General features: G+C 41.0%; 2 protein-coding genes across 10 annotated transcripts; both read right to left on the reverse strand.

Moving 5' to 3' along the window:
• Positions 1-6,751: 6,751 nt before the first annotated feature.
• Positions 6,752-36,742, reverse strand: HSD17B7 (hydroxysteroid 17-beta dehydrogenase 7). Of its 4 annotated transcripts, XM_027527199.1 has the most exons (9): positions 36,529-36,742; positions 34,276-34,479; positions 33,005-33,097; positions 29,195-29,309; positions 23,231-23,425; positions 19,507-19,611; positions 18,717-18,773; positions 13,252-13,350; positions 6,752-8,071 (listed from the first exon to the last, which is right to left on the reverse strand). In XM_027527199.1, the coding sequence occupies exons 1-9, from the start codon at positions 36,561-36,563 to the stop codon at positions 7,970-7,972; spliced, it is 1,005 nt and encodes a 334-aa protein (XP_027383000.1). In that variant the 5' UTR covers positions 36,564-36,742; the 3' UTR covers positions 6,752-7,969. The 4 variants fall into 4 exon arrangements, with proteins under 4 accessions (XP_027383000.1, XP_027383009.1, XP_027383027.1 ...); XM_027527208.1 differs by lacking the exons at positions 6,752-8,071; positions 13,252-13,350; positions 18,717-18,773; positions 19,507-19,611 and adding an exon at positions 21,293-21,467; XM_027527226.1 differs by lacking the exons at positions 6,752-8,071; positions 13,252-13,350; positions 18,717-18,773; positions 19,507-19,611; positions 29,195-29,309 and having other exon boundaries at positions 23,315-23,425; positions 36,529-36,663.
• Positions 36,743-43,034: 6,292 nt separating this feature from the next.
• On the reverse strand, positions 43,035-225,672 carry DDR2 (discoidin domain receptor tyrosine kinase 2). Of its 6 annotated transcripts, none has more exons than XM_027527247.1 (18): positions 134,397-134,656; positions 123,185-123,293; positions 99,031-99,133; positions 97,207-97,438; positions 96,737-96,884; positions 96,252-96,357; positions 85,228-85,411; positions 80,009-80,252; positions 76,416-76,478; positions 75,454-75,584; positions 71,733-71,943; positions 69,346-69,569; positions 67,782-67,909; positions 65,343-65,534; positions 64,612-64,846; positions 62,592-62,741; positions 49,715-49,871; positions 43,035-48,413 (listed from the first exon to the last, which is right to left on the reverse strand). In XM_027527247.1, exons 1-17 carry the CDS (start codon positions 134,427-134,429, stop codon positions 49,737-49,739), a joined length of 2,628 nt encoding a protein of 875 aa, XP_027383048.1. In that variant the 5' UTR covers positions 134,430-134,656; the 3' UTR covers positions 43,035-48,413; positions 49,715-49,736. The 6 variants fall into 6 exon arrangements, with proteins under 6 accessions (XP_027383048.1, XP_027383074.1, XP_027383083.1 ...); XM_027527273.1 differs by lacking the exon at positions 134,397-134,656 and adding exons at positions 199,539-199,684; positions 225,589-225,672 and having other exon boundaries at positions 43,402-49,871; XM_027527282.1 differs by lacking the exon at positions 134,397-134,656 and adding exons at positions 199,539-199,684; positions 225,071-225,330 and having other exon boundaries at positions 43,402-49,871.
• Positions 225,673-276,008: the final 50,336 nt, after the last annotated feature.

Genomic DNA, 276,008 nt, shown 5'->3' on the forward strand with positions numbered 1-276,008 from the left:
GTCAGGCTCTCCAGCCCAGGATTCTGGCACTGGCAAGATGAGCTCCCAGAGCATTTGGCTTTGTAGGCCACCAGGGTTTAACTGCAGAAGCCCCATGGGACTGGGGGAAATACACACATCACTTTTAGAGGGCACACACAAAATCCAGTGTACACTGGGGCCTAGGACAAAAGCAGTAACTTAATAGGAGCCTGAGCCAGACTTGCCTGCTGGTCTTGGAGAGTTCTGGTGAGGCAGGGGGCAGCTGCAGTTCACCCTAGGAAAAGACACTGGTGGAAGCCATACTGAGGACCATGCAGCCACATTAACAATCCTGGCATCTTGGACCATTAATGCCAAGAGCTGGCCCCCATCCAATAGCCTGTAGATTCCAGTGCTGGGACACCTCAGACAAAAGAACTTAAATGGGCAGGGACACAGTCCCACCCATTAGGAGACAGGCTGTGTAAAGGCTAAAGAGCCCACAGCAAAAATCAGGTGTAAATATATATCAAAAACAGTAATCATGAGGGAAGGAGAATACAAATGCAAGGTATTTAAAATGCCTTTGAAATTAACATATCAGCAACTTAAACAATCATATAGAGAGAAACTGCTAACTAAAACCTCCTCATAACTAGAAACCTAAAATCTATAATATATATACAAGTCAAAAAAACGAATCTAAATATAATACAAACACAAAAGGAAAAAAGATCTACAAAACAAACCCAAACCAATGAACAAAATGGAAATAAGAACATTGATATTGATAATCACCTTAAATGTAAATAGACTAAATGTTCCAAAAAGACACAAACTGGCTGAATGCATACAAAACCAAGATCGTAGATATACTGCCTACAAGAGACTCACTTCAAATCTAGAGACTCAAAGTGATGGGATGGGAAAAGCTATTCCATGCAAATGTAAATCAAAGGAAAGCTGGAGTAGCAATACTCATATCAGACAAAATAGATTTTAACATGAAGATTGTTAGACATAGATGGACATTACATAATCATCAAGGGATCAATCCAAGAAGACATAACAATTATAAATATATATGCAGCATATTAGCATATTCAAAAGCAGAGACATTACTTTGCCAACAAAGGTCTGTCTAGTCAAGGCTATGGTTTTTCCAGTCGTCATGCATGGATGTGAGAGTTGGACTGTGAAGAAGGCTGAGTGCCAAAGAATTGATGCTTTTGAACTGCGGTGTTGGAGAAGACTCTTGAGAGTCCCTTGGACTGCAAGGAGATCCAACCAGTCCATTCTGAAGGAGATCAGTCCTGGGTGTGCTTTGGAAGGAATGATGTTAAGGCTGAAACTCCAGTACTTTGGCCACCTCATACAAAGAGTTGACTCAGTGGAAAAGACTCTGATGCTGGGACGGATTTGGGGCAGGAGGAGAAGGGGACGACAGAGGATGAGATGGCTGGATGGCATCACTGACTTGATGGATCTGAGTTTGAGTGAACTCCGGAAGTTGGTGGTGGACAGGGAGGCCTGGCATGCTGCGATTCATGGGGTCACAAAGAGTCGGACACGACTGAGCAACTGAACTGAACTGATGCATCATACACACACACACATACACACACACATATACACACACTCCCTCACATAAAAAAGTGAAAATCACTCAGTTGTGTCCGATTCTTGCAACCCCATGGACTATACAGTCCATGGAATTCTCCAGGCCAGAATACTGGAGTGGGTAGCCTTTCCCTTCTCCAGGGGATCTTTCCAACCCAGGGATAGAATCTAGGTCTCCTGCATTACAGGCGAATTCTGTAAAAAATATATATATTTACATATAGGTTTCTTTTTATTTATATATATATACACATATATATATGTGTGTGTATATATATAGGTCCTTCTAGGACTCTCTAATGTGAATATTAATGCACTTGATGTTGTTTCAGAAGGCTCTTAAACTGTTCTCATTTCTTTTCATTCTTTTTCTGTTCAGTGGTAATGCACCTTAATATATAAATCAAATATTATATATGAAAAGAGAAATTTACAGTAAGACAAAATAGGGGCCTTTAACATGTCACTTGCATCAATAGACAGACCATCCAGACAGAAAATCAATAAAGAAATATAGGCCTTAAATGATATATTAGGCCAAAGAACTTAATTGATATTTATAGAGCATTCCAACAGAAAGCAGCAGAATACACTTTCTTTTCAAGTGCACATGGCACTTTCTCCAGCATAGATCACACTAGGCCACAAAGCAATCCTTGGTAAATTTTAAAACAATTGAAATATCAAGCATTTTTTCTAACCACAACACTATGATGCTAGAAATGAACAACAAGAGGAAAAAAAAAACCTACAAAAAAACCCAGACCACATGGTGGCTTAACAATGTGCTACCAAACAACCAATAGGTCACTGAAGAAATCAAACAGGAAATCAAAAATACTTAGAGATAAATGAAAATAGTACAATCCAAAACCTATGGCATGCAGCAAAAGAAGTTTTAGGAGGAAGTTTACAGTGAGATAATCTTGCCTCAAGAAATAAGAAAAATCTCAAACAACCTAATCTTACACCTAAAGCAACCAGAGAAAGAATAATAAGTAAAACCCAAAGTAAGTAGAAGGAAAAAAATCATAAAGATCAGAGCAGAAATATATGAAATAGAGACTAAAAAGCAATAGTTAACAACGAGTGAAACTAAAAGCTGGTTCTTTGAAAAGGCAAAACTGATAAACTGTTATCCAGAGTCTTCAAGAGAAAAAGAGAAGGCCCAAATCAATAAAACTGGAATTAAAAAGGAGACATTACAATCAACAACACAGAATACAATTGGCCATAAGAGCTTACTATAAGCAACTATATGCCAATAAATGTACAGCCTAGAAGAAATGGACAGTCTTCAAAAGGTATACTCTCCCAAGACTCAACCAGGAAGAAATAGAAAATATGAAGAGATTAACTACCGGTAATGAAACTGAATCAGTAATTAAACTCCCAACAAACAAAAGCCTAAGACCAGACAGTGTCACAAGTGAATTCTTCCAGTTATTTAGAGAAGAGGTTAGCTCCTGTCCCTCTGAAATTATTCCAGAAAATTGCAGGGAAACACTTCCAAACTCATTCTATGAGGCCACCATCACCCTGATGACAAGACCAGATAAAAATATCACAAAACAGAAAATCACAGACCAATATCACTGAAGAACATAAATGTAAAAATCCTAAACAAAATATAAATGAACTCAATTCAACAACACATTAAAAGGATCATATACCACACTCAACTGGGATTTATCCCAGGGATGCAAGGATTTTTCAATATCTGTAAGTCAATCAACATTATTAATATGATATACCATATTAATAAACTGAATAAAAACCATATAATTATCTCAATGGATGTATAAAAAGTTTTTGACAAAATGAAACATCCACTTTGAATAAGAAATCTCCAGGAAGTGAGCATAAAAGAAACATACTTCAACATAGTAAAGGCCATATATGACAAACCCATGGCTAACTAATGTTCAAAAGTGAATGCATTCCCTCTAAAATCAGGAATAAGACAAGTATGCTGACTCTCACCACTTTTATTCAAAATAGCTTTGGAAGTATTTGCCAATGACATGATACCACACATAGAAAATCCTAAAGATGCTGTGAGAGAACTACTACAACTCAATACAAACAATGTTAAAGTTGCAGGATACAAAGTTAATACACAGAAATCTGTTGCATTGGTATACACTACCAATGAATTATCAGAAACAGTAATTAAGGGAAAAAAATCCCATTTACCATTGTATCAAAAGAATAAAATGCCTGGGAATAATCCTACCCCAAGGGGCAAAAAACCTGTACTTCAAAAACTCTAAGATGCTAATGAAAGAAATTGAGAGAGATGGAAAGATATACCATGTTCTTGGATTGAGGAATCAATATTGTTAAAATGACCATACCTCTCAAGGCAATCTACAGATTCAATGCAACATCCATCAAATTATCAACAGTGTTTTCATAGAACAGCAACAACAAAAAATTTAATTTGTGTGGAAACACTAAAGGCCTGACTAGTCAAAACAAGTTTAAGAAAGAAGAGCAGAGCTGGATAAATCATGTTTCCTGACCTCAAACTAAATTTCAAAGCTACAGTCATCAAAACAGTATGTTACTGGCACAAAAGCAGACATTTAGCTCAAGGAAGAGGATAGAAAGCCCAGAAATAAGCCCACATGCTTATGGTCAATTAATCTATGACAAAGGAGGATAGACTATATAATGGAGAAAAGACAGTTTCTTCAATAACTATTGCTGTAAAACCTGGACAGCTATATGTAAAATAATGAAATTATAATGCCCTATACAAAAAAAAAAAGTCTCAAATGGATTAAAGACCTAAATGTAAGACTGGATACTATAAAACTCCCAGAGGAAAGCATAGGCAGAACACAGCAACATTTTTTTTTTTTTTGGATCCATCTCCTGAAAGTGTTAGTAGCTCAGTTATGGCTGATTCTTTGAGATCCCATTGACTGTGGTGGCTCAGCTGGTAAAGAATCCACCTGTAATGCGGGAGACCTGGGTTCGATCCCTGGGTTGGGAGGATCCCCTGGAGAAGGGAAAGGCTACCCATTCCAGTATTCTGGCCTGGAGAATTCCACATCAACGGGGTCGCAAAGAGTCAGACATGACTGAGTGAATTTCACTTTCACTTTTGACTGTAGTCCTCCAGGCTCTTAAGTTCATGGAGTTCTCCAGGCCAGAGTACTGGAATGGGTAGCCATTTAATACTCCAGGAAATCTACCTGACCCAGGGATTGAACCCAGGTCTCCTGCACACTGTAGACAGATTCTTTACCATCTGAGTCATGAGGGAAGCCCTAAAGTAAAGGAAATAAATCAATGCAAAAATAAAGAAGTTTGGCCTAATTAAACTTAAAACCTAAAAGCTTAAAAGCAAAGGAAACCATGAACCACCCTATAGAAAATATTTAAAAATCGTGATTGACAAGGGGTTAATTTCCAATATATACAAATAGCTTATACAGTTCAATAGTAAAACAAAATCAAACACCCCAATCAAAAAATGGACAGAAAACCCAAATAGGCATTTCTCCAAAGAAGACATATTGATGGCCAAAATAAATATGAAAAAAAAAAAACTCAACATGGCTACTTATTCAGTTCAGTTCAGTTGCTCAGTCGTGTCCGACTCTTTGCCACCCCATGAATCGCAGCATGCCAGGCCTCCCTGTCCATCACCAACTCCCGGAGTTCACTCAGACTCACATCCATTGAGTCAGTGATGCCATCCAGCCATCTCATCCTCTGCCGTCCCCTTCTCCTCCTGCTCCCAATTCCTCCCAGCATCAGAGTCTTTTCCAATGAGTCAACTCTTCGCATGAGGTGGCCAAAGTACTGGAGTTTCAGCTTTAGCATCATTCCTTCCAAAGAAATCCCAGGGCTGATCTCCTTGCAGTCCAAGGGACTCTCAAGAGTCTTCTCCAACACCACAGTTCAAAAGCATCAATTCTTTGGCGCTCAGCCTTCTTCACAGTCCAACTCTCACATCCATACACGACCACAGGAAAAACCATAGCCTTGACTAGACGGACCTTTGTTGGCAAATCAAAACTACACTGAAGTATAACCTCACAGCAGTCAGAGTAGCCATCTTCAAAAATTGTACAAATAGTAAATCCTGGAGAAGGTGTGGAAAAAATGGAATCCTCCTATGCTATTAGTGGGAATGTAAACAGGGACAGCCACTATGGAGAAGAGTATGCAGGTTACTTAAAAAACTAAAAATAGTTACCATATGATCCAGCAATCCTAGGCTTCCCTGATAGCTCAGTGGGTACAGAATCCACCTGCAATGCAGGAGACATGGTTTGATTTCTGGGTTTGAAAGATCCCCTGGAGGAGGGAACGGCAACCAACTCCAATATTCTCACCTGAAAAACCCCACAGAGGAGCTGGTGGGTCCAGTCCACAGGGTTGCAAAGAGTTGGACATGACTGAGAGACTAAACACAACACCAGCAATCCCACTCCTAGGCATATATCTGGAGGATGAGAACTAACTGGAAAAGATACATGCACCCCTATACTCACAGCAGCACCATTAGCCAAGACATCAAAGGCACCCAACGTCCCCTGACAGGTGAATGGATAAAGATGTGGTATATAAAAATGCTCAGCTACTCCTGAGCTCAGCTGACTACTACTCAGCCATTAAAAAGAATGAAATAATGCCATTTGCAGCAACATGGATGGAGCTAGAGATTGTCATGAGTGAAATAAGTCAGAGAGAGAAAGACAAATATCGCATGATAGCACTTATATGTGTAATCTAACAATTTGATGCAATGAACTTATTTAAAACATATAAATAGATTCACAGAGATAGAAAACAAACAGGGTTAAGTAAGGGGATAGTGGGGGAGGCGGATTTAAATGAGCAGTTTGAGAGTAACAGATACAAACTACAAATAAATAAAACAAGGATCTACTATATAGTACAGGGAACTATATTCAGTAACTTGTAACTATCTATGGTGGAAAAGAATCTGAAAAACTGAATATAACTGAATCACTTTGCTGTACACCTGGAAACACTGTAAATCAACTATACTTTAATTTTTTTAAAAAAATTCCAGAAACAGAGACCACTCTCAGTCAGATGGCATGTGCTCACTCAGTGCCTCACATAGTAATATTTCAATCATGACACCCTGGCTTATTAATCTCTAAAAAATATTGTGTAGTCATTGTTCTCAAAAAATGCTCTTTATTCATTCACATATATTACTGCATTTCATTCTCACTTCATATCCATGAACAGAGAATACAGGAAGATTCCACTTCACAGACAAAAAGCTTGAGATCCACAGTAAAGTACTTCTTCCCAATTAACAGTGAGTAAACAGAAGAATGAAAACCAGCTCTGTGCTTTCAGCTCTCTAACTTCACCCTTCTTTTTCAAAGAGAATGGAGAGTGGTCAGCTCTCATCTTCATATATGTTTAAAGTTATTAAAAATATCTTTAGCAACAAACTTAGAGAAAGAATAACCAAAATTCCACACTTTAAAACATATAGACATTATATTTACATGTAATTTTTCATATTAACTCGTTAAAAATATTACTCTAATATTCCAGATGTTGGTTGAAACACCTAGGCATTTTAGCATTTTGTCTTGACATCATGCAAACTAGTCCTAACCACTTTCGACAACTACTAATACTAAGAGACATTCCACCAGTAATTATTCAATTGAAAAATCTGAGTAAATTCATTGAAACAATTTGAGTAAATCATTTTTGGTGCAGGATTACATCTGCTAAAATATGTCATGAAAACAAGTTGGTCAGTAATAAATTTGTAAACTGTGGTGACGGTCAGGCCCACTATTAACATGGACTATCTCAATATCAATAAAAGATACTTTGAAAATACAGGGAAAATAATTCAAGTGGCCCAAATACATATACTTTTGTTACTATGATGATTAATTACATGGGCATCTGTATTAGGATTTTTAAATGCGGCATGTGGAGGAAGAAATAAGGTACAAGACCTAGGAAAACTACCTGTGAAGAACAAGGCTAAGACTGCTACTCAGAGAATGAGTAGTACGTCCTCCTTCTGGGGCAGGTGCAAAGGAGAATCAGTATGTGTCTGTGTCATAATTATTCAAGTCAATACCTCATCCCATGAAATAGAGCTTGTGCTCTTGTTAGCAGAGCAAACAGGTACTCAGTTGGGTGACTCTAGCTCGACTCTGATGTGACATCATTCTTAAAGACTGATAAAATAACAGACATTCTTTTCTCACATGCACACACAAACATAATCGTAGAGGTGATTCTGCAATGAAGAGACCAGCAGAAATCACTTTTTACCACAAATGCACATGGTCCAACTCAGGAGAAACCCACACACTCCAGAACCCACAAAAGGCACAGTATGTTTCAGAGAGCATCATTTTCAGTTCTGGTTATTGGTTTTTTGAATGGTGACCCTAATCTCCTTTTCAAGTTTCAGTAGCTTTTGGTAAAATTTTTCAGCAGTGTCTTCATCTAGGTCCATCTGGAAAAGAAGCGAGATAGGCGTGACTAGAAAGGAAAAATAAACAGTATTTGAATAAAAGGATTCCATTTAAATAACAGGTAAGAGAATCCAAAAAAGGCCCAGTAGGAAAGCTGTGGTGGAAGCCATGTGGGGAATGTTAGGAATCTCAACATTTTGTCTTTAAGTACAACTGATACTTACCTCCTAGTAAGTAACTTCTTCAATACAAGAGCTCTGATCTTAGCTGAACTCACTGCCCTGCAGATGAAAGACTAAGTCTCCAGCCTTCACTGAAGCTAATGGTACCATGGACTAAATTCTGGCCAATGAGATATAAGTGGAAGTGTGCGGTACTACCCAGGACTCTCTTTAAAGGTAATGAGGCACCCCTTTCTTTCTCCCTTCTTCACACTGCTCTCCTGAACCATAAGGATGAGGACCATACCTCAGGGATGGCAGAGGGAACCTGGATACCTGACAATCTGCCAAGCTGCCAGGCCAGCCCAAAGCTGCCATTCTCCAAACTGCTTTACATGCAAGAAATATTAGCTTTTATCTTGTTTTATCCACTTTACTTTACATTCTTCTGTTTTATGTAGAAAATTAATTTTAACTGACACATTGTATACAAAGCAAACTTTCAGCCCCCAAAGCTAAAAGGCTACAAATTAAAGAAAACTTTAAAACCTTTTGGAAAAAATTTATATTCAATCATGTTAGCATTTTTTTCATGTTGTAACTGGAAGAGGAATTACAGCTCTCTTTAATTCAACCCAGTCTTTAAACAGCAGAAAGCTGACTTACTAAAATTAATCGAAGGTTAAAAACAGTCTGCGATGCATTTCCAAGAAATGCTAATACAGTCCTTTGGTTTATGGAATTAAACATTTTATCCCCTTGGTAAATCAGCCATTCCTTTGACATCAATAGATATAAATTCAAACAAATTCTGAGGACCTGAAGTAAGCTTATTTGTTTACAATTGAGTTCCCAAGACGGCTTCCCAGGTGGTACTAGTGGTAAAGAACATGCCTGCCAATGCAGAAGACGCAAGAGACGCTGGTTCGATCCCTGGGTCAGGAAGATCCCCTGGAAAAGGAAATGGCAACCCACTCCAGTATTCCTGCCTGGAGAATCCCATGGGCAGAGGAGCCTGGCAGGCTACAGTCCATGGGGTCTCAAAGAGTTGGACATGACTGAAGCAACACAGCACATAGCACAGAGTTCCCAAAGAATTTCTTGGGATGTTGTTATGCATTCTTAAATTTTAAAAGGAAACGAAAACATCATACAGTCAAGAGCAACTTAGAAACAGCAGGATGAAACATGTCAGGCATATTTCCTAACTGCATCAACTTCTCAAAGCCTTTGCTAGCATAATGTGCATAGTGTGGGTCTCTGAAAGAGGGGGGATATAATATGAAGCATTTCTCAGACTTACTCGGATGACAAATTGCTTTTTGCAAATCTTAAGGAACTAGTATCTCACAGAATATAGTTTGGAAAACACTGGAGGTTCTTAGGTTCATTTTCAGTAAACATACACTATGGGAAGTGGAGAGCATGGTTCCCTTTAGAACTCAAGCTACTGACATATAGACAAGGTCACTGTCAATTATGACTCTGCCTTAGCTAACTTATTTGCTTCAATCCAATTTTCCAGCAAATTTGGAAAACTCAACTGTGGCCACAGGACTGGAAAAGGTCAGTTTTCATCCCAATCCCAAAGAAAGGCAATGCCAAAGAATGTTCAAATTGCGCACAATTGCACTCATCTTACACACTAGCAAAGTAATGCTCAAAATTCTCCAAGCCAGGTTTCAACAGTGTGTGAAATGTGAATTTTCAGATGTTCAAGCTGGTTTTAGAAAAGGCAGAGGAAGCAGAGATCAAATTGTCAACATCCACTGGATCATCGAAAAAGCAAGTGAGTTCCAGAAAAACATCTATTTCTGCTTTATTGACTATGCCAAACAAAGGCTTTGACTGTGTGGATCACAACAAACTGTGGAAAATTCTTAAAGAGATGGAAATACCAGACAACCTGACCTGCCTCCTGAGAAATCTGTATGCAGGTCAAGAAGCAACAGTTGGAACTGGACATGGAACAATAGATTGGTTCCAAATAGAAAAAGGAGTATATCAAGGCTGTATATTGTCACCATGCTTATTTAACTTATATGCAGAGTACATCATGAGAAATGCTGGACTGGATGAAGCACAAACCGGAATCAAAATTGCCAGGAGAAATATAAGTAACCTCAGATATGCAGATGATACCACCCTTATGGCAGAAAGCGAAGAAGAACTAAAAAGCCTCTTGATGAAAGTGAAAGAGGAGTGAAAAAGTTGGCTTAAAACTCAACATTGGAAGTAAGCCAGAAAGAAAAACACCAATACAGTATACTAACACGTATATATGGAATTTAGAAGGATGGTAACGATAACCCTGTATGTGAGAGAGCAAAAGAGACACAGATGTATAGAACAGTCTTTTGGACTCTGTGGGAGAGGGAGAGAGTGGGATGATTTGGGAGAATGGCATTGAAACATGTATAATATCATGTATGAAATGAATCGCCAGTCCAGGTTCGATGCACAATACTGAATGCTTGGGACTGGTGCGCTGAGACGGCTCAGAAGGATGGTATGGGGAGGGAGGTGGGAAGGGGGTTCAGGATGGGGAACACATGTATACCCGTGGTGGATTCATGTTGATGTATGGCAAAACAAATACAATATTGTAAAGTAATTAGCCTCCAATTAAAATAAATAAATTTATATTAAAAAAACTCAACATTGAGAAAATTAGATCATGGCATCTGGTCCCATCACTTTGTGTCAAATAGATGGAGAAACAATGGAAACAGTGACAGACTTTATTTTCTTGGGTTCCAAAATCACTGCAGATGGTGATTGCAGCCATGAAATTAAAAGACACTTGCTCCTTGAAAGAAAAGGTATGACCAACATAGACAGCATATTAAAAAGCAGAGACATTACTTTGCCAACAAAGGTCCATCTAGTCAAAGCTTTGGTTTTTCCAATAGTCATGTATGGATGTGAGAGTTGGACTATAAAGAAAGCTGAGCACCAAAGAACTGATGCCTTTGAACTGTGGTATTGGAGAAGACTCTTGAGAGTCCCTTGGACTGCAAGGAGATCAAACCATCCATCCTAAAGGAAATCAGTGCTGAATATTCATTGGAAAGACTGATTCTAAAGCTGAAATTCCGATACTTTGACCACCTGATGTGAAGAACTGACACATTTGAAAAGATTCTGATGCTGAGAATGATTGAAGGCAGGAGGAGAAGGGAATGACAGAGGATGAGATGGTTGGATAGCATCACCAACTCAATGGACATGAGTTTGAGTAAGCTCTGGAAGTTGATGATGGACAGGGAAGCCTGGCATACTGCAGTCCATGGGGTTGCAAAGAGCTGGACATGACTGAGTGACTGAACTGAACTGAATTTTATTTTATGCCATTGCCTCCTCACAATAAGCTAGGCAGCGAAAAATGGGAGGCTGAAATAAACCTTACTCATGACAAAAATATAACAAAATTGATCCTTATGGGGTCACAATAATTTTTTTCATTTTCTACTATGTAAATATGTTTAATTTCATTTTGGATAACAGGGTCTACAAAACACAGCACCTATTTTTCCAAACTAGGTCCCCTGCCTCTTCAAATACCGAACTATTAAAGCTAATAATTGTCGTAAGTGGAACACAAAGGGAAGCTAACTTCACTTAGTAAGATGCTTTATATTTCATTCAACTTGTATCACATTTCTTGAGTGCGTGCCATGTGCAAGGGAACTTGCAAGGAAGGCGGGTGTGATCCCCCTCTTCACAGAGGTTACCCTTGGAGCAAAGAGCCCACTGCTGTATGAGTTCTACCCAGAACTGGCATTCAGTTCAGTTCAGTTCAGTCACTCAGTAGTGTCCGACTCTTTGCGACTCCATGAATCATAGCACACCAGGCTTCCCTGTCCATCACCAACTCCAGGAGCTCACTCAAACTCATCAATTCGGTGATGCCATCCAGCCATCTCATCCTCTGGCGTCCCCTTCTCCTCCTGCCCCCAATCCCTCCTGGCATCAGTCTTTTCCAATGAGTCAACTCTTGGCATGAGGTGGCCAAAGTACTGGAGTTTCAGCTTTAGCATCATTCCTTCCAAAGAAATCCCAGGGCTGATCTCCTTCAGAATGGACTGGCTGGATCTCCTTGCAGTCCAAGGGACTCTCAAGAGTCTTCTCCAACACCACAATTCAAAAGCATCAATTCTTCGGCGCTCGGCTTTCTTCACAGTCCAACTCTCACATTCATACATGACTGCTGGAAAAACCACAGCCTTGACTAGATGGACCTTTGTTGGCAAAGTAATGTCTCTGCCTTTTTATATGCTATCTAGGTCGGTCAAAACTTTCCTTCCAAAGAGTAAGCATCTTTTAATTTCATGGCTGCAATCACCATCTACAGTGATTTTGGAGCCCCAAAAAATAAAGTCTGACACTGTCTCCACTGTTTCCCCATCTATTTCCCATGAAGTGATGGGACCGGATGCCATGATCTTAGTTTTCTGAATGTTGAGCTTTAAGCCAACCTTTTCATTTTCCTCTTTCACTTTCATCAAGAGGCTTTTTAGTTCCTCTTCACTTTCTGCCATAAGGGTGGTGTCATCTGCGTATCTGAGGTTATTGATATTTCTCCCTGCAGTCTTGATTCCAGCTTGTGCTTCTTCCAGCCCAGCATTTCTCATGATGTACTCTGCATATAAGTTAAATAAGCAGGGTGACAATATGCAGCCTTGACGTACTCCTTTTCCTATTTGGAACCAGTCTGTTGTTCCATGTCCAGTTCTAACTTGCTTCCTGACCTGCATAGGAGGTCAAAAAAATCTAGCATGGAAGCACCTGACTCGATGTAAAAGGTCACATAAAAGCTGAGATCTTAAGAGTAAATCGTAGTAATGAATCAGAAAAAAGACAGATAAGAGCAGTTGAGGTGTAGAAAAGGTGTGTCAAGCTGAAAGGCAGGAAAAAGCAGAAAGAAATGAAAATAGGCCAGTGTGATGGCAGAGAGGGGAGACCCACAGAACAGAAGCTGGACAGCTGGCAGCATAGTTGGGAACCCAGGGACCAGCCCACCATCAACCTCTTCAATGAAACAAAGCAAAGAGAGTCACCTTTTTGGACGTCACATAATTGCTTCCAAAGCCAGTGGTGGCACTCAGATATTTCACCAGAGGATTGAGAGACTCGGGCTTTTGGTGGAAAAGCCAGACCTGGAAAGGAAGAGGGTGTCAATGACTCTTCTCTTCTGCCCAAAGTGAGTGAGGCTGGAGGGGATTTTTAATCAGCACTTCAGAGAGCCCCAAACAAATTCTGACAACCCTCCTGAATAGCATCAGCTAATTGTGATGCTGGCATGAACCACAACTATAATTTATAGGAAGAAAGTAGAACAGCCCGCTTAATAGTATCCTTTGAAAATTTTTATAAAGTTCCCATATTTAACTGACTTTTCCCTTAATCTTCAAATTAAAGCTCAGGACATGTGAACTGGAGCTCACTCCGAGAGGATACTCAGCTGACACCACAGCAAAGTACAGGTCACTGATGTAATATTTAGTTTTATTAATAGATGACTATGTACATGTACAACAATCAAAAGATGTACATGGTAGTCAAAACTCTTCCTCCCTTTCAGTTTTCTAGCCACCCAGTTCTCTCTGGAAGCAAGCACTCATGTTAGTATTCTGTTAGTATTCTGTATATTCTTCCAAAGAAAATGTATTTGGTTAAAAAAACAAATACATCCATTTCTCTTAGGCAAATGGAAGCAAAATATACACTATTCCACGCTTTACATTTTTCACTTGAACAACAGGCCTTGTAGATACTTTCAAACCAGTACGTGAAAATTTCAGTCTCTTTCAAAGTCGCAACCTGCTATGGATGTGCCATAATTTACATAAAGTTTCCAACTGATACAGAGGTTTTTGCCAGGTTTTGCTATTACAAACATCACTGTGATGAATGATGACTAAATTATTCTATGTAAGTTTGAAGATATCTTATTTATCTTATCTAAGATAAGATATTTATCTTATTTAATACCAAAGATGGCATTGCTAGGTTTAAAGGTATGTGTATTTATCATATTGCATAATATTGCCAAAGAGCCCTTGACAGAGGCTGTATCAGTCTACTCTCTCCAGCAGTGTGGCAGAGTGCTCATTTCCCTACGCCCCTGCCAATATAGCATCAATATATTAAACTTTCTAATCTTTGCTAATCAGAGGTGAAAGTTTTTCATTATAGTTTTAATTTGCATTTCTCTTCATATAAGATTAGGCATTTCTTCATATGATTACAAGTTTCAAAACTCTGTTCATGTCCTCTGCCCATTGTTCCAATAGGTTGTTTTCCTTGATTTGTTGACATTCCTTTAACAATTAAGAAAATTTAGTAATTTTAGTAAATTACTAGTAAATTTAGTAAATTTTAGTAAAATTTGGTAAATAATTTCCAGTTAATCAAAATTGTAGTTTTGATTTGCATTTCTCTGATAATGAGCGATGTTGAGCATCTTTTCATGTGTTTGTTAGCCATCTGTATGTCTCCTTTGGAGAAATGTCTATTTAGGTCTTTTTCCCACTTTTTGATTGTTTTCCTAGTATTGAGTTGTATGAGCTGCTTGTATATTTTGGAAATTAACCCTTTGCCAGTTGTTTCATTTGCTATTATTTTCTCCCACTCTGAGGGGTGTATTTTCACCTTGCTTACAGTTTCCTTTGCTGTGCAAAAGCTTTTAAGTTTAATCAGGTCCCACTTGTTTGCTTTTGTTTTTATTTCCATTACTCTAGGAGGCAGGTCATAGAGGATCTTGCTTTGATTTATGTCATCGAGTGTTCTGCCTGTTTTCCTCTATGGGTTTTATAGTTTCTGGTCCTACATTTAGGTCTTTAATCCATTTTGAGATTATCTTTGTGTATGGTGTTAGGAAGTGTTCTAATTTCATTCTTTGACATGTAGCTGTCCAGTCTTCCCAGCACCATGTACTGAAGAGGCTGTCTTTGCCCTCTTGTATATTCTTGCCTCCTTTGTCAAAAATAAGGTACCCACTGGGTTTATTTCTGGGCTTTCTATCTTGTTCCGTTGGTCTATATTTCTGTTTTTGTGCCAGTACCATACTGTCTTGATGACTGTAGCTTTGTAGTATAATATGAAGTCAGGAAGGTTGATTCCTCCAGCTCCATTTTTCTTTCTCAAGACTGCTTTGGCTATTCAGGGTCTTCTGTGTTTCCATATGAGTTGTGAAATTTTTTGTTCTAGTTCTGTGAAAAATGCCATTGGTAATTTGATAGGGATCACATTGAATCTGTAGGTCGCATTTGGTAGTATAGTCATTTTCACAATATTGCTTCTTCCTACCCAGGAACATGGAATATCTCTTCATCTGTTTATGTCATTTTTGATTTCTTTCATCAGTATCTTATGATTTTCACCAGCTAGAATGGCCATCATCAAAAAAGTCTACAGACAATAAATGTTGGAGAGGGTGTGGAGAAAAGGGAATGCTCTTGCACTGTTGGTGAGAATGTAAATTGATCGGTATGGAGGTTCCTTAAAAAACTAAGAATAAAACCACCATATGACTCAGCAATCCCACTCCTCAGCATTTACCCTGAGGAAACCCTGAGGAGGAAAAAGACACATGTATCCCATTGTTCACTGCAGCACTATTTGCAATAGCTAGAACATGGAAGCAACCTAGCTGCTCATCAACAAATGAATGGATAAAGAAGCTGTAGTACATATACACATGGAATATTACTCAGACATAAAAAGGAATGCATTTGAGTCAGTTCTGATGAGGTGGATGAACCTAGAAACTATTATACACACTGAAGTGAGTCAGAAAGAGAAAGATAAATATCATATTCTAATGCACATATACAGAATCTAGAAAAATGGTTCTGAAGAATTTATTTACAGGGCAGCAATAAAGAAACAGACATAGAGAATAGATTTATGGACACAGAGGGAAGGAGAGGGTTTGATGTATGGAAAGAGTTACATGGAAACTTATATTACCATATGTAAAATAGATAGCCAATGGGGATTTGCTGTATGGCTCAGGAAACTCAAACAGGGGCTCTGTATCAACCTAGAGGGGTGGGATGGGGAGGAAGATGGGAGGCAGGTTCAAAAGGGAGGGGATATATGTATACCTATTGCTGATTCATGCTTGACAAAAAACAACAAAATTCTGTAAAGCAATTATCCTTCAATAAAAAAAACTTTTTAAAAAGCAAGTGCTTTGTAAGCGTAGGTGAAAGAGGGCCACAGATTTTGTTCTTTGCTTACACGAGGCCTCAAAATCTTTTTTTTCCCATATTTTATTGTATTTTTTATTGAAACATAATGGCTTTAAAATAGTGTGTTAGTTTCTGCTGTACAATGAAGTGAGAAGTTAATCAGCTATATGCTTATCAAGTTCTAATGCTTTAGTTAAACTCCAAAAACTTTTTTGTACTGTTTTGTTTTTAACAGGATTTTATAATGTGAGCCAAGCATTTTATGGGAATGACCAATGCATAAAAAGAAAAGAAAATTTAACCTTTATCTATGTTATGGGTAGCAGGTATTTTTCTTCCATTTTGTGGCAAATCTTTTGAGTATCTATATAGTGAGAATTTTAGTCATGTATTTTTTTTTAATTTATTTAATCAAATTTTTCAGTTTTCTAGAGTTCCTGGGAATAGTTAAGCCTCTGCACTCTTAAATTATTTTAAAATGTCCCCATATTTTTTCCAAGTAACTATACATTCTTACTTTTATACATAAATCTTATAGTTTACCTAGAATTTTATTTGACTATAAAGTATGTAGAAAAGATCCTATTCTATTTTTTGGCAGCATTTGTTGAATAAACCATCTTTATCCTCACTGATTTTCTGCATCATTATAATATATCAAACACCTATATGCTTTGGGCCTATCCTAAACTTTCTATTTTATTCCATTGAGCTGTCAGTTCACATGCCAACACTACATTATTTTCATTAAGATCGTTTTCTTTAAAATCTTACATGCTGAAATACACAAAATCCTTTACAATAAGCCTTCTCTCATTTACTCCTGTAATTCCTATTTTACAGCTAATAATAAAAGGCTTAGGCAAGTAAAAAATGTGCCCAAGAGTTCACAGTCAGAAACAGGAGAACTGGAATTTGAACAGAATTACTATAATTCTACAGTCCACATTCCTAACTACTGTATTCTAGGCCACTCAAGCTCAGCCCATTTAAGGAGATAAAATTTATTCAACCAAAGGTTGAAGAGATTCTTGCTACACATGTGATGTGCTCAAACCCTCGTCTGTATCTGCAGCATATACAATCATCACTAAGTGGTAATGACATCCTACTCATCCACGCTGAAGGAAATTACACCAGGTCACAAACTTTTTGAACATGACTCTGGGAGCATGCCGCTCATCTTATTAAATTCAACCTATTCTTCAGAGCCCAAATAAGCCTGACTCAGTAAGTAGAGCCTGCTCCAACTGGTCCAGCCCCATGGTGATCCTCCTTTCTGATCATTCCTAGAGTACTTGCCACTAGATGATAGAATGTCTTATTTTCTGGTCTATTTTCTCAATTCACTCTTTTTTTTAAACATGACTCTAAGCTCCTTAGCAACTGGAGATTCTGAATTTTAACTATTCCTACTCCTCTGACACAATATATACTTGACCTCTAGATTTGCCTTTCAGTGTCGTAAATGTATGGAAGGAGTAACCCCTAAATGATCATTCATTATTCTAAATGGCTGGACAAATATATTAAGAAATAAGTAATAGTGATAGGCTCTCAGGTTTCCAAAATACAAAGCAAAAATCCTGAAGGAGCTAAGTGGAGTGAGGGAAACACACACACAGAACTGACTTTTAATACAGTGGAATTTCAACCAGATGGTATAAAGCACAGAGGACAAATACATTTCATCTTGTATGACAATTCTCATCCACTGGTAGGGAATGTCTTTGGGGCCTTCAGTTGAAAAATATTCAGAGACATCATTTATGTACAATAGAACAGAGTATTATGATCCATTAGTAATGTCTGCCATTGATGAAGAAACACATGCAGTCCATCTGCATGAGTGACTTAAGGAAACAAACTGGTTTTCTAATCAAGCTAATAACTCAATTCTCTATTATTCATACAGGAAAAGAGAATCTTCATATCGGGAAATGGAGTTGGGCTTTGTCGCCTCTATTCTTGACCCATGAAACACACCTTCGCCATGGGAAATCTCACACTGACTGCCCAGCCAACATCTTGCTTTGCCTGCCCCGACAGTACTCCATGCTCCGCTCTCCTCTGGCTGCTCATGTCTCTTGCTTCTACAGAAGCACTGAGCCCAGAACCATGGTACTCAGTGCCAGAAAACATACTGAACTTTCAAAGTTCACTCCTAACGACCAGCATTTCACCTTATGATTCACCTTAGTCCTAAACAGGACCTTGCTTATACAGAGTCTGTTCTCATCTTTTCTGTTAAGATTGTTTCTAATCCAGTGAACTTACAGTCTACATCTGTGAAGTGAATACAACATGTTAAAACTCTAGTAACATACCAGTGCTTCTGTTCCATTGTGAGGTGTCAACGTGAAAGCGTTTGCAAAAAAGCGTAACTGAGAAAAAGAAAACAGTAGTCATTCTGTGGTGGTCTAGAGTCACAAAAGCATTATCCATTTAAATGTTAAAAAAGACACACTGCATTTCTTATTATAGAGTATTTTTTCAGTTTCAGAAAATAAATTGAAACAAGAAATAATTTCCATCATTTAATCCCCATTACTCCAAGTCAACCACTTTTAACATGAAGGCATATGTCCTTCTCATCTTTTTCCCATGCCTGCCATAAATAGGATACTTCTTCCTGAGCTCTACAAGGGAAGGACATTTCCTGAAAGCAGCATTTTCTAATGAGTGCTGGAGGGATGCTCAAAATACAAACAAAACAAACAAGCAAAAACATGACACTGTGATCATACAATGCACAATCATACCCTCCTTGGGAAATTTTAATGCAAGTGACTATATTAAAAGCTCAGAGAAATCCAGTTTGATATCACTTAACACAGGTTTCTCAAAATTATATAATCATAGAACTCCTGGGCTATATGGTGCGTGATCAAAGAAACATTCCCTTAACAAACAGTGCTCACTAAGATGGAGGTACAGTGGGAGTATCAGGCAGTATGAAGCAGAGATTACGTGGTAACATCAAAACTTTTGAGTGAAATGGAATTCTGCCACCTTCAAGTTCAATTACTTAAAGCACTTCCCAACCCTTAATCACATCTTTTTGGTTCCAACTTGAACAGCTTAAGTAAATCAAGAGAAGAAGCATGTATCACTTACCAGCCATATGATTGGCATGATTAACATCCACACAAAGGGAGGTAGAATTCCATATGTCAAATTGGTCAGCATCGTACCTGGGCACACTACACTGGAATACAGACCCTGGGGGCACAGAGAGGGGTAGCAGTTCATTTTAATTCAATACACATTGAGCCTGCCTCTATGTCAGTTAATAAAGGAGAAACACAAATGAGCCAGGAAGCCAGGGCGCCAAGGCTTGATGCTCTAAGCTGTCCTTGTAGCTGGGTAGACCATTTTAATTTAAGAATCACGTACTGAAAACTCACTATGAGAGGCACTTGATAATGTCTTTTATTCTCAAGTAACTCAGAGAACAAAGAGTAACCAAGCTTGAAGCTGGATGAGAAAAGCAGGACTGGTTATCTGTGTTTTCCATGGCTTAACTGAAGATCAGTTGACCAATCAAAATGAGCAGTGAGAGATAAGAGAGCCATACAAAGAAAGTCTTTGCCTGAAAGAAGTTTCTACTCTAGTAAATACAGACAGCTAAACCTCAAGTGTGTCTCTGTTTCCTGCAGGAACACAAGGCCTAGGGCTCTAGCTCGAGGCACTGGAGAGGTGGGTATGATTCCACAAAGACCTCCTCTAACTGAGGATCTCTAAATCAGGTTCTTAGCCCTGCACTCATCATTTTAGAAAGACCTGTTTTATAAAAAGAGCCCCAGTTAACACATGGCACATATTAATAATAGAAAGGTCTGTAGTAATCCTTAGAACACTGGGATTTGTTTTACTAGTTTACTTGGTTTAATTTTCACCACATTTCACCTTATTTTGATATTGACTATTTTAATTCATGGGCTTCCCTTCTGGCTCAGCTGGTAAAGAATCTGCCTGCAATGTGGGAGACCTGGGTTCTATCCCTGGGTTGGGAAGATCCCCTGGAGAAGGGAAAGGCTACCCACTCCAGGATTTCAGCCTGGAGGATGCCATGGACTGTATAGTCCATGGAGTCGCAAACATGAAGTCAGTTGGACACGACTGACTTTTACTTTCACTTTCACTTTAATTCATATTTTTATTACTTTTAACTTTTTTTTTCCTTTTAAACAAAAATAGAAAGTACCAGGATACCACAGTCAGTTCAGGGGACAGAAAGCACCCTGAGTATCAGAAGCTAGAAGGCTGGCTTCCTTTATTCACTGCTGCAGGGCCTGGTGGTGCCTGATGTGGATAATTTAGACCTGAGAATCCCCTTGATTGACCAGCAGTCCTCTGAAAAAAGTCAGGAACTTTACAGACCAAAAATTCTTCCCAAATATTTTGCCCCAAAGATAGCTAAGGAGAATTTCTTAATCTGGGAACTAGCCAGGGACAGTTAGGACCTATTCAGCCCTAAATGAAGACATCTGTGAACTAAAATCCAGGGCTTTCAACACACACGACTTTCTGACATTGAGCAACAAAAGAAACAAGCAAGGAGGCCATCTTACCTAAACTGAAGTCCCTTCACACATTTCATCTGAAGGAATGAGCGTGACGACCCTGAGTATTTCTCAAGGCTGTGTGACAGGAGGAGTCATTCATGGACAGGTAAAGTCTATCAGGCAGCCTATGCTGCTGATGCTGAGTCGCTTCAGTCGTGTCCAACTCTGTGCGACCCCATAGACGGCAGCCCACCAGGCTCCCCGTACCTGGGATTCTCCAGGCAAGAACACTGGAGTGGGTTGCCATTTCCTTCTCCAATGCATGAAAGTGAAAAGTGAAAGTGAAGTCGCTCAGTCGTGTCCGACTCTTCGCGACCCCATGGACCGCAGCCTACCAGGCTCCTGCGTCCATGGGATTTTCTAGGCAAAAGTACTGGAGTGGGGCGCCATTGCCTTCTCCCAGGCAGCCTGTAGGGATCCAACATTTCCAGTCATACAAGTCTTCAAAGGGAGGTAGTTCTTTCTTAGCTACTTCTTTCTTCATAAAAGCCAAGGTAGAACGATCATGAGCTACAAACCAATCACACAGATTTTAAAGGAGCTGGCAGCATTAGCTAATTTTTTTTTTTTCTTTAAAGATGAAATCCCAAAACTTGACAATTGAGACAAGCAAAATTTCAGAGCTTTTTATGAAAAAAGAAGCTAAATCCACTCTGACCTTATCCCTAAAAGGGAGTTTCCAGAGGACAAGCAGTTGTGACAGTTTTTAAACATCCCAAGAAATCTCAGGAGGAGGCTCACATGTGGACCAACACACTGAGCCTGAATAATAACAATAATAACAACAGCCAACAAACAAACACATAAGCACACACATGAACAGATGCAGACCACATGACCAGACACCTACAGCCATGAGCACATAACCACACATAGTCACCTTCATACACATGTTCACAAACATACAAAACCCACACATGTGCACATGGCTAGGCATACTCATGCATGTATGCATGCACATAGTACACATATGTACAGATACATACACATACACAGGCACATTCTAACACAAAGCATTGTTGTCAATGCTTCATACCACTCCAATCACTCAATCCTCCCAGCAAATCTATGAGGCAAACACTATTATTAACCCTGTTTCTCAGATGAGGAAACTGGAAGTGCAAAGACATTAAATAATCTGTCCGAGGTGACAGAGCCAGAATTCAAAAGCAGTTCTAGAGAATGTGCTCATAGCTTCTACTTTTATACCATCCTCTTCACTAAGAGGTTTAATCCTAAGAGCCAGTTCTCAGAAGTGAGAATTCCAGCTGATGAAGGTCTCCATTCCAGAATCAACCAGATCTAAACCATTACATAAGGTTTAGACTGCTGTATCTAATGGATGATCAAAAACAGCCCCTTAAGGGCAAATAGTTTCTGCACTGCCTTTTATTTCTCCTTCCTCCTCAATTTTCAGCCTGGGTCAGTACCCTAAAAATGGTCAGCTTTTGTAAATATTGTCAGAGTTAAATTTCTCCCCAGTTCCATATTCAAAAAACACAGTCAAAGCAAGCAAAGGAAAATGCCCACAGGAGAGACTGGAGATTTCCAGTTAAAATTTTGGACCTGGGCAAGAGAAACATACAAAAAAGCACTAAGTTCCAGACCACAGAGGCCACAGAAGCCAGCATGTCTGACAAGGGTTGCTCTCTAAATCCAGTCCTCAAAAGACAAACCTCTGCAGCCTCACCAGAGATCCTCACTCTCCAAGGGCTTTCTAACTGCCAGCTGTCCTGTAACACTGGATATAACACTGGAGGCAGCACGGCTTGATGGGAAAAGTCCAAGCTTGAAGTTAGACAGCCTTGAGCTCAGCTCTGAGCTCTACCCTTTACTGACTGTGTGACTTCTGGGTAAATGACTTTAATAAGGACTCCAAACTTTAGTGTCCTCGTATGAAAATAGGAATACTCAGACCCACCTCACTGTGACGGGAAAGGTATTAAGTGACACACACGGCAAATGCTTAACAGGAGCTACTGATATCGTTAGTAGTGTCATTCTGTTATATAAATTATAGCTCCAGAGGAGCTACAGACTGGTAAATGAACCCCCATATACCTACAAGTCTGGAGCTCATTATCTCTGCTCTAAAACTTCCTATACATCAACTGCCACTCTTTGTCATGTCTTACCTTGTCCTCACAGCAATCCTGCTCAAGAAACAATATTTCATCTTCACACTACAATAGGGAGCCAGCCATTTTACTAAGCAATCAGTGCTGGTTCAGCAAACACTGCCCTGCCATCTCCATATTGCTGAGACAGGCTACCTGATGGTTGAAGTGTCTGTTCAAAGCCACACTCAGAAGGTCAATCGCGTATTTGGAAGAGCTGTAGGGCTCCTGGCCTTTGCTGTGCTGGACATCCTCAAAGCTGAAATTAGATTTCTTTGCATTGCGAGATGATGTCCAAATGAGCTGAGATGGACTCTCACTGTGACACAGGAGAGATTCTAGTTCCTGAATCTGAATGAGGAATAAAAGAAACAAAAAAAAAGTATCAAAATATACTAAGGGATTACAAGATAACAATTTTGAAACCAATATAAATGTACACTAGAATTGAACAGGTGTGTCATTGGTAGAGTGGGCCACAAGTAAGCAAGAGAAGGAGTTTAGACTGATCCATGTGGTAAGGGATTAGAGTCAGAGACATCAGTGTGAACTCATGTTTAGCTTAATAAAGATTCAGATGTTACATACAAAATATTTATAGATATTTATATATAAATGGGTTAGCATGCACATAGATATTTCCTTGAATTCCAGAAAAACATCTACATCTGTTTCGTCAATTACGTTATAGCCTTTGACTGTGAGAATCATAACAAACTGTGGAAAGCTCTTAAAGAGAAGGGAACACCAGACCATCTTACCTATCTCCTGAGAAATCTGTATGTGGGTCAAGAAGCAACAGTTAGAACCCTGTATGGAACAACCGATTAGTTCAAGTTTGAGAAAGGAGTACGACAGGGCTGTCTGCTGTCACCCTGTTTGTTTAACGTATGTGCTGGGCATATCATGAGAAATGTCAGGCTGGATGAGTTACAAGCTGGAATCAAGATAGGAGGGAGAAACAGCAACAACTTCAGATATGCGGATGATACCACTCTAATGGCAGAAAGCAAAGCAGAACTAAAGAGACTCTTGATGAGGGTGAAGGAGGAGAGTGAAAGAGCCGGCTTAAAACTCAATATTAAAAACACTAAGATCATGGCATCCAGCCCCATTACTTCATGGCAAACTGAAGGGGAAATGGTGGAAGCGGTGACAGATATCCTCTTCCTGGGCTCTAAAATCACTGTGGAAGGTGACTGCAACCATGAAATCAGAAGACGGTTGCTTCTTGGCAGGAAAGCTATGACAAAGCTAGACAGTACATTGAAAAGCAGAGACATTACTCGCCAAAAAGGTCTGTGTAGTCAAGGTGATGGTCTTCCCAGTAGTCACATATGGTTGTGAGAACTGGACCATAAAGAACGCAGAATGCCAAAGAATTGATGCCTTCAAACTGTGGTGCTGGAGAAGACTCCTGAGAATCCCTTGGACGGCAAGAAGATTATACTAGTCCAATCCTAAGGAAAGTCAACCCTGAATATTCATTGGAAGGACTGATGCTGAAGCTGAAGCTCCAGCATTTTTGTCCTCTGATGTAAACAGCCAACTCACTGGAATAGTCCCTAATGCTGGCAAAGATGGAGGGCAGAAAGAGAAGAGGGCATCAGAGGATGAGATGGTGGATGGCATCACAGATAAAATGGACATGAACTTGGGCAAGCTTTGGGAGATGGTGAGGGACAGGGAGGCCTGGTGTGCTACAGTTCCATGGGGCCACAGAGAGTCAGACATGACTGGGAGACTGAACAAAACCAAGATATGTCCTTGCTCTGTGAGCTGAGAGGGCCTACAAGCACATGCTATCTCAACAGCAAGGAGCACCAGATCTTGGTTTCTAATACCATCCTCCAATAAAAGGAAACAGATCTCCTCAGAGAAATGTCTGATTCTGAGACTGGGATAGGAAATACATAACGTGAGTCTTAAGCATCATGTGGTGTCAGGAAGGACATGCACAAAACAAAACCCGAAAGCCACAGTGATGAGGCTATGTCAAAGATATAGAAGTGCCACAGGATAGAAAGCCTAGAAGTAAACCCACGCACCTACGGTCAAATGATCTACAAGGGAGGGAAGCACATAGCATGAAAAGAAGGTCTCTTCAATAGCTGGCATGGGGAAGACTGGACAGCTACGTGCAAGTGAATGAAATGAAAACATCCTCTAATACCACATTCAAAAATAAACTCAAAATGGATGAAAGATCTAAATGTAAGACCAGATACTATAAAACTCCTATAGGAAAACGTAGGCAGAACACTCTTTGACATAAATCACAACAATATCTTTTTGGATATGCCTCCTAGAGTAATGAAAATAAAAACAAAGCTAAACAAATGGGATCTAGTTAAACTTAAAAGCATCTGCACAGCAAAGGAAACTATAAGTAAAACAATAAATTGAAAAAATAAATATAAAAAAATACAACCTACAGAATGGGAGAAAATACTTACAAACAATGCAACCCATAAGGGATTAATTCCAAAATACACAAACAGCTTATTCAGCTCAATATCCAAAAACAAACAACCCCATCAAAATATGGGTAGACGATCTAGACATTTCTCCAAAGAAGATACACACATGGCCAAAAGGCACATGAAAAGATTTTTAACATCAGTCATTATTAGAGAAATGCTAATCAAAACTATTAATACAATGAGGTATCACCTCACACCAGTCTACAAATAACAAATGCTGGAATGGGTACAGAGAAAAAGGAAACCTCTTAAACTGCTGATGGGAATATAAATTGGTACAGCCACTATGGAGAACAGTATGACAGAGCTCTATTAAAAACAGAGCTATCAAAACATACTTCAAAAAGACACGTTCACCATGATGCACATTGCTGCACTATTTCCAATAGCCAAGACGTGGAAACCACCTAAATGCCCACCGATAGATGAATGGATAAAGATGTGGTGCGTGCATACACACAAGCACACATATCACTCAGCCATAAAATGAACAAAATAACGCCATCTGCAGCAACGTGGATGAACCTAGAGATTATCATACTAAGTGAAGTCAGAGAAACACAAATACATGATATCACTTATATGTGAAATCTAGAAAAAAGTGACACAAAAGGATTTACTTACAAAATAGAAGTAGACTCACAGACATAGAAAACAAATTTGCAGTTACCCAAGGGTAAAGGTGGGGGGGACCCACTACTATATATAAAATAAGATAACCAACAAGGACTATATAGCACAGAGAAGTATACTTAATATTTTGTAATAACCTATACAGGAAAAGAATCTGAAAAAGAAGATATGTGTGTATATAGATATACATATGCATGTATATATAACTTAATCATTTTTCTGTACCCCTGAAATTAACAAAACATTGTAAATCAACTATACTTCCATAAAAGTTTTTGAAAAAGATATAAAAGTTCCAACTGAAAGAGGTCCAATGGCCCAAGCTAAAATCATTCGAGTAAGAAAATAATGTTTATAATTCAAAGGAGAAAATGCATATCCATGAATCTGCATGGATGTCACAAATGCCTTTATTCAGCTTTAGTAATGAATAATAGGCCAATAAATAAGTGGCTGAATAAAGAATTAAGTGGAGGAGAACAGACATATCTCCCTTGCAGAAAAACTCCAAATAATTCATATAGCTACTCCATGGTTAAGAAGGCCAAGCACCACCAAGTGTGGGCTGCACAAAGTAACTCTCTTCCACAAGACTACTACGGGAGAAAGAAGCAACTTGACAAAGGAAAAACCTGACAACTACTACTTCAGGTCAGCGGGTCAAAGAGAACGTCAACACTGATAAGACACACTGACAGGACGTGACGACACTGGCACTCTATCTCTGTGGCCTTCCTTTCAAAAACACATTTTCTCAAATCTAGTCATGAGGAAAACAGACACATCCCAATAAGGAACCAGGTACAGAACACCTGAGCAGTAATCCCCAAACTGCCAGGGTCATCAAAAACAAGGAAAGTGTGAGAAATTATCACGACCAAGAAGAGCTTAAGGAGATTTGACTTCTAAATGTAATGTGAGATTTAACTACTAAATGGGATGCTAGAACTGAAAAAGGATATCACACAAAATTGAAGAAATCTGAATAAAGTATGGAGTTTCGTTAATAGAAATATATCAACATTGGTTCACTAACTGTGACAATCTACCAAACTATGTAGGATGTTAATAGTAGAGGAAACTGGGACTTCCCTGGTGGTCCAGTGGTTAATACTCCAAGCTTCTAACGCAAGGGGGTGCAGGCTCAAGCCCAGGTGGGGGAACTAAAATCTCACACGCAGCATGATGCAGCCAAAAGATAATAATAATAGAGGAAACTAGGCCTAGAGTATGCAGAAAATCTCTCTGCAATAATTCTGTAAATCTAGAGCTATCCTAAAATTAGAATTTTATTAAAGAAATATCTAGGAATGCTTGCAGATCTGCAATGAATATTTACATCAAATCGAGAGAATCCATGAACATGAGATTAACTCAGTTATCTGGTTCCACAATGTATACTGCACTGTACCTGGAACTTTACAGAAATTATCTCTAGTCTTCTAACTATCTCTAGTCTTCTTCTAATGATCTAACAAAATTTTGATCATTTATAATCAAACTGGGGATGGAACCATTCACATAACACATTTATACCTGGACCTAGAATCCAAGTTTGTGTTCCACAAAGTGGTAAGATTCCTAAAAGTGATTTGGAGAGAGTAGAAGGCATCATAAGCCTTCCTGTTATTTTATTTGATAAATCAATCCCCAAACCCCTGCTGTTAGGCCTACCTACATAAGGATACACAATGTTAAGTCCTGTCACCAGGATACCTGTGATAATTGTGCCTTTGGTCACAACTCTCCTCTGCCATTCCCCCAAACTGGATTACCCCAAAATACTAGATTTCCTTAACAACTTGATGTTTTAAACAGTAGATTCATCAAAAAGTTGACAGACTATTAATACTAACATTAACTTACCCTCTATCATTGCCAACTAATTTAATAACTCAAAAAGAGGGCAAAGAATGAGAGGATTATAAAAACATAAGATACATTAGATGAATCTCTGAAGAGTTATAAAACATGATCAAATATGAATTCAATCCTATCCTGACTATATTTTAACTTTTATCATTGAAAAAGCAATACCACATTGTTTTTTAAGTGCTAAAGGATCTAGAATGTACATGAATCTCACACTCACTTCTGATATTCTGGTACCCCAGTTCAAAGGGGTTCCCAATTTCATTTGTATCATTTGTGTATTTGTTTATACAAATGAGGCCACACTATACATAGCACAACCAGCTGTTTCTTCTCAATAATAAAATACTAATGGCTATCCCATCTAAGTGCAAAAGATCTTTTCTTTTAGTGGTTTCACAATATTCCAATGTTTATGTACATCTTAAGTTATTATATTTATATTTACAGCTAGCCCTCAAGGAGGTCCAATTATGAGGGAAATTATATTTAAGGTGAAAAAAAAATGATCATAAATCTAAAAGTGTCAGAGATACAAATTCTATGCATCAGAAAGAGTTCTTCTAATACCAAAGAATTAAAAGCAACTGGCAACAGAGCTGGGCATTACTTAATCTAGGTAGTAAAGCTGTCTTATGAGACTAAATGTGAGGCAAGAACACAGAACAACTTAGGCAATTTGCACATCCCTTGCTTAGCTTTATATGCATGCCTGGAATTGTAACACATCAGTTTGGAGGCTTAAGAAATCACATCAAGACAGTAAAAGATTAAAGTACCATCTAATAGTGTCTTGTCTGTTACCCCATCCTATCTAATGACAAGCCCAGTTTCAAAGACCATGTAGAACAGGACTTGTGCACTTCCTCAGTTCTGTTCATTGTTTCTAAAAGCGCTTGTGTGTTCATATTTTACTTTCCGCTCTCTGAAGTTGATGTCCAAAGGAAAAAATACACCAGCAGGCTGCTTCAGGGAAGCAATGTTTTCAAAGAGTCATCACCCCATTTAAACACTCAAAGATGCAATGCCATCCATAAACTAATGAGCTTAACAACACAGCACTGGACATATCTGCACACGTGTTTAGGATCGCAGCACTAAGTGTTGCTTACGAAGCCTAAAACCTTTTTACCAGGATAAAGTGGCCAAAGACATTGGTTTCAAACACCTCCTGGAGCCCATCAGGGGTTATCTTGTCATTCTGGGTCAGCAGTCCTTCAGCTGTGGAGAACATATGAATCACTTTTCTGAAACAGCAGAAGACAATGGTATGACATTTTAAAGCTTCTTTAACTGAAGATAGTAAAGAGATACCCCTCCTGCCTTCCCTGACCCCCCAACTTCTCCTTGCTTCTGTAATAACAGGAACAGAAATACTTATTTCTCAGAGCGGGTTATTTTGGGCACTAAATCAAATGCAAAAATGCTTTCTTGCACCCAGTTCAACCTATATACTTATAGTCCATACAACCAACAGGAACCTGAGCCTCTCAAAACCCTGCTGCAAAAACTCTCTTCCCTTCATTCCAAATCAAGCTATTAGGTTGGTGAAAAAGTAATTGTGGTTTCAGACTGTGAATTTTAAATCATTATAATTAGGCTCAAACACAGCTTTATTAACCAAAATAGGAACCATTACAATCAACACATTTTTGCCAATGAGAAGTAAGTTTGTTTATTCCTGTAGCATAAAAATACATGCTTCAGGATTCCACAAACTCTTGGAAGGCATTTTTCTGCTTCCTGCAGGTTGTGGAAGCATTTTCTCTGCAACAAGTTGTCAAGATGCTTGAAGAAATCATAGTCAGATGGCAAGAGATCAGGTGAATATGGTGGATAAGGCAAAACTTTATATAGCCCGATTCATTCAACTTTTGAAGCACTGGATGTGCAATGTGTGGTCGTGGAGAAGAACTGGGCTCCCTCTCTTGACTAAAGCAGTTACAGGCATTGCAGTTTTCGATGCATCTCATTGATTTGGTGAACCTACTTCTCAGATGTAATGGTTTCGCCAGGACTCAGAAAGCTGTAGTGGATCAGAATGGCAGCACACCACCAAACAGTGACCACGACACTTTTTGGGGTGCAAGTTTGGCTTAGGGAGTGCTTTGGAGCTTCTTCTTGGTCCAAACACTGAGCTGGTTGTCACCAGTTACTTCTTCTTGGTCCAAACACTTCGAGCTGGTTGTTGTCAGTTGTCATACACAGTTCACTTTTTAGTGCACATTACAATCTGACTGAGAAGTGGTTCATTGTTTTTGCATAGAATAAGAGAAGATGACACTTCAAAATGACGATTTTTTTTATTTGCAGTCAGCTCATGAGGCTCCCACTTATCAAGCTTTTTCACCTTTCCGATCTGCTTCAAATGCCAAACTACCATAGAATGGTCAACACTGAGTTCTTCAGCAACTTCTCATGCAGTTGTAAGAGGATCAGCTTCAGTGATTGTTCTCAGTTGGTCACTGTCATCTGACCATTGGCCACTGAGTTCCCCATCTTCAAGGATCTCGTCTTCTTTGCAAAACTTCTCAAACAAGCACTGCACTGTATGTTTGTTAGCAGTTCCTGGGCCAAATGTGTTGTTGGTCTAAGTTGTCTCCACTGCCTTATGAACAATTTTGAACTCAAATAGGAAAATCACTTGAATTTTCTTTTTGTCTAACATCATTTCCTAGTCTAAAAAAAATATAAAATACATAGGAAGTAATAAGTCATTAGCAAAAAACAAAGTGAGAAATGTGCATTAAAACAATGTATAACATAACCACATTTATTTAAGAATGTATTCCAATATCAGATAGCAAATTTCAACCATGCAAAACCACAATACTTTTGCACCAACCTAATACAAATCAACTGCCCTGGGGGAATAAGAGTCATGCCAAGAAGAAAAAGTCTTCCCCTGCACACTGATGTCTAACTGCTGAACAAAGTAACAAAGTGAAGCAGGCTTTTTTATCATAGGGAATTCCTGAGGCATTGAATACAGGAAGACAGTGATTTGCTGTGAGATCAATGTAATAGGTCAAGACCAGCATGTGATTTTGTGTGTAGGAGTGTGTGTGTGTTGAATGGCAGAAAAGTAAAACAAAAGTAGCAGTATAGGAAGTAGCATGAAGTAAGAGTAACATCTATTTATGAATAAGTATGGATGTGCTCAGTTGCTCAGTTGTGTCTGGCTCTTTGCCACCCCGTGGATTATAGCATGCCAGGTTCCTCTGTCCATTGAATTTTCCAGGCAAGAATACGGGAATGGATTGGTTGCCATTTCCTTCTCCAGGGACTCCCTGACCCAGGGATCGAACCCACGTCGCCTGGAAGGCAGGTTCTTTACCACTGTGCCACCTGGGAAATCCATGAATAAGTACACTGGGTCACAAAAAAGATTTATTTCTTACTGTACTACTACTAATAGTAGTAGTACTGTAGGTTGTAGTTAAACATTTTTGGAAGCCACTAATGTGTATTGACTGTGTGGATCACAATAAACTGTGGAAAATTCTGAAAGAGATGGGAATACCAGAGCACCTGACCTGCCTCTTGAGAAACCTATATGCAGGTCAGGAAGCAACAGTTAGAACTGGACGTGGAACAGACTGGTTCCAAATAGGAAAAGGAGTACGTCAAGGCTGTATATTGTCACCCTGCTCATTTAACTTATATACAGAGTACATCATGAGAAACGCTGGGCTGGAAGAAACACAAGCTGGAATCAAGATTGCCAGGAGAAATATTAATAACCTCGGATATGCAGATGACACCACCCTTATGGCAGAAAGTGAAGAGGAACTAAAAAGCCTCTTGATGAAAATGAAAGTGGAGAGTGAAAAAGTTGGCTTAAAGCTCAACATTCAGAAAACGAAGATCATGGCATCTGGTCCCATTACTTCATGGCAAATAGATGGGGAGACAGTGGAAACAGTGTCAGACTTTATTTTTTGGGGCTCCAAAATCACTGCAGATGATGACTGCAGCCATGAAATTAAAAGACGCTTACTCCTTGGAAGGAAAGTTATGACCAACCTAGATAGCATATTGAAAAGCAGAGACATTAGTTTGCCAACAAAGGTCTGTCTAGTCAAGGCTATGGTTTTCCCAGTAGTCACGTATGGATGTGAAAGTTGGACTGTGAAGAAAGCTGAGCACCGAAGAATTGATGCTTTTGAACTGTGGTGTTGGAGAAGACTCTTGAGAGTCCCTTGGACTGCAAGGAGATCCAACCAGTCCATTCTGAAGGAGATCAGCCCTGGGATTTCTTTGGAAGGAATGATGCTAAAGCTGAAACTCCAGTACTTTGGCCACCTCACGCAAAGAGTTGACTCATTGGAAAAGACTCTGATGCTGGGAGGGATTGGGGGCAGGAGGAGAAGGGGACGACAGAGGATGAGATGGCTGGATGGCATCACTGGTGTGAGTCTGAGTGAACTCCGGGAGTTGGTGATGGACAGGGAGGCCTGGCGTGCTGTGATTCATGGGGTCGCAAAGAGTCGGACACGACTGAGCGACTGAACTGGACTGAATGTGTGTTGAGAATCTCCCAGGAAGGTATTTAGCCCTGTACATTTCCTCAGCCTACTAGTCAGAGTGCCTGACACATGGCTGAGAAATGCTTCTCAAGTTGCCTTCCTGGATATTAGAGTCTCACTGACAACTCTGCCTAGTTCTGAAATGTTCTAATGGACACAGTGAGGCAGACCAAAACTGACCTGCCAAAACATGTAACATTCTTGGAATATCTGGGGACCAAGAACACAGAATCATGACTTTGCTCACAAAGACGAAAGCACGTTTCACCACATGGCTGCAACATGTACTTTCTATCTTCATTCTTCTCCACACCCCCTCACCCCCTCAACTTATGGACTGACAGCAAAGCTAGGCAAAAATATATAAATAAACACCTTCCTTCCAATCAGTTAATCTAGAAGATAGAAATTACCTTGAAAAGAGACCACGGAAAAGTGCTTTGATATTTAGCTGTGGATTAGGCATGATCCCAGCATTTAGATATACATAGTCTAATCTCTGAAACCTGCAAGTAAAATCAAGAAAGAAGATTGTTAGCTGTCTCTTAGAGCAGTTAGAATACAGAAGGTCCACGAAGGACAGAAAGTACAAAAAGATGGCTGTAGCAAGCTAAGGCATCAGTACTACCTTCTCAACATTTTTTAATTAGCCCAGTAAATATTTGAGTATTCTTTTTTTGATGGTGGCTTCAAACAGAATTTGGAGAGCTGTACTGGGTCTTGAAATCAAATATTCTCTGATCAATACTCCTTCCAGCTTAGTCCTCCCAATAAGGTACCACAGCAACTCTATTAAACCCACACTCCCTCTGGTCTTAGAAAGGTTTTTGCTTTTTTAGAAAAAAAAAAATTCACATCTTTCCTTTTTGACAAGTAAAATTTGTATAATCTGATCCATCAATGCTGGAATCTGAACACCAAGATATCCATTAGAGCAGGGAACACAGTAATGCAAATGGCTATCGAGCATAAACGAAATACAATATATTATTCTTCAGCCAATTCTTTTACCAAGAAGGCTTTCCTTATATATACTGAAGTTCATTTTACTGTCCATGGAAATAAAGAAGCTCTTGCTTATTAAGGGCCTGAATTACAAAAATGTAATTAATAGTTTATTAATTAAACTAATTATTATTCATTCCTCTTAGAAGAAAAAAACATGCCCTGTCTCTCCAGAAAAATGCACTGTGTAGCTATATGCAATTTATTGTACATTTTTTGAGAACTTACATATCTAAGGACTCTAGCCCTTCAGATACTAAACATTTATCAAATGTTTATTGTCTGCCAATTAGTCAATATGAACAAATTTTTAGTGAGTGGCCTGGGGAAATTTCTTCACTTGTCAACACCTGCCTCACATACTTAATGGAATTTTATTATGTAAAGCAAAGATGCAAAAAATGTATTTAAACATCAAAGGAGTTACACTAACCTAAGACTACAACTGACTGCATGTCAAAAAATGCTCATAAATTAATCTTCATGGAATGGTCATGATTGTGATTAAGAATGAAAATATGGTATACTGAGGCATAATATGTCACTCTGCAGATTTCCTCAGTGTAACTTCTTTTTACACTGCACCTGTTTCTTTTATAGATTTTCCCATCCCTTCTTATTCTATTAGCTGTTGCACTGCACAATCACATGAGAAAAAAGCCATCAATAAGACGCAGACCTTTGCTTGAGCTCCTTGGTGGCCTGGAACACCGACGGCAGGCTGCTGACATCCACCTGCACGATGGAGACCTCAGCAGCAGGGTGGGAGGCCAGTAGAGAGGTGCGGACAGCTTCTGCTTTGCTCATGTTCCTGCACGCCAAGCACAGGTGAAGTGCATCATCTTCTTCCAGCAACCGCCTGCAGAGGGCTAGGCCCACGCCACTGAGAGGACAATTCAGATATCGAATATGCATTAAATGAGATGGTGCCAAATAGAAGCAACTTCTCTCTGGCTCAGAAGACTGATTTTGTCAACTTGAGCCCCAGACAGGAGCCCAGGTAGACAGAAAGCACTCCAAAACTATGTAAAGAAGTGGGGAACCCTCCAACTCTCATAGTCACTGGCTCAGGATGTTGTCCAGCTTGTGGTTCTTTCATTTTGCAAAAGCTCAATGACCCGAATGACTGCAAATCAGAATTGCCCTTTAGCATTTAAGACAGAGTTTATCCTGTCAGTGGTTTTCATTTTATGCTGATCATGACACTCATGAAAGTGATTCAATACATCACCAGCAAGTGCTAAAAAGAGCATCTCAGCAGTTAGCAGTGTGCATGTTTTACTCTACTGTCTAGGTTTCTCAAGGGCAAGGGCTCTTCTATCAGTTGGTATCATGGCCATTATCAACAGCACCAGAAATTCCTAATTTAAGTAATGGGTGACTCTTTTAGGGTAAGGTATAAGCAAATGGCAAAAGAGACAAGTCCCTCTCAACTATTAGGACTGAATAACCAACAGGAAGATGATTAAGTAGAAGATAGGAAAAGGAAATATAAGATGGCTACAAGGAAAGAGATGTGGGCATGAATGCATGCTGCATGCTTAGTCACTCAGTCGTGTCTGACTCTTGGCGACCCTATGGATTGTTGCCCACTAGGCTCCTCTGTCCATGGAATTTTCCAGGCAAGAATACTGGAGAGGGTTGCCATTTCCTCCTCCAGGGGATCTTCCCCACCTAGGGATGAGTACATGTGTCAATGACCTCCTTCAGAAAGAGCATTGTGAAACCACACAGTAGATGGGGAGAAAGGTCGGATCAGGTTGGCTGATAACAGTGAAACCCTAGGTAAGTGGGCTTTTTCCAAGACTTGAAAGCTGATTCCAGGCAAAGAGTCTAGCACCATGAATAAACCATAGTTTTGTTTATTCATCCCCACTTGAGAATAGGCCTTTACTATAAATATACAATTGCACATATCACAATATTTGTAAAAGAAACAAACACAAAATCAAGCTTGATTTATTTAAGCATATTTGATATTTGCATGTTTGCAATATTAAGCATGCTGATATTTAAGCATATCAACATAGAAAGCACCACACTGGCTGTTAAAGTTATTCAGGTGAGGGTATACTAAAATTCTGCCCATTACAGGACACCTGCCAGGTTTGTCTTAGTTAACAAGGACATGCCTAAATAACTGAAAGCTGAACTAATTTTAAATGTCGTTTAACATAACCTCAGTCTTAATCCACCCGCGCACCGCCCCCGCCCCGACCCCCAAACGCCTCAATTAGAAAACTGATTTGGTTAGTTTCATCCTCCACACACTGTTCACTGAACTACAAACGAAAAGTAAAACAGAGGCTGAATCCAAATACCCAACCCCCGGAGTAAATTACTCATCGGCAGTATGGTTACTTGCACTCCTTCCACGCCTTAACAGAAAAAAGTTACTTTTCTCTGAGTCTCTGAAGAGTACTTACACTAGGTGTCTAGCACTGTGTTACGTGAGATATTTGCCCCCCGTATTCTAACATTCTTGGACGCTTAAATTTTTCTAGGGGCGGAAGTCTAGCACAGAAAAAAACCGGGAGAGTACAAAATGTATGGTGATCTGGTCTAATGTACCAGTGATGAGAGAGTCAAAAGAGGAAAGGGGGCGAGGTCTGAGTTGGTAGAGCCCTTTCTCTGCATACCGACAGGATCGTCACTGAGACACATCTCTTAGTGACGCTCTACTTTTTTTTTTCCCTGTCATGTTTAATTGAAAGCACGTTACTGTGCTGCTCACGACGCCGACAGGCCTGGTACCTTCGCGCACAGGGGAACCCAGGGAAAAGCCGGACAGGATCTCGGCCCTGTCCCCACCGAGGCAGGGTCAGCTACAGGAGCTCCTGCGGTCGATCGGTGGCTGGTCCACCTGGCTCGTTACTTCCTGCTCCCTTGGACCCCAGCCCCGCCGCCTCCACTATCTTGAAGGAGGTCTCACCTGCTCGCCCCGGTGATCAAAACCACTTTCCGCATGCTTGCGCACCCTATGACCAGGCGCCCCAAAGAAGGGCCCAGCAAGGCTTCTCACCCGTACTTGGACCCATAGCCCCGCCTCGGCCACGCCCCCGGGCCGTCAATCAGGGCCCGGCGGGGCCCCGCCTCCCTTTTTCATCACGGATTTCTCGCTGGGCGGCTCTTCCATCGCTGCCTGCCAGCCGCTCGCGGCTCAGGAGCCCGGATGGAGTGAGATAGGCCGAGGGGCGGAGCCGCGTTGTCGCGCAAGGCCCGAGCCAATCCGAGCTGTCCCTGCTCCTGGGCCTCGGAAGGTGTCCCGCCCCGGGTCCGCCCCGCTGACGTCCGGCTTTTGTAGTGGTTGGGGCGATCTCCTAGCGGTGCGCGCTGGTAGAGGAGTCGCGGCTCACGAAGGGTGAATACCCTGGCGCCTCTGATTAGCATTTCATGGGGGGAAGACCTCAGAATATTTTCACAGCGCTCCGTATTTTAGAGGAGAGGTTTGAGGCTAGGAAGTGAGGTTTAGAGATGATCATTACTTAGTTTTCCATCCAGGCACTGTGCCATTTAACACCCAACCTTCTGGTTCCAAAACTCCTCCTCTTCCTCTAAAAAATCATCTTCGTGAAAATGAACATTGATTTTACTAAGAACTTTACGGAGAATCATGCATGAATTGCCAATTTTCAAAACTTGGAATATGATGTAGAGTCAGAGAAGCTTAGAATTCCATAGGACGTAATGGGTCCTGTACTGTAATTTTCTATTTCAGTGTGTCTCAGATTCTTTGTGGTAAAGGACCTGCTTTGTTTTTCCAAGCCACCCCAGATGGGTACTTCTGGAATAATCAATAAAAATAAATTGCTAGAAAAATTAAATAAAAAGCAAGAAGCATACAAGCCCCCCCTTTTTTTTTTAATTAAATTCAACAGATATCAGTACTCTGCCAAACTGCCATAAAAGTTTCTAATGCTTACTTTAGGTTTCTGAATTTATTGTGGGCTATTCACAATGTGACCATCACTAGTCTGGGTCCACAGTAAGGAATTCTGCATGTCTTGTATCAAACTCTGTGGAAGGTACTTCATAACCGCTTCAAAAATTTTAATTATTTATAAACAGCAATGATCTCTGAAAGATACGAGACTGAGGTCATTTTCATTGGCTTTTGAGTAACCTGGACATTTTGATTAATTTTATATCAGTTTAGTATTAGCTACATCTTATACCGATAAAATTAGATTGAAAGAATAAATGTGATTATTAAAGATTTAATTCCTATATCATCAATATTTTTTTTTGAGTGGCACTCAGCTTCTACCCATAACCCACTTACAACTATTATAAAGAAACCATGATTTAACAATAGTTTCTGAAAGTTCTGGAGTAAAATTAACTCCTGTGTTGGGCTGTACCCCTACAGTCTTGCAACCCTTGTAGCTGCCCAGTTGCTAGACCAAAGAAAGAATCCAGAGGCAGCAAAAGAGACATCAATGATTTATTACATCTCACATGTCAGAGGCAACTGTCCTGGAGTGAGGCCTCACTGTGTGTGGTCAACAGGAGGCAGGACAAGGCAGGAGTATTCACTACACAGTGGAGGAGAAGGCTGTCGGTAACAGGGGATTTGACATCAAAAGGACTCCTTGATGGCCAGGGAGACTGCTGAAACATCTTCCCACAGTTCTTTGGGTTAGCAACTGTTGGTGATCCAACGTGTTGGTGTCATTCTGGCCCTCAGTCTTAGAATAATTGTTAGCTAGGGTTGAGTTAATCATACCAATTAAACTTTCAGCTCAGGAGAAGGAGGCCACCATGGGCATATAGTAAGGATGAGACAGGGCCAGGTTGGGCAGCAATGTACAGAGACCAAGACAGCAGTGATTTTATAGGGCCTGACAGTACACCCCAATCTTTAGAATCTAGACCCAAAGCCTCCTTCTAGAGTGTCCAGAGTTCAGAGTTCCCTGGAGGAGGGCATGGCAAGCCATTCCAGTATTCTTGCCTAGATAATCCCATGGACAGAGGAGCCTGGTGGGCTACAGACTGCTGCTGCTGCTGCTGCTAAGCCGCTTCAGTCGTGTCCGACTCTGTGCGACCCCATAGACGGCAGCCCACCAGGCTCCGCAGTCCCTGGGATTCTCCAGGCAAGAACACTGGAGTGGGTTGCCATTTCCTTCTCCAATACATGAAAGTGGAAAGTGAAAGTGAAGTCGCTCAGTCTCGACCCAATGGACTGCAGCACAGCAGGCTCCTCCGTCCATGGGATTTTCCAGGCAAGAGTACTATGGGGTTGCAAAGAGTCGGACACGACAGAAGCAACTTAGCATGAAAGCCTATAGAGCTCAGAAATGACTTGTGAAATAAATAAGAGAGGGGACAGACAGTTGTATGGCTATCCTATGAAAAACTCATTCCTACCAATAAGGGGAGGGCCCAGACTCAGGATTTAGTATCATCACAATCTCAGGATGACCACCAGTGTAGGACTGACTGTGAATTAAGTGAAGGCCTGAAGACTTCAGAGCAAGACCAGCAGTCTCTCCTTCCATCACAATGTCCATCCAAGCCAAGTGAGGAAACCTTGGTCTTCTCCAAATAAAGTTTCTGCTTTCAAGGTTCTGCAGCCTCTGAAGGATAGGCTGAGCTGCTAGATGTGCCAGAGAGACCAGGAGAATAGGACTCTGTTGATGACAGATGCTTAATTTTGTATTTTAAAGATATTTCATCACATGTTGGATGCTGCTCAGTAACAGTCATAATTTTTTAATAACTCTTAAAAAAAAAAATTATTTGCCTGCAGTGGGTCTTAGTTGTGGCATGTGGGATCTAGTTCCCTGACCAAGGATTAAACCCAGGCCACCTTCATTGGGAGCGCAGAGTCTTAGCCATTGGACCACGAGAAAAGTCCTTATGGTTTTGCTTATAGGTGAATAAGTGTGACTTTTATCACCTCAAGCTAGTCATCTTGAGTTTATATTGTTCATGGGCTGTTTTCCTAGAGATGCCAGAAGAAAACGTGTTACCCAGTGATCCCATTTATCCCTAACACACCTTGGCCCCATGATCAGCATAGTAAATATAGCCACTACCTTTGGCTGTTTATTCATTTCTTCATATAATAAATTTGCTTCTACACTAAACTCTGAAACTGATCTCTGGTTTCTTGTATCATGCCTGACATTGTCCTTGAAAGTGAGAGTGAAATCGCTCAGTCATGTCCGACTCTTTGCGACCTCATGGACTGTAGCCTACCAGGCTCCTCTGTCCATGGGATTTTCCAGCCAATAGTACTGGAGTGGATTGCCATTTCCTTCTCCAGGAAATTGTCCTTAGGGAGACAAAAATAAATAAAGATATCTTATGCCTCCATAATAGAGCTTTGTTCTGGTTTCTTACAGTCCTCTCTAGAACTAACTTGCCTATGGTTTGCAACAGGGGCAAAAAAAAAAAAACAAAAAAACAGCTGCCAATGGGACCCTTTCTTGTAGATCTCTTTCATCTGTCTTTTCTTCAAATCTACATCCAGTGTGGCCAAGAACCACGTTGAGAGTGGCATTTTACCAATGTCATTAGATAGCAAAAGGTCACATGCTGCCTATACGTAATAAGTTATTGCTCTGTAGGACTCAAGGACCAGAAGATAATATGTGTGTGCATTTCTTTTTCAAATACAAAATGAATATAAAATTATAAATGGAGATAAATCAGTTTTCTAGTACTGATTTTACTAGTTTTTAATCAGCAGTTAAAAAATGCATGGCCTTTTAAGTTGTTAGATAAAATATTAAAGAGCAGTCTTTAATTTTTAAATTTTTGTCTTTATTTTAAAAATTTTTAATATAAATTTATTTATTTTATTTGGAGGCTAATTACTTTACAATATTGTATTGGTTTTGCAATACATTGACATGAATCCACCACGGGTATATGTGTTCCCCATCCTGAACCCCCCTCCCACCTTCCTCCCCATACCATCCCTCTGGGTCATCCCAATGCACCAGCCCCAAGCACCCTGTATCATGCATCGGACCTGGATTGGTGATTTGTTTCACATATGATAATATGCATGTTTCAGTGCCATTCTCCCAAATCATCCCACCCTCACTCTCTCCCACAGAATCCAAAAGACTGTTCTGTACATCTGTGTCTCTTTTGCTGTCTCGCATACAGGGTTATTGTTACCATCTTTCTAAATTCCATATATATGTGTTATTATACTGTATTGGTGTTTTTCTTTCTGGCTTACTTCACTCTGTATAATAGGCTCCAGTTTCATCCACATTATTAGAACTGATTCAAATGCATTCTTTTTAATGGCTGAGTAATACTCCATTGTGTATATGTACCACTGCTTTCTTATCCATTCATCTGCTGATGGACATCTAGGTTGCTTCCATGTCCTGGCTATTATAAACAGTGCTGCGATGAACATTGGGGTACACGTGTCTCTTTCAATTCTGGTTTCTCGGTGTGTATGCCCAGCAGTGGGATTGCTGGGTCATATGGCAGTTTTATTTCCAGTTTTTTAAGGAATCTCCACACTGTTCTCCATAGTGGCTGTACTAGTTTGCATTCCCACCAACAGTGTAAGAGGGTTCCCTTTTCTCCACATCCTCTCCAGCATTTATTGTTTGTAGACTTTGGGATAGCAGCCATTCTGACTGGTGTGAAATGGTACCTCATTGTGGTTTTGATTTGCATTTCTCTGATAAGAATGAGTGATGTTGAGCATCTTTTCATGTGTTTGTTAGCCATCTGTATGTCTTCTTTGGAGAAATGTCTGTTTAGTTCTTTGGCCCATTTTTTGACTGGGTTGTTTATTTTTCTGGAATTGAGCTGCAGGAGTTGCTTGTATATTTTTGAGATTAATTCTTTGTCAGTTGCTTCATCTGCTATTATTTTCTCCCATTCTGAAGGCTGTCTTTTTACCTTGCTTAGAGTTTCCTTTGTTGTGCAGAAGCTTTTAATTTTAATTAGGTCCCATTTGTTTATTTTTTACTTTATTTCCAATATTCTAAAAGGTGGGTCATAGAGGATCCTGCTGTGATTTATGTCAGAGAGTGTTTTGCCTGTGTTCTCCTCTAGGAGTTTTATAGTTTATGGTCTTACATTTAGATCTTTAATCCATTTTGAGTTTACTTTTGTGTATAATGTTAGAAAGTGTTCTAGTTTCATTCTTTTACAAGTGGTTGACCAGTTTTCCCAGCACCATTTGTTAAAGAGATTGTCTTTTCTCCATTGTATATTCTTGCCTCCTTTGTCAAAGATAAGGTATCCATAGGTGCATGGATTTATCTCTGAGCTTTCTATTTTGTTCCATTGATCTATATTTCTGTCTTTGTGCCAGTACCATACTGTCTTGATGACTGAAGTCAGGCAGGTTGATTCCTCCAGTTCCATTCTTCTTTCTCAAGATTGCTTTGGCTATTCAAGGTTTTTTGTATTTCCATACAAATTGTGAACTTATTTGTTCTACCTCTGTGAAGAATACCGTTGGTAGCTTGATAGGGATTGCATTGAATCTATAGATTACTTTGGGTAGCATACTCATTTTCATTATATTGATTTTCCACCAGAAAATTACTAGAGCCAATCAATGAATATAGTAAAGTTGCAGGATATAAAATCAACACACAAATTCCTTGCATTCCTATACACTAATAATGAGAAAATAGAAAGAGAAATTAAGGAAACAATTCTATTCACCATTGCAACAAAAAGAATAAAATACTTAGGAATATATCTACCTAATCTCTGCCTTTAGTAATACATTATATATTCAGATATAGGCATAATATATGAAAATGAAAGTGTTAATTGCTCAGTCATGTCCAGTCTTTGCGACCCCACAGACTGTAGCCTGCCAGGCTCCTCTGTCCATTGGATTCTCCAGGCAAGAGTACTGGAGTGGGTAGCCATTCCCTACTCTTCTCCAAGTGATCTTCCTGACCCAGGAACTGAACCTGGGTCTCCTGCATTGCAGGCAGATTCTTTACTGTCTGAGCCAATAATATATATATATGGCTTATCACCTGTGGATCCAAATGTACCACTTATACCTACCTTTAAACTTTGGGAATAGGTATTGAGAATAGAATTGTACCTCTTTGAGCATCTCTGCTATTCCCGTTTATTTTTTATCTCCTCCACCTCCAACCCTACTGTCATTACATATATACTTGAACTCCTGGCCTTTAATTGTGAAACCAAACCAGAAACTCTGGGGGGTCAGAGTATGTTTTCATGAGCCCTCTGGTTATTCTCTGGGGGGTTATATCCTTTCACTTATATATTGTGGCCATCACTGAAAAAGATAAGTTAATATTACTCAAAATTTTTAAAATATAAATGTATTCTTCAGGGACCAGATAAGACATACGTTGTTTTGAGTGGCTCCATCCTACTGTCTGTTATGAAGACTGAGTCTGCGTGCTGGTTAATCATAGTTTTTTGTAGCTCTTTGTATGTGTGGGAAGTCTTGAGACAGACCATATTTGGATTTTGAAGCAATTTCTGTGTATTAAACAAAACAACTCTGTAGCCAGAACAGTAAAGGATACCCAATTTTGGACTAGGTTCTCTAGAACTGGACTAATCTAACAACATACACCAATCTCTAGTAGGTTTGGCTATGCCAGGGGCCAAGATGCTTTTCTTTCAATAAACAGTCAATTAATATATCAGAAGCCTATGTAAATAACCCTCTGTTGAATTTCCTTCAACAAATAAGGCATCCGCACCACATACATCTCTCAGCTCTGTCCTATGCCCCATCACTTCTCCAAAAAGGGTATAAGGGTGTAAGGAATAATGGTAACAAAGCCCAGAACCAGTGCTATTTTCACAGAAAAAAAGGATCCATCAGTAGCATATTTCTTTAATCATTGTTATTTACACTTTATCACCTGACAGACTTACAGAGAATAAATAAAGACAATATACAGTTGGTATCTCATTTCTTTTTCTAATACAGAGAATTTTTATGCGTTCTATTTTGGAATGACTATGATAGTTTTAAGCAGAAATAAAATCAATTTGCTATTTTTACCCCTTGACAGGACACATCAACCTCCAACGCTTGAAGAATAAAGCCCAGATGTTTCCTCCTCATAGGAAGAGTGCACCACACTGCTTTAGAAACTCGGTCCTCAGAAAAAGTTGCCAGACAATGGGGTAGAAGACTAGGATATCATGAACAGTGAAGGACATAAGATGAATAGGCTAGGTTACAAACCCTTGGTGCATTTGTAGTAATCTGATCAACGTGCACTTCTCTCCAAGCCTCTTTTCAAGAAAGTTTTTCACCAAAAGTGATTCCCTTCTCTCTTTGTGCTTTCCCTCGAGTCTCTTTACAAATTCTTCCTTTACATGCAGTTGTGAACGTGGGTAAGCACGAGCTAGCCTGGGACTCCCATCTTTCACCTTTGGAGGCCTGAGAAGTTGTTGACAAGGTGTTTGCAGGAGAAACTAAAAATCTTGTTCCAAAAGAGCTGGGTTTGGGGCTGGAGTCTCTACCTGCTCTTGATGGGGTACCATGCAGAGAAGAACCTTGCATTTCTGTCTGAATACCTCAAAGAATAAGACATTTACATAGATCAGTTTCAACATCAGTAAACATATAAATGGAGGATGTACAAGTTTGGGCACATTTTCCTCTTTCCTCATTTGAAAATAAACCCTCTACATTACAGCAAAGCAATTCTACCTAAATTCACCCTAGTTATGCCAGTTGACAAGTTTCTGCTTCTACCTTTTATTCATTCAAAAAAAAATTCAGCAAATATTTATGATGTGCTCACTATGTGTTAGGAACTTTATAGGATGTGGGGTATGCAGAGGTGAACTCAGGTATAATCTCGTGACCCTTAAACAGGGCAGCTTAAAAATGCCATTACAGAACTCAAAACTGTAATCCACAAAACTAAAGCTTCGAATCCCCTATCTTCCTGAACCTCTGGGCCTGGTTGCCGCTGTACCTGTACTTAATTTAGTCCAATGTGGTTGTTATTCCATTTAAGAATAGACATTTAGGTAAATGAAACTTCTCTAATATTCCGAGAGTAGTGTTTTACCACACAATAACAGTCTCCACCATTGTACTCTATTCCTTCCAAAAGCTCTTCCTGGTGCCAAGAATGAAATGCCACCTAGTTCTTAATCAAAATACTGATTTATTCTAAAGTCCTCTCCTTGCCACCATATAAGTCCTACTTGAAAGAACTGCAGAAACCATCTATAATTTCCTTCTATACCTAGCTAGTGAGCTGTGGGTCTTACTGTCCTTTGTGTTATCTGATTTTTCTAAGCTGTTTTTGGATTGTTTCAGATGCTGAACAGCCGAACTCGTCAGAAAATATGGATACAGTCTAGGCAGGATATTACTTTGGATAAAGGAACAGGTTAATTTGTTATATCCTCTTTAGGATTTGACAGAATTGTATCCCAATAATGTCTTTCGTGATGCAGCCAAACAAGACCAGGTTACAAATCAGCAAGGGTTAAAAGCATCCAGAAACTAAATGTATACATGTGAACAACTGGTGAAATCTGAGTAAGGTCTGTAGTTTAGTTACTAGTATTATGCCAATGTCAATTTTCTGGTTTTGAAACTGGACTATGATTACATAAGATGTTGTCAATGGGAAATCCTGCTATTAGGTAATGGCCACTCTGAACTATTTTCACAACTTCCTGTGAGTCTTAAAGTATTTCAATATAACAGCTGGGGGGAAAAAAAGATACGTAAACTAAACAATTACCCTCCATATGTTTGCTACCAAGGAATGCAGTTAATGGCAGCAGAGAATTCAAAATGCCAGAAATCTAAAAACCTTTAACCATTCCAGTCTCTTTTTATCTCAATTTAGCATTCTAAGACATTTACCAAGTGGAAAAGACATTCATCTGTTTCTATAAAAATGTTAAATTTTAATTCAGAAGGAAATTCAGCCTAGATTTGGGTCTACATCTTTCAGAAACCTATCATAAGCACGGCCAGATATCAGAGATCTCACTGAAAAGAGCAAGATGGCAAATTCCAGGTCTACAAACTCAGTTTAGGATCAAAGACTTAATAGCTCTGTATTGGGAGTACTCTAAGACTTAACTGTGATTTTCTCCGTTTATTTTTGTAGCTTTGGACAAAACAGATGTTATTCTGTTTTACACTATTTCCTTGGAACATCTTCACCGCTTTCCTTTCTTCTGTTCTCCTTTATTTTAAACAAATGGCTTAGCCCCACATCATGGCTTTCTTGTGGGATGCCTGGATCATACTAGAAAAATACATGGTTCCAACATAGCATGTACCTCTTGGTGCAATATCAAACAAGATTTCATCTAGTTTAACCTAAGCCTGTTGTCCCAGTGTTTCCCTGTGGCCGCTCTGGGCACAACAATGATGAGGATTATCTAAAGTGGATTTCAGTGACATGAACAAAGAGGGGAAGACAGAGCCTGGTGAGCTAACATGAATTCCCCGACTCCTCTCTTGGTCTTCATTTCCAAAGCAGCACTTGGAAAGCCAAGTCCAGCTCAGACAGAGTTGAGCTCTTTTCACCACCATGTGATCCCTGCCACTGGAGGTGGTCTAGAACACCCCTGTGCAAACTGCCTCCCTCTCCTATATCCCATGAGATGAAAAGGTCATTCCCTGGTGGTTGCTTATGTGTTTTTATATTCTTGATGGGTTTATCTTTTCTTAAAACTCTGAAAAGCTCCCTTCCACGTCATACTCTGCACCTCACTTTTCATTTTTTAATGACTACTTTTAATCATCTCTATCATCCAGAATTTCCCCTCTCTCCTTACACATTTATCTTTTATCTTCAAGACACTTACTTTTTCTGTTCTCCTCAGAGATTGGCTTTCATGCTTCAGAATGGATTCTCAGCAGCACCATCTGTGTCTGTCTTGCTGCCCTTACCTCCCCCATCCTTCTCTCTATCACCCCTTATTATGCAGCCTCCTTTCTAAACCACAGCTGCCTCCCCATCCAGTCACATGCACATTCATTGCTCCACGTTCATATGGTGCCCTTTGCTATACAGTCTTGTACACTTGCGAGTGGTGTTTCCATAGCATTAAAATCGCATTTCCCCTTGGGTGCCTCTTTAGGCTCCAGATCTTTTCTTAGCACATATGTGTCTGGACAGCTCATCAAGATTTGGACCTAGCTATCACCACATTCACTAGCAAAAGTATAAACTTAAATCTACTACCCCAAACCACAAGCTGGACATAAAACATTTCACATATATCATGAAGAGGATGACTTCCTAGAAAGGTAACAAGGCCCCACAGTTTCTCATCCCTTTTCCTACCTCCTTTTCTACATAATTCCTAGCTTCATTCGTCTATTCTTTAAAAGTTCTTCATTCTTTTTTAAAAGTCCACCTACTTTTAAATTCTAGATTCTAAGCCTTGATCATTTACCCGGATGGCTGTCTTAGATTTCTGCTGCTGAACTCAACGTGTATGACTAAGGGAGAAGTTAAAACTGTGTCTGTAGTACAAAAGTCTTAGTGCCAGAAGATGGAATCTTCCTCATCTCAGAAAAAGATAACTGTACATGACAATATATATTTGCCAGTTGCTTGAAACAGATCACCTCTATGACTCAAGGCCAGGAAAATCTAGACATACTAAGTTAATTTTAAACATGATTTTTTTTTTTTATGGTATCATGCAATGCAGTGGCTTGAGGCAGAATTGTAAAAAGAAATAAGTAGAAAGATACTAGACAAAGGAAAGAGAACATACATATTTCCTCTTGCCACATGGGAAGTCATGGCCTGGTCTGAATGTAGCCCTGCCAGATGTTCATGGATCAAGGAGAACAAGTTGCAGGCCCTGATTTCAAGTCCCTTTGATTCTATTGAAATGGAAAGATTAACTTTAATACATCAACTTGACTGAGACATGTGGCACCCAGATTAAACATTATTTCTGGGTGTTTTTCTATAAGGGTATTTCCAGGTGAGATTAATATTTTCATTGGTGAGCTAAGGCAGATTGCCCTCTCCAGCATGGGTGGGCATCATCCACTCCAATGAAGGCCTAAATAGAAGAAAAAAAGTAAGGGGGTATTTACCCTCTCTGCCTGACTACTGGAGCTCACACATCAGTCTTCTGCTCTCAACTGGGACTTAAAACTTTGACCTTCTGGTTCTCAGAAGTACATCACCACCAGCTTTGTGGAACTCCTCAGTCTCCATAATTATGTAACCCAATTCCCCAGTTCGTTATAATAAATCATATATATATATATATATATATATATATATATATATATAAAGTTCTGTTTCTCTGGGGAACTATGAATAATACACGAAGTTATTACTGATCTTGAGAAGACAGAGTGTGTGGCAGGTCCCAAGTATAAAAGAACATGAGAACATGTCTGGCCCTGCAGATACCAAATGAGATAAAGTATGTAGAAACACATGATAAACTTTAAAGCACTGAGCCAGTGGCAGGCGTTCCTATTACTACTATTATCGTGACTTCTTCACGTGATCTCTTTTGCTGACCACAATTTTCAGAGCAGGAGATGACTGGACAACTGAGTCTGCAGCAATTGTAGATTCAATTATCCACTGAGGTCTGAATACATCAGAACTGGAAGAGACTTCAAGACCATCTCATTCCTGTTTCCTACTGAATCTGAGGATCTGTGGAGTGTGAAAGCTCAGAATCTGTTCTGAGGGGACTTTTATTTAACAGTGTTATCAGTATCCATGGATTCTGAAGCCAGAGCCTCAAGCTTTCTTTTTCTGCTGGTCATACCATCTCCAAGGCAAGAGTGTGAATCCCAAGCAGTAGCAGCAGATGACTCTTCCACACTCAACCTGCTCCTCTCAAGAACTCCTAGGGTTAAAAGGACATAAAACATCATCTCCCACAACCACTTATTATGTCTGAAACCCTACCTCTTTCTTGCCTAGTCTTCAGCCTGTATCTCAACCTCTTCAGTGACAAAGGACTCCCCAGCTCTCGAGGCAGTCCATTCGCCCTTGTATATTCTGCCTCTGGCTATATTTTCCCTCATAGGGAGTTAAAATCAATCTCCCTGTAATTTCCTTTCACCAATCCTCAGTCAACCCTTTGGAAACACTCAGAACATATCTATTCCATATTGTACATGACCTTCAGATTTATGCCTAAGAAATTTAATCCCCAGCCCATAGGTTCTATAGAGCATTCATCCATTAAAAGAGCTGAAAGATTTGGAGGAGATGAGCCAAAGGGCCTATGATCAAGATTTAGAAAAAACAGTTTGTACTGACTCAAAATCAGGCTCTCACTAAAACACATACCTGAAAATGTCTGAACAAGGTAAGGGGAGGACCCTCTGCAGAAATGAACAGCTCACCTGTTACCTGTCTGCCACTGACCTCTTTTCCTGTGTCCATTCTCTATTTAAGAATACTTCCATGAATGAGGCACATTTTTTTTTTTAAATAACAATCCCTGTTCACAAACCCTTGCACTAAATATTCTTTCCTATGTACATACTCTGTATTTCCTATGCATATAGATCTCAACCCTCATCCCTGCCCAGGAATGAACAAAATAACCATTCCAGTAAGTTGAGTTTTTTCCAAGCATGTAACATCTATTTTGCCAGGAGAGGAAAATGCAGAGTGTAAGGCATGTCTACAGGCCAAATTAGGAAATCAAACCATAGGTGACTAGTTACTGAATACCATTTCATCAGATTCTCCACACTTACCAAATGTTTTCCCTATGCCTAGTCTCATATTTCCTAAGACATTAGTATTCTTCAAGTTTTTCTTTCAGAAATCACTTTTTAAAAGGAGACATGGAAAATAACATTGTAGAATCTGCACATTCATAAACACGAGCATATTTATCCTTTATAAATTATCTAAATTATCTAGCCTTTGTTATCCAATACTTTACGTATATCAAGTAAGATTCTTTACTAGATTTTATCTGTCCTAGGCTTTTTTTTTTTTTTCTTTTTTAGTTCTTTAATGTAAAAAAAAAAGTATATATGTGTCAGGGGTAGAGAGTCGGGCAGTGGAGTGGAGGAAGACGAGGGACAGAAAGAGAGAAAGACAAACAAGCCTCTGTCTCCCAGGTCCATTCAGTGTCCAGATGGAGTGGCTTAAGTGAGGGTGAGTGGTGGGGCTTGTGAGGAGGACCTGTTGCCAGGCTCTGACAGCATCAGTCGTCCACCTGCTGAAGAAGCAGAAGGTGGATTTCCTGGAAAGAGGGCCGGTGCTTGGTGTCTCTTCTCCAGCAGCTGAGCATCAGCTTATACACAGAGTCAGGGCAAATGGCAGGCTGAGGGAGGTAAGTCTTTGGAAACAAAAAATGAACAAAAGAGGAGAATATTAGGAGAGGGTGGAGAAAAGGTCACTGCATCACAGTATGATTTTCCCACTCCCCACTTTCTTGGACTTGATAACTGAAATGGGTGTGGTGTCTCTCCTTCTTCTTCACAAGAAGTTTACATCATATCAATCCCCTTTCCGTTCTCTTTGTCTTTTCCAAGTCTGCAGAGCAAAACTTCCTGATGGGCCATCCTGTGCATGCGTGCCTGCTAACTTGCTTACCATTATGCAAAAGATGAAACTGAAGCAAGAAGACATCTTTGACTGGAAAGTGATTAGAACACCTAATCCTCCAGTTATGGCCTCTCCACAATGAGCTTTATCTTGGTTGAGCCAATTATGGCAAGGGCGGAAAGCATGTTGGTTGCCTTAGCTCCTTGGCTAAGAATGGAATCTGAGCCACTGAGACACAGGATGTATCCATGTAGCTCTTAACCATAGCTTTCTCTGTGCTCTCCTTCTCCTGTACTGGCCCCAGGGGGGAAGACTGGATTTCTTCTTTACATGATTCACCAACATTTGTACATTTAACCCCTCTACAGCCCTGCCCTGAATTCCAACCTAGAACTGTATTTGACTCTACTCTCAAAGCAAGTTACTGTGTCCACCCAGCAAGATTGACTCCAGGTCATCTTCTGCTTACCTGTAATGTGTTGCTGTCATTTCCTGACCTATGTTTTTTAAAACCTTGTATACTGACATATTCCTGAACCAAACCTAAATGTCTTAAGCTCTTTGAATCACAGGTCCAACATCTGCTGCTGGTTAGTAATGAACCATTTGAAAATTGCCTTCTCCCACATTTAGACCAGCCTGTATTATGCATGGTAGGATCAGATGGTGGTTCCATCTTTAATTATTTGAAGAACCTTCATACTGTTTTCTATAGTGGCTGCACCAATTTACATTCCCATCAACAGTGCATGCAGCTTCCCTATTCTCTATGTCCTCACTAACATTTGTTGCTCTTTGTCTTTTTGATTATAGCCATTCTAAAGGTGTGAGGTTTATGATGGTTTTGATTTTCACTTCCCTGGCCTGCCAGGCTCCTTCCTCTGTCCATGGGATTCTCCAGGCAAGAATACTGGAGTGGGCTGCCATGCCCTCCTCCAGGAGATCTCCCTGAGCCAGGGATTGGACCCACATCTCTTATGTCTCCTGCATTGGCAGGCAGGTTCTTTACCACTAGTGCCACCTGGGAAACCCAATAACTAGCGATGTTGAGCACCTTTTCATGGGCCATCTGTTTGTTTGTCTTCTTTGGGAAAATGTTTAGTCAGATCTGCTCATTTAAAATTGTCTGGTTTGGGGGATTTTTGCTCTTGAGTTGCATGAGTTCTTTATGCTTTTTGGATATTAACCCATATCAGATATATGATTTACAAATTTTTCTCCAATTTGGTAGTTTGCCTTTTCATTTTGATGGTTTCCTTTGTTATAAAGAAGATTTTTAGTTTGATGTAGTCCCACATGTTTATTTTTGCTTTATTGCCTTTGCTTTAGTTGTCAAATCCAGAAAATCACTGCTAAGACCAATGCCAAGGAGTTTTCTGTCATCAATTCTTAATCAAAAAGTAAAAAGACAAATACCTCTGGCTTCTATTTGAATATATAATAAGATCTGACAAACCTTAACTCAGTGTTAGAAGTGACTATGGCTACAAAATAGTAAGTATTTAAAAGAAATATTACTATTATTATAAAGGATATAGGATAACAGACACTCTCATATACTACTTGTGAAACTTAAAACTGTTAAGCCTTATCTAGGGTGTTCACTAAATAATTTTAGAAAAAATATATCTGTTTTGAGCCAACAGATATCAATAAAATGAAATGATAAATAAATCATTTGCCCTTTTCAAAGCTGTATAAACTTGGCAAATAAAGTTATATTTTATAATAATTCTCATTATGTTGATAGTATTTTACTTTTCATAACATCAAATAACATAAGCTTTTAAAACTGTATTTAATTTTTAATTATTTAATTTCATTTTGACCATGGGATTTCAAGAAAAGTGCTTTCTGAGAATTCTTTACAATTTGTAAAAACAAATTGAAAACAAAAAATGTCAAATACATTTTAAAATTACTGGAGTTATTATTATAGACTCCCAAGCACTTTTAATTGACTATGAAAGATTTAAGATTTGTCTAAGCTATGAGCCCTAAGGATAAGATTCTTTCTAGAATTTGTGTTACTGAAAAGTTTTCTCCTGCACTTTATCTGCTATGTTCAACAAGTTGGTGACATTAACAATGCTGTTTGAATACAAATTAGATCACATGAGTAGAGTCCATAAATCCATCTAGCAGCTGATAGTGATGCATAACTATTGTGCTTACATTCTAATGTCAAACTTTCAAAATTTGAATACTGAAATTTTAACAATAAAATTTAAAGTAATTAAAATTCATGTTGATATATGGCAAAACCAATAAAATATTGTAAAGTTAAAAATAAAATAAAATACAAAAAAAAATTGTAAACTGTTATAAAATACAAATTTAGTGAATTATGCTTAGTTTGTTCATATGTTGAATTAAATAAACTTTTATCAATATTTTAAACTTATAGGTAAGAAGCTTACTAAGCATATGATGGTGATATTAGGCTTTGGTCTTGGCTTCATTCAAATATTTAATTTTATTATTCAACCATTTAGTAGTTGGTCAAAATATATTTGACTCTCTAGCATGATTTAGTAAAAGTGAAGATGATGGACCCTTTTAACAAGCAGTTACAAAATAAATAAGAAAAATTAAATCCCAGAGATTATTAGTATTTAAAATTTCCATTAAATGATAAAACAACATTTTCTTTGGAAATGAATAGCATAACATTTGATTAATTAATATGCAACTTTTTAGTGCTAAGTAAAAAGCTGCTGCTGCTGCTAAATCGCTTCAGTCGTGTCCGACTCTGTGCGACCCCACAGACAGCAGCCCATCAGGCTCCTCTGTCCCTGGGATTCTCCAGGCAAGAACACTGGAGTGGGTTTCCATTTCCTTCTCCAATGCGTGAAAGTGAAGTCGCTCAGTCGTGTCCGACTCTTAGCAACCCCATGGACTGCAGCCTACCAGGTTCCTCCGTCCATGGGATTTTCCAGGCAAGAGTACTGGAGTAGGGTGCCATTGCCTTCTCCAAGTAAAAAGCTACCTAATATCAAAAATACATATAATGCAAAGCAGACAGTGGATGTTGGGGGCCAGAGTGAGGTACTCCACCCGTGGCAAAGGTCATGAGGAAGGAGGTTCGACATACGCAAAGGCGGGATCCAGCCTCAGGAGTCCCCCTGGAAATCCTCGAGCATCTACCCCCATAACCAGAGCCTGCCTACTTTACTACTTTGTGCTCTCCTCTACACCTCTGACTTTACGGGGGGCTGTCTCCCACCACCTCTTTTGGAGAAGGAGTTAACTTAGAGCTCCAGTTAATAATAATTCCTGGGCGTGACAGGAGTATTTCAACCTACAAACTCCTCTGAAGGTTCTCTAGTCTGTCTGACAGGCTTGTCTGGCCACATGTGATTGCTCACAGCCTCCCAACCGTGAGAGGCACGAGATGCTTTAAACCTTCTAAAAACAGGTTCCTTAGAAAAGTTAGAAAACTATTAGTATAAGTATAATGGGCTGATTAGAAACTGTATTGGTGAAGGGTTTTTCATTTGTTGAGCCAATGTTTGTTGCTAAGTCTCCACATCCCCTGCCCTTACACACATTAATGAATATATAGAAGAAATAAGTATTAACCTTTGATATTAATCACGTTAGACCTTAGGCTAAGTAAATTCTTTCCTTAACTAAAACCCACTACACCCTCACCCTATAGGAATGTAACTTTATTTGGGTGGCGTCTGTTTTAAGAATAATCACCCTTGGAGAAAAAAGTGTTCTGGTTGACTGACCACTGTCACAAGGAGAAGGTCCTAAATTGCCAGCAGGCCCCCCTGGCCAGAAGATGATGTAACACCCCTAAGACCTCTGTATACATTTGTATGAAGCACCTGACTTTGATAAAAGTCAGGGCTGCTGACCCCACGTGACTTTTGCATAACATCTCAGTGTATAAAAGTAGACCATGGAAAATAAAGAATTGGGATCAGTTTCTCGAAATACAGGTCTCCCCATGTCTCTCTCTCTCTCTCACTCTGGCTGAGTCTCCATCTGGAGTGTGGAACCCGCCATGCTTACTAATTATGCCTGGGCTTCTAAGATCCGACTGGGGAGGCCTCAGTGTCTCCTCTCCTTCGGGAGAACGGAAGGACGCCTGCGGCCTATGTAAGTGGTGCAAACTTCTTGTCTTGAAGTTTTATTGGTCTCCCACGTAAACCAAGCTACTCAGCCTCTTTTCTCCACTGAATTTTCCTACTGAGCTATCCTTATTCTATTACTTTTTATATCTTTAATTAATATCTAATTGAAGCTATTGTATCCTGATCCTCGCCGACGCCGTCCCCGCTTCGAACTCCCTGGATCAGCCGGGGCTGGACCCCGGCAGGTGGCGTCCAAGACAGACAATTCGAAGGTAGGTTCCCCAGAACAATTTGGGTCATCAGCCCTATTTTTCCCCCTCAGAGCAATTAGGGTCATCAGCCCTATTGCCCCCCTCCTCGGAACAATCTGGGTCATCAGCCCTGTTGTTCCCCCTCGGAACAGTTTGGGTCATCAGCCCTACTGCTCCTCCCTCGGAACGATTAGGGTCATCAGCCCTGTTGTTCCCCCAGTGTTAGGGATGGCTAGGACCCCACTCAGGGTACCACGGACCCCCCTGTAGGATAGACAGGGCGAGTAGGAGTGGGAAGAGTTGAAAGTGTTAAAGAGTTAGAGTTAGAGAGAAAAAACGGTTTCTGAAGTTAAAAGGCCAAAGAACAGCCTGATCTTTTGAAAGCTAAAATGTTTATCTTCTATTATACTTAACTTTCTGACATGGCTAACACTGAAAACTGTTAAAGAGGGTACTGTTAATTTAGATACTTGGGTGAAGGTGAAAAAACAACTAAACACTTATCCTATAAATATGATTAAAAATGTTCTGGATCCTTGTCATGAGGCTGTGGGATAAGCTATGGGAGAGGCTATAGCGGTGGATGGTAGTGGGTCTCCACCTTCTGCGCAGATCATATTTTCTGCCATTGATGAAGAAAAGGAGGGAGACTGTGCTCTACCTCCTGAGGAAGGAGAGGGCTTACAGGATGCTGCGGCCGGGTGCCCTGGCGAGCCCCCTCTCCCTCTACACAAACCTTTAAAAATTTATCCAACAATTTCTGATTTAAGGCAACTACCCCACCTCTGCTTGCACTTCCCAGGGCCTAGGAATTCCCCAGTTTACATCCAAAGCCTCCCAGAACATTGCCTAAGGCTGAAAAAGATAAAAAAAAAAGTTTTCTTTTTAAAGAAAGGAGCTTTTAAAAAATACACAATATACGGAGCCTGCTCCTTGCAGAAAAATCCCCTCGGGGGGCCTCACCCAAGCAAAAGAAAAAGAAAAAAGAAAAAAAAGTGAAAAAGAAAAAGAAAAAAGGAAAGAAAATAGAGAAAGAGCTAAAGAGTGAAAAGGAGAGAGGAACGGAGAAGAAAGGAATCAGGGAACGCAGCAAGATAGAGAAAGGAAGAAAGGAATTTAGAAAAAGAGATACAGAGAGAAAGAGAGGAAGAGAGAGAGAGAGAGACAGTAAGAAGGAAGAAGGGAGAATGAAAGAGGGAAACAAGAAGGAAATGATAGAAAGTAAAAGAGAAGAGAAGAGGAAGGAAAAAAGATAGAATGAGGGAAAGAAAACTTGAGAAAGATTTAAAGAGAAGAAGGAAGAAAAAGTCAGCAGAGGAGAGAGGAGAGGACTTACAGGACATTGTGGCCAGATGCCCTGGCGAGCTACCTCCCCCTCTGCGCAAGCTTTTAAAAAAAACTTATCCACCACTTTCTGATTTGGGGCGATAGCCGCCGACTCCGTTTGTGCCTTCCAGGGCCCAAAAGTTCCCCACTTTGCCCCCAAAGCCTCTCAAAGTGTTGCCTAAGCCTGAAAAAGATAAAAAGTTTTTTAAACAGTGGAGCTTTTAAAACAGACTGCATGCACAATATGCAGAGCGTGCTCCTTGGAGAAAACCCCCTCAGGGGGGGTCTCACCCAGGCTAAGAGAAAAGGGGATTTAGCAACAATATTAACCCCTGTCTAACCGGTTACTCCAATTCCAACAGGAGTGCCTGGCCCCCTACCTGAGGGCATTGTAGGATTTGTGCTAGGGCGTAGCTCGCTTTCTTAAAAAAAAAAAAAAGAAAAGAAATTTCGGTGGTGCATCCTGCAGTAGATTCTGATTATATTGGGAAATTAAAGTCTTGACCTCGCTGCCTACCAAAACTGTGCAAATTAATAAAGGTCAAAGAGTAACACAGCTTTTGCTTTTACCTTAGTATCAGACAGGAAAAAACTTGACTTCTCAGGCTAGGAGCCACAGAGTATTTGGATTTAGTGATCTAGCCTTTTGGGTGCAGGAAATTACAGCTCCAAGGCCTTTAAATGATCTTTTAATTCAAGAAAATAAAATGTCAGGGCTTTTAGACACAGGAACAGACATCTTTTAACATTGCTGGGGAAGACTGGCCCAGTTCCTCGCCCACACATACTACTGAAAATGAGTTGGTGAGATTAGAGAAAGTGGTGTGCAGGGTGGGAATGCTGTAGAGAAAAAGGTGAGGGAAAGTTTAAAACCTTGAAGAGTAGTGAGTTCTCCATTGCTGGAGGTATTCAAGCAAAGATTAGATGGTAGCTTGTCATCTAAAAAGCTATAGACCAGATTTAGGTTACAAAACAATAACTGGAGAAGCTTATAAAGATGTTGTGCAACACCTCTTTACCTGCTTCTCATATTTAGGTGCCAAAAGTTTTGAAAACCGACAATGCCCCTTTGAAGCTGCAGAAAGATTGTTTACTAACTTTAAATGATTTCCAAAAATTATTAGGGGACATTAATTGGATGCGCCCACATTTAAAACTGACTACTGCAGATTTAAAGCCTTTGTTTGATTGCTTAAAAAGCGATCCTAATTCCAGTTCTAAGAGAAAGTTGACTAATGAGACAGAGTCGGTTCTTGTTAAAGTAGATGAGACTTTACATGATCAGTTAATTAAGATTAATATTACCAAAAGATGAGATTAAATTATTCTTCCCACAAAACATACACCTACAGGGTGCTTGTGACAAAAAGGCCCATTGGTTCCATCTACCAGTGACCCCAAGAAAAATAGTTTTATCTTATCCCAGCTTGGTGGCACAATTAATTATAAAAGGAGGAAAAAAGAAGTGTGGAACTTTTTAGAAAAGAAGTAGCAAATATAGTAATTCCATTCAATAAGGATCAACTGCAAGTCTTTTACAAAATAGTGATGATTGGCAAGTTGCCCTGATAGATTTCAGGGGTCAAATTTTGTTTCATTTGCCCTCAAGCCCCCACAGTAGTTAAAAGTTCAAAAATGTTAGATTGGCAGTTTGAGGATACCTGTGGAACTTTCCAACCCTATGTAGTTCCTACGCTCCCCTTTACCCTATGGGGGAGGGACATGCTGTCTCAAATAGGAGATACTCAGAGAAGGGTTTTCTCAATTTCTTAGTTATCAACAGGCGGTGCAATTAACAATACTATATATATTATTATAAATACATAATATAAATATATTTGCCTAATTGCAGTTTGCCTAATTAGATATGGGTATAAATAAAATATAATAAAGGTATACCTAATTCTATTTATAGATCTATACTTAATTAATTTGTATATAATTAATATGTATACTATATATGCATATTATACATATACTGTATAATTAAATGTATATTGCAGTAATATAATGTGTGTGTGGCTGATATTAATTGGTATGGATTGATGTGCTGTGATGATATATGTTCTATATACTGTATAATTATATTATATATGTGTGACATTATTGTAGTACATTGGTTTGTGTTGGTTGGTATTAGCTGTGTACGTGTTGTATTGCTGTAATATATATTAATTAACATATTAATTATAAAGATTAATTCAAGTATATTGATTATGTCAATAAGTTTATACTTGTTGCCATGTATAAATACATATATAAATACATTTTGCATTTAGATATATCTGTATACCAAAATGAGATAAGGAGGTTATACATTTATTATTTAAATTTATACAGAGACCTAAACTAAACATTAGACCTAAATTAACATATCTCTAAATTTATGTTGTTGAAATGTAAATTTTAAAAATTTAAACAATTAAATTGACAACTGCTTGACAATTCCTTTACCATAAAACCCCCATAGGTGTAATTGGGGTAGCCAGAAATTGGTTTTATGGCAAAACGGCCCCCTAGAATGGGTCCATCTCCCCGCCCAAGCTAAAAAGGTAGCGGCTTCTTATCCAGGATTGATAGCTACTTTGATACTAAAGGAAAAAAAGCGGAACATTAAATTACTTGTTAAAGAGCCATCAGAAATTGTAATTCCATATAATAAAGAACAACCTGATGCTCTTCTAATGTTTGATGAGGACTGGCAGATTACCATCAGAAATTATTGTGGTCAAATTCTGCATCATTTACCTTTGCATGTTTTGCTGAATTTTATATCCAGACATCCAGTTATTTTTCCTGTCAGATGTAAACAATCTCCTATTCCAAATGCTCAGATAGTTTTTACTGATGGGTCAGCAAACGGTAAAGCCTCCATAGTCACTAAAAATCACCAAAAGTTTTTAGAAACACAGGAAACTTCAGCTCAAAGAGCTGAAATAACAGCAGTCATAGAGGCTTTTGCTATGTTTGCAGATGAAGAATTTAACCTTTATTCTGATTCTCAGTATATTGTCAGGTTGTTTCCACACATTGAAACTGCGGTTTTGCCTGAAAATAAAACTACCATATTTCATTTGTTAAGTAATTTACAGCAACAAATTTGGAAAAGAAATAAAATATTTTTCATTGGACACATTCGGGCTCATTCCGGATTGCCTGGCCCTTTAAATGCCTTTAATGATTTGGCTGACTTGTTAACCAGAAATACAGTGGCTACTGTGATTGAGGAGGCCAGAGCCTCTCACTCACTTCATCATCAATACGCTACTGCCTTAAGATATCAATTCCAAATTCCCAGAGAGACTGCTCGAGAGATTGTGAGTTCTTGCTTACACTGCCCCACTGTTTATAATAGTCTACCTATGGGAGTTAATCCTCATGGTCTCAAACCTAACATACTCTGGCAGATGGATGTAACTCATGTCTCTTCATTTGGAAAACTGTCTTTTGTTCATGTAACTGTAGATACCTTTTATCACGTTATTATTGCAACTGCTCGTACCGGAGAGGCAGTTAAAGATGTGATACAACATCTCTTTACTTGTTTTTCATATTTGGGCCTGCCAAAACTCTGAAAACTGACAATGCTCCTGCTTATACTTCTAAGTCTTTTCAGGAATTTTGTTTACAGTTTCAAATTAAACACAATACAGGCATCCCTTATAATCCCCAGGGACAAGCCATTGTGAAAAGAGCACATCAAACATTAAAGCTTCAAATTCAAAAATTAAAAGAAGGGGAGTTTAAGTATAGCTCTCCCCATCAAATTTTGCAATATGTTCTTATTGTAATAAATATTTTAAATGCCAATTCGGCCGGAACTACTGCAACGCTTCGCCATTGGTGCCCAGAGCAATTGAATGCAAAACCATTGGTCAAATGGAAGGACCTCCTCTCAGGACAATGGAAGGGTCCTGACCCATTATTAACTAGCGGTCGAGGATGCACTTGTATTTTTCCACAGGATGCAGATTCTCCAATTTAGATCCGGGACAGGCTGATTCGCCATGTTGTAGACCCCCAGACATCCAGTTCCCCCATTGCTTCGATCACAAAAGAGGAGCCCGCCAGAAGGGGAGGCAAGATAAACATCGAGATCCCGGCGAGACTGAACAGGGCTGTTGCAGCACGAACTCCAACCAGAAAATAATTCTACTTATTCTGTTTTGGCTTGTCTACCCTCTCCTTATGTTTTTCTCTTTACCAACGATTCTGGAAAATTTAATGTACGTGTGACTTTCACTGGTGGACCCAATGTAACGACTTGTGAACAATGCATGCTCTCATCTTGTTTAAACCCTCAATATAATGTTTGCTCCTTTGTAGTGTTACAACGTCCACCTTATCTTATGATATAACCACTTACTGATATGTTAATTATGGTCTTGCTGTATTACAACAACTACAAGATTTAATGCGACAACGGCGATTTGTGGGCTTACTTATTTTAGGAATATCAGCTAGCAGCAATTGTTTCTGTTACTGTGGCAGCAATATCATTGACTCAACAAGTGCATACTGCTCAATATGTTGATACTATGTCTAAAAATGTCTCTTTAACTCTAGCAACACAGGAAGTTATAGATAGAAAATTGGAGATGAGAGTAGACGCCTTAGAAGAAGCAATAACGCATATTGGAACTGAGTTACAGGCTTTAAAAGCGAAAATGGCTCTGTCATGCCACGCTGATTACCGGTGGATATGTGTGACATCTTTGATGGTAAACAAGACAGATTATGAATGGGAAAAAATCAAAAATCATATCTCAGGTGTTTGGAACAGCTCTGACATTGGCCTGGACTTAGGGAAATTTCATAATCAAATACAGACCCTGGAACACTCTCGACTGGATTTTACCGCCGCTGGAGCAGCTAATGACTTATTTCACACCTTCTCTAACTTTATTTCTGGAAAAAACATTCTGTCTAATATCTTTAGATCTAATTTTGCTTCTCATAATCATTCTTCCTTGTATTGTCAGGATTCTTCGGCAGAGCATTCGCAAGCTCGTGACTGAGTTGCATCTGGTTGTTTTAAGAAATAAAAAAGGGGGAGATGTTGGGGGCCAGAGTGAGGTACTCTGCCCGTGGCAAAGGTCATGAGGAAGGAGGCTCGACATACGCAAAGGCGGGATCGAGCCTCAGGAGTCCCCCTGGAAATCCTCGAGCATCTACCCCCATAACTAGAGCCTGCCTACTTTACTATTTTGTGCTCTCACCTACACCTCTGACTTTACGGGGGGCTGTCCCCCACCACCTCTTTCAGAGAAGGAGTTAACTTAGAGCTCCAGTTAATAATAATTCCTGGGCATGACAGGAGTGTTTCAACCTACAAACTCCTCTGAAGGTTCTCTAGCCTGCCTGACAGGCTTGTCTGGCCACATGTGATTGTTCACAGCCTCCCAACCGTGAGAGGCACGAGATACTTTAAACCTTCTAAAAACAAGTTCCTTAGAAAAGTTAGAAAACTATTAGTATAAGTATAATGGGCTGATTAGAAATTGTATTGGTGAAGGGTTTTTCATTTGTTGAGCCAATGTTTGTTGCTAAGTCTCCACATCCCCTGCCCTTACACACATTAATGAATATATAGAAGAAATAAGTATTAACCTTTGATATTAATCACGTTAGACCTTAGGCTAAGTAAATTCTTTCCTTAACTAAAACCCACTACACCCTCACCCTATAGGAATGTAACTTTATTTGGGTGGCGTCTGTTTTAAGAATAATCACCCTTGGAGAAAAAAGTGTTCTTGTTGACTGACCACTGTCACAAGGAGAGGTCCTAAATTGCCAGCAGGCCCCCCTGGCCAGAAGATGATGTAACACCCCTAAGACCTCTGTATACATTTGTATGAAGCACCTGACTTTGATAAAAGTCAGGACTGCTGACCCCGCGTGACTTTTGCATAACATCTCAGTATATAAAAGTAGACCATGGAAAATAAAGAATTGGGATCAGTTTCTCGAAATACAGGTCTCCCCATGTCTCTCTCTCTCTCTCTCTCACTCTGGCTGAGTCTCCATCTGGAGTGTGGAACCCGCCATGCTTACTAATTATGCCTGGGCTTCTAAGATCGGACTGGGGAGGCCTCAGTGTCTCTCCTTCCGGAGAACAGAAGGATGCCTGCGGCCTACGTAAGTGGTGCAAACTTCTTGTCTTGAAGTTTTATTGGTCTCCTGCGTAAACCAAGCTACTCAGCCTCTTTTCTCCACTGAATTTTCCTACTGAGCTGTCCTTATTCTATTACTCTTTATATCTTTAATTAATATCTAATCAAAGCTATTGTATCCTGATCCTCGCTGACGCCGTCCCCGCTTCGAACTCCCTGGATCAGCCGGGGCTGGACCCCGGCAGGTGGACATAAAGTGTGGGGAGGGGAAGCAGTTGGTAAAGAATCAACCTGCAATGCAGGAGACCCAGGTTCAATCCCTGGGTCAAGAAGGTCCCCTGGAGAAGTAAATGGTCCCCAGCCAGTATTCTTGCCTGGAGAATCCCATGGACAGAGGAGCCTGACAGGCTACAGTCCATGGGGTCGCACAGAGTAGAACACAACTTAGTGACTAAACCACCACCACCACCACCACCATCTTTGAGTTATGCAGAAGCCTGATGGGACCCCCTCATGCTCCCCAGTGACCAGTGGGTTGATCCATGGATAAAGTAGAGTGTATGGATGCCTAGGGAGGACCTTGGTCTTTCACATCACCTGGATAACTAGTGAAATATGACTATCATCCAGGTAGCCCGTCTTCCAGCTCAGGCCTATCCTGTTAGATCAGGACTTTTCTTTCTCTCACCTTCGGGAGCACCCAAGGCCACATCTCTCCACCCCCAGAAGCTCTCACCTGCCTCCCTTGGTCTCGGAAGAACTCTCCAGTATTCTCAATGACCTGTTCATCTGACAGTTGGGAATAGGGCTGTTCCTGGCAAAAGGTGAAAGTCTCCCACAGAGTCACCCCGAAGGCCCACACATCACTTGCTGTGGTGAATTTGCCCTGTTTAAGTAAGAAAAAGAGGAGAAAGTCAGAATAATCTGTGTATGACAAGAGCAGAGAGATTGTCATAAAATGGAGTTTTTCACTACACAGGGCAAGGAATACTGGAACTGCCAAGATATGCACTGGGAATCTGAAAACGACAATAGGAAGTTGTTTCAATGCCAGCCTCCACCCGTCTCTCACCCTCAGGATCTCTACTGAGGTCTGCTTCTCTTGCAGATGAGATCCAAGGACTGAAGAGGATGTGGCCATAAGCTACCTGACTCTCCCGCTGAGAGTTAGAAGGTCAAAGTCCAGGATCTAGGGCAGCCGCAGGTAGATGCCCGCGGGAAAGGCAAAACAAGAACAGGAAGAGATCCAGATATCTCTGTGTTAGAGATACAGGAATCCAGTGTGAATGCCTCGAGTAGTTCCTGTTCAATGATCATCACAGTCTTGAAGGACAGGCTGACAAGTGATCTCAGTGAGATTCAGATGCAGTCAACATCCATTAAATAGTTGCACATGTTCTATTCAATAATCACAGTGCTGAAGTAGATAATATTTATTCCTACTTTTTACATCAGAAAAGTGAGACAACATAGGTGTACTAAAATCCCCTGGTTTATAAGACCATTAATAATAGAAAAACTGAGAGTTGGACCAAAACCCTCTGAATCTCGGTCTAATTATGTTTTATAACACCATGAAATACATTTAAAGGGAGCAAAGCTTAGTAATCACATTAGAAAGGGGTAAAATATGTGATTCACCTATGTAGATGATAAAAATCTTTATAATGATTTATATAAAATGGTATATCTTACAGCATTATTTATAATTGAAGGAAATTGGAAAATACCAAATTATTATGACATTAAATTACAGGATATATCTATAATGGAATATTATATAACCATTAAAATCATGTTTTTGAAGAATATTTACTGCCAATGAGAGAGAATTTTATGTGCATAGTATCATTCCAATATGTAAAATAATTTTGTATACATAATACATATATTAAGAGAGATACATGCATAGAAAAAATCCTCAAAGGAAATATAGTAGAATATTAATACTAATAGTGGTTATCTTGGTGAGAGAAAAGGGATGACTATACAATTTTTATTTTAAAATTAACAAATCCTACAAGAATATGAACAAGAAACAAACAGATTAACAATAAATGAACAAAACTAGATTGCTTTCAGGCTTTTCTCTGGAATATTAAATGACAAAAGACAAAATTACATGTATTCAGCATCGTAGGAAGTAAAAGTTTAAAGTTTAATAATTCTATAAATCAGCTAAGTGGCATAAAACCAAGTGGCATAAATTGCCTCAAATATGCATGGTCAGAGAAGAGAAGCATTCAGAAAAAGAATTATTCACTTGTGATTCAGAATACCAAAAGCTGAATAAAAATTACAAAAGCAAAGAATGAGGAACTTAAAAAGTAAATGATGATAATCATTGAAATAGAAACAAAATAATTAATTAGAAATATGGTTATGAAATTAATACAAAAAATATTTTGTGTGGATAACAGTTCTTTAAATGACAAAATTTTAATACCCCAAATTAAGATCAATAATATGGGAAAGGTAGAGATTAAAAAAAAATCATACTAAATTTCTTATCATTCCAGGTATATTTTTAACCTTTCTTTCCAAATTTTCTATAGTAAGCATTTTACATTTTATCAGCAGAAATAGGCAAGTGTTAAAAAATAATGATTAGGACCAAAGTAAGTCATCTCAGGTCAGAGAAAACATTAAAGTCTATTCATGGTCTGTCTCCTGCTGTCTCTGGCGCACCTCTACATGCCCTGTGCACCTGCCTATGTGCTGGTTGCTAGGGCAGAGCTCAAAAACAGGAAACTCACCAGCAAGATGCTCTCCCAGGACATCCAGCGGATCGGGAGCACTGCCCGGCCCTGGATTCGGTAGTAGTCACCACTGTATAGGTTTCTGCTCATTCCAAAATCAGCTATCTTGATGGTATAGTTCTTACCCACTAAGCAGTTTCGTGTGGCCAGATCTCGATGAACAAAATTAAGTGAGGAAAGGTACTTCATACCAGATGCAATCTGGGTAGCCATAAACTTCAGGTTGGCATAACTGAGGAAATACAAAGGAAGAGAGAAAGTAGCCTCTGGAAACAAGAAGCTGTGGAAGGTACATACTCTACAGTTGGTACCAAAAAACTGGGGTTCCAACTCAGCATCCCTTCTCTATTCCTCATTTATCTCTTTACTTTCCCCCAAAGCACAGCTGCTCTGTTATTCCCTGCACACTAACATCCCCTGATTCATTGGGAAAGACCCTGATGCTGGGAAAGATTGAGGGAAGAAGGAAAAGGGAATGACAGAGGATGAGATGGCTGGATGGCATCACTGACTCAATGGACAAAAGTTTGAGTAAGCTCTGGGAGATAGTGAAGAATAGGGAAGCCTGGTGTGCTGCAGTCTGTGGGGTCGCAAAGAGTCAGACACAACTTAGCAACTGAACAACAACATCCCCTACCATACAAGAACAATGATGAACTTTAAAGCTCCCTGCTCCCCATCTTTGTCTCATGAACCCAGGAAAGAGATGGAAGACTCAGCTTATTTACCTGACAGTGGGTACACTGGCAGAGGAAGAATTGGGTGGCTCGTGGCGGGAAAGAAACTGATTGAGATCTCCATTTTCCATGTACTCAGTGATCATGCAAAGAGGATCCTCAGTGATGCACACAGCTAAGAGACGGATGATGTTTGGGTCCTTGAGCCGGGACATGATCTTTATCTCCTTGAGAAAATCATTCCTTTGAAGGACACAGACGTAGATAAACCCAGAGGTTGCCAGAGTTAGAATCAAGAAGTGGGAGAAGACACAGCAAAGTCTAGTCCTGCCCATTATACTAGTCTTCTTTTCCTTTGGATAACCTTTGTGAGAACAGAGAAATTGCTTCCTGGAAACTGTCTCATTCTACTCATCCTGGAATATGATAAACCCTTATTCAACTGTAATTTTGGAGGCATATGGACCATGTCATTCACATTTGCACCCTTAGTATCCAACAAAAGCCCTGCCACATAGAAAGTGATTCAGTTCAGTTCAGTTCAGTTCAGTCGCTCAGTCGTGTCCGACTCTTTGCGACCCCATGAATCGCAGCATGCCAGGCCTCCCTGTCCATTATCAACTCCTGGAGTTCACTCAAACTCATATGATTAATATTTGCTAAATCAAATGTAGGTTATTAAAAACTAGTCTTAAAAATAAAACCTTCAACTGAAAATTATACCTTAAGTGCACTGGGTTCTTTCCCTTTTTTAAAAGCCATGGAGTCACTATAAATAAAGCTAAGGCACTTTTTTATGAAAATAAATAACCATCCTCTGGTTTATCTGATAATTTTTTATTGTCCCATGCTGGCTTCTTTTAATGCAGAGTGTACCAGCAGACAATCACAACACACATTTAGTAACCTGTTCAAAATTGAGCAGTTTAAAGTTCATGGTGGTAATGCAGTCATTTCAAAAGAAGTACTCACTTGGCCAAAACTAATAGCTGTTAGAGTAGATGGTGATGACCACCCTTGAATCACAAAGCGGGCTACCTTCCCAGTAGCAATATTTGGGGGAGTGAAACCACTAGCCCACATTATCAAAACTATTGTAATAGACATGTTGTACGTCTCCTAGGAGTTTTCTAGCAATCCTGGACTGGGAGTCATACCAGTCAATATAAAATCCTTAAAATCAATATGGTTTCAACACCTCTCCTCTTTCATTCCTCCTTCAATCTCAAAGCAAGGGAGTCCATGGTTTGGGAGGGCACACAACCTAAGCCATCCGTTGTTGCTTAATTGGAGTGGGCAAAGATGGAACATCACACCTCATCAAAAAACAGTGAGTGAGAAGGGAGGCTCAAGAAGGAGGGATACATGTATAACTATGGCACAAATCAACACAACATTGTTTAAAAAAAATGTTTTTAACAGGTAAAAGCTTTGTCACATCCCATAGTTTGTTTTTGTTTTTTTTTTTCCTTTCTTTTTGCCACCTTCTCTAATCATGGGCTAATATTTATATCAGGAATATTCTTTCTTTCAATGGGACCTGAGGATATCACTTTTCATTCATATTAGTATCCTTCAGATTGAAATTCTCACAGTTAAAATTCCAAAACCACCACAGTTCTGTTCCCTTGACTTTCTTTCTTCTTCATGCCACATCCTGCCAATTGCAAGACTTTTAATAAAACCCTATCACCATTCTTGAAATTTATGATAATTTGAGGTATAGCAATCTAAACTTTTTCTGAATTTGAACATCAGTGAGACAAATCAAGCCAACACAAATGAAGAAATGCATATGTTACCCAGATGTGCAGATTTTCCTGAGACACATTCAATCAGCTTTCAACCAGCATGCCTGTCTGGGTGAGGATTAACTCACCATTACTGTAATGGAAAGGCTGTCAAACAACGGAGTGTGGCTGGAAACTGCAATTTATGTAGTAAAGGATCCAAGAGATTATTAGCCAGTTTGGAAAACTGCTAAAGGACTGTGGATCCTTTTGCTTTGAGGTCCATGGGTACTTTTCCAAGTAGAGGTAGCTTCTCATTTGGGGGGTTGCTGGATATAGACGAAGAGGAGCATAAAAGAGAAAAAAAGGGATGAGAAAGTAAATAGAGATTCAGTGTGAAAAAAGGAGAATGGCAGGAGCTTAGCAAGAAAGATGTGTGTGACTGTGAAAAGTTTGCAAAGGTAGGTAATGACATTCAGGAATGTCAGACTGCTGTGTAGGTTGGGAAGCACAGTGCTGTGCAAAGGAGGTTAGGAAGTAAATACATAGATCTAACAGAAAATGTACATTTGTTTTAGAAGGAGATGAGAATGAAGATGAGAATTACTGACCCATCAGAAATATAAAACACAACAATGGATATATGAGGCAGCTCACAGACCTTCCCATCTCAAAAGAAAATTGCTCAGAAGTTTCCAAGAGTATCCCTGATCCTGAAGATGAAACAAATAAAGGAAAATTCAAAATGTAGACCACAGACCTGGCATTCTTGTTGGCATCTGCTCGGAGCATTTTCACAGCCACCAGGACAGGCTGGTTGGCACTGACATCTAGGGCAAAATCTTTGTCTTTGAACTTTTCCATTCCCTCCACTTCACAGAGATGAACCTAGACAAAAGTCATCTAGTCTCAGCATCATCATTTCTCCTGAAGATGTCTCAGTACTCTTGCTGGGCATTTCCTGGAGATAAACTAACTCTTACAACTCAGGCAAAATAATCAAAAGGCCAATAAGAAGCTATGTGTAGCATATCTTTGACTCAAATAATTGATTTTTTTTAATGGTAAGCTAATGTGATATGTTACTGCTTTATAAAAAATATACATTGGTTGGAATATTAAATATGTGAATGAATCTATAACTATTTTAGTACAGCTATAAAATACAGTATTATTTTATTATACTATAAAATGTCATCTTGTATAAATGCTTCAACTTTGATTCAAGGGAGTATGGCTATAAGATTGCACAAAACATAAGGTATTTTATTCTCTAAGGTAATCCCTTAGGATGGAATTAACATTATCGGGAACAACTACGTGTCAATAACAGTATAACAAGCCTGCATTTTCAACTCAGGAGACAGAATGAGTGGACATAACACCATAAACGAATGCCATGGGCCCTTCTTCCTCCACCACCACCAAACCTTCACAAGGTTAAAGCATGCCACCCATGCTGGAAACCAGTACTATACGCTTAGGAAACCAAGTTACATTTGGAGTTTAGATGGTGGTGTTGAAGAACTTCTGTTGCCACTTAAATCATTGCTTTGAATTCTCGGAAGGCTCATGTGACTGTTGTAAGAATGAAAAGTCAAATATTACATGCATCACTCTGAGGGCAATTGAGAAGAGTGTTCTCCTTATCTTGGTTAGTGATTTATTCCCTAGTGGCTGATTCTGGGACTAAAAGCAGGGGCGAGGTTGTTTTTGACCATTTTACATGTAACTCCCATTAAAATGGAAAAAAACAAAGTGGCTATCCAATAGCAGGATGTTCTTGGACAGTTTATAAAAGATGATCACATCTTATGGTCCCCACCCTCTGTAACCTACTGTAAAATATTTAGAAAATATTGGATGATTTTAGGATCTCTAAGTCTAGTGACTTTCCTGCCTTAAAAACTCTTGTATAGAAATCAGAATTCCCAGGAATTCCACAGCTATTTGACAAAGATGAGACTGACCCAATACTAGTTTTCTAGAGTAGGGGTCCCCACCTCCAGGAATGTGTATATGATCTAAAGGTGGAGCTGATATAATAGTAATAGAAACAAAGTACACAATAAATGTAATACACTTGGGATTTGGAGATGCCAACGCCACCCCCTCCCCCAGTCCATGGAAAACTGTCTTCCATGACACCTGGTGCCCAAACTGTTGGGGACCGCTATAGAGGACAACACGAGGAGAGATGGCCGGAGGACACGTCCCACATGAGTCCACTCCGGATGGGCCACTTTGCCCTACACATCATTTTTATTCAACTACTTCCTCTGAACTGCCAAGGACTGGAGACTCCACTCCAAGAATCAGCTCACCTCCCCAAACTGGCCTTCACCCAGCTTCTCCTTGAATGTTAAGAGCTTTCTGGGGAACTCTTCCACAGCCACATCTTTTCCGGAGAGCAGGTCCATGGTAACGGCAGGCACAGAGTAGGTGTTTCCTCCAGTCACCCCCTGGAGGTTCACAATGTCAGCCTCTGCGTAGTGGGGCACACCCTCGGGCCCACTGGGCTGGACTGGCTTCACAACGCCACTGCAGCCTGGGAAGACAAGGACAATGAGCTTCATCCCATGGAGCATTTTTGGAGATCTCTTTAAGAAAGAAAATCTGACAGGAAGGCTAAAACATGTAGCCAATTCATGTTAATGTATGGCAAAAACCATCACAATATTGTAAAGTAATTATCTTCCAATTACAATACAGTAAAAAAACAAAAATAAAGCCCCCAGTCTAACCTAGGCTGTGACATTATTACTTGGACAAAGGTTCCTCTAGAGACTTCCTTATGGCCTCCAGAATACAGGTCACCATTTTATCTCGTACCCTTCTCCTCATGCTACATGATCATTAACAATCTCCTTGACTAAACTTATGGAATTGCAGTGAAGCTCTAGGAAGGCTGGCTATACTAGTTAGGGCAGGAGTATTAAAGTTTTAGGATTTAACAGCATATTTTCTTAATTTTAAGATATGATCACTGATGTAAACAACCTATTTTGGGGATTTAAAACTTTGATTAAATTTATATGATCTAGCTTAAGACAGCCTAACTTTAAAACACATTAAAATACGAGGAGAAATATTTTAGCCTTCAGGAAGTAGGTAAGCTACTTAGGCTCGGCCTAAAAAAAGAATTATATCTCTTTTCTTGTTATCTCTGTGAAAGTCCCGTATTTCAATATGCTCCATCAAAGTTTGCTATCCACTGAGTGGTAAATATAAAGAAATCTTTCTATAAAGAAAGCTGAACACCAAAGAATTGATGCTTTTGAACTGTGAGGTTGGAGAAGACTCTTGAGAGTCCCTTGGACTGCAAGGAGATCCAACCAGTCCATCCTAAAGGAAATCAGTCCTGAATATTCATTGGAAGGACTGATGCTGTAGCTGAAACTCCAATACTTTGGCCACCTGACGTGAAGAACTGACTCATTGGAAAAGACCATGATGCTGGGAAAGACGGAAGGCAGGAGGAGAAGAGGATGACAGAGGATGAGATGGTTGGATGGCATCACCAACTTCATAGACATGAGTTTGTGCAAGCTTTGGGAGTTGGTGATGGACAGGGAAGCCTGGCATGCTGCAGTCCATGGGGTCGCAAAGAGTCAGACACGAGTGAGCTACTGAACTGAACTGAACTAAACTGAGTGGTAAATACACATTAGTGTCCTTTCTTCCTTTGGAAAGACTCCCTTGAAAAGCCTCTGCCCTCGTGGTCAGTCCTGCTACTTTTCCAGTGACCTCTCTCCTGAACACCATCAGTCCTCTCCTATTGACGTGGGTCACCTTTGGTTGCTGATATTATGGAAAGAAAACTTGCTCTTAGTCTCAGCAATGACCCTAGCATTCCTTCTGATGTCACTCTGCAGCCCTTTTAAAAAACACTGGGATGGGAATCAATTGGCACCATTTACCAAAGCAATGCTTTTACTGAGAGAAGGCAAGAGATATTTACTTTTGTAATAAAATCATATATGAGTCTAATAAATCATTCACTAAAGAAAAATGAACAAAAATTAAATAACACGATTATCTGTGCTTAGTCTCTCCGTCATGTCCAACTCTTTGCAACCCCATGGACTGTAGCCCACCAGGCTTCTCTGTCCATGGGGATTCTCCAGGCAAGAATACTGGAGTGGGTTGCCATGTCCTTCTCCAGGGGATCTTCCCTACCTAGGGATCAAACCCAGGTCTCTCACATTGCAGGCGGATTCTTTACTGTCTGTACCACCAGGGACGCCCAGCACAATTATCTAGGTGACTAAAAACTGGGGATTCTAGGATGTCTTTAGCTTCATTGTTTTTTCTTCAAGTTTGATTCTAGTCCTGAATTTACCCCTATTGGTGTTTGATATTGAGTAAGTACCTTATCTGAGTCTTCTTACTTTCCTCTTATGAAAAAAGAGAAGGTTGGACTAGTTGGGCTGTTTAAGTTCGTCCGGTGTTAACACTTGAGTAACACATTTTATCTATTTTCTTCTTCTAACATGTGGGGCCTTCCAAACATCTGCTATTATTAGTAGCAGAGGAGAGATGCTCAAATTTGCATAGGAGTAGCAGCAGACCAAGTCTAGAAAAACAGTGTGGACTTCCCAGGAGAAGGTGGACTTCTCTAGGCTAAACTAGACTTGGTTGAGCAGGAGTAATTGTGTCACACCTTCATAAACTTTGTCCCTCAATTCTCTGCCCATCACCTCATCCTCACCTGACTCTTCCTCCCCTGGAGCAAATTCTGGAAGTTTTCGTATCAGCCTGGATGGCTCCTGGTAGTCAGGGCGGAGTGGAAAGATGCGATCATAAGTGGAGTTGGACTCCTGCTCACTTGGTGATGAGGAGCGGTTATTGTTGAACATGCTGGATTCGCTGGGCAGGGAAAGGCTGACTGTCATTTCATCATCCAGCATCCTCCGGGAAGCCTAAAGGAGAAGGGGAGAAAGGCATGTTGGCACAAAAGAAATCATCACTCCCTCCTCTTCTTAAATCCAGCTCTTCCACTCAGATGAAAATAATTCTTTAATACTCAAACTCCAGAAGCAATGCAAGTGACAGGGATACAGCCTGGTTCCACAAATACCTACACTGTAGAAATCTAGAAAAATCTTTCATTTCATCAAGGAAGAATTTGACTTCCAAATATCTACACTGCCAACATTCATTAACTCCCATTGAAGTACTTATAAGCATCATTCACATGACACTGTAGGAACCTATCAATAACCAATCAAAGAATGTTAATCTTAGCATTTTCAGCCAGTCAGTTCAGTCGCTCAGTCATGTAGGACTCTGTGACCCCATGAATTGCAGCACGCTGGGCCTCCCTGTCCATCACCACCTCCCGGAGTTCACTCAAACTCACGTCCATCGAGTCGGTGATGACAAGTTCTATTAAATAATGAGTTTTCCTGACACCATTCAACCACTTGATTTCATGTAGATATAAATTAAAATGCTCATGAACACAACAAATGTGTTGTAATATGATGAATCTGCACTTCACCTGATCACTCTGGCATTGTATGTTGGAGTAATACTCTCTTTATCCTGCCTTTCTACTAACCAAAAATAAAATGACTACAAAATAGGAAAGGAAAGCCCTACATGTCCAGGGATACTGAGATGAATTATACCTCTGTGTGTGTGTGTGTGTGTGTGTTAGTAGCTCAGTCATGTCCCACTCTCTGTGACTCCCTGAACTGTAGCCCACCAGGCTCCTCTGTCCATGGAATTCTCCAGGCAAGAATACTGGAGTGGGTTCCCATTCCCTTCTCCAGGGCATCTTCTCAACCTAGTGATTAAACCCAGGTCTCCTGCATTGAAGGCAGATTCTTTACCATTTGAGCCACCAGGGAAGCCCAAATTATACCTAACACAGGAATAAGAAGAATTAAACAGCTAATTGTTCTTGCATTCCATCTAATATGGCCTGCCTGCTCCTTCAAAATGAACTCTCATAATCTAAATATATGTGACTCTTTAGATTTAAACACGTGAAATGTTCTACTCCAGCAAACACACCTTGGGTGCACAATGGAGAAATTGAGATGTCTGCTCCATAAGCTAGGCTGATAGGTCCTCAAAAATGAGTGTGGAGCCCATCACATGTAGGTACTCAATAAATATGGGTTGACTCTCTCTAAGAGAGAATTGAAGACACCTTTATAAGTATCCTGCAAATAACACTGTAGCATAAAGCTACCTTGAGTAATGTATTGGGAATATAAATATATGCTTAAGGGTCTTCTACAAAAAAATCCTTTCCTCAAGGAGAAATCCTGTGTTATTCCAGAGTGTTTTTAAGTTTTCTCACTCAGGATGTACAGGGATAGAAAGAATTTCTTGAAGGACCAAGTTAAATATTCAAGGGCAAAATGTTTAGTCTCCCTTTTACCTAGAGAGTCTCCAGCCCCAAATTCCTCTCCCAGACCCTGAATATATTCCAGTAGGTTTCAGAAGAAAGACTCAGAGAAGAGTGGTAAATTCTGGTGCAGAGAAAAATAGCTCACAGAATAGAGAACACAGACTCTCCCCCTAAACTAAAAAAATGCAGTCATAACAGACTGTTCAATAAGAGCACAGCATCAAGCTTTCCAATGAATCTTCAGACCACCAGCTTCTTCCACCACCACTCTTTGCTAGCCTTCTCCCTGGAATCTAGATACTCAGTGTGTTTCAGCATTCCAAAAGAAGAAAGGTTTTGGTGTTGCCTCGTGCCAGTGCGTGAGCTCTCTGTGGATTCTACCTTTCAGCCTTCAGTCACTATTTATGGATTGAAAGCTTTAATTTACTCAAAGTATGTTCAGACTCATGATAGAAGTCCCTGTGGGAAGCAAAGAGATCCTCTCTTCTGTGAAATATTCCTGCCTAAAAACCCTAAAGTAAACTTCAGTCTTTCAGGGCCTAAGTGTGTAACAGCTCAGAAGGAATTGCAGGCTGCTTGTCTGGGTCATTCCCTTCACTTCTCTGATATTAGTCCCTTCCTCTTGTTCCACACAGAAGGTTCCAGTCCATTCACCCCTTCTGGTATGTACTCCACAGAGGCACTAGTCTCCTCTGAGAGCCCATCTCCAAACACAGAAGCTATGAACACAATCAGGCATTATTACCCTCCCTCCCGGTCCCAGCCCTCAATGGGCACTTCAAAGTCTCACAACCCAGAGCACCTGTGACCTGTCACAGTCCACATCCATTTGAGCTCATTGACCAGGGACAATGTCCATGGCGAAAGGTGGAAACACTTTATCATCAGCAAACTCAAAGAATATCACACACTTCACAACAGTGCCCAGAGTTGCTATCTGGTCTAAAAAAAAAAAAACAAAAGAAGTCATAGATAATCTACCCGTGCATGTGTGCTAAGTCGCTTCAGTCATGTCCAACTCTGTAACCCTATGGACTGTAACCAGCCAGGCTCCTCTGTCCATGGGATTCTCCAGGCAAGAATACTGGAGTGGGTTGCCATCTCCTTTTTCAGGGTATCTCCCTGACCCAGGGATGGAGCCCACATCTGCTTATGTCTCCTGCATCGGCAGGCAGAGTCTTTACCACTAGCGCCATTGGGAAGCCCCAATCTACCCGTGGAGGAATGTATATAGTTTAGAAGAAAAGAAGTCAACAAATGTCAAGACTGGAACAACAAATTTCAACTGGAACCAGCATAAAAAACAGGATATTAATGGCACTGAGAACTTCACATTTTTTAACCAGAAAAACAGTTAAATATAACTACTATGCCCAACTCACCATTATTCAATGAGGTTCAAGTAAAATCATGGAAAAAGTCTCTGTAGACTGTCAAGTGTTAGACAAATGTAGTAGAAATTATACAGATCACTTGGCCTAGACAAAATGAATCTGAGGAGGCATTCAGAGGATGTATAGCCATAACATTCAAGTACAAAAAGAAGTTGGAATAGAATTGCAAGAAACTTGGCTTGGATATTAATGATGTTGGATATTTTTCTACACACACACACCAAAAAACAAGCAAGCAATAAAAAGAAAAGAAACAGCATTATCAGAAATTTTAGCTAGGTATTAGTTATGCATTAGAATTGCTTGTTTTTAAATTAATTTATTTTAATTGTAGAATAATTACTTTATAATTTTTAAAAATACAGATGCTGACACTCCACCCAAAACCCAGTGAATCAGAATCTTCCAGGAAGATGCCTAAATGCGTTGGGAAGGAAAAAAAAGTTTTTGAGTTCTCTAGGGAGGTTTCAAAATCTCCATCCTAAAAATGAAAAACTGGACTTAGCTTATTCTTTTCTGACCCTTTCAGCCCTAGCTTTTCTATTCCTATGCCTCTTGATTATCTTTCTAACCATTTACATCGTTTTGTGATTTGCCTCTTACTCCCAGGGTAAGAGCAGCACAGGAAAGTACGGAGTAGTTTCCTATGTCATGATTGTTCTGCACTTCCTCACCTTCTCCAGCATTTTCTGCCAGAACTGCCTCCAAAGGATGATGACAATGATGGCCAAGAGAATGAAGATGATGGCTACCAAGCAGCCAATCAGGATTCGAGTATTGCTGTCATCAACTTTAAGCATTGGATCTGTAACCAGGAAAGGAAAGATGAAGAGTATTATTATCTCACAAGGCAAGAAAAGGCTTGGACCAGAGACAAGAAGGCAGAACTTGCTCCTTCAGGATCATTCCACAATATGTCACCTTAACACTTGGTATTGCTACTCTTGTATTACTTCGCTCCTATATCCTACAGTCCACATCCATGGGACAGTAGCCTCCTCCTCATCATGTATTAGACTGGATAATGGAGAGGCTTTCCATTCTTCCTAAAAGTTTGCTGCTTCATACCATGGCTTGGGTCTGCTGGCCTCTAATCTCACCTCATGTAAACCAGGTGAAGAACCAGTTTCACTGTGATTTCTTTGAGACATGCCAGGGTAGCTGAGAGTCCTCTTTGGACTTTACACTATGATTATGTATTTCCCAGATTACTGACTTATACAGCCAGTGGCTGTCTGAAGCAATGGATACATTTGTCCATATTTCCCTGCAATTGGAGAGACTAGCTTTTGGTTCCATAGTCTTCCATTCTTTCCTTGAGATCCCTACAGTGGGTCTCACCTAGACACATCCCCATCCCTGTTTTTGCTCCACGTGTCCCAAACTTCCAAGAAGCTGTTGGGACAACTCAAGACTCAGCCTCAGCTGAAGAAGCACATGGACCAGCAGGGAAGGGAGTGAGTTTGGGCCATTAACTTTGGATGTGGACTGTCCTATCTTTCCAGAGCTACTCTTCCAAGGACACCTTGTATCAAGCCTCCTACACAGTCAGGCCTTTGCACATCTCCACTCTTCTTCATCCTCTGGAAGGTCTCCTCAACTTAATTTTTATAGCGAAGAATTCCATAACACATACCATAGGTTGTGGGGGCCACAGGCGAGGTGGGCAGGGCTCCGGAGTTGTTGTACATTGCAGCATCTGTTATAAAACAAGGGTGAGTCAGAGCTCAAGGGAAGAAGACAGCTAGGTAGTGGTTTTTCTGAAGGTAGGCTCTAAGCTAGTACTTTGTGAAATCAATTTACTGGATTAGAAATGAAATCATATATTATTAATAAATAAATAATATTACCATTCATCTCAACAGCAAGGGCAACTTTTCTTTTGTAAGTATCATGATATTAAAACCTTTAAGAAAGAATGATCAGAGGGCTGTGACCACACATTATCATAAAGCATGCACAGGAAGTGAGACCCAAGTTCAGTAAAATACAGAGAGAATATAATGAGTTAGAGACATGGAACAGACATGGCGCTGAAGATGATCTTTCCTTCAAGGAAATTAAATTAATTGAACTCCTTTGTTTACTAAAGAGTTTTCATTATGTTTCATTGTCCTAGACTTTTAATTTACAAATTAAGCCTTCGTCCTTATAGATAAATTAGAGCAGGGGTCCCCAACCTCCAGGGTCTAACACTGGATGATCTGAGGTGGAGTTGATGTAATAACAGTAGAAACAAAGCACACAATAAATGTATGTGCTCGAACTATCCTGAAACTACCACCCCTCTCCACCCCGTCGGTGGAAAAATTGTCTTCCACGAAACTGGTCCCTGGTGCCAAAAATGTTGGGAACTACTGAGTTAAATTATCCTTTACTGTGATCCTGAAGCTTCTAAGACTAGATCCCCAAAGTGTATTTGACAGATTGATGTTGGTAACTTATATTTCACTCTGATTTGTCTAATAAAGAGGGGAAGAATGAAAATACTCACTTCCCATTCAAAAGAGATTCTCTCCCCAAAACCTAATTTTTCTTCTTATTAGCATTATGATATAAATAAAGTACCTGGCACCCACCTGTACTTTTCTGAATTGGATTCTCAGGCTTCAGTGAAAACTAATATTATCATGACATTAAAGTTCCAGATATTTCAGCAGTCAAAAACTATGTAACTATAGTTACATAGCTACAACTATTTTAAGTCTTTTTGGCAGACTTCTAAAAGTGTCTTCTTTAATGTTAATGAGAATATACACAGCAGACATAAGTAACATGTTGGTCTGATTTGAGTTTACACGGGACGTATTTAATCACTTACTGAGAATATTTTTTCAAAATTGTATTCTTATCAAGAAAATATAAAAAAGATATGAATACACTTTCTGTGATTTTATGCCACAAACACCACTGTTTAGATCATTTAATATGAAACAATTGCACTGACACACTTGTTCCATTTTCCTTTCAGAAATACAAGTTTGAGATGACTTAAAACTGATCATTCATGATGTTCTAAAATTCTTTGGTCATTAAGTTAGCAAAATATGCTTTATATTAATTCCTGAAGCAAACATTTCAAGTCTCCTGCAGAAACTCTGAGGATGGTGGAAACCTACTGTCTCCTAATTAACACTTAGAACATTAAGTAACACTGATTTTGAACATTTAAATTTCTTCCCTCAATAAATACTTTATAAAATAATGAATCCACTTACTCTTAGATTAAATTTTTAAAACAGAAGGTATTGAGGCACCAAACCTCTTTTTCTAAATATGTACTGTATTTCCTTATCAATACATCTTAATTAGCAAAACATCTTAAAATTTTTTTCTTTTAAAAATCAAATTAGGAAGTATGGGATCTTCTGGTTTATTTTTAGTCTTCCCTCTTCTCTGATGTCATTTTTTTGCCTATATTCTTCTTCCAGGCCTAGTATAAAGTCTCGCTCCTTTGTCCATTACAAATCCACTCTCTAGTGACCTCTCTCCTTCTGACCTTATTGTTGGTCACCACTTTGAACATCTTATGAAAAAAAAATCATTATCTAGGTTTTAAATCCTCATCTGAACTGTGATGATATAGACAGTGTCCTAAACGGCTTTTAACGTTTCATGATTTGATGCAGTCCATATTGGCAACTTTGTGGTCTCTAAATACCATTCCCCAATAAAAGGAACCAAGATCAATTGAGGAAATGTGATTCTACATCTGGGGCAACGAATGCTCAAAATAAGCTTGGGACATCTTGTTCTTTTAAATAGTAAAACAGCTATCAAAAACTTATAGGATCCAATTCAAAGTAGACAGAGCCAGCTTAAAGGCATGTGTTCTGGTCAAATGCAGGCAATCCAAGTATTAAAAAGAATATTATTTGCAACACACACCAAATTTATAAAAACCAATGAATGCATAATAATACTAAGAAACATAACAAGGATGAAAATCAAAACAAAATCTATTCAACACCACTGAAAGTTGCTAAAGGTTGCATTAACTCATTACTCTGAAAATTGATGAAAAAAATTAATCACGTATCCTGCCCTTGCAATGCAAACTATATTTCAGGGTTAACAAGTATATGGGGAATAGTTCTCATATTCAGAATAAATTCAGCTAATAAATGCAAAAGGAACAAAAGAATTAGAAAATCACCAGTCAACAACTCCTAATGAAATAATTTAAGCAGTGGTCATCAATGGAGGGTGACGTCTAAGGAGAAAGATTGTGGGGAACTTTTATGTGAAAGAAAAACCACCTGAGCCCAAGATCAATCTTAGCATCACTAAAAGTGAGGAAGTCTAACATAACATCTCCATGATGAGATTCAACATAAAGTACACAATAATATCTATGAAAAATCCTTAGCAAAAACAAATATTGAATTTGAATCAAATTCACCTGTAAATATAACCTCCAGTCAACAAGACGACAGAGGATGTAAGTTACAGTAAAATGACACCATGGAAAGCAATCAGTTAATCCAGAATGGAATTGTTTTTTAATTTATTCTTTAGATTAAAAGAGATACAACCTAGCAATGTAATAAAGGAAATACACCAGGAGGGGCTTATTAGTAGGATCCTAATTCATTCAAGCCCACTGTTGTTAAGACATTATTAGACAATCAAGGATACATGAGTGTGGGTTGGCTATTACATTAAGGAATTAGTTATTAATAAATGTTGTTACAATACATTGTTATGAAGATAATGTTATCTTCTCAGGTGTATTCTAAAATTTTATTATTGAAATTCAAATAACATCTCAGATTTGCTTCAAAGCTCTATAGCAAGAAGGGAGGAATAAATGAAACAAGGATGACCAAAAAATCAACGATTAGTAAAGCTAAGTGATGGATGGAGGCTGATTGTTCTCTTTAGTGTATATTTAGACATCTTCATTTAAAGACTTTAATAGTGCTTAGGTTTGCTTTCCCTTAACTGGTTTGATTTACATTAAAGTTTTAACACATTGTACTCATTTTCTTTCTTTTTTTTTTTTAGACAAATATGAGTGAGAGCCAAGTAAACATTCTGTCCACTTCCACAGTCTCGTCTCTGCCCTTCCACAACCAAATTAGTGGCGAAAAAGATTCTATCTACCCATGAGACGCCACTTGGATAACTTTTTTCTTCTCAGAGACCCACCAATGAGAAGCTCTGGACACTGCCTTCCTCCTTCACCACCCTGCTCCCACTTCCCTAAGGGCCATCCAAGCTCCCAACCTGATTGGAAGGTGATCTCACTGAACATCATCCAGGTGTCAGCAAAATGGTATTGGCACTTGATGGCACTGGCCATGCGGTGGTGGAGGGGCACAGTGACGAAGCGAGCACTGGGGTTGACGTCATCCAGCACCAGCGGGAAGGAGACGGCGTTAGGTTCCCATTCATTGGCTTCAGAGCGGAAGTAGCACTGGACCTCCTTAAAAATCTTCACACCCTTAGCAAACATGTTGTTGCAGTGGACCTGGCCGAGAAAGAGGCATGGAGTGACAGCTTGACCCTGCTGGCTGGCACTGGGGACACAGTGCAAGCTCACCCAGTAAGACCTTAGACTTGTCAAATTTCTCTGAGCACCACCCTTGGTGAATACTTGATGCTCTGCAGTAATGCATTTTTCCCTTCTAGGAACCTCACAGTGGCACTGGAACATTGCTCTGACTTTACAAAACCTAGGCTGCTACTCTAGCCACCTTTATACAATTGTGCTCCCCTCGCCATCTTGCTGCACACTGCTGGGAGAGGCATCCTCATCTGTTAAACGAGGGCTGGACCAGCCTCCTCTCAGCTCCTTCCTTGCCCTTAACACTTGCTGGTCTCTCACCACTCCAATCCTCTCAACCATGGTTGCTATCTACGCAGAATCAACCTATTCTGAACAACTTTCTCCTAGGTACATTTCCAAAGTTAATCCACTCCTTTCAACGAGTTTAGATGAGAACCCTGAAATAACATGCTATCCAATACAATTTCATCTTTCTCTTTAGAAATCTCATTTTGACTGTCAGACACACTAGCATTTGTCAGCCAGAGACACAAGACTTAATTATCTCTCAATTAAATTCATTTTGGTAAAGCCATTCTGATGAATGCATTAAATCTTCATCATAGATACTTTCTGAGATGAGAAAAGAAAGTCTTTGGGAAGGTAGCTTGTACCCTCTTGCCCGCTGCCATGACTCTCTCACCAGGGTATTTGTATGGCTTTTAAGGGTCATCAGGAAGAAGGATTCCACAACAGTTCTTCTGTAGCACCTTGCTGTGAGTAACATCCCTCAAAAGCAGAATGTCCATGATTGTAACTAAGTCAAGTCTCTGGTGGTAGTTCAGTAACATTACCTCAGGCTCAGTCCATTGTAGAAAATGGAGCTTTGCTGGTCACTCTCCCCTGAATTTAAAGACTTTAGGTTGGAAAAGCATCATTGTAATTTTTGGAATATATTTGTTATTTCAATTTTATGTCTTGCTTAGTCCCTGAATTGTAACCCTTCAATACCGTCCTCTGGTTTCTGGGTAATCAGTACAACCTAAGTGGCTCAAATGGTAAAGAATTTGCCTGCAATGCAGATCTCGGTTTGATCCCTGGGTTGGGGAGATCCCCTGGAATAGGAAATGGCAACCCATTCCAGTATTCTTGCCTGGAGAATTCCATGGACAGAGGAGCCTGGCGGGCCACAGTCCAAGGAATCACAAAGAGTCGGACACCACTGAGCAACTAGCACTTTCATTTTTTTTAATTCAGAATTTATTTTTAGCTGAAGAAGAAGTAATGATATAGGAATTTAATGACTGGTGAAACAGACCAGAGATATGTGAAAAGAATAAAATCATGAAATATTAGAGTGACTGGAGACTTCAAAAATCTTCTAGTCCAGTTCTCTGTATACTAATTAGGAAACTGACATTTCAAGAGGTTTGACCTTTCTGGGGTCAGTCAACATCAGAACAGGATCTAGAATCGTAGACTGCAGTCCAGCATGCTTTCCATATCCACACCACATGGAAAGGGGGCAAATCACCTCAGATTTCCCATTTGGATTTTCCTCTAAATGTTAATGATGAAAACGTGTTAATATCTTCTTTGGGATGAATTAATAGCTCCAGTCTATTGAACACAAGTAAGTAGAATAAGGCTAAGAACAGAATCAAAGAAATGCCATCTACGGCTTCAATAGATTTTTCAGATGTTTTGAAATCTGTGGAGTGTTGGATAAGTGGTCTGTGGGGAAGACAATAATCTGACCTACAAATGTTTTGGGAATCCTCCTGGAATGCAAATACATAGAACAGGATTTCATTCCCCAATGGACTTAAACACCCATGGCAGATTCATGTTGATGTATGGCAAAACCAATACAATATTGTAAAGTAATTAGCCTCCAATTAAAATAAATAAATTTATATTAAAAAATAAATAAATAAAAATATTTATTTAATAAATAGAAAACATTTTAAAATGCATTTATATATATATATATATTTCAGAATCTCTTTTAATTTTTTTCCTTGTTTGTCTTTTATTTTCATTTTACATTTTTCCAAAGAAAAAGCTCTTGGGTTTACAATAATTTATATAGTTTTCCAGTTTTAATTAATTGGTTTATACATTAATCTTTGATGTTGGAATTAAGTGTCTAGTTCATTTGTTTTATATCTTCCTTTTTTAATAATGAAGAAAATATTCAATACCATGAATTTTATTCAGTGTAGTTTTATATGTATCCCATTTGTTTTGACATATGTAATGTTTTCATTTTCTAAACGCTCTGTGGATTCACATTTCTTCTAAATGCTGTATTTTAACTACAATCAGGGCAGAGAAGGAAATGGGCAGTACTTTGCCTAGGAAGCAAAACTCCTCTCTAGAAGACATTGATGACCTGAAAGTCATCATTACTTTTTGTTTCAGAAAAGTTAAAACAAGGTAGATACCTGTTCAGCCTCTTAGCCTTAAGAGGACCAACCCTGAGTCAGCTCCTGAGAAGTTTCTGGTACCTTCTCATTGCAGAATATGCTTTTGAATAATTTTGACCTGTGATAAACTACACAGGAGTGGCTGGGGACTCAGGAAGATAAAAGTCAATTGAGTTAATATTATAGCTTTATGGGGGTTTTAAAATACATTTTATTATTTGTGGGACTAGAAATTCTCCCAATGATATACAATGAATTGATATGCTTGTTCATAGGTACACATTGGGTATACATCTTATTCACAACACAAATAAATTTTTCTTTGAAGAATACACAGTTTTGCTACCATGCAAATTTCCCTCCTCCCCGCAAAAAAACTTGTGAAGGACAATTTGTTATACACAATTGCACACATGTTTTACAACTGCCAAAGAACCATTCATGAGCAACACACTGGCAGACCAGGTATATTTTTCTGTTCTTATCATATAACTAATAACTATATTATAATCTTTTATACTATTATTATTAATAGTATTAATAATATTATATTATTATTATTATAATAACTATATTATTATCTTTTATAACTATTATAATATTAACTATATTATAATAACTAATTATCCAATTAGGAGATATTATCATCTTAACATGTGAGAGTGATGTAATAGACATGCATTTTCTTTCTGACTCCAGTTTCATGCCAAGAATTAACAAATTTTTATTTACTAGGACAATTTGTTATACACAATTGCACACATGTTTTACAACATGTGTAAAGTCTTAATGGTAAAACAGTTTCCCTTCTTCAGGGTTCCTACATACGTATTTCTGCAAATAGTGTCTTTCCCCACTGAACCTCAAACTGTCCCAAGAAAGAAACTATTTCTTATTCATCTGTTTACCCCAGAATCTAGCATTCAGGTTTAACATCTAATCTGGTCACACTTCACATGGACGTTTTCTTCCCTTCTATTCCTTTCTCTCTGAAACATACATGGGTTTGAAAAGGCAAAATGACCATTTGAGCTAAGTACCACCATACCAACAGAGATGTCCTCAATGCTTACATCTAGGGTGGGCTGTCCTGAAAGGCCCTACCCCAGAGAAAATGGAAATCAGGCCTTAAGTCCCCTCCCTAAGCTCTTCTCAGGGTCTCACTTAACTCTTCACAGAGCTGTCCTTTCCCCAGATCTTTCAGCTTTCATCCAAGTCCTCAATAAAATTTACCTACTCACTCTTAACTACTCTGTAATAATAAACTGATAAAATCACTTCTGCTATTGCATTGAAGACATTAACTTTTGCATTTTAATGCGGACTTTGGGGTGATGGCATTTTAGCAAAAACAAATTAAAAAACCTAATAACTTACATTTGAGAGCTTAGAAAAGACTTGGGTTAAAACCACACCACCTCACTTGCCTTGAATCTCATTCATTGGATAAAACTCCTCTGGCTAGGCAAAGAGTCACAGAGATCTCAGAATCTGGACCTGAGGTCTAAAATCCAGATGTTGGCCCAGCCAGAAGTCACAGCAATTTCTCTTGCCTGGCCCCAGTCCTTCTACAAGTTTCTGTTTATAGTTGAGAAAATACAATTGCATTTTCAGTGTCTTATTGCTGTTCATCGTATCTCCTCCTCCTTCTACCCTACGTGGCAGAGATACAGAGATATACATGGCGAAAGTAGGCAATAAAGGATATCATTTGTTCATTTGCAAACATTTTTTGAGCCTGCATATATATAACTGCCAGGTGCTTGGGTACTGAGATCAGAAAGCAGAGTCACCACCTTGGAGGAGCTTGAGGTCTAATAAGAGAACCAGACACATACACATATAGCTGATCATAGATAAGGAAACAAAGAACTCTGGGAATAGAAGTGTATGGGATCTTTTATCACGGTTTCTCAGTGCTGTGGGCATAGAGAAAATACTCAGAGGGTGGAGACTGGTTCAAAATATAGAGCCCTTTTTTCTTCCATTGATCATCAGAGCTACAGTGAGCCACCCTTACTGACAAGAGCGTGTCCCCTCCCTGAAGAGTGCTGGGCAGAGCCAAGTAATGATGTCCATGGCCCTAGTCACTTCTGCCCTTGTGGGCCCTACCCTTCATAAAAACACATTAAAATTATATTTTACAACCATGTTTGTTAAAAAAGATGAGAATAACTTTGACCCTAAAACTCATTTCTTTTATTCTGACAGTAAAAGAAGTTAAATCATTTCTGCGGGCTTAAAGTATGGGTCCCAGACAGTGCACCCAATTTGCATAATGAATATGTCAACTCTGTTGATGAGACAACAGCAACAAAATACATTGAAAAACAGTGACCTAGTCCAACACGCTTATTTACAAATGAAGAAACCACCCCAGAGAAATGAAGTGACTCATGAAATGCCTGCAGCTAGTTAGCAGTAGAATATGTATTTGAATCCTGTTCTGCTGGCATTACCCTCAGGTTCTTCCCAGCATGCCTTTTCCCTCAATCATGATTTTGGCTTCCATGCCTAACTCCACTGACCTTCATAGTAGTAAAATTCCTGATGCGGTCAAACTCAAACATGATCTCGATGTAACCATTGGTGGCACTCTCGTTTCTCCAGCCCACATAGTCATAGCCCGGCCACACATGGTACTCGTGGGTCTGCGTGAAATCATCCAGGCCAGACACCCCATCAGTCAACTGGCCCAGCCCTTCAGTCATGCTGCTCAAACCAAAAAAGGAGAAGAAAACAGGAGAGAGGAACTTGGAGTTAATCGCACATTTACAGAAGAGTTTTTATCCAGTTTCTCCACCCCAGGTTTTGTAAGAGTTGATTATCTTGGAGGTTGAAGAATTATGAAAAATCCAATATAGTTTACAGTACTGACTCATTTATCCTACATCAATGGGGAACAAAGAATTCCATATAATGAATTTTACAAAATATTGGATACTTAACTCTATTATAGCAAAGCTTTTAAACACTTTTAAAAATCATTTTATATGAAAAGCTTTCTATGATCTATTGTATCCTTACCTGTTCTTATACTTAACATAATAAGTCTTTATATAACGATTCCACATTATCAAGTGCGTTTGGCAAATTCATCCATTAATGAGTAAATAAGTGAATGCATAGAATGAATAATGTAGTAGATGGTGGCACTTGCTTATCACTAAATAAATGGTTTCAGAGCTGGTTGGAAATTTTCCTGACTCCCCTTTGACTGTATATTGTTATTGTTTGATGAGTCAATTCCAGAGCAGCCAGTCTTGCCTTCTACTTCACATCCCCAACAACTTAATTTGATATCAAACTAAAGGGGGAAAAAGTAACCACTGCCAAATTTAAATACTAATTTAATTCTAATTCCATTTGTAGAATACTAGAGTCATGTAGTAAAACGCATGGGTCCACATGAGTATCTCAGGTATTGGATTGCATTTTCTTTTCTAGTTTGGCAGCCTTTCCACTTCTGAGTGTGAGGCTATTGTGAATGGCTGAAATTGCCAGAAGCCTGACTGCTTCTGTTTAAAGTTTGAAGAACATAAAGAGACCTCCTTCCTTCTTTTATGGAGGGACAGAATGAGAACACATCATGTGGAGTTGCTGTCTCCTCAGGCTCTGGAAGCTATGTCAGGAGTCTCCCAAATGAAAAGACTGGGATCGTCACCCTCAAGCAATATTCTGTGTGATCCTTGAGGTTACAGGCAAAGCAATGCCATGTAAAATTTGTGAATTACCAAAAAAAAAAAACTGATTACAGTGATTGTGCCAAGCTTACAGATATATTTTTAAATATATTTGCTCATTGAAAAATGTTTGGCAAATTATAATATTTATCTACAGGGACTAAACCCTGGCTCTCCCTTCCAAGGTTTTGCCTTCTTTTTCTTCTCTCTACAGATCAAAAAGGCTAGGACAGCATAAGTTTACTTGTCATGAATGTATTTCCTATTGTCCCCAGAAAAATAAATCCCCATGAAAATCTTCAGAAAAGCAACACAATTAAAAGGAATGCTAATTCAATTCTCTTTAATCAGAATTTAATCAAATGGGGAAAGAGTAAGGAAAGAAACTTTGCCTGTTTACTTTATACACTTTAGGACTGTTAGAATTTCTACAAGAGTATACATTACTTTTAGATTTTTAAAAATTTAAATAAGTAACTTTTGCTACTATGACTGTTTATTTCCTGAGAACTTGAATTAGGTAACTTTGTTATCTTCTCACTCAGCCACACCCCAACTAGATATCTCATGACCTCAATTATGAGGTGGAAGCTGATTATGTCTAAATCTCTGCAATCTTTTTTTTTTTTTTTTACCTTTTCTCTGGGGTCCATCCAGAATCATATTTCTAGTTATCTGCCTTATTTCTCCATCTGAATGTCCTATCAGTTCCTTACATTAATAACCCAAACTGAATCCATCATCATCTGTGTCTACACTAAATCTTTCACCTAGATTTCCCATTTCTGTCAACTCTACTTCTCTTCCATTTCCACTGAGAGTTCCTGGCATAAAATAAGCATGTATTTGTTGAGTGAATACATGTCACCTTCATTGTTTGCGTTACCTGGACTACCATGGTTCATCTGACTCTTTCTCACATCCAGTGGTCCCGAAGTGAGTACCTCTTTCTCATTCCCATTCTCACAGTCACCACTTTGGCCTGGGTCCTTAACTCTTTTCATGTGACTGAACTTGGAATTAGAATATATTCCCCTCTTATCCTCTCTTTCTATTCAAATCTAGCCTTTGAATAGCTTAATGAATCTACCTAAAGTACAGCTCCCATCATGTTCTTCTCCAGCTTTAAAAAAATCTTCAGCAGCTCATTGTGTTGGTGATGTTGATAAAGAAGAACAACTCCCCCTCCTTGTCTCTTCTTCCTGGCCTTGGCTCCCTTTTCTCCACATTCTCTCTATAATTTATCATTTGTAGATTTTTAAAATCATGGCCATACTGATGGTTGTGAGGTGATACTTCATTGTAGTTTTGATTTGCATTTCTCTAATAATAAGCGATGTTGAGCACTTTTTCATGTAAGACCAGAAACTATAAAACTCTTAGAGGAAAACATAGGCAGAACATTCTTTGACATAAATCACAGCAAGATCCTCTATGACCCACCTCTTAGGGTAGTGGAAATAAAAATGAACAGATGGGATCTAATTAAACTTAAAAAGCTTTTGCACAGCAAAGGAAGCCATAAACAAGATGAAAAGATGGAAAAATCTACATCCAAGATTACTGCACCCAACAAGGATCTCATTCAAAATTGTTGGAGAAATAAAAAGCTTTACAGACAATCAAAAGTTAAGAGAATTTAGTACCACCAAACCAGCTTTACAACAAATGTTAAAGGGACTTGTATAGTCAACAAATAGAAGAGAAGGAAAAGATCTACAAAATCAACCCCAAACAATTAAGAAAATAGCAATAGGAACATATCTATCAATAATTACTTTAAATGTAAATAGATTAAATGCTCCAACCAAAAGACACAGACTGGCTGAATGGATACAAAAACAAGACCCATATATATGTCTACAAGAAACCCACTTCAGACCTAAAGATACATATAGACTGAAAGTGAAAGGATGGAGAAATATATTGCATGCAAATGGGAAGCAACAGGAAGCTGGAGTAGCAATCCTCATCAGACAAAAGAGACCTTAAAATAAAGAAGATTACAAGAGATAAGGAAGGACACTGCATAATGAGCAAGGGATCAATCCAAGAGGAAGACATAACAGTTGTAAATATCTATGCACCCAACATAGAAGCATGTCAATACATAAGACAAACACTAACAGATATAAAAGGAGAAATTGACAGGAACACAATAATAGTAGGAGACTTTAACTCCCCACTCACACCACTGGTCAGATCATCAAAACAGAAAATTAATAAGGAAACACAAGTCTTAAATGATACATTAGATGAGATGGATCTCATTGATATCTTCAGGACATTCCATCCAAATGCAGAAGAATACACCTTCTTTTCAAGTGCACATGGAACATTCTCCAGGATAGACCACATCTTGGGTCATACATCAAACCTCAGTAAATTCAAGAGAATTGAAATCATATCAAGCATCTTCTCCAACCACAACACTGAGACTAGATTGCAGGGAGCCGGTGGGAGGACCTCCGCCTGTGGCAAAGGTCATGAGGAAGAAGGCTCGACATACACAAAGGCGGGATCAAGCCTCAGGAGTCCCCCTGGAAATTCTCGAGCATCTACCCCCATAACCAGAGCCTGCCTACTTTACTACTTTGTGCTCTCACCTACACTTCTGACTTTACGGGGTGCTGTCCCCCACCACCTCTTTCGGAGAAGGAGTTAACTTAGAGCTCCAGTTAATAAAAACTCCTGGGTGTGACAAGAGTGTTTTAACCTACAAACTCCTCTGAAGGTTCTCTAGCCTGCCTGACAGGCTTGTCCAGCCACATGTGATTGCTCACAGCCTCCCAACTGTGATGGTTTAAACCTTCTAAAAACAGATTCTTTAGAGAAGTTAGAAAACTATTAGTATAAGTATAATGGGCTGATTAGAAATTGTATTGGTGAAGGGTTTTTCATTTGTTGAGCCAATGTTTGTTGCTAAGTCTCCACATCCCCTGCCCTTACACATATTAATGAATATATAGAAGAAATAAGTATTAACCTTTGATATTAATCACGTCAGACCTTAGGCTAAGTAAATTCTTTCCTTAATTAAAACCCACTACACCCTCACCCTATAGGAATGTAACTTTATCTGGTACCTTCGGAAGGTGGAGTCTTTTTTAAGAATAATCACCCCTGAAGAAATAAGTGTCCTGGTTGACTGACTGCTGTCACAAGGAGAGGGTCATAAATTGTCAGCAGGCCCCCTGGGCAGAAGATGATGTAACACCCCTGAGACCTCTGTATACATTTGTATGAAGCACTTGACTTTGATAAAAGTCAGGACTGCTGACCCCATGTGACTTTTGCATAACATCTCAGTGTATAAAAGTAGACCATGGAAAATAAAGAATTGGGATCAGTTTCTCGAAATACTGGTCTCCCCATGTCACTCTCTCTCTCAAACTCTGGCTGAGTCTCCATCTGGAGCACAGAACCTGCCATGCTTACTAATTATGCCTGGGCTTCTAAGATCCGACTGGGGAGGCCTCAGGGTCTCCTCTCCTTCGGGAGAATGGAAGGATGCCTGCAGCCTACGTAAGTGGTGCAAACTTCTTGTCTTGAAGTTTTATTGGTCTCCCGTGTAAACCAAGCTACTCAGCCTCTTTTCTCCACTGAATTTTCCTACTGAGCTATCTTCATTCTATTACTCTTTACATCTCTAATTAATATCTAATTGAAGCTATTGTATCCTGATCCTCGCCGATGCCGTCCCTGCTTCGAACTCCCTGGATGAGCTGGGGCTGGACGTCGGCACTAGATATCAATTACAAGGAAAAAACTGTAAAAAATAAAATCAAATGGAGATTAAACAATACATTTCTAAATAACCAACAGGTTACTGAAGAAATCAAAAGAAAAATAAAAAAATTTCTAGAAACAAATGACAATGAAAACACGATAACTCAAAATCTATGGGATGCAGCAAAAGCAGTTCTAAAAGGGAACTTTATAGCAATACAATCCTACCTCAAGAAAGAAGAAAAACATCAAATAGACAACCTAACTTTACACCTAAAACAACTGGGAAAAGAAGAACAAAAAAAAAAACAAAATTAGAAGGAAAGAAATCATAAAGATCAGAGCAGAAATAATCAAAAAAAAAAAAATGAAAGAAACAACAGTAAAGATTAGTAAAACTAAAAGTTGGTTCTTGGAGAAGATAAAAAAACAATTGACAAACCTTTAGCCAGGCTCATTAAGAAAAAATGAAAGAAGAATAAATTCAACAAAATTATAAATGAAAAAGGAGAGCTTACAACAGACAATGCAAAGATACAAAGGATTATAAGAGACTACTATAAACAACTATATGGCAATGAAATGGATAACCTGGAAGAAACAGACGGATTCTTAGAAAGCTTCAATCTTCCAAGACTGAACCAGGAAGAAATAGAAATTATGAACAACCCAATTACAAGCACTGAAATTGAAGCTATGATCAAAAATCTCCCTAAAAACAAAAGCCCAGGACCAGATGGCTTCACAGGATAATTCTATCAAGAGCTAATGCCTATCCTTCTAAAACTCTTTCAAAAAACTGCAGAGGAAGGAATACTCCCAAACTCAGTCTATGAGGCCACCATCACCCTGATACCAAAACCAGACAAAGACAATACAAAAAAAGAAAACTACAGGCCGATATCACTGCTGAACATAGATGCAAAAATCCTCAACAAAATTTTAGCAAACAGAATTCAGCAACACATCAAAAAGCACATACACCATGATCAAGTTGGATTTATTCCAGGAATGCAAGGATTCTTCAATATATGAATATCAATCAATGTGATACACCATGTTAACAAATTGAAAGATAAAAATCATATGACAGTCTCAATAGATGCAGAAAAAGCCTTTGTCAAAATTCAGCACTCATTTATGATTAAAACTCTTCAAAAAAAATGGGCATAGAAGGAACCTACCTCAACATAGTAAAGGCCGTATATGGTAAGTCTACAGCAAACATTATTCTCAATGGTGAAAAACTGAAAGTGTTCCCCTAAGATCAGGAACAAGACAAGTGTGTCCACATTCATCACCATTATTCAACATAGTTCTGAAAATCCTAGCTACAGCAATCAGAGAAGAAAAAGAAATACAAAGAATCCAGATTGGAAAAGAAGTAAAGCTCTCATTGTTTGCAGATGACATGATACTGTACATAAAAAACCCTAAATATAGTATTAGAAAATTACTAGAGCTAATCAGTGAAATTAGCAAAGTTGCAGGATACAAAATCAACACACAGAAATAACTTGCATTTCTATATACTAACAATGAAATCAGAAAGATAAATTAAGGAATCAATCCCATTCACCATTGCAACAAAAAGAATAAAATATCTAGGAATAAACTTACCTAAGGAGACAAAAGAACTGTACACAGAAAATTATAAGACACTAATGAAAGAAATCAAATATGACATAAACAGATGGAGAGATATTCCATGTTCCTGAGTAAGAAGAATTAACATTGTGAAAAATGACTATACTACCAAATGTGACCTACAGATTCAGTGCGATCCCTATCAAATTACCAATGGCATTTTTCACAGAACTAGAACAAAAAATTTCACAATTCATATGGAAACATAAAAGACCCCAAATAGCCAAAGCAGTCTTGAGAAAGAAGAATGGAGCTGGAGAAATCAACCTTCCTGACTTCATATTATACTACAAAGCTACAGTCATCAAGACAGTATGGTACTGGCACAAAAACAGAAATATAGACCAATGGAACAAGATATGAAGCCCAGAAGTAAACCCATGCACCTATGGGTACCTTATTTTTTGACAAAGGAGGCAAGAATATACAATGGGGCAAAGACAGCCTCTTCAATAAATGGTGCTGGGAAAACTGGACAGATACGTGTAAAAGAATGAAACTAGAACGCCTCCTAACACCATACACAAAGATAAACTCAAAATGGATTAAAGACCTAAATGTAAGACCAGAAACTTTAAAACTCTTAGGGGAAAACATAGGCAGAACACTCGATGACATAAATCAAAGCAAGATCCTCTATGACCCACCCCTAGAGTAACAGAAATAAAAACAAAAGGAAACAAGTGGGACCTAATTAAACTTAAAAGCTTTTGCACAGCAAAGGAAACTATAAGCAAGGTGAAAAGACAAACCTCAGAATGGGAGAAAAATAATAGCAAATGAAACAACTGGCAAAGGATTAATTTCCAAAATATACAAGCAGCTCATACAACTCAATGCCAGAAAAACAAACAACCCAATCAAAAAGTGGGGAAAAGACCTAAACAGACATATCTCTAAAGAAGACATACATATGGCTGACAAACATGAGAAGATGCTCAACATCACTTATTATTCAGTTCAGTTCAGTTCATTATTAGAGAAATGCAAATCAAAACTACAATGAGATATCACCTCACAGTGGTCAGAATGGCCATCATCAAAAAGTCTACAAACAATAAATGCTGGAGGGGGTGTGGAGAAGAGGGAACGCTCCTGCACTGTTGGTGGGAATGTAAATTGATACAGCAACTCTGGAAGACAGTACGGAGATTCCTTAAAAAGCTAGGAATAAAACCAGCATGTGACCCAGCAATCTCACTCCTAGGCATATACCCTGAGGAAACCAAAATTGGAAAAGACACATGTATCCCATTGTTCACTGCAGCACTATTTACAATAGCTAGAACAAGGAAGCCGGAGAAGGCAATGGCAAGCCACTCCGGAGAAGGCAATGGCAACCCACTCCAGTACTCTTGCCTGGAAAATCCCACGGACGGAGGAGCCTGGTAGGCTGCAGTCCATGGGGTTACTAAGAGTCGGGCACAACTGAGTGACTTCACTTTCACTTTTCACTTTCATGCACTGGAGAAGGAAATGGCAACCCACTCCAGTATTCTTGCCTGGAGAATCCCAGGGACAGAGGAGCCTAGTGGGCTGCCGTCTGTGGGGTCGCACAGAGTCGGACATGACTGAAGCGACTTAGCAGTAGCAGCAGAACAAGGAAGCAACCTAGATGTCTATCAACAGATGAATGGATAAAGAAGGTGTGGTACACAATGGAATATTACTCAGACATAAAAAGGAACCCATTTGAGTCAGTCTTAATGAGGTGGATGAACCTAGAACCTATTATACAGAGTGAAGTAAGTCTGAAAGACAAAGATAAATATCGTATTCTAATGCGTATATATGGAATCTAGAAAAATGTTACTGAAGAACTTATTTATAGGGCAGCAATGGAGAAACAGACATAGAGAATAGGCTTATGGAAAAGCAACCAAATTTAAAAAAATAGGCAGAACACCTAAACAGATGTTTCTCCAAAGAAGACATACAGATGGCTAATAAACTGTGAACTTCTTAAAGGTAGGATCAATGACTTTACTATATTTGAATCCCTACCAAATTCCTTGCGTGTAGTAACAGTTGATAAGCAAAGATTTACTAAACTAAACTGAATTCAATTGATCTCTGCTTTCCTCTGAGCCTTGATTTATGGCAGTTGGGTGTGGCTAAGTGAAATGATGCCAAGACCAAGTTATGTAAAGGGGGAAGAACAATGACTAAAAGTAGATGGAAAGGAAGTGATTTGCAATAGAAATCCTGATGAGTCAGGTCTTCAGATAGGGATCGGGAAGCTGAAGGCAGTACTTTATTCTTCACAGCACACAGAGTCGGACACCACTGAAGCGACTTGGCAGCAGCAGCAGCAGCAGCAAGACAATGGAAGTGCTGTAACTCCACAGTCCTCTTCCTGAGACTCACTAATTTCTCTCTCTCTCAACCACCCACAACCTCCATTATGCAGTGTGGGCTCCACTATAATTGAGACCTCTCTGCCAAGGTCAACCTGTGCAAAGATCAACTTCAGAGAGCAAACTATTGATCTGGGGTAGAAGGATGGCAAGACTTGGAATGAATCGGGATAGGTGGGAACATCTCTTAACCAACCCTAAATTCCTCCTGTATCTGAACATATTCCTCTACCGTGGCCCTCCCTTGGTTCACTTCCAGTATCCATCAGTCCTTCTGCTGTTCCCAGTTCTAGCTTCTGCTGTAGTCAGGTCATTCTGGTCCTCATCTCTGATTCCTTTCCTCTGCTCCCTCTACCGACCTCCTTTTTGCCAACTATCATCTCATCCTAGAAACTTTCCTTGTCTATTATAAGTCTTAACAGTCTCCTTGTCACAATTTCTAAAGCATTTACATATATGGAATTCATTCTTTCTGAACTTCTTTTTAAGTCTAATTCATTGTAGCTTTAGTTCTTCTGGCCCTTTGTCTCCATAAGTAGGCTATTATTTATGTTAGACCTCATGTCCTGTTTTGAGGGTCAAAAATATGGCTACCTTATCATACTACAACATTTAGTTCTTCTTTGTATAATTTACTGTTTTCCTTGTGATTATTTTGTCTTGTTGAAGATCCCCTGGAGAAGGAAATGGCAATCCACTTCATTATTCTTGCTAGAAAATCCCATGGACAGGGAGCCTGGCAGGCTACAGTCCATGTGGTCGCAAAGAGTTGGGCCCGACTGAGCGAATAACACTTTCACTTTCACTTTGTCTTGCCAAACTAGGCTCTCAGTTCCTTCCAAATAAAGACTACATCCATTACACCTGTTGGATCATCAAAAAAGCAAGAGAGTTCCAGAAAAACATCTACCTCTGCTTTATTGACTACGCCAAAGCCTTTGACTGTGTGGATCTCAACAAACTGTGGAAAATTCTTAAAGAGATGGGAATACCAGACCACCTGACCTGCCTCCTGAGAAATCTGTAAGCAGGTCAAGAAACAATGGTTAGAACATGGAACAACAAACTGGTTCCAAATCAGGAAAAGAGAACATCAAGGCTGTATAGTATATTGTCACCCTGCTTATTTAACTTAGATGCAGAGTACATCATGAGAACTGCTGGACTGGATGAAGCACAAGCTGTAATCAAGATTGCTGGGAGAAATATCAATAACTTCAGATATGCAGATGACACCATCCTTATGGCAGAAAGCAAAGAACTAAAGAGCCTTTTGATGAAAGTGAAAGAGGAGAGTGAAAAAGCTGGCTTAAAACTCAACATTCTAAAAATGAAGATCATGGCATTCAGTCCCATCACTTAATGGCAACTAAGTGGGAAAACAATGGAAACAGTGACAGATTTTATTTTCTTGGGCTCCAAAATCAAGACACTTGCTCCTTGGAAGAAAAGCTATGATCAACCTAGACAGCATATTAAAAAGCAGATATATTACTTTACTGACAAAGGTCCATATAGTCAAAGCTATGGTTTTTCCAGTAGTCATGTATGGATGTGAGAGTTGAACCATAAAGAAAGCTGAGCATCAAAGAATTGATGCTTTTGAACTGTAGTGTTGGAGAAGACTCTTGAGAGTCCCTTGGACTGCAAGGAGATCCAACCAGTCCATCCTAAAGGAAATCAGTCCTGAATGTTCACTGTAAGGACTCAGGCTGAAGCTGAAACTCCAATACTTTGGCCACCTGATGTGAAGAACTGACTTATTGGAAAAGACCATGATGCTGGGAAAGATTGAAGGCAGGAGGAGAAGGGAATGACACAGGGTGAGATGGTTGGATGGTATCACCAACTTGATGGACATGAATTTGAGCAAGCTCCGAGAGTCGGTGATGGACAGGGTAGCCTGACATGCGGCAGTCCATGGGGTCACAAAGAGTCGGACATGACTGAGTGACTGAACTGAACTGAATTGATTTTACTTTGTCTAAATTTATCTCACGATGCCTAGTATAAGTGCCAAATAAACACTAGCTAGTTGATTGATTCACTGAGTGTTGTTCCCAGGCCATGATAAAGTATTATTCTCTTCTGGTGGTCATTTGCCTAGTCTGATGATTAACGTCTCCCAGGATTTACCTGTACCCAACAGCTCCATCATAGACAGAATCGTTGAGATAAATGATGGAGCCTCCCGGCAGTACAAACTGCTGTCCAGCTGGAGCGCTGTAAGACACCAAGCCATCTGCCAAAGGAAACATGGATGTGTCAGTGCCTTTGAGAAGGAGATGTACCTGCTGCTTAGACCAGCTATCCCAGGGAACTATCTGAGGCTTCAAGAGTGCTATTTTGAGCAGTGTGCCCACCTGGGATTCAATCTGGGCACACAAGGAGCAATCCTGGGGAGCACTCCTCTGCAGCAACAGTCAGCAGAGTAACTTGGTGTGGGGCACCACACCCTGGGTGGATGAATAATATTCCTTTCTTTACTCTAACCAGGATGATTAGTAATTCCAGTGAAATTCTTAGTGGAAGGAAATCCTCCTTCTGATTTGATTGCCTTTATTGACCAGGGGTTGATGTTTTTAATAAAGTTTATAAGCTCCCTCTCTTTAGACACCTACCCAGCCAGACACATCCGTAAAGCTCCACCCTCATGCACACATTCATGGAGTGATCAGTTACTGGGATAAAGCGGACAAATCTGGCCACAATGGGTGGCTCCAAATCCTTTAGGAAAATGTCATAGGGGTTACTATTTCCATCCAGCACCTAAGAAGAAGGAAGAGAAAGAGTGAGGAGTTGCAATGAAGTTACGCTGACTCTTCTTCATTCCCCAAGTCATTATCTCTTTGATGGAACCTTTCTTTTTAATTCAAGGAGCAGAATGTATTCATTCACAGCTCTCTCAGCAGCCTTGATATCCCTGTCTGTGCCCCCATCCTATCCTCTTCATCTTGGGTCACACATTCCCAAGGGAATGGCAGGTCTGTGGACACATACACCTGCATAGACAATCTGTGTGCTTCCTCTTCTAGCCTAAGTCAAAATACAGTCCCAGACATCCCAGGGTTTGGATGTCTCTTCTTCTTACCTGTTTCCCATGCCGGTTCCTCCAAGAGATCCAGCGAGTGCCATCTCGACTGTAGTTGATCTTGTACATGGGGGCAAACTCAATGCCATGGCCCCCTGCATGGCGTCCCTGGGTCCCCACCAGAGTGATAAAGTGCAGGGTGTGCAAGTCAATCTGCAGAAACTCCTTCAGGTCATCAGGTTCCACTGGAATCTCAGGACACCAGGCTCCATCCCCTTCTTCCGAGTCCAGCCTTGATGGATGAGGGTTAGGGGAAGAGGAAGGAACCGTGAAACCACAGTTATTTACCAGTCCCCAGCAAGCAGCTGCCAGTCCTGAAGGGAGAGAGCAGGCTGGGAGTCCAGTCCAGATGGACTTTTTGGGCTCTCCCCACCAGTCTGACTGTCACCACCATACCCACTTGTGGCCAGTTCCCTCTCCCTCAGGCACCATGAAACCCAGAAAGACAGTCACCACCAAGGAGATGGAGACCTTCAGATAACATGTAGCCTTTACTTCCCACCCTTGTTTAGAGGTCTCAGGGGAGGTCCCATGCAATGAAACCCTCCCTACCCTCTATTCCTTATAACAAAGCTAACCACTCCTTGCCTGGATATCAAGTTATAGGAGTGGGGAGGGAGGAATCATCAGATCTGCAGTGTGGGTTGTGCAATGCAGTGGAATTTCAACCAGCAGGGTGAGCGTGGCAGCTCAGCAAAAAGCCATGAAAACCTATGGTGAGAGTGAGGAGTAAGGGCATGTCAGGGAAAAGTAAATAATCTGGTTTCATTTTATGACCTCCAGGATGACCAACCAGCAAGCAAAATTGTGAAATCATTGTAAAGTTTATTTTGGGACCCTCTTCCCCTCTTCCCTCTTCTCAGGAATGTGTCTCTTCTCACAGATGATACCTACTCATGGCCACTCCCTTCCAGCCCCACCAGACATCACTCTAATCTTTCACACATCAAGACAGAAATCATGGAGAAGGTTTATAGGGATGTTTATAGTAAGGCTTAAAATGGATGCTTCCATTTTAACAGAGATCAATACTTCACACCAAAAGAACTAGATTCCAAGAAGAAGGTTATTTCTTAACAAGTTAAATAGTTTTTGACAAGGGTGTTTATTGCTTTAAAGGACCCTTGATATTAGACCAGAAGAAACCTACCATATTTTGTTTATGGATGAGGATGGCCCTTCAGTGTAAGGTATCCTTGAGAGGAAGGAAGAATTTGTTGGATACCTCAATGCCTCATTGAGTCCTTGATGTCTTCTCCTGTGAGTGACGTTTCACAGATACTCACCAAAAAGAGGATCAGGGCTCCCAACTCCCAGTGTCCTACCTAATCTGCACTTTCCCATAGGTACCACCGAAGTCCACTTCTTGCAGTACTTCATGGTGAGAAAGTGGCTACAGCAGGTGTACTACATGTCAATAAGCCAACCCGCAATGGGTGGTGAGGCTCTAGGGGTGAGACTGCTAGACTAGCACATGATGTCTTCCCCATTCCCACCAGCTCCCACCAAGTGTCATCCTTCTCTGTTAGCCCCTTGAGCCAGTTATTCTGTCCAACCCATGCATGGCATGCTCAGTCCCTCAGAAGTGTCTGACTCTTTGCAACCCCATGGACTGCAGTCTGCCAGGTGGTCCATGGAATTCTCCAGGCAAGAACAGTGGAGTGGAGTGCCATTTCCTACTCCAGGGGGTCTTCCTAATGCAGGGATCGAACCTGCATCGCCTGCATCGGCAGGCAGATATTTTACCCCTGGGCCATCTGGAAAGCCCCAAGGGAGCCATCTGTCCAACCCAGAGCTCAGGTTTTTTGAGGTGCGCATTCTCACCTTCCATATCTGGCAGCAGTGGACTCTGACCACTGACTGGAGGCTGTGATGTCCTCGTCGGGAATGTGGCCTCCTGACATGCCCAGAGGGTAGCGGCATACAGCTGAACCAAGAGGAACCAAAGAGAAAAGAGAGGAGATGCTGTTACTTTTATTTTCAGAGACCCCCCCAGCCAGAATGCAGTTGATTATTGGACAGGAAAGAGGGACTAAGTCCCCTACAGCCCTGGTTTGACCACTCTGACTCTCTCAGCCTTTTCTTCCTGGACTGGCCTCCAAACTTATTAGCATTCAGTTTTCCAATCATTGACCCTCAGTCAACCCTATCTTTTGGTCCAAATTCTGACAATCCTGTAATGTGCTAATTTATCCTTTCACTTGGTGATAACTCCATGGCCCATCCCCATTTCCTTATTAGCAGACATGCATTTCTAATCAGTTTCACAACAGTGGTAAGTTCACATCCTCATAATTACTATGTACCTTTTATGACCCATAGCATTTTTTTTTTCCTTAGATAGCTGATTTCATAAAACTATGGAGCAGAGTTTAAAAAAATTTTTAAACTCTCCTATAAAGGTACTGAACACACAGCTTTGGCCCCATCAGCAGCATGTTTTTGCCTCTGGCTAAGAATAATAATCTCTAGAGATGGACTTCTTCCTTCAGCCAAGATAGACTAACAAAGACCAGATTTGTTCTCCTGGGTAAAACAACCAAAAAATAGGAATAGTATATGAAAAATTGAGTTTCAACATAATGAAAATCAGACAACAAAGGGCAGCAATTCCTGAGAGAAAGGAAACAAAGAGTATGAGCTCCACAATGGTAACAGCTTACTTCCATGAGCACATCCAGGCTGTAGCAGAGGGAGTGAAAACTCAGGCAGCGGCTGGAGGATTTCCTGAGCTCAGAAGACAAAGAAAAGAGTCTGGAGAGGTCAAGCGGACTAGAGGTCTCAAGACATAATTTGCAATAAAATAAAGGATCCTTAGCTAAATTTAAATTTCAGATAAACAATGAATAATTTTTTAGTATACATATGTCCCATGCAATTAAAAAAAATCGGGCTGTAAGAGAGGCAGAGAGATAGTATCTATAATAAAATAAAAATCAATCCATTGAAACAGATTCATAATTAATATAGAAGTTAGAATGGGAAAAGAAAAACACCAAAATAGTCATAACTGTGTTTCACAGGTTCAAAAATATAAGGAAAGCTATAGAGGATATAGAAAAGTGGTAAATCAAATTTCCAGAGGTAAAACATGATATGTGAGTTAAAATACATTGAATGGAATTAAAAGCAAATCACATATTGGAAGGAAAATAATACACATAAAGACAACAGTAGAAACTGTTCCAAATGAAACAATGAAAGAAAAGAGAATCAAGCAATAATCAAAAAGCAGAACATCAGTAAGATGTGGAGCAATTTCAAATATCTAGATATACATGTAAATGGATTCGGTGAAGAAGAGGAAGGAGGAAGACAGAAAATTATTTGAATAAAAATGGTGTAAAATTGTTTCAATTTGATGAAAATTATAAACTCAAGAAAATAATCTGAAGCATAAAAAAATGAAGAAAACTATGTTACAGCATATCATAATCCAGTTGCTTAGAACAGGTGATAGAGAAAATTTTAAAAACATCTAGAGGAAAAGGATACTTTACAATCAGAGGACCAAAGATGAAGATGACAGCAAATATCCCATTCAAAATGGCAATTACATGGTAAATAAGATGATTTTTAATGTTATTTATATCTCTTTAAGAGGTAATAGGCTATTTAAACAAAAATAATAGCATTGTGTTTAGGACATATACAAAATTAAAATGCATGACAATAACAGCATAAAGACTTAAAGAGGAAAAATAGAAGCTAGCCTGTTGAAAGGTTTTTTTTTATACCCTACGTGAAGTGATATAACATCATGTGAAGGTAGACTTTATTTAGTTAAAGATGTACACTATGAACCGTAAAGCAAGCACTAAAATAATATTTTTTAAAGACTTATGGCTACTAAGTCAAGAAAAGATAAAATGGAATCATAAAAATTCAATTAAAGTTGTAAAGAAAACAGAATTAAAGGAAACAAATAGGACAAATAGAAAACAAATAGCAAGAATATAGATTTTATGCTAACCATATAAATACTCCCATTAAATAGAAATGGTCTACATATACCAATTAGAAAGTAGGAATTATCAGAGTGGATTTAAAAAGAAAAATCAAATTTAAAGTACATATAACCTATAAGAAACATATTTTAAATATAAAAACACAGATAAATTATAAGAAAATATGGAAAAAATATACCATGAAAAGTTAATCAAAAGAAAGCTGAATGTCAGACACAATATATCAAGACAAGGGATAAAGATAGTATTTCACAGTGATAAAGGGGTTCATTCATTAAGAATACATGACAGTCATAAACGTTTATTCACCTCATAACAAACCTTCCAACAAATGAAGCCAAAAAAAAACCCAAAAAACTGCCAAAAAGTTATCAAATTCATAATTATAGTTGGAGATTTCAACTACTCTTCAACTAACTTCTTTCCAAAGAAGACATACAGATGGTCAACATATGGATAGTATATGAAAAGAAACTTAACATCACTAATCACCAGTGAAATGCAAATCAAAACCACAATGAGACAGCACGTCACATCTGTCAGAAGGGCTATTGTGAAAAAGATAGGAAGTGACAAGTGTCGGCGAGGATGTGGAGAAAGCAGACTGCTTGTGCACTGCTGGCAGAATGTAAATTGGTGCCGCAACTATGGAAAAAAATACAAAGTTTCCTCAAAAAATTAAAAATGATTACCATATAATCTAGCAATTCTACTTCTGGGCATTTATCTGAAGAAAATGAAAACCATACTCAAAACTACATGTTCACCCTTCATTTCAATTGTAGCATTCTTTACAATAGCTAAGTTACGGAACAACATGAGTGTCCTTTGATAGGTGAATGGGTAAAGAAGATGTGTGTGTGTGTGTGTGTGTGTGTGTGTGTGTGTGTGTGTACATATATATGTATATGTACATACATGCACAATGGAGTATACACAATAGAATGATAATCAGTCATAAGAAAAAGAATGAAGTCTTGCCATTTGTGACCACATGTACGGATCCTGAAAGCATTATTAAGTGAAATAAGTCAAAGATAAATACCATATGATTCACTTACATGTGGAATCTAAAAAGCAAACAATACCATCAAAAACTACAAAATACTTAGGAATAAACTGATGCTGAAGCGGAAGCTCCAGTATTTTGATCATCTGATGCAAACAGCCAACTCACTGGAAAAGTCCCTGATAACCGGGAAAGATTGGGGGCAGGAGAAGAGGGAGGCAGAGGAGGAGATGGCTGGATGCAATGGACATGAACTTGGGCAAACTTCGGGAGTTGGTGAGGGACAGGGAGGCCTGGCGTGCTACAGTCGAGGGATTGCAAAGAGTCAGACGTGACTGCGTGACTGAACAACAACAAACATGACAAAGGATGTGAAAGACCTATATACTAAAAACCACCCAACACGCAAAAAGAAATCAAAGATCTAAAGAAGTAGAGATTTATGCTACTGCATTCATGGGACAAAAGAGTCAATTCGTCCATTCTACCCAATCAAAGTCTTAGCAGACGCTTTAGTATAAATGAACAGATTGATTCTAAAAAACATATGGAAAGGCAAAGATCACAGAAAAGCTGAAAAACTGAAAAAGAAGATCAAAGAGGAAGGATTAGCACAGACTTTAAGACATAAAACTATAGAAATCAAGACTGTGTAATATTGGTATAAAGACAGACAAGCGTACCAATGAAACAGGAGAAAGTCTAGAAGTAGACCCACATATCTATGCTTGGGTGTGTGCTCAGTCGTGTCTGACTCTTGGTGACCCATGGACTGTAAACCGCCAGGCTCCTCTGTCCATGGGGTTTTCCGGGCAAGTGTGCTAAAATGTGTTGCCATTTCCTCCTCCAGGGGATCTTCCCAACCCAGGAATCAAACTGGAGTCTCCTGCATCGACAGGCTGATTCTTTACCACTGAGCCACCTAGGAAGCCCAATTCACTCCTAGGTATTTGCCCAAAAGACATAAAAGTGTATGTTCATACAAAGACTTAGGAGTGTGCCTAACAGCTTTATTTCCAATATGTTATTAACATTGGGAAATGATCATATGTCATCAACAGGTAAAGGGATAAACAAATCACAATATACCCATGCAATGAAATACTACTCAGCAGGACTGGGATTAGAATGAAGCAAGTGAGAAGCCGAGGGTGCGAAATGTCAGGAGGCACTCACTCCCAGGGTCATGGGAGTGCCAGCGCTGCCCTTGCAGAGGGCAAGTGCCTGCTTCCACTTTGCACCCTGGGCCCCTCCTTTGCCTCACCCTAGTCCCAGCTCTACTACCCAGCAGGAATGAAAAAGGATGCTCCGTCAATACATACTACAGCACAGATGACTTTCAAAGTATCTGCTGAGGGAGAGTATTGAAGAAGTGGGGCAAAAAAGAGTACATGTTACATGCTTCCATTTATACATAGTTCTAGAAAATGAAAACAAGTCAATCCACAGCGACAGAAAGCCAGTCAGTGGCTTCCTAGGGAAGGAAGGAGCAGGCAGGAGGAATTACAAAGGGGCACAAAGAAACTTTTGGCAGGAGTGGATATGGTCATTATCCTGATTATGGTGATGATTTCACAGGTCTATACACATGTCAAAGCAGACCAAATCATGCGTTTTTAATGTGCATAGTCTACTGTATGTGAGTTGTACATCAGTGAAGTTATTTTTCAAAAAGTAACCTCTGGAATGGGATAACACATTGAGATTTTATTTGTATATTTCCAAACCCCTTTTCAAAGCAGGTAGCCAGGCCTTCCTGTTCCTCCACCCCTTGGAAGATTTATGTTGACAGGGAAGAAATAAGAAAGAAACTGCTTGAAAACCAATGACTTCCTAGAAAGCCTGTGCTTTTTAAGGGACTGTAGCATGAAGTAGAGATGGTAGGAAGAGAGGTGAGATTTCCCTAGGCAGGAAGGCGACAGAGGCAGGGAAGTCACAAGGCTAGAAGGAGCCAAACTCCTTTCCTAGAAGTTCCCTGGAGTGGCTGCAAATTGTCAAAGAGAAAATGATTCCACATGAGCATTGTGTCCAAGGTTGGCACAGAAACAGCCAGACTGCTGTCCTTGGGAACATGGTGGGCTTGGAAAATAATGACGTCCACTGTAATAATGACAAATGGAAGGCAAGAGGCCCTTCTGTGTGTATCACACAGAGGAAAGCTCCTGGATTCTTGTCTGGCCCTAGGGAAAGGACGATTCTGGGCCAGCTAACTCTCCCAGAAATAGTATGATTAAGCAAAATCATATATAGGCAGCTTTGGCAAGAAACATAGCCATATACCCAACTGAAACTCTTCTGTGTTACTGTCCACTTCATCTTCCAAGTCAGATTTGAATCAAGAGATGAGCATGGGGATTTAGTTTTGCCTTTTCTTATCAAATGTATAATTTCTCCTTCAGAGGTGATTGGTTCCACAGATAATCATTATTCTAGACCCTTAAATGCAAATCTTAAGTATAAATCTGGGAGTTTCACAAATAAAGCATCAAATTCTCAAACTCTGAACTCTCTAGAATGAGAAATTGAAGGGAGGAGTAAGGATTAGGAAATTCTAATACAAGATGCCAGAGAGCCAAGATTACTAATGAGTGAGGTCAACATACATTTCAAAATCACACACAGGGCATGGTCCTCTCTTCTGCTCGAATCCGTCATTCAGCAAAAGTGGTACCCTGACTCCAGGTCTGCTCCAGGCCCCTGCTTGAAACTTCTTCTACATGTTGTTGGGTGTGCTAAATGTATTAATCTTTATCACCAGTGACTTAATGGCAAGGAAAGGCTTCTGGAGGTCTAGCCCACAATCTACATGCCCTAGTCCAGTCTTCCAGAGTACTTGCCTGGGCATTCAGGACACAAGTGCAGTTATTTGTACTTTGCTTTCCCTTTGCAACTGTCCCTCGTGGGTATATTCCTCTCAGGGACCTCCTGGGGAAGGGGCTGAGCTGCCCAAGGCAGATATTCCTGGCTCCTTTGGCTATCATCCATGTCGCAGTGCCCTCAATTGCCATCTTGACCCCTAAAATACAATTCTTCACAGTCTGCAAAGTGCTGTCCAATTGCCTACCTCATTTTACCCTTCCAATAACTCAGTATGATAGGCAGGGCATGTACTATTATTTTCAAATTATATATATGAGGAAACAAACTGAAGTCCCATGACTATTAAGCAGTAAGGGTTTGACTTGGATCACATTTCTGAATCCCAACCCAAAGTTTGTCCCAGCGCACCAGACTGCGCCCTCTGCTTTAGCCAAAAGAGTGACTGGAGGCGAGCTGTCTCTCCCAAGATGCAAGCTGCTCAGCAGATCCATAAGAGAGCTGCTCTCCGGCATTCCCCTCTGCCTTCTGAAACCAAAGCTTTTTTCCCAAAGCTAGTCCTATCCCCAACATCACCCCCAGCATGAAAATCTATTTGTTTGTGTATTGCTTTCCAAATCTGTGAGGTTTTTAATTCTTATTTTTATTAACTTGCTCAATGATTTGGGGGGATTTCTGTGGTGTTACAGTAGCAAACAAAAGAGACAGAGTCCTTTTGTCACAGAGTTTACATTCTAGGGTGGAAGAGAGGACAGTAAGCAAATAAGTATCTAATCTGAGAGAAGACGGTAAAGCTTGTGAAGAAAATCAAGTACAGGAAGGGAACGGGTGCTCTATTGCATAAAAAGACCAGGAGGATCTCTGAGATAAGGCAACTGAACAGGCAACTGAACTGTCTCAAAGAAGGAAGACATCAAACCAGGTGACTCCAGAGGGGAGCACGCTTCATGTAAAGTGAACAGGGAATGCAAGGCATTTTTGGTTGGTTGAGTTAGAGCAAGGAGGTCAGTGTACCTGCAGTGGAAAGACTAGCCTAAGTTATTATGTAGCATCCTCCTTTGGTCTAATAAACTTGTACTCAACTAAAGCAAGCATTTTGGAGGGAGGATAGTACCAATTTCGATAAATTTCTCCTTCCTCTGATTTCTGACATTTCCAACATCTCTCTGATAGCAGTGGGCACATACTGCTATGTAATACTTGTGTCTAGTCCTATCTCCCTATAGATGGCAAAGTTTTGGAGGGAAAAAATAAAAGGACTGTATCTTGTTCATTTTTCTTTTATTTCTCAGTGCACATCAGGGGAGAGAATAGTTGCTTTAAAACATTTATTGAAAACAGAAGGTAAACCTTTGAGATAGATATAGCTCAGGAATAAAAAGAAAGCTGGGTAAAATATTCTCCCTCCAAAACTCATTCCTGGGTCTTTTCCATTTCAGCCAACTCCATTATTCCAATGACTTGAGCCAAAAATCTTGAGGCCCATCTTTGACTCCTTCCACACTTCATATCCAGTCCATCAGCTGATAGGAACTTCTGTTAGCTACTCTAAAAATATTCCCATATCCCATCTACCTTTTGCAAATACTGTGCTACCAGTCTAGGCCAATTTACTGTCCTCTGTCACCACGAATAGAATAAGAATCTTCTACCTGGCCTCCCTTCATCCAGCCTACCCTTCCCCATGTATCTGCTGCTGCTGCTGCTGTCACTTCAGTTGTGTCCGACTCTGTGCGACCCCATAGATGGCAGTCCACCAGGCTCCCCTGTCCCTGGGATTCTCCAGGCAAGTCCCCATATATCTACTACAATATAAATGACAGCATGTAAATCTTCTGTTCAAAGCTCTCCATTAACTTCCCATCTCACTTGTAATGAAATTAAAAATCTTCACACTTAGCCTGCCCCCTGACTGTCCTGAACCTCATCTCCACCCCACCCTTCCCATCAGCCACACTGGTCTCCTTGCTGATCTTCTCATATGTTGTATGCTTCTTCTTCACAGATCTGCATTTACTGTTGAAGTATTTAATTTAATAACATAATTACCTTTACAGGGTGGAGGAAAGAGAAGTGGAACACCGTATTTCCCATTTTTTCCCACATGTGAACGTCCCTAAAATCTGAATGCATCTTGCACGCAAATAGTGAGTCATGGTTCATCAGTGTTTTTCTTTCCTTAGAGGCACAGAAAGTAATGACACTTCTTAGAGTCAGCAGTTTCTTAAATTTGATGAAATATGTAATAATAACATTCATTTAGAAGCACTTATCAAGTGTCAGGCAACAAGATAAGCGTTTTCTTACTTATTATTTCAGGTTTCCCACTTATTACCCACTTTACTGGAAAGAATTTAAATAATTGCCCAAGACCTTTCATTGAGTAAATACTAACTCAGATTAGAATCTGGCTCTAGAGTCTGTGACAACACTAAACTTTACAACCTCTGAAAAGCAAATGATTTCAAGTTCATTCCTGGCTCCACCACTTAACCCACGTGGGATCTGAGCAAACACCACAGCCTCTTTGGGTCTCAGTTTCCTCCTGTGGACAGCACGGGAGTCAGATCAGATGATCGCTAAGGCAGTGGTTCCCAACCAATTGTTTAGAATTGCTTGGGAAGGTTCTAGAATACACACTTGTGAGCCTCTGCTTCTGAAGCTGAGCCCAGGAACCTGCACACTTCTAAAGTTTTCCCGGTGGTTCTGCTGTGCAGCCAGTCTTGGGAATCACTCTGCTTCCAGATCCCTCCCAGCCTGAACACCGGATGATCTTCTGGGGCCATGCCGGACAGAAAGAGAAATCCATGTTCACAGTCCCACTGGGCTTTCATTCCTGGCTATCATGTATCTCTAGACACTGAGCTGTGAGTATAATGAGAACTGCTTCCTGGAACATCTAAAGTAAACCAGAAATGGGGAAGGGGGGTCGCCTGGGGTGAATCATGATATTGTTGCAAATAACTTCCCCACCAAGGCATAGCTTATCCTGGGAACAGCAACTGAGAAGTTTCAACAGAGCTGCTGCTGCTGTAGCTGCCTTCATGAAACATTTTGGTTCCATTATATTTCTTAGGTTCAGGAATTCTTTCTATTTTATGGTGTAACTAGAGTTGGACTGTAAAGAAGGCTGAACACGGAAGAATTGATGCTTTTGAATTGTGGTGTTGGAGAAGACTCTTGAGAGTCCCTTGGACTGCAAGGAGATCCAACCAGTCCATTCTAAAGGAGATCAGCCCTGGGTGTTCTTTGGAAGGAATGATGCTAAAGCTGAAACTCCAGTACTTTGGCCACCACCTCATGCGAAGAATTGACTCATTGGAGAAGGCTCATGCTGGGAGGGATTGGGGGCAGGAGGAGAAGGGGATGACAGAGGATGAGATGGCTGGATGGCATCACCGACTCGATGGATGTGAGTTTGAGTGAACTCCAGGAGTTGGTGATGGACAGGGAGGCCTGGCGTGCTGCAATTCATGGGGTCGCAAAGAGTCGGACACGACTGAGCAACTGAACTGAACTGAACTGAAACTTTTTTGGGAATTTACCCTATTTAACAGAGAAAGAGAGAAGACCTGAGATTCCACCTGGGATACTCTCCTTGGTACAAAGGAGTACCAACTCCCTTCCCCAAGGTTCTGGTCTCCTTGTCTACCACTGTGTTAGAGCCGTGGTCCTCTGAGCATGCTCCCAGGTCCAGCAGCACCAGCATCACCCAGGAACGTGTTAGAAATGCAAATTCTCAGTCCCTACCCCCATCCTACTGGATCTGCAGATGGGGCCCAGCAAAGGATGGTCCCACAGCCATTGGCATTTATGCACAATCAAGTTTGATAATTAGAGGAAGTGGGGGAGAAGATGAGGCTCCAGGTCTTCACATAAAAAATGCTAAATGTCTCAGAGCCCCCTCCTCCTCATCCCCTCCAATCCTTCCATCACAAAAGAGTTTAAGCCCACTGTGTGTAGACAGCAGAGTGTCAACAACATTGACAAAAACAAGAAGGGCTCTCCCTGATTCGGAGGAGAGGGGCAGCAGTCTCTGAACCTCTGCCTGGAAACTGATATAAACTTTTTGGAGAGAAAGGATTCAGGATGATAGGTGACATGTTATTTCTGCTAAGAGGCAATCAAGAAGTGCAATGTAAACTTGGCCTCTGAGAATCATCTGGTTCATCAGCAAATCCCTCAAATTTCTTGGTTTGGCCAAAAAGTTTATTCAGGTTTTCCCATAAGATGGTGTGAGGAAATTAACAAGATAGCGCCAGTCAGGCTCTCCCACCCCATGTTCTGTAAACAATGACTTTGCATGGTTATGTAATGGCTGAGATCATTTATAGCACTGCACATGTGTATCATGAGGTACTCGCTTGGCCACAGGCTACTGTCTGCAGTTCACCTGTATGAGCTTCACCGTGACAGCCCTGGCTGCTGCTGCACTGGGGCTGTGTTGGAGCGACAGCATGGTTATGTTAAATGAGGTTATGCTATGGTTATGTTATGGCTGCTGAGTCAGCCAGGAGAGACGCTGTGCTATAGCTGCCATGCCAGCCAGGAGAGAATAATTGTGTCTGCAGTTCTGACGGCTCCTTGAGCCTTTTTCCAGCTTCTTAGCTCACGCCTTGCCTACCCTGGGTTCAGCGAACAGTGCAAACGGTGTGAACAGTGAGACAGATGGTACAGAAAACTCAAATGAACTCTTTTGCCAGTCCAATGAAAGTGAAAGTGACAGTCGCTCAGTCGTGTCCAACTCTTTGCAACCCCATGGGCTATATTTATGGAATTCTCTAGGCCAGAATACTGGAGTGTGTAGCCTTTCCCTTCTCCAGGGGATCTTTCCAACCCAGGTCTCCCGACCCTGCATAGAAGTAGTGGGGAAGGGGAGAAATAGCTGAACTTAAAAAATTTGCCAGTACAATACCTCCTGCAAATTTTTTAAGTTCAGCTATTTCTCCCCTTCCCCACTACTTCTACACAGGGCCCAACCTCCACCATCTTGTGCCTGGAATACTATAATGCCTTCTAGCTCTTCTTCCTGGCTCTCCTATTGTCCCTTCTCCATATAGTAGCACAAGTGAGCTTCCTGAAGCCTTATTTGAACATGAACATTCTAACAGCGTCTCATTCTTCTCAAGATAATGTGTCCCATGAAGCCTACATGATCAGGCCTCAGGTTACCTCTCTGGCCTAATGTGCTATCCCAGATCTTTGCTCCCCATATCCCAGCACAATGGTCTTATTTCAACTTCACAAAGACACAAAGTATCTTCCAGCCTCCAGGTCTTTCTAAACATGATGTTTCCTTTGCCTGACACATTCTCCCGTTCCCCTCCTTCACCTCCTAAATCCTGCTCAAGCTCCAGCTCCCAGACCATCCCTCCATCAGGGAATTCCTCTGTGTCTTCAGCTCAATAAGAATTGTTTGCTACATGATCTTATAATGTACTACTTTTCCTTTATAGCACTTCTCACACTTTTAGAACAAATAACTGTTTAATTTTTGCCTCTCCATTAAACAGTACATGTCTTGAGGGCAAGCATCCTATCTAGCTTTCTCTTTGTTGTCTCTCTGGTTTATGGTAGGGTGTCTGGCATTAACTGAGTCCTTAATAAATATATATAGGTAGAAAAACTAGTAAAAGAAGAATTTTGTATGGTGTTGTTTATTTTTGCAGAACTTAAAAACATGTTGATGTAAATCAAGCCAATATTATAAAGCAATCAATTAAGAATAAATAAATATGCAAAAATAATAAAATAAAATAAAAATTTTTTAAAGAAAGAAAAGAAAGGCCTAGGAAGTTAAAGAAGGATAACCCCTGTTGGTGACATTTAACCTGGCAGCAGATATCTGAGACTTCCTTAAAAGTCTGGGCCATTATAGGGCTTCCCTGGTGGCTCAGACAGTAAAGAATCTGCCTACCAAGTGGGAGACTTGGGTTTGATCCCTGGGTTGGGAAGATTCCCTGGAGAAAGGCATGGCAATCCACTCCAGTATTCTTGCCTGGAGAATCCCCATGGATTGAGGAGCCTGGTGGGCTACAGTTCACAGGGTCACAAAGAGTTGGACATGATTGAGCAACTAACACACACACACATGTTTTTGTTCATGAATTTATCAAGTTTGTTGTTGTTCAGTCGCTCAGTAATGCCTGACTCTTTGCGACCCTGTGGACTGTAGCCCACAAGGCTCCTCTGTCCATGGGATTTCCCAGGCAAGAATACTGGAGAGCATAGCCATTCCATTCTCCAGAGGATCTCCCTGATCCAGGGATCGAATGTGGGTCTCCTGCACTGCAGGCAGACTCTTTACCGTCTAACAGAGAAGCCTGACAAAACTATGGAAAACATTAAAACATGGTATGAGGATAAAAGTGATGGCAGGAAAAATTGGGACATTCATTTAGGTAGCAACCTTCACCTGAGATTTTCCATTTTACTTGTGCTTATTTACCTCCTTACTGAAATTGTAAGCAATTTTGAAAATACTAATTATATCAGGTTTTTTCTCCCCCCCCCCCCCACCACCTACAAACACAGAGTACCATTAGGTGCTCACCATGCATTTAGCAATTAAAGAAAGAAAGAAAGAGATAGAGTGGTGGGTAGATAGATGGAAGGATGAATTCAAGGATGGATAAATGAAGAGTGTGATCTTAACAACATGTTGAATTCTTTAGAGCAGGTGCTACAACTGATCTGCCCCAGAACCTCTCAAAGTGCCTGGCCATAAAAGGCACTCAGCCCATGTTTGCTGAGAAAATACGCTGATAGCAGCATTTCCCTGATGAGGGTCAGGGTTTGTCACAGGGAGTGCTATCTTGTTGCCAATTCACAACAATCTCTAGAGGACAGTTCTGCAAGAGTGCTTTGTGGGTATTTGCAGGAGAGGATGGGGAAACAATGGAAACAGTAAGAAACGTACTGTCTTAACAATAAAGAGACTTTATTTTGGGGGGCTCCAAAATCACTGAAGATGGTGACTGCAGCCATGAAATTAAAAGATGCTTGTTCCTTGGAAGAAAAGCCATGACCAACCTAGACAACATATTAAAAAGCAGAGACATTACTTTGCCGACAAATGTTCGTCTAATCAAAGCTATGGTTTTTCCAGTAGTCATGTACGGATGTGAGAGATGGGCCATAAAGAAAGCTGAGCACAAAAGAATTGATGCTTTTGAACTGCAGTGTTGGAGAAGACTCTTGAGAGTCACTTGGACAGTAAGGAGATCCAACCAGTCCATCCTAAAGGAAATCAGTCCTGGGTGCTCATTGGAAGGACTCAGGCTGAAGCTGAAACTCCGATACTTTGACCACCTGATGTGAAGAACTGACTCATTGGAAAAGACCCTGATGCTGGGAAAGATTGAAGGCAGGAGGCAAAGGGGATGACAGAGGATGAGATAGTTGGTTAGCATCACCAACTCAATGGACATGATTTTGGGCAGGCTCTGGGAGTTGGTGATGGACAGGGGGGCCTGGCATGCTGCAGTCCATGGGGTCTCAAAGAGTCAGACATGACTGCACGATTGAACTGAACTGCATGAGAAAAAGAGAAGTTCTGACCAGATTATTAGTCAGTAGAAGATCCCCAACTCAAGCCAGAGTAAGACTCTGGGCTACAAGTATTACAAACCTTCTTCAGACAACGGAGCAGAGCTGTAGGTCTTAGACGTTGAGACCAATGAACATAGCATGAAGAAAGGGAGTTCAGAGATAAAAGCCATCAAAGCAGTCACTAGGCAAAGTTCCGTGATGAACTGCTCTTCCCAGGGGCCTCAGAGAAAGGACACAGGGAAGTAGACAAGCTGATCTTGGATGGCCTTCCTCATCCTAGTGGGTCTTTGGAACCAGGATAAGCCTTGGCCCTCAGCAACCAACGTGGCACTTCTCAGCGGTACCAATGTGGTTTTCCCATTGAATGTGCCTATTTTTGACAAACTCCTTCTGTGGAAGGGATCCCAGCCAATAGTGAAGACTCAGAATTGCCAAGTCGGCCCAAGTCCTAAATGTCAGGTCCCCTTCCTTTTCCCCCAAGCCCACTTCATTGTTTATCCAAGCCCACCTGTCTGTCTCTGAGCTTCACATTATGAAATATAAAGCACCATGAAAAGGCAGAAAATCACAAAGGGAAGCAAGAGACCCTGAAGCAAAAAGGCATCCCTGATTTGCCTGCTGAGTTGTCTTGGTGGTTGCCTACGCTTCCGTTACCCACCAATCTCCTGGACAGAGAACTAATTGACTTTTCCAGTTTCCCAGAGTGGAAAAGTACTGGCGCTGGCTGCTGCATGCCCGGGCAGCAAGGCGGCGCCTCCTGAGCTCTGGTAGGGCCTGGCAGGCAGGCTGAGGAGAAGCAGCTGCCACCAGGCCCCAGCTTCCAAGAATTATTTTCACACTGTGCTGCCAAAGTTGAGAGCCTGAAAGGGCCACTTGTTTCTTGATGTTTACCATCTCACTGTCAACTCCAGACCACAGGCTCTCCCCATCAATGAGTGTCCTATATGCAGCTTCCAGGAAAGCACACACACGGCACACAGGCCTGAGGCCACGGAGGGCTGACAGCTGGGCCTCTCTGGCACAGGGCAGGTAAGACTGGTGGGGGCGCGGCTCAGATATTAGGGTCAACCAGGGGACCCAAGGCAGCTGATGACCTAAAGGAACATCTGCAATCATGAAACTTTAGAGTCAGGCCTTCAAGAAATCAATCCTTCCAATGGCTCCATGTTAAATATCAGAACCTCTGAGGCTCAGAAAGGTGAATTGACTTACTCAAGGATGAACAGCTGATTAAGGTAATGAGGACTGAAATTCAAATCTGATCCCTGGTTCCTCTTTCTTCAAGCTCAGGCTACCATGACCTAGGTTTTCCAGCTCCAGAGAGGACAAGGTGGTCTAATTAAAGAAGCTGTCATTTGGGCCCCTTCTCTCCAGAAACCCTACTGAGCAGACTGCTTCAGACATGTTCACTGTGCAAGTAAATACCTACATACTGGGATCTTGCTAGGTGCCAAGGAAACTTTTCTGGGTTCCTCTAAGTACAATGAGGCTATTTTGCCAAGACCTCTTTTGGCCAAGTCGAAATTTCCCTTAAGAACAGCCCTTTAGAATGTCAGTTTTCCTAAAAGCCTAAAATGCTCTCCAGAAACAATTATTGTAGAACTCCAGAAGAGGGGTCCCCAAGCTGTACTGGATTTCCGGGTACTGAGATAAGAATTGGATAAGGTATGTTAGACTTCCTGGTTAACAAAGTCAGTGAAAGCCTCCTGCTAAAATAGTGTGTCCTTTCCCTCAACAAGGAGGTAAGTTGAGACAGCTGGGTAGCCATGAGCTAGGAGTTGAGAACAAAGTCGTGGCATAGTTTGGAATCAAAAGAGGCCTATGCTTAAAACTTGATTCTGCCATTTCCAAATTGGGGGACCTCAAGACAAGTTACTAAGCCTCTCTGAACCTCCACTTCCTCATCTTAAATAATCCTGCCAAGCAAGGTTGTTGCAGAGATGTAATGTACAAGGAACTTAACAATTCCTTGAAGGCAATAGGGTTCAATAAATGATATCCAGAAGGAGAGGGGATCATTCATTTTAAATATTACATTCACTCTTTCTTAAGCAATTTAGAGGTTTTATGGCCTTAGGAAGATTAATTAAGCTTTCAGCCTCTCGTTTTACAGTAATAACAGTACTTGTTTATGAGAAAATATGAGTTATATATGTCAAGTACTTAGTAATGTTTACAGCAGAGTAATGCTTAGAACAGTAACATTTAATAAAGGGTAGGTGTTATTGACTTTTTAAACTATTTTTACTCTGACTCATTCTAAAAAAAATTGGAACTGGCTTCCAAAACTGTACAATATGCTAAGTAAATAAACAAACAAATAAGTGTAGAAAAGCAGGTGTGGGGAAAGAGAATAAGGACATTAAGGTAAGCTGGAGCTAAGGTTAATACCCAAAATATAATCAATATTACATTTGGTTCTATACACTTTGCTGGTGATGGGCCTCAAATTTGTCTCCAAGCTGCCTACTAACCAATTCAAAAAGCAAGGCATAATCAGTTAACGTGAATCACAGCAGCAGCAAGGTAAAAGTCAACTTTTTATTTTTGTTCCCAGGTGGGATGGAGTAGCTTATAGTAACCAACACTCCCCCTGAAAATAACTGGAAGAACTAGATAAAATCTATAAATCATCTGTTTACAGCCATTCGATTGGTGCTGACATGGTGAGAGCAGAGGAACTGAAGCTTCAGAGAAGGGAGACTGAGGAGCGGCATCGCCTCTGCAGTCATATGTAGCCGCTTGCCAATTGCAAGGGGCAGAAGCAAGAGGCTGACCCTGGGCTTCGCACTGGTAGAGGGCCACTGGAGGATAAAATACCAGAGTTTTTGAAGGAGGCCTGGGATCCTTCTAGCAGGCAGCGTTTTTCTTGTCCAGCACATTTGCCAAATGCTGGAGTTGTATGAGAGGCAGTGTAAAAACCTAAGGAGAAATACTCTGAAAAGCTGAGCTGAGTGTTTGAATCTGATAAAGATTAGAGTTCAGGACCCACCAGGAAGAGAGGGCACAGAGAAAACATGGGAGTTTTTAAAAAGCACTCAATGACCAAGAATCCAAGTTTAAACCCTACCAATTGCCCAAAGTGAAGATAGTCTACCCTACTATGTAAAGGCAGATCCAACTGCTTTCACTGTTAGCCAGTCTGCACTTTGGGTTCACATCCTTTTAAGAAAATCAAAGACCCAAACACATTTCTAAAGAGAAGACCACCCAAGCCTCAGAGAACTGGGACAAGCCAGTTTTCTACCTATATGCAGGGCATCTTAATGGTCATAAATGTAGAAAAAAAGTCTTTAAATTTACCCCAATATTTGTAAATTTCTTACTCTTGGCACTTCAAGAGAGGAATTCAGATTCATCGTCATAAGAGAAATTAAGGATTAATTTTACTTAAGGAAAAAACAAAAAGAGTAACCAGAGATTTATCATGTCATTACTGCTATTATCACTAGTAGTAGTATTTGTATAGTAGGAGGAGAGGCATCCATTACTATTAAGCAAGTTACTCAATAAGAAGCTATAAAAAGTCCTAAATATTGGTTTAACCTACTTAGAACAAACAAATATTGTAGCTTTCTCAACGTGGTTTTAGCCTATCCCCATATCCAGGGATTCTCCTATGCCAAGATGAAGCATTTCTTAAATTAGCAATACTTATGCATACAAGATACTCTTCATTGTTAGATCTTATAGTTTGACCATAGCTTACAGCACCCAAAAGATTAAGTCTGAATCCTTCCCTTGAAATGTCAAGAGTAATACAAATTTGGGAAAATGTAAGCACATTTTTCTTTATTTACAGACACTAAAATGCTCTGCCCATAGACCAGAGGAGAGGGAATCCAGGCTTTTAGGAATAAGCTCAGAGGCTACTCTACCTCTGCAAGGACAAAGGCTCTCAAAGCCCTCGGACACCAGGGGCTGGACCTCATTACTGCACGTTAGTAGCTGCAGTTCAGGGAACTTCAGTCTGTCATCCTTCTACCTAACACCCCCATCGTTTAAAAGAATGATGTTCTTATGTCTTCTTCTCAGCTTCTGAACATCTTTGTGAGCTCAAGCCTCTCATGGCATAATTTAGATCCATTTTTGTAGAAAAATACAGAGAAGAAAGGGAGCTTCTCCATGTCCTTTCTTTCCTGCCTTCTTTTTACTCCTCAAACACTTACTGATTGCCTCCAGAAGCCAAGCACTATGATAGGTGTCCATCATGAGGACCCAGGAGATCAACACAACACCAAATAAGACAATGGCCCAAGTCATTAACATCTGTGAAGCAGGGAAAAAAGAAGTTGCATACTTTTTAGCAACTCATCGCCTTCTACTTAAGCCCCTCCAAAACCCTCATTGTTTTGAATGTCTTAACTTTTGCCTTACTTTACTGTGTATGTGTCCAAACCACTGAAAAATTCTGGGAGGCCTATCTTACCACATCCATGCTCTTCAGAGGCCTATTGGCTAAGACCAAGAGCTAAGTCAACAATCACACTATTCTCCCCGGGGAGGGGGGGGGGGGGGCGGAAATACACTGTCATGGATATGCTCAGCCTGGGCACAGGGCCCTGCATCCCTTGGAGTTGGGATAGCCAGAGTTCAGGGTTGTTAGAACCCCTATTCCCCAAAGGTAACGTGAGTCTCTCTTGGAGACCACGAGGGACCATAATAGTTACTCAGATCAGATCAGTCGCTCAGTCATATCTGACTCTTTGCGACCACATGAAACGCAGCACGCCAGGCCTCCCTGTCCATCACCAACTCCCGGAGTTCACTCAGACTCACATCCATCGAGTCAGTGATGCCATCCAGCCATCTCATCCTCTGTCGTCCCCTTCTCCTCCTGCCCCCAATCCCTCCCAGCATTACTAATGAACTCTTTTTCTCTTTCCTCCTCCATCATCAGCTTGAAAGAAACTGTTGTTTTACAGTTTGCATTATTTTCATTTCCTTCTCTTCCAAAAGTGACAAGTTACAACCCTTGATATTTGCATATGACTTTCCAGAGCCCATTGACTTCCATTATCTCATTTGGTCCCCCTATTGTAACCCCATGAAGGGCAGAAAGCAGACTTTATTCTTCCCATTTTATAAGTGAGCAAAGTAAGGTGAAGAAATCTAGCTAAAGTCACAAAGGAGATAGTGCCAGAGCTGAAACTCGAATCTCAGTTAAGTTCAGTCTCTCAGTCGTGTCCAACTCTTTGAGACCTCATGAATCGCAGCACGCCAGGCCTCCCTGTCCATCACCAACTCCCAGAGTTCACTCCGACTCATGTCCATCGAGTCAGTGATGCCATCCAGCCATCTCATCCTCTGCTGTCCCCTTCTCCTCCTGCCCCCAATCCCTCCCAGCATCATGGTCTTTTCCAATGAGTCAACTCTTCACATGAGGTGGCCAAAGTACTGGAGTTTCAGCTTTAGCATCATTCCTTCCAAAGAAATCCCAGGGCTGATCTCCTTCAGAATGGACTGGTTGGATCTCCTCTCAATTACCATCGTCTCTTCACCATCTATGTTGCCATCACACTCTTCTGTCAGCACATACTCTCCATACTGTCTGTAGTGTGACATCAGGGTCAAGAAGAACCACCAATTTAGGGAACAATCTGGAAAGAGGGCCCAGAGAAGCTTATTGCTTGTTTGAGTTTTAGAATGCCCTGATTCCTGATTTGTTGAAATCTTAAAGCAAAAGGAACATGCATCCTGGGAGGAAGCACATGGCATTTTGTTATCACTGGGTGAAGGCAAAGCCTTTGATTGGGAAGCACTTGCCATATACCAAGGATCCCAAAGTCATGTGGTTCCTGTTTGGGTACTAACTTAACTTCACGTTTGCCCTATTACTCCCTCAGTGACAACCACCTCCACCCTCTTGTTTTGCTATTTGTGGTTATATGTCTTTACTCCATGTTCTCCCTTTCTCTTTTTACCCAACCCGGAGAATTTGTTTTTCTTTGGATCACTCAGACTTCACTGTCTCTGCCAGCATAACATTAGAGACTTGATGTGATTGGTTAGCATACATTCAGTGAGGCTAACTCTGCAGGAGGCAGCAGAGCACAGAGGTCAAGAACATGCTCCCTGGAGGTGGATCACATCCCAGCTCTGCCACTTGGCTAGGTCTATAACCTTGAGTGAGTTACCTAATGTCTCTGAGCCTCAATTTCCCCTCTGTGAAACTGGAATAACAATGCCACCTAATTCCTAAGGTGCTTCTGAAGACTAAATTTGCTGATAGAATGGTACCAGGAATATATTAAGTGCTTATTAAATATTAGCTGATACTCTTCTTTGAAATTTGCATCTTTTTTTCTCCACTTGGCATAACTAGAGTGCTTAAGGGGCAAATGAGTTTCTGATATCCCCCGAGAAAGATCTTTTACTGGCAGGAAGGATACCAGAGGCCACCCTCGGGCTAGTTTTGACAAAAACATATTGATACAAGGAAGAAAAAGCCAATCTGGGCAGCTTCTAGCATTGCTCACTGAAGAGAAATTCAACCCGGGAGGTCCCTTTCCAAGGCCCTTCTCAAGCCATACACACACACATACAAACATACACACAGCCTTAGTACCTCAGGCCTGGGTTCAGAAACCTAGAACTAGCATCACATTCTCATTAGCAGTTGAGATCCCATAAATCCTCTCAGCACATCTCCAGGGGCATGAATGATGAGAATCCAGGGAAATAAAAATTATTTTCCGGTGTGGAAATGTGTATAGGTATAGTTGGTGATGGACAGGGAGGCCTGGCGTGCTGTGATTCATGGGGTCGCAAAGAGTCAGACACGACTGGGCGACTGAACTGAAAGTAGCTGTATGAACTTTGGTGGGAGACAGGAAGTTGGGAAAAGGGGACAGTTGTGCAGAAGCATCTCCAGCGCTTAGGCTTCTTTGCCAGGGTGAGCTGGTCCCCAGGGCCTTCTAACTAGCTTTTCTTGCTGAGCATGCTAACAAGACCAAGGTTCCAAGAGCTCTGTGGGAACCTGTTGTCTTGCCCGGTTCCTTGGATTCAGGCTGTCCCTCAAACCCAAATTACCTCTCATCCCTATAAATGTACATCAGAAGTCACAAAAACGAAACTATAATGCTGTCCAGCTATACATGATCATTAGAGAAAGACTGTTTCCTCAAGTGGCCTCCAAAGGGGTGGGTAGTCTGATGGAAGGAACCTGGGCCTGGGAGTCAGGAGCGGTGGTCCCTGCTTTACCATTAACTGTGTGTGTTGTCATGGGCAAACCACCAAATCACTTACCCTATTTGACACCCAGTTCCTTTATCTATAAAATGAAGAAGAAGGACTTAAATATCTCTAAGATTCATTGCAGCATGACTAACCTAGGATTTCAAGTCCCTTCATGCATTGGAGAAGGAAATGGCAACCCACACCAGTGTTCTTTTCTGGAGAATCCCAGGGACGGGGGAGCCTGGTGGGCTGCCGTCTATGGGGTCACACAGAGTCGGACACAACTGAAGTGACTTAGCAGCAGCAGCAGCAGACCTTAAGAACTCACTGGATGTAGGATTGATGCTAGAAAGAATAAAACTACAAAGATGAACTGAAAGTCAATTTGGAGCCAGTAGGAAGAGAACACTCTGAATCTCAGATCCTTAATGTCTTTGTTTCTCCAAACATTTTAGATACCAAAGGAGGAATCCACCACCCCAAGACTCTAAACCACTAGCAAGTTGCCTGCTTCTTATGAGGGGAAAATCCAGGATTGAAATGGGAAGTCCCAGCATGTGCCCTGGCTCTGTACCATGGATCCTAAATACCTAGATTGCCTGTTGGCGAGAAGGGGTGTTCTCCCTTTTCCAAGCACAAGTAGTTGTCACAGGCCAAGTCAGGAGAGTGGGGCTGACTGCCCTGTGCTGTCCACACTCAGCAGTTATTTAGTTGGCTGGGTGAGTCCTCAGGACTAACAGACCCTCAGCGAAGTTTTCAGGACAACAAGGTTGGTTCTACTACTCCCCCCCTTCCCCTGCCGCCCAAAAGTCCACCGGGTTCTGGACCCCCCAATGGCAATCAAAACACTGGTTTTATACATTCTGGAGGAGGATCAGACAAATTCAGTAGCCAAGAGTATTCATATACTTCATATGGAGTCTAGAGATGTCCCTTTCCCATGGAGGCAGGCTAAGTTGGAGCATGATTTCTAGATGCAACTTCTTACTAAGGAGCATTTTAGGGTTTACATCTTTAAGATATTCATCAGCTATCTTCTATGTGCTTAGACTAAGGGACACGATTCCTCTGAAGTTCTGGCTTTAGATTCCTGAGCCTGGGAAGTGGCAGGGAGTTGGGGACAAATGGTCTTTCTTGTGAAAAACAGCCGTGCGAGTTTAAGAACCCTGTTTCCAAGCCCAAAGTCTATCAGTGCCTTCCAAAATGGGCAGTAAAGCTCTTACACCACTAAATTATAGTAAGTTTGTGACAAACGGTTTCATAGCTTATCTAATCCAACTTTATTTTACTGCTGGTGAAAGGATGAAAGAAGTACAAAGAGAAGTATATGACTATTGTCATGTTACTAACTTAAGACCAAGTAGAAGGCAACTAGACTTCAACTAGGTGAGAGGAACACAAAGCAAAAAACGAAAGAATGGTGTCAAAGTTCAGGTCTGAGATGCACTCACTAAGCTTATTACAAAGAAGTAACAAGGTACTGGATTTACTGAACCAATTAATCACTGATATTAAAGTATCGTGATTATATGTCCTATAATCAAGAAAAAAGAATATCCCATGGAAATGGAATTTTTGCAAAGATAAGGTGAGTGTTTCATAAATGTACACTCATACTGTATGAAGAAGAGGAAATGAAAATACCCTCAGGAATTCAAATATAGCCTGCAGCCCCTGGGACTCTCAAACACTGCAATGGGGTGGGATATCAGTAAAATCACTTTGGAAATGTAGCAATACAATACAATAGCAATATGTAGGAAAACAGATCATATGTAACATATAAGCTGTGCTGTGCTGTGCTTAGTCACTCAGTCACGTCTGACTCTTTGTGACCCCATGGACTATATAGCCTGCCAGGCTCCTCTGTCCATGGGGTTCTCCAGGCAAGAATACTGGAGTGGGTTCCCATTCCCTCCTCCAGGGGATCTTCCCAATCCAGGGATCGAACTCAGGTCTCCTGCATTGCAGGCGGAATCTTTAGCATCTGAGCCACTAGGGAAGCCCAACATAAAGCTACTTCTAGGTATATATCTAAAAGACTTGGGTATTTATCTCTACCGAAAGACCTTTACAAGAAGGGTTCAAGGAGCTTTATTTATAATGAGCTCGAACTAGAAATAATCCAAATTACCATCCAAAGTAGACTGAATAAATAAAATATTCAAACAAAATTATACAACAATGAAAACAGAGTTGCCAACTGCATGCCACAATATGAATATCATGAACAAAACATTGAATGAAAGAAGCCAGAAACAAAAGGCGATTCCACTCATATAAAGTACAAAAACAAGTAGCACCGATTTGTGTTGTTAGAAAACAATAATGACTACCCTTGGGATGAAGGTACGGCAAAGTCACTTGAAGAGCGTGTAAGAAGGGCTTCTGAAGTCCTGGTACAGTTCTGTTGCTTAATCTGGATACTGCTTACATGGATGTGCTCAGTTTATAAAATTCATCAAATTGACACTTGTGCTATGTCTAATTTCTTACATTTATATCTGTGGCAAAAAGGAAACAGCTCCAAGCCTTACTCTTCCCTGTACTCAGACCTCCCCCGGGTAATATTTTTGTGCTCTCCCACTCTGACTCTGGGCTTGGCCGTGTGGCTCGCTTTGGACAATGAGATCTCAGCAAACATGACTGAGGCACTGGTTTGAAAAATGTTTCACATTTCCCTCTCTGCTTTGCTGCTCTGCAATTCCCATTAAAGGCCATCTATACTAGTGGTGCTAGAGGAGAGCACAGCGAAGCTGCCCCAGTTGTCAGAGCCAAGGCCATCCTCGACGAGTCAGTAAATGACCAGCTTACTCCCAGATATGTGCAGAAGGGACATCCAGAAGGGACCAGAAGAATAACCCCATTAAAACCAGACTAAATCACCAACTTTGCATATATTAAGTGGCATCACTACGGTAATAGACAATTGATACAATTGTATACTTCAATTTAAAGTATACACATAATTTTAAAAATTGGGAGAAGGGGACTAACATATCTATTTTTGAGCATGGCCACACCCTGTAGGAAAGAGAAACTGCCTGAGATTCTACAAGACCAGGGTCCCCAAAGCATAACATGACACCCAAGTTAAATATAGGCCTTAGCCAACCAAACATAACTGGGAAACCAACTTGCAGACGTTCTCTAAGGCATCTGAAAATTTTCTCTTCTGTTTCCCAGAAGATGCAGAAGCAAATGGTTGCTTCCTCCACCTCCCATTTTATTTTCTTTTTATTCCACCCAACTCCATGTAAGAAACACTTCACACTATTCAGCATGTTACAGAGTGTATTTGTTTCTATTTCTGCTATGGCCCTGTTTCACCAGAGAGAAAGAGAGGAAGGAGGGACCTTGGGACCCCTCAGCAGTGCTTTTCCCAAGATGAACACTGAAGGGCTTGAGTGTTCAGCTGGTCTTCCAGCATGCGGCTGAGCAATGGCAGTGTTACCTGGGTTAACCTGAGCTTTTGCAGAACTCAAGATAGGCAGCAGCAGGAGCAGCACCAAGGGCATTCTGGGAATCGGGATCATCTCAGGAGATGGTGTTGGAACTGGAGCCTTCAGGCCGCCAACAATGCAAGACAAGAAGAAAGAGGAGAGGGAATGAGTGAAGCAGAAACCATCAACACAAATGAACACAATTTACATAATTATCCTTGTGTTTTTACAGTGTTTATGTCTATATTTAGAATTTTAAATCATGAACTTTGATAGTTGAATGTGACACTGAATTGTCACAAAATATAAGAACTTTCAAACTGGGATATTCAGTAGTTAGGTAACATAAGAACTTTCAAACTCTATTAGATTATATTCTCATGGAATTAAAATTAGCAAAACTATAGGTGGGTAACAAAGTTTCAATAAGATAAATACCCAAATTGTGAACAGTGATAAATTAAAACTGACTTTTACAATATTTTCATAATTTTAATATTTATTCCACTATTAAACCAAGAAAAACATTCAATGATGTTAATGTGTTTGCCTTTCAAAAGATGTAAGGTGAATATTTATCCTGATTTATTAGCTCTGGAATTGTACCTGAAGCTCAAGTTCCCCTAGAATAATCCATGTGGTTATGGATTAGAGTTGAGACATCAGTATGAACTCATATTTATCTTAATAGGGATATAAATGGTTACATATGGAAATATTTATAGATATTTACACACAGGTTAGTACATATTCATATATCTATCTTCTTGTTATGAGAGTGCCTAGAAGCAGGAACACCCAATAGCAAAGAGCAAACCTGATACCCAGATCTTGACTTCTTATACCATTCTCCAGTAAAAGGAACCAGGGGTTCTTGGAGAGACTGCTAATTTCAGGGCTGAGGCAGGAAATACGATTATCTTGGAGAATGTTTTAGTGCCCCAAGCTGAGAATATATACACACACAAGAATGATGGGGATATGGCAAGAGAACACAGAGCCAACAGAAAGGGTCCCCATGGCCAAAGCTGAAGCAATTTACGCAACAAAATGGATCAAGTGGTATTGCATTATAACTCAAGACATAAGATAAATATTTACAAGCCCAGAAATAAATGATTGAATAAACAAATGGAGGAGAATAAACAAATTTTCTCATGCAAAAGAATTCTAAATAATTTATGTAGATACTCTCTGGTCTGTTGTCTTTCTCCCAAGAACCCATCACTCCAGCCTAATCATGAGAAACACATCAGACAAATCCCAATTGAGGGACATTCTACAAAATTCCTGCTACGTAATCCTCAAAACTGTCAAGGTCACCCAAGACTAGAAAGTCTGAGAAACTGACACAGTTAAGAGGGATGAAGGAGTCATGATGTCTAAATGTAACACGTAACATCCTGGATGGGATCTTGGAACAGAAAAAGGACATTTGGGGAAAACTGAGGCAATCTGAATGAAGTGCAGACTTTAGTTAATAATAATGTGTCAATATTGGTTCATTCACTATGACATATTTACTATACTAATTTAATATGGCATAATTGGGGAAACTGGGTAATGGGTGAATAGAAAATCTATATACTCTTTGCAATGATCCCATAAACATAAAACTGTTCAAGAATAAAAACTTTATTTTAAAAAAGAAAGTTTCTTCCAGGTAACCCTATGAGTCAACAAACACTGGATCTACTACTAGAAAACTGTATAATGTGAAATTATAAAGGGAGACAAAATCCCTTTAAGCTGGAGTGATCAGAGGAGGTTTCATGGGGAAATAAGCATCTGATCAAATTTTTAAAGGATGAATATGATTTTAATGGATAATAATGGGAATACAGTAAATAATAGACTGACATAGCTAAGAGGAAACAGGAGCTTTTTTTTGAGGAAACAGAAGCTTTCTATGATGTTTTCTAGGCAACAGAACTCTGAATCACCCCAAGTGGTTATATATATCAGTTCAGTTCAGTTCAGTCGCTCAGGCATGTCCGACTCCTTGCGACCCCATGAATCGCAGCACGCCAGGCCTCCCTGTCCATCACCAACTCCCAGAGTTCACTCAGACTCACGTCCATTGAGTCAGTGATGCCATCCAGACATCTCATCTGCTGTCGGCCCCTTCTCCTCCTGGCCCCAATCCCTCCCAGCATCAGAGTCTTTTCCAATGAGTCAGCTCTTCGCATGAGGTGGCCAACATACTGGAGTTTCAGCTTTAGCATCATTCCTTCCAAAGAAATCCCAGGGCTGATCTCCTTCAAAATGGACTGGTTGGATCTGCTTGCAGTCCAAGGGACTCTCAAGAGTCTTCTCCAACACCACAGTTCAAAAGCATCAATTCTTTGGCGCTCAGCCTTCTTCACAGTCCAACTCTCACATCCATATATGACCACAGGAAAAACCATAGCCTTGACTAAACAGACCTTTGTTGGCAAAGTAATGTCTCTGCTTTTGAATATGCTATCTAGGTTGGTCATAACTTTCCTTCCAAGGAGTAAGTGTCTTTTAATTTCATGGCTGCAGTCACCATCTGCAGTGATTTTGGAGCCCCAAAAATAAAGTGTGACACTGTTTCCACTGTTTCCCCATCTATTTCCCATGAAGTGATGGGACCAGATGCCATCATCTTTGTTTTCTGAATGTTGAGCTTTAAGCCAACTTTTTCCACTCTCCTCTTTCACTTTCATCAAGAGGCTTTTTAGTTCCTCTTCACTTTCTGCCATAAGGGTGGTATCATCTGCATATCTGAGGTTATTGATATTTCTCCCAGCCATCTTGATTCCAGCTTGTGTTTCTTCCAGTCCAGCATTTCTCATGATGTACTCTGCATATAAGTTAAATAAGCAGGGTGACAATATACAGCCTTGACGTACTCCTTTTCCTATTTGGAACCAGTCTCTTATACACACACACACACACACACACACACACACACACATACAGATAGTTCTGACTGAAGAGGATAGAGCCAAAACTAATCAAACACAAAAAAACTAAAGTGGCTTCCTGGTAGGGGGCAGGGGAAAGTGATCCATAGCCACGATGACCATGATTTTATGGCACAGATTTGGATGAGAGCAAATATGTCTCAGTGCCTACTCACTGCCAGCAGCAGGAACACTGTGTTTCCACGAATGAGTCCACAAACAAACATGCCCAGAAAAGAGACACACAGGCAGACCTTGGAGACATTGGTCTTGGCTGTAAACTAGAACTAATCCATGACCATGATTCAGGATGTCCTTCTACAAATATCTTAGCTTTTTGGGAGCACTGCCTTGTGTAGCTACCCTCTCTGAGCAGCTTTTGAAGAACAGTTCTCCAGTTCTCTTTCATGACACCTTCCTTGTGGATTATTGGCTATCACTTTCTCCCCTCCATAACCTTCTCCAGGATTCCTTCTTCAAGGATTGTCTCCTACACTTCATTCCCCTCTCACATTGAATTTGTTTCTACTAAATCCTCTATAACATTGCTATAAAATTACCCATTTAATCATTAGCTGCAAATGGTTTGTTCTTGTATCCTCAAAAGGAAACATTATATCTTGTACAAAGTGGATGCTCAAAAATGGTTTTTAACTGAACTAAGCAGAACTTCAGTTCAGTTCAGTTGCTCAGTCATGTCTGACTCTTTGCGACCCCATGGACCGCAGCACACCAGGCCTCCCTGTCCATCACCAACTCCCGGAGTTTACTCAAAACTCATCTCCATTGAGTCAGTGATGCTATCCAACCATCTCATCCTCTGTCATCCCCTTCTCCTCCTACCTTCAATCTTTCCCAGCATCAGGGTCTTTTCAAATGAGTCAGCTCTTCATACCAGGTAGCCAAAGTATTGGAGTTTGAGCTTCAACATCAGTCCTTCCGATGAACACTCAGGACTGATCTCTTCTAGGATGGACTGGTTGGATCTCCCTGCAGTCCAAGGGACTCTCAAGAGTCTTCTCCAACACCACAGCTCAAAAGCATCAATTCTTTGGTGCTCAGCTTTCTTTATAGTCCAAATCTCACATCCATACATGACCACTGGAAAAACCATAACCTTGACGAGATGGACCTTTGTTGGCAAAGTAATATCTCTGCTTTTTAATATGCTGTCTAGGTTGTTCATAACTTTCCTTCCAAGGATAAGCGACTTTTATTTTGATGGCTGCAGTCACCATCTGCAGTGATTTTGGAACCCCCAAACATAAAGTCAGCCACTGTTTCCGCTGTTTCCCCATTTATTTGCCATGAAGTGATGGGACCAGATGCCATGATCTTTGTTTTCTGAATTTGAGCTTTAAGCCAACTTTTTTACTCTCCTCTTTCACTTTCATCAAGAGACTCTTTAGTTCTTCTTCACTTTCTGCCATAAGGGTGGTGTCATCTGCATATCTAAGGTTATTGATATTTCTCCTGGCAATCTTGATTCCAGCTTTGCTTCATCCAGCCCAGCATTTCTCATGATGCACTCGGCATACAAGGTGTTCAAAAAGTATTGACTGAACTTTCTTTTGGAAAGTTTTACTTGGTTCAGGTTGTGAATCCCTAATACCAGTGACTATTTCTGCTTTGTTTGCTTAAATTAGGGTGCCTAGCAGGTAACAAACACAAAAGAACCATTATTAAACCTAGAAGTACTATACCACGGATACCTAACCTGTGCCAAGGACTATCTCATGTAATATTTACAGTCACTCTACCAGGTTTGTTTTCATCAATAAAGTAACTGAGCAGAAAGAAGTTAAAACTGATCTGTTTACACAACTGATAGGCATCAAAGCTCATGCACGAAGCCGAGTTCGCATTCCTCTGAAATCTACTTAGGCTGCTTTGTTGCTGTTGATTTTGTTTTTGTCTTTGTCATCATACCACACTCTCCTTTGATCTGACCTCTGCTACTTCACCAGAGCGACACTCCTGCTCAGCCTTTCCGCTTAGTTACATTCAGACTTCTTTCATTTCTTTCTTTTTTACCTTGCCTCCTTAGGACCTCTATTTAAAAGTTGCGGTCCTCTCTTTGATTCAAATCACCACCAAATGGTTATTTCTTCAGTGAAATATTCTCTTACCCCCTTGATTGCACATGCACTGAAAGCATCGTATAATTTTTCTACATAGAAATGATCATCGTATAATCATATATCCTTTGCTAGGGTTGTCTAATTAGTGCCTGCACCCCTATAAGCTCCTTGTTTATTTCACTCACCATTGCATTCCCAGCACTTATCAGAGTGCTGGATAAACAGTTGCAGAATGAATTAACGATTGTCTTAAGCCACATATTCAGTTGTTGTATCTGGCTAGTCCAGATTCCATACCTTAAAAGGAAGTATCCCCAAAACTTACGATAAACAGACATCACCCTTTTCTGCCTCTTTGAACGAATCTTTCTAAAGGTTCAAAATTTAAGCAATGTGACATGTGAATAAAACCCATAAACATACATTAAAGAATTTCAAGAAGATGGAAGGTCCCTCTCTACCCACTTCTTTGGTTAACAGTGCAAATTCCTTTGACAAGAAATTTATTCAAACTTTAAAAATAAAAAGTTATTGGCCTTCATTCATTCAGCAACTATTTTCTGAAAGGTGCTGTTCTGGGTGCTAAAAAGGCAGAGAAGACTCCTGTTATCATGGTGCTTATAATATCCAAACTAGCAAATAAATAAGTAAGAAACCTAAGGAGATATTCATGCCATGAAGACAGTAAAATCCAGTAATGTGATGGAGAATGAATGAGGGTCATTTCAGGTAAGATGATCAGGAAAGGCCTCCCTAAATATGATATTGTCAAAGAAATAGATAAGTAGGACAATGAAGAGAATAGGCAATACTCATATACACAACAAAAAAATGTATATAAGTGGGAACTTTCCATATAAGAAAAAGGGCATTTAGAATCAGTGAAAAGTTTCAGATGATTCAGTAGCTTTTTCAAAAACAAATAAAGGTATATTCATATCTCACACAAAAATAAAGAGTCAAAAATGTAAAAACAGAACAAAGTATTTCTAGAAAATATTGAGAATCTGCTGTGAGCAAGAGGAAAACCTACATAAATAAGACATAGAAAGCAAAATCTACAAATAAAAAGAATGATAATGTTTTCATCAAAGTTCAAAACATCTTTGAGACAAAAGGCACATGAGCTTAACAGACAAGCAACAGACCAAGAGAAATATTTGAAATTTTAGAACAAAACAATGTGTATGTATTTTTCTGGTATAAAGAGTCTCTATAAATCATTTTTTAAAGTGACTAGAAAAATGGGCCAAGTAAATAAAAAGCATCTAAAAGAGGAAACAATATAATACCAGTAAACATCTAAAGGCACTCAACCTCACTAGAATCAGAAAGACAAACAGCAGCATTTGAATACAGCATTTTATCTGTCAGACTGGCAAAAATATAAAGTGTGAAACGATGAAGTTTGGCAATAGTGTGGAGAAATAGAGACATACTCTGCCACTGGATTTATAAATCGGAAGATGATTTAAATCAAAACATGTAAATAGACTCTGATCTATACATTCCATTTATTATTTATCCTAGAGAAGATTTACATAGGTGCATAATGATGTAGCCACAAAGAAGTGCTTTGCATTTTTTTTAATTTTTATTTTTCATTGAAGGATGATTACTTTACAATGTTGTGCTGGTTTCTGCCGTACAACAGTGTGAATCAGCTGTGAGTATACATATATCCTCCCCTGTGAGCCTCCTTCCCAATCCCCCATCTCACCCCTCTTTTTATTTTATCATGGTAAGAACAATTAATATAAGACAAATTTTTAAGTGTATAACATATTATTATTGACTACATATTATTGTTGACTATATATGTAATATTATGTCAGATCTCCAGAACTTACCTCACCTTGCTTAATTGAAACTGTATGCCCATTGATTAATAACTCTCCATTTACCGTCCCCCCTTGAAAGTGAAAATCTTAGTCACTCAGTCATGTCCAACTCTGTGACCCCATGGACTGTAGCCTGCCAAGCTCCTCTATCCATGGAATTCTCCAGGCAAGAATACTGGAATGGGCAGCCATTCCCTTCTCCAGGGAATCGTCCCAACCCAGGGATCAAACCCAGCTACATTGCAGGCAGATTCCTTACCGTCTGAGCCATCAGAGAAGCCCACCCCTCCCCTTAGTCTCTGGCAACCACCATCCCACTCTTTCATTCTATGAATTTCACTATTTGGGATACCTAATTTAAGTGGAATTGTGCACTACTTTTTCTGTGACTGATTTTTTTCCCTTAACAAAATGTCCTCAAAGCTCATTCATGCTGTTGCATATTGCAAAATTTGCTTCTTTTTTTAAAGCTAAATATATTCCATTGCATGTATTAGCCACATTTTCTTCATCAATTTATTTGTCAATGGACATTTAGGGTGTTTCCACATCTAGGCTATTGTGAATGCAATGAACATGGGGAATGCTAGTGTCTTCAAGATCTTGATTTTAATTATTTTGGATAAATACCCAAAGTGGGGTTACTGGGTCATGTGGTAGTTCTATATTTAATTTTGAGGAATCTCCATACAATTCTCCATAAATGCTGTGGCCAACTGATCTTCAAGAAGGATGCAAAGAATATATAATGTGGAAAATGAGTCTCTCAAACAAATACTGTTAAGAAAACTAGGTACTCACAAGCAAAAGAATGAAATTGGACCCTTATCTTACACTATACACAAAAATCAACTCAAAGTAGGTTAAAGACTTAAATGTAAGATCTGAAACTTTAAAACTTCTAGAAGAAAACATAGAGGAAAAGCTCCCTGATAGTGGTCTTGGCAATGACGACATAGATATGATACGAAAAGCACAAGCAGAAAAAAGCAAACATAAACAAGTGAAACTACATTGACCTAAAAAGCACAGCAAAGGAAACAATCAACAGATGAAAAGGCAACCTACAGAATAGGAGAAACTGTAAACCATATATCCAACAAGCAACTAACACACAAAAGAGCTAAGTAACACATACAACTTAATGGCAAGAAAATAAAATAAAATTCCACTAATAAAATCCTTGAAAATGGGCTAAGGAATTGAATGGACATGTCTCCAGTGAAGACATACAAATGGTCAAGAGATATACAAAAAATGCTCAACCTTGCTAGCCATCAGGAAATACAAATCAAAACCACAGTAAGAAACCAACCCCATATCCGTCAGGACGGCTATGATCAAAAATGAATAAATGAAAGACAATTGTAGACAAGAGTGTGGAGAAACTGAAATCCTTCAACATGTGGGTACAACATTTTTTTTAAGTACCAAAACTTGGAAATTTTCTACCAATAAGGGAGTGCTAGAAACTATGACATATTCCTGCTATGAAATACTAGTCAATAGTTTAAAAGTATGAGTTAGAACCATATGTCGTTACATGGTTAGATGTCCATGACATGGTTTTAGGTGAATTAACAGTATTTAAGACATATATAAACACACTGTATATTTCTATGGATATAAAAACAGACTTACATGCATATATGCATAAAAGATCTAGAAAGTTAAACGCCATCAATCTAGGGGTCACTTTAGTGCTAAAATAGGTTAGTACATGAGCACAGAGCAAGGAATCTTGGAAGGCAAGTGCTGATAATAGCAATTCCCTCAGAGATTGTAGTGTCTGGCATTGGAGATTGGAAATGAAGATCAAAAGGAAACTTTAGTCTTATTTGTGATGTTTTGATTTTAACAAAATATGTCCCCTGTTAATGTCATTCACATTTGTTTCTCTGACAAAAGAAAAATATTCCTTGGGGCAGTCTATCAGAACCTTGGGGGTGCTAACCAACCAACCATGCATATCCAACAAGGTGTGGGGTGACCTATCTTATGTTTTGAGAATCACTTGAGGTATTGAGAGATATTATTTATTTATTTATTTATTATTTATCTTGTAGATAGAGAAGAAAAACCAGTTCAGAATTGCTACTTAAACCTTTCTCTCTCTTTTTTTTTTAGAACTTACAAATGAATAATCATCAAGCCTTACAACAAACCTGAAAGGAAAGATTACCATCCCCACTTTACAAAATGGGAAAGTAAAACCTTAAGTCACTTCACTCACCACCTAGGTAGACTTACCTGACCTGGCTGCTGGATCCCGTTCATCATACTGAATTTATATGTCTGTCTCTCAAGCCAAATCATGAGTCATTTAAAGTTAGGGATCTTGGTTCCCTATATATCAAAATTAGATTAATTCTAACTTGCCTGGGTCACAAAACTAGAAAGAGACGGAATTAAGACTCTTCCAGTTTCTCTGACTCCTTGGCCAGGGCTACTTCACCCATAACCCAATAGTTTCCAAGGAACATCAATGACTGTGTAGTTCAGAGAGCATATGTTTGTGTAATGAAAAACTCACCTCCCTCTTGACAGTCAAAATTCCCCACCCAAGCTGGATACTTGGCTGGAACACTCCAAACTGACTCCAAAGGAGCCATGATTCAGGACCGCCCAGATCCAATGGCAGATGGTCGACTCTGCATCACAGGACTGACCACACCAGGACTGAGACAGGCTGTGGGTCAAAGCCATCAGGAAAACTGGGAAGTGAATGGAAGGCTAGGCACATGTGAGCGTGACAGTCATAGCCAGAAATTACCAGGAATTTTTTAAAAAAGAACCTAGAATCAAACTTTTTACAAGTCATTTCTGTCCTTGGATGAGTTTCCAAAGGCCTCTTTCTGAAACAGAGGCCAGGGCCACATCATGGTTTAGAGCAAGTCACCAGCACATCCTGCCTGATACCGTCCTGTTCTGTGGAGACTTTATGCAGGGAGGCCTCCCTCCTGGTCAGTCCTGTGTCTCCTGCAGCTTCAGGTTATACACAACTGAGAAAGTATAATCCCCTTCTTTTATGACTGCCATAGACAGTTAGACCAGGGGCTTTCTGTGTGGTCCAGGGTCTAAGACTCTGCCTTCCAATGGAGGGCGTGTGGGTTTGAGCCTTTGTTGGGGAACTAAGGTCTCACATGCCACAGAATGCAGCCAAAATTTTTTTTAATGTTGGACCATTTCCTACTTTATGCTATCACTTATATGTAGAATCTAAAAAAAGCCAAACTCAGAGAAACAAAGTGGTAGTTATCATGGGAAGGGGGTGGGTTGGAATGGAGGAGTATTAATCAAAAGGTACAAACTTACAGTTATAAGATGAATAAGTTCTGGGGATCTAATATACAGCATGGTGGTTATAGCTGATAATACTATATTTTATACCAAAGTATAGATATTAAATATTCTTACCACAAAGAAGAAATTATATGCCAGGATGAAGATGTTAGTTAATGCTATGATGATGATCATTTTGCAGCATATAAATGTATCAGATCAGCAGGCTGTACACCTTAAACTTACACAATGTTGTATGTTATTTGAGCCGGGAGTCACACCACATTGCCAGGCACAAGCTCTACTCTGGGGCTCAAACAGGAGCGTGAGTGGAGATTGAGCCCCGAAGATGAGTTCTGAAACGTCCTCTGAGCTGCTGAGTGGGAAAGGGTGTACAAGGAGCTAAGGCCTGTCACGTAGTTCACACACCTGGGGTCTCAGGGTGTGAGGCTCCCTGCACTGGTGGAGCAACAGATTCGAGGGCTCCAAAACACGAGCCGTACTGCAGTGTCTGCTTTCTACGACAGGACTGATAGATGGTAGACAGATAGACAGACAGACAGACAAGAGGTAAACACATGATGAAGAGGTAGATAGGAGGCGATATTTATTTAGATGATACAGATTTAATATAAAAAGAAACAGTTTCATAGATGTTGCTATAATAGTTAACTGCATTTATTTGGAAAAAATAGCACCATAATTTCCCCTTGGTGACAACACAGAAAGTAGGCAAAAAAAGCCACCCTTAGGATTTCCTGCCCTAAAAAAAAAAGATGGAAAATTTGAGTACCTCTATTTCTCCCAAGTCCCTCTGAAGTGACTGTAACTGACAGATAGTAGAGTTCTCATTTTCCCCCCAAATCTGATTATTAGCAAAAATCACCTTTTTCTCTGAAGCAGAGCTAGAGGTATATCGCACTTTAAGAAATGCCTGAACTTGCCAAGGTCATAAATCATGAAAAGTTTATCCGCATTACACAATAAATCTTTGAACAAGCCTTCAGTGCTGAGTACCTTTGAATAACAAGTTTCCACACAGTACATTTAAAATAACATTCAGTATACAAAAATGTTCCATCTACTTACCAAACTCATAAATCGTGGAGAGAGTCTCCACATTACAAAATAATTCTTCACTTTGCAAAAGGATCTGCTGCTAAGTTCCTTTGATAGAAAATCCTTCCAATAATTCAGAATATGATTCAGTATACCTAAATCCAGTTTATGCTCAACTTTCCAGGAATACAGCTTGTGTACCAAGCAGGCAACATCTGGTTTGGCAGATGGTCCTTCTTCCCAGATAATCCATCCTTCCAGGTCTAAAAGCTAGAGATAATCTGAGGTGACTACCACTTTATGGAAAAACAAAGTCTCAGAGTTCCCTGAGGGATCTTTACACTGAGCCTGTGAAAGGAGCCAAATAGGAAGTGCCTGCCCTTCTAGAAAATCAGCTGTGGCCTGCAGCCAGGGCCCCTCCACCTAAACCCGGGTAGACCATCCTGCAGGAAGGGGTGGGGGCCCTGGAAAGGCTGGAGTGGGAAGGGAAATGAGATAAAGGGACTTGGGTCAAACAGGAGCCAATCTGAGGTGCGGTGTGTGCACAGCTGGGCATGGTATGCTTGTCCTCGTGTGTGTATTGAAGAGCCTGGTGGGGAGAAGAGAAGCCACATGCTCTATGACCATAGATTTTCATTCAGGGGCCATTCAGGGCATTAAAGGCTTGTTTTCCTCTCTGCTGAGTCATTTTTCATTTCAGATTCAACAAATAAAAAGCACAATCTTTGGAGTATTTAATACTCAGCAAACAAATATGCAGAAATGAGCTTAGTTTTGGCAGAAGAAGAGCCATACACACACACACACATACACCCCCTCACTGTACCGAACATCCTCCTGTTTTATATTGATTCCCAAGGATTTGTTGATGTCTTCCTCATTCCCAACTTTCCTCTGGGAATCCCAATCTCTTGCCTCTCAAAATGTAGCTGCTTAGTGCTGAGCCAAAGACCTGGGTTGGCCCGGTCTGTAAGTGTTTAAGCACACAGGATGTTCCCCAGATGACCCAAGCTGACCCTTACTGCTGAGAGGAGGAGGACACAGCCAGCTGTGCTCCTGCCTTCATTAGAAGAGTACTTTGCTTTCCTCACCCTTGTCATCTGTAAAATGGAGACAACTAGAGGTCACTGAGTGAGATCCCTGTGTGGAAGACACCCCTCCTGCCAGAGCAGAGGGGACCACAGAACATCCGTGGTGTGACATCATTTGTCTGCCATCCTTTCTAAGGATATAATCGCTATAATGCCTTCATGAGATGAGGAGGAGGGAGGGAAAATATTGATACAAAGTGAAGGCGGGGTGTTTTCTAAACCCAAAAGGCTCTGTTAGAAGCTCATCCCTTGGCCTGCTGAAACCCCCAGCAGAGCCTTTGGCCTCTCTGAGTTCTAGCAGCCTCGGCTCTCCACCAGGCTGTCTCACTCCCACCCTGACTTCCAGGCTCCCACACTTGAGCACCTTCCCCACCCCGCCTCTCTCATTCTCTTGCCCCATTCCACCCTCTACCCAGGCTCCTCAGACCCCTGAGCCAAGTCCTGGGGAGCAGAGGGCTGCCTGGAGGCATTCAACAGAAGGGTTGACTGACGGTCTGTCAGAAGGTTTTGGAGGTTACGAAATAAAGATTGCTAAGTCACTTCAGTCGTGTCCGATTCTGTGTGACCCCACAGACGGCAGTCCACCAGGCTCCTCCGTCCCTGGGATTCTCCAGGCAAGAACACTGGAGTGGGTTGCCATTTCCTTCTCCAACACATGAAAGTGAAAAATGAAAATGAAATCGCTCAGTTGTGTCCGACTCTTCACGACCCCGTGGACTGCAGCCTACCAGGCTCCTCCGCCCATGGGATTTTCCAGGCAAGAGTAATGGAGTGGGGTGCCATCACCTTCTCCGATGAAATAAAGATAGTAGTCCTCAAAATTATGGACTCAGAGCCACAAGAGCTTGAAGGTACTTGAAAACTCAACTGTATTAATCCTCTGTGGTTAAAGGTAAGGAAGGTCAGTCAGCCCCCAAAGCAGAGAGGCCTCCGTGGGGGCAACAGCTGGTCAGAGGCAGGGCCAGGCCTCTGGTCACCCAGGCTAGCATGGGTTCTCTGATGACACTGCCTCCCTTGGCCCAGCCTTCTGCTTTTCTTTCCTCAAACTCAGCACACGCACCTGCTTTAGCCCCATCTGTCTTGGTAACTGATCTCTTTAAACCAGAGTGAAGTTATTTGGAAAATCTCTGTGATGGTTTTCAAATGTGTATACAAATGCATGACCTGGAGCCATGTGTTCATGGAAAGCTGGCATCTCGTTTCCTTCCTCCTGAATACAAGCTCAACAGGGTGCCTCGCCTCTAACAAAATTAAAACAGGAAGAGTGATGGCTGTGAACCTCCAGAGCTGGGTCCCAGAAGGTAACCCGCACCCACCGGGCTCTCTCACAGACTTGCCCTGCGAACGCACTGCCAGGCAATATGGGAGCCCTGGCCATGTGGAAAAGCCAGACACAGGTCTTTTGGCAGATGCCATTGCCAAGGTCCCTGCAGGCAGCAGCAGAAACTCACACACTTGTGAGTGAGGAAGGCACCCAGGTGACTCCAGCCTCAGCCATCAACTGTTACAATCCCAGGAGAGACCGTGGGCAAGACAGCTGAGCTGAGCCCAGTCCCCAGAAACAGAAGCGATAACAAGAATGACATGATTGCTGTCTGTTAAGTCACTAAGTTGTGAGGTGATTCATCACATGGCAAAAAATTACTGGAACAACCTCCTTGGGTAAAGAAGGCACAGCTTCCTGCAGACCCAAGGATTGGGTTTTGAATGCTGCCTGGTTTTTATTCGTCAGCAATCTGTCCATTGCCTCAAAGTCTAGGGGTAAGATGGAAACAATAGTGAGCAAGAGACACGGCTCTCTCATTAAACCCAGAGGTGGGCTGAAAGACTAACCATCCACATGTAAAGTGCCTTTCCCTTGAGGGCTTGGTAGTGAATCTGGAAGCAGCATCTTACTCACTATATCACCCCTTCCTATTGCCCCTGGGTCCCTGCACCCCATGCTTGACCACCTCTCTCTCCAACAACTCCTTCCCAGACACCAGGCCCAAAGCCAGACTTTCCAGGTTTGAATCCTGCACCAGTTATGTGACCACACACCTGCACCTGGACTCTGTAGGAGTGTCGCGAGGATGGAATGAGTTATTACATAGCAAGTACTTAGAACAATGTCCGGCTCATACATTTTCACAGATATTTAAATTTCTACTTCATTTTTACTATGTACATCTCCTTGTCTCAATAAATTTGCAAGTTACAGGCAAAAACATGCCTCCCCAGTCACCACCCTCTACGTGCACCGGTTCACACCTGCACGGTGGGTGCTCAGGAACACTTGCAGTTGATGGGCAGGTCATTTCAATAGTAACAAAACAGGCAACACCAGCAATACAAACTCCTTGCCTTTGACAAGCACACTAAACCTCGTCGGGAACATCCTAGGAGTGATGCTGTCTCTGGAGAAAGTGACTTGACCCTGTGCGTACAGTCATTCACAAGTCATGAAAGACTCAGCACTTAACTATGAACCAGCGCAGCACAAACCAGCCTGGGGCTGAGGAGAGCAGGGCTAGGCCGTGTCTGGAGGGACAGTGATGTGATCATACTGCTAGAGCAAGTGCTGTTCTGTCCCCATGTGAGAGTGCACACGTCCCAACAACATTTCAATCCAGCCACCCAAAGCCACGAGGGCCAAGACCTGGTTCCAGCCGTGCCATGTCCACGAGGGCTGCCTTATTCTTGGGGTCCATGGAAGTGCTGGCCTCTTAAGAACACATGTCTCCATCAGGCTGCTTATTAATTTGCACAGGCCCAATCAATGTGAAGTAAATTTGATCTCATCCATCCATAAGAAACCCTCCTGAGCCTCAGAAGAGATTAGGTGTGATGCCAGGGAACCCTGCTTCAGGTCCCTGCAGGAGGCCCACCAGCCAGCATCTCCCCTTTCAACAAAGGGACCTAGGTGTCTTTCCCTTAACATATTCAGGGACTCCTGAATATAAGGGTTAACACCAGTGCTTTTGCCACAGAAGAATGGAGATCCCTCACCTTCTCTGAGACCATCAGCTGAACGAGGAAGCAAGGATTTCACCTCTTAGGGCTTTGCAACTGTATTCTGTAGTGAAAACTTCAGCCATGATACAGGTCAGGCACTTCAGCCAGATACTAATTGATCTCTGGGTTGAAGGACACTTTTCTATAGATCTGGAAAGTATGAAATATGGATAAAAGTAGAAAATGGTGTCACAATTATAGTTAACTGAGATGATGCATGTAAAGGACTTATAGCACCAGTGCCTGGGAGATAGTAAGTACCTGTTAGTGTTTAGTTGTTAGTTGTAGTACTATGAGGCTCCAATACCTTGACTACCTGATACAAACGGCTGACTCATTGGAAAGGACCCTGATGCTGGGAAAGATTGATGGCCAAAGGAGAAGAGCACAGCAGTAGATGAGACGGTTAGAAAGCATCACCAATTCAATGGACATGAAATTGGGCGAACTCCGGGAGACGGTAAGGGACAGGGAGGCCTGGCGTGCTACAGTCCATGGGGTCACAGAGTCACACACGACTTAGCGACTGAATAACAACAACAAGTGTTGCTATGAATAGAATGGTGCACAGGAACAAAAACAGCTCAGCAGTTGAGGTGACACATGTATACGGAAAATCTGTTGTGAGCCCCGTACAGGTTGAGTCATCTGGAGGCAATACAACAAAAAAGCATCAGGAGAGTTACGTGGCTGGCACGTGCAAACATTTGGAAAAACGAAGATAGCAGGCAGGCAAGTTCCTGGCAGGTCATAGCTACAGGGATGGTGCGATAGAGGAGGAGACACACAAGTGGGCCTGGATGAATAATGGACTTTAGGAAAGACCTAGAAGGAAAAAGAAAAAGCAAAGAATTCTGAAAAATTGCAAAGTTTGACGGGGCTGGCCAATGAAAGAGGTAAAGGCTTACTAAGACCTTCAAGGCTGAGAAAAAGAAAGAGAGGAATTCAGCGCTGACCAGCTTATTTGCCATCACTACCCAGCTCAGATACCTCATAGCCCCTTTTGGGGACCTGAAGCTCTTCCTACGCTTAAGAGTCTTAAGAAAAACAAGCAAGGCAAGGACATGCAGCAGTAGTGATAAACTTAATCTTCTCACTTTGCTCTGAGTTTAGGGGTGGCAGAGCAAAGCAGAAGATGCGGTATTATGCAGTTCTTGTCATGGGGACATATAGACACTAAATGTAAAGGGGGCCCCACCACCTTAGACAAATATAGCCCAAGAGTCCCTGCCCAAACCCCAGAGCCAAAAGTTTCATTCAGCAGTTGGGTCGGGACCAAATGTCTGGGACTCCTTTCCTGGTTTCCTACCCTTCTCTTCAAGCAAGTCACTGCCTCCTCACCTGCAGCTCCTGCAATCCTTGCCAAAATAATAATGTCACTGATCACGAGAAGTCTGGCCTCTAACCCTTTGCATTTCACGCTTCCTTCATATTGCTAGCTGGCATTCCATTCTATGTTACTTTCACTGGAAGCCTCTGAACCAGAAAATATAAGTTTATTTAAGACTATGAAACATCTGCAGACTTCATCTGACTTCAGGAAGTTTCCCTGTGCGTCACCAATGCCTGGCACTTACTCCTGATGTGTGAAGAGCCTCCTCTCTCCCACCTGCCAGGCCTAATCCTCCCCACTTCCTAGCTCAGCTCCTAACCCCTACATTGCCAAGGACAAGTGAGAGACCAAAAGCGTGCCTGATCCTGGTCTCAAAGCCTGAGATCTTGGTCTCAAAGACTGAGAATGGGGATTCTCTGTCTCAGAAAGTTCTAATCAACTCCACCTATCCTGCAGAAAGACTCACACCTTCCAGTTCCTTTGAATGAGACCTCATGGCTTTTGAGCTGTCCCTTTTCACCAAGTAGATCCATGCTTTTGTTCAAACTCATGCTCTGAACACCTATCTGACTTGCCCCATCCCACCTTTGGCCTCAGATGATGGCCTTGGAGATATATATAGATATGAATAGAACATTTGTTAGTAGCAATATTTCTCTGGACGCCCCTCCCTGCTAGGCTGTGTGAGCGCCTGCAGGCAGGGACCTTGTCATACCCTCTTTGAATTTTCAAAGCATAGTCTGGAGACAATCAGCGAACGTGTTAGGCAGATGAACAGATGTCCAGAGGGATCCTTAGGATCCAGGAGAGGCTGTTGGCCTGTCCATCTCCCTGCTGACAGCTGAGAAGATGGAGTGCGCTGGCTTCTTCAATTAGTCTCTCCCCTCCATTTTGGCAGTGCTTCCAGGTCAAAATGGAGTCTCCTCACTCAACTCCTTTGCATCTATGCCCCGTAACATAGCAGATACCATCCACTGACTGATACAGTCCCTAACTGTGCTTGTGTGTATGTGGGACAATCTTGTCTCCTCAGTAAAACTGTGAGTTCCAAAGGGCAGGGATATTTCTTATCTCAGCACTTATGAGAGCCACAGTAGAGATTTCTGGAGCACGTATTACACAGTAGGCAATACGCTCGGTGTTACATGAATTTTCTCAGCCCTCATAACAACTCTCTGAAGTTTTTATTATTATTGTCCTCATTTTGCAGACGAGAAGACAGAAACACAGAGAACAGATAATTTGTCCAAGATCACACAAGTGGCAAGTGCAACAGCATTCAGTAAATGGCTACCCACCGGAAGGCCGATGAGGTCTGGGGGCTGCACTCTGCCATGCTCTCCCCACCCAGTCCACTCAAACTGCACATTGTCACCGGGCACAAAGTTAGGTTCAGCTCGCCTACACTTGCAAGATTGCTATCACACTGCCAGCAAGTGAATCTGCCCTCAGGGGGCGGTCCCCCTGGCCTCCACCTTTTCTTTAAATTGAAGTATAGTCAATTTACAATGTTGTGTCAGTTTCTGGTATACATCAAAGTGATTCAGTTATATTCACAGTGATTTACACACACACACACACACACACACACACATATGGATATATGGTTTTTCATGTTCTTTCCCATTCTGGTTTATCATAAGATATTGAAAGCAGTTCCCTGTGCTATACAATAGGACCTTGCTATTTATTTTATATACAGTAGTGTATACCTGTTAATCCCAAACTCCTAATTTATCCCTCCCCAGCCCCTTTCCCATTTGGTAACCATAAGTTCGCTTTCTGTATCTGTGAGTCTGCTTCTGTTTTGCAAACAAGTTTATTTGTATCATATGTTAGATTACACATACAAGAGACATCATGGTATTTGTCTTTCACTTTCTGACTTACTTCACTTAGTATGATCCTCTTTGGGTTCATCCATGCTGCTGCAAATGGCAGTATTTCATTCTTTTTTATGGCTGCATGACACTCCATTGTGTAAATATCCCACATTTTCATTATCCACTCATCTGAGGATAAACATTTAAGGTGGCTCCTATGTCTTTGGGGCTTCCCTGGTAGCTCAGATATTGTAAACAATGCTGCTATGAACATTGGGGTGCCTTTATCTCTTTTCATGAGAATCTTCTCCAGACACATGCCTAGGAGTGAGACTACAAGATCATATGCCCCTGCCTGCACCTCGTGCTCTTTGATTCCCACTGGCTGACCTGGAGCCCCTCAGGTACCTGACCTCAGAGCTGCACTTGGCATCACAGCACTGAGACAGCTCTGTGTTCCCATCTGCCCCTTCTCCTCACAAACACAGGCAGTTCAATGTAGTAGAAAGGTCTGGGCAGGGACAGGCGATTCTGTGGTTCTTGAAACTTAGACAGTTGGAAGGGCCCCTTCGCTTAAGAAACAGAATACAAAATTACAGATACAAAATGAAGTTCGCAGCCTCAAAAGGACCTTGAATTAATGAGGAGGGCAGAAGCAGAAGCTGTACCTACTATCGCAAATCCATCTAAGGGCCTGCATTCTAGTCCCAACCCTTCCACTACCATGCTACAGCCTGAGCAATCCCTTTCCTTGAGCAAGCTCAGCTCCCTCCTGGTTCAAGTGAGCGGGCTGGGAGGAGAAAGAGTGGGGGAGCTCTGCAGCCTGTCTCAGCCCTGGAACTCTGAACTCTATCAGCCATGGTCCAAACACTTTCCCAGGCTCCCTGCAACATCACAGAACTGCCCCTGATCCGGGAGGGATGCTACTCCTCCCTCCAGCCCAAAGCATATACTGTATTACAGTAATGAGAGCTTAGCTTGCTTTAAATATCACAAAACAAAAACAACAGCAGCCCTGGTTCATCATCATTCCCTGCCCAGACCACAGAGGAGAACGCCGCCAGACCCACACCAGGGCAGAGATGGAGAGCAGAGCCCACACAGCCCCTTTCAGGAATCCATTGGCCCGTGTCTAGAGCGAAAATCACTCGTGGCAGAGGTTGTGAAGAGCCAGTCAGAGGCAGATCCCACAAGGTCGCTCTGGGACACAGAGGCCCTTAGATGGAGTGAGGCTGGAGGTCAGGGTCCTGGATCCACCACGGCCGAGCTGGTGCCAAGCCTGAGGCTTCAGGAACCGCGGTCTCTCACCTCTGGGAGAGCCAGAGAAGTCCAGCCAAAGGTCTCTGCAGAAGGAGGCTCATCTCCCTCCGGGTCCTGGGAGGCATCCGCTGAGCAGAAGAGCAAGCATTCATCAGAAAGGAAGGAACCGTGGGGACGTGGAAGGGACTTTCTCCCTCAGGGCTCCCCAAAACCAAAGGACAAATCCTCAGGGGAACCTAGCAGACCCTACAAGTTTCATTCTTAAAGCAAGAAATAACTAAACTGTTAAGCTCAGCATGAAGAGACCCTGGTTAACTCATGTTCTATAAAACGGTCTATGACAGATCAGAGGTGCCGTCAGTCATTTGATGTTGACGTGTGTCAAACTGCAGAGTAGGACATGCCCACAGCAACCCTCCACAGACAGGGACGAGACACACACGCACGCTCTGCACATCTGGCTCCCCTGCCCCTCGCGGCTCTCAGGCCATGTGACGCCACTGCTCTAAGGCTGGCCCTGGTGACCAGGGAACATGGCATTTAGAACACATGGGGGTTGCGGCCAGGGAAGAGCCCTTTCTACACCGTGCCAACCCCAGACCCCTAACCTCTAATGCATAATGTTCCCACCAGAGACAGGAGTGACGAGGGGAGTGGCCAGTGATCTGTGTTTGACAGCAAACACACGTGGGCACCTCTTTCCTAAGCCTTGGGCTCTTTTCAGGCTGAGGATGTTGAGTTATTGAGAAATAACTATGCCAGTCAGACATTTTAAAAGGGAAGTGGAAAGTCTGAAGTCAAATGAAGGACTGAGCTCCTTTCACCGGGACCCTGCTCACCAGTGACGACAGGAATGTGCATTGAGATCCAATGGCGGGTGATGTCACCAATCCATGGGGATCCCAGCCTGTTCACAGGGAACAGAACTAGGCTTGAGGGAAACAGAGACTCTGAAGAAGGCTGGTATTGGGTGCAGCAGAAGAAACTACTGTAAAATTCATTACACAGGGAAACCAGGACCCGGAACACCCGGTTCCTAGCACACAGCCTGGCCTACTCTTGAATTTACTCTCCAGTGCAAAGATAGCACTGATCCTTGATCTCTGCTGAATCCCCAACATCTAACAGGCTGCCTGACATGGAGCAAGTGCTCGGGAAATCTATTGAATTAATGTATAGCAGTCTGCCTGCAATGCAGAAGACCTGGGCTCAATCCCTGGGTTGGGAAGATCCCCTGGAGAAGGAAATGGCAACTCCAGTATTATCCCTGGAGAATCCCATGGACAGAGGAGCCTGGTGGGCTACGGTCCATGGGGTCACAAAGAGTCAGACAGGATGGAGCGACTCAGCACAGGCACACACAAGGTGCCCAATAAAGAAGGCTGAGTGCCGAAGAAGACTCTTAAGAGTCCCTTGGACAGCAGGAGATCAAACTAGTCAATCCTAAAGGAAATCAACCCTGAATATTCACTGGAAGGACTAATGCTGAAGCTGAAGCTCCAATACTTTGGCCACCTGATGTGAAGAGCCGACTCATTGGAAAAGACCTTGATGCTGGGAATGATTGAGGGCAGGAAGAGAAAGAGGTGACAGAGGATAAGGTGGTTGGATGGCATCACCAGCTCAGTGGACATGAGTTTGAGCAAACTCCAGGGGATAGTGAAGGACAGAGAAGCCTGGCATGCTGTAGTTCATGGGGTCACAAATAGTGGGACATGACTTAGCAACTGAACAACAACCAATGTGCCTAATAAACTCTTGTTCCCTTTTTTACATTCTTAATCTCCACCACCTCAGGAATTTAAGCTGACTGTGGGTTTGTGAACTGTTCGCCACTTGTGGCTGGAACTCAATGAACAATACTGTTTTGGAGCACACCTGTGTCTCACTTATACTTACCACCCTTCCAACATAACAGCAAGCCTTCCATTGCCTTCCCGTCTCTGAGCTCCTCATTGATTACATTTTCCTTTGGATTGGAAGTTAATTTTTTTAATATGATGCAGCCTTGTCTCTCTTTTTATCCCATTTCTACAGTCCCAAGTATATTCATCCCATTACAAACTCACTGAGATTGGACTGAGTTCTACATCCTTTGTAGACACCATGGCACCCAGCAAGATGCTTTATCTATCTCTGAACAAACCTCACAGCCTCTTTCTCCCAAGATCTGACCTCCATGGTTATACTGAATTCCTCATTACTCAATATGGTCTTTTCTCTTTAAACATCTTTCCAACTTTCAAAAAGAAACAAAAAACTTGAAATATTCATTAACCAGCTTTTATTGAGAACTATACCAGGTACAGTGTGCTAAGTGGTAAAAGAGAAAAAATGAACACACACATTAGAGATCAGAAATGCCACAGTTTAAGCCTCCTTCTCTACTAAGGCCAAAAGAGTTACCTAGCTAAGTGATCTAGTGGAAACAGTGTCTGACCAGCTGCTTAATTAATGGTGTAACCTTGGATGAACTAAATATTCCCCCTGATATCCTATTAATCTGAAAAATAAAGGAGAGGAACACCAAGGACATGCCCGCTCTCATTTTTCGTTCCTTCTTGACAATAAGCAGTACCAAAGTTTATGTAATTACATTCTATGGTAAAGAGTAAAAGTTCTGTAGAATTGAGAGAAGAATGAGAGCTATAAGGTTGAAATCATTGGCAGGTAAAATTTAAACTGCCATTGGCAGTAACTATCCTTAAGCCCACATGGACAAACTGCATACTCAAGACTTTACCAGTGATACACACGCAATGAATTATCTATACTCAGAGTCACATACATGATCTAGTTGGGTTGACAGCATCCAGGCAAAATGAGAGTGATGGACAGGGAAGCCTGGCACGCTATAGTCCGTGGGGTCGCAAAGAGTCAGACATGACTGAGCGACTGAACTGAACTGATAAGACTTTATGTTATGTTGCTCTTGGTCATTTTGCACTCATTGGTTCTAAGGGCTGCAACTATAATTTGATTTCACAGCAGGAGGAAAAAGAAAAAGATCGAAAGAGTGTCTCTTTTTTTTTTTTTTTTCCCCAGATCATGGAAGAATTTAAATTTTTTCAAAGGAGAATGGAAGAAATAATCCAAGATGGAAGACAGAGTGACAGTAATTATAAAGGAGTAAAGATAAGAAAAATGGCTCAGTACTTGATGCACAAGGATGCTGGGAAGAAAAGTAAGATAAAGGAGTAAGAAAAGAACTCAAAATTGTACAACTGGAACTTATAAGAAGAAGGAGACTTTCCTCAGAGAAGGCATATCAGACTTTGTGGAATTCCAAGGAAGAAGAACCTCCAGGATCCACAGGTTCAAAAGTTTAATATTCAACAAGTGGGAAGGGAGGAGAGGATACTTCTCTACAAAGCAACCAAGAGCATTCATTGAAGGAGACTTTGGAATATTTCAACTGGAAAAAAGAAGAATCTACTGGGAGTTGATGGTCTTTATAGACATGATACACTGTCCTGAAGTAGAAGGATCCAGATCATGCAACAGACCTGTAAACTCATAGCTAAGGAAGTTTCAAAGAGGAAGATATTGACCAAAACTAAAGGGGAGCATCCTAAAAATTAGAATCACCCAAAATTGATATGTGTTTCTTTGTGAGGCTATGAGCTCCTCATTACTGGAAGTGCTTATTCAAGTGCTGCTGCTGCTGCTAAGTCCCTTCAATCATGTCCAACTCTGTGCGACCCCACAGACGGCAGCCCACCAGGCTCCTCCATTCACAGGATTCTCCAGGCAAGAATACTGGAGTGGGTTGCCATTTCCTTCTCCAGCTTATTCAAGTAGAAGCTGAATAATCATTTTATTTAGGAGACTGTAGGAAAGAGTCCTTTTCTATGATTAGGCTAATAAAACTTCTAAAGTTCCCTTCCAACTTTAAGAGTCTATATGTCTGTGCACCAGAGTACAGAAACAAGATAACCTAACACAAGGACTTCCCTGGCGGTCCAATAGCTAAGACTCCCAGTGCAGGGGGCCCAGGTTCAACTCCCTGTCAGGGAGCTAGATCCCACGGCCTCAACTAACAGTCCACATGCTGCAGCTGAAAACTCCCTTGTGCGGTAACTAGAGATTCCCTGTGTCCCCACAAAGATCGGAGGTCCTGCATGCTACAACTAAGACTCAGAGCAGCCAGATAAATAAGTAAATATTAAAGCAAAAAGATAAGCTGACACAAGCCTGATATAGAGGACAGAGAGAATTGAAAGAATGACTTATTTTTGCTGATACAGATGAGAAGACTCATGTTACGATAACTTCTGGCCCAAGAATCATATGGCCTGTAGTCGTAGTCGTACAGACTCCCTCACATGTTCACATCGCATGCATGCACACTTCAGAGCTGATCATTGTCCCCTTTCCTTCTATGCACATGCCATACGGCCCAGATTCTGCAGCAAAAGTGGCATCATCAGGACTCGACTCTACTACAGTCAAATTGTTTACAGCAACTTTGAGCTTCAGTCAGAAGTGGGCAAAATTCACCACTCTTCCAAGAACATACAGTCAACCTATTTAATGCCACTTGACAGTTGTAAAGAATAATTAGATTTATTGTAGTTGGTCATAAAATCCTAGCCATTTAGCATTTTAATCTATAAATATACATTGGTAAATTACCAGTTTCTCAGTTCCTGCTCTCATGTCCTGATCTCCCCAAATCTTGAATTATTTATCTGAATTATTCTATCATTGAAATAGAAGCCAATACTGCTCATATCCATAGTGTTAGGAAACTAAAATTGGGTTTTCACCTCCATAAAACTGATAGCATTTGCAGAAATAATGAGTAATGCTTAGAGAAAGGAAATAAAAATAAACTTAAGAGAAGTTGAACACATTGAATATACTCCACATTTGGCTTTTGTTTTCTCATGCTCTGAATGAATCAGATAGGAAATAGAGAAAGACATCCTGTGTCCAGCCACCAGCCTGACAGTTTGTAGCAACCAGATCACACAACCACATTCAGCTTACAACTGTTCTCCAACAACACTCCATACTCTTGAAGGCCAACATCCATAAAAGTAAACAATCCCAAGTTAGAGCAACTATAACAGTCAGGTTTTCACAGAAATTGAATTTGCAATGCAGGACAGAGCAAACACTATTTTTTAAACAACTAACATTAGGGAAGTACCAAAATTAATGCAGAATCAAAATGATGGGATGTAATGAATGCAAGCAGAACCAATATAGATCTTATTAAAGCAATCATTAAATCGCTATGGCCTAGGAAGGCCAGCATTTAGAATTATTAGATGTTTCAATTCAGTTCAGCAAACAGCTTTTGAGATGCCACTGAGAAACCTCCTTGCCCTCTGCTCATGTCCCAGGCTTCACAAGGCACTGATATAAGTTAGCAGTCTTTGCTGGTCCTCTCCTGCATTCCCTGCCAGGGGAGCATCCTGTTGCAGATAATTCTGGTTAAAAAAGTATATGGAGAGCGCCAGAAAGTACCCTCACAACACCCACCCCCAAAACCCCAAAGGATTATAGGTTAAAAGCTCCTTACCCTGTGAATCAGAGCAATGTAAGGCTTGAGAAAACCAACTAATCTCTCTTCTTTTTCCTCTGAAAGCCCAAGACAGGCCTTTAGGAAGAAAGCACATTCTTAAGAGGCCATGACTTGTGGGAGAAGCCTCCAAAGCTAACAATGCGAACAATAAGGGAGGAACTCACTGAACAACCTCCTGAGACTCCCTTGAAGTTCAGGAGGAGAGATGAGCATTGCAAGGTGCCTGTGAGCCTCCCGGTGGTCAGCTTCTGCTGGTGGGCACGTTCCTTCCCGTGACCCTCTCCAGCCCTGAAGATGCATAATCTGTGCCCACACAGCAAGAGGCAGGGGAGAGTCCAGAGGAGGAAAACCTGACCCCTACCATAGGGCTGGACCTCAGCCCAGCTTGAGATAGGTACTAGTCTTCTTTCTCCCCTGAAGAATAATCACCATGGCACATCCAGAATGAAAATAAAGGAGATGGAAGGGTAAGTTAAAACATCCTCAGGGACTTCTCTGGTAGTCCAGTGGCTGAGATTCCGTGCTCCCAATGCAGCGGGCCCGGGTTCGATGGTTGGTTAGGAAAGTAGATCCCACACGGTGCAATGAAGAGTTCATAAGCCACAACTAAAGACCTTGCATGCCCCAACAAGGCTGAAGATCCCACACGGCACAACTAAGACCCAGAGCAGTCAAATAAGTGAACATTCTTCAAAACAATAAAAAAATAAAAAATAAAATATCCTCATACCAGGTAAGCCTAAAGGGGCAGCAGGATTAGATACCTTGAATGAGTCACAGACAATACCTCCCCTGATTTCTTAAATTTTTAAATTCTAATATAGTTAATTTACAATATTGTGTTAGTTTCAAATGTACAACAAAGTGGTTCAGTAGCATATATATTTTTGCAGTTTAATTTCCCTTATAGGTTATACAGTCAGTTCAGTTCAGTCGCTCAGTTGTGTCTGACTCCTTGTGACCCCATGAATCGCAGCACGCCAGGCCTCCCTGTCCATCACCAACTCCCGGAATTCACTCAGACTTACGTCCAACAAGTCAGTGATGCCATCCAGCCATCTCATCCTCTGTCGTCCCCTTCTCCTCCTGCCCCCAATCCCTCCCAGCATCAGAGTCTTTTCCAATGAGTCAACTCTTCGCATGAGGTGGCCAAAGTACTGGAGTTTCAGCTTTAGCATCATTCCTTCCAAAGAAATCCCAGGGCTGATCTCCTTCAGAATGGACTGGTTGGATCTCCTTGCAGTCCAAGGGACTCTCAAGAGTCTTCTCCAACACCACAGTTCAAAAGCGTCAATTCTTCGGCGTTCAGCCTTCTTCACAGTCCAACTCTCACATCCATACATGACCACAGGAAAAACCGCAGCCTTGACTAGACGGACCTTAGAAGATGTTAAATATAGTTCCCTATGCACCTGGCAGCTTCTTAGACCTGAACCCCCGGATGGCTCTGCCTGGACACAGCACCCCACAGAGCTCTGCCATTCATCTGATCTCACCCTCTTCTCAGTTTTCCTCTCAGTCAGCCACCCCAGGGTTTGCTTTCCTTTAACAAGATCTTCTAAGAAGACAGTTCTAAGGCACATAGATGAGAAGACAAATGACAAACATCAGTCGCCAATAAATTCCTATATTCTGTTCTCAGTCTCAGGGAGGATTTATTTAATTGGCACTTGCTAACTTTCTGATCAATAAGTCTAGATTCTCAGAGTTAGGCATGGATAACCTTAGACTGTCTAATGGGCTTCCCCAGTGGCTTTAGCAGTAAAGAATTCGCCTACAGTGCAGGAGACTCAGGAGACATGGGCTCAGTCCCTGGGTCGGGAAGATCTCCAGGAGGAGGAAATGGCAACCCACTCCAGTATTCTTGCTGAGACAATCCCTTAGACAGAGGAGCCTGGTGGGCTGCAGGCCACAGGGTCACGACAAGTCAGACACGACTGAGCGACCAAGCACTCCCTCAGACCGTCTAATGCTATAACTGCTTCTTCACCAATCGTAACATGCAGGATAGCTCCATGCGTGAGTTGCAAGACCTGCAACCAGATCTCCTATCTTTACATCTCAACTCTGATTTCTACCAGCTGTGTGATTTTAAGCAAGTGATGGAATGATTCTGCCTCAGTTTCTTCCTCCAAAACATGGGATACCAATAGCAGAATGGCCTAAAAGGACTGCTGGATTCTAATAGAACAATGCTCAGCTTCAAATCTTAGCTATTATTATTACAACTGGAGCTGTTTAAATGACTGGAGCTTGTCTCATTTCATAGTAAATATATTTTGACTATCCCTAGTGCATGGCTAGGGCTCATACATATAATAATAAATAATCATGACATTACAACCCCTTGGCAGCAAAAAGCAAACATAACAAAGCAAACAAAAAGCTCTACTTCGTTTGCCATTAACAAGCAGCAGTCCAGGTTATCAGATTCAGTCTCTCCCTGAAACATATTTCTGCAAATGTGTCTAATGCTACATTAGTTATAAAGTTACTGGGATACTTCAGCTTGCAGCAGACAACTATGAGAGTCTCTGCAGTTTCAATATCTTCTTAGCAGGACAGATCTCATCACCTTGGTTCTCCAACCTCACTGCTGCTGCTAAGTTGCCTCAGTCGTGTCCAACTCTGTGCGACCCCACAGACGGCAGCCCACCAGGCTCCCCCGTCCCTAGGATTCTCCAGGCAAGAACACTGGAGTGGGTTGCCATTTCCGTCTCCAATGCATGAAGGTGAAAAGTGAAAGTGAAGTCGCTCAGTCTTGTCCAACTCTTCGCGACCCCATGGACTGCAGCCTTTCAGGCTCCTCCATCCATGGGATTTTCCAGGCAAGAGTACTGGAGTGGGGTGCCATTGCCTTCTCCACCAACTTCCCTAGGAGACCACTTAGGCTCTGATAGCTAAGCTGCTCTGTGCAGACCTGGAAGACAGTCCTTGGTTCTTCTTAAAAACAGTCTCTAATTTCATCGCCTCTAGGAAACAAATGCTCTAACCAATGATCCTAATCCATGAATTCTATGAAGTTCACCGAACGAATTAGCAGAGAAAGAGTTGCTTATCAATGTGTTATTTCTTCTCTTCTGTGCTTTCCCCCAAAGATTACGCTCAGACTGCAGATGCATGAGTCCCCACCAATCTCGCCCCAACTCACCCCAGGGGTGATGGGGGATTCAGCAAAAGGAGGAACGAAGGTGAGAGGAGGGGGCTCTGGGTGGACCTCTTATGGAAACCTCAGCAGGGATGTGGAGAGTCTAGGGAGCTAAGTACAGGGATGCAAGGTCCAGAAACGCAGAAGTGAATTCTGGAGCCTGAAGCAGAGGATTAGCCCAGTTAAATAAGTGGGGGCTTTCCGTGTCAGAGGAAACTATTGCTGGGCGGAGGGTAGAGTAGAGAAGAAGGCTGTGAAGCACATGGCCTGCCTCTGATTTCAGCAGGAAGCGCTGGGCAAGCTGCAAGGGTGTGGGTGGGGAGGAGAGGGAAAGGGCCTCTCTTAATAAGGCAGTGGTTTGGGCCCCAACCAGGAGGGTGTAGCTGTCAGTTTCGTTTTGGGCGGGGGATGGGTGAGGTGCTTGTCCAGCAATCACCCCCATCAAATGTGCATCCAATCAGTGTCATTTTTCAAGCTCTCATCCTGCTTTGGCCAAGGAGGCAGGAATGAAAGCCAGGGGCTCAGGCTGAAACTGGAGGGAGCCTGGAGCTCTATGGCAGGCTCTTGCCCTGGAGCTCAGGAAATATGACACCTAGAGAGAGAAACTGCAGGAAAAGAGTCACAGCCAAACAAACACACCCTCAGCCAGAGCGCTGAGCCCAGAGGCCAGAGAAGGGGCCTCTGGCCTTTCAGGGAAAGATGGCCAGCAGTTCTCGTTCTTTCTCTCCAGGATCAATATTTCCTAAAGAGGCGGGACTCTTTTTGCTCACAAAGTATACTTACCTGCCCCGCTCACAATTTAGAAATCTTCTTTTATGAATCCTTGCTTGGTGAAGCTTTTCTAGTGCTATTTGGTGAAAAAGATGGTGCTTCAGGGTCTCCTGCAGGTTAGATGCCCATATTTGCATAGAGTTTGCTGTCACTTCTCTCCTGCCCTTTAACCAGAACTGGAGCATAATGGGTGGACTGTGCCGTGGATAATCCACAGGGATAGATAACCTACCGTAAGATGCATTTAGCTGTAGGATAAGTTAGCTGGTTTGTTTTCTGATATGGGAGACAACAGAGCCTAGTGATTAGGACGCCTGTGCCTTCCAAGTCAGAGAGAATGGGTTTATAACTCAGCGTGACCACTGACCTGCTGTGTAACCTAGGGCAAACCACTCAGCCTCTCTGAGCCTGACGCTCTCATCTAGAAGATGAGGATATAGCTTGATTCCACACAAGTGTTATTAGAGTTAAATAAGATTGTCTCCTTAAAGAAGTTATACTGCTTGGCATACAGCAAATGCTCCAGGCAGCACTAGTGGTAAAGAACTCGCCAAGGCAGGGGACATAAGAGACTCGGTTTGATCCCTGCATAGGGAAGATCCCCTGGAGAAGGAAATGGCAACCCACTCTTGCCTGGAGAGTCCCCTGGACAGAGGAGCCCAGCGGGCTACAGTCCATAGGGGTGCAGAGAGGTGGATACGACTGAAGCGATTTAGCACACACATGCACACACAGTAAAGAGTAGCTATGAGTGTACCTTATGTGCAAATATTTATAATCCTCCAAATAGTCCTGTTAAGCAACTTTTAAAGGTCAATTTGAGAGACCGGCACAGCGTGCCAGCCCCACTTCGCGTCCCTTGCTCTGCTGTCTTCTAATTCTCACGCCTCAGGGGTCAGCAACATCACTTGCCCAAGCACAAATGATCGGCATAAGAAGAGCTACTTTCGCTGTTTCTTTTCCTTTCTCTTGTCTCTCCTACTCTCTCATGTTAAAAGCTTCCATTTCCATATGTGATAAATTAAAAAGAACATCCACCTACCATAGGCCCCCTAATTCACAAAACTAATAAAGTTTACCTTGGAAATTTTTTTTCTAAAAATTTTCCATTTTAGAAATAAGTCACAATAATGATATTGCTCTGTAGCCAGAACAAGACATTTGGTCTCAACATTTGAATTTTTTCACAAATAGATACAAAACTCCCCGAATTGAAGTTTTACATGGTATTGAATGAAATAAGATAATCTTAACATTGAAACATAATATTTATGTGTTTAAGAAATTAAGTTACCTGGAACAAGAACTTAGATACAAAACTGGTCTGACTTTTCTAAGTTAATAAATACTGTTTTGACTGGAAAATATTTCTGTCAGTGACTAACAAAATACTAGACTGTTCTCATACCATAGGGACCTAGTTCAACACACATTCATTCATTTAGCATTTATTGTGCAACTTCTAAATGCAGGAACTGCGCTTACAACTGAGACACAAAACAGAAACAGCTACTTCCCACATGTGTCTTAGAGTTTACCGAGAGGTTGAGAAAAATAAAAAGCAAGTACAGAATGGTGTAAAAGAGCAATGATGGGCAGACGCAGGCTGCAATGAGAGCCCTTGGGAGGATACCTGGCCAACAGTTAAGGGGCAGAAAAAATTTCCCAAAATCAACAACATCAAAGCAAAACCTGCAAGATGTGCAAAGCCTGAAATAAGTAGGTGGGGCAGGGAAAGAAGGCTGCATGCAGTAGCACCCTAGGGTAGAAAGGCCCAGAGGGAAACGGGAAGTGGACTCATTTTTGTTGTTGACTCGTGTAGGAGTACAAGGCACAAGCAGCAAGAAATGAGACCAGAGAGGAAAGCAGGAGACTCTGAGCAAAGGGGGCACCCCATCAGAGGACCAAATTGAAAAAATGGGACATGAGAAGGCAGAATTAAGAAACCATTGTCCGAATAGGCAAGGATGGTGAGGATGGAGAAAAGGTGAAAAGGTTAAGAGATATTTCACTATGGAATTAAATGGATTGATGGCTTGGTGTGAATAAGAGGTGAAGGAGAGAGAGAGAAGCCAAGAGTAAGGCCTGAGTTTCTGGCTTAGGAAGCCAGGGCTCCCACCCCAGGGCCTTTGCACTTACTGTTCTCTCTGCCTGGAATACTCTTTACCATAAACCTTCTGGACTAATCTCTCACCTCTTTCAGGTTCCTGCTCAACTACCACCTTATCAAAGAGTCTACTTCACCCTATATAAACCTAATTTAGTTTAGTACCCGAATCTTCATCCCAGGCCAATTACTCTCTATTCTCTAAACCCCTAATAGTACTCCAGAGCATTTATCACCACCTGACATTTTATGTATTTGCTCAACTGCTCTTCTGTCCACATGAAAATACGCACTCCATGAGAGCAGCGTTTTTTTTTCCTATTTTGTTCCTTATTTATCCACAGGATCTAAAATAGCTCCTGGTTACTCTCAATATATCTTTTAATGTTTAATGGTTAAATTCGCAGAGGTAGAAAACACTGAAAGGGAAAACACAGAAGTGGTCTAAGAAAACACACATTCACTTCTATGTCTAACACTTGGGTTCAGAAGCTCCTTCGTTTTTCAGTCAATGAAAATATAAGACATACAGAAAGGTACACAAACCGTACATATATCACTTGATGAATTATAACAAAATGTTATTAGCATGCAGCACCAGACATAAAACATCATCAGAGCCCCCAGCACGGTCCTCCCAATCACTAACGCTTTTGCTCCTCCCCAAAGGTAACCAGGAAACTGACTTCTAACCCCATCAATAGTTCTGCCTGTTCTTGAACTATTAACAAATATAAATGGAATAATGTCATTTGTATTCTTTGTGTCTTGCCCCTTTCACTTAATATTAGATTTGTGAGATTCATCCACGTTGTTCTATGAAAAACACTTTCTTCTTTTTTTGTGGCTGTTTGGGATTGTCACAACTTATTTTCTATCAACAAACACCTGGGTGTTTTGAATTGGGAGCCATTACTACAGATGCTGCTATGAACATTCCAGTATATACCTTTAGGTGAACATATGCATTTGGGGGAGTGGGAAGGGTGGGCTATATGTCTAGGAAAATAAGTGCTGGGTTGGGTCATAGAGTATGTATGGGCTTCCCTAGTAGCTCAGCTAATAAAGAATTCCTGTGTGGGGAAGATCCCCTTGAGAAAGGATAGGCTACCCACTCCAGTATTCTTGGGCTTCCCTGGTGGCTCAGACAGTAAAGAATCCGCCTGCAAGGCAGGAGACCTAGGTTCGATCCCTGGGTTGGGAAGATCCCCTGGAGGAAGGCATGGCAACCTACTCCAGTATTCTTGCCTGGAGAACCCCATGGACAGAGGAGCCTAGTGGGCTGCAGTCCACAGGGTTGCACAGAGTTGGACACGACTGAAGCAGTTAAGCAGCAACAGCATAGCGTTATGTATATGTTCAATTTTAATAAGTCCTACCAAAAAGTGATCAAAATAATTGGATTAATTCCAAATCTCATCTGCAATGTATTCCATATGTTATTTTCCACTGCTCTAAATCCTCAACAATACTTAATAGAGTAAGTCTATTTAATTTTCTTGGTGGGTGTTTGTGGGTATTTCACATTCCCAAAGACTAGTGAAGGTAAGCATATATTCATATTTGCTATTTGGAGATCCATGCTTATGAAGTTGCTGTTCAAGTCTCTTTCCATTTTGCTGTCTTTGTTTTATTGACTTGGGAGGATTACTAATTCATTCTGAATACAAGCTCTTCATTGATTTTAAGTGCTGCAAATAGTTTTCCTTATTCTATTATTCGTCTTTCACTTTCTTAACACTGCCTCTTGATGAACCTAAATTCTTAACTTTGATGTAATTCTCTTTATCAATCTTTTCCCTTACAGTTCCTGCTTTCTGTGACTTGGAAGAATTCATAAAGGAGGATATGGGGAAAGCAGAAAAACGAAGACAAAGGGAAAGTGTTTTGGCAAAGAAGGGATAGTGTCAGCCAAGGCAGAGATGTGTTCCTAAGACCGGAAGAAAAGGTTAGCCAAGGAAGATAACAACAGACTGAGAGGGACCTTAAAATTGGCCAAGGTGTTTCCTTTTGACCTGAAGACAATGGGGATGCTTTAAGGTCCTATCTCTACCTAACTGCCTTCCTTACACATCTTTTCTGCCCCTGCAGCTCAGAATTGTGCACATCACAGAATTTAACCACTCTCTCCCATGACACCTTTCTACCTTCTACATGCTTCTATCTCACCTTTTTCATACTGCATTGCAATTTGTCTATGTTCCAGTCTAAACTGACAGCTTCTGGAAAGCTTCAGGCACCAGCAACAGAGTATAGGATCAGCTTGCATAGATTCATGAGAGCTGACTTAAATTCTTAAGAATTCTGCAAGCCTGTTGACATTATGTCAGTAGCTTGAAATCAACCATGGTATTTTATTTTATTTTATTTTTTAACTAGTGTTTTTTTAAAACAACAGGAGTATTTTTACACTGTGGAAATCAGCAAATGCTACAAATCAGGGCTCCTCCCTCCCCACAGAACCTGTTGTTAATTATTTACCAGCACACCACTAGACACAGGTCTTATTCATCTCTACACTTTTGTCACTGAACACAGTGCTTGCTCCAACATTTATTGAATTAAATTGCATTTTTTCACAATACCTATCACTCCCTTTAGAATCCCAAGTAAATAAATTCTCTTTATAATTGGACATTATGCTAGGTGAAATGTCAAACACAGAAAGATAAGCACTATGCGACTCCCTTTATGCAAAGTATATACAATAGTCATAATCATAAAATCAAAACATGGAATGGTGTTTACCAGAGGCTGGAGGAGGTAGGGAAGGGAAATAGAGAGTTATTAATCAACAGGCATAAAGTTTCAGTTCAGAAATAGGATTACACTCCAGAGATCTGCTGTCCCACATGGCACCTACAGTCATGAACAATGTGGTGTATACTTAAAATTTTATCAGAGGGTAGATTTCATGGTCTTGTCAAAAAAATTTTTTTTAATTCAGAGAATTCTGCTCTCTGCTCCTTCAGTGGATAAATTATGCTTGTTCACTACGCATGGTTGATACCATCTCTGAGAGTTTATATGAGTCCCCAAAATAATTAAGGACAGCATGGGCAACGCATAAGCAAGTGCCAGGTAAAGTGAGCTTGAGAAGCCCATCTTCCTGAAGCCCAGTTCTCAGGAGGCACTTGTAAGCCAGTTAGTGCTCCTAAGGGGTCTATAAAGCACAATTTCCCGTACAGATCTCAAAGTACAAACAGCCCAGACATTTCTTAGAGACAAAAGCTTCATCTAGGCCACTCACAAGGCCACTGAATGAGGAGGAGCCTGTGGACCTCTCTTTCCTGTACGCAGGCATGCTCTTTGATGATCCCTCCATTAACAGGATGGGGAAATGTCAGATGGCAAGAGAACTCATGACTCACGACGATGTCCTGGTGGGGAAAGGGTTTTCAGTAAAAGGCATGCGTAAAGTTTTACGTGCCACACAAACCCGAGGGCCAAAACTTGGTGAAAGAATGAACACAAATGAGACACAATGCCAGCATTTCAAAGCAACGGGAAATTTAACTGCCAATCCCTTTGTTGTTAGAGTGAGACACCATTCTGATGATTCTTCAAGGAAAGAATGCCGAGGACTGGGGGCTCGGCATGTAAGAATCTCCCTAGGGGTAGGGGTGAGGGCCTGTGTGATTCAAAACAAAAATTACTCAACATTATAATTGCTTTATTTTTAGTCATGGTAACTCAATTACTTGGAAATTTCAGAAACCATTAGGAAAAGCGTAATGTTTATGTTTATAAAAAGAGGCATGGGTTTTCAAAAGGACGAGAAATGTTTTTTAATATATTTTAATTCTTGACTTTTAAAGATGAGGAAACCGAATTCAACTGTAAACTGTGCAAGAGCACGGACCAAGCCTGTCTCCTTCAGCAGGATTTGCCCAGCACTAAGCGTGCCTGGCACACAGTAGGTGTGCTATAAACAGTGGCTGAATGAATGAATGAAGACGGGAGGAAAGGCCAGGCTTGGCCAGCATCACACATGCGGACATTGTGTCAGAGCTGGCAAGACTGTGCTAACCCCAGTGATCTTTCCACCCTAAGGTGGTGGTTAATTAAAAACATGGACTATGGAGCCAGACTGCCTGGGTGCCTAGACCAGCCCCATGACAAGCTGTGTGACTACGAGCAGTTTATATAACATCCCTGAATCTCAATTTCCTCTTTCATAAAATGGGAATACTCATAATCCACTCCCAGAGACCAGTTGTGAACATAAGGTGAGAAAACCCAGGGAAAGAGTTTAGAAAGTGCCCAGCTCACAGGATGTGCTCAATATTCAATGGCCATTATTATTAGCTGCAAATAATAAAGTGGGACTAAATGATCTGAATCCCTAATGGTTCAGCATTGTCTTCTGTGGGAGGACAGAAACGCTTTGGAAAATTTACCTGAGACAAAACCTTGAAGCGTTACTTATAAATGACACTTTATATTTCTTCCAGAAGTCCATCAAGTTCACACAAGCACAAAGACTACCGAAACCCAAATAAATGAGGCCAGTGAGACAGTCTTTGAGGGAAGGTCCTGTGTCATTTGTCCCTTTATCCCCTATAAAGTATAGCGGAAGGGAGGTGGGATAGCCTGGTGGTCAAGAGCACAGAGGCTGGGCCTCAACTGCCTAGGTTTAAATCCTAATTCCTTTATTTGTTTACTGTGTGACCCAGGCCAAATTATGTATCCTCTCTGTGCCTTTGCTTCTTAATTGTAAAATGAGTTTAATAACTGCATCTACCATATGGGATTGTGGTGAGGACGAGGAAGTGGCTGATTCTTAGATGGCGCTAACAGCCATCACCACACACAACAGACATTTGTATGAAATCATATGCATTGCCATGACTTCAGCCACATAATGGACAGTGTCACTGTCTTGCCATTGGCTCTCTTTGCAATGGTTGATCATGTTACAACCAGCACCAGAGTCATGGTCCAAATCATTAGTGTAGCCCTGACACCACACCAAAGAGATGCACTGCTGCTGCTGCTGCTAAGTCGCTTCAGTCGTGTCCGACTCTGTGCAACCCACCCCATAGACAGAGCCCACCAGGCTCCTCTGTCCCTGGGATTCTCCAGGCAAGAACACTGGAGTGGGTGGCCATTTCCTTTTCCAATGCATGCATGCAAGCTAAGTTGCTTCAGTCGTGTCCGACTCTGTGCGACCCTATGGACAGCAGCCCACCAGGCTCCTTTGTCCACTGGATTCTCTAGGCAAGAATACTGGAGTGGGTTGCCATCTCCTTCTCCAAAAGAGATGCACTGAATAATACAAACACCAACACTGATTACTGGAACAAAGTCCAGTCAAACAAACTGAATTAAGGAACCAAGATTCCCTGGCAGAATGATGTAACAATGTTTCCCAAGGAAAACAAACCCATCAAGGTACCAACGCATTGACAAGAGTCTAAGGACAGCCATCACCACAGCCAGAATCAGTCAAGACACGATTGGCAGATGGCCAGGGCCCCGGGGAGCTGGGCATTCCTTTCCACCATCTGTACTTTCCTGGACCATCTCCAGCCAGTGTTGTGGCAGCCATAACAAATAATTTCGACCCAGGACAGCTTTTGGATTATCCTGTCCACTAACACTTCTCAGGATATCACTGCTGTGTGAATCACAGCAGAGTCTGCCTTACAGACATCCATAACTCACACACAGTTCAGATGTTTAATAGAAACAGTCTATAAATGCTTTGCAACTAACAGAGTTTGAACTCGATAACCTTGAAGATTTTATAGAGAGTACAGCATTGTGGTTAAAAGCCTAGTCTCTAGTGCCAAGTGCTGTCTGAGTTCAAATGCTGGCTGAATCATTTCCTTACTGTAGATGAGATACTTAACCTCTCCGGGCCTCAGCTGCTTTATCAGTAAATTATAACAATTATATCTACAGCATATAACTTCTGTGAGACTAAAGGAAGTAACATGTAAAACACTTAGGAAGTCTCAGACAACTAGTAATCGCTATAGACAGACCAGCTTTGACAAGCACACAGCTTACACTGGCTGGTGAAGGCATCTGTGCAAAGGAAGAGAAAGGAAACAGAAGATGCCTCACAGTGTACAGAACAGGAGACTATGTCCATCTGTGTGTGCTGGCACTTGGTGGGAGAAATGTTAGTCTCGTTTGTTTCAGCCTTAACCCATGCCCAAGGATTCCCGTTGCTTAAGTCACTTAGAACGTATCAGAGTAAAAGTTCTTTCAATTGCCTCCATCCTTCTGCTTGCATAATACTGGAGTCACAGAACCAGTCTCATTCAAAGTTTCCAAAACAATCACCTTTGCACTGAGTCAGCCTGGAAACTTTTAGTAGATGGGGTTGCAGTTTCTAAACGCTTACAGTGCAAATACCAGATGCTCACCTACATCATATCTTGCTTGCTTCTCTGGTTGTACCAATATATAAATGGGGAGCCACATAAATGATCCACTCAGTTGCCCCATTAATGCTTGGTATGTGTACTCTGCACTCAGTGGCTCAGTCATGTCTGACCCTTTTGTGACCCCATGGACTGTAGCCCTCCAGGCTCCTCTGTCCATGGAATTTTCCAGGCAAGAATACTGGAGTGGGTTTCCATTTCCTTCTCCAGGGGATCTTCCTGACCCAGGGATCGAACTCACATCTCTTGTGTCTCCTGCATTGGCAGCCAGATTCTTTACTACTGTACCGCCTGGGAAAAATAATCATTATTCATTATGGGATCAGGTTAGCAACTATATTGGGGTCAGAATTGGTGAGTTCAAGTTCTTAGACTTCACAACTTCTCTATCTCCAAACTGACTCAGGAAATAGCATCTCCGGTTCAGATCCTAAAGCATTCCCTACATCCCCAGTAGATTTGTATCCCCATAGTCAACAACAAGACTGATATACATGTTCACTACAGGTCTGTATGAAGCTCCAGGTAACCCACAGGTCTGTAATGAATAGGACACAGTCCCTTTTCTTTTTTAATTGTATTTTTTTAAAATTTTATTGGAGTATCGTTTCTTTACAATGTTGCATTAGTTTTTGCTGTATAGCAAAGTGAATCAGTTATCCATATACACATATCCTCTCTTTTTCACATTTTCTTCCCATTTAGTTCACCACAGAGCACTGAGTAGAGTTCCCATAAGTCAATCCTAGCCTACCAATTCATTCCACCCCTCCTTCTTGCCTTGGTATCCATATGTTTGTTCTCTACATTTATGTCTCTACTGCTGCTTTGCAAATAAGTTCATCTTTACTATTTTTCTAGATTACACATTTAAGTGATATTATACAATATTTGTTTTTCTCTTTCCGACTTACTTCACTCTATACGACAGTCTCTAGATCTGTCCATGCCTCTACAAGTGGCACTAATGGGTTCCTTTTTATGACTGGGTAATATTCCATTTTATATATGTACCACATCTTCTTTATCCAATCCTCTATCAATAGACACTTTGGTTACTTCTACGTCCTGGCTATTGAAAGAGTACTTCAGTGAACTTCAGGGTGCATGACTTTTTAAAATATGGTCGCAGTCCATCTTCTTTACTTGTTATTTGCCTGGCACTGCCTGGTGCTGAATGAAATGCCTAGCATGTGTACTCACCACCGTTGCTGTTGTCCAGTTGCCAAGTCGTGTCTGACTCTTTGCGACCCCATGGACTGCAGCAGACCAGGCTTCCCTGTCCATCACGAACTCCCAGAGCTTGCTCAAACTCATACCCATCGAGTCAGTGATTCCATTCAACCATCTCATCCTCTGTTGTCCCCTTCTGCTTTCAATCTTTCCCAGCATCAGGGTCTTTCCCAATGAGTCAATTCTTCCCATCAGGTGGCCAAATATTGGAGTTTCAACTTCAGCATCAGTCCTTCCAATGAATATTCACAACTGATTTCCTTTAGGATTGACTGGCTTGATCTCCTTGCAGTCCAAGGGACTCTCAAGAGTCTTCTTCAATGCCATAGTTCAAAAGCAATCAATGCTTTCTTTATAGTCCAACTCTCACATCCATACATGACTACTGGAAAAAACCATGGCTTTGACTAGACAGACCTTTGTCAGCAAAGTAATGTCTCTGCTTTTTAATATGCTGTCCAGGTTGGTCACTGAGTCAGTGAAGCTATCTAACTATGTCACCTTCTGCTCCCTTCTCCTTTTGCCTTCAATCGTTCCCAACATTAGGATCTTTTCCAATGAGTCAGTGCATCGCATCAGGTGGCCAAAGTACTGGAGTTTAGCTTCAGCATCAGTCCTTCCAATGAATATTCAGGGTTGATTTCCTTTAGGATTGACTATTTTGATCTCCTTTCAGTGCAGGGGACTCTCAAGACTCCTCCTGCATCACAATTTGAAAGCATCAGTTCTTCAGCGCTCAGTCTTCTTTATGGTCCAACTCTCACATCCATAAAGGATTACTGGAAAATCCATAGCTTTGACTATACAGACCTTTGTCCGTAAAATGACTCTCTGCTTTTTAATACCCTGTCTAGGTTTGTCATAGATTTCCTTCCAAGAAGCAAGCATCTTTTAACTTCATGGCTACAGTCGCTGTCAGCAGTGATTTTGGAGCCCAATAAAATATTTTTCTACATCCACTTTTTCCCCATCTATCTGCCATGAAGTGAAGTAGTGCATTACATGATTATATTTATTTATTTATTAAAATGTTAAGCTTTAAGCCAGCTTTTTCACTCTTCTCTTTCACCTTCATCAAGAGGCTCTTATTTCCTCTCTGCTTTCTGCATTAGGGTGGTATCGTCTGCATCTGAGGTTATTTCTCTAGGTAATATTGATTCATCCACTTTTTCCCCATCTATTTGCCATGAAGTGAAGTAGTGGATTACATGATTATATTTATTTATTTATTAAAATGTTAAGCTTTAAGCCAGCTTTTTCACTCTCCTCTTTCACCTTCATCAAGAGGCTCTTTAGTTCTTCTCTGCTTTCTGCATTAGGGTGGTATCGTCTGCATCTGAGGTTATTTCTCTAGGTAATCTTGATTCCAGCTTGTGATTCATCCAGCCCAGCATTTTGCATGGTGTACACTGCAGAAAAGTTAAATAAGCAGGGTGACAATATACAGCTTTGATGTACTCCTTTCCCAATTTTGAAACAGTCCATTGTTTCATGTCTGGCTCTAAGCTTCTTGACTCACATACAGGTTTCTCAGGAGACAGTTAAGGTGGTCTGGTATTCCCATCCCTTTAAGAATTTTCCATAGTTTATTGTGATCTACACAGTCAAAGGCTTTAGTATAGTCAATGAAGCAGAAGTAGATGTTTTTCTGGAATTCCCTTGCTTTTTCTATGATCCAACAAATGTTGGCAATTTGATCTCTGGTTCTTCTGCCTTTTCTATACCCAGCTTGTACATCTTGAAGTTCTTGGTACACGTACTGCTGAAGCCTAGCTTGAAGGATTTTCAGCATAACCTAACTAGCATGAAATGAGCATAACTCTATGGTAGTCTGAACATTCTTTGGCACTGCCCTTCTTTGGGATTGGAATGAAAACTGACCTTTTCCAGTCCTGTGGCCACTTCTCAGTCTTCCATATTTGCTCACTTACTGAGTGAAGCAACTTAACAACATCATCTTTTAGGATTTTAGAAAGTTCAGCTGGAATTCTATCACTTCCATTAGCTTTGTAGTAATGCTTCCTAAGGGCCACTCAACTTCCCCTTGAGCCAGTCTCCAGGATGCCTGGCTCAAGATGAGTGACTACACCACAGTGGTTATCTGCATCTTAAGAGCTTTTTTTATAGTTCTTCTGTGTATTCTTGCCACCTCGTCTTAATCTCTTCTGCTTCTCTTAGATCCTTACCATTCTGTCCTTTATCATGCCTATCCTTGCATGAAATGTTTCCTTGATATCTCCAATTTTCTTGAAGAGATCTCTAGTCTTTCCCATTCTACTGTTTTCCTCTACTTATTTACACTATTTATTTAAGAAGGCCTTCTTATCTCTCCTTGCTATTCTCTGAAACTCTGAATTCAGTTGGGTATATCTTTCCCATTCTCCCTTGCTTTTTACTTCTCTTTCTTTTCTCAGATATTTGTAAAGCCTCCTCAGACAACCATTTTGCTTCTTGCATTTCTTTTTCTTTGGGGTGGTTTTGATCACCAACTCCTGTACGATGTTATGAACCTCTGTCCATAGTTCTTCAGGTACTCTGTCTGTTAGATCTAATCCACTGAATCTATTCATCACCTCCACCATATAATCAGAAGGTATTTGATTTAGGTCATACTTGAATGATGGGAAGATCCCCTTTAGAAGGAAATGGCAACCCACTCCAGTATTATTGCCTGAAAAATCCTATGGACAAAGGAGCCTGGCAGGCTACAGTCCATAAGGTCACAAAGCGTTGGACATAACTGAGCAACTAACACACATTGAATGGCCTACTGGTTGTCCCTACTTTATTCAATTTAAGCCTGAGTTTTGCAATAAGGAGTTCATGATCTAAACCACAGTCAGCTCCAGGTCTTGTTTTTGCTGACTGTATAGAGCTTCTCCATCCTTGGCTGCAAAAAATATGATCAATCTGATTTCAGTGTGGACCATTTGGTGAAGTCCACGTGTAGAGTCATCTCTTGTGTTGTTGGAAAGAGTGTTTGCTCTGACAAGTGTGTTCTCTTGACAAAACTCTGTTCACCTTTGCCCTGCTTTGTTTTGTACTCTGAAGTCAAAGTTGTCTGTTACTCCAGGTATTGCCTGACTTCCTACTTTGCATTCCAATCCTCTATGATGAAAAGGATATCTCCCCCCCCCCCCCTTTGGTATTAGTTCTAGAAGGTCTTTTGTAAATCTTCATAGAACCAGTCAGCTTCAGCTTCTTAAGCCTTGGTGGTTGGGGCATAGACTCAGATTACTGTGATGTTTATTGGCTTGCCTTGGAAACAAGCTGAATCATTCTGTCGTTTTTGAGATTGCACCCAAATACAGTATTTCAGACTCTTTTGTTGACTATGAGGGATATTCCATTTCTTCTAAGGGATTCTTGCCCACAGTAGTACTTATAATGGTCATCTGAATTAAATTCACCTATACCTGTCTGTTTTAGTTCACTGATTCCTAAAATGTAAATGTTCACTCTTGTCATCCCATTTGACCACGTCCAATTTACCTTGATTCATGGAGCTAACACTGATCCTATGCAATATTGTCCTTTACAGCATCGGACTTCACTGTCACCACCAGACACATCCCCAACTGAGCATTGCTTCCACTCTGGCCCAACCACCTCATTCTTTCTGGAATAATTGCCCTCCATTCTTCCCCAGTAGCATACTGGACACATTTGGACCTGGGGGCTCATCTTACAGTCTCAGATCTTTTTACCTTTTCATACTGTTCATGGGGTTCTCATGACAAGAATACTGGACTGCTCTGGCATCCCCTCCTCCAGTGGACCACGTTTTGTCAGAACTCTTCACTGTGACACATCTGAGTGGCCCTGCACAGCATCATGGCTCATAACTTCACTGAGTTATGCAAGGCCCTTGGCCACAACGAGGCTGTAATCCATGAAGAGGGTACTCTCCATTACCTGGATATAAATCCTAGTTCTGTCACTTATTAGCCACATGACCGTGGGTAAATTATTTAGCCTCTCTCTGCCTCAGTTTCCATATCTAAAAAGTATGGATAATGATAAAGCTTTCTTCATAGGATTGCTGCAAATGTTAAACAGTTCAAAGGACTCTGAAAATTGGTAGCTACAGAAATAGTGCTCAGTGAATAACTACCTATTATTAAGCTTCCATAGGAAAATGGTCTCTTCATCTATGGAGCATCCTGTATCTTTAAATATTAGAGCTGGGAAGGACCTCAGTGGTCACACAGTTCAGCTTCTTCAGAGTACAGATTAGAATGAGGTTCAGGGACTCCAGAGGACTTCTCCGTAATTATAAACCCTATCAACAGGAGCCCTGAGATTAGACACAGGCCCCTAAAACACGTCTTCAAACTGCCTCCCAGTCTAATGTTGTTTAATTGCTAACTCACGTCTGACTCTTTTGTGCCCCCATGGTCTGTAGCCCATCAGATCCCTCTGTCCATGGAATTGTCCAGGCAAAAACACTGGAGTGGGTTGCCAATTTCTTCTCCAGGGTCTTCCCGACTCAGGGATTGCACCCATGTCTTCTGCATTTGTAGGCAGATTCTTTACCACTGAGCCACTAGGGAAGCCCCCAGTGTAATAAACTGGTTTATAAATCACTCTGTTGATCATCCTCAAAAAAAAATTGTATTTAGTAATTTAAATAAAGAAATGAATAATGTTGTTAGGAGTATTGTGGCGACAGTACATGACAAGATACATGGAGAAACTATCTTAAGGCAGCGGTCCCACTCCATTCATACATTACACGAAAGCACACAATTATTTCTGCTTTAATCTGTTCTAAATATGTTTCATGCCTAAAAGCTCAGCATAAATTGTCCCTTCAAATCCTCACGGCAATCCTATAAGATAAGTATTATTCCAATTATAGTGAAGAGCAAACTAGGCACAAAGTAGTTAAATAATATGGCTAAAAATCATAGCTACTAAATGGTGAGATTGTGATTTCAACCCATGAAGTCTGCCTCTAGATTTCATACTTCTAACCACTGTACTGTACTGCTTCAGTAGCATAAGGGGGTAAAGTTCTCATGGCTCAGTTAAAGTTTGGGTATTAACAACTCTGTATTGTTAGGTTTTATCTTCGTTTTAACCAGGAGTATTCATGGTAATAAACACAGAGGGGGCAGAGGTGTGAAGGTACTATTGCTGTGTGTATGTCTATCTGTATATCTGCATTTCACATATGTGGCTTTCAAAGCTCCCAGTACCCATACAGTATGAATTTACATATAATCCTCTTTGGGTGGTTGGCTGTTGGTTGAATCATTTCAAGATCTTCCTGCCCACAGAAGCAGAAATATTCTACTGGGAAACAGAGCATCTTTGAACCTCTCTTTAATTGCTATAAATCTCTTCTTTATAGACATTCTCAGAAGCTTATATAGCCAAACCCAGAACTTTGGGCCTTGGAAAACTCCAAAAACAGCTCCACAAAAATCAGACACCATTCCTCATGCTCCTGAAGAAGTCCAAATGAGGAACTGATGGTATTAGAAAGAAAGAAACCAAATTGACGAATTACACTAAAGTTCTTGGCATTTGACCTTGGGGGCACAGAGTCAAATTCTGACAGTGTTGAGGTTTATTATGAACTCAGTTAATATAGTCATTCTTTTGGCTTGTAGAATCTTTGATACATAAAAGAGAAAGGGATTTTGTACCTCCTTGTAAACAGAGGGTTGGAAGAGAGACGACAAAATATCTCCTTTAAATAGAAAAGGAAACAAACAGAAAAAGTTAAGTGATTTACACCTAAAGAATCAAAGACATTGAGAACTGGAAGAGGTCACTCGTCCAGGCCACACAGCAAGTAGATAGTCCTGGGACCTAAACTTAGGACTCCTGACTCCAAGTCTAGAAACTTTTATGCAAAATAAAGCCACAGAGAAGCATGTTTGTGTGGGTGTATTTTTGGACTTTCTGTCGTGTTCCTTTGATCTGTGTGACTATTCTTTCTGCTCGTACCACACAGCCTTGACTCCCATAGCTACTTAAGTCTTCAAGTAGGGTAGCCTGATCCCTCCCACTTTATTAATCTTTTTCAAAATTGTTCTAGTTCCTTGCCCTCTCCATGTAAATTTTAGAGTAATCTGGTCTGTATTCATTATAAAAAACATTATTAATATTTTGATAACAGTTGTGCTAAACCTATATATCATTTTGGGGGAAACTGGTATCTTTACTATATTGAATCTTTCAATCCAATAGTATGTTTCTCCATTTATATAGTCCTATTAATTTCTTTCTCAGGTTTTACAATTTTGAGCAAACAAATTCTTTGCCTGTTTTATTAAATGTGTATGTAAGTATTTTTAGTGGTTATAAATGTCATTGTATTTTTAACTGTGGTGTCCACATGTTCATTGCTAGTATAAAGGAAACACAACTGATCCTTACATCCAGTTTTTGAGCTTGTAGTGTTTGTATCCTGTGACTTTGCTGAATCCCTTTTTGGTTCCAGGAGGGGGGATTTTTTGGTTGATTTCTTGGGATTTTTTTAAATAAGCAATAATGTCATCTTCATAGTTTTATTTCTTCCTTTCTAATCTGCATACTTTATTTCTCTTTTTGCAATGGCTAGAACTTCCAGGACTGCATTGAATAAGAGTGTCAAGAGCAGACATGATCCTAGGCTTAGAAAGAAAAGCATCCAGTCTTTCGGTACTAAGTATACCATTTGTTATAGACTTTTTACAGACATCCTTTATCAAGTGACGGAGAAGGCAATGGCACCCCACTCCGGTACTCTTGGCTGGAAAATCCCATGGACAAAGGAGCCTGGTAGGCTGCAGTCCATGGGGTCGCTAAGAGTCTGACTTCACTTTCACTTTTCACTTTCATGCCTTGGAGAAGGAAATGGCAACCCACTCCAGTGTTCTTGCCTGGAGAATCCCAGGGATGGGAGCCTGGTGGACTGCCATCTATGGGGTCACACGGAGTCAGACACGAATGAAGTGACTTAGCAGCAGTTTATCAAGTGAGGCAATTCCCTTCTATTCCTGTCTTGCTGAGAGTGTTTATCATGAGTGGGTGCTGAATCTTATGATATTATTTTTTCTGTATCAATTAATGTAATCATGTGATTTTTCATACTGAACCATCCTTCCTTGTATAGTTGGGATAAATTCCACTTGGCTGTAGTATTGTTGTTGTTTAGTCACTCAGTCATGTCCAGCTGTTTTGTGACCTCATGAACTGTAGCCCTCCAGGCTGCTCTGTCCATGGGATTTCCCAGGTAAGAATACTGGAGTGGGGTGCCATTTCCTTCTCCAGGGGATCATCTTGACTCAGGGATCACACCTGTGTCTCCTGCATTGGCAGGCTGATTCTTTACCACTGAGCCATTTGTGAAGCCCTGGTTGTAGGGTATAATTCTTTTAAAAGAATGTATAAACACACTGTTGCATTTTATTTGCTAATATTTTGTTGAGGACTTTCACATATATTAATATAGTTATTCCTGCTTTCTTCTGGCTAGTATTTTCATAATATAGCTTTTTTCAATCTTTTTTTTCCTTTAATCTTGTCTATATCATAATATTTGAAGTGAGTATCCTAGACAGCACATAGAATATATATTTTGAAAGCATTCTGCTAATCTTTGTTATGTTTATAGGTTTTCAATGATGAAGATATCAGCAATCACATATGCTTCAATCTCAAGTGTTAGTTCATTTAATCCTCAATACAATATTCTCAAAACCCTTAAAATACATCCATTTTATAAAGTAGCAAACTGAGGCATATTGCCTAAGTTAACACATCCAGGTAGCAGTGGAGTTGGCATTTGAACCCAGCCCAGCCCCAGCTTGATTGTACCCACCCTGCTTCACAGCCTGAACTAGGCAGCAGGCAGACTGCCCCGTACTTGCTCCAGGAGGCGTTTGGCACAAGCTATGAGTATTCCAACAGGTCCACCTGCCCAGGAGCATCAACCCCACTAGGGACGGAAGTGAAGTTCTGGCTCACTGGCTAGACCTTGGACCTGATAGTGTTTGCAGCCATGCACGCCAGTCCTAATTAGCCGCTGTTAGGTTTGGGCTGGCAGGGAGAAACAGTGCTCTCCTTATGCCCCTAGAGAACCTGAACAGCACGAGTCAAAACCATCGGCAGACCAAGCCCCTGGGGAGAGTCCCTGGACAACTTAAAAAGGAGAGGTGTACTTCAACCTGACAAACAGCAGTGTCAGTTCAAGTGAGGTCCACCAAGACAAAGCCTGACCCCACCCTGCACCCTTACTGTGGAGAAGACACGGGCCAGCACCTTGGGTCTGGCCCAAAGCAGACACACAGACACATCCAGGGGCCTCAGGAGGTTACCGCTCAAGGCTATCCTGGATTTGGCAAGAATCCTTTAAGGTTCCAGAGGGAACCCCAAAATTAACCTTCCTCCCTTGAACTAAAGCAGCTAATGATGACTCAGGGCAGAGGAGCTGTGTGTGGAGTTCTACACACAACTCATGGCTCCCTTTAGCTGTGAACATCTCTGCACTAGAAACATTTACTCTCCTGTCATCCCACCAATGATGCACAGTCTCCTGAGGCATAATATTGAAAACAGAAGGACGAAATGATCTAGTAAATGACCCTTGTCACCAGAGAGAGGAGAAGACCTGGGAAAGTAGCGTAGAAGACAATAGATAATAAAGGCTCTCAATCAATCCACAATTATAAATCAATCAAATCATTGTCAAAGACAATATAGATGAAAGTGTACCTTGAGTCCCTGGAAACCTTTTTTTGCTTGTGTTAAGACTGAGCATAGAGCACAGTACACAAGCTGGTGCTATCACCGTGCAGCAGTAACCTATGCAAAAAAGCCAGAAAGCAGATCCAGAAAGGTGAAGAGGCTTTCTGAAAGTCATCCAGCAAACACGGAAGTGGAGCTCAGGCTTAGAATCTGGTTCCCACCACACCCATCACACAGAAAGACTCCAGTGCTCCCATCTGTAAGCATGCAACATTTGCCTCCCCCCAGAAAAACCAGATTAACCTTTCTGAGAACAGTCAGCAAGTCCTTGACTAAACCAAGAGCATGAGTTGAATTTTCTTAGAAATGTCTTACTCTGTAATTTCAATTTAAAAAAATGTTGTGTTTATAGAAAAATAGTGAAATGTATGTGTTCAGCTGATAGGATTATGAGTAAAGTCCTCTTCACCAGAAAAAAAATCCTGTCTAAGTTTGGGTTGTATTATTTTTATACTTAAAAAACAAATAGGAATCCATTTTCCCTAATGTCAAGGCCAGAAAATTGAGGACTTTTTCAAGAAAGAAAAAGAGCATCATTCTGGTAAGGAACACGCGTCAGCATTGCAGGAACCATCATGACAAAAACTTCCGAAGTCCTTGACTTAAAAATAAGATGTTCAACTGTGTCTTTGAGACTTTTTGTGTTCTCCATTCCATATCAGAGACTTCTTTATACACAGGCCTCCAGGACCTATAAACTCCACCAAGCTCCTCTCACCAGGTTCAATACAGGGACCAGTGACCAGGGCAGTTTCTCTACCTCCCTGGTCTTTCAACATAACTATTATGTTACTTGAGAGACCCTCATAGAAACTGTGCCACCGTTTGAAGGGAGATGGCTTTATATGGAGATAGGCGGTCACACCTGGAGGGCTGGGCCATCTGCCCTGCAGGCCAATGATGGGCAGCTTTGTGAGAAGAGACGTGTTCTGAGCAGCAGACAGGACGCTGTTTTCTCATGCCTCTAGGGCTCAGGCCTGCGCTTCCTCATCTACAAAACAGAGCCTCTCAGATTCTTCCCAGCCCTAAATTTTTGCAAGTGTCTCATGCTGAATCCCAAAAGGTTTATTGGAGAGAGACTGACATACCAGTTGGACAGACTTTATTTAGACTGACTAGATATTAACAATAGCTTGTTTTAATGAGTGTTCAATGTGTGTCATGTACTATTCTGAGTTTACTGTATATATTTCTTTATTTAATCCTTACAACACTATGAGGTAAAAATGACTGTTATCACTAACTTACATATGAGTAAATAAGGCTCAGAGAAGTTTCCTCACCTGCTCAGGGCCAGACAACTGGTAAGTAATAGAGACAATACTTGAACTCAGCCAATTTTGTTGCAAGGCCATGTTCTTAACTGCTATAACTATATGCATCTTATATAATTATGAAAGATCTGTCTGCAAAACTCAGTCTGTCCCAAATGAATGAACTTTACTGACTTCAAGTCTCGCTAAATTCACCCTCTCCCTTCCCTACATGTTGCCCAAAGTCTTCACGGATCCCCTTCTACAATTTAAAAAAAACAAAACAAAACTCTTGCTCAAACCCCAGAACATAGGTGTTCAGTTCAGTCACTCAGTCGTGTCCGACTCTTTGCGACCCCATGAACCACAGCACTCCAGGCCTCCCTGTCCATCACCAACTCCCGGAGTTCACCCAAACTCATGCCCATTGATGATGATGGTCGGTGATGCCATCCAGCCATCTCATCCTCTGTCGTCCCCTTCTCCTCCTGTCCCCAATCCCTCCCAGCATCAGAGTCTTTTCCAATGAGTCAACTCTTTGCATGAGGTGGCCAAAGTACTAGAGTTTCAGCTTTAGCATCATCCCTTCCAAAGAAATCCCAGGGCTGATCTCCTTCAGAATGGACTGGTTGGATCTCCTTGCAGTCCAAGGGACTCTCAAGAGTCTTCTCCAACACCACAGTTCAACAGCATCAATTCTTCGGTGCTCAGCCTTCTTCACAATCAAATACTATGAAATGGGAGAGGTGATGAACACTGTGTTTAATGGTGAGATCTAAGCCTGAAAAGGGCTTCCCAGGTGGCGCTAGCGGTGAAGAATCTGCCTACCAATACTGGAGATGGAGACGGGTGTTTGATCCCTGGGTAGGGAAGATCCCCTGGAGGAGAGCATGGCAACCCACTCCAGTATTCACGCCTGGAGAATCCCATGGACAGTGGAGCCTGGCAGGCTACAAAAGGTTGCACAGAGTCGTATGCAACTGAAGTGACTCAGCACACACGCAAGTCTAAAGAGGAAAGAATGAAGCTAATACCCAGCAGATGAGGGAAGTGGTTTTGGAAGTAGGGTACCTTCCTGCAGGCTTGAAATCACTGACTACCTTGAAATCCATAACATCCTGCATTCATTTCTGCCCAGTTCCTAGGGCAGAGGGCTCACTGGGAGGTGCTATTCAGTCCCAAGATGCTAAATAAAAAGACTATGTGGATGAGTCATCCAGATTGAAGAGTATAGAAAAGTCAGGCAGAAAGAAAACAAGCTAAAACACCTACCTTGGATATCCCTACCTGTCCATGTGGGAGAGCCTCCCTTGGGTTTCCTCTTTCTCCCTGGGTTACCCTGACAATGAGAAACCCACTGGGAAAAGAGCTAAGGAGCCTGCAAAGACCAGCAGTGATTTATCCATGAATGGAGCCTTGCAAAGACTAACCAGCCAGTTAGGACCCATCAACAAATAAAATATTAATAGAATATCAACCATGTGCAAGGCAATCTGGAGATTGGGAGTTGTCGTCTTTTTGTTTGAATTCACTATAGTAACTAGAGTTGGAAATAGCAAACCCTCAGTGAAGTTGAAGTTTGCAACCCAGAGGCAGAGCCGATTTGGGAACTGGCTCCCCCTGGAGTAGAAAGCATCCTGCCTGGATCCTAGGAGAAGAAGAGAAAATGGCCAACAGTCAAGGGAAGGGAAATCTCAATCCTCAACCCACCATGAGCTTGAATCTCAATTGAACGATCATCATTCCTCCTGCACTCCTGGGAACCAGCTCCAACATCCGGAGCTAGAGTTAGCACAAACTGGCCACGTCTCTGGGATAATATTGTTCTTGGTTCTCTCTGAAACTGGCCAAACCTCCTTGAGAACAGAGGAAACACTGTTTCCTTTTGACCAGATTAAACCCTTTTATGCTCACAGGGAGGGCAGGGACTTGCACCACCACGCAGGAAACACAGCGCCGAAGCACAGCGCAGGGATGGGGGCGCCGCAGGGAACGGCGGGCTGCAGGGCACGGAGTTAAGGAGCCAGGCTTCGGTTCCAGTTGCGGGGCTGTGCTTTCTAGCCGGGGGACTTGATAAGTGACTTGACCTTTGTGAGCTTCTGTCGGTCAACAGTAGAAAGTAGTCAATAATATCCATCTCCTTAGAGCTTTTTAAACTCCAAGGACCTCCTGAATATCGCACATATTGTATCTGGCATTGAAACCAGCACAGAATAGGTTCTTTAACATTGGGAACTGTTATTAATGTTATTTCCAAAATATAGGAGGTCATACAAGAGTTTCCATTGGAGACTTTAGGTGTTGGCTAAGTAAACTACAAAATTACCACTTTTCCTTTATTCAGCAAACATTAGAGAAACTGCTATGTGCTGAGTAAGTTAGGCTCCAGGGATAGAAAGATAAATAGATAGAAAAAAAGGTAAGTGATGCACTTTCCCATCCATAAGGATTTCACAGGTTAGCAAGGACAAAGTGTTATATAAACTCATAAAAATAGTGGTGTGACAAGAGTAATGGAGGAAAATGCTGCATGAGCGTAAGGGGGGAGCAATTAATTCAGTTGGCTGGAAACAGCTTAGTGTGAGTCAGGATGGAATTACTGGGCTGAGCTGTTCTGCCCATTTCTCTGTGTGACTTGGAGCATGTGATTGGGAGTGAGGCATAAGGAGGGCTTCATGAGCCTTTAGGCCAAATAGATAAGTATTAGTAGAAATCATTTTTGAATGTTCACTTGCACTCCTACATGTATACACATACAAACACACACACGTTCCAACTTTCTCTCTCTAAAGCACACATTCAACTTAATTGTGCCCACACCTACCAGTCAGTCCCCAGAGTATGGTGTTCCACCCGCCTGTCTCTGCCTCGCCGCACCGCTAGGGCATCCGTAGGACTTTTCCTATATTATATAACCATCTCTGAAAGCCCTTCTTGTTCACGCTTTCAGCTCCCACCTAACGTTATAACCTTTCCTGTCCGTGCTTACAGCTTTAGTCTCATTCTTTCCGATATATCCTCTGTTCTATAGCCAAAGGGGATTTTTAAAAAATTCAAACCAGTGAGGTCTCTTCCCTGCTTAAAGGAGATTCCACTAGCTGCTTGCCCACTCCCACCCTAGCCCTAGCATGGCCTTTGAGGCCCTCCATGGCCTTGCCTCTTCCAATGTCTCTGGCCTCCCCCTCCCACTTTTATCCACTCATTCGCTGACTATTAATTAAGTGCCTACTACGTGCAAGGCTTTGGCCCAGGCATATTTTCTTTGAAACGCATGCTTCAGCAGGTCAACAATGTGTGGTTCCTTGAAAGCCCCAGCCTCTCTCCAGCCTGGTCCCTGGATCATGAGAAGTTCTTAAGAAATGCTTACTGAGCAAAGCAGTGTTTCCTCAGTTTCCAGCCATGAGAACTTGGTTTGCAGTACTTATCCCTCACTGTCAAAGTGGTTCTAGGAAAGAAACTCCATATGGGTTTCCAATATTGAGATTATCTTTAGTAAGAATAATTGCAAGGTAATTAGCAAATGGTAAGCTTTGTACAATATTCTCCACCAGAATATGAGCGAGGGGCAGACATAAGATTCAGATTCAGACTTCTGATGGAATTGTGTGTTCAGAAGAACTGGCGAAAACAAAAGTGGGATCATAGAAGCAGAAAGTAGAATGATGGTAGTCAGGGGCTGAGAGGAGGAGAAAATGAGGAATTATTGTTTAATGGTTATAGAGTTTCAGTTTTACAAGATGAAATGAGCTGTGTAGATGGATGGTAATAGTGGTTGCACACTATGAATATCTTTAATATCACTGAAGTGTATACTTATAAATAGATAAAATGGTATTTTTATATTATGTATGTTTTATCACAATAAAGAAGAATTAGGGAAAGAGGAGATTTGTTGGTAAAATAGTAAAGCAAAAGGGATGGTCTGCTCTCACCTAAAGTAAATGTCAAACTTTACTTAGTCCATTAATTACCTATGAAAGAACATTAATCCTGCTATGAATTATTCATTCCTAGGGGACAGAGTGTCTGTTACTCATTCATTCATCCCTTAATAATATTATTGAGTATGAGTATGCTCCAAGTTCTGTGTTAAATGCTGGGTAAACCCATCAGTGGGAGTAGGAATTGCTGTCCTAGTGGAACTTACAATCTGTTGGGGGAGATAATTGCAAGGTGTGCTGAGTCCTGTGACAGAAACATCTAGCACCTGGGGGCTGAGAATAATAAAGGCAACTGCAAATAGGGAGGTCTTCCCTGAGACGGTGAAAGCTCAGACCTGAAGGACAAAAGGGAATCACCAGGAGAAAGGGCAGGAGCAGAGGATGGTGCCAGTTATTCTAGGCAAATAAAATAGCTTGCATAAAAGTTCTAAGCAGAAGAGAAATTAGCCTGTTCAAGAAGCCAAAATGAATCCAGAGTGACTGGACTGGAGATGACCACAGAGAGTGGAAAGTACCCCACCATAAAAAGCTTCAAACCCACGGGCAAAGAACTGACTCATGTCTCCCTTGAAACCATATGTTGAAGCCATAACCCCTAATATGACAGTATTTAGAGATAGGACATATAGGGAGGTTGTTAAGGTCGAGTGAGATCATAAGGGTGAGGTCATGATCTGATAGGATTAGTGCCCTTATAAGAAGAGAACCAGAAATCTCACTTTCTCTCTCTATCTCTGCCACGTGTGAGAAGCCTGATTCTGCAAGCAAGAAAGGAAGCTCTTACCAGAAACCTAACCCTGCTGGGCCTTGATCGTGGATTTTCCAGCCTGCCGAACTGTGAGGAAATAAATTTCAGTTGTTTAAGCCACACAGTTTGTGTTGCCATTTTGTTATGGTGGCTCAAAATGATTAATACACCATGATTAGAAATTTGAGTTGTATACAAAAGAAATCTGTAACATTTTTCAAGCAAGGGAATGACATGAACTAATTTGTTTTTTATAACAGCTTTTGCTGGCAGTGGGGGAAAGATGAAGAGGAAGAAGCACCAAAAAGGAAAAAACAAGAAGCTATTGCAGTCAGCTGGGTGAGCAGTGGTGGCAGCCTGAACCAGGATGCTGACACCAGAAAAAGAAAGAATGGGACAGATTTAAGGTACGTTCTGGGATTCCCAAGTGGCGCTAGTGGTAAAGAACCTGCCTGACAATGAAGGAGACATGAGAGACACAGGTTCCATCTCTAGGTCAGGAAGAGCTCCTGGAGGAGGGCATGGCAATCCACTCCAGTATTCTTACCTGGAGAACCCTAGAGACAGAGAAGTGTGAAGGGTTATAGTCCATAGGGTTGCAAAGAGTTGGACACAATTAAAGCGATTCAGGACACATACAAGAGACATTATAGAGAAAAAACAGGCCTTGTTGACAGCTCACATGTGGAAAGCGAAACCACAGAGGATGACTTTGTGAGTTTTGGCTTAACTAGCTGAGTGGATGGTGTTGTCATTTACCAAGTCTAGGAAGGAAAGAAGAGCAAAGAGTTTGGGGAAGAAGTAAATTCAGTTTTAGACACATCAAGCTTAAAATATCTATGAGCAGTCCAAGTGGAGATATCAAGAGCTCTGATTGTTATCTGAATCTGGAGCTCAGAGAAGAGGTTGGGACTAGAGATCTAAATTGAAGAACAAAAGCATACAAACAGCATTTAAAGTATGAGACCAGGGACATAAAATACAGAGAATCTACATGTGCAAGAAGAGAAGATACATGTGCAAAAGGACCAGGATCCTTACTAAGGCTCTTTCTACTCTACCAAGCTTCCTCTTTTTGCTTGTATTTATAAATGGGGGAGCTAGATAAATATGTAGACTATATAGGATAAAATGAACATAGTAAGGTCCATAGGGAAAGACTGTCTTTTAGTGCCGCCTTTTAAAAGCAGTGTTATAACTAGAGAAAGAAATGAAGAGAGATTTGAATTATTGAGAGTTCTTATAAAATAAATTATAGTTTAATTAAGGCCTGTGTTTGTTAAAAATGTAAAGCAATTCCTCTCTTTCTCTGATGATAGAGAAGTGATAGAATGATACAAACATAGATAATTAGCTACTCTCACACACACAAAATATAAACTCTATGAATCTAAAATGCCTTTTCATCATTAAGATGAAATAAGTTACAAGAGAAACAAAAAGCCAGAATTGTTCTAACATGAGTTCTTTCCTCTCCTGTTAGTGATTCACTAACAATTAATGCCACCTTTAAATATTTCAGTCAAAAGAAATTGGATTTATTTATACAAATACGAGGAGTTCTAACTGCCCTAGACCCAGCAAGATCCCTCTGAGATGACTGCACAATCTACAGGGAATATAATCAGGGTAATGCTCCCATATCCTTCTTGAACCAGGGTCCCTCCCATGAAAACACCCACTGGCTCCCAAAAGCTGCCCTCTGAGAGGCTCCTTCTGTGCACAAACTTTTTAAAGATGTATTAATTTTCTTTGAAAGGTAGTGTTGGGGAAAGAATTGGGAAGTGCATTTGAGCTGATTGTAATATCTACAAAATTAACATCTTTATATTTAGTTACAGAATGAAAATAGGCAATTAAAGCCCATAATTAAAAGATATACATAATAATGAAATTACACTGTCAAGAAAAATCCTAACTACATCCTGTCAACCTGAAATCCCTGACACCACCTCCCATTGCTATTTCCATCACAGAAACCATTTACAAGGGCTTATCTAAGGAAGGTTTTCCATGTTTCTGAGCAGATCCATTTCATAAGGACAGAAAGTCTCTGAGAACATCCCTGCTGGTAATTTTCACTAAGACCAGTCAGCAAATCCACCCTTAACAGAAAGACTGGTTCATTGGGAAAAAATATATATATATAATTATATATATACATATTATATATATTTATATATATATTAAAATATATATATAAGATATACATATCTTATGGTTAGTGGGATAGAAAGCTATTTTCTGGACAGTTCTCAAAATTACTCTTTCACCATTACACCATAAGTCAGGATTTGCCCAGCTCTTTTTCTTCCCTGGTGGCTTAGACAGTAAAGAATTTGCTTGCAGTGCGGGAGACCCTGGGATCATTCCTGGGTCGGGAAGATCCCCCAGAGAAGGGAAAGACTCCAGTACTCTTGCTTGGAGAATTCTTGCCTGGAGAATTCCATGGACAGAGGAGCCTGGTGTGCTACAGTCCATGGGATCCCAAAGAGTCGGACATGAGTGAGCAAGTAACACTTTCACTTTTTCTTTTTGAAGCATCATCAAAACATTGAGTCAATCAAGAAACAAAGAAAAGAGTATATGTGAATTATATATGCATGTGTGCCTGTTTGTATAGTTTGGTACATATATACATATGTGTGTATATGTGTGTACGTATATATGCATATATGTACATATTTAGAGGTATATATGTTTGTGTGTCTGTGTATGTGAGAGAGGGAGAGTTCTCTGGGAAATTGAAGAAAAAGAAGGTAGTGTCATGGAGTTCAGGTCCAGCCACTGTCTGTGGACTAGTTTGCAAACAATTTAGAAATATAATAGACAATGAGAGTGATAAAACCAGACAGTTAAGGTATGGGAGAAAAAAACATGGAAAATCAAGGGGTGAGAGGATGCCCCTGGATGGAATGCTGATATTACATCAGGCACTTTAATAAGCACTGCACACGTGCTGACTCATCTAATCTTTATTACAGCCTTCTGAGATGGACATGACTCTTGTACAGGCAGAACAAACACGGCACAGCGATTAATCACTTGCCAAGGTACTAAGGGTAGAGCTAACAGACTGGCAGGTGTGACGGGTCAAAGGTGACTCAGGTTTTGACCTAAATGAAAAAAGAATTATGATAAAATTTTCAGAGACCAGAATGGGAAGAAAAAGCAATGGCCTTGTTGAGTTCTTCCACAGATGTTGTGCCTTTGAAATGGCTGAGGGTTCCCATGAGGAGGTGTCCATCATGCAGCTGGAGATTCCAGACAAGAACCTGAGCAAAAGGTCAGCCTAGAGAGGCTGATGGGAAAGAGGTCTGAAGAGAGGAGACAAGCCGCAACGGTGGCTCAAGGAAGACAAGAGAGAAGACACAGAGGAGGGGAAAAGAGGGTCAGAGAAAGGACATGAGCCCAATAGGACAAGTATCAATAATTAATCATCTCCTACCAGAGTCTCCCCTGACCTTAACCTCCACTAACTCCCTGCTTCTTCCATCATAACCCACATGCCTGGGACAAGATAACCCTCAGCGAGGACTAAGGGTAGGATTGTTGTTACTCATTGCAATTGCTCAACAGTTAGATCTAAAAGCACAGGGATTGTCACAGAGCACAGGGGTGGAATTGGAGCAAGAAGAGGGAGGCTCAAGAGGGAGGGAAGATATATATATATATATATATATATATAATTATGACTGATTTGCATTGATGTATGGCAGAGACCACCACAACAGTGTAAAGCAATTATCCTTCAATTAAAAAAAAAAAAAAACACAGGGGTAGCATCTGTCTTGTTCACTATTCAATTCTAAAAGTGCTTAGCCTGGCACTAAATCAAAATGGCCCGAGTCCTGAAGGAATGAGCAGAGGATTGAAGAAGCCTCACAGACGAGAAGTAGCAGGAGTCAGTAAGCAGTGGAAACTCACTCCAGTCTGGTGCCGTTTCTGCCACACTCCACCGCCTCCCCTCCCCTCTCGGAGACCACTGCCCACAGTTCCTCAAGGTCAGCCCCCACACAACGTCTTCATGTGTTAAAGAACATGTGTGTGTGTGTGCCACATGGTGTGGAGAGGCCAAGCCACGGCCACTCTCCCCTAACAGACCACACCCCTCATTTACTGTGAACCTCCTGGCACACGGATACAATATCAAATCCAGCATTTCAACCACCGTAACAAGCATCAAATGTTTACCCAGGCCAAAGCAAAAAGCACCATCCCACCCTCTAGCCCCACGGACCTTGTACCAGAATCAAATCACTGAAATTAGCGTGCTGGCTCCTCAGATAACATAACCCACTCACTTCTGGCAAATCAGAGAGGAACCACTTACCCTTCCAGACCACGCAAGCCTTTGAGCATCAACAGATGACAGAAGCAACTTGGGGAAATTTGCACTTTGGGTTAAAGCAACTAAAGTCAGAGCGAGCGTTAATGCTGAACTCGGTCAATATCACCAAAAGTATTCCAGTGGATAATAGCTATACTGTTGAGGCATTGAAAATACCAAAAGACTGGATCCTGGCTTTAAAGGGGGATGAAAATGATTCCTCCTTTTCAGTGAAAACCTAGATCAAGGCATCAAGAGGTTCAGGGTTTGGCGAGACCTGGCAGGTGGGGAACAGCAGAGCCATCCCAGTGTGGCTTTGGTGCCACTCCCAGGGGTGGACATTCACGAGTGATTCCCTGGGCGGGGCGGGGGGAGGTGTGGTGTGGAGGACACAGCAGTGGCAGCGGTGGCAGCAGCCACGTTCCCCTGCTGTCTGGCACTGGAGCCCTCCAGGAGCCAGAATGGGAGTGGGGAAGAAAGAGGAGAGAAATGGCGCTGTTTCAGGGTAGATGAGATGGCCCTGTTCCTGAGCCACAGGAGAAAAACTGGCTAAGAATCCCTGGAGCTGTTAGAGGAGATTTTAATGCTATGAAAGAGAAAGAGTTGGTGGTTTTCTAATTGAGGATGCAGTCAGAAACTTTATTATTATTATTATTACATTTGCTCAATATTTATCCTCACCAGCCTAAAGAAACACAGGTATAGCAAGAGAAAAATATTAAACTCTCACAGTAAACATCAAAACTATGGCAAGGACTCTGTATGAGCCTGAAGTACTCTGCCAAATCTAAAGGCCCAGTGGCCCTGTACTGCTGCTGTAACAGATTATCACAAACTTAGGGGCTCAGAACAACATGAATTTATTATCCTGAGGTCAGAGGTCCTAAAGTCGATGTATTGGCAGAGTTGTCTTCCTTCTGGAGGCTCTAGGGGAGAATCTGTTTTCTTGCCTTTTCCAGCATCCCCAGGCTGTCTGCATGCCTGGGCCCGTGGTCAGCAGCATACCACGGCCTCTTTCCTCTTTTCCAGCATACCTCTTTCCTCTCTGGCCTCAGCTTCCATCTTTACGTCTTCTCTCTTTTTACTCTGATCTTCCTGACTCCCTCTTTCAAGGACCCTTGTGACTATATCAGGTCCACCCAGATAATCCAGCAACTCCTCTCCATTTCAAGGTCCTTAACCTTAATTAACCATATCTGCAAAATCCCTTTTATCACATACAGTAACAAATCCACAGATTCCAGGAATTAGGACATGGACATCTTTGGGGGGGATCAGTCAGACTACCACAAGCCTCTTGAAATTTCCCACTAGATTCCCTCTGCTCTCAGCCATCCCAGGCCAAAGAGCATCCAGGCAGAGCTACCTCCTACTCCTTGAGCCTGGTCCACAGTGCTGGGCTTCAGGGCCACACGAGAGCAGCACCCAGACGAGCTCTCTGCCAGCAGGACTCCCTTATGCTTCTTGGGCGTTTTAGAGTTTACAGAGAAGTTTTCCATTCTCTCTTTCTCTCTTCTGTGATCAATTGCATGAGGCAAGAGGAGAGATGCTATTCAACTCCTTTTACAGACAAGATACAGAAGGGTTCACCAATGAGCTTAAGGCCACACATTCAGAAAGCAGTCAAGTGGAGCTCAGATGCCTGCCTCCCTGCTCCAAGTCCACATACATTTTGCTGCCTGAATGATACCCTGGGCGAAGGTGGACAGAAAGTGTCATCTTCAGTAAGGACCACACGGTGGAAAACTTTACAGCTATTTCACTTCATTCCTCTTGACCCATGAGCCATCTATAAGGCCACACCCTGCCGTCACACACACACACACACACACACACATTCCTAATACAGCATCACACCCAAGCCCTCACACACTCACAGACAGAATCAAAAATGAGAAGGACAATAGGGTGCCTCCAACCTAGGAGATCCTGACCTTTTTTTGTGCCCTGGACCCTTATGCAGCCTGGTGAAGCTTCTGAGTGTTTTCCAGGAATAATGTTTAATGCATAAAATAAAGAGCAGAGGATTAGAAACAAAACTAACGATACCAGTTACAAAGTATTTTAAATGTATAGTAGAATAATAGGTCTTATTAATCCATTAAATAATAGTCAATGGATCAATATTTCGCAGAGTCAATATTGACAATAGTCAATAGTCAATGGATCATTCAATCCATTAAATGATCTAGTCAATGATCTAATACCACTATAGTTTCAATGGGGTGATTAGTATTTATAATATTTTGAGATAGCTGCTAAAATTATGGACAGAAACATACTATTAATTTCTACTAATTGGAAGAAATGTTACATTTTGGTCAGAGTTTAGAAAAATAAAGGATTTTTTTCCTTTCAAGGTTATAGTACACTCCCTTCCAAGTTCTACCGAGAGAATTCATGTCTGAACCTCAGATTTCAGAATCTTTATTTCAGCCCTGCCTCAAGATAATCACATACTTAAAGCAATGAAATGTCGAGCATTTAAACAAATTTAGATTTTCAACAGGAATGCAAAGTTCACAAACGCCTTTAGTCACTTCGTCCAAATTCTGGGACTTCATTTGTCAGACACTTTCTAAAATTATATATTTATTTAGTTTCTACTCATTCTTAGTTTATAGTGAGGGATAAACTGAATTAAAATAAATTTATTTATTTTATTTATTTATTCATGTGTTTATAACAAACACATGAAAAGATGCTCAACATCACTCATTATCAGAGAAATGCAAATCAAAACCACTATGAGGTACCATTTCATGCCAGTCAGAATGGCTGCGATCCAAAAGTCTACAAGCAATAAATGCTGGAGAGGGTGTGGAGAAAAGGGAACTCTCTTACACTGTTGGTGGGAATGCAAACTAGTACAGCCACTATGGAGAACAGTGTGGAGATTCCTTAAAAAACTGGAAATAGAACTGCCTTATGATCCAGCAATCCCACTGCTGGGCATACACACTGAGGAAACCAGAAGGGAAAGAGACACGTGTACCCCAATGTTCATCACAAAAAAATAAATAAATAAATAAAATAAAATAAATTTAATTTTATCTTTGTAGTATAAAAATTGTTTACAAAGCAAATCAATCATTTCTACAAACAAGATTGCAGGGAGAACTTTAGCCTTTTTGAAAACAGCAAACACTTTTCAAGCGCTTAAACAGTTCTTTAGTAGTATAATGAATGCACCAACAATGCAGATGTCCACGACAACTGGCTCCTGTCTGACTTGATCCTTCACTGGTGCCAGCACAATTTGCTGACCACACCATGCTTCCTGCGTGTTCAGGTCAAATGCTCTCATACAGAAAACACTCTATGCACAGAATTATCTCCAAATGGGCTCAACCAAAAGCAGAAAAAATATGGAGGTCATTTCAAACCCAAATAAACAGAATCTCATTCTTAAGAAAGAATTACTGCATTAGAAGTGAAATAATGCACTTAAAGGGATCTATCCCTATGCCTGGTATAAGCACTCAAACATTAGCTATTATTACTGAATTGTTAATTTATTGATACATTTATTGATTATATAATAACTATGGATTAGTGATCCAATAATCAAAATAGCTAATAATATTAAATATTATTGCTATACAACGGATTGTTCCTACATTTTAAATAGGATGTTAATAACAATGTTCACTAAAGGACTATTTATGTTTCAGAACTTGGCTTTGATGTGTCTGAAACATGGGAGAAAACAGATTTGATTCCCTTGCGCATCTATCTCAACTTAAAATTCAAATGATATCCAATGATCCTCATTGTTTCATCCTCTTCTGGCAGGTCTCAGAGGCATAATCATATTTCATGAACAAAAAGTCAGGATGCTAGGTCTGACAGAAGATTTTTTTCTTCTAGTTTGTACATTTATGTGAAAAAAATCTCTAAAAGTTATCACATTCAGTTATATTCATAATAAATTAGAAAATTGCTTTTACGGAGAAAATTTAAAGATCAACAACAGAAAGATAAAATTGAGCAAAAAGATTTTCCAATCATCATCATTTGAATATCTGAAATCATGACTACCTTTAAAAATCCTGCACCCGTTGGTCACCACATCCATTAGCAGAAGTTAGAGCATGCTGCTGCTAAGTCGCTTCAGTCGTGTCCGACTCTGTGCGACCTCATAGACGGCAGCCCACCAGGCTCCCCGTCCCTGGGATTCTCCAGGCAAGTGGGTTGCCATTCTCCTGGAGTGGGTTGCCATTTCCTCTCCAATGCATGAAAGTGAAAAGTGAAAGTGAAGTCGCTCAGTCATGTCCGACCCTCAGCGACCCCATGGACTGCAGCCTTCCGGGCTCCTCCGTCCATGGGATTTTCCAGGCAGGAGTACTAGAGTGGGGTGCCATTGCCTTCTCCAAGTTAGAGCATATGTACCCCCAAAGAAACTGAACTGTGTATCCTTAAATATTTTCTTAGGTATTTAAATCATGGCCAGTGTTGGCCCATGCCTTGGCTGTCAGATTCCTACAAACAGATAATATGCTTCTGCTGCATCTATGTTAAACCAAACCCACCACTGCTAATTAATAATAGCACAGTAGGTCGAACTGTGTTACCCCAGGAGGAAGTCCTAATCCCTAGTACCTATAAATGCGGCCTTATTTGGAAATAGAATCTTTGCAGATGTTATCAAGTCAAATTGAGGTTATACTAGATGAGGGCGTCATCCAAGGACTAGTGTCTTTATAGAGAAAGGAGAGGGAGATTCAGACACAGAGGCATAGACACTCACTAGGAAGAAGGCTGTGTGACTACAGAGGCAGGACTGGAGTAGCGGCAGAAGGCCCCAGAAGCTGGAGGAGACCAGGAGGATGGTTCCCTAGCGCCCCGGACAGAGCGTGGCTCTGCTGACACCTTCCTGGCCAGAACTTATAGCCTCCAGAACGATGCATTATTACTGCAGTAACAGTGCATTAAGGATGTAATAATAAATTTCAGTTGCTGTAAGCTAGCCAGTTTGTGGCAATTTGTTAATTCAGCCCCAGGAAGCAAATAGAAACAGTTAAATCTACTTATTCTTTTTCTCAGAGGTTTTTTTTTTTCCCCCATAAATCATGGCCTAAAGTCTGATATGTCTAACATTCATGTGCTTAACCAAGGCTTTTACATGTCAAAGATTAGCTTGGAGCTCCACTGCTGCTGTATTTCGATATCACATTAAAGTATTATTTCTCGTTATCACTGAGATTTTAGTGCCCCTTTAAAGTTTTAAAGGCCTCCCTGCTTCACCCCGTCTCCGGCCCCGTTTCCCTAAGCCTTTTCCCACTGTATCCATTGGTTTGCATTTTTCCAGGCTGAATTGTTCTCCTTCCTGTCAGCACCCCTCAAACAGTCTTGATGCCTATGAAATAATTATTGGTCTCCAGTGACTCTGACAACTGATTGCATCTGTGAATTTTAATAACATACTTGATATTTCCTGCAGATAGTTGAGGAAGATGTCAATTAAGGCCAATCCTAACCAGATGCCTACAGGCCCTTTCTAGATACTTCCCTGGGGTGGGGTGGGGTGGTGGTGGGGTAGTATCATTGTTGAGATTGTTGAGATATCCTTTGTAATTTTTCCGCTACATTTCTGCAACCTAAGCCTTCCACACCATTTCAATGCCATCCTGAGAACATTTCAAAAGAGGTGATGGGAAAGAAATCCCACAAAGAAGGGATACATGTATATGTATAGCTAATTCACTTTGCTGTACATAAAGATATGCCTATGCAACTTTGGAAAAGGATGAGCATCAGACATTAAATGTTAAGGAAAGTAGATATCTCTGGGGCATTAAAAGAAATGGCTGAGAAGGGAAATTTTACTTCTCACTTCATATCATTCTCAAATTATGGAATTATGGGTTGTGTTTCCTGAGTGATTTTGAGGTTTTTTCATTTTAAAATATTTGAGGAAAAACAGTGCCACAAAAGTGCCTACTATTCAGCTGCAGCAATGTGCCACATGAATTAGCATATACTCTCCTTAAGGGACACGTTTTCCATCAGTAATCAACACACACACACACATACACTTCTTCAACAGCTGGGGAAACTACCCTCACAGAGAGGAAGGAGCTTCCCCAAGGTTACATAACCAGTAAATCAGGGCAAGGACACATTCACCACTCTGACTATAATCCTGTACTCTTTCCGTAGTTCACACTGCTCCTATTACCATCAGATTCTGTCTGTCCTGCATTTGTTCACTCACTCGTTCCACTAACACACGCCAATGCCTACCTGTGTTTAGCACCACACTTCGTTCCAAAAAAAGCTGCAAAGATGAACAAAGCAGAATGCCTGCCCTTTAACAGTTCACAGTCTCTTCTGCTGTTTATAAGAAACAGAAGGAAAAAGAAGGCTCCCTGGGCAGAGAGAGAGTAAACAGCAGGGAACTGTCCATCTGCCCCGGCTACTCTTGTGAGGTTGAGTCAGAAGAGCACTCTGAGCCCCTCCTTCTAAAAGGTCCCTTCTGTGCTAGAACAGGGCAAAGATGCTCTCGACATTGGAGCATATCTTTGGTTATCTCAACCAACCTCTTATTTTTGTCCCACGTGAGCACAGAGGAAGTGGGGAGAAAGTGGGGGAGCAAAATATTTGTAGAAACTTGAAGAGAGTGAAGGACTCTGGTTGTGGTATAAATTATACATGGAACTGCAGGTTAAACTAACGGCTGATAGAAGAGGGATACACCCTCTGTTGTTGTTGTTGTTGTTCAGGCTCCTATGAATTAGATTTTTATATGCTGGTGAAAAAGGAAAAAAAAATTGCTCTGACTCAAAGAAACACAGACTTACTTTGGGCTCATGGGTAATTTTTCTAAGGATTTTCAGAAATGTTACAGTCTAAATATTCCCATGGACAGTAGCCTGCACCAAGCTCCTCCGTCCATGGGATTTTCAAGGCAAGAGTACTAGAGTGGGTTGCCATTTCCTTCTCCAGGGAATCTTCCCAACCCAGGGATCAAACCCAGGTCTCTCACATTGTAGACAGACCCTTTACCGTCTGAGCCACCAGGGAGGTGCAAATATTGTAAGTAACTCTCTCCCCTTATATAAGTGGGGGTCACATGTTGGGCTCTATTGCACCTTGATTGACATGTAGACACTGCTATATTTAAAATGGATAACAAGGACCTATTAAATAGCACAGGGAACTCTGCTCAATATTCTGTAACAACCTAATTGAGGAAAGAATTTGAAAAAGAATAGATAAAGGTGCATGTATAACTGAATCACTGCTGCACAGCTGAAACTGATACAACATTGTTAATCAACTGTATTCCAATATAAAATAAAAAGTCAAAAAAAGGATTTAGAGAAGTATGCAACTTCACCTCAAAGTTCACTTAATTTGTTTTCTTTTCCCTGGGGTTAAACTGTTTTCAAATGACAGTACATTTTATATCCTTGGCATGCACCATGGTTTCGCTAAGAGGCAGTAAATATAAGTGGCCAAGGGACTGGCATGCACAGCCACTGTTAACTGGAATTTCTTGGGACATATCATGAGGGACAGGGAACAGTGAACTGGGAAGAGTAGAATCTGCCAGCTGCAGAGGGCGGCCATGGGCACTTGAGGCAGCTGTCGCCATGGGAGACGAGGTGCAGAGAGATGAAGGAGCGCGCCTAGGACCACAAGGGAACAAGGCTGGCCAGGCTCTTGAGATGCGAGGAACCCTGGCAACCACCTGTCACCCTCCCTCCTGTCACAGGGTGCCACCTGAGGCTCAGAGAGGTGCAGTGGTCTGTAAGCACCACACAGCAGCTGCAGCCTGGCCATCTGAGCAAGGTCCCCGCTCTGCTTGGCTATTCAGTACGTGCTCTGTGAACACACCCACAGGAGGAAGCAGAGGTTCAGAAGTGGGAAGGCGGGGACCCAAACAAGAAATGATGAGTCTGAGAGGGGTTTGATTTGAAAAGAAAACACATGTAGGAATAAATGAGTCATGGGATGAAATGCACAGCATGGGGAATATAGTTAATAACACTGTAACATCTTTATAGGATAACAAGTGGTAACTAGACTTATCATGATGATCATTTTGCAATGAATGGGAACATCAAATCACTGTTTTTTGAACATCAAATTTGTTGTGAACAAATTTGTTTTGTGAACATCAAACATTTGTTGAACATCAAATCTAGAAATAACATAATGTTGTAGGTCAATTACAACTCAATAATAATAATTAATCAATTAATTAAAATACATGTAGGAAATTGATGAGAAGTTAGAGAGATCAGGTGGGGTTTTGGGCTGATAGCCCTTGAATACCGTATCAAAGTGTCTCATACTTTTTTTTTTTCCAAGAAGGTAACAGAGAATTACCACATATTGGAACAGAGCTCAAACAGCAAATCCACTGTTTTTTTGTCCCAGAAACAGACTAACCTGTGATGAGGAAGGAAAAGGTCTTCCTGAGAGTAAAAATTATCTCAGAAAAGATCTTCCTGAGAATAAAAATAATCTCAGAATCCCAGGGAAGGAAAGAGGGTACCTAGATTTTTCACACATTCTCTCTGAAAAGAATAAATACTTTCACAATATCTTCCTTTAAAAAAAATTACATACCTTCTTTTCTGTCATTTTCTGATGTAATGCATACATATTAATTATTTATAAACTTTCAGTTGTATGAAGAAACGAAAACAATCCTTGTAATCTCCTCATCCGAAATCAAATATGGTTAATCTTTCAATATATTTCCTTTAAAGGTTTTATTTTTTGTGTGCATTTTTACATAACTGATCTCATACTTTTATTTGACTCTATAACTTCTAATTTTTCTTCATATGACATAAATGGTATTCAGTGGTATTTCAGTGGTATTCAATAAATACCTACAATTAAAATTCTCAAGCCCATCATTTCAAAGGTTTAAAACCTAAACACTTAACCATACCCTCACGGCCACTTAGATTATTTGTTTTTTGTACCTAATGCTTCATTTTTGTGTTTCCATTTTTTCCCTTTCAGTATGTTTACTTAGAACAGATTCATAAAAATTAAACTCCTACATCAAATAGCACAGACATTTTTAAAGTCATTCATATATCTTGTTGAATTGACATAATTCTGGAGTATATACAGCATATATATATTATTTTTACATATATAGAATTGCTAGAGTTTTTAGTTGAATGAAAGCAGTTTCTCCTTTTTAATGGCTTTTCTCCAATTACAAAAACATTTCGTATTTGAAGAAAAGAACACTCTCCATAATGTTAGACTGCTGGGACTGGGGATAGGGCAGCAGATGCTTCCATGAAATTTAATGTCTACCACCCTTGAGCACTTTTTACAATGCTGCTTTCTCCTGTCTTCTGATCAGGGCTACATGACCCTCCATTTCCTCATCAACTACTCCACCCAGGTCCTCTGCCAGCCTCTCAGATTCTTGGATATGATCCGTCCTATGATTTACCAAGGGAGATTCCATCTTGCATTTCCTGGTAAAGAGGCCAAGTTCACACAAAGAGGCTTCTGCACCCTTGCCCAGGGCTTTGGAAAGTGAACTTTTGCAACAAAAAGATTTGTGGCAGCCTGTGTGTTTCTCATTATCTTCCCTTGGATACAGTCACCGGCTTTTGTTCCAAAGGCACCCAAGGCAGGTCACTGTTCTCCCAGAGCAGGGAGACTTCTTTCATGCTAATGGTATGGAGAGAGATGAATCCCCAACCTCTCACGCAGTCAGGCCTCCTCCTCTCCGTCCCTTCTGGCAGAGGTCTGATTCACTCCCTCACTACCCACCTGCTCTCTTGCTGGGCCTCCCCACCCCCACCTCCTCTCCCTTCCAGTATTCCTCATCCACCACGGCAAGGTCAGGTCTTCTTGGAGCAGAAGTCATATTATCTTACAACTCTGCTCCAACATCTGCAGCAGTTCTTTGTTACCTACATGGGAAACAGGGCCCAGCATTTTGCAATGGGTCAATAAATGTTTAGCATCTGCTTTTTAATGAGTGAACTCTAAGCACCAGGGGAGCTATACAATGAGCTCTATGTCTGGTTCTGGGAGCTGAAACAGACATATGAAAAGTTAAATAAGAAGGCTTCAGCTCCCAGCACTTTCCAGTTCCCCAGTCCTGCATATTTGGCCGCCAGCTCTCACACTCACACTCACACTTGTTTCAAACAGAACTTACTCTCATCCCCCCCAATCTCTGTTCTCTCTAGAATAGCCCCACTATCCATGTTCTCAAGACAAGACCGATACAAGCCAGGAATATGGGAAGATGTAGGGGTCAGGAGATTTTGGCTTCATAGTGCCCATCAACATCAGTTATCTACTTATTCACTTTCTTAGTAGTGCTTAGAAACATAAAAAGTATAAATATAAAAAAATAAACAAGGCATGTTCCCACTGTTGTGAGTAGATAACCTAGTGGAGAAGATCTAGAGTTTGCAGGAACAAACTGTCCAGCGTCAACTCATACACACAAACTGTGGCTCACAGACCTGAGTCTCCAGGTCCTCCCCAGTCATCCAGTGCAGGAAAAGTGGGCCAAGACATCTCCACGCATTCTCACAATCATCTTGGACTTGTCTTCTACCAAATCTCAATCAATCCAGACACTAGAACAACCACAATTTGTGGGCACTTTATACTTACAGAGCACTCTTCCAAACATCCCAAACTCTTCACGCAATATCTTGTTGTGATTTAACCCTCACAACAAAATCACAGGGTGTGTTCTCATCACCTTCACGTTACAGATGAGAAAATCACACTTGAAGGAATTTATATTCTTTTGGGGCAACAGACATATGTTTAAATTCTAACACGTGCCAGAAATTAAGGGTAAACATGTATTCATGAAGATCTTTGCCATTAGTGACTGAACAATCTGAGGAGAGACACAGAAACCTAAGTGAATAATTTCCACATAGTATGGTGTGAGGACAGAATATGCAGAAGTTGCACCAAACGTAGAAAAATAACATCATTCAGCCCAACCCACAGTCTCAGGGAGAGTCCAGGGAAGGTGGGCGTGAAGGGAAGAAACATGTCAATTAAACTAGAACTCAAATGAGTTGTTGGCTCACAGATAGGGTAACTATAATCTGAATTTGGGTTTGTCGGACTCTCCAATTCATGTTTTCCCTATTCTGTGACATGGTAGGTTTTCAATGGATATTCATTGAGTGACAGAAGAAATGAAGGAATAAATGAATACATTATGCTTCCTCCTATGGACAGAATGGCTGAAATATCAGTCCAAACAGTAAGTTTGGCTTCCAAATGCCCACATTCTGACCAGCTTAGCTAACCAGCTAATGCAGCTTAGGGAATTCCAGGAAGGCTCTCTGGTAACAGGGCAGGTGGTTCTCAATATTGGATGCCCTAATTCACTGCTACAATCTCTCAGAATTGGTTGGTAGGTTCTAGAATTGAGAAGAGGACTCCCGACTTCCTTCTACTCCACTGCCTCAAAAAACCTTTTGTAGTGTCCTGGGCTTTGCATACAATGGAAAATAAACTACAATAAGTAAGACCAGAGTTCCAATTGCTACAGCAAAGATTCCCTCAGAATCCCACATGAAACCCCTTTGGCTCCAGATAACTCTATGTAAGGAAAACAGATCCTAATTCTCCTACGCCTACCTCCTCTGAAATTCAGCTTTGGAAGGACGAGAGCCAGGACCTCCAAGACTTGAAGATCAGAGCAATGTGCCCACATCCTCAAGCGATTACATGGGGCTGCCTCTCTCCTCCCACAGCCTCCCGCTCCACTGTGTTTGAGGAGCAGATGCCTCCGTGCCAGCAACCCCAGTTCTGTACTTCCCGCTTCGCAGCCCAAATCTCTGCCTTCTGTCTTCCTATGCTTGTACACATGAAGTAAGCTTGGAGCTTGTGTGTGCCACCATTTCACAATTAAAAAACCCCAAATAAGAGACAGGTGGTGGGATTCTCCCAGAGAATTAAAAGAAAGACGTCAAGCCCACGCCGCCGTCTGAATCTGGCTACCCAGTGAGCACCCCAGGAGTGGGTGGCTGGGGCTAAGGCTATGATTTCAATAGTAAAAATGCAGAATCTACCCAAACAATAAAAAGTTGCTTTTATTCCTTGGTCCCAAATATTTCTACTCAGAATTTCCTCTAGATTCTTCCCAATTCTTGAGAAAAGTCAGAATAATTTTGAACAATTAACGGAATCAGTTTGTGGAGACGTGTCATCTGAATAAAATCACAATGGTTTCTTGAAGGAAGGCAATATGAAATGGACCTTAGAAAGTCACAGACTCTTTGGTACCATTATTTGCATCAGTCTGGGGCTCAGGAATCTTCATCGCCTGCTTGGGAATTAAGATTTAATGAATCAACTTCTCCATGGTGGGTTAAGATGGGCTTGCAAATTTTGCCACTGGGGCAAAAATCACTGTTATTTTCCTTTCCTCTAAGGAAGTAGGGTTCATCTCATATACTGGGGGTCAGCAGACATGTGTCTGAAAAGGCCCAGATAGTAAATATTTTAGGTTTTGTGGGCCATAAGAATTCTGCTGCAACTATTCAACTCAGCTGATGTAGCACAAAAGAAGTCACAGACAATATGTAAATATATGAGCATAGCTAGGTTTCAATAAAACTTTATTTACAAAAGCAGGCCTGTTTGTTCTACCATCATCTAAGTAACCTCTAAAAATATCAGAACCGGCATTAAACATGATTCCCAGGTGATCTGTATGCAATATATCTGGAAACCAGTGTGTCTCAAATCTAACCAAATTGCAAATTCTGAGGCCTGAAATTCTGTATTTTCAAACAAGCTCCCAGGTGATACTGATGTTGTCAGTGGATGTTGCTTTAATTGGCAAAGATCTATTTAGAGATTCTCCACAAAACCCAATACTGGGGTAGAACATAGGAACTGGTGGGTACCAGCAGCCCACCAATCAGTTCAGTTCAGTCACTCAGTCGTGTCCAACTCTTTGCGACCCCATGGACAGCAGCACGCCAGGCCTCTCTGTCCATCACCAACTCCCAGAGTTCACTCAAACTCATGTCCATCGAGTTGGTGATGCCATCCAACCATCTCGTCCTCTGTTGTCCCCTTCTCCTCCTGCCTTCAACCTTTCCCAACATAAAGGTCTTTTCCAATAAGTCAGTTCTTCGCACCAGGTGGCCAAAGTATTGGAGTTTCAGCTTCAGCATCAGTCCTTCCAATGAACACCCAGGACTGATCTCCTTTAGGATGGACTGGTTGGATCTCCTTGCAGTCCAAGGGACTCTCAAGAGTCTTCTCCAACACCACAGTTCAAAAGCATCAATTTTTCAGTGCTCAGCTTTCTTTGTAGTCCAACTCTCACATCCATACATGACTACTGGAAAAACCATGGCTTTGACTAGATGGACCTTTGTTGGCAAAGTAATGTCTCTGCTTTTTAACATGCTGTCTAGGTTGGTCATAGCTTTTCTTCTGAGGAGCAAGTGTCTTTTAATTTCATGGCCGTGGTCAACATCTGCAGTGATTTTAGAGCCCCCCAAAATAAGGTCTATCATTATTTCCATTGTTTCCCCATCTATTTGCCACGAAGTGATGGGACCAGATGCCATGATCTTAGTTTTCTGAATGCTGAGTTTTAAGCCAACTTTTTTACTCTCTTTCACTTTCATCAAGCCCACTGATATCCACTCAGTTTCTCTACCTCCAAACAAAATAATACATGGATAATACTATGCTAAATATTATGCCAAAGCCAAAATAACTGACAGATACTCAGACCATGACTAAGAGGGTCTCAAAGTCTTTTGGAGTGGGAGTGGGGGGGTGCAAGTGGAACCTCATACACATAAAAAAGTAATCGATACAAGAGACAGTGTGAATGTCTTTTGTAAGACAATGAGACATCAGTGAAAAACCCTGACAAATGCTGTGAATGCCTATCAGGAAGACCCCAATCCATCTCATCTATCATAAAGTGAGGAATGAGGGGCTCTGTAATCCAGGAAGCAGGAATTTTAAGTAAGCTCAGGATCAAGAGGAAATTCACTGAACATTTCTAGCCAGAAACACAATATGATTCCTTCAGCCCACAATAGCAGAATAAAAGAGTTGATGTAATATGAGAAATTATAGAGTATTGAAAATGGAAACAATGGAAATAAGATTCTTTATAGCAGCCCTAGATCAACTCTGAGGGCAAAACAGTTTGTGACTGATCGTTAAATCTACTCTTAAAAGCTACAAAGACTAAAGCCAAAGCAAGAGGTTGAGATCTTAGAAAACACTCGCTCAAAGTGTTTTATGCATATATATTTTGAGGTCCCTAGATATTTCCCCCTGAAGGCTTATTGTTATTACACCTTAAATCTGGTTTGCTCCCCTGGTAGCTCAGTTGGTAAAGAATCCACCTGCAATACAAGAGACCCCAGTTCAATTCCTGGGTCAGGAAGATCCACTGGAGAAGAGATAGGCTACTCACTCCAGTATTCTCTGGCTTCCCTCGTGGCTCAGCTGGTAAAGAATCCACCTGCAATGTAGGAGACCTGGGTTTGATCCCTGGGTTGGGAAGATCCCCTGGAGAAGGGAAAGGCTAACTACTCCAGTATTCTAGCCTGGAGAATTAAGGAGAGGCTGCAAAGAGCTGGACATGACTGAGCAACTATCAAAAAAAAATCTGATTCAGAAATGCAACCACACGCAGCAAGAGGGGCATCGGAAATGAGCATCTCCCAAAGCAAAGTCATCCATCCTGCCTGGAGCATGTTCCACACAGATGCTGGATTTCAAGGATGGTATCCAGATGTCTCAAGCCAGCCAGTGAGCAGACTGGCACCTCCCTCCTTTGCAACTCTATCTTTCACCAATCCTCCTCCCCAACCCTCTGCTCCTGGGACATGGCTACTTCCTCCTTCCCCTCCACCTGTATGCCCAGTTCCATCCTTGTTTACTGGTCATTCTGCGTCCTTGTTGTCTAGGTCTGCTCCATCAATAATGAGTGACCTACACCTTTCTCTGGGTATCGAATCTCGGCCTGGCCTCCCAGCCGCATCCCTCCACAGTCAAGGCATTTATCCTCCGACCCGCCCAGCCACAATTGCTGCTCTCCTCCCTTCAACCTTTCACCACGGTCTCAACACATCCTCACCTGCTCGAGGGAATTCTCTTCCGCGTTACTTCTCTCTGTTGTTCAGCTTAGGCTGGGTTATTTCTCATTTACATTTGAATCATTCCAAGTCTCTTCTAGAGTCACTTACATATCACAGGGGCTCAGTAAACAGTGTTATTATTTTATTAAGTAAAAATACTATGCAAAGTCCTTGGATCCCATGAGAAAAAAAGAAAGAGCATGTTGCCTAGCCCACCAGTTCTTTTTCAGATCAGTGCAGCCTGCTCTCAGGTTCTGCTTTTCAGAATGTTTTTGGAGCCTGGTTCATCCGGAAATGTCTGAGTCAACCTGCCCACCTCCGGCGCATCTCACCCCACCCCACCCCCATCTCTGCACAGAGCTAGCTTCCTCCATGTCTATCGGGCTCCCTGCTCTTGTACAGTCACATACCCTCCAGAGTTGTGGCTCCCTGATTAGATGCTGACCAGGATCTTGCCTTCTCTAAAATGATCCAGGCACAGTCCAATTCCAAAATCTCAGACCCTCAGGTTTATTGCAGCAACACAATTACAGTGTCATTTATCTCAACCGTAATCCATTCTGTGACTAAGCAGGCATCTCCAGGGTTTGCTCCTGTCACGACCCCAACTTCCACCCACCCCCCACCTCCCACACTCCCCCCCATGCTGTCTTCATGCCTCAGCACACGCGTCCCCCAGGACACACGACACCAGAACTTCCCATCAGAGATGCTCATGAGAAACAGACCACTCGCAATGAGGAAAGGACGGCCTGCAGCTCGTGAAGGAAAATCAAGCTACAGTTGGAAACACGAGCTTTTCCTTTAAAGGAGAAAGTGAGTTTGGCAGAAGCGCTCTTCTAAGCCGCCCTCCAACAGTGTTGAAAGGACCATTCGGGGAGAGAGGGGAAGGAAGAACGTGCGAGTGACAAATGGGGAGCAGAAAATAGCGAAACAGAGGGAGACAAAAGAAAAGGAGAGAGGAGACAGAACGGCAGTAAAAAGGCACAGAGGACGGAGGAGGGGGAGGCAGAGCAAGAGAGTGGGGATAAGGAAAAGGGGAAGGGAGCAGAGGGGGCGGCAGGAGCAGGAAGGAGGGGAGGAAGGGAGGAGGACAGCCGGCACCACGGGGTCTCACAGACAGGGCCGCCAGTTTTGTGGGAATCCTGCCTGTCTCCCGTGGGAGCTCTGCCATCCAGAAGAGGACAGGCTCTCCACTGGCTCATTAGAAACACTCAGCGCTAAGAGGTCTATGCCAGATCCCCTTGGCCCAATACAGACAACTGAACAGAATTCAGGGAATCGATCTCCAAAGGCACTTGTTGACCTCCTGCGCTCAGCCTTCATTAGAGATGCAAGATCTTTGAAAAGTCGGTGAGCAAATATCCAGAGTTTCTATTAATAACGCTCTTTTTCCCTCACAAGTGTTCCAGTTTAGATGCTAAATACTTGCTCTTCCTATTAGCAAGAGACACAGGAAGCTGCAACTTATTGAGTCTTTAAACAGATTGAAATACTTAGTCTCATCATTTGAGAAAAGGAGGAAGTCTGCACTGGTGACCGGCAGAGACCAGCAGAATGGAATGAATCCAAAGTACCTGAGATAATTCTGGGTATAACACTACGATGGGGAGGGTAGCAGCCACACGGACAAGGTGCTCAAGCCAAAGCTACTTATAGCACATCTTGGATATTGAAATAATACTTTCTAGAAATAGTCATTAAGATTGGGTGGCAGGGGAAGAAAAGACCACAATGATGAGTACTTTTACCCTTCTGAGAGGTAAAACAGAATGAATCACAGATAAATAATAGAAGAGTCAAATGGAGTCAGTCAAATGGAGAGAGTCAAATCACAGTCAAATAGAATAGAGAGACTCTGCAATAATTTCTGGTTAGTGGTTAAATGCAGCTATGGATTATTCATTCTGAAGTGTATACCATGAAGGCTCAAGTTAAAGACCACTTAGCTCTCCAGTATCAAGAATCTATTGGAAGGAGGAAAGGAAGGAATGAAGGATGGAAGGGAATTGGTTTCAGGGCAATCTATGGGAAGAAAGGGACCCAAGTTATTTTAAGGAGGAATGGGGGAAGGTGGGCAGTTACCTAGACAATAAACAGAAAGGAGTGTGTAATCCCAGGAGCGTTGTTAGTGAGAAGAAATTTCCTGGGGAATGTGAGGAAATAGTACTTTACCCTCCTGCCCTTCATCCTTCATCTCAAGGATTGTCCACACTGTTCACTCACTTGTGCATTCATTCAACAAGTGTCACAGAAGCTGCACGTTAGATGTAAGCCTAAGTCAAGGCACAGGGTCCTCAGCATGTTCCACGTGCCAGAACCCACACTAGATGCCAGGGATACGGGCATGAAGGGGATGTTCTCTGCCTTTGGTGACCTATGGACTGAGAGGGTCTCAGATGCATGAAATTACTGCAGACCTAGTTTAGTTGGTAGGATTCAGGTCTGCTAACAGATGAACTGAGAAGTCTCCTTCAGACCAAAACTCACCTACAGCTGACCACCTGGACCTGAGCAAGTGCTTTTGGTTTCCTCATGAAGCTTTGCAGTATATCATGCTTCTTTTTTTGTCTTGAGACCTGGAGCTAAGCAGCCCACTTATCTGCAATTAGCATCCCTGGCTAGGTGTTCTTGTGCTTTTAACTCTCCCAAACCTTATTATAGGGCTCTGGTTCTCTTATCCTGGTTTTAGTAGTTCTATTAAGTCTTTTTTTTTTCTAAACCACCTCAAATTATTGCTGGAAGCAGGAAATTAATTTAAATTTTTTCTAAATGGAATTGTACTATTAAAAGAGGCCTAGATTGATCCAGGAAACCCAGAGATTCCAGTGGGTCCTGTAAAAACAGGGGAGACCTAGAGATCCTGGGTCACTCAGAGCTGGGGGTCCAGGACACCCTAGGATGAACATTTACTCTGGGTTGGCCACAACTGGATCCTTGAAGTGCGAAGAGGACATGGACATTCAACACCAAGTTCCCTATATGATCAAACCCATGACCTTTTCATTTGCTATCATCTCCAGGAGACAGGGCTTCCCAGGTGGCTCTGTGGTAAAGAATTCACCTGCCAGTGTAGGAAGTGTGGGTTCGATCCCTGGTCCAGGAAGATCTCCTGGAGAAGGAAATGGCAACCCATTCCAGCATTCTTGCCTGGAAAACCCCATGAACAGAGGCGCCCAGTGGGCTGCAGTCCATGGAGTTGCAAAAGAGTCAGACACAACTTAGCAACTGAACAACAACACCACCAAAGACAGAATCCAAGGTTCACCTTTCTCCATGACACCGACCAGGGTAAGTGAGGGGCTCAGGGGAGCCACACTGTCAGCCCCAATCTCCTGTGGCAACACAGCTTCAGTGACCAGCCCTACTTACATCAATGGGTGCAGAGCATTCTCCGAGGGACAGGATCCTCAGGAATTGCTGGCCTCTGCTTCTTTTGAATTATTTCAGCTTCTTGGCTTCAAGTCACAGCCTTAGAACTTTCTAGAGCATTGAACCCCGGACCAGTTGTGGATCTCCTTTTAGGAAGGGGGAGAAAAGGGAAAGCAATGCTTTGTTACAAACTTTTTCTTCATTCACATTTTCTTTCGTGCTTGACATTTCTGTCCACCACTATTAAACAGAAGCCTCCCAGCAGCCCCACGCTCTGAAGGAATTTGACAGATCCTCAGAGATTTTGTTTATAGGGGTTACACAATTGATATTTATCAATTTAGAAATTAAAAACTGTGAATTTTAAATTTATTACTTATTTCATTAAAATATAATTGTATGTTAACACATATAATAATTTTCTATAAAAATTTTTCAAAAAATACTTAGAAGACTGACACTGCTTAATATTTTTAAAAATCTTTCTGATATCTGACTGAATCAAATAGGTCCTATTATCTGCTTCTAGATTCAATTTGTTACAATAATAATGCAAGTCATTTAACCTCTGGAAAACCCCACTATATACTTGTGGGAGAATGAGAGTGAAAAAAAAAAGCAAATCCTACTGTTACTTTGAGAATAGTTTTTATCTTGTGGATCCCCTAAAATGGTCTCACAAACTTGCAGGGACCCCCAGAGCACCCTGGAATAACTGCTCCATATTCCACCTCAGACTCTCAGTCCCCTTCTTCAGGTACAGCTAGGTATCAGTTGACTGAGTAATTTTCTAGAATCATCCTACATGTATGTAAAACTATATGGATGTACAGGGTTTTTAATTTAAAAAATCAAGTTTTAGTACCCTGTACATTTCACTTTGGGCTTTCTGTTTACATGGTGGGGGTCGTTGCATTTTAGCATATGTGGTTATGTCATTCCTTTCTAAAGATCTGTTGTTTCCCACTGAATGGATATAACCATATATAACTACATCAGTGCTGCAGTGTCCAAGTTGATGAACAGCTACCAAAAGTTGACAGCTTATTCACTGAAAGATCTAGAACTTAAAGGGAATAAAGTGGCCACACAGATCAAGAATGCATGTCACATATGTTAGTACAGCTTTCCTCTGGCAACTAGTTCCCCAGAAAGGCATGCAGCTAAAGCCTTCAGAATTTGAGAAAATATTCAAACTCTTGCTCTATTACTGTCCTTTTCTAGCTGGGGTTTATCTCACTATTTCAGAAGAAGCTTGTACTAATATCTCTGCACCTACCTGTACAGGAATGTTGACAAACATCAACCTTTCAAAGCATACTCACTATTATCAGTGTTAGGTCATCATGGGGGAAGCGCCAAGTGTCCCCAAGTATTTTATTTTATTTGGCCACCCCATGCAGCATGTGACATCTTAGTTTCCTGACCAGAAATCAAACCTAAGCCCCCTGAAGTGGAAGCACAGAGTCTCAACCACTGGACCTCCAGGGAAGTCCCCTGAACAGTATTCCTGAAAACTAGTTCCCTGTGGTACTAAGGTGGCAAAGGCTAACCCTGTTAGACCACAATTTTCCTGACACAGAAAATGCATCACCTAAAGGAAGCCCTCACCTCACATGGCTAATTTGGTCTAATTACATTGATGGATTCAAAGGCTAAAATGTATGAAGGCTGCTGCTGCTGCTAAGTCGCTTCAGTCGTGTCCGACCCCATGATCCCATAGACAGCAGCCCACCAGGCTCCCCTGTCCCTGGGATTCTCCAGGCAAGAACACTGGAGTGGGTTGCCATTTCCTTCTCCAGTCCATGAAAGTGAAAAGTGAAAGTGAAGTCACTCAGTCGTGTCCAACCCTCAGCGACCCCATGGACTGCAGGCTTCCCGGCTCCTCCATCCATGGTATTTTCTGGGCAAGAGTACTGGAGTGGGGTGCCATTGCCTTCTCCGGTATGAAGACTACCCGGGTTCATTTCCTCACTTTCATATTCACTAGCTGTGAATCTTGGGAGTTACTTAGCTTCTACTTACTTGTAAAATGGAGATAATGACACCTGTCTCAAGAAGTCATAAAGAAGAAGAATTGTAATTCTCCATTAGATGTGCCTGACACAGAAGGTGCTCAGGGCTCAGGAACTGCTCACCTTCTCCCTTTATTGTTCTATTAACAGAAATAATATGTAAGATGCATCTTACATCCTGGACTGAGGATGTTATGTCTTATGTCCTGGCTTTTCCAGGGACCTCAGTCATCCTGTCCTTTAGGAAGTCTGGAGCTATTAGACACTAGGGCAAGAGAAGATGATGGAGATTGTTCTTTTTCTCCTCTTGTGAGATGTTTGTCATCTGATTCAGAATGAGAGACACAGGTCTGCTTTCCTTTTCACTAGGCCAGGAAAACAGGCACCAACACTCCCAGCATTTCTGCCTCAAGTTTCCAGTCTGCCTCTGAAATTCTATAGGCCAGTGTGGTTTTTAGACCCATAGAACCTAGAGAAAACCTCCCAGGTTGAGGGGTGCTCCTCCAGTGAAGATGAGCAGAGATTTGCTTTTGAACAATTCCTAGGAGTAGAACCAGCACTTATGATAATTACAGACAGATATATTGTAACCTTCATTTATAGATGTGATGGAGAAGGCAATGGCACCCCACTCCAGTACTCTTGCCTGGAGAATCCCATGGGTGGAGGAGTCTGGTGGGCTGTAGTCCATGGGGTCGCTAGGAGTCGGACATGACTGAGCGAGTTCACTTTCACTTTCACTTTTCACTTTCGTGCCTTGGAGAAGGAAACGGCAACCCACTCCAGTGTTCTTGCCTGGAGAATCCTAGGGACGGGGGAGCCTGGTGGGCTGCCGTCTATGAGGTCCACAGAGTTGGACACGACTGAAGTGACTTAGCTTAGCTTATAGATGTGAGAATAAGGTTTGAAGACATTAGGTAAATTCCCCAAGGTAACACAGCTAACAAGGTCAGGATTGTAACTCAAAACCAGGTTTGCCCTACTCCAAAGCTCAAGTTTTTAACCACATCACATGATGCTCCTGTTAGAAAGGAAATCAGCCCCCTCATGACATAGCAAGACCCACAGCTTCACAGAAATGGTCTTACAAAAGAGGCAAACTATCCTTAACTGTAAGCTAAGGAGTTTACTAACCCAATATTGTAAAAACGTAAAATTAAAATTCTTCAGAAAATCATCCCTTAGCTACATGCAAAGGAGACTAGCAGGATACCAAAACCAATATTTTATTAGTTTTGGATTATTTACCTTATTTTAAGATAAAATGCCTTATTTTAAGGTAAGATTATTTACCTTATTTTATTAGCATTTAATTAGATCAATTACTAAAATTAATTGATTTTAGTTTCCATTTATAGATGATTATTTTTTAAATTGATTAATAATTTGATATCAACTTAGCCAATAGTATTTCTAGCTCCTTGTATATACCAGGGACTTCAAGTGTTATAGATGAAGAAAACATGTTCCTTGGCCTTGATGAAGAAGATACAGTGGACATTATAAGATCTGATACATATATAACTATATATATATTTGTGTTGGTGAGATAATAAGATAGAAAAGAATAAGATGCTAAAAGGAGAAATCAAGCCAGTGGAGTGTTCAGGGAAGACTTGAAGGAGGAAGAAGGCATCATTTGAGCTGACTCTTGAAATATAACTAGAATTTTGTAAAAAAAAAAAAAGTAAAAAGCCTAAGAAAAAGGAACAATTTGAAAATGCAAGTTATGTGGCTGGAGGACAGGAACAGCACAATAATCAAAGCTAGAGCTGGAAGATGGCTGAGGCTATAGATGCTAACAAGAGGTGAGCATGTGTGACCCAGGAAAAGCTTGGAAGAGTGGGATGGCAGGGTGAGGGAGGCTCTATGTGGCTTAACCTGGCATGTGGGGTGCTTTATAGGGGAAGGGGAGCAGAGTGGCTGATGGGAGCCTGACCTAGAACAATGACATCAGGAAGGGGAAAGAAATAATATGGAGGTATGCTAATAATTACAGTAAGAGGACTGAGCATCAGTTAGCAACTAGTTACAGCAGGAAAGAAGGAAGGAGCCAAGGAAGCCTGCATGTCCAGTCTGCAGGTGACCAAGAGCACATCACTACAAGTAATGGAACCTGGGAAAACTGGGAGAGGAATTGGTTTAAAAGGGATAATTGTGAGTTTCGGTTTGAACATAAAGAATTTGATTGCCTTTCCATGGAAACAGGCAAATACATCAAGCAGAGGAGTAGAAATCTGGGTCCAGAATTCAAGAACTTGATTCCATCAACAGATGAATGGATAAAGAATATATATATATATATATATGGAATGATGTAGTAGATAGCATCACCGACTCAACGGACATGAATCTGAGCAAACTCCAGGAGATAGTGAAGGACAGAGAAGCCTGGTGTGCTGCAGTCCATGGGGTGGCAAAGAGTTGAGCAACAACAAGAATGGAATACTAACACTATGGGTTCGGTCATTAAAAAAAAAAAAATTGCCAATTGCAGCAACATGAACGTACTTGGAGAGCATTAAGTGAAATGTCAGACAGAGAAGGACAAATACTGCCAGGTATCACTTATATGGGAAATCTAAAAAGTAAAACCAGTGAACATAAGAAAAAAGCAGACTCACAGATATAGAGATCAAACTAGTGGTTACCAGTGGGGAGAGGGACGGACCACATAGGGGTAGGGGATTAAGAGGTACAAATTATTAGGTACAAAATAAGCTGGGCCTCCCAGATGGCTTAGGGGTAAAGAACTCACCTGCTGATGCAGGAAACAAGAGTTTGATCCCTGGGTCAGGAAGATACACTGGAGAAGGAAATGGCAACCCACTCCAGTATTCTTGCTGGGAAATCCCATGGATGGAGGAGCCTGGTAAGCTACAGTCCATGGGGTTTCAAAAGGATTGGAAATGGCTGAGCAACTAAATAATAACATAAAATAAGCTACAGGGGTATATTGTATAATGTGGGAAATATTGCCAATATTTTTATAATAACTATAAATGGACCATAATATTTAAAGACTGTGAATGACTATTGTATACCTGTAACTTATACAATATTGTGCATCATCTATACCTCAGTTTAAATAAACAAATGAGAGAGTTTGATGTTATAGATTCATATTTGAACATCAAGTACATAAAGGCAATAACTGAAGTCTGAGGCAGATGAAATGATCTGGGAAGAAGGAAGAGAAGAAAACTGAAGACAGAGCCCTGGGGCTCATCTGCACTAAGTAATGGAAGAAGGTCTCTGCTTTCCCTACCACGCTCCAGGTAAGAGCCAAGACGACTTGACCAACAGTTCCTCTTCACAAGACGTCAAGACTCCCTGATCTAACCCAGCTTCCTAAGTTCACAGATGAAGAAAACTCAGGCCCAGATGGTTAACTGATTTACCCAAAGCCTCACAGCTGCTTATCAGCAAAACTGAGACAAGATGGATTAAGTGACTGTTAGGAATTAACCCAGAGAAGGCAATGGCACCCCACTCCAGTACTCTTGCCTAGAAAATCCCATGGACAGAGGAGCCTGGAAGGCTGAAGTCCATGTGATCGCTGAGGGTCGGACACGACAGAGCGACTTCACTTTCACTTTTCATTTTCATGCATTGGAGAAGGAAATGGCAAGCCACTCCAGTGTTCTTGCCTGGAGAATCCCAGGGACGGGGGAGCCTGGTGGGCTGCAGTCTATGGGGTCGCACAGAGTCGGACACGACTGAAGCGACTTAGCAGCAGCAGCAGGAATTAACCTCGCCTTAGCCATTGGATAAGTGTGTGTGCCCCACCTGACATGCTTGGATTCCGAAAAGCCTGGGAGCAAACCAGAAGCTTCGTTCACCTCTGCTCTGCCTGCCCACTCTGCGATGGTGCCCAACCACATAATCAGCGCAGGGCTCAAACCACCTCTCACTCATCCTGCTGCCACCATCCCACCACTGTCTCTGCCACCAGCATTATTACAGCGTAGAAAAACCAGATTATTTTCCTCCTCTGCATATGCACACGACCACAGACTTTGGAGTTGTAAGAACTGAAGGATTCATCTAGTATTAGTATAACCTCTGTGCAAATAGACCCAAAGTAGTTCAATACCAGATGATGAGTCAGTAGTAGACCCCTGACTAAAATTCCAAACTCTTTTTTTCTTTCCACTACACTACTAACCTTAAGTGCAAGAGACTTATTTTTTTTTATGACATATGTATTTTTTTTAATTTTATTTTTAAACTTTACATAATTGTATTAGTTTTGCCAAATGTCAAAATGAATCCATCACAGGTATACATGTGCTCCCCATCCTGAACCCTCCTCCCTCCTCCCTCCCCATACCATCCCTCTATTTTTTAAACATTCCTTTATTTCTTTGGCTGCACCGGATTCTAATTGAGGCACAAGGACCCTTAGTTGCATCATGTGGGATCTAGCTCCCCGGCCAAGGATCAAACCCAGGCCCCCAGCTTTGGGGGCATAGTCTTAGCCACTGAACCACCAGAGAAGTCTCAAGAGACCTATTTTTAAGACAAACTTTCTTGTCTCCGATCTCTTGAAATATGTCCTATGTAGCTGTTTCCCCTCAAGATGCTTCTTGAAAAAAAGAAAGAGCTCCATGATCCAAACGCTCATTGAGTGTTTATACGCTACATTTCTCTCAGAAGATCAAAATGCTTATTTCCATATTATAGACCTTGGGAAGTCCTTGCAATAAACAAACCTGCTTAATTCTCTAAGAATAGTTTCCCAAACTTAAGCCGCAGAACTCTGGCCCTTGCCCTCCCCTATTGTTTTCTATTTAAAAACCCACAAGTTTCCAAGGATTGTACTTTGGGAAGTACCACGTTTGTCCAATGAGCCAGATTTCCTTCATTAGGTCCCGACAGAAGTGCCCGTCCTGAGAGGTTCTCCCGGTGGGAACCCAGCTGGGGAGGGATGAGAGACAGAGAAGGAAAAGGAAGCAACCGCGAGCCCAGCCTCCTCCAGGGCCATCTGCTCTGCCGGCATCAAAGGGCATTTGAAAAACTTGGACTCAGGATCCTGGCTAGAAGCTTAAGGCACTTTTCTCCAGCCTAAAGTTCTTGTGGGAAGATGGGTCTCTAGGTTCTCACACACTCCACATCAGTTAGTGTGGGATCTTCACCCTGCTTCTACCCCATCATTAGTAGCAATACCATCTCACTGGTGTCCTTCAGGTTACACCCACGGCAGCCCTACCTTGTCCTGGCTCCTTCTGCCATCTTGGTCCAAACCTGGTCGCTTCACATCTGGAGGACTGAGAAGAGCCTTTGGATAACTCTCCCTGGCTTAACTCCTCCCCTGCGATTTCCCTGACATGCTGCAGTCACATTAATCTTAAACAACACTGCACTTGCTATAAGATAAAGGAAAATGTTCAAAATTCCGCAACTCCCCTTAATGTAATAAAACACAGCTATGCAAGGCTCTTTTCTCCATGCTCCCCAGTACAAATTTCCCACCACCCCAGGCTTACATCCTCACTGTTCCAAGCCGGCTGATCCTAAGCACTCTGACGGCCAAGCCTCTGCTTTTCCTGTTCTTTGCTTCCTGTCTGTCTAATTCCATCCAATTCTTACACCACTTCTAGCATCCAGCTCCAGTCCCCTGACAATACAACCCCTTCCCTGCGTTTTAGCGTTTGCAGACACTGAGCAACTAGCCCCACATTTCCTTTACTGTTTCCTGAATTTTCTAACTGATAATAAACTCAGGAAGAGAAAAGACTGTGCCTTATGACATTCAAGTCACTTAGTAAGTACTCAACAAAAAAAATTTTTTTTGCTTAATAAAGGAATAAATCCATGTAGACCTCAGAACCACGAGTTAAGCAGAACTCTTGGAAAATGCCTACAAACACTATAGGAAAATGAGCCCCTTTCTGGGCCTCAAAGTCATTTACACTTTTCTATTGATCTTAGTTTTAGGAAAGGGGAAGAAGATTGATTCTATCTCATCATGGGGCACCTGGCGAGTTTTAATTCTTTTTTTTTATAGACAGAGCTATGCTTTCTGCCCCTTCTCATAGGCTCCTTGCCGTGTTGGCCTCCAAGAGAGAGTCTAGACTGAGTACATTAAGTGATATTTAAACATGTATCTCTAAATTTTCCAAGGGTCTGGCCAAAAGAATGTTCTTTCCAAGAACATATTCTCTATTGACAATTGTTCCTTCTTTCTTTCATTCTTTGAATTTAGTGAGTCCTTGAGATAGAAGGATGGATAAAAAACAATCATGGGCCACGAAGCACCCACAGTCAAATGCAGTTTTACTCTAAATGGAGGCAAAGGAACACCTGCAACAGAATCAATCACCTGAGGGAGGCTGCTAAAAACACAGGTTCCCTGGACACTATGCAGAAAATGTTTCATCTATCAAGTTTTAAGGGCTTCCCCAGTGGCTCAGTGGTAAAGAATCTGCCTGCAATGCAGGAGACGCAGCTTCAATCCCTAGGTCAGGAAGATCCCCTGGAGGCGGGCATGGCAACCCACTCCAGTATTCTTGCCTGGAGAATCCCATGGACAGAGGAGTCCGGCGGGCTACATAGTCCATAGAGTCACAGAGAATCAGACACAACTGAAGGGACTTAGCATGCATGTATTTCAAGTTTTGAGTGGAGCCTGGGCTCTGTATTTTTAAGAAGCACTGCAGATGATTCTGATCCATACTGAAGTTTGAGACTCACTGGCTCAACAGAAAAGACAAGGATATCAGGAGACAACTATAAAACAGGGATGCCTACTTGCAAAAAAAAAGTGAGATTCACAGGTTCAAGAAGAGTAACCAAGTAGTGGTAAAAAGTGAGGTGCTTCAGTGGGAAAGACCTAGGCTCCAATTCTTATTCTGCTACTTATTAGTATTTGCTATGTGAGTGAGCCTCTCTTAGTGTCTTGTGTTCTCATGTATAACATAGGAAAGATACCCACTTCACACAATTATAAGGTTTCAATGAGATAATGTATATAAAGTGCTTAATATAAATCTTGATATAAAATAAGCACTCATGGCTAAGTTGTCATAATGTTTTTGATTATTAGTAAAATTTAAAAAGGACATCAGAAAGGCTTTCCTGGAAAAAAAAATGTAGTTTGAATTTAGAGTAGAGTCTCTCCAAGTACAAATATATTCTTTCAGGCCATGACATTTGTAGAATTTTTAAAATTTTATATCTTCGATTCTATAATTTGGAACTTTTCATGCTAGTGGTAACAAAGCGATTTCAGGGCCTGCCTTTTCATCTGGGTTTATGATTGTCCAAATGCCAGATGAAAGCCAGCTCAAGCCAAGAGCCAATCTAGAAACTGAGAAAATTGTGGGAGAATTGAGTCGCCGGGTGGCACAGGGTAGTTGAATCTGCTCAGCCATTGCGGTCAGCGTCGTGTTCCGCAATGAGCAGATGTGTGACATGAACTCTGACTCTACATACCAGTGCCTACAAGTTTATAAGCAGAAATCTGAAGCACAGACACAAAAAGCACAATGGTTCTGTCACTGATTCTAGTAATAGTCAGATTAGATAGCAATTTATCAACCCCATGCTAACCCTATCTTCAAGAGAATAGACACTTTAACAAATATCTAATGATACCAAGTTAAAATTAACATTGGAACACTGCCTACCGGCAGAGACTTGGTTAAGTAAATATGAGGTCTGATTTTCCCAAATGCATAAACCCTTGAGGCTATTAATAACAATATGTTTAATACACTCTAATAAGCATTTTCTGCATGAGTATTAATTACATTTAAACAACAGTCCCAAATTAAACATAGACCAGGCCCTGAGGCTACATGTGTCCACTCTATCTTTAAACCCCACTGCTGCTGCTGCTGCTGCTAAGTCGCTTCAGTTGTGTCTGACTCTGTGCAACCCCAGAGATGGCAACCCACCAGGCTCCCCCGTCCCTGGGATTCTCTAGGCAAGAACACTGGAGTGGGTTGTCATTGCCTTCTCCAATGCACGAAAGTGAAAAGTGAAGTCGCTCAGTTGTATCCGACTCTTAGCGACCCTATGGACTGAAGCCTACCGGGCTCCTCCATCCATGGGATTTGCCAGGCAAGAGTACTGGAGTGGGGTGCCATTGCCCTCTCCATTTAAACCCCACACTAGCGGTTAGTTTCAACAAACCACATCATCTCACGCATTAAAATAACGTTTAATTATTTTATTGAGTTTATAGCTATATTTGACTTCACTTAAAACTTTGCTTCAGCTTTATAGTTGCAGAAAAACTCCTCCCACAGACGGAGGCATCTGGTGGGCTGCAGTCTATGGGGTCTCAAAGAGTCAGGCATGACTGAGCAACTTCACTTTCACTTTTCACTTTCCTACATCGGAGAAGGAAATGGCAACCCACTCCAGTGCTCTTGCCTAGAGAACCCCAGGGACCAGGGAGCCTGGTGGGCTGCAGTCTATGGGGTCACACAGAGTCAGACACGACTGAAGCGACTTAGTAGCAGCAGCAGCTGTGTCCAAATAATTGATCATCCTGAGAAGCTGAAAAAAATTCTCTATAAAATAGGTGCACATGTTGTTCAGGTGTGAGTACTTAGATAATCCTGAGGGAAATTTTTTAGACTGCTGAGTCTGTTCTCTGCCCCTGCCTTTCCACCAAAGGAAGCAGCAGAGGATGTGCTCCTTCCCAGCAACCCCACTGCTGGGCATACACACCGGGGAAACCAAAATTGAAAGAGACACATGTACCCCAGCATTCACTGAAGCACTGTTTTCAATACCTAGGACATGGAAGCAACTTAGATGGCCATCAGCAGATGAATGGATAAGGAAGTTGTGGTAAGTATACACAATGGAATATTACTCAGCTATGAAAAGGAATTCATTTGAGTCCGTTCTGATGAGGTAGATGAACCTGGAGCCTATTATACAGAGCAAAATAAGTCAGAAAGAGAAAGACAAATACTGTATATTAATGTATATATATGAAATTTAGAAAGATGGTACCAACGATCCTACATGCAGGGCAGTAAAGGAGACACAGATGTAAAGAACAGACTTTTGGACTCAGTCGGAGAAGGTGAGGGTGGAATGATTTGAGAGAATAGCTCTGAAATATGTACATCGCCATACGTGAAATAGATGACCAGTGTAATGCATGAAGCAGGGCACCCAAAGCCAGTGCTCTGACAACCCAGAGGGATAGGGTGGGGAGGGACGTGGGAGGGTGGTTCAGGATGGGGGGGACACATGTATACCTGCAACTGATTCATGTTGATGTAATGCAAAAACCCATCCCAATATTGTAATTATCCTCCAATTAAAATAAATTAACTTTTAAAAAGAGGAAAAAAAGAAACCCATGACTAAAAGCATCCCTGCAGGATGGCTGGTTCCTACATCTTCAGCAGTGGTCTCATTACCTTCCCAGTGGCTCCTATATCAGCATCAGCAAAGCTACTATGGTGTGGGGAGGGAAGGGGGAGGATAGTACTTCTTTGAACGTGAATACCATTTACCTTACACTTAAGACCATTTACCTGGCCTTAAGAAGTGTGGTTAGTGGTGAGGGTGGGGATTATTAAATTCTAATTAAAGGAAATCACATGAATCTAGATATCCCATTGCTTTGTCACCACTCTCACCTAATCTTAATTTATCCACTAGAAAGTATATTTAACACCCCATGATCAATGAGTGGATTATTTTCCCCCAATATGTATTACTGAATCATGCAGTGGTAACTATTGGGTTGGGCAATATTTTGGGTTTTCTGTAACATCTTACAGAAAAACCCTGAATGAACTTTTTGACCAACCCAATATAATAATTTTCTCATTGTAAGGATGGATTTGGAGATATTTATGAAGAGCATCAGAGTACTTCTCCTAGGAGCTCCGAGGAATGGTGGCCCAATAGATTTGGGAGCAAGTTTGGTGTGATCACTGACCTAGAGCCAGACATCCTGGAATGTGAAGTCAAGTGGGCCTTAGGAAGCATCACTACGAACAAAGCTAGTGGAGGTGGTGGAATTCCAGTTGAGCTATTTCAAATCCTGAAAGATGATGCTGTGAAAGTGCTGCACTCAATATGCCAGCAAATTTGGAAAACTCAGCAGTGGCCACAGGACTGGAAAAGGTCAGTTTTCATTCCAATCCCAAAGAAAGGCAATGCCAAAGAATGCTCAAACTACTGCACAATTGCACTCATCTCACATGCTAGTAAAGTAATGCTCAAAATTCTCCAAGCCAGGCTTCAGCAATACGTGAACTGTGAACTTCCTGATGTTCAAGGTGGTTTTAGAAAGGCAGAGGAACCAGAGATCAAATTGCCAACATCTGCTGGATCATGGAAAAAGCAAGAGAGTTCCAGAAAAACATCTATTTCTGCTTTATTGACTATGCCAAAGCCTTTGACTGTGTGGATCACAATAAACTGTGGGAAATTCTGAAAGAGATGGGAATACCAGACCACCTGATCTGCCTCTCGAGAAATTTGCATGCAGGTTAGGAAGCAACAGTTAGAACTGGACATGGAACAACAGACTGGTTCCAAATAGGAAAAGGAGTACGTCAAGGCTGTATATTGTCACCCTGCTTATTTAACTTATATGCAGAGTACATCATGAGAAACGCTGGGCTGGAAGAAACACAAGCTGGAATCAAGATTGCTGGGAGAAATATCAACCTCAGATATGCAGATGACACCACCCTTATGGCAGAAAGTGAAGAAGAACTAAAAAGCTTCTTGATGAAAATGAAAGTGGAGAGTGAAAAACTTGGCTTAAAGCTCAATAAACATTCTGAAAACGAAGATCATGGCATCTGGTCCCATCACTTCATGGGAAATAGATGGGGAAACAGTGGAAACAGTGTCAGACTTTATTTTTTTGGGCTCCAAAATCACTGCAGATGGTGACCGCAGCCATGAAATTAAAAGATGCTTATTCCTTGGAAGGAAAGTTATGACCAACCAAGATAGCATATTCAAAAGCAGAGACATTACTTTGCCAACAAAGGTCCATCTAGTCAAGGCTATGGTTTTCCCAGTGGTCATGTATGGATGTGAGAGTTGGACTGTGAAGAAACCTGAGCACCGAAGAATTGATGCTTTTGAACTGTGGTGTTGGAGAAGACTCTTGAGAGTCCCTTGGACTGCAAGGAGATCCAACCAGTCCATTCTGAAGGAGATCAGCCCTGGGACTTCTTTGGAAGGAATGATGCTAAAGCTGAAACTCCAGTACTTTGGCCACCTCATGCGAAGAGTTGACTCATTGGAAAAGACTCTGATGCTGGGAGGGATTGGGGGCAGGAGGGGAAGGGGCCGACAGAGGATGAGATGGCTGGATGGCATCACTGACTCGATGGATGTGAATCTGAGTGAACTCCGGGAGTTGGTGATGGACAGGGAGGCCTGGCGTGCTGCGATTCATGGGGTCACAAAGAGTCGGACACGACTGAGCAACTGAACTGAACTGAACTGTGGCTGACAATAGCTTCTGTTCCTACAAAGGGCTGGATTCAAACGTTTAGGAGACCCAAGCACTGAAAATATAACACCTTCCCTACTCCCACCTCACCAAGTACTCCGTTATAAAAATAATACTCAGTGTAACATGAAGTATAAGAACATTCAGTAAAGTTCTGATTTTTTCATGATGATTGTTTCAATACTTTTTTGGAAACCAATTTTCTATTTATTTCTGAAAGAATTTGGAGATGCCGCTGCTAGTGCCTTAAACACCTTCATGTAAAACAACATTGTAAGTGAATCCAGGGTCCTCACTTCCATATTTCACTTGAAACCAGGGCTCATTTGTTGTATAGTCTGCTGATAACAAAGATGGAGTCTTTTTGTGTGTTGAACTCTTTTCTTCCTATGTACTGCCCAAGAATTTCTTCACCAGCCTTCTCTTTGCCCTAACCTACCCAACTCAAATGAAGACTTAGATCTAAAAAATCTGAAATTCCTTTCAATATCCATACTACTTAGTAAATTAGGGCTAGAAATTAGAATTTCTGCCCTATTTAAAGCAATGTTCCTTTTTTTTTTTTCTCTCCTATATTACTTCTGCCCAAGGCAAGAAGGAACTGGATGTAGGATCACCAGGAAATGCAGAGTCATTGAAGTTTACATATGTATATAGGATAAAGTAGCCATCCTGAGATCTTTGACAAAACATGTTTTGTAAATGCTGGCAACTACTTGTCAACTGGAAAATGAAAATGGGGAGCACCTGGGAGCCCAGAGGTGGTCCTTCCTCCAGCTAAGCAAAAGGCACAGGACAGCCCCCTTTTTCCAGAGGGCATGGGGCTCCTGTGGATCTAGGAGGGGGAAGAAGTTAGCACCCTAAGTCATAAAAATGAAAGAGGTGAGTAAACATCAGGGAGTTTTGAAAGGGAAACAATGGGAAGAGCATCAATCATCTTTTATCCTGCAAAGCCAAGTCTGTCACCAAAAACACAGCAAAAGGATAAGAAAGTAACTTTTCACACTCCGCTGAGGTATCCCCATAAGTCTAGAATTTACATCTTAGCTTGACATTCAAGTTTGACATCTCTTTGGTAATGAATGGCTGACCAAAATGCTCTTCACCTCCAAACATAATATTAAGTAACAGTTAATTTACTCTTCACATACCACTAACTAATCAAATGAGAATTTTTAGGGAAAAGTAAAAGGAAAGCACTTCTATTATCAGAGGTATGAACACACCAGTGAGGAAAGAAGCATGATGAGGAAGACATCAGCTCTGCATATGGTCAAACCAAGAGAAACCAAATCTGGAGCTGTACCCTGAAACCTAGAATGACAATCATCACCCTCTGGGAATAACCATTTTCTATTTATCACTTACAGGAAAACAGCCCTGTGTGCATTATATACCCAATACCCATTCCAGTATTCTGGCCTAGAGAATTTCATGGACCATACAGTCCATGGGGTTGCAAAGTCAGACATGACTGAACGACTTTCACTTCACACTCACACAAAGTATTCAGATGTCAGCTTACATATTACTCCACATTTGTGCTCATGAAGACTTTACTGCCTTCAATTTTCACATCTAAAAGAAGCAGGATCTGAACCCAGCGCTTCTGATAGCAGTCTCAGTGCTTACACCATTTCTCCATGACCTGCTCTCTTCCATGTTTTGAAGTTATGAGTAAAGTTGCCATAATCATCTGTATTTAGATTTCTGTGTAAACATAAGTTCTCAATTTGTTTGGGTAAATACCAAGGAGCATGATTTCTGGGTCACTCATACGAATATGTTGATTTCTGTGAAAAACTGCCAAAGTGGCTGTGCAATTTTGTATTTCCAGCAGCAGTGAATAAAAGTTATCACTGCTTTCTTCAGCACCAGTATGGGGTGCTATCACTGCTCTGGATTTCGGCCATTCTAACAGGTACTGTAATGATAATTCGTTGTTGAAATGATAATTCATTGTTGTCTTAATCTGAAATTTCCTGATGACATACAATGCTAAGCATTGTTTCATGTCTACTGTGGCTTCGCTGGTAAAGAATCCTCCTGCAATGCAGAAGACATGGGTTCGATCCCTGGGTTGGGAAAATCCCCTGGAGAAGGGAACGGCTACCCACTCCAGTATTCTTGCCTGGAGAACCCAGTGGATTATATAGCATGGGGTCGCAAAGAGTTGGACTCAGCAACACGACTGAGCAACTATCACTTTCATTGCAATCTGTGGGCTTCCCTCGTGGCTCAGGTGGTAAAGAATCTGCCCACAATGCTGGAGACCTGGGTTCAGTCCCTGGATGGGGAAGATCCCCTGGAGAAAGGAGTGGCAACCCTCTCCAGTATTCTTGCCTGGAAAATCCTATGGACAGAAGAGCCTGGCAGGCTACAGTCCATGAGGTTGCAAAGAGTTGGACATGACTGAGTGACTAACACTTTTTGCCATTTGTATATCTTCTTTGGTGAGCTGTCTGTTCATTTTCTTTTGCTCATTTTCTTATTGTTGAATTTGAAGAGTCCCTTACACATTTTAGGTAACTGTCCTCTATTGGATATGTCTTTCACAAATATTTTCTCCCAATCCATGTCTTATAGTCTCATTGTCTTGATACTAGCTTTCACAGAGCAAAAAATTTTCATTCTAATGAAGTCCACTTTATCAATTTTTTCTTTCAAGGATTGTACCTTTGGTGTTGAAACGTCATCACCATACCCAACGTCACCTAGGTTTTCTCCTATGTTATGTTATAGTTTTCTGGTTTCTCATTTTATATTTAGGTTCATGATCTATTTTTAGTTCATTCTTGTGAAGGACAGAAGGTGTGAGTCTAGATTTGTTTTGGTTTTGGGGTTTTCTTTTGCATGTTCAATTATTCCAGCACCATTTGGTGAAAAGACTATCTTTCTCCATTGTACTGCCTTTTATTCTTTGCAAAAAAACAGTTGGCTATATTTATGTGGATTTATTTCTAAGCTCTCTAGTCTGTTCTATTGATCTACTTATCTTTTTTTTTTTTTCAGCAATACCACACTGTCTTAATTACTGTAACTCTATAGTAAAGTCTTAAAATCGGGTAACATCAGTCCTCTGACTTTGTTCTTCTCCAGAAGGAGAAGGGGATGACAGACGATGAGATGGCTGGATGGCATCACCAACTTGATGGACGTGAGTTTGAGTGAACTCCGGGAGTTGGTGATGGACAGGGAAGCCTGGCGTGCTGCGATTCATGGGGTCGCAAAGAGTTGGACACGACTGAGCAACTGAACTAAACTGAACTGAATATTGTGCTGATTACTCTGGATCTTTTGCCTCTCCTTATAAATTTTAGAATCAGTTTTGTGATAGTCACAAAATAACTTACTGGGATTTTTACTAGGATTTGGATCTATTTATAATTTCCTTTGATATTATTTTAACATTTTATCTCAATTTTAAAAATCTGTCTAGTGTACACATTCTAAAAGTAGAACTACATCTGTCTGAGGAATAATTAGCTATTCTTAAGTAATATTTTATTTATTTATTTATTTGAAGCATAATTGCTTTACCATATTGTGTTGGTTTATACCAGCATTATATATGTGTTGGTTGCCATATATCAACATGAGTCAGCCACAGTACTCCTGAGTAACTTTAACTCCCACTGCTCTCTTCTTTAGGTCAACTTGTTCCCCAGGCTCTCAAGAGAGTACATCCTAAAGAACCAACCCCAGCAGGCTTTGTATACTTCACCACTCCTCTAAACTTCATATGCCTCTGCGAAATCACAGTCCTGCAAGGCCTTTTGTTGGTATAGCTCCCGTAGGGCCTTCCAAGACAATCTTGCACACAGTAAATTTTGCTGGATTTGCTACTATGAACAGTGTTCAAAAGGCATTTGGACCAACCATCTCCATAGGCATAGTGCTTTCCTGCTTACAAAGTTCCTACACAGTATCTTCTCTGAACCTAAAGGAAGGGATAAAGACACATGAGGAAAATAGATGAGGAAATTGAGGAACACTGAAGTTAAAAGCCTTGAGGTAAAAAAAACCTAGAAAATGATGGTGCTGAGATCAAAACTTACTACATATTTGCCTCACTACCTTTTGCACACAAGGTTCTATTCTTCAGAAGCCCTCCCAGTTATACCCCCGCCCTGGAGTACACAGCAATATGTTTGAGCAGTAGGTCCCAGACACTCTCCTCAAACATTTTTGGAAGGTCTCATTAAGCACAAAGCACAAGCCACAGACAGTTGAGTGAGTGAATACATTAAAGACAATGCTGATCTCCACGAGAAGCCCAGCTGAACCCAGGAGCTTCGAAGTAAGTCTAAACCCCTCTTAGAATCTCTCTGACTTTTCATTGCTCTTCCAGGCCTCAGGGATACTTGGGCTAGCTCAAACCTAACCTTTCTCGGTCCTTAGAGACCAAGATGAGAGTCCAGCTAACAAGTAGTGTGCATGCTCAGTCATTTCAGTCGTGTCCGACTCTCTGCGACCACATGGACTGTAGCCCACCAGGTTCCTCTGTCCATGGGATTTTCCAGGCAAGAATACTGGAGTGGGTTGCCATTTCCTTCTCCATGGGATCTTCCTGACCCAGGGATCGAACCTGGGTCTCCTGCATTGCAGGCAGACTCTTTACCATCTGGGCCACCAGGGAAGCCCCAGGTAATAAGTAGACAATCTGCCAAATTCTGGGACCTTTGTTGCTTGGAGAATTACAGAACTTGGAAATATCTAGTAGTTCTATGCACAATAGAAAGCAAAAAATAAGAAAACCAAAATAAGAAGAGAATTATTTTCAACCAAATCATATCTGAATAACACAGTATCAACCATAACATGTCCAAATGCAAGCAAATAAAATTAAAAGAGATGGAGAAAGTTTAGAGAGACCATCACTTTAGCCATTAGGTGATTGTTTTTTCAGTGACTATCCTTGGACAGGCATCTGGACATCTTGGTTCCTCTGTTAAGCTATTGTTATTAGAAAATGTTAAGCAAAGTGTGTTATACTCAGAAGTAGTCAATAAAAGCTTGCTAAATTGAATTAAACACAGAAAATACAGTTGAATTGTTGTGGGAACCCAAAGCAATCAGGGAGATAAACAGGTTAGAAACCACTGAGAAATGTAGCCAGATGGGGAAAATGGATAAGACTTGGGCATTAGAAGCAGGAGGGGGAAATGTGGTGAACATCAGTCCAGGCCAGTCCTCCCTCCGGTGGTCCCTCCAGCTTGGAGCCCTTGGTGGGACAAGTGAGCTACTGGATGACTACTCCAGAAGCACAAAATTTGATTTCTCCTTTGTTAACTCATCTCTCCCTTTCCTAAATGCATTTAGTTATGATAGCACTAGCAATTGTGACCCATACTATTTTACACTGCCCTTTAAATCTTTCCATCATAATAGGATTATTTGTCCAATATATTATATATTTTATCCCTCCTTCCCTACCTGTCCCAAGGTGCCAACTCTTTTTTCCTTCAGGTGTTGCACAGACCCCTAACCAAGTAATCCACTCTTGTGCTTAATTTCCTGTAAAGATAGCATTATGCACAAGTCTGTTTTGACCATTAAGGGAAAGGTTGAGGAAAAGTGAGGTAAGGGTGCATAAGGGAGTGGGGACAAGGAAATGAACTAACAGTTGTCTTTTCAAATCGAAGAGGACAAGTTTCCAACAGATTACATCCATGCTGCTTCCCAGGTGGCACCACTGGTAAAGAACCTGCCTGCCAATGCAGGAGACATAAGAGATTTGGTTCGATCCCTGGGCGGGAAGATCTCCTGGAGGAGGGCATGGCATGGCATGGCCACTGCAGTATTCTTGCCTGGAGAATCCATGGACAGAGGAGCCTGGCGGGCTACCATGCATGGGGTCGCAAAAAGTCAGAGTGAAACAGCTTAGCACACACCCACATAGTGAAATGAAAGAGATCTATCCAAGATAACAATCTCCATGATTCATACATGATGGGCTTTTAGACCACAGAGTATTGAAGATTCCACCAGAAAAAGTAAGAGAAGTGAGCATTCCCTTACTCGGACCATCTACTGTGTGCTGCTGCTGCTGCTAAGTCACTTCAGTCGTGTCCAACTCTGTGTGACCCCAGAGATGGCAGCCCACCAGGCTCCCCCGTCCCTGGGATTCTCCAAGCAAGAACACTGGAGTGGGTTGCCATTTCCTTCTCCAATGTGTGAAAGTGAAGTCACTTAGTCGTGTCCGACTCTTAGCAACCCCATGGACTGCAGCCTTCCAGGCTCCTCCGTCCATGGGATTTTCCAGGCAAGAGTACTGGAGTGGGGTGCCATTGCCTTCTCCGCATCTACTGTGTATGAGGCTGTATGTCGGCCTCTTTGCAAATCTAATGGCACGTATTTTGTATAACAAACCTATGAGACAAGAAAAATGAGACCTGAAGATGTTAAATATTTTGCCCAAGTTTACATGGCTAGTAAGTGGTGGCAAAACCAGAATTTAAACCCATGTCCTTTCCACTGCAAAAGTACTTTGAGAAGTATTATCTGTAGAAGGGGATTTTGCTCAGTGAATGTTGTTGCCTGGAAGAATGTCGTTGGACTGAGGATATGGGAAAATAACTGAGCTGAACAAGCCAAAGCAGCAGTGCCATACTAATAATACAAACAACCATCATCAGCATCACGTATTAGCTACGTGCCAAATGCTATGCTATATACTCACAAGTGGCATCTGTAATACCTATTCAATGGGAGTTACCAGCCTTACTTTACCATATAGGAAACTGAGAGAGTTTAAGCAACTTGCGCAGGGTCACAAGGTCAGTGAGTACAGAGCTGGGAGTGGAAATCGGGTCTGTCTGACTTCACAACAGAAAGAGTTCACGGCCTAGACAAGTGGTCCACGTAAGGGAAAAAGGCAGATTGTGGACATTTTGAGGTGGTCTTGACCCAGCTCAAAGCAGTCAGCTAGAGGAAAGAGGCATGCCCACCAGAGAAGGGAGGCACTGGCCGCTAAATTCTTGACAGCACACCAGGGTGGGGCCGTCCTATAAAGGAGGTCCTCACTTCACGCTGAGGAGTGACTGAGAAGACAGACTTGGAGAGTTATCAGCAGAGATTCAGGTTGGACTCACATGGGAAACACTTCAAAGTCCTCATTTCCACCTTCAGCTACTCTTACTTAACTGATCCTTAAGGTCCACTCAAAATTCCTAACATAGTGGTAAGCAACCCACATTGTGGACGGTTGCTGAATTCAGAGACGTTCTGGGAGGCCTGGGGATGCTGGACGCATATCTGGACCGAGTTGTCATTTTTGGGAGAAAGTCAATTCAAACACTGCACGACTTCAAACAAGGCAAGGGGCATAAAGAATCCAGTGTGTCTGTGTTGTGGGCAGGTCACCATTTATGTCAGCTGGTACTCAACATCAGAAGGTCTGTGGAGGTCGGTTTTTGAGGGGCTTTAGCTTTCTGGATGCCCGGGAGACATGCCTGAAAGTGGATCTTATAAGGGAACTTGGGAAGAAGAGTCTGAGAGCTAATGCTAATTTAAAGTGGTATGACATCCACTCACACTTCATTGTCTAAAATAATGCCTTTAGCCAAATCACTGTAAAATTCTGACTAGATCCCCAACCTTCTCACCTCTTTGGTTTAGACCCTAATCACCACTTCCAAAATCTAACAGTGATAATTGTTATAAAATTCACAGTGCATACTTTAGGAATTCGCAAAGCTTTCTCCCATATGTATTTGATATATGCATAATGGTAACAGGAGCAGAGGTGATGACATGAAATCAGTGTTTGTTGAGCACTAGATGCTAACTTAGAGTGTTTCATGTACATTATTTCAGGAAGTTTTTGTAACAGTCCTGTTGGTGGGGGAGAATGGTGTGGCATCAACACACAGAGGGGTGGGAGGCACTCTAATATTGTAGTGTGCCTTTTAAAATGTAATCATGAGCTTCCTTGGTGGTTCAGTGGAGGAGAGTCCAGCTGCCAGTGCAGAAGACATGGGTTCGATCCCTGGTCCAGGAGGACCCCACATGCCGTGGGACATCTAAGCCCATGTCCCACAACTGTTGAGCCCGTGCTCTAGAGCCCGGGAACCATAACTACTGAGCCCACGTGCCCTAGAGCCCTTGCTCCCAAACAAGAGAAGCCACCACAATGAGAAAAGCCTGCACATGGCAATTAGAGAGGAGCCTTTGATCACCGCAACTAGAGAACAGCCAGTGCAGCAACGAAGGCCTGGCACAGCCAAAAATAATAAATAAATAATACGGATCTTTAAAAAACGTAATGATATGAAATGATCTGGACTAGATTTGTTACATGTGATAGATAATTCATATGACTTAATGTCTGGGAAGTGATTGTATAAGAAAGGAGGCAAGCAGTGAGCTAACAGAGAGGCTAGAGGAGAGAGAGGCGGGGAGACTCCTCTGGATGACACTCCCACTCTGTGCTCAGACATTGTCTAGGAGAAGCTCACTGTTTTCCTCTACTCACACACTTACTTCCTGGAGCTGGTGCAGGCCCCACAGGTAAAGGGCTCAGACCCACAAAGGGCCCCCCAGGAGAGACACTGATTACAAGGGTCCCCAACTTACCTACAACATCTTTCCAACTTGACTACAAATCACAGGTTGCCGCAACCCATCCCCCACCTCCACCACCCCCTTTTAGATTCCATCATTTGCTAAACCAGCTCACAAAAGTCAGGAAAACACTTAATGTGTGATGTGAAGTGAAGTGAAGTGAAAGTCACTAAGTCGTGTCCGACTCTCTGTGACCCTATGGACTGTAACCTGCCAGGCTCATCCGACCAAGGAATTCTCCAGGCCAGAATACTGAAGTGGGTAGCCATTCCCTCTTCCAGGGGGTCTTCCCAACCCAGGGATCGAACCCAGGTTTCCCGCATTGCAGGCAGATTCTTTACCATCTGAGCCACCAGGGAAGCCCATACACTTATGGGTATTTATTTATTATATATTAAAGGATATGGATTAAATGGGCCTTCCACAGTGGCTCAGCAGTAGAGAATCCACCTGCAATGCAAGAGACCAGGGTTCAATCCCTGGCTTAGGAAAATCCCCTGGAGGAGGGCATAGCAACCCACTCCAGTATTCTTGCCTGGAGAATCCTATGAACAGATGAGCCTGGTGGGTTATAGTCCAAGGAGTCGGGCATGACTGAAGCAACTGAACAGCACAGATAAACAGCCAGCCAAAGAGATACATAGTGCAAGACAGCGTAGGAGCTTCTGTCCCTGTGGGGCAGGGGTGCACCATCCTCCAAATGCATGGTTGCGTTCACCAACCCAGAAGCTCCCCAAACTTGATCGTTTGGGGATTTCCAACACGTGGGCATGATTAATCATTAACTCCATCATTAACTCCCCTTCCTGGAAGGCAGGAGGTAGGGCTGAGAAGCCCAAGTCTTCCTGGGCACCAGCCTCCATCCAGGAGCCCACCCAAAGTCACCTCCTTAGAAAAAAGACAGTCCTATCACCCAGAAAATTCTGAGGGACTTAAGAGCTCTACCCTAGGAACAGGGGTCAGAAGCCAAATATTAAAACAAAAGATGCTCCTAATACTCTCATCACTTAGGAAACTGCAAGGGTTTCAGAAGCTCTGTCCCAGGAACCAGGGAAAGAAACAAATATACTTTTTCTGCATATGTCACAGACATGGATATTGTTGGAGTTACAATTTGTAGATTCTAAGTAAGAGAAACTGGGAATGCCTTCCACACTTCCCTTAACTTCAGTGTTTATAAAGCAAACAGCTCTTAACTAGAAGCAGAGGCAGGGCCTCCCCAGCACCTGCTGGGTCTCCACACCGACCCCCCGCCACCCTCATTCCCAGGACCAGAGGTATCCCTTCTGACCACAGGTACAGATGAGGGAACACGAGGAAGATCCAGGGTCAAGGAACAACCCTTAATCAGATATGAAGCTCCTGAAAAGCCATCTCCTTCGAGGAGAAAGATGTGAACTGATCCTAACAGACCTTCCTTGTTCAGAGATGGTGCAGACCCAGGCAAAGGAAGCATGGTGTCCTTCAGCGCCCACCGAGCCCCTGGGTGAGGTAGTGTGACCAGGCCAGGCACCAGAGGAAAGTTTCAGACAGAAAGTCCGGAGATATCCCCTGCAAGGAAGGACTGCTTCCATTCAAAAGAGATGGGCACTAGGACAGAATTCCCCCATTGCAGCCACCCTCCCGCCAGCATCAGCAGGCGCTGCCTCACATTTCATCCCAGTGTTCAGCGTCCATTGTCACAAGAACCATATGGGGAAGCCCTTCACAGCCTTCAGATGGCATTCATGTCCAATATCTCCTCAAACAATAATACAGAAAAGAAGTGCTATTATTCCCATATGATACATACAGAGGCCAAGGTAGAGAACAGAAGATCAACTTTGCCAAGTAGTAAAAGAGAGAGCCAGAGCTTGAACTTGGGTCTTCAGAACCTAAATCCCAGGCTCTTTGCAGAACAAAGGTAAATATATACCAAACACCCAGAAGTAATGCACAGAGCTGCCCACCTGCAACCTCTTTCTGGTATCCAGACAGATAACCATCCAAGTGCGGAAGTGGCCTCTAAAAGAGGGTCCGCACGGCTCCCCTCGTCTGACATCTTCGCCCCCTAGTCACCAGTCACCCACCGAGGGAAATGTGGAGTTTGACTTGGAAGTAATCAAATGTGTGTATGGAGTGGGGGAGGGGAGTGCTATTACAGAGTGAGTCAGAGCACAGAGTTTAGAGTCAGACATTCGTGAGTTTGAACCTCATTAGCTCTACTTCCTTTTGCAGCTCACTCCACTTCTCTGTTTTAAGGTCTTTATTCATAAAATAGGAATAATGTCTCCGGAACTGTGAGGATTCAGACAGATTACAGATGGGGAGAGAGCTCTGAGCATGGAGTCTGGGGTAGAACAAGCACCTGGCTTTTTTTTTTTTTTACACACTGACACACAACCAAAGGTGACCACAGATACCATTTGCTGATGAACCACTATCGGGCATCCTCTCTTGAGGATAACTAATGTCCTTGTGGTGACTTGTTAATTAAACTGCCTCAGCCTCATGAATGTGGAGGTGTGGAGTGCAAAGAGCCCTGGGTTAGCAGGAAAGAGAACTTCGATTTCATCTGCAGCTTCACTACGAATGTTGCTGTGTGACCCTGAGTGTGTCAGTCCCACTCTGGCACTTCCACCACTTGAGAAATGAGGGGTCATGAGGGATCTCTAAGGCTCTTTACAGACCTGACTCTCATTCCTCCAGGGAAAGGACGCAAAATGGTGCTGAAGCCCTCCTGGCCTGAGCAGTGCAAACTCCCGCCTCAAATGGCTGGCCTAAGAGCTTCAGCCACTTGGAAAAATCCTCTTTCCCCTTGGATGAGACTCTTGAACCTCAGCCAGGACTCAGAGGTCCCAACTGCAAACAGTCACAAGTCATTTGATAACAAAGGGAAAGACACCCCGGCCAGCGAGTTGGGGAAGATGAGGCTCGGCACCAACTGAAAAATACGCCAACTAGCCCCCCACCCAGCCACCCCAAACCTCAGGGTGAAGCCACTGCTTACCCGAAGATGTCCTTCTCACCATTAAGTCTGCAACTCCCCTGAAAAACCAGAAGTACTAAAAGCTGTCCTCTCCCAAACTCAGGACCCTCCAACACCACTAGTAAGTGCCAAAAACTTAGCTCTCTGCTCAGGCTTCTCCATCTCTGAAATCAGCTCTGCGATCGGCCTGTCTTGCCTGCCAACAGTTTCAACTCTACGGACGCTGTTTATTGTATCCTGCAGTTGCGATGGATTCGTTTATTTTGCCTCAGTCTTCTTTGGTTAGTAGCGCTTTATTCTTCTCTCCATAACATAAATCCAGCCTCCCCAGATGTGAAACCTTGGATTTCTTAAGCCTATGGTGACCCATTTCCTTCCCTTCCTGGCCTGCCTTGAAATGAAACTCCCTTCTGCCTCCTTTTTCAAACTTTTCCTGAGACATCGGGAGAAGGATAGTTAGAGCTTTCATTTTCGGAAAAGTGAAAAAAAAAAAATGAAGGAAGAAAAAAAATCAAAACACATAACTTACGTTCATCCAGAAGTGCACAGTTTTGGATGGAAGAAAACAGAGCTATAATCCACTGCGTTCCCCCAACCCGAAAAGAAGAATCTGTTGTGAAACGCTTCTTTTTCCACTTTGCCGGTGGAGGAGCCCCGTGGTAGGCATACATCCACAGGCTGATGCAAGATGCCTTTGAGAGAAACCTCACATTCTGAGGATTCCTGGGAAAGCGCCAGGGATCCCAGCATCCAATATATTGCACATTTGGTTTCAATTAGGAAGGGGGTTGGGGAGGGAAGAAGGAAAGTCACCAATCAGAGCTGTTTTCTGTTTAGAGACTATTTCTTTTGACCCAAGGGACCTCGGGCAAAGCTATAATTTACAGCAAAACCCATTCATAGAAGAAAAAATATGTATAACCATAGGACAGACTTAAAGACACAGTTCCCTTCCGCCTTGTCCCCACCGCATCCATCCCCAAGCCCTCCCCTTCTTCCATCTAAGATTTGGTCCCCACCCTGTGACCCCCACCTCATTTTTCTTACTTAAGCTGAAGCTATGAGCACAACTTAAGGTTTGGATTCTTCCTCCTCCAACCGAAGCTTCCAGGACAGTTGGGTCACACACATGAAGCTGATCTTTAGTGTTTTATCCATGAAAGCCCAGAGCTGAGCCCTCCCCTCAAAAGCGTTTATTTAATCCTCCCCTCCACCCCTACTACCTCCCCCACCAAAAAAAAAAAAAAAAAAAAGAATTAGATAGTTTGAGAGTCTAGGATTCCTTTTTTTTTTTCACTTAGTTCCCAGTTGATTGCTTCCTCTGAGGGTCTGTTGCTGTCCTGAATCCATGCTGCTAAATGAAAACACAAGCATTTACAAGGACTTTCTAAATTATTTTGAAACTTTTTTCCTCTTTTTTTTTTTTTTTCTATCCACTGCTGTGAAGAAGATCACGTGAAAGGAGAGTATAAGTGACAGGGAGGAACCCTTCCTCTGCTCTTTAAAAGAGTAACTAATAATCCTCTCCATCCATCAAGGCTCCTGGCATTAACCCTTCAGAGCCTGGATCCTTCCTTCCCAAGCACAGGCTTGGTTTTTCCTGGAGGTCTCGATGCTCTGTGAGTACAGGAAATGCAGGGTAAGCAGAGACTTAAGGTCAGCAGATCCAGAGAGAAAGGCAGATGGCAAAAGAGGTTGAGAAGACCCAACCCACCTTTGAGCAATGCTTCCTCATACAAAGACCTTCTACCTCGGGGCTCTTAAGTGATCCCCACCTCTTCCCTGTTGTACTTCGGCAGGTAATCTGGGATTGCACAGCCCCCAAGATGAGCAAGGAGAGAGGTGGGACTAACCGGAAAAGGAGAGCAGAAAGGGATCATGCAAGGACATACTCATAGTAAGTTTGAAGACCAAGATATTTCAGAAGAGGAAGGGGAAGGCAAGAGGACATCCAATTGGCATGGCCATGAGGAGTCAAGCTGCCAGTGTTAAGTCCTGAAAAGGCCTTTAAGCTCAACCAGAAAGTAGCCTTCCAAATCTGTGCTTTCCAGATGGAAGACCCGGAGAGCGATCAGAGGGCAGACACAGAGATGACTGAAGGTAGAGAACAAACACCAAGAGGAGACACTAGAACTCAGGGCATTTTACAAAGAGAAAAAACAATGCAGAGACAAATCTATTAAGAAGACTTCAGATAATGTAGACAATCCAAAATTAGCTGAGGGTGACAGACTCAGCTCAACTCAATAAATATGTATTGAGCTTTTATCAGGCACTTTACTGGGTGCTTGCTTGAAACAACTACAGATGTCTTGTTACAGAAATAGTCCTAGAATCCTCCCAGATATCTAGGCCTATAATCATTCACCTCTTTGGCATGACCAGGAAGAATGCACTGATTAGCCTGACCTATAATTTCACGGATTTAGTGAGACTACAGTTCAAATGTGGAAAACAGTGTAATAACTTCATGAAGCCAGAAGCTAATAAAGGACAGATAACATATGCGTCCTTAAACACCAGTATTTAAGGTGGTTCAGCTCCATAGTCAGGGCTGGTTGTCTGTCTGTGTATCTGTGTAACTAGGAGTCCAGCTTGAGCCAGTGATGCTAACTACAGAACTCAGACACGCCGGGGTCTGTCTGAGGAAGGGTGGGTAGGGATGTCAAGAGTCTATTGCTGGGACTTTCTTGGTAGTCCAGCAGTTAAGAATCTGCCTGCCAATGCAGCAGACATGGGTTCGATCTTCCCTGTCTCCACATACTGTGGAAAAACGAAGTCCTTGTGCCACAACTACCGAGCCAGCGAATCTAGAACCTGAGCTCCACACCAAGAGAAGCCGCCAAGATGAGAAGTCTGCACCCCACAAAGAATAACAGCCCCAACTCGCTGCAACTAGAGAAAGCACACACAGCAACGAAAACCCAGTGCAACCAAAAATAAACATTTTTTTAAAAGAATCTATTGGTACACAGACCAAGGAGACTATAGGGAAAAACTCTCTGAGTGAAGAGAGAAACAAGGGACAAAAGACAGCCCCAAGTACAACCAAGCTGTGTCAAAGATAAGGAAAAGCTCTAGAAAATTACCAAGTATACCACTCAGGTTGTGTGTGTATGCTCAGTCACTTCAGTCATGTCTGACTCTTTGTGACCCCACAGGCTGTAGCTCACCAGGCTTCTCTGTCCATGGGACTTTTCAGGCAAGAATACTGGAGTGGGTTGCCACACGCTCCTCTAGGGGACCTTCCTGACCCAGGGATTGAACCCGCATATCCTGCATCTCCTGCATTACAGGCAGATTCTTTACTGCTGAGCTACAAAGGGAGCCCCATCACTCAGGTTGCTGCTGCTGCTGCTGCTAAGTCACTTTAGTCGTGTCCGACTCTGTGCAACCCCATAGACGGCAGCCCACCAGGCACCCCCGTCCCTGAGATTCTCCAGGCAAGAACACTGGAGTGGCTTGCCATTCACTCAGGTTGCTGCTGCTACTGCTGCTAAGTCGCTTCAGTCGTATCCAACTCTGTGCGACCCCATAGACGGCAGCCCACCAGGCTTCCCCGTCCCTGGGATTCTCCAGGCAAGAACACTGGAGTGGGTTGCCATTTCCTTCTCCAATTCACTCAGGTTACTCTTAGACAAATCTGAGAGTCTCATCTTGAATTCTAAGGAGATGCTACCAAAAATAGAGCAAAGAAAACCTGAAAGCCGTATTTTACTAAAATATCTGAGGGATACTGAAAGCATTAGGAGGTATCATCAGATTTGACTCTCCACTTTGGAAGACAGCTCTGATTGGAGGAGAGGGGTATGCTCCTTCAGACTTGATAACAGCCACTGATGGCTCAGTGATAAAGAATCCACCTGCAAAGCAGGAAACCCGGGTTCAGTCCCTGGATCAGAAAGATCCTCCAGAGAAGGAAATAGCAACCCACTGCAGTATTCTTGCCTGGAGAATTCCATGGACAGAGGAGCCTAGCAGGCATGGGGTTGCAAAGGGTCAGACAGGACTGAGCAGCTAAAATACACACAGGCTGCTACACAAAGCTGCAGCTGAGAAGAAAGAAAATGGCAAAGGCCATTTTAAAGCTGAAAGCGTAATTCTCAGAATACACAGAAAAATATTTCCTGGAGATTCTCATAACTATTTGACAGAGTTTTGAGTAAGGCTGGAATTCCTAAAATTGTGGGAACAGATGTGGAGAAATATCATTTTGTTACTCTTTTGTGAACAGATTTTGCCTCCTGGAATGGTTTGGGAAACATGAGTCATTGCAACCAGAATTATTTATGTTCCATGGGAGGTAATCCATCCTAGTTATGAGGACTGTTTCACACTAAAAATGAATTACTGACAAACATATAGAATTCCATTACCGGAACTTTACGAAAAGTAAGACAGATCTATCCAGAATGGCCAAGATGCAGGATTAATTAAAAGTAAGGAAATATGCAAGATGATTTTTTTAATATCTTTTCTAGTCAATAAACCCAGCTCCAAGTAAATACCAGTTTTAAAGAGTTGAAATAACTATAGTATTTCTGTCTCCAAATTCTCAAGGGCTGGAGACATTTGTGGTGCCTTAGGAAGTAAAATAAAAGCTGGAAATAAAAGGAATGTAACTCAGTTTAAGAAATACACGCACATACATCTTAATATCTTAACAGGCTATACAGGTATTCACAGAAACCAGACCCAATTGTTACATTTAAGCTTCTGTGCTGTGCTTAGTTGCTCAGTGCATCCAGCTCTTTCAACGCCACCAACTGCAGCCTCCAGGCTCCTCTGTCCATGGGGATTCTGCAGGCAAAATACTGCAGTGGGCTGCCATGCCCTCCTCCAGGGGATCTTCCCAGCCCAGGGATCGAACCCTGGTCTTCAGCATTGCAGGCAGTTTCTTTACCGTCTGAGACACCAAGGAAACCCTGGTACATCTAAGATTCACAAGGAATTAAAACCAGAAATTAGCCACTTACACCTGGAGTAACAGGCAAATTTGGCCTTGGAATACGGAATGAAGCAGGACAAAGACGAATAGAGTTTTGCCAAGAGAATGCACTGGTCATAGCGAACACCCTCTTCCAACAACACAAGAGAAGACTCTATACATGGACATCACCAGATGGTCAACACCGAAATCAGATTGATTATATTCTTTGCAGCCAAAGATGGAGAAGCTCTATACAGTCAACAAAAATAAGACCCGGAGCTGACTGTGACTCAGACCATGACCTCCTTATTGCCAAATTCAGACTTAAATTGAAGAAAGTAGGGAAAACCACTAGACCATTCAGGTATGACCTAAATCAAATCCCTTAGGATTATACAGTGGAAGTGAGAAATAGATTTAAGGGACTATATTTGATAGATAGAGTGCCTGATGAATTATGGACTGAGGTTCTTGACATTGTACAGGAGACAGGGATCAAGACCATCCCCATGGAAAAGAAATGCAAAAAAGCAAAATGGCTGTGTGGGGAGGCCTTACCAATAGCTGTGAAAAGAAGAGAAGCGGAAAGCAAAGGAGAAAAGCAAAGATACAAGCATCTGAATGCAGAGTTCCAAAGAATAGCAAGAAGAGATAAGAAAGCCTTCCTCAGCGATCAATGCAAAGAAATAGAGGAAAACAACAAAATGGGAAAGACTAGAGATCTCTTCAAGAAAATTAGAGATACCAAGGGAACATTTCATGCAAAAATGGGCTCAATAAAGGACGGAAATGGTATGGACCTAACAGAAGCAGAAGATATTAAGAAGAGGTGGCAAGAATACACAGAAGAACTGTACAAAAAAGATCTTCATGACCCAGATAATCACGATGGTGTGATCACTGACCTAGAGCCAGACATCCTGGAATGTGAAGTCAAGTGGGCCTTAGAAAGCATCACTACGAACAAAGCTAGTGGAGGTGGTGGAATTCCAGTTGAGCTATTTCAAATCCTGAAAGATGATGCTGTGAAAGTGCTACACTCAATATGCCAGCAAATTTGGAAAACTTAGCAGTGGCCACAGGACTGAAAAAGGTCAGTTTTCATTCCAATCCCAAAGAAAGGCAATGAAAGAATGCTCAAACTACCACACAATTGCACTCATCTCACATGCTAGTAAAGTAATGCTCAAAATTCTCCAAGCCAGGCTTCAGCAATACGTGAACCATGAACTTCCAGATGTTCAAGCTGGTTTTAGAAAAGGCAGAGGAACCAGAGACCAAATTGCCAACATCCCCTGGATCATCGAAAAGGTAAGAGAGTTCCAGAAAAACATCTATTTCTGCTTTATTGACTATGCCAGAGCCTTTGACTGTGTGGATCACAATAAACTGTGGAAAATTCTGAAAGAGATGGGAATACCAGACCACCTGACCTGCCTCTTGAGAAATCTGTATGCAGGTCAGGAAGCAACAGTTAGAACTGGACATGGAACAAGAGACTGGTTCCAAATAGGAAAAGGAGTAAGTCAAGGCTGTATATTGTCATCCTGCTTATTCAACTTATATGCAGAATACATCATGAGAAATGCAGGGCTGGAAGAAGCACAAGCTGGAATCAAGATTGCCGGGAGAAATATTAATAACCTCAGATATGCAGAAGACACCACCCTTATGGCAGAAAATGAAGAGGAACTAAAATGCCTCTTAATGAAGGTCAAAGAGGAGAGTGAAAAAGTTGGCTTAAAGCTCAACATTCAGAAAACGAAGATCATGGCATCCGGTCCCATCACTTGGGCTCCAAAATCACTGCAGATGGTGACTGCAGCCATGAAATTAAAAGACGCTTACTCCTTGGAAGGAAAGTTATGACCAACCTAGATAGCGTATTGAAAAGCAGAGACTTTACTTTGCCAACAAAGGTCCGTCTAGTCAAGGCTATGGTTTTTCCTGTGGTCATGTATGGATGTGAGAGTTAGACTGTGAAGAAGGCTGAGCACCGAGGAATTGATGCTTTTGAACTGTGGTGTTGGGGAAGACTCTTGAGAGTCCCTTGGACTGCAAGGAGATCCAACCAGTCCATTCTAAAGGAGATCAGCCCTGGGATTTCTTTTGAAGGAATGACGTTAAAGCTGAAACCCCAGTACTTTGGCCACCTCATGCGAAGAGTTGACTCATTGGAAAAGACTCTGATGCTGGAAGGGATTGGGGGCAGGAGGAGAAGAGGACGACAGAGGATGAGATGGCTGGATGGCATCACTGACTCGATGGACGTGATTCTGAGTGAACTCCTGGAGTTGCTGATGGACAGGGAGGCCTGGCGTATTGCAATTCATGGGGTCACAAAGAGTCAGACACGACTGAGTGACTGAACTGAACTGAATTAATTCCTAATTAATTTTCTTCTCTCTTTTTCTTTTTTTCTTTATTTTCTTCTCTTTCTCCTTCTTCTTTATTCTCCCTCTGTCCTCTCCCTCTCTCCCCATCTCTCTCTCTCATTTATCCATTCATTTTCCACCTCTCTCTTACACATCTTGCTTTAACCTATTCTTTTTCAGCAGACCAGACTTTTGTACTTCTTTTCACACATTATTAAAAATGCTTACCCTAAAATGAGGTCTTAATTCTCAAATACATATATCTCCTCACTTCAAGGAAATGACAAAGAGTGGCTAGTTTTCTGAAGCCCAGTTCTGGAATCCTGAGATGAAGAATTTGACTGATCAGGTGTGTTTCAAGTATTCATCCTCTATCTCTAAACTGTGGAGGGCAATGATTCATGTAATATGAATATCACTCCATCACACTCACTGGTGGGTCAGTTCTCGGAAAAGAGGTGTCATACATTGAAAGACAAGACAAGATATCTGGACAAAGCTAATCCAAAAAGATACATGCACCCCTATGCTCATGGCAGACCTATTCACAATAGCCAAGACATGGAAACAACCAAAATATCCATTTTGGATGAATGGATAAAGATGTGGTACATATAAACAATGGAGTACAACTCAGCCACACACACAAAAAAAGAATGAAATAATACCATTTGCAGCAACATGGATGCAACTGCAGATTATCATAGCAAGTGAAATTAGTCAGAAAGAGAAAGACAAACACCATATGATGTCACTCATATGTGGAATCTGAAACATGGCACGAATGAACCTATGAAACAGAAACAGACAGAGAGCAGACTTGTGATTGCCAAGGGGAGGGGGAGGGGGGAGGGGAGGACTAGGAGTTTGGGGTTAACAGATGCAAACTGGTATATACGGAATGGGTAAACAACAAGATCCTACTATATAAGAAGGAATTATACACAATATCCTGGGATAAACTATAATGGAGAAGAATATAAAAAAGAATATATATGTGTGTATAACTGAGCCAGTTTTCCTGTACAGCAGAGAGTAAGACATTATAAATCAACTATACTTCAAGTAGAAAATAAATTCAAAAAGGACAAGCCAAAAGTTTCTGCTACATCAATAATTAACAAAGCCTGATAACCCCTGGATTTTAAAGAAATTGTACCTCACCAAAAAAGAGAACAATGTATAGAATGAAGTCTTATTGTATACACATTTAACTGAAGTACCAGTTTTAGAACCTAATCCTTAAAATAAGATGTCTTTTTATTAGTTAATCTGTCCATAATATATAAATCCATTGACATATATGTCATAAAGTCTTAATTAAAAAAATCAACACAGAGAAAATCTTGTAGGCAGTAGAAATACTCTGGTTTTCTTCAGCAGAGTGGTCTTAGTGTCCAGTTGGCTGCCTAGACTTTCATTTGGCTTCTTCCTGAGTTAAGCTCATGATTCAAGAATCTTTGTGTGCTTAAGAGTTATCCTATGGAATTGTGAATACTATCTTTATGAGCAATTTAAAGGTTTCAGATATAATTTTTGAGATTATCACAAAAGCATGAATATTATTTTTATGGGAGATTTCAATGTCTCAAGGATAATCTTAACCCTGAGAGATTCGTTTTCCCTCTATGGGCTGGGTCTTAACACTACATGTTACCCAAAGCTGCTCTCCTCTAATAGACTTTAGTGGAAAATAAGCCAAGCCCAAACCTCCATGAACAGAGTCACCTTGAACAAGTCATTAACTTTCCCATCTATAAAATGAGGGATGATATGAATATACAGCTCTCAGAGTTGTGAGAATAAAATGAGATCAGGAAAGAATAATTGACTGAGTACTGACTGTACACCAAGCATTCTTCTAAGAATTTACACTTATTATTTCATTTCTCAACAGAACTTTATGGGATTAGGTACTAGTATTTCTCCAACATTCATATGTGAAAATTAATGCACAAAACATCTAACTTGCCTACGGTCATAACTGGTGAGCTAGATTACACGTATGTATTTATGTACGTATGTGCTTTGTTGATAGTAAAGTGTGTGTGCTTATGGGTGAACAGGAAAGATGTAGAGAGGGTGGGGAAAGAGTCAGTTCTTAGTCACTCAGGGATTGAAGGCTGGTTGTCCACTTGGAGAATCAACTACGTATTCTCCTTTCCGTCCTTTCCCCCGTGAAGCTCACCTTTGTGTCATGGCGTCTCAGCACTTCCACCAGAAAAAGAAATGAGAACATTTAAAACATTAGAATCATTCTGTCTGTGACTCTCCCATGGACAAGCTGAAAAGTCACATAAAGAGGAAGTTGAGGTTAATGGCCAAAATAAGGTTCTTATTCGCTTGTGTTTTTAACAATGCTACATATAATATTTCACAGAGTAAAGGAGTGCTTTCACAGACATGACTTCATCTGATCTTCAGACAGCCCCAGTATGTACTCAGTGCAGATATTAATATCCTCCTCTGACACACAAGGAAAATGAAGCTCAGGGAAGTAGTAACTTTCTTGAAGTTGTTGCTCGTAAGTGGCAGAATCTGAGTTGGAATCCATTTCTTCCCATCCTCAAGTGCTTTTTCTGCCCATTTGGTATCAAGAACACACCTGAGAACCTCTAGCCTCTTGCTTTACACCCAGTTCTCGTGAACTAGGTTACCTGATTTCCTGTCTGATTTTCTTTTCTCCCATTATAACAAATCTTCACTTTGGCAGAAATTCTGAGATGAGAGGGTGAAAAAAAGGTACAGAGAACTCAGAAGTGTAACTCAGCTTAGACTCCCTAAGGAGAGTGAGGGCTGCAAAAGGAGTTTTTTAAACAATGCATTTCATAGTCTCACCCTAGGAATGTAACCCTTCTCTGGGCTTAAGTCTGGAAATCTAAACTGTCCTTGTCAGATAAGAAAGTAACCTACTTTTAAATGTCTTCAAGAGAACAGGATCTTTCAACAGCCGGAGTGTTTATCAACACTCAGTGTCAAAAGTTCTGCTTTTTATCTATCCCGAATCTCCCCTACCAGTTTACCTCCTCGTCTGCGCTCTGCAAAAACAACCCTCAGCTAGTTAAACTGTCTCCCAGCTCCTTAGACACACATACACATCTTTCAGAGCAGAGTGGAGTTTGAGCAGCCGTATCATTTTTCCATGTTCAGGCCCAGTTTGGAGCAATCATTTTATACATAATGATAACCCTCCTTATGAAATTTGAAGACCCTCAGCTGCCTCGCATCCGGACTGGGTTTTTTCCGGCGTCTGGAAGAGAAACACCATAATCCCCACTGACTGTCCTCTTAGGGATCCAAGAAGTCCTTGGAAAATCAAAGGACTTTTAGTTATTTGAGTCTCGCTTTTAGGGATTCATCCTCTTTTCCTTGTGTCTCTCTGGAGAACATTCAGAAGCCTGAGAGGTTAATATCTCTGAGTTCCTGGGGGGAGAGGTCCTGCATAATTATTGAATATAATTTTATCTTCTAAAACATCTCACTTTAGAGACTCTGTTTGCTTAACGCTCCGTCATTCATCTCTCAATGCATAACTGCACCCAGTGCCCTGAGTTACGCTGTAAACATCACCTCTCTGTTTCTAACGCACAGCACATTTCAAAGCAGAAAGGAATTTATAGTGCCAATGTTATTTTTCCAAGTACAATTCCAGTTTGGAATGTCCAGCAGCACTCAAATCGCCTTTCAAGATAAAGACCAGATTCTGATTCTATGTAATCCTTGTGTGCTTCTGGGAATGCTCAAATGTTAGACTTATGGATGGAATCCATGTTTTCCAGGGCCCTTCGTGTCCCAGAGAGGAACCATTTATACCAAGCCAGGCTGCATCAGAATTCTCCTGTGGCCTTTTGCCAGAGCTCTCACAATGAGCAAGACAAGCTTCAGTTGCAAGACCCGCATGACACAAAACAAGGGCAAGTTCTTCTATCCCGAACTTACTTCAGCATAAACTGGAAGGAACCTCAAATGTCAACCAGCCTAGCCCCCTTGTTTTACAGCTGAGTCCCAGAACAGTTAAGTGATGACCGAAGTCACCCAAAACAGGAGAGGAAAGCACAGCATAGAACTCACATGTGAGTCCCTATCCATGACCCTTTCCAAAACATCATGCAATTGCACAAAATACTTTTAATGTTTAAAAGGTGTCTCTGCTGCTCAGTCATGTCCAACTCTGAGATGTAGGCCACTAGGCTGCTCTGTACATGGTATTTTCTAGGCAAGCATACTGGAGTGGGTTGCCATTGCCTTCTCCAGGTTAAAAGATACAAGGCCAACAAAATAAACAGGAAAAAATAGGTAAAGCCTCTGTAGTCCAAGTGAGGGCCGGGGAAGTGGCCAGATGGGAATAGAGTCTGGAGAAGATCACCTCATGGGATGTCAACAGTCTCTGTGGACACAGATGAAGCCCTGCAATCTCTTGTTCTCTGCTTTGCCCATGGGGAGCCCCAGTTTCTTCAATAGGATGAAGGTAAGAGGTAGAGTTCGTTTGTTTGTTTGTTTTTCATGAGAAATCTAAATACACTTGAGAGAGATCTGGCAGAGGTGAATGGAGAGATGGATACTGAGTCTGCCTCCCTTCCGCTTCCTATAGAGGACCCTCACCTGCAGACTCAGTCTCGCCCCTCTTTCCCTGCACCTTGTTAGAATCACTTGGAGCCTGAAATAGGAGGATCTGTGGAGTCATGGCTGGTCTGTCTCTGATTAAGCACCTACATCTGCTTATGGCCCTGATTTCAAGTTTTATCAACATTCCTGAGGCCAGAATAGTAAATATTTATAGGTCTGCTCAATCCACAGTGACCTCAGGACTGCCCTCTCTCCTACAAGGGTGGACTACCAAAATCCATGCTTGTATTAAATAACCTCCTCTTCCTTGGCCGTAATTGAAGGGATCAGGAATGGACAGCTAATTCAAGCTATTTTTTAATTATGTTTCATAAAATACAAGAGATCATTTCATAAAATTTGAAAATGGATCAAGGGATTGCAACTTCAGACTGAACTAGTTTCTTAGAAAGAGGAAATCTTGACTCTGAAACCTTAGGTGGTAATAATCTCTACATCACATGTACCATGGAACCAGAGAAAGCTCATCTACAGGGAGAAAAGAATGAATTCAATGTTCAAAAAATGCAAAGGCAATGGAGAGTCCTGATGGTTTTCTGGTTTCCAGACCCAAGCTCTTGCCAAGGTTAGTAGGCGTTTTCTGTTCCCATATTATACTCTGTATCTTTATAATACATCCCTATGTGTCATTCAAACTGCATCAGGTGGGCTTATGTGGCTTGAAATCACTTAGGTCTCTGCATGGGCATCTCTTCTGGGAAATTAGCATTTCAACAAGAATAGAAGGTGGGTATCCTTATTCCAATTATAACAGACAAGAAAACCCACTCAAAGTCTCCCCTGGGGATTCCCAGTAACTTTTTCAGTACTTGTTGATCAACTGCTTATGTGCCTGGATTCCTGAGTAACACCTCCCTCTTGAGTTCTGTGCGCCAAGCTCTACTGCTGTATCAGTCAGGATCCTGTTGGGAAAGCAGACACCATACTAGGCATTTTAACAGAAGGGTCTTATATGAGGAATTTGCCACAAAGGTGTTGGAGGGCAGACCAATCAGAAATAATAACTGCAAAAGTCAGCTATCACCCTAACTCTGGGAGAATAAAAGAAGGGCTTGGGCTATGAGAGCTTAGGAGGCAGAGCCATTTAACTATATAGCTCATATCTCTAAGATTGTTCATAATACAGTTTCTAATGGTACTGTTGATACGACATGTTGAGGCTGGCTCTGGGAGTGTAGAAAGAAGCTGGAAGCTGGAACAAACTGCCCTGGAGGCATGAAGTGCCACTGCTGGAGCTAAGGGCCGCTACTGCTGCTGCTAAGTCGCTTCAGTCGTGTCCGACTCTGTGCGACCCCATAGACAGCAGCCCACCAGGCTCCCCCGTCCCTGGGATTCTCAAGGCAAGAACACTGGAGTGGGTTACCATTTCCTTCTCCCATGCATCAAAGTGAAAGTGAAGCTGCTCAGTCGTGTCCACTGGAGTAAAAATACTGATACCAAGAAACAGGAAATGACTCTCTTCTCTCCTCCTCTAGGCTTTCAATCCTAATCTCTGGCCTCTTATTGGCAGAATCAAAAAGGAAGTCTGTTGATAAAAGAATCTCTGACTATAGTTTGCAGATACTCAATTCCAACATCACAAAGCAGAACATAGAAGAATGGATTTAAAGCTAAGAGACAGTAGGCAAATTGTCATGCCTTGGACACAGTCTTCAACCATCACCAGTGTCTCATCGAGATTGCCGCCCACATGCGTCCTCCTTGCCTGGATGCCAGTCTTTACTGAGCCACCTGAAGCTTCTTCCGAGGGCTATCCCTGGTGAGGGGCACCAGGCTCCACTCCTCCCCACAGAATGTTTCTAAACCCAAACCACAGGCTTTCTATGGCAGTTCCAACCCGCTTCAACTATTCTAATATGCCAGTATGCCTGCTTAGGTCAGACAACCAGACCCTGGACCTTTTTCTTTTACATGGAATACTCTTTCCCACCTATTCACCTGGATTGCTCCCTATCTTCCTAAAGGACTTTACTCAAATGCCACTTTTTGGTGAAATGTGACCACTATTTTTAACGTTTTACTCTCACTAATACTTTCTGCCTTTTCTACTTTTGTTCACTACCATAGTCCCAAATCTCTATAACTGTTCTTGACCTATATTAGGAACATATATATATTTATTTAATGTTGAGTGAATGAATTCAATAATGCCCACAATAAGACCGAACACAGCTAGAAAAGTGTGTGCTCTAAACAAAGAATACTGAAAGGAAGCAGAGAGATTATCTCTTGCTAGTGCTGGAACTCACTCTGGGAGTCAGCTGGGGAGAGATGAACACCAAAGCTCGTAGAGCTCTCAGGATCATTCTGGAATGAGAACCAAAATGAACAAGGTAGGGAAGAAGGCAGGGGGTCAAGAGCACGCAGCTCTTGGGCGTATATCCATGCTGCAGCTGCTGCTGTTTAGTCACTAAGTCATGTCTGACTCTTTGCAACCCCACGGACTGTAGCTGGGCAGACTCCTCAGTGGAATTGCCCAGGCAAGAATACCGGAGCGGGTTGCCATTGCCTAAAAAAGATACATACATCCTTATGTTCATAGCAGTACTATTCACAATAGCCAAGACATGAAAATACCTAAATGTCCATTGAGAGATGAATGGATGGAAAAGATGTAGTACACATATATATTATTGTAGTACACATTTATAATATTTGGCAATATTATTCAGCTGAAATTTAAAAAAAGCAGCAATGCCATTTGCAGCAACATGAATGCTATTAGAGATTATCATCCTAAGGGAAGTAAGCCAGAAAAAGAAAGATAAATACAATATGATATCACTTATATGTGGAATCTAAAATGTGGTACAGATGAACTTACCTACAAAACAGAAACAGACCTATATGCCGAGAGCACAGACTTGTGGTTGCCGGGGGGAAGGCCTGGACTGGGAGTTTGGGATTAGTAGATACAAACTATTACATATGGGATGAATAAGCAAGGTCCTAGTATACAGCACAGGAACTATATCAGTATTCTGCGATAAACCATACCTGAAAAAATATGAAAAATGTATGTACATGTATAGCTGAGTCACTTTGCTATATAGCAGAAATTAACATTGTAAATCAACTATACTTTAATAAAATTGTTTTAAAAAATTAAGTACCCAGCTCTTTCAGCAGCTCTTACTCTGATAAGCCAAGTGAGCTAGTGCCACACAAGGTATCTAAACATCATAGCGGAGAAAGACAATTTGTTAAAAAGTGAAGATGAAGCAAGGGCATGTTCTTGGCAGTAGGGGAGCAGTGGGATATCAGGAGTGCATGGAACGGGAACAGTGGGGCAACAGGGCATCCGGCCCTTCAGAGAATCCCAGAACAGGCCCAGGCTGGCTATGAGCTGTGTTCCTTCCCTCAAAACGAGTTATGCTTGCATAAGTGCAGAGCATAGGGTTTTCTCAACTCAGGAATGAAGAATTCCGGACAGCATTCACCCTGCTGTGTTCCCATTACCAGAGAATGATTCACAGTGACTTGAAGAAAAACGTGGCGCTAGCGGGACCTGAAATCCCAGCAGTGGCTTACAAAGGCCCTCCTCATGCTGGCAACTGAGACTCACAGTGACGGGGGCCCAACGTGGGAGCCAGCCTGATCTCAGTACTTCCCTAAAGGGGCTCTCCCTGAATCTTGGCTCTCCATTCTCTGCCTCCCCCAAGTTTCTCCTTTCTTCCTTACCCACCAATGCATTCTAACCAGGGAGGAAATAAAGCTTATGGCTGTGCAGCGCTGGTCCCCTCACTTCACCAGCAGCAGAAAAAATCCAAAACAATATAGGGAACAGAGTAGTAAGAAGCAGGGGCTCTAGAGTACAAATTATAGAGCTAATCTTTAACAGCTTTATTGAAGTATAACTGAGACATGAAAATTATATTTATTTGAGGTTTACATGTGCTGTTTTGATTTACATCAGATCAGATCAGGTCACTCTGTCGTGTCTGACTCTTTGCGACCCCATGAATCGCAGCACGCCAGGCCTCCCTGTCCATCACCAACATCTGCAGTTTATTCAAACTCATGTCCATTGAGTCAGTGATGCCATCCAACTATCTCATCCTCTGTCACCCCCTTCTCCTCCTGCCTTCAATCTTTCCCAGCATCAGGTCTTTTCAAATGAGTCAGCTCTTGGCATCAGGTGGCTAAAGAATTGGAGCTTCAGTATCACTCCTTCCAATGAATATTCAGGACTGATTTCCTTTAGGATAGACTGGTTGGATCTCTTTGCAGTCCAAGGGACTCTCAAGAGTCTTCTCCAGCACCGTGGTTCAGAAGCATCAATTCTTCCGCACTTAGCTTTCTTTATAGTCCAACGCTCACATCCATACACGACTACTGGAAAAATCATAGCCTTTACTAGATGGACCTTTGTTGGCAAAACAATCTCTCTTACCTGTTTTTGCTTCTGTAACCTGTGCTTTGGGATGATAGTCAAGAACTCCTCATCCATACCAATGTCAAATAGCTTTTCCTCTATTTTTTCTTCTAGTAGTTTTACATCAAGTCTTATATTTAAATCTTCAGTCTATTTTGAGTTGATTTTTGTGTATGGTGTTAAGATGAGAGTTCAATTTCAATATTTTGCATATGGCTGTCCAGTTTTCCCTGAACTATTTACTGAAGGGATTATCTTCCCTCTATTTCTTGGCACCTTTGTAAAAAATCAGTTCAGTTCAGTTCAGTCGGTCAGTTGTGTCTGACTTTTTGCGACCCCATGAATCGCAGCACACCAGGCCTCCCTGTCCATCACCAACTCCCGGGGTTCACCCAGACTCATGTCCATCGAGTCGGTGATGCCATCCAGCCATCTCATCCTCTGTCATCCCCTTCTCCTCTTGCCCCCAATCCCTCCCAGCATCAGAGTCTTTTCCAATGAGTCAACTCTTCGCATGAGGTGGCCAAAGTACTGGAGTTTCAGCTTTAGCATCATTCCTTCCAAAGAAATCCCAGGGCTGATCTCCTTCAGAATGGACTGGTTGAATCTCCTTGCAGTCCAAGGGACTCTCAAGAGTCTTCTCCAACACCACAGTTCAAAAGCATCAATTCTTTGGCACTCAGCCTTCTTCACAGTCCAACTCTCACATCCATACATGAGCACAGGAAAAACCATAGCCTTGATTAGACGAACCTTTGTTGGCAAAGTAATGTCTCTGCTTTTGAATATGCTACCTAGGTTGGTCATAACTTTCCTTCCAATGAGTAAGCATCTTTTAATTTCATGGCTGCAGTCACCATCTGCAATGATTTTGGAGCCCCAAAAAATAAAATCTGACACTGTTTCCCCATCTATTTCCCATGAAGTGATGGGACCGGATGCCATGATCTTCATTTTCTGAATGTTGAGCTTTAAGCCAACTTTTTCACTCTCTACTTTCACTTTCATCAAGAGGCTTTTTAGTTCCTCTTCACTTTCTGCCATAGGGTGGTGTCAAAAATCAGTGGACTATATATCCATGGGTTTATTTCTGGGTTGGGTTTCCCATGTGCCCAGTGGTAAAGAATCCACTGGGCACAGGAGATACTAAGATGACTCAGCAACTAAACAACACCAACATTTCTGGGCTCTCTATTTTCTTCCAAACACCTATGTATCTATTCTTAAGTCGATATGATACTGTTTTGCTTACTATAGCTTTGTAATATAGCTTGAAATCAGGAAGTGTGATGACTCCAGCTTTGTTCTTCTTGCTCAAGATTTCTTTGGCTATTCAGAGTCTTTTGTGGTTCCATATAAATTTTAGAATTGTTTTTTTCTATCTCTATGAAAAACGCCATTGGAATTTTGACATGGATTGCATTGAAACTATAGATTGATTTAGGTAGTATGAACATTTTAACAATATTAATTTTTCCATTCCATGAGCACAGAATATCTTTCCATATATTTGTGTCTTTTTCAACCTCTTTCGTCAATCTTTGGTAGTTTTCAGTATACAGATCTTTCACTTCCTCAGTTAAATATTAATATATTATTAATATATTTCTAGACTTCCCTGGTGGCTCAGATGGTAAAAGAGTCTGCCTACAATATGGGAGACCTGGGTTCGATCCCTGGGTTGGGAAGACCCCCTGGAGAAGGAAATAGCAACCCACTCCAGTACTCTTGCCTGGAAAATCCTATGGATGGAGGAGGAAATATATGTCTAAGTGTTCTACTATTTCTGATGCTGTTTTAAATGGGATTTTTAATTTATTTGGGGGATAATTTATTTTTAGTATATAGAAACATAACTGATTTTTGTACATTGATTATGTATTCAGCAGCTTTACTGAACTCATTTATTAGTTCTAACAGTTTATTAGTAGAGTCTTTAAGGTTTATATATATAGAATTATATCATCTGCAAACAGACAATTTTCCTTCCTTTCCAATTTGGATGCTTCATTTCTTTTTCTTACCTAACTGCTCTGGCTAAGACTTCTAGTACTATATTTAGTAGAAGTGGCAAGTGTGGGCATTCTTATCTTGCTCCTGATTTTACAGATAAAACTTTCAGCTTTTCAGTGTTGAGTTAGCTGTAGTCTTGTCTCAGTGACCTTTATTTTTCCTTTCTTTCTTTATTCATGGCTACACTGTGTCTTTGTTGCTGTGCACAGGCTTTCTCTAGTTGCAGCAAGTGGGGGCTCTCTTCATTGGGGTGTATGGGCTTCTTATTGCAGGGGCATCTCTTGCTATAGAGCACAGGCTCTGGGCACACAGGCTTTAGTAATTGCAGCAACAAGCTCAGCAGATGCAGTGCACAGGCTCAGTAATTGTGGCACATAGGCTTAGCTGCTTCTCTGCATGTGTGATCTTCCTGGACCAGGGAGCAAACCCTTGTCCCCTGAATTGGCAGGTGGATTTTTATCCACTGCAACACCAGGGAAGTCATGACTTTTATTATGCTGAGATACATTCCTTCTATACCTAAGGTTTGGAGAGTTTTTTTTTTTTATTATGAAAGAATGTTGAATTTTGAAAAAGTTTTTTCTGCACCTACTGAGATGATCATATGACTTTTAAACTTTAAGCTATTAATTCGGTGTATCACATTTACTGATTTGAAGATGGTGAACCAGCCCTGCATCCCAGGAATAAATCCCACATGATTATGTTAATGTGCTACTGAATTTGGTTTGCTAGTATTTTATTGGGTATTTTTCTATCTATGTTCTTCAGGGATATTGTCTTGTAATTTTCTTTTCCTGTAGTGTCCCTGTTTGGCTTTGGTATGAGGGTAATCCCAGCTTTATAAAATGAGTTTGGAAATGTTCTCTCTTTTTCTATTTTTTTTTTTTTTTTGGAAGAGTTTGCGAAAAGTTGATGTTGACTCTTCTTTAAATCTTTGGTAGAATTCACCAGTCTTAGACTTTTCTATGTTGGGAGGTTTTTGACTGCTGATTCAATCTCGTTACTCATTAATGGTCTAAATTTTGCAATAAGGAGTTCATGATCTGAGCCATAGTTAGATCCTGGTCTTGTTTTTGGGGACTATATAGAGCCTCTCATCTTTGGCTGCAAAGAATATAATCAGTCTGATTTCAGTATTGACCATGTGGTGATGTCCAAGCATAGAGTATTCTCTTAAGTTATTGGAAGAGGGTTTTTGCTATGATCAGTGCATTCTCTTGATAAAACTCTGTTAGCCTTTGCCCTACTTCATTTTGTTCTTCAAAACGTACTTCATTTTGAACTCCTTATTGTGAAATTCAGGCTTAAACTGAAGAAAGTAGAGAAAACCACTAGACCATTCAGCTATGACTTAAATCAAATCCTTTATGATTATACAGTGGAAAGGACAAATAGATTCAAGGGATTAGATCTGATAAAGTGCTTAAAGAACTATGGACAGAGGTTAGTAACATTGTATAGGAGGTGGTGATCAAAACAATCCTCAAGAAAAAGAAATACAAAAAGACAAAATGGTTGTCTGAGGAGGCCTTACCTATAGCTGAGAAAAGAAGAGAAGCAAAAGGCAAAGGAGAAAAGGAGAGATACATCCATCTGAATGGAGAGTCCCAAAGAATAGCAAGGAGAGATTAAAAAAAAAAAAAAAAAGACTTTCTAAATGAACAATGCAAAGAAATAGAGGAAAACGATAGAATAGTAAAGACTACAGATCTCTTCAAGAGACTTAGAGATACCAAGGGAACATTTCATGCAAAGATGGGCTCAATAAAGGACAGAAATGGACCTAACAGAAGCAGAAGATATTAAGAAGAGGTGGCAAGAATACACAGAACAATTGTACCAAAAAAGATCTTAATAAACCAGGTAGTCAGAATGTTGTGATCACATAGAGCCAGACATCCTGGAATGCAAAGTCAAGTGGGTCTTAGGAAGCATCACTATGAACAAAGCTAGTGGAGGTGATGGAATTTCAGCTGAGCTATTTCAAATCCTTAAAGATGATGCTGTGAAAGTGCTGCACTCAATATGCCAGCAAATTTGGAAAACTTAGCAGTGGCCACAGGATGGGAAAAGGTCAGTTTTCATTCCAATCCCAAGAAAGGCAATGCCAAAGAATGTTCAAGCTACTGCACAGAGCTGTATATTGTCATGCTGCTTATTTAACCTATATTCAGAGTACATCATGTGAAGTGCCAGTCTGGATGAAGCACAAGCTGGAATCAAGTTTTCCTGGAGAAATATCAGTAACCTCAGATATGCAGATGATACCACCCTTATGTCAGAGAATGAACAGGAACTAAAGAGCCTCTTGATGAAGGTGAAAGAGGAGAGTGAAAAAGCTGGCATGAAACTCAACATTCAAAAAGTGAAGATCATGGCATCTGGTCCCATCACTTCATGGCAAATAGATGGGGAAACAATGGAAGCAGTGACAGACTTTTGTTTTCTTGGGCTCCAAAATCACTTCAGATGATGACTGAAGCCATGAAATTAAAAGACACTTCCTCCTTGGAAGAAAAGCCATAACAAACCTAGACAGCATATTAAAAAACAGAGACATTACTTTGTTGACCAAGGTCCATTTAGTCATAGCTTTGGTTTTTCCAGTAGTCATGTATGGATGTGAGAGTTGGACCATAAAGAAGGTTGAATGCTGAAGAATTGATACTGTTGAATGTTGTGTTGGAGAAGACTCTTGAGACTCCCTTGACTGCAAGGAGATCAAACCAGTCAATCATAAAGGAAATCAGTACTGAATATTCATTGGAAGGACTGATATTGAAGCTGAAACTCCAATATTTTGGCCACCTAATTGAAGAACTGACTCATTGGAAAAGACCCTGATGCTGGAAAAGATTGAAGGCAGGAGGAGAAGGGGATGACAGAGGATGAGATGGTTGGAGGGCATCACTGCCTCAATGGACATGAGTTTCAGCAAGCTCCAGGAGTTGGTGATGGACAGGAAGCCTGGCATGCTGCAGTCCATGGGGTCAACAAGAGTTAGACATGACTGAGTGACTGAACTAAACTGATTAATGGCCTGTTAAAATTTTCTATTTCTTTTAGATTATCCAATTCAATAGCCCATAGATCGTCCCTTATTTCTGTCTTTTTATTTCTGCATCATCAGTTGTAAGATAGCCTCTTTCCTTTACTATCTTATTAGAGTCTTCATCTAAACTGAAGGATTGTCAACTTTGTTTATCTTTTCAAGAAACCAACCAAAATTCTGCTGAAAAATCTACTGTTAAGTCTTATGGAGTCCCCTTTTATGTGATGAGTTGTTTTTCTTTTGCTGCTTTCAAATTTTTCTTTGTCTTTGACTTTTGAGAATTTGATTATAATATGTCTCAGTGAAGACCTTGATGTCCAGTCTTTGGGATTCTTTGGTCATCATGAATCTGGATGTTCATTGCCCTGTGCAAATACAGAAAGTTTTTTGACATTATTTCTTTAAAGAAGCTTTCTGCCACTTCTTTATTCTCTGTTCCTTCTGGGATTCCTATAATGCATATATTAGTTTTTTTACTTTTGTCTCATAGATCATGTAGGCTTTCTTCCCTCCTTTTTATTCTTTTTCTTCCTCTAATTGGTTGTTTCAATTTACTTATCTTTGAGCTTGCTGATTCTTTCTTCTGCATAATCAAATCTATTGATGAAGCTCTCTATTGAATTTTTGGTTTAGTTATTATTCAGCTCCAGGATTTCTTTTGTCTTTTTTACAGTCTCTATTTTTCTAAACTTTTCATTTTGTTCATGTATTGTTTTCCTGGCTTTGTTTAGTTGTTTGTGTTCTCTTGTAGCTCATTGTAGCTCATGAGCTCTTATAGCTCATGATTATTTTCAATACTTTGTTAGCAGTTCATGGCTCTCCATTCTCTAGGGTTGGTTACTGGAGTTTATTGGTATCCTTTGGTGGTGGTGTTTGCCTAATTCTTTATGAACCATGTAGTCTTGCATTAGTGTCTGTTTATCTGAAAAAGCAGACAACTTTTCCTATCTTTACAGATTGGTTTTTGGAGATCTTTTCCTGCTGGGTTCCTGGACAAATGGGACTACCTCCAGAATTGTGGTCAAGCAGGGTTGGAGCCAGGTCTCACAGCTGTTGCTGGATTTGCAGTCAGGTCCATAGTGGCAGGCCTTTTTACCAGGGATGTAACTGGGTATGGCTTCTGAGAAGTCCTGAGTATGCTCCCATCGGGTGACTGGGCTGATCCCTGAGAATTACAGTGTTTTAACCCAAGTTCTGCCACCTCCCTCATCTTTATTAAGGTTGTTGCTGTTCAGTCACTATGTCCAAGTCTTTACGACCCCATGGGACTGCAGCACATCAGGCTTTGCTGTCCTTCACTATCTCCTGGAGTTTGTTCAGATTCATGCCCACTGAGTCAGTGATGCTATCTAACCATCTCATTCTCTGCCATCCTCTTCTCCTTTTGCCTTCAATCTTTCCCAGCATCAGGGTCTTTTACATTGAGTTGGCTCTTCACATCAGGTTGCCCAAGTATTGGAGCTTCAGCTTCAGCATCACTCCTTCCAATGAATATTCAGGGTTGATTTCCTTTAGTATTGACTAGTTTTATCTCCTTGCAGTCCAAGGCACTCTCAAGAGTCTTCTCCAACACCACAACTCATCAAGGCATCAATTCCTCAGGACTCAAGCCTTCTTTAAGGTCCAACTCTCACATCCATACATGACTACTGGAAAAAACATAGCTTTGACTTTGTTGGCAAAGTGATGTCTTTTCTTTTTAATACACTATCTAGGTTTGTTATCAGGTATAACTGATTTTAAAATATGCATACTTAGGGTATATGATATGATGTTTTGATATACACATACATTGTGAAAGAATCACCACAATCAACTAATTAATATATTCATCACTTCACAAAGTTACTCTTTTTGTGTCTGGTAAGAATACTTAAGATATAACTTTGAGCAAATTTCAAGTATACTATACAGTACTGCCAATTATATTCGTATTACTAGATCTCTAGAACTTATACCTTCTGCATAGCTAAAACTCTCTTCCCCTTGACTCATCTCCCTTTCTCTGCTCTGTCACTTATTAACCATGAGAATCGGGTCAAGAATTACCAAAATTCTCACAACGAGAAAGGAAAGCTTCCATTCTAGGATTCTGTGCAACTTAAGAGGAAGCCATTCTACTCATGAACTAGATTTTCTGTGCTTCAGTATTCTCATCTATAAAATGGGCATGTTAATAGTATCTATTCTGTGGAAATGTTAATAGGTATAACTGAGTTTGTACTTCAAGACTTTGAGAGTCTGTAATGGTGCCACAATTCCTCAGTTAATATTGGGCATTTTTACAATTATTATACCATTTATGTTACCTTTATAATTATTACTCTTAAATGCAAGCTTGACCAATTCCTTTAGTTGTCTCTGATCATTCAAGGTTCCCATCTATCATTTCCTTCAACCCTACCCAGATCTAAGTTCATCACAGTGCCTTAATTTCTTCTCAAGAGTTTAGTGCTCCCACCTGGAAACTATAATGGTTATTTTCCTAAATATTACAATAAGCTTTCAGTGTCTCTGCCAGAAATTTTCCAAGGAAAGAAAAGAAAGGTCCTCTACATGGTTACAAAGCATAACGATTAACTGGGGTCCATGAGTCTCCTCAGGAACCCCTGCCACAGAGTCATATTTGCAGTGGATCTTCAGTATTGATACCCCTTACTGGCACAGCCCCTCTCCTCCCAAGTAGCTTGAATTCAGCTGCTTGCTATCAGGGTGATTTTAAACAAGTTATTTAACCTCTCAAAGCCCCATTTCCAGGATACATAGCTTGGATGAGCTAATCCATGTAAAGCAGTCACAACAGTATCTGTCTCATAGTAACCATTCCATAAACATTAACTAGCTAGAACAGAGAAGACAGAAATACACACATACATATACACACAAACATGCACATATATAAATATATAGAAAGAAGATGGCTATCAATGAAATTGGGAAAAGTCAAAGATACTGGATAATTAAGGCTTTTATTACATAACTAGAAATATGTCTTTTGAGTCACAGAAAAATGTACTTGTCACAGAAAAAAGCACATTGAACCCAGTGCTTTTCCCTGCCGCACACTCCGTTCCATTCTATAGATGAAGAAATCTGAGGCTCAGAAAAAAACAAACAACTGGGCCTCGAGGTCACCCTGGTTAATAACAAGGCAAACTGAGGATCTAAGGATCTTGACTCCCAGTCCAGTGTAGAGCAGCCATTTCACAGAAAATGCTGTAAAGTTCTGAAGTGATTTACCAGTAGAATAAGAGGGAGACTCAGAGAACTTAAGGTGTGAAGGTTACTGAGGACCAGCTGCATTGAACTGGCCTCTTATCTCTCAGTTTCAATCCCCCAGAATTTTATTTCTATTTTGAAATTAGTTTAAAAGACAGTGGCTCTAAAAACAACCCACAAATATCCAGATCTGAAACACAATATTATATAATCATAATTATATCCGAAAATGTACATTTGATAATGATGTCTCAAAGAAAATGAAAAAAAAAAAAAGAGATAAAAAGCAACCACACAAAAATCTTGTGGAATGATAAATAAAATATTGGTTAAACTTTTAATTTTCTACTTTCAAATTTTATCGAATGATATAATTTTGGTATGTCCTGTTTTGTACTAAAAAGTCTCTATTGTCTATGGAAAACTAGATGAGAATGTCTTAGTCAGAAATAGAGATATATTATTCTCAAACATATTAAACAAAATTTGGTTACCCAATAGGTCAAATTGTGTTTCTGATTAAACAACTTGCTAGCTAAATATAGGACTTAAACCAGCAACAGATTACCAGTGGTTTGCTATTGTTCGGTTCTTCACAAAGGAGCAATTATTTGAGAAACCAGGGATGGAGAAAAGAAAGGAAGCCTGTTTTTGGAATAATATAAAGGGACTTAATTTGCAGTTTTCAGAGAAAAGAAGAATCAAACAAAAATAAAATTGCTGTTCTGGGTTTGGGGACCTAAACAGACCCAATATAAAAAAAGAAAAAATAGATTATAGAAATGTGAAACTACCATTGTAATTTCAGTTGCACACTTGAAAAAAATGTCTAAAATAGAACTTTCATTTCATCTGCCAACTGAAAACTGATATTTTCATTATGCTTTCAGTCAAGGGTTTATTTGTAAATACTAGGTAGAGTTTTCCTCCATGTGTTAAACAGCTTTTTACTACAGAGACTCTTCTCAAGAGTATGGGAAGTAAGAAAAGCAATGTGTTGGGAGATTTTTTTTCATGACAGCAGAGACAGGGGTCTCATCTCTTGCATTCTTATAATAGTGTAGAAAAGTTCTGGGTCCAACTTTACTACTCATTAAATCTTTTTTGGTTCATTCACTTAAACCAAGTAAGATGAACAAAGGCTCAAAGATTTATGGTTCTTAGCCAACAATAGGTTATAAATTATTCTGGTCTGAACCATAAAATTTAATACTTCAGTTTGTTCACTTATAAAAATGAGTGTTAAGGACAATGTTTGTACATATTTAAGGGAACTGTCAAGGAAGAAAACATTTTTATCTTCTAAAGGGTATCCTTTAAAAATAAAGCATATAGATGCATTGCCATCCACCAGTTTGTATTCTCTCCAAAAATCAAAGTCACTAGATCAGTTATGAGATGTTTTCTCTTTTAAGTTAAAGCTCCAGGTTTTAAGGTTATACTCACAAACCTTGAGACATGATTATAAGATAATTTGCCTGTGTGAGATGTGTTGAGGCCAGTATCTTACAGGATGAATAATAATACAGAGGTTCAATTATTTAAAAATCAATTTAGCCATTTCAAGATAATCTATTTACATGTATTTGCATCTCCTTACATCTGGGTTTGCATGCAAGTATTAGGAAAAGGGGAAGCACTTTCTGAGTGCTGGAGTAAGCGTCTTTAAAAATCTACTCCAATAGAGAAACAAAACACTGAAAAAAATTGTCAAAACCAACTTTTTCAAAACTGGAAATTAATCAAAGGTTTGCAACAATATGAGGAGGACTTATTGGAGAAAAATGGCTGAAACTGGGTAAGAAGAGTGAGCTTTGTAGAGTTTTAACTTGCTGTGTTCTCATCCCCTTCTGCTCAGTTTTGTGGTGAACTTTAAAAAACACAGCAGCTTCAAAATCATGATATGTGTGAAAAAACAGTACACTAGTAGCCACTAGAAGGGACAGAAGGGTTTAAAGCTCTTCAAAAGGCAAAATCCTGAGAAAACTCACTATTTTATCTGCCTGATAACTCCCTGGAAAAATTCCATTCATAGGGCCTGATCTGACTCAGATCTCGATCAGTAAGAAAACTCCATCCCTAAGACCTTAGTCAAAAACAATCAGTGGCAATGGTTTAACATTGCAGTGATATGATGCAGAAATACTAGCTAAGAGAAACAAGAAGCTGGCCAAAAAACTTAAAAGAAAAATCTGGATATCCTGTGCCTGTAGTGGACTTTGAAAAGCCTCAACCTGTTCCTGGAAGGCCACATACATGTGTAAATCTGGAAGCATGCAAAGGAAAGATCTGAAAAAGACCCAAATTCTCACCTCTGACCAACATCCAGGCTCTGCACAAGTAGGAACTGAAGACTAAAGAAGTGTAAACTGCTAGTCAATGGACTTAAGATGTGTCCAAGACACAGTTCCTCATCAAAGAGTGGGAGACTTTTTGTTCGAAATATTTAAGGAAATCTCTGTCTAATCAATAACTGACCTCTAAAAATGTAGCAAAGATTCCAGTGGCCACACATGCAAAGAGTACAGAATTAGTCAAGAAAAGCCACTAACCAAACAAAGAGTAACAGCAAAAATGCAACAAGCCCTGCTGAGAGAGAAGGACCTGATTTCTAGGTTGCCACATTATTACATTTGAATTGTTCCGTTAAAAAAAGAGACATATGCGCACAAGGAGGAAACTATGGCCCACAGGAGAAAAAGGCAATCAATAAAAACTGTCCTTGAGGAAAACCAAATGTTGAACTCAAAGACCTTAAATCACCTATTGTAAATATTTTTCTAAAAATTTAAGAAAGCCATATCAAACAAATTAAAAGTATGAGAATAACATTTCACCTAATAGTATAAATAAAGAGATAGAAGTTACAAAAATAACTAAATAGAAATTTTGGAGTCAAAAATTCATTAGAGGGGTTCAACAGAAGATCAACCTGGCTGAAGTAAGGATCAGCAAACTTGAAAAGAGATCAATTGTGGTTACTTAGCCTGATAATTATAAAGAAAAATAATAAAGAAAAAGGAACAAAACCACAGAGACCTGTGGGACACTACTAAATGTACCAATATATGCATAATGGGAATCCTGGAAGAAAAGGACAAGAAGAATAAATGAACAACCAACTATATTCCAATAAAAATTTTAAAAAGACTATATGAGCAAATAATACCCAAGAACATACCAAATTTTATGACAAAAATTAATCTATATATCCAAGATCAATAAACTCCAAGGAGAATAAATGTAAAAGTTCTATGCTTGCGTTCACCATCACTCAGTTGTGGCCAACTCTGCAATCCTATGGACTGTAGCCTGCCAGACTCCTCTGTCCATGGTATTCTCCAGGCAAGAGTACTGGAGTGGGTTGCCATCTCCTCCTCCAGGAGATCTTCCCATCTCAGGGATCAAACCTTTGTCTCCTGCATCTCCTGCATTGGCAAGTGGATTCTTTTACTACTGCACCATCTGGAAAACCCTGTAAAAGAACTATACCTAGATACATTATAGTCAGACTATTGAAAACAGAGTCTTGAAAGCATTGAGAGCAAATTGATTCATCATGACACGAGATCCAAATTAAGATTAAATGCTGATTCCTCATCAGATATTATGAGACACCACAGGGATCAGAAGGCAGTAGGATAACATATTCAAAGTACTGAAACAAAAAGAATGCCAATCGAGAATTTTATGTACTATAAAACTATCCTTCAAAAATGAAAAAGAAATTAAGATATTACCAGTTATTTTTAAAACTGAAAGAACTCATTGCTAGCGTACATTCTCTGAAAGAAATACTAAAGGGAGTACTTTAGGCTCAAATGAAAGAATTAGAGACAGAATCTCAAATCTACATGAAGAAATTAAAAGGACCGATAAAAGTAACCACAAAATTATATGGAAAAACAGTATAAATGTATTTTGTTTTAAACATTTTTTCTTCTAGTTGACCTAAGATAACTACATAAGCAAGAATTATAAAAATGTGTTGATGGACTTATAATGTATAACAATATAATTTGCATAGATAATCACAGCAGAAAGGTGTTGGCTAGGAGCAGAGCAATACTGGCTACTAATTTTTGTATATTACTAAAATTAAATTGGTAGCTTTTTATTGAGGTGACATTAATTTATAACATCATATAAGTTTTATGTGTGCAACATTGCAATTTGACTTCTGTATACATGACAGCATGCTCACAGGAAAAGTTTAGCTTCTGCTGGTCACCATAGAGTTGATCCCCTTTATACATTTCCCTTCTCCATCCTCCTTCCCCTCTGGTAACCACTGCTCTCTTCTCTGAATCTGTGTGCTTGCTTGCTTTCTTTTTTTTTTTTAAACTTTACAATATTCTATTGGTTTTGCCAAATATTGAAATGAATCCGCCACAGGTATACATGTGTTCCCCATCCTGAACCCTCCTCCCTCCTCCTTCCCCATACCATCCCTCTGGGTCGTCCCAGTGCACCAGCCCCAAGCATCCAGTATCGTGCACCAAACCTGGACTGGTGACTCGTTTCATACATGATATTATACATGTTTCAATGTCATTCTCCCAAATCTTCCCACCCTCTCCCTCTCCCACAGAGTCCATAAGACTGTTCTATACATCAGTGTCTCTTTTGCTGTCTCGTATACAGGGTTATTGTTAGCATCTTTCTAAATTCCATATATATGCGTTAGTGTACTGTATTGGTGTTTTTCTTTCTGGCTTACTTCACTCTGTATAATAGGCTCCAGTTTCATCCACCTCATTAGAACTGATTCAAATGTATTCTTTTTAATGGCTGACTAATACTCCATTGTGTATATGTACCACTGCTTTCTTATCCATTCATCTGCTGATGGACATCTAGGTTGCTTCCATGTCCTGGCTATTATAAACAGTGCTGCGATGAACAATGGGGTACACGTGTCTCTTTCCCTTCTGGTTTCCTCAGTGTGTATGCCCAGCAGTGGGATTGCTGAGTCATAAGGCAGTTCTATTTCCAGTTTTTTAAGGAATCTCCACACTGTTCTCCATAGTGGCTGTACGAGTTTGCATTCCCACCAACAGTGTAAGAGGGTTCCCTTTTCTCCACACCCTGTCCAGCATTTATTGCTTGTAGATTTTTTGAATCGCAGCCATTCTGACTGGCATGAAATGGTACCTCATAGTGGTTTTGATTTACATTTCTCTGATAATGAGTGATATTGAGCATCTTTTCATGTGTTTGTTAGCCATCTGTATGTCTTCTTTGGAGAAATGTCTAGTTCTTTAGCCCATTTTTTGATTGGGTCATTTATTTTTCTGGAATTGAGCTGTAGGAGTTGCTTGTATATTTTTGAGATTAGTTGTTTGTCAGTTGCTTCATTTGCTATTATTTTCTCCCATTCTGAAGGCTGTCTTTTCACCTTGCTTATAGTCTTTCTCCATCTGACTTATTTCACCTAGAAAATATCCTCCAACCCTATCTATATTATCACAAATTATCACCTTTTCTAAGGCTGAGTAGTATTTTGTTGTGTGTGAATTGATGCTCTTGAACCATGGTGTTAGAGAAGACTCTTGAGAGTCCCTTGGATTGCAAGGAGATCAAACCAGTCCATCCTAAAGGAGATCAGTCCTGGGTGTTCATTGGAAGGACTGATGTTGAAGCTGAAACTCCAATACTTTGGCCACCTGATGCAAAGAGCTGACTCATTTGAAAAGACCCTGATGCTGGAAATAGAGGGTAAAAAAGACATAAGCCAAATAGAAAGCAATAACAAAATGGCAGACTAAATCCTGCATTATTAGTAATTACATTAAATGTAAATGGATAAAATATCCGATCAAAAGGCCAAGATTAACCATATGTATATTGGTGTTTGTGTATAATACATTACCTACCAGAGATTCACTTTAGAGTTGAACACACACATAAAGTTAAAGGACAGAAAAAGATATACCATGCAAACAATTACAAAAAGAGAGCTTTTACTAATTTTACTAATATCAGAAAAAGTAGATTTTGAAATAAAAAAAAGTGTTACTAGAGGTGAAATCCATTTTATAATGATAAAAAGATCAATCCTCTAGGAATACATCATAATTATAAACAACAAATATGCACTTAATGACAGAGCAAAAAAAAAACATAAAGTGCAAACTGGCAGACTTGAAGGGTAAAATAGGTAATTGACCAAGAATAGTTGGAGACTTCAATTTTCCACCTTCAATAATGGGCAGAACAACCAGGCAGAAGACTGACAAGGAAATAGAAGACTGAACAACAATATAAAGCACCCAGATCTAACAGACATCTACAGAGCACTTTACCCAACAAAAGCAAAATACACATTCTTCTCAAGTGCCCACAGAATATTCTCCCATGGACTATATGTTGGCATGAAATGAGCTTTACCAAATTAAAAAATATTGAAATCATTCAAAGTATGTTCTCTGACCACAGTGGAATTCAATTCGAAATCAGTAACAGAAGGAAATTTGGGAAAATTCATATAGTGTGAAAATTGTGAAAATTAAACAAATGGCTAAGTAATCCATGGGTCAAACAAGAAATCCCAAGAAAATAAAAAATACTGGGAGATTAATAAAGTGAAAACACAGTATGTCAAAAACTTAGATGATGCAGCTAAGGCATGTATCACAATGGGTAATAATTACCTGACAATGTTTTTTTTCTTTTCCAAAGAAATGAAGCTTGAAAAATCTCAGAGATATTAGCTCTCTTGGTCATTATGTTATGGAATGCTAGTACTGTACTTAAGAGAAGGTAATACTTCTAAGTAGAATTATCTATCATTGTAATAATGTATTTATACTAATTCTTGAGATAAAATTTAAAATTTTTAAGAGGAAAAAAAATATCTATTTAACCCACAAAAGAAGGTATTAATAAAGGAACAGAGCAGAAAGAAAGATACAAGGCAAATAGAAAACAATAACAAAATGGCAGATGCAAAACTTACATCATTAGTAATAATATTAAACATAAATTAATTAAGCATCCAACCAAAAAACCAAAATTAAAATGTATATATGTATATTTGTGTGTATATGAACATAATACCTACAAAAGACCCACTTTAGATTCAAACACATAGACTATAGTGAAAGGACAGAAAAACATTAAAAAGAATTTTTAACTATAAATGTATATACTAAAAAATATTGAAAATAAATAACCTGATTTCTAACTTCTTTCTAATTAACAAATTAGAAAAATGAAAGAAAGCTAAGCCCAAAGCAAACAAAAAATAAAGATTAGAGCAGATAGAAATAAAATAGAGATTAGAAAAATAAGAGAGAAAATCAAAGAAAAACAAGCATTGGTTCTTTGAAAAGATCAACAAAATTGACAAACTTTTTGCTAGCCTGACCAAGAGAAAAGAGAGAGGACTCAAATTACCAAAATCAGAGATGAAAGAAGGACTTTATTATTGATCTTACAAAAATAATTTTAAAAGATTATAAAAGAATACTATAAACACTTGTATGCCAACAAATTGGAAATGTAGATGAAATTGTCAATTTCTTAGTAAAACACAAAATACAAGAACTGACCGAACAAGTAGAAAGTCTGACGAGATCCAAAATAATAAAGGAAACTAAATTGATAATCAAAAAACTACACAAAGGGAAAAGCCCAGACCCAGATGATTTCACTGCTGAATTCTACCAAACATGTGAAGAAGAATTTACATCAATTTTTCTCAACTTCCTGAAAAATATAGAAGAGATGGGGCCACTTTATATTCATTTGATAAGGCCAGCAATGTTGTTGGTGGTGTTCAGTTGCTAAGTTGTGTTTGACTCTTTGCAACCCCATGGACTGCAGCATGTCAGGCTTCCTCATCCTTCCCTGTCCTTCCTGGAGTTTGCTCAAACTCATATCCATTGAGTCAGTTATGCTATCTAACCATCTCATCCTCTGCTGCCCCCTTCTTCTCTTGCCCTCAATCTTTCCTATCATCAGGGTCTTTTCAAATGAGTAGGCTCTTCACATCAGGTGGCCAAAGTATTGGAGCTTCAGCTTTAGCATCAGTTCTTCCAAAGAATATTCAGTGTTGATTTCCATTGGGATTGACTGGTTTGATCCTCTTGCAGTCCAAGGGACTCTCGAGAGTCTTCTCTAGCACCACAATTTGAAAGTATCAATTCTTTGGCACTCAGCCTTCTTTATGATCTAACTCTCACATCCATACATGATTACTGGAAAAACCATAGCTTTGACTAGACGGACCTTTGTCAACAAAGTGATGTCTCTGCTTTTTAATACACTGTCTAGGTTTGCCATAGCTTTTCTTCCAAGGACCTAGCATCTTTTAACTTTGTGGCTGCAGTCACTGTCTGCAGTGATTTTGGAGCTCAAGAAAAGAAAATCTGTCATTGTTTCCACTTTTTCCCCATCTATTTCCCATGAAGTGATGGGACTAGATGCCATAATTTTCTTTTTTTGAATGTTGAGTTTTAAGCCAGTTTTTTCACTCTCGTCTTTCACCTTCATCAAGAGGCTCTTTAGCTTCTCTTCACTTTCTGCCATTAAAGTGGTATCATCTGCATATCTGAGGTTGTTGATATTTCTCCCAGCAACCTTGATTCCAGCTTCTGAGTCATTCATTTCATTCAGTCATGCATTTTGCGTGATTTACTCTGCATATAAATTACATAAGCAGGATGACATAGTCCTTGACAAATTACATAAGCCTTGACATAGTCCTTTCCCAATCTTGAATGAGTTCCATGGCAGAGCATAGTGCAGCAGAAGGCACAGGTTTGAAAACAGAGTGAGCTTGGAGAAGTTGTTTGTATACCCTGAACCATCCAAATTGCCAGGTAAAACCCATCAGGACCCTAGAGTCAAGTTTACACGAACCTGAGCCTCACTGTGCACACAGAGTTTCCTATTTCTTTTTAGAACTACTCTTAAATATGAATATATTTATAAATTTAAAAATATATTTATTACTATATATGAATGTTAGAGGAAAACTTCTGACATGAATACACTAAAATAAACCAAAATGAAGGTGATTTGGAAAAAAAACATACATAATGCAGAAAAGAGAGGTAATAGAGACAAAATGTAAAAACTTCAAGATGTTTTTAGGGAACAGAGTAGAGGAATGACACTACACAGAAAACAAGAGCAGGAGGATATATATATATATATTTAAGAAGCATAACTGATTAAGGAAGAGCTTTTAGAAACTAAATAAATATGATAGACAACATAAAAAATTAAGGAAAAGGGGAGCTAGAGGCTAAATATAAGGAAATTCCCATAAAACAGAATAAAAAGAAAAGAAAATAGATTGGACAATATGAGAAATTAGAGGATAAATTCTTCAGGTCTCCTATCTCATTGGAGTTTCAGAAAATGAAAAAGAAGGAGATTGAAGGAGAGGAGATTATCAAAGAAATAGGGCAAAAGATCTTCTAAAAGTGAAAGACAGGAATTTCAAGCCTGAAAGCACTCTCAAGAGGTCAAAAAATCAATGACAGGAATTTAGCATGAAATCAGAACAATAGAGATAAAAGATTCTCAAAGCTTATAAACAATACATACAGGGATCTAGTCTGAGAATCAGTGTTCCATCAGATTTCTCAGCAGCAGTACTTAAAGCCAGGGTCTTCCCTGGTGGGCCAGTGATTAAGAATGAAAACTTTCATTGCAGGGAGCACAGGTTTGATTCTTGGTAGGAGAACTAAGATCCCACATGTCATGAAGCATGGCCAATAAATGAACAAATAATAAATTAGCAGTACTGGAAACCAGAAGACAATAAGTCAATGCCTCCCAAATCTGAAAGAAAATATTTTTTAATGTAGAAAATAGTACCCAACCAAATTAATCTATCAAGTACAGCAGTAAACAAAAATATTTTAAAGTATGGAAGAACTCATAAAATTTACCTGTCATACACCATTTTTTAGGAAGTTACTGGAGTATGTTCTGTACCATTGCAAGGGAGTAAGCCAGTGAAGAAAACATGAAAATAGACACTCCAACATAGAAAAGGTACAAAAGAAAGAACCTGGACAAAAGCCATGAAACAGGCTTAGGAAACAACCAATTCAGGTGAGGAAGTGGAAGGGAGTTCTGATGTGTTTGAGAATTTTAACAATACTATTGCTTTGCATTTGACAGATCTTTCGGAGCATTTGGATAAAATAGCAGTAGGTAAACAAAAGAAAAGCAAATGGAAAAAAGGAAATTATTGACCCTAGGTTTACAAAAAGTTATGTATAAAAGAAAGCATAATCACAGCACACTACTTGGAACAATTGCAGGACATGTTTATACCATCATGATACTATAAACGCTAATATTGATTTGACCAAATGCTGTGATGTAACACTAGAAGGACATTAAGAGGATGAAGGAGAGATAGCTAAAAGAAGGTGTTAGAAAGCTCATCTACTAAAATAGGAGGTTAATAGACAACATCTAAAATTGATAAACTAATAAATCAGAGTGTATATATATATACACACGTACATACACATATGCGGACAGTCCTTGACTTTAATTCAACTTAAAATTTTTCAAAATTTAGAAGGTACAAAAGCAATATGCATTCAGTAGAAATCATACTTTGAATCTGGAATTTTGATTTTTTTTCCCAGCTAGCAACGTGGGATATAATACTCTTATGATAAAAAGCAGAGGCGTTACTTTGCCAACAAAGGTTCGTCTAGTCAAGGCTATGATTTTTCCTGTGGTCATGTATGGATGTGAGAGTTGGACTGTGAAGAAGGCTGAGCGCCAAAGAATTGATGCTTTTGAACTGTGGTGTTGGAGAAGACTCTTGAGAGTCCCTTGGACTGCAAGGAGATCCAACCAGTCCATTCTGAAGATCAGCCCTGGGATTTCTTTGGAAGGAATGATGCTAAAGCTGAAACTCCAGTACTTTGGCCACCTCATGCGAAGAGTTGACTCATTGGAAAAGACTCTGATGCTGGGAGGGATTGGGGGCAGGAGGAGAAGGGGACGACAGAGGATGAGATGGCTGGATGGCATCAACTGACTCGATGGACGTGAGTCTGGGTGAACCCCGGGAGTTGGTGATGGACAGGGAGGCCTGGCGTGCTGCTATTCATGGGGTCGCAACGAGTCAGACACTACTGAGCAACTGAACTGAACTGAACTGAACTGTGATATTGGGAGGCAACAGCAGCCATAGCTCCCAGTCAGTCACACAATCACGAAGCTAAACAACTGATACGCTTACAACCAATCTGTACCCCAACAACCATTCTGTTTCCATTTTCAGTATAGTATTCAATAAATTACATGAGATACTCAACATTTGACTATATAAAACAGGCTTTGAGTTAGATGACTTTACCCAACTGCAGGCTAATGTAAGTGCTTTGAGCACGTTTAAAGTAGGTAACATTAAGCTATGATATTCAGTAGATTAGTTGTATTACATGGACTTAGACTTATATTTTCAACTGAGATGGGACATAGCTGCATTGCAAGCTGAGGAAGATCCATATATGGAAATATGGAAGTAAATTTCAGAAGAAAAAGCTACAAGAGTTTAAAGTGGTTACTTCTACAGAACAGGACTGAGGGGAAGTTGAATAGATGTGGGGTAGAGGATTAGTATTGTTTTATCCTTTAACTATTATTTAATTTTCTAAACCCAAGACAAGTAACAAATTTAGTCTGTGAAGCATCATTTTAGTATTAATAAATTTATCAGATACTTTTTGCGAAAGGGCTTTTGTTGGAGTGAAATCTAGAGAAAGCATGCAAAAATAAAAATTTTTTACTAATTTCTTTAATCCATACTGTTGGTACTATTTGGGTCCAGGGTCCCATTCTACCCTGCCCTTCCCTGTCTTACTCTCTAGCATTTTATCCACATCTAGGTTTCCCTGATAGCTCAGTTGGTAAAGAATCTGTCTGCAACGCGGGAGACCTGGGTTTGATCCCTGGGTTTGATCCCTGGGTTGGGAAGATACCCTGGAGAAGGAAAAGGCTACCCACTCCAGTATTCTGGCCTGGAGAATGCCATGGACTGTATAGTCCATGGGGTCGCAAAGAGTTGGACAGAACTGAGCAACTTTCACTTCACTTCACTTCAGACCTTTAATTGCTCTCAGTAAATTCATGCCCCCAAATCCTAACTCCAGCACAGACCTAGAATCTAGTCTGAACGTTGTCACTAACAAGCTGTGTGACTTTGAGGGAGGCATTCCTTTTTGGCCCTCCGTTCTCTGTAAGTGAAGTACTCATGTCAGTAATCTCAGGTCTTTTGTGATGAAAGTTGTACCGAAAATGACATGTCTGTGTGGGTCTGGGCATGGTAGGACTCCTCCTGAAATCTTAATCCGGAGTGGGAAGAGGGCTTATGAAATATTTATGCTGGCGTTCTGAGATACATATACATATCCCAGTACTCTCAAACGTCAAGTTCCCACCTTTCTCCTAATGGCTAAGCATTTGAAAATGCTGCCCTCTACTGCACAGAAATAACCCTACCAGGAAGGCTAAAGAAAGAAAGAGAATTTTTTCCAGACAAGAATACTGGAGTGGGTTGCCATTTCCTTCTCCAGGGGATCATCCTGATCCAGGGATCAAACCCAGGTCTCCCGCACGCAGGCAGACTCTTACCATTTGAGCTACCAGGTAAGTCCCCCAGGAAGGCTGGGAGGTTTCCAGTAACCAAAGCTAGCCAGGACAATGCCCCCAGGGAAGTAGCTTAGTCACAGGAACTAGCCTATAATTCAGTTAGAAAATAAGTGAAAAATCAAGCCATAAAAATTCGCTTAAGCAAATACATTCTGCTCTAGGACTTCAGATATGACCTCATCATTACCCTCAAGTTCTGCTTACGCAGCCCCCTTGACACCAAGGCAGGTTGAGGTAGGACAAGCAAAGGGGACCAAGGGCTGCTGCTATATCCGGAGGACTCCAAAGATCTCTAGAAACAAGTCCCTGAGAGGGTTATTGTTGGAGGCCAATTAAATATGGATACAAGGATAGAGGGAGGCAAAAAAAAAAAAAAAGCTTTTTCCTAATAGCTGTTAGTTGAAAGAGTATTGAGCCTCTAATTTGATCACCATTTGGATATTTTCATCTCTGACCAAGAACAGGCCAATAAGCAAAGCAGTTTGTCTTACAACTTTGTTCTCTGCAAGGATCCAAGGCCCAATTGCAGTTTGTGCTTTTTTCTCCTTACTCCCCAGAAGCAAGCTATCAAGATTCCTATTCCATGTTCCAGTGGCTCACTAAATGGGGTTGAATATAAATTAGTGTCCTGTGGCCTTTTTCTCTACTCAGACAATCCACACAGTGCCAGGTTCAGCCTGCCGAACGCACTGCCCCTCAGTATGCCTTTTATAAGCAGTGGATAGATGTGTGCTGAGAATATCAGAGAGGGAGGGGGAAAGTATGAGAAAAACTTTTCCACTCAAACAACTACACTTATCTAAATATAGCCCAATTCTACTCTCGAATGTTGATTAGTTATTCCCATAACCGCTCTTTGCTATTCCCTGAAACTACACACATACACACACACACATACACATTTTCCTATGAAGAGGAATCACAGTGTAGACTCAAGAACATTAACTGGCTCGGGCCTCGTGTTGCATAATCTTGTCGTGATTCCCCTTGTTTCACGTTGACTTGAGCATGGCCCTGGCAGTAGCCATCCGGTCCTGATCATATTGTATCTTGTGCTTGAGATCCTTCCTCCTTTGAAATTGCAGGCCAAATCAGTCTCTTAACCAAGTAGCCTTTCTCGTGAACTGCTAATTGTGAACTTCACTGAGAGAAACTGCTCTCCCTTCAGTATTATTTTTTTTCCATTCCTCCTCAACTCAGGCAGCTTAAGAATTGCAACACACAACGATTACATTCCTTTTCTCTTTCAAAATATAGTTAGTGCATATAGCATTTTTTAGAACGTTGTTGGGTTTAGGAGAAGGCATGGCAGGCAGCAGATAGATTAGTAATGAAAAACAGGGATTTTAGAGTCAGATAGACTCCCTACCATTCTACTAAGTTATGGAGTTTTAGGTAGGTTGTTTAAACTTTCTCTTTGATCAATTAATTATTTTTAAATATATTTTAAAACTTCAAAACGCATAGGGAGAAAGATATTTACTTTTTCTTCCTGAGGTATAACATTGAAGAATAAACTAATGTATTAGTTCTAATGACTTTTACATAGATCCCATAGGATTTTCTTGGTAGATGGTCATGTCATCTACAAACACAGGTTTGTTTTGCCCTTTCCAATCTGGGTGCCTTCTATATCTTTTTCTTGCCTTATCATACTGGCTAAAACTTCCATACAACATTGAGGTGGCCATGACTAACACACTGCCTTTTTCCTGATTTGGAATATATAATCTTTCACCATTGCCATATTAAACTCTAGATTCTACATACATGACGTTTAACGCACTTACCCTTTCTATTCCTACCTAGTGCCGTCACACTTTTTATCAGGAAAAGATGTTATATTTTGTGAAATGCATTTTCTTAATCTATGAAAGTGAAAAGTGGTTCAGTCCTGTCAGGCTCTTTGGGATCCCATGGACTGTAGCCCACCGGGCTACACGAAGAATACTGGAGTAGGTTGCTGTTCCCTCCTCCAGGGGATGTTCCCAACCCAGGGATGGAACCAAGGTCTCCCGCATTGCAGGCTTATTTTTTACCATCTGAGACACCAGAGAAGCCCAAGAAAACTGGAGTGGGTAGCCTATCTCTTCTCCAGAGGATCTTTCTAACCCAGGGATCAAACTGAGGTCTCCTGCATCTCAGGCAAATTCTTTACCAGCTGTAAAGTGAAAGTCCCTCAGTCGTGTCTGACTCTTTGAGACTCCATGGAATTCTCCAGGCCAGAATACTGGAGTGGGTAGCCTTTCCCTTCTCCAGGGGAGTCTGCCCAACCCAGGGATCAAACCGAGGCCTCCTGCTTCACAGGCGGATGCTTTACCAGCTGAACCACGAGGGAAGACCAAAGAGCATGTTGCCTCCCTGTTGGGGAATTGAACCCAGTCTCCTGCGTGACAGGCAGGGAAACTCACCACTATACTAACAAGGACAGCATTTACCAGCTGAACTACCGTCTATAATTTGTCTTTTTTAGGCCAATATGGTGAATCACATCGATTAATTTTCAAATGTTAAACCAATCACGAATTCCCAAGATAAACCTCAGTTATAATACATTATCCATTTTATATATCATTGGATTCAATTTGCTAAAATATTGTTAAGAATTTTATATCTATGTTCATGGCAGTCAGCCTCTAAGATGGCCCCCAATGATGTCTCCTACCTTTAAACAGCCCCTTCCCATACTGCACAATAAATGACCAGCATAGTATTCTTTAAATGTTGCTATTTCATTCCTGAGATTACCTTTCAGAAGCTGTGGCTTCCATCTTGCTTGCTCTCTCTTGCTTGGATCACTCGTGCTGAGGAAAGCCAGTTTCCATGTTATAACCAGCCCTCCGGGAGAGGCCCCAGAGCAAAGGAACTGAGGACTCTTACCAATGGTCACATGAATGAGTTTAGCATCAGATTCCCCAGCCTTAGTCAAGACTTCAGATAATTTTGATCTTAGATGATGGACTGATTGCAACCTGTTGCGAGAACCTTACCCAGAACCATCCAGCTAAATTCTAAGTTCCAAATCCTCAGAAAGTTTAAGAAAATATGTATGTTTTTGTTAGGCAGCAATAAAAAATAATACAGACATCTTTATATGGAGACAGTTTGACCCACTCCAGTCTTGCTTTTAAACGTTGTTAGGCTGCATAAGAATTGTATTTAGTCCAAGTCCTCTCCAACTCTGAATATCATTATGAATTCATGGGTTTAAAAAAAATACTTGATGTGTTTCCATCCATTACATTCATTATTAGTTTTGGGCAGTGAGACCCTTTGAATTGTCTCCTATGTTCTTCTGACATAACTCATAACATTCTTTTGTATTGATAGCTTCCAAAATAATGCTTGACCAAATAACTGGGCACCATGCATGGCCCAGACAAGTTGACACATAAAATTAACCATAATAGTAATATAATGAAAATAAATAATTACATTGATTGTTAGGAAGAAAGATATTCAGCTTAAGAGACACAGAGTCTAAAAAGTACCTGGTTTTTTAAAATTTGGAATTATCAGTATAATTATATTTTTTTCATAACAAACAAAATATATTTTCTAGCTCAGTGCCTCTAGCAATAAATAGTACTAGGGCCTATAGTATCTAGAGATCATTTCTTATTAAAAGGAAAAAGACTTCTTGAAGAAAAGGCTTCCTTTGATAGGTTGGACCCTTTTCCCACTGCTAGGCACCACTGGGTGCCTTATTTAAAGAGCCTGCAATCTCATTTGAAGGTGACCTCAGTGGCGTCTGTAGGAATCATACAGATTTAACTTGTATTAGGTGCGTCACAGCTCCTAGGGACATGCAGAGAGAGTGCAGCTGCCACAGCTCCCAGGAATCTGACTCCTGGCCCATCTCTTGACTCTACTCAACAGTTACACTCTCATCCCAGAGAGGATCCAATCTTTCTAGGATGTAATCTCATCCCTCGGATCAAGAGTATAGGCTTGATTCCACAGGTAAACTCAGACTTACAAACCTAAATTTTCGTTACAAGGATTTTTCCAAATTAAAGTCAGGAAAACAAATGTGTCACAATAAATGAGTTAGTAAACATATTTTATAAAACATCTAAAGTGGTATTTTTTAAAAAATTTGTCTAGAGTAGGGCTAGAAATAATTAATTTTGTCCTGAGACATCTTGTGATACCAGAAAGCAAAGAAGCTATCAATACAAAAGAATGTTATGAGTTATGTCAGAAGAACATAGGAGACAATTCAAAGGGTCTCACTGCCCAAAACTAATAATGAATGTAATGGATGGAAACACATCAAGTATTTTTTTTTAACCCATGAATTCATAATGATATTCAGAGTTGGAGAGGACTTCATTTATTACCTTGGGAATTTTGCTAAGATATAACTCATTCTGGAAACTAGTAAAGGAAAAAGCAGTTACAACTGCTTTTGTTGTAACTAATCAAATAATTGATGACAATGTTTCTTTACAAATAATCTTGCTAATAAATACAAAAGAAATACTAATAAAATTGCCGTTTTTCATCCCTTAATGAAATAATGGCTCTAGGAAACTGTCGTCAATATCTGCTAACACATTAAATAAATGCAGAACCACTTACAAAGTATTTTTCATCAAAAGAAAAGAGGAGAGCCTGAATCTGATCAAACCTCAGATTCAACAACAGTTTTTGGGAAATAAGGAAGACAGAGGAAAATGTTAAAGAGTACCATGAACATGAATTCCAAAATCTACAAAGTGACAATGAAAAAATTACTGGCTTTTTTCCAACAAATATTTTTTAAAAAGGAGGACATGGATAGGTTAAAAACCATTTAAATGTCTTAACAAAGAACCTGATTCAGCAGTTCTAATGAGGTGGATGAAACTGGAGCCTATTATACAGAGCAAAGTAAGTCAGAAAGAAAAACACAAATACAGTAATATTAACACATATATATGGAATTTAGAAAGATAGTAACAATGAGCCTATATGCAAGACAGCAAAAGAGACACAGATGTAAAGAACAGACTTTTAGACTCTATGGGAGAAGGCTAGGGTAGGATGATTTGAGAGAATAGCATTGAAACATATATATTCATATGTAAAACAGATCGCCAGTCCAGGTTGGATGCATGGGACAGGGTACTCAGGGCTGGTGCACTGGGATGATCCAAAGGGATGGGATGGGGAAGAAGGTGGGAGGGGGTTCAGGAAAGGGGACACATGTACACCCATGGCTGATTCATGTCAAGGTATGGCAAAAACCACCACAATATTGTAAAGTAAATAGTCTCCAATTAAAATTAAAAAAAAAAAAAAAAAACTTGATTCAGATACATCAATATTCAGTTCAGTTCAGTCGCTCAGTTGTGTCGACCCCATGAACTGCAGCACGCCAGGCCTCCCTGTCCATCACTAACTCCCAGAGTTTATCCAAACTCATGTCCACTGAGTTGGTGATGCCATCCAACCATCTCATCTTCTGTTGTCCCATTCTCCTCCTGCCCTCAATCTTTCCTAACATCAGGGTCTTTTCAAATGAGTAAGCTCTTTGCATCAGGTGGCCAAAGTATTGGAGTTTCAGCTTCAACATCAGTCCTACCAATGAACACCCAGGACTGATCTCCTTTAGGATGGACTGGTTGGATCTCCTCGCAGTCCAAGGGACTCTCAAAAGTCTTCTCCAGCACCACAGTTCAAAAGCATCAATTCTTCGGCGTTCAGTTTTCTTCACAGTCCATCTCTCACATCCATACATGACCACTGGAAAAACCATAGCCTCGACTAGACAGACTTTTGTTGACAAAGTAACATCTGTGCTTTTTGATATTAGAAAGATGTATATGTGATAGTTGGGAAAATCTGAACATTGGCTGGATATTAGATAACATCTTAGTCTGTTCAGGCTACTATGACAAAAATACCATAGACTGTGTGACTTATAAACAATAGAAATTTCTTTTTCACATTTCTGAAGGTTGGCAAGTCCAAGATCAAAGTGCTGGCAGATTTGGTATCTGTTGAGTTCCCATTTACTGGTTCATAGATGAATGGCTATCCTTTTTTCACTGTATCCTCACAGTATGGAAGGGGCAAGGAAAATCTCTGGGGTCTCTTTTATAAAGGCACTAATCCTATTCATGAGGACTACATCTTCATGACCTAATCACCTCCTAAAGGCCTCATTTCCTGATATTATTATATTGAGGGTTAGCTTTCAAAATATGAATCCTGAGAGGATATAAACATCCCACTGATAGCAGATGATATTAAATAATTATTTTTAAGGTATGGGGTTATAGAGAGATATATATATATATATACACACACACATATATATCAAAGTGTTAGTCACTCAGTGGTGTCAGACTCTTTGCGACTCCACAGAATACAGCCCGCCAGGATCCTCTGTCCATGGAATTCTCCAGGCAAGAATACTGGAATGGGTAACCATTCCCTTCTCCAGGGGATCTTCCCAATCCAGGAATTGAACCTGAGTCTCCTGCATTGCAGGCAGACTCTCTGCTGTTGGAGCCACCAGGGAAGCCCATATATAATAGATTGATTATACACACAGACACACACACACATATATATACATATATATAATAGAAATCTCTCTATTAGATATAATCTGAAGTATAACATCCAACATGTAGAATTACTTTTAAAGTAATTCCCTGGAGGCTTGGGAGGTGGGCATTAAATGAAACAGTATAGCCAATGTTAGTTGTTAGAAACTAAGGAACAGACTGTCATTATTCTGTTCTCTACTACTGGGTATGTTTGAAAATTTTAAAGAAAAATATTAACAAAAAGAGGAGGTCTCTGGATTCAGACTCTGGGTTCACTTTCCAGCTTTGCTTCTTACTAATCATATAATCTTAAACAGTTTACTTAACTTCTAAGCCTCAGTTTCCTTAAGGACTGAACATAAGAGTTCTCATCTCATAGGAAAGTAATAAGGATTACATGAGACAGTGTACATAACATGCTTAACACAATGCCTGGCTCACAGGTAAGCACCATTATAAGGTGCTGGGCATAGTCATCATTACTTAATTACTTTTTATGTTCATGAGATTTAATTTCCTCAAATTAGGAGAAATTTTAAACTATAAAAGGAAGTCTATCAAGTCTCCTTATAATCTTATTCATACCAACTATATTATATATTTTACCATATAATATATATACATGAAGAGTTCTACACATCATTTTGTCAATTAAAAAAAAAAACAAAAAAACTTTGTCCACCAGAACAAAATCTGCAAAGGAACATTTCCTGAGCAGTAGAATCACTGAGATAGAAATAAGAAAGCAATGTGGAAACAATGAGTCATGAAGTTATAATGATAGACTTCCCGTTCTTACACTGTCCTCATTTTGTGCAGAACTTTGAAAACACTATGTCTATATAAACATCTTTGGTGTCACCACTGACTCACTCAGCTTTTGGCTAGCCTACTAAGCCTATCCTCTTTAAGAGGCCATAACAAAACACTCAATTCATGTATTACATCAGAGGACTCAGATTAAGCCTCTCGCAGAAAGGTTTTAACTCCAAGTGTGTTACCCAGAATTCTTACAGCAAATTTGCTTCATATACCCTTCTGAATTAAAACATTATCATTTTCCAAAGAAGTTCCAAGTAATGCCAAAGCTCAGTTGTTCAGTTGCTAAGTCCTATCTTACTCTGTAACCCCATGGACTGCAGCACTTCAGGCTTCCTTGCCCTGCACTATTTCCCAGAATTTGCTCAAACTCAGGTCCATTTGAGTCAGTGATGCCATCCAACCATCTCATCCTCTGTTGCCCCCTTCTCCTCCTGCCCTCAATCATTCCCAGCATCAGGGTCTTTTACAATGAGTCAATTCTTCACATCAAGTGGCCAAAGTATTGGAGCTTTAGCTTCAGCATCAGTCTTTTCAATGAATATTCAGGGTTGATTTCCTTTAGGAATGACCGATTTGATCTCCTTGCTGTACAAGGGACTCTCAAGAGTATTCTCCAGCACCGCAATTCGAAAGTATCAATTCTTCAGCCCTCAATCTTCTTTATAGTTCAACTCTCACATCCATACATGACTACTGGAGAAACCATAGCTTTGACTACATGGACCTTTGTCCTCAAAGTGATGTCTCTACTTCTTAAAACACTGTCTAGGTTTGTCATAGCTTTTCTTCCAAGGAGCAAGTGTCTTTTAATCTCCTGGCTGAAGTCACCATCTGCAGTGAGTTTTGAGCCCAAGAAAATCTGTCACTGTTTTCCCATCTATTTGCCATGAAGTGATAGGACTGGATGCCATGATCTTAGTTTTCTGAATGTTGAGTTTTAAGTCAACTTTTTCACTCTCCTCTTTCACTTTCAGCAAGAGGCTCTTTAGCTTCTCTTCACTTCTGCCGTAAGGGTGGTGTCATCTGTATATCTTACTGATATTTCTCCCAGCAAACTTGATTCCAGCTTGTGCTTCATCCAGCCTGGCATTTTACATGATGTACTTTGCATATAAGTTAAATACACAGGGTGACAATATACAACTTTGATGTACTCCTTTCCCAATTTTGAACCAGTCTATTGTTCCATGTCTGGTTCTAACTGTTGTTTCTTGTCCTGCATACAGGTTTCTCAGGAGACAGGTAAGGCGGTCTGGTATTCCCATCTCTAAGAATTTCCCAATTTGTGATCCATACAAAGGCTTTAGCGCAGTCAATGCAGCAGATGTTTTCTGGAGTTCCTTGCTTTTTCTATGATCCAATGGATGCTGGCAATTTGATTTGTGGTTTCTGTCTTTTCTAAATCCAACTTGTACATCTGGAAATTCTTTTTTACGTATTGTTGAAGCCCAGCTTGAAGGATTTTGAGCATTATCTTGCTGGTAGCATATGAAGACCATGTTGTTTTACATGACAATTCTACACTGTCAACATTCTATTATCTGAAAGTACGGTTACATCCCCCCAAGTTTTCCACAGCCAATTTTACCTCCTAGTTTTCTCACAGCTGTACCTAACTAGTTAATGTGGATACCCGTGGTTTATTTAACCCTTGAGCCTTCATAACTACTAATAATTCATTATCCAAAAATTTATGCAATATAGAAAAAAATGCCCACCCATTATGCCATCACCTTAACACATTATTTTACTTTTCATTCAGCCTGAAACATATTTTTTAACCAAATTATGAAATAACTTTCCCTGGTCCCCTACCATTCCTTGTTTTGGGAAATGCTGTCAATGAGGGATAAAATTTAGGAAGAGCACTATTTCGGGTGGTTCCATTCTAGCAGTGTGAGGTATCTGCAAAATCAAATCCCCTCCAGAGCACTTGCATCTGAGCCCCACCTGCCCATCTGTCTGTGCTGTTCCAGTGAAAACTTTCACTCTTCGCCCCACCCCTTGTCTATTTCCAAAGCCAGAACACATTCAAACTTTTCCCATCTCACCCCTGGTTGTTGATTTCTGCACTAAGTACACATCTCCAAGTCAGTGATTCTCACTTCTAGCTGCCCTTTACAATCGTCAAATGCTTTTTGTAACCAGTCACCCAAGCCTTCCACCAGACAGAATCATAATCTCTAGGACTGGAGTATGTTTTTCTTAAGGCTCTCCAAGTAATTCAGAGACTCCATGGGACTTGGAAACCACTATTCTAACAATTGTAATTGTCCTGATCAGGTCTTACAAATTCCATCCTCCATTCTTCTACTAGTATCAGTACATTCCCTTGGCATTTTAAAGAATAAAGCTCACAAAGGACATATCTATTTGGCTTCTGGCTTAATTATTCTAGATCAACTATTCTTGCTCTAGGAACACTAACCTCTCTGTTTCTCTCCCTAATTTATGTTCTTTATGGTACCATCTGTGAACTTTTGATTAGCTGCTCTGAATTCTCTTACAGTAGTTATTCTCTAGGTGTGCAGCAGAATCACCTGGAGGGCTTGCTAGAACACAAATTTCTGGGCCCCATACACAAACATGTACTACGGCAGGTCTCAGAATTTGCATTGCAAACAAGTTTCCAGGGGTACTGGAAACGGATGGACCTGATCAGGGGACTACACTGAGAAAATCACTGTCAGATTTTCTTATTAAACCTTAACTTGGGTATAACCTGACAACCTAACAAGGCCAGTGACTCCTTCTTCCCATAATAACAATATCCCTTTAATAATCCATTTCTGAATCATTTGCATTTTAAGGTAATTAAAATTAATAAATCAGAGTTAACTTACTTGAGTGCTTACTAGGAGCAAAACAGGATTCCAACACTAAAAACCTCACTGATTTTTCATTACACATGTTGAAATGATTGAAGTACCTCTTTGTAGAACACAAATCTCTGATCCCAATTTGAGAAGGAAATAGCTCTATTCTCAAAATGATGAGGTTTGTTGGGGAGTTCTGCCACACCAAACTCCAGGTCATAATGACCTTTAACTGTTACTGGACTTTTTCATTCTGAGTATTTTAGTACTAGAGTATCTTCCTATTGTGTTAAGTGGGTTAATTTTTATCTCTTTAAGCCGCATTCAAGCTTTGTAAGAAGACCCTATGTTACACTTTCTATCCCCTAGTGGTGCCGGACACGTGACAGGCACTCAACCTTTATTGGCTGACTCATTCATTCACTTCCCAACATGCTTTTCCTAAATTGGAGCTCTAAAGAGGGCCATGAATTGTAAAAGCATCAGTCTCAGTCTGAGCAGAAACAGATATCCAAGCCAACTGAATGACCTGTGTTTTAGTCACTCTCCTGGGTTATGCATGATTCTTCCTTGCCTCTTTTTACCTGAATAATCGAGATCTTACCGTACCATGATGAATCACCAACAGAAAATGCTGGAGATAGTAAGTTAGGGTTAGAAATGAAATCACATGTTACCAGCAACAGCCAAAACTTCCAGGAGTAGAAGGGCTAGAAATTGAAAATGGAATTCCTTTTGCTCCCCTTCCTATATTCTTCACTAGTAATTCCTTTTTAGACATCAAAACTGAATCGATTTTGAGAAGCAAGAAGGAAATGAAGAAAAAAATCAAGTATTCAAATAACACACTCAGTTGGCCTTAGATGTTCATTTGTGACTATCAGCAAAGTTATTAACACATAGTAAGGGTGATTTTGACCAAATTCAGTGGTTATTAACTCTCACATAAATTCTACAATGCTGTTGCCAAGTGATTCCAATTCATATTTTAATAAACATTTTACCTGGTTCTATATTTGCTGAATTAGAACAATAACTTGACAAGGACTCATGAAGATATACCATGCTATTACCTTATGATTTCATGGCTCAGAGGCTCTCAAACTCTTTAGCCTTACATCCAGTGTTGCCCAACCATTGCTCCTCTATAGTGAAACCACTGCCACGACCCCACACTGTCAGAGCTCCCCTGCCCAGCACTATTAGTATACGATCTTAAGATAGGGAGACAGGAAATAGGAGATGACAGTTCAGAAAAAGGAAAAGCAAGCATATACCATTCAGAGGCTAAAGACTCTATAGATCTGTCCTCAACAATCCAGTTTAGAGCTTGCTCTGATGAAGAACTCAAATCCTATATCCTTTTGAGAAATGGAATGGATAACAACAGCAAAATTGAGCTATTATTTTGAAATGAAACAGAAAATATGCGAGACACACTATTTAAGCTTTAGCACAAACACTATTAATAGATATAAATATCATACAGTTTAAAGGAAAAACCACTAGACCATTCAGGTATGACCTAAATCAAATCCCTTACGACTATACAGTGGAAGTGACAAATAGATTCAAGGGATTAGCTCTGATAGACTGCCTGAAAAACTATGGACGGAGGTGTGTGACACTGTATAGGAGGAAGTGGTCAAGATCATTTCCAAGAAAAAGAAATGCAAAAAGTCAAAATGGTTGTCTGAGGAGGCCTTACAAACAGCTATGAAAAGAAGAGAAGTGAACGGCAAAGGAGAAAAGGAAAGATACACCCATTTGATTGCAGAGTTCCAAAGAATGGCAAGGAGAGATAAGAAAGCCTTCCTCAGTGATTAATGCAAAGAAATAGAACAGTAGAATGGGAAAGACTAGAGATCTCTTCAAGAAAATCAGAGATACCAAGGGAACTTTTCATGCAAAGATGAGCTCAATAAAGGACAGAAATGGTATGGACCTAACAGAAGCATAAGATTTAAGAAAAGGTGACAAGAATACACAGAACTGTACAAAAAAGATCTTCATGACTCAGATAATCACAATGGTACGATCACTCACCTAGAGCCAGACATCCTGGAATGTGAAGTCAAGTGGGCCTTAGGAAGCAGCCCTATGAATAAAGCTAGTAGAGGTGATGGAATTCCAGTTGAGCTATTTCAAATCCTGAAACATGATGCTGTGAAAGTGCCACACTCAATATGCCAGCAAATTTGGAAAACTCAGCAGTGGCCACAGGACTGGAAAAGGTCAGTTTTCATTCCAATCACAAAGAAAGGCAATGCCAAAGAATGCTCAAACTACCACACAATTGCACTCGTCTCACATGCTAGCAAAGTAATGCTCAAAATTCTCCAAGCCAGGCTTCAACCGTACGTGAACAGTGAACTTCCAGATGTTCAAGCCGGATTTAGAAAAGGCAGAGGAACCAGAGATCAAATTGCCAACATCTGTTGGATCACTGAAAAAGCAAGAGTTCTAGAAAAACTTCTGCTTTATTGACTATGCCAAAGCCTTTGACTGTGTGGATCACAACAAACTGTGGAAAATTCTGAAAGAGATAGGAATACCAGACCACTTGACCTGCCTCCTGAGAAATCTGTATGCAGGTCAAGAAGCAACAGCTAGAACTGGACATGGAACAACAGACTGGTTCCAAATCGGGAAAGGAGTACATCAAGGTTGTATATAGTCACCCTACTTATTCAACTTATATGCAGAATACATCATAAGAAATGCTGGACTGGATGAAGCACAAGCTGGAATTAAGATTGCCGGGAAAAATAACAATAACCTCAGATATGCAGATGATACCACCCTTATTGCAGAAAGCCAAGAACTAAAGAGCCTTTTGATGAAAGTGAAAGAGGAGAATGAAAAACTTGGCTTAAAACTCAACATTCAGAAAACTAAGATCATGGCATCTGGTCCCATCACTTCATGGGAAATAGATGGGGAAACAGTAGAAACAGTGTCAGACTTTATTTTGGGGGGCTCCGAAATCACTGCAGATGGTGACTGCAGCCATGAAATTAAAAGACGCTTACTCCTTGGAAGAAAAGTTATGACCAACCTAGACAGCTCATTAAAAAGTAGAGACATTACTTTGCCAACAAAGGTCCGTCTAGTCAAAGTTATGGTTTTCCAGTAGTCATGTATGGATGTGAGAGTTGGACTGTGAAGAAAGCTGAGGGCCGAAGAACTGATGCTTTTCAACTGTGGTGTTGCAGAAGACTCTTGAGAGTCCCTTGGACTGCAAGGAGATCCAACCAGTCCATCCTAAAGGAGATAAGTCCTGAATATTCATTGGAAGGACTGATGCCTGAAGCTAGAACTCCAATACTTTGGCCACCTGATGGGAAGAACTGACTCATTTGAAAAGACCCTGATGCTGGGAAAGATTGAAGGCGGGAAGAGAAGGGGACAACAGAAGATGAGATAGTTAGATGGCATCACTGACTTAACGGACATGAGTTTGAACAAGCTCTGGGAGTTGACGGACAGGGAGGCCTGGGGTGCTCAGTCCATGGGGTCGCAAACAGTCGGACACGACTGAGTGACTGAATTGAGCTGAACCAAAGGAAAAAAGGGATCCTTAAACTTTGTGCCTCTAGAGAACAGAGGGTCATCCATGACATTCTATCTTGTGAGATCTTATCAACAGAAAATGAAATTTATTAATCTCTTCTCTAGACATAATTTAAAAATTTTTTCATTTATCCAGTTATCAATTTTTATGCTTTTGGTCAATACTTAAAGGCTATATAAACTGCATTTATAAAGCTCAATATTTTTATGCAAACTACATTTTAGACATAGAGGACCCTTACTAATATCCAGTGACCTATGGCCTATATTTAAAGAACCATCTTTCTCTTTTTAATCCTCTGTGCTTAGTCGACAGCTCAGTCATGTCCAACTCTTTGCAACCCCATGGACTGTAGCCCACCAGGCTCCTCTGCACATGGGGATTCTCCTGGCAAGAACACTGGAGTGGGTTGCCATGCCCTCCTCCAGGGGATTGCCATGCCCTCCTCCAGGGGATCTTCCCAACCCAGGGATTGAACCCAGGT

The sequence above is a fragment of the Bos indicus x Bos taurus genome, chromosome 3 (genome assembly GCF_003369695.1).
Source record: "Bos indicus x Bos taurus breed Angus x Brahman F1 hybrid chromosome 3, Bos_hybrid_MaternalHap_v2.0, whole genome shotgun sequence".
NCBI lineage: Eukaryota > Metazoa > Chordata > Mammalia > Artiodactyla > Bovidae > Bos > Bos indicus x Bos taurus.

Coding starts and splice junctions, on each gene's coding strand:
- HSD17B7 (XM_027527199.1), bottom strand. CDS start 36,563: ATGCGGAAAGTGGTTTTGATCACCGGGGCGAGCAG. Junction 33,098..34,275: donor ACCAAGGAGCTCAAGCAAAG/GTCTGCGTCTTA, acceptor TTTTACTTGCAG/GTTTCAGAGATTAGACTATG. Junction 18,774..19,506: donor TCATGCCAATCATATGGCTG/GTAAGTGATACA, acceptor TCTTTTTCTCAG/TTACGCTTTTTTGCAAACGC.
- DDR2 (XM_027527247.1), bottom strand. CDS start 134,429: ATGTGGAGACTCTCTCCACGATTTATGAGTTTG. Junction 99,134..123,184: donor AAAAGCTCAGGTTAACCCAG/GTAACACTGCCA, acceptor CTCTTGGTTCAG/CTGTATGCCGCTACCCTCTG. Junction 97,439..99,030: donor ACTGCTGCCAGATATGGAAG/GTGAGAATGCGC, acceptor TCATCCATCAAG/GCTGGACTCGGAAGAAGGGG.